The 278,572-nt window shown below is 44.5% G+C and overlaps 5 protein-coding genes across 7 annotated transcripts; 3 read left to right on the forward strand and 2 right to left on the reverse strand.

Moving 5' to 3' along the window:
- Nucleotides 1-9,145: 9,145 nt before the first annotated feature.
- SLC38A6 (solute carrier family 38 member 6) lies at nt 9,146-56,289 on the reverse strand. The gene is made up of 16 exons (XM_054067865.1): nt 56,077-56,289; nt 54,758-54,879; nt 53,944-54,017; nt 49,581-49,633; nt 46,573-46,612; nt 33,501-33,579; nt 28,286-28,368; nt 27,758-27,816; nt 22,979-23,038; nt 22,732-22,785; nt 20,832-20,911; nt 20,034-20,134; nt 17,517-17,641; nt 16,545-16,689; nt 16,319-16,413; nt 9,146-15,178 (listed from the first exon to the last, which is right to left on the reverse strand). The coding sequence occupies exons 1-16, from the start codon at nt 56,230-56,232 to the stop codon at nt 15,098-15,100; spliced, it is 1,407 nt and encodes a 468-aa protein (XP_053923840.1). The 5' UTR covers nt 56,233-56,289; the 3' UTR covers nt 9,146-15,097.
- Nucleotides 56,290-57,058: 769 nt separating this feature from the next.
- Nucleotides 57,059-64,121, forward strand: TRMT5 (tRNA methyltransferase 5). Of its 3 annotated transcripts, none has more exons than XM_054067086.1 (5): nt 57,059-57,193; nt 59,349-59,998; nt 60,600-60,724; nt 62,216-62,870; nt 63,813-64,121. In XM_054067086.1, the coding sequence occupies exons 1-5, from the start codon at nt 57,189-57,191 to the stop codon at nt 63,872-63,874; spliced, it is 1,497 nt and encodes a 498-aa protein (XP_053923061.1). In that variant the 5' UTR covers nt 57,059-57,188; the 3' UTR covers nt 63,875-64,121. The 3 variants fall into 3 exon arrangements, with proteins under 3 accessions (XP_053923061.1, XP_053923059.1, XP_053923060.1); XM_054067084.1 differs by having other exon boundaries at nt 63,810-64,120; XM_054067085.1 differs by lacking the exon at nt 57,059-57,193 and adding an exon at nt 57,691-57,709 and having other exon boundaries at nt 63,810-64,120.
- Nucleotides 64,122-65,994: 1,873 nt separating this feature from the next.
- Nucleotides 65,995-196,906, reverse strand: MNAT1 (MNAT1 component of CDK activating kinase). The gene is made up of 8 exons (XM_054067087.1): nt 196,755-196,906; nt 157,986-158,138; nt 155,901-155,974; nt 145,830-145,933; nt 141,495-141,635; nt 135,411-135,536; nt 106,286-106,407; nt 65,995-67,201 (listed from the first exon to the last, which is right to left on the reverse strand). Exons 1-8 carry the CDS (start codon nt 196,850-196,852, stop codon nt 67,081-67,083), a joined length of 939 nt encoding a protein of 312 aa, XP_053923062.1. The 5' UTR covers nt 196,853-196,906; the 3' UTR covers nt 65,995-67,080.
- Nucleotides 196,907-199,268: 2,362 nt separating this feature from the next.
- SIX4 (SIX homeobox 4) lies at nt 199,269-212,813 on the forward strand. The gene is made up of 3 exons (XM_009564372.2): nt 199,269-200,065; nt 203,297-203,985; nt 206,874-212,813. The coding sequence occupies exons 1-3, from the start codon at nt 199,284-199,286 to the stop codon at nt 207,668-207,670; spliced, it is 2,268 nt and encodes a 755-aa protein (XP_009562667.2). The 5' UTR covers nt 199,269-199,283; the 3' UTR covers nt 207,671-212,813.
- Nucleotides 212,814-236,497: 23,684 nt separating this feature from the next.
- On the forward strand, nt 236,498-240,435 carry SIX1 (SIX homeobox 1). The gene is made up of 2 exons (XM_009564371.2): nt 236,498-237,642; nt 239,152-240,435. Exons 1-2 carry the CDS (start codon nt 237,083-237,085, stop codon nt 239,438-239,440), a joined length of 849 nt encoding a protein of 282 aa, XP_009562666.1. The 5' UTR covers nt 236,498-237,082; the 3' UTR covers nt 239,441-240,435.
- The last annotated feature ends 38,137 nt before the right edge of the window (nt 240,436-278,572 follow it).

Here is a 278,572-nt window from a genome sequence, read left to right on the forward strand (position 1 = left end):
CAGACATATCAAGGTAAGACCAGCAATGGTATCAGCTACTCCTGGCATTACAGGAGCAACAATACCTGACCAATATTGTCCTGGTTCAAGAAAAACTTCCATCATAGTATCATAGTGTAATAGAATATTTTGGGTTGGAAGGGACCTTAGAGATCATCCAGTTCCAACCCCGCTGCTGTAGGCAGGGACATCCCACTGGCTCAGGCTGCCCAAGGCCCCATCCAACCTGGCCTTGAACACCTCCAGGGATGGGGCAGCCACAGCTTCCCTGGGCAACCTGTGCCAGTGCTTCACCACTCTCATAGTGAAGAAATTCTTCCTAATGTCCAGTCTAAATCTGCCCCTCTCCAGTTTATACCCATTCCCCATGGTCCTATCACCACAAGCCTTTACAAATAGCCCCTCTCCAGCTTTCCTGCAGGCCTCCTTCAGGTACTGGAAGGTCACTATAAGATCTCCTCTGAGCCTTCTCTTCTTCGGGGTGAACAAGCCCAACTCTCCCAGCCTGTCCTCATAGGGAAGGTGCCTCAGCCCTCCAATCATCTTTGTAGCTCTCCTCTGGATCCATGCCAACAGCTCCATATCCTTCTTATGCTGAGGATTCCAGAACTGGACATTATTCCAGATGAGGCCTCACAAGAGAGGAATAGAGGGGCAGAATCACCTCCCTCGCCCTGCTGGCCACACATCTTTTGACGCAGCCCAGAATGCGGTTGGCCTTCTGGGCTGTGAGCACACATTGCCATCATCACACCCTACATGGATTTCAGTAGCCTGGGATGTTTGAGAAATCTTGCTTCTGGATTTGATTTTTTTTTTTTTTTATGTAATTCCTCACAAAAAGCCAAACCTTTCAGAAAGATATGGGTAACATTTCCTTGAATCCTGGGGTGCAAACAGAACAGCTGAGGACTCTTCCCACCAAGCAGATCTTACAGCTGTCTGCTATTGATCAATTTGGATCAACATCAAAAGTGCCCAGAGAAGCATCTCTGAAAACACTGCAGGAAAATGACCAAGGAGGCTTAAAAAAATAGAACATGAACTTTTTAGCCACATTTTTAACAATGCTACATTATTGAAAGGCTGGGCTACTGGCAGATTGGAGAAAAGCAATGTATGTCCACTGTCTGGCAACCTAACGCTTCCAGGACAAAGACTGATCATGGCCAAACCCAAGGGAACTGTGTGCCCACTTCAGGAGGCACTAAGTCTCTGCTATACAGGAATATTCAAGTGACCATCAGTGCATACAAAGATCAATAAATTTCACTGCAGAAGGCAGTGAAGGCAGCAGGACTCAGAGTCTGATGCACGTTTTGACAGCTCAGATGTATCTGCCAAGGGCTTCCAGACCTAGCTGGCAGCCTGAGGAGGAGGAAGGGAGGAATCTGTCTGAACTGAAACCAAAGTCAGACTTCCCCAAGGAACAAAGCCACAGCTCCCGGACACACGTATGCCGGGGGAATCTCAGGGCAGACAGGTGCCTGGCCCGCGTCCGTGCATAGGGACAGACAGGGAATTTTGTCAGTTAAATGTCTCCAGCACCAATACCCTTGGGAAGAATGAAAAGTTGCCAGCAGGGCTGGCTGAAAAACAAAGAAAACAAGGCATGTATCACCGGAGAGTCAAATAATCCCCGTGCGGCAAACAAAGTCAAGTTCGAGGAAGGAAACCTCACTGATCACAGACAGTTGCTGTCGAGGGCATGTGCACTGTGGAACCAGCCTTTGGAAAGTCATCTGGCGTTCATCTTCCCAAAACCCAAAAATAACCACCACAAATCCCCTGGGATCACCATGGAAAAGCAGCCTCAGTACCTTTTCTTTGTCAGAGGAGCCACGCACACACTCACTCACCCCTCCACAAGCAGCAGACAGGATGCACTTAGCTCTGCCCAGGAGATTCTCCCTTCTTAGGCATTGGACTAGATGACCTTTAAAGGTCCTTCCCAACCCAAAGCATTCTATTCTATGATTCTTTACTGAAGGACTTCCTGTAATTCCATGCACTGCACTGTGGGCTGAGGCCATCCGACTCTCTTGTCTTCACTGGCTCATCATTCAAAGCTCCTTTGTAAACAAAGCTGAAAGACCCACTAAGGGCATTGCCAAATGCAAGCATTCAAGACCATGAGTGAGCTCCATACTCTGCTCATGAAATGGTGTTAACCACCACGAGGGCGCATTGAGCACACATTCACCATGCTTTTGTATGTCCCAGATCTGCTCAACAGCCACAGGAAGTAAAAGAAGAATTTTTCTTTTTCAAAGAAGAATTTTTCTTTTTCAAAGAAGAAATTTTGTCTACAGGCAGGACCTTAGAGCCTAAAGCCTCTGTATGAGTATGAAGTATTGCCAATTCATATCGAAGCGGTGAAAACTGGTGACGTGGCACAGTTCTGCTGCTTACCCCGTGACTCCAGAGTCAGATCTTGGTGTAGACATAGGATCACCTTAAAGAAGAAATCCATATCAGTGCCATCAATGGCACATCAAGCAGATACTTGAATTCTGATGGACATAAACACAATCCGTTCAAGAATAGGTGAAAAATATTCTCGATAGTTTCAGAAAGAAAAAATAATTATTTAGATGAAGCAGACAGAAGGATGAAGATCAGATCCAGTTCCTGTTGGTCACTCCCAAAAATCTCTATGAGAAGCCAGCAGGTGTCCGGAGTCAGGATTGCTTTGGGCTTATCCCACTGCAAGGATGCTGGAGGCAAGGGCAAACAACCTTTGTTTTGCTGAGGTTTTTTGCATAACCAAAGAAATACAATCCAAGGCAAACCATGCAATCCTCAAAACCAGCTTAGATAAACAAGAGGGTGGCTGCTTAGCATATAACTGTGGTCCCAGCCTGGAGCATCACCCCTCAGATACCCAGGGCATGGCAAGCTCAGCCTCAGTCAGGCGCTGGGGTTGGGGACAGCTGGGGTGGCTCATCAGGGCGTCACTGGACACGAATTGGCTCTGCAACCCAGCCCCAAGGTGGTTTTTTTTGCTTTACTCAAAACACATTAATGGAAAGGCAGGGACCTCGCCTTGGCAAGGTGTGCGAGACTCTTTCCCCCCACTGGTGGGACATTCGTGCTTCCAGTCGCTGCATCCTGCTGTCCTTGGAGAGCTGTTCTGAACATTTTTTGTTTTGAACACTTGTGCCATTCACATCCCAGGATGGGGATCATCCCCCGGGCTCAGCACTGAGACAAGTTATAAATATTCCTCCCAACCTTCCCTTCAAGCCCCTGGCAGCCCAGCAGCGGCTGCTGCAGCCCATGGAGCAACCCACAGACACAGGCTGGTGTGGTGGCACCACCTGCTTCCCCCTCCCAGCAGGATGCCTGCGGATGCTCGAAGCCCTGGGGGCGACAGGACATCCCAGCAGGCTCTCCCAGAGACACCAGCAGATTAGCAGCTCTATTTTTCAAGCTGATCCTCTCCCACCCTCCTCCAACTTTCATTCAACTTACAAGAATTTAAGCCAACTTGGCAGGACAGGCAGGGTCTATATATAAACACCGGTGGCCATTTCATCAAACAAACCCTGATGAGCAAATGGCCTCCGTACCTGGAATGCGGGTTTATGCAAGTCACAGGTCAGCAAAGCAGCTGCCCTCTTTCCTCACAGCACAATGGGAATAGCAGAGATGCCATCAGCACTATTTTTTTCCTACCCTGCTGCGCACTAAAAAATTTATTCTAGGAACATTATGGAGCAGGGAGTAAAAATAGAAATGCAGGTTCAGCAAACGGCTCTCTCCACTCCTTGTGTTTCAACCTTTTTTTTTCGTAGAGAGCAGAAGTAAAAAGAGTTGCGTTACCCTATTGAACTCTGCATGTTTGCTCAGCAGCTCTTGATAATGACACTCACAGCTTTCTGGGCTCGTTTTAAAACTGCTTTCAGCAACCTGGGCATTTCTGCGGTTCTGCTTAAACCAGAAAAAGATGGGTCTGTAAAAAGATCAGCCCAGGTGGAAAGTGTCAAAATGTTTGCAGCAATGGCTCCAGTTGAAGCTAAATTTTGCTTATTCACTATTGGCAGCAACTAACATTAACTACACAGTAAGGAAAGCTAGAGAGAAGGTTTAGTTTGCTCCAAGACCTCTTGCCTGGGGGTGAGCAGCCTGCAGAGCCGTCCCCAGTGCCTCATGCTCTCACCTTCCCAATGCTGAGCCCCGTGTGTGTTCCGAGTTCAAGGCTCGGCAGGAGGCGGCTCCCACACCCACTTGCTGAAGTCTTGGCTCAGTGAAGCTCAACTGAGAGCAAACCAGCACGAGCTGCTGGGACGCAGCAACAAACCCCGTGGCTGCTGTACCCACACGACACTCTCGCCGCAGAGGGCTCTGATGGCCAATTTTGCCGAGTCCCCAGAGAATCAACAGTCATTAAATAATCCCAGTGTTAACACTGGTGGAGTCATTTTGGTGAAGCAGCCTGGGAGGTGCCACGCTGGCGCTGGGAGCGTCTCCCACCTGCTGAGCCACCCCCTATGGCTTTCTCCAACCCTCAGGACAGGTAAGCATGTTTAAGGCTAGCTCAGAAGAAGCAGAGGGTGGCAGGCTTTGACCTCGGGCTCTCTTCTGGTTTCCTTGAAGGTCGAGGATGAGGCTACAAGATGGATCACCACAACAGGACCATCGCAGTGGGTGAGGGCAGACCAGACAACCATGGCAAGTTGGCGCAGGCAGCTGTGGCGACAGAAGCAGTGAGTCCCCAGCCCAGCCCTGCAGATCCCCCTGCACAGCAGCACTGGTGCCATTTATTTCTGAAATCCCTTTGCCTCGGTGACTGTTAGCCTCTCTGTAGCTGGAGCAAGCTCTGACAGTCTTGCAGCAGCTCCAGGACCAGCTTGGCTGTGCCAGAGCCCAGCCTGGGCAAAGGGAACCCCTCTTTAGGGGCTAGATCCTGAAGATTCAGGCTTCATTGAAACGCTCTGGCATTTAGGCTCCTAAACACTTCCCAGCATCTGGATGACACCAGAAAAGGGGACTGACCCTCCGGTGCCCCTGTTACCCACTCATGCCCTTTATCATCACTCTTGGGCTGGCACAAGACCACAAAGAGCTGTTAAATTCACCAAGTTAGCAGCAAAACCCCACCAGTTTATATAGGCAATGTCCATCAGGCTCTGATTTTTTTGATCTTCCCAGTTGAGTGTGTTCCTTCTGCTGCTCAGAAAGGGATTTGAGTCCCCAGCTTCCCAAGAGCTCATTTAACAGCAAGCTCTAGGGACTGAAGGAGTGACAAGGAATTTTAATAGAAGGCAAATTAAGCACTTTATAACTCACTTCCAAACTGATTTATATGGCCAAGGCTGCTCCGCTGCCCTTTCACAGAGGAAAGATCCCTAAAGCAAACACCTTCAAAGAACTGATCCAACTCTCCTTAAAGTACGGAGACGCAAACCCTGCAAGTCAAAGCTGGGGCTAAAACGTGCAAAAACCCCTGAAACTCCTTAAAACAGCCATTCGATAGATCACTTCTCTGAAACCCAGATGGTGAGGCCTAACAGATAATGCTGAGCTATCAAAACATGAATGTATGCTGAGTTTCTTTATGCCTACTGAAATGCTGTGCTTAGCATTGCCATTTTAAAAGACCCAATTTCTCAGCATTAATGCTTATTTCAAAGCAAGAAATTTTACTCGGTCTCTCCCGGGCCCCCTAAAGCTCTTATGTTTGTATTCCACTCACACATGGGAGCAACGGATGGTGGGGAAATGTTCAAGCCAAATATTTCCCCCTTCGCAGTGTGCTGGAGAATGTGCAGCGACACCTCTGCTCAAAGGGAAGGGCCTTGTTTAGACAAGATGTGGCAAGCATGAGGCCCCTGCCCTGGTGGAACAGCTTTGCTGGCTGGAAGAAGGTCAAATATCAACTTTCAGAACATGGAAATGGTTTTGGGGAGTGTGAGGGGAATCTGTCCATGGTTTCCATGTATCTCCAGCCTGAGGCTTTGCATCCCCTGGGGAAACGTCATTCCTTGGCTTCTGACCCACCAAATTGAACTGTCAGATTAAGGAATGGCAAGACAGACCTCTTCGACTAACATTTGGCAGCCAGGCCAAGACAATGTCTCTTCACCATCATTCGAGTAATATCCCCTTGGAAGAGGACCAGATGAATGTTCCCATTGCTCAGATGGTTCCAGAAAGAAACTACTTGTAAACAGCAGCAGAAACTGTGCCAGCAAATACCAAAAAGAAAACTGTGCCATTTCAACAACCATTTTGGAGGGTTGCTCTCATAAGTATTAAAAATGACCATGTCCACACAGCTCCTTGTCCTCCTGTGGCTGCCAGGGAGCATCATGGATCTCAGAGGACACACCTCATTGTGCAATGCTGTCCCTGGGGACACAGACCTTTCTCCCTAATCCCATCTGGTGACTATGTTGTGCAAGAGGCCTAGTTGCCCTTGACAGTGTCATTGGTTGTGTAACAGCTGAGGCTGTTTTTACTCATCCCCACCTGAAACCCTTCCTGGCCTGTGGGAAGGGATGTGCTGCAGTAACAGCCAGCAACACAGAATGCCACCGGAACGACTCTGTTGGTCTCAGCACCCACCAAATCCAAAGCAGCCCACTTTCATGAGACAGAGTTTATGGATAAATATCCATCGGCCTTGGGTATTAAAGTCTCAATGTGTAAGTAGGGCCTTGGGCAGCCTGATCTAGTGGGAGGTGTCCCTGCCCATGGCAGGGAAGATGGAACTGGGTGATCTTTAAGGTCCCTTCCAACCCAAACTATTCTATGATTCTACGATTGATACCATAACCGGGCTTTCAGCTCTTCACTCTGCCTTTGATTACTATTAGTGACCTACAAGTCTCAGTCTGTAAGTGGGACCTTGCTGAGCTACATCAGTCCTGGTAAGAGCACATGTCCAGGAGGGGTAAGTGGACCAATGTCCTGAAGATGCTGCAGTATCTGGGGCATAAATTCGACATATCTTCATTGAGAGAAATGCACATGATGACCCTATACTCAAACATGTAGACAACATCAAAAGGGCAGTGAAGCCCATGACCTCCTCTCCAGACCGAGGCAGGAGAAGGGACTATGGAATTGTTGAGTGTCATTGTGTTCTAGTGACCACAGCCCTCCCTGTCTGACCAAACATCTCCAGACAGAGTTTCCATCTGCATGCCTTACCTACCAGATGTGATTTTTGCCTATAGCTCTCTGCACTTCTGAACTCCACTCCTTGGAGAACGCCGTCAGCCCCCTATCAGTGAGCAACAGCAGAAATTCCCCTGCTCCCCTACCCAAAGCTCAGGGGTGAGGAGCCCTCCAGACAGGTTCCTCTGACTGTGCAATGTCTGGGAATTAAAACGGACTAAGAGAAGAAGGTGGGTGTTATTTCAGAAGTTTGCCTCAATGCTCTGCCCACATGGGTTAACAGGAACCCCCTCAGCACAGCCTCTGCCCAGCTCGTCTCTGCAGACACATTTGCTACGTGAACCTCATTCCGCCTGACCGCTCAGGTTCTTCAAAGATTAGGCCTGAAGGTTCAAGCACCAATTTATGTATTTAGACAAGTAAATTTTAGGTAATAAAAGCATAAATTTGGTCATTTCTCCCTTTAACAGGGGTGGACGTTGTTCACCACTATCCCAAAGCAAAACTCCAAACACGCATCCCACAAGGTAGCCACGATGCCAGACCTGTGAGAAGCTATAAAATACACAGGCTACTTAAACCCTTCCTACCAAGGATTCACAGCCAGGAGCTGCACAAACCCCGCCGGGCTAACACTATGTTAAAGCCCCACTTCCGAACTGATGTACAAAATGAAACAGCAGAGCATGACCGGAACAGGCAAGAATAAGGCTTGAAATTATCATGGCCCCCAATTCCAGCCCAACGGGTTTTGTGCATTTAGAACCACATCCCAAATCTTTTCTCCATCCCTGTGTGTAAATCCCATTATCAAGTGGAGCTACCTGGGAGGGTGGAGAGACCAGGCTCCCGGGAACACCGTCTCACTCCAGTTGATGGAGCAGTGAGACCAAGCTCCTGAAAGGCAACAGCCTGTAACAACCGTCCTGAGCTTCCAGGGCTCGTTAACTCTCCTCTAGCCAGATCCATGATTTGCTACATGATGCATGGAGCAGTAATTTCCACCCTCAGTCTCCAGAAAAGTAGTTCTTCAACATGAGCTGATTAGTGACCACACCAGCCTCCCCACTCGCCGTATAAATCTAGTCTGTATAAATTACATCATGCCAGAAAACTGAAATGTAAGTCAGATGGTGAAGGCTTTAATGGCACCACTGGAAAAGCTCAACAGCGCAAACCTTCCTGAAATGAACTGTCTTGACCTTCGCCGGGCTGACAATAAAAGTGTGACATCATGTGCAAACGAGCTTTAAATCTAAACCAGGTGCAGAGAGCTGCATGGCGTCGTGTGGCTGCTGTACAAACCACTAACATGCAAGCAATGATGCTGGAGGCAAGAGAAATGCCAAGCACGGACAAGACCCACTTGGCAACTAAAACAGGTACGAGCAGCTGGTGTGGTACAAGGACAAAATTCTGCATCTCAGTCAAATAAAATGGGTTTTGTACTCTTTGGTACCAGTTCCAGTTGGGGCAAATATTGTTAAGTAAATACAAACTTGCCGAAACTCATTTTCATGTGTGTGAGGAGTTGTACAGCTCTGGAATCAAGCCAGCAGCACAATAGAGTATTTTTCCACTTTTCTGCTTCTACTCAGGACTCCCTTAGACCTTGCAAAGTGATCGGAGCTGTGCTTACAGGTTGTCAGTCACAGCTATAGAGAGCACCACAATTTACAACCAAAAAGCTCCAGAACCCTTCCAGGGCAGCTGTGATCCTTCTTGCTACTGCCACGTAACAAACTGTCCTGCCCTCCCTGGCTGACCCTCACCTCGCTGCACAAGAAGGCCCTTCCCAAAGTGGATTCCTTGAGCAGTTTTTCTCCCTGCTTTGCCCTGCCAGGCCAGCTGGGCACCCACAGCCTGGCAGTGCTGGCATGGGGCGGCACACTGCATGGCAACAGTCTCTGAGATCACTTCTGCTGTCTCTTGTTTTACAAGCCGAGAGAGTTGGGTTTGTTTAGCTTAGAGAAGAGAGGGCTCCAGGGAGACCTTAGAGCAGTTTTTAGTACTGAAAGGGGGTGTGAGGTAAAGCTGGGGGGCGGCTCTTTATTGGGTGTGCAGGGATAGGACAAGGGGAACGGTTTTAAGCTGAAAGAGAGGAGATTTAGATGATAAATTAGGAAGAAATTTTTTCCTCTGAAGGTGGTGAGTCACTGACCCAGGTTGCCCAGACAAGTCGTGGCTGCCCCATCCCTGGAGATGTTCAAGGCCAGGCTGGATGAGGCTTTAAGAAACCTGATCCAGTGGAAGGTGTCTTTGCCCCATCGCAGGAAAGCTGGAACTGGGTGGGCTTTAAGGTCCCTTCCAAGCCAAACCTTTCCATGATTCTATGATTGATTTATAGAGAGGAGCAGAAGAGTGCAGAGAAGCAGGTTTGCTGTTGATGAAACCAATACCTGTGAGGACATCAACTGCAGTTCTAGCTGGACAAGTTATTTTCTGCATCCTTTACGTTTTTGAGAGCATAGGTCAAAGAGTGAAATCAAACACAGAGCAGACAAGGTCCTAGAGGAGCAATTTGTAACAGCTTCCCAGATCATGTCTCACATCCATTTCAAGCTGGGTGCTGCAGGACGTGGCCTGCAGAACAGAGCATGGATCAAACACAACTATGGTAAAGGAGAACACATGTAAGTGCACAAATCTGCTACCACCAACAACCTAGGAATGGATTTTAAGAATTATACCCTTTCCTGGCAGGAGGAAGGCAACGACCTGAGCCCGGGTGAGCAGCAACACTGCTGCACATGAGGAACCAACTGAGACAACGCTTGCTTTTTTCACTCAGCAGGCACATAACACAAAGCAAAGTCAACAACTGCATGAGTTACGCAAGTGTTGTTTATTTTCTGGGTTTTTTTTTTTTTTGAGAATGTCCTGGCTGTTCCACAGGGAACTTGAGGGAGGGGGAACTCAGAAAAGGAATCTGCTGTACAACATGCAGGTTTGACACAAGCCAGGCAATTCTTACATATAGTTATTGGCTTTTTTATGAATTCCTGTCCCACCTGAAGTGTGGCTGAATGACCACTATGGAAACACAAATACAAAAACCACCACCAGAAACTGCAGAAATTAGGCAGCACTTTTGTAATACTGAAACTCTCTGCCACTGGCAGTTCAGTAGGAAGTAGCAGTAAACATGTCCAAACGTTTTTCACTATGCAGAACAACTACAACTAATGCTTCCAACATGGAAGTCAGCTGTTGAACGACAATTTCTGGTGAAGTGTTAAATTAAATCTAATTGGGAAAGGAATTCTAGAGCAGTGTTACTTTAGCTCCTGGACTGATCTTCAAGAGAAGTAATGGATGTCTCATCCCCAGAGGTGTTCAAGGCCAGGCTGGATGGGGCTTTGAGCAACATGATCCAGTGGGAGGTGTCCCTGCCCATGGCAGAGGGTTTGGAACTGGATGGGCTTTAAGGTCCCTACCACCCCAAACCATTCTATGATTCTATGAATTTCAATCTTTAGGATGCCCACCATTAATGTTTCTATCCAGAACAGACATGCTTCTGTCCTCACCTACCACATGTAATGCTGAATGTGCATCGGCTGATGCTAATGGAAGTGTTTCATATTCTTTACAAATAATCCACAAAATCAATTTTAAGAATTTGTTTGAAATGAGACTGGCCACACTGGGTCAGGCAAAACACCCACAGAGGTCCATAACCCTGCCCTAACTCTGTCCAAAGGAGATGCCTATGGAGCCTCAAAACTGGCAAACGTGGGACCAATGGCTCCCGTGACCTCACAGCCTCAATGGACTACTGCTGTTTGAGCACCAACTACCAGATCCATACCAAAGCGATACTTTGTGCAGCATGAGAAGTCATAAAGTACAAGTCCATATGCTCTTTCATGTAAACTGCTTAAGGATTAAATGTTTGCCCAAGAAAATCGGAGATTCCATTGCACCACTGTGTCTTCATCCTCATTAGGAGAACTGCAAGGGTAGGAAATACAGCACCTTGTGTCTACTACACATGACACAACTGATTCAAGAACTCCAAATCAGCACAGTCTTTGCATGTGCCAAAGCTAAGATGTCTCCACATTTCAAAAAGACAAATTCCTACAGGAACAGACAAGATGGGCAGACCAAAAAAGGCCTGCCTACATGTGGCACTGACCTTCAGAGAGGAGTAGAGGTAGACACAGTGAAATCGAGCCTGCAGGTCACGGACAAAGTAGTGCTTTCCCTGATCCACACCTTTCACTCGGGCTGCCCCTCCCCTAATGATCCACATCCCTGCTCAGCAGGATGTAACTGATAGTAATACAAAGCTGAGGTGAAGGAAAAGGTGACAGCAGGGACAGACAGAGGACAGGATAGTTTCATAGTGTCTCAATTTTCACTACACAGAGGCACAAAAGAGGATTTTAAACAAGCTTATGGCCATGAAAATCAGTATACTAAGACACAAACTGCTTATAAACATGGGAATAAACCACAAGTATTTGCCACGCCACCAAGACAGGTTTTGTTTTGCAGCACCCCTTCCTGCAATGCTGTTTATAATGGACACTCTCCACACCCAGCTTACCACAGTCCATCTGAAATGTGAGCAGCCTTCAAACAAACAAAAGAATGGAAATAGGAGAATGAGAGAAAACAAATCAAAGGCTACCAATTAATTTTCATCTCTTACACTATTGTTGTTCAGCTGGGGAAAGGCAACCTTTCCAAGCTGGATAAAAAGAGTGTCCTTACTCTGCTCTTTCATTGTGGAAAATGCTCTAAATTTGGTAAAAGAAGTTCCTCCTTTTTCTGCCCTTCTTCCTCTCTCCATATTTTTAAGTTATTTTTAAGTAGCAGTATTTCTAACTCTCTTTCAGACGAAAGATAACAGACATGCTGGAACCCTTTGTGCCGCTATCCCTCCTGCACCGCAGCCAAAATGTAATAATAGAGCTCCAGCAGAGGTGTGAATTGCTTCCATTCATCCTTGCAGAGTATTAACTCCATGGACTGGTATTCGTCATTTGAAAGACTACCTACTAAGCTAGTTAACAGCCAGGCTAGTTAGGATAATTCTCAGGGATTAAAACCAATAACTTAGCGAAGTCCATAGCATTACAGGAATCAGCTGTAAAATTAACACTGTATTTCAGGTATTTTCTCAGTCACAGTTTTTAAACCCAACTGCCTGTGTGCGAACAGAGCATTGCAGTGCACAGCAATACTTGGCTTTTCCAGAGGAGGAGGAAAGAGCAAAAGCTTGGCAAAACTTGCACCTTCACAGATAATCTGTCTTCGGTCTTGTGTCTTGCTACTTTAAAATAAAGTGACTACAGTGATTACAAATATTACTCAGTAGAATGCTACCAGAGCATATGATAAACAATTTCCATAGAAGTTCTAATAAATATTCCTCTTAAATTCTAGCGTCTGAAAAAAACCCTGCAGTTCATTCACATTAATGTAACATCTCCTTTTTTCCTAAAAAGCTTTGGTTCAGTCAGATAGAAAATAATTTCCCGATGTCCAGCTGTCACTGCTTTCTCAAGGTACAGTTTTATAATGTAAATATATAGCTTTTTACACTACTGCCAGAGATACCTTGAGCAGCTGGATCCCTATGGTATATGGAAGCCTGTGAAACACAGCTGTTAGAGGGTGCGCACAGGCAGGAAGGCAGCTACATCTGGTTATCAAGAGTTAAAAATCTGGGAAAACTGCAAGAACAAAGGCAAGATGGGGAGCCTCCACCATTACTAGTCATTTGTGCTGAGTCAGTCTGATCAAACTCCTGATCAAAGTTAAAAGCATCCTCTACGTGTACAAGCACTGCTGGACAGAGGAAAAATGTGCTATCTGATGGCTGCTGCTGCTTAAAAAGGTGGTCCCATTCCCAACCCCCCATCACTTTTCTTGTCCCCTAAGTGAGCTCGCTCAGTTCATTTTTTGGCAGATGAAACTTCATCGTTAAAATAACTGCAGTCTTTTCCAGAAGATAGTATCCAGAAGCACCAACCCTTGCAGGGTGGGGATCCTACCAAAACTTCTGACTTAGTTCCCAGGCATCACCACCCAAGTCTAAACTCACAAGCAGAAGAATATTCCCCAGGCAAAAATGATTCTTGAAGCTGTACCAAGCTACACCACCTGGGTGCCTTCAGGCCATTTATCAAAAGTGAAAATTATCTTATGGATCCTCAGAGAGCAGAGTGACCTGTAGGGACTGAAGTCAGGGAAATCCTCATCTGTCAGCTGAAGAACAGAGAAGGTGATTCCAACTCTGCTGTCTGCTGTCCCCGCATGTTAAACAGGTGAGGATCAAGCACATTCAATCAGGGTTTTTTTAAGCCAGCACATCAGCATTTTGCAATTCCAATGTGACATCATTCAGAAAGCTAATAGCACAGATTTCCTACTAAGATGTTAGAAATGCCAGGCTCTGGGACTCTTCTCTATCTCAATGGATAAAACACAGGCCAACATATTAACAGAACTGTCTCAGCAGCACTTTATAGCAACAGTCAACTAATTTGCTAACTGTGCACTTTATGGACAGAAAAATTTATTTAAATGTCACTTACTAGCTGCTTTCACATTACATAAATTTATTACTTTGCTATGTTTCACTTGGGTCTGACTCCACTTCTCAGATGCAGAGGTGCTAAGCTAAATTAAAAGAAATACTGCATCTGGAAACGGTGAAGAAATTCCCCACTCTCTAAATCTTGCCATTTGAGGCGAGGTCTAATTTCTTAGCTTTACACAAGCCACTTCTGTGGAGGCTTACCTTCCTAAGGGCATAAAGTCTTTGAAGAGATTAAGCTATTTTAAAGACATCAGATCCCATGTGATAGAGACAAATTTTAAATGCTTACCACAATATGAGCCACTCCTTTCATTCTACTAATAAAAGTAACTTTTGCTGTGGGCTGTTGATACCATATTTAACAGAGCCCAGCTGATGTTGAAAATGGCATTCACATTTCCTTTAGGCAAGAAAAAAAAAAGGAATTATAAAAGGGTATATGGAAGTTTAGAGATCTAAAGTAGAATTAGGGTTCCACAAATGTAAAATTTCCTTTGTCTTCAACATAGGTGGAATCTCAACTTTCAAGACCAAACCTTCTCAGAGACACAACAGTACATAAAATATAGAAACATCCTCTTTCAAATATGAAAGACTTGTAAAAATGGGAATAAGAGAGGAAAAAAAGTCTGTCAGTGGGAAGAACACTGAGGTACATGGAGTAACACTCAAAACCAGACACTAATTGAAAAATGTCTTATTAACTGCAAAATAGGAACACTTCCTAATGCTGCTAAAAGGTTTTGTGCTACATGGGCAAAGTATGATTCAAAGTATCACTTCAGTATGATTCAAATACAAGGAGGTATAAAATCTGTATTTAAACAACTAACAAATATTATCATGATGTGCCCATTAAACTGGGCTAAGGCAGCTGGTTTCTGGATCCACACTAAGATAAATTAGGGTAAACATCTGGAATCATAAAGTTCATATTAAGAACTGGCTGAGATTTTGGGAATTATTGAAGCAATAGAAGTCTTTCAAGGTTTAGGATAGCATGTGCAATATCCTAAATGCAAACATCATGACAGGTGCATCATGATTGATGTAATATCTATCCATCTCACTGTCTTGAAAAGAGAAGTTATTGCAAGGTTCTGCTTTCGTTCATCACGTGCACTAAAGCATTTTTGGATTGCAGAAATTCTCAAGAGACCTTTTTACCTGTCATGATTATATCATTAAAAATTAATACTTTAGAATGGCAAAGACTGATTGTCCAATAACTGAAGAGAGTGACTCAAGATTAAAGAAGGAGCATTGCTAACACAGTGCGAAAGAACATTATTTCTCCCATGGACGGCTTCAGACGGTGTTTCCTTTAGGATGTCCAGCATTTACTTCCATAGTGTTGACACATCTCTGGTTCTTTCCGTCCTTCTGAAGCTCAGTTCAGACAGTGAGAAGAGGCTGTTATTGATCAATCCAACTGATAATGATTAGAACTAAACTGAGAAGGCCAACACAAATGCCAAAAATAACCAACGCACACGCCTGTGAAGAAAGAAAAGCAAAAATTAATGTTTTACTGAAGGCAGCATTTTACATTTCTAAGGCTTATAACAAACGATGAAAAAACCTGTAAAGACAGGTTTAAATAGTGTCTTTTAGAAGAACCTTTAATGTTTCAAATTACTCAGCCTTCAAACACAAGGTATCTGCTTAGGGGGAAGCTAAACTAAGCCTGCTCTGAGATGGTTTCACAGGGAACTCTCAGAGCAGTCCGTTTCGTTTGCATGCATTGTTTATCTGCAAACAAACAAACATTTACCCTTTAGAACTCTGAATTAATTAAGAAGCTGAATTTGTATTTTACTCAAAATATAATTAAAGTCGCAATGGATTCTTTGTATTTTTTTGATTTCCAGATGATAATAAAACTACAGTTCAAGAGATAGAAGCTTGCTGATCCATAACAAGGCCCCAAATCTTTTGGAACTAGTCAAGAAAGCGGTTTAAGCGGTCAGAAAACATTGTTATTAGATTTTCTTTCAGATTCCATATTTTGCCAGTACAAGAGCAGCTCTATGAATCATAGGAATGGCAGAAGCCTTATGAATAAGCAGTTTGTCATCATTTTAGCCACTGTCATGAAGTTGCTTTGCTGAGCAGTGGTTAAAATGACGACAGTTACAGTGCAAAAAGCAGGCTGCAGCACAAATTCCAATTAGTACTTAACCTACTACACCAAAAGAGAGACCATAAAGAGAAGGGAAAAAAGGAAGGGAGGGAAATAGAGGGGGAAGAAAGATACTTTTGGGAAGGCTTACATAGCAAATAAGCATAAACACTGTTTCATTTAAACGCAGTTTGGCTTTGTCCCACCTGCCCAGGCAGTGTCACAGTAATGCATAAAAACTGAGGAGAAACTGGATTAAAAGTCAACATCTGAAAACTACAGGGAAAAGCACATATTCAGATCAACAAACCAGCATATGGACAAGGTGCTAGTCAAAAATCTCTTGTGAAGAAGGAATTTCAGAATGACTAGAGCTATAAGGAAGGATAAAAGAAAATGCTCACAGATTCTGTAAACTGCATTGCAAACAATAACTTTCCCCCTTGCTCTATGGTGTATTAAGATCTAAAATTATTCTATTTAAATATAATTAGCACACATGAAAAAAAGCATACCCCAAGTTTTTGTGGTGATAAAAAGTCCTCTCTGTTAAGTTTAAGATAAAACAGCCCAGGATATACAAAAAGCAAACATGTCGATGTGGTCGAACCTTTAAAAACAGAAAGGAAGATTTTACTTAGAGCAAGACTGAAGGACTGAAGGATGTCAGCTTATCATAACGCTGATTTTTTTTTTTTTAAGAAAAGTTTAAATTGAAAAAAAACAACCCCAACAACTTACCGACTACTCCAAACACATTTTTAATGTCTGGCACATACATGGCAAACAAAACAACAATGGTATTCAGCGTTAAAGTGACAAGAATATGGCAAATCCACGACACAGGAAGATGGGAGAAAAATACCATCAACACCGCTTTCCTTGCCTACATAAGAAGAACAGAAAAAGTGCACGGGTAAATACACACACTAACATACTTTTTAATCTTACTATAATTTCATAAACTTAAGAATTCCATCTTTTCAAATGGAAAATAACATTTTAAAACTCAAAATGCAAAACATTTACTGATAGAGAAGTATTTTGTCTTTCTGTAGCATAGAGTTCATGTATCACATGGCCATTAATGGAATTACTCCCTTTTGCAGGGACAAAAGAAAGTCTGGGGAATAATGCTTTGACTCTTTGAGCACGCTTGGTAGCAAAAGTTAGCATGTTGCCAAATGATATCTAATCTATACACCATTCCTATATACATAGCTTTGCTTGCACAATCTTTGTGGTCATAACTGAATTAATTTTCAGTTCTATCATGGTACTGGCAAACTAAAGTAGTTTTTTTTGGTGAAATAGGTCAATATGTGGGTTTAATTTACAGTTAAATTTTCAAGTACAAGTGTGTTTGCGTGTGGGTGCGTGCATGTGGAAAGGAAAAACCAAGTCAGCAAAACTCAATTTAAGAGGGGGGAAAAAATCAAACTAAATAAACTTTAGAAGTTCTGAGTTCTCTAAATTGAAAACAATGCTGTGGGCTAGTTTTAATCTGAAATCTGTCTCAAGAGCACAAATTAGCTTAGTGGTTAGTTGTTATTTTGGAACTCTCATGGAACATATGCAAATATGTAGTCTTTGATCAATCACTTGACAAGTGAATAAGATACACAAATCTAGATGTGACTCAAATATTGCAGTCTGCAAAGCATTAGCGTTACCATTCCTCATGCCAGCTTCAAAATGTTTAGTAGTACTTACTGGGAAATGGATTAACGGGACCGTCAAAAGCACAGCAAACAGTATGGTGACTTTAACAGTCATGATGACAGTGTCGTGTGGCAGGTACCTGCTATAACCTTGCAGCAGTTCAGAGTCTACTTTGTCTGAAAACCAGAAAAATGAATTGTTTTGTTAATAATTTGAGAACTATGCTAATTAGCAGTGCATATTAAGCTGAGATGGTAGGTCCCCATCCCTGAAGATGTTTAAAAGATGGGCAGATGAAATGCATAGGGATATGATTTAGTAGCAGACCGGTATGGTAGGGCTTAATGATCACAAAGGTCTTTTCCAATCCAGTGATTCTACAATTCTATGACATTCAAATTGATCGATTTGCTTTTGAATAAAGCAGAGGGGAAGGGGTCGCACACACATTTGGCATTACGGACACACTAGGATAGATAATCTAGAGAAAAATGAAACAACTCAAAGAGGCGAGTCCATATTGAGGCTCTGCTAGAGCCAAAGTCACCTAAGAGGAGATACAAATATGGAGGAGAAAGGATTAAAAAGACTGATGACCTGACATGAAGCCAAGCACACAGTAATGTAAAACTTGTTCTGTCTCTGAAACAGACAACAACAGATTCTTTTGGTTTCATCAGAAACCAAAACCAAATTAATTTTGCTAAATTGGCTGAACTGCATTTCCTTTTTTTTTTTTCCCCCAACAAACATTATGTGATCTGCAAAGTAAAATTTCATTATTTGAAAGAAAAGCTGCAGTTCTAATTTAAAGGAAGAAATGTCCAAAACTATGCCAGGCTATGTGCTTTTACTGGCTATAGTTAGCAATATATTGCTGGATGACATGGAGAAGGATAACTAGCATGTTACACTTCTAAAAGGTATCTCTTTCCAAAACTGACACTGATTTTTCCCTGTGCCAAATGAGTAGCCAGCTGCAACACCTGAAGGATGTCAGTTTGGACTCTTCCAGCACCCAGACGACAATCAAGGACCGTACTGGCAGTGCAACGAACCAGGCCAAACATTTCCAAGCAACAGCTCTGTTTCCTAGAGCAGAAAGACTCTCACGTGCTGTTCACCATGTGTATTTTTAGCTTTGCAAAACCAGCTCTGCTGTGGAATTGCTACAGTACCGTATGCCATGGATACACCACCATAAGTGTTGTTATCGTACTATTGCTATACTGTACCATTCTTGTACCGTTCAAGGCAGAAGTGGGGTAAAAAGTGATGAGTCACTGATAAATTCTTCACCTTTGATTTTGGCCCTTTTACGGTGAAAAATGAAAGTTAACAGCAAAAGTCTGAGCCTTGAAAATGGTCTGATACCCCGTTGGTTTTTTTACTGGCACACCTTGACTCGATGCTTTTTGGAAGTGCAGAACGGACTAAAATTTCCCGCAAAGTCCAGTCACTGTACGAAGTTTCAAATTCACAGAAAACTGAATAAACCCTCTGAACCGCAGAAAGATGAAGCACATCTCATTTCAAAGACAGAACTCTTTTTTTGTTTTGTTTTCAATTTAAATCAAAATGTTTTACATTTTCTCGAACAGATTCTCTTTCTTTAAAGAAATAAGGTAATTAAACAAGACAACCCAAAAGTGAAAAAAGGAGAAGCAGTTTGCAATGCGGGGGGGATCTCACAGACATCCATTTTTGGTTCCAGTGCTTTAGGCTCTTGTGTCTGAGTTACTGAAAGAAATCAGGCTTGCAGGAATCCAGAAACATTCTCAATGAAACAGACCTTAGACTGCCATCAAGACAGGAAGACAGGATCTTGTCCCCAAGAAATACTGACAGCGAAGGTAACAGGAACTGGGGTGGTCTGGGCCCACTATTGTTTATCTTTTCTCCCCTTGTTGAGACCTCATCTGGAGACACATGGTTATTCTGCACTGCCTGTTGAATCTCTCAGACTCTCCAAGTGGCACTCAAAATTATGAGAGTGCGAATGTGCTGGGATATCACAGGGTTAATAAGCAACAAATGTTGCTAGAAAGGATAGCCTTGGAACAGACATTTCAAATTTGTTGGACAGACTATTATCAGATCTCAATATTTCCCACAGACCATGATAAATGAGTTCCCAGCTTTTAATTGACAATCATACAGCACAACTATAGTGGTAATCGACAGCCTTAGCAGACCCATCAGCTACAGCTTGGGGACCAACATCTTGTCTATACAGCAGTTTAGGGCCCAAACTCCGCAGAGTTTAGCTACTTCACAGAATCATAGAATAGTCTGGGTTGGAAGGGACCTTAAAGATCATCCAGTTCCAACCCCCCCTGCCATGGGCAGGGACACCTCCCACTAGATCAGGCTGCCCAAGGTCCTACTTACACGTTGAGATGTTAATACTTCGCAGTGTTTAGGTATATTCTTAACTCTTCACAGGAACAAGATTTCTGACGATTCAAGTGTACCAATGTACAAACAAGTCCAAAGTACTCCATACAGAATGCATTTATCATTTATTATCAGCCTTCATTCTATAGAACATTTGAAGAATACACTTACCATAAAATGTCAGGTACCCAAACAGAGCAGACAGAAAGTATATTAGGAAACTCAGAACAATTCCTGTGACAGTTACGTTCTGCATTCTACTTTTGGATGGACTAAAATGAAAAAAAAAAAACCCAAACCCCAGAAAATTAGTGTTGCTTATTCTGTAACATGGACTGTTCAACACAATGCAATCTACATTAAAAAAAAAATAGCAGCCTGTTTTTCATAAGAAAACAACCTCTTAATTTACAGCCACAGAGTATTTGCTGAGGTCTGTGCTGTCAGTAACATTTAGGGGGATTAGAAGTATGTTTAACCTAGTAATTAAAGCGTGTTTTTCATGCAGACAACTAACACTGCCCCAGTCTTGCAGGGAATTTAGACATGCCAGTGTATTTCTTAAATAAAAACTTTTATTTATATAGGATGATACATATTCTGAGCCAGGAACAGAGTCTGGGTCAAAAACCCCACTGAATCAGACGTGGCCAAATGCAGATTCAGTTACAGCAATAAAAATTAACTAGTAAGTACCTTAGCAAATGACCTTTTTTCTCCAGATTGTCCAGGCCAGGACAATGTATTGACATTGATGATGGAACCGTATTTGCTACTTTTCTCTCCTGTAAGAGAGGAAAAGCCAGTACAGACTAAAACTGTACATTTCCCAAAAACGTGAAAGCTACTTTGTTTGCCTTGTTTGACGGCACAGACTTGAAAACATAAATGATTTCAGATTAATTTAAGGAAAGTATTACAGAAATGCTACAATTGTATTTTAATATTGCATGTGTTTTCATACATTACCTTTGGAGCTCACAGTAGATGGGTAAGACTGAGGTATGGCAGAGAAAAGAGAAGGCCATAGTTGGTATTGCATAAGCACTCTAAAATAGAAGAAAAACATCTTGTAAGTTGTTTGTTATTACAGATCGCTGGAAAAATACCTGGATTAATTCAGAATTCAGTTAAAGTGTTGGAAGTTAGTGGAAATCTTTCCACATCAATGCTGTGAGGTAAATCTCCACAACACAGAACAGTGTCTCTCAATCATTTCCCAAAAGTGGACCTTTTCAACTCGTATCTCTTTAAGTAGTGGTCACAGCTTACGATTTCATGATCAGGAGAGGTCACGCTCTCTAAGGCAACAACTGGAAGATTCTTTTTGGGCCAAATACTTACAGAAAAAAGTCCTTACAGAAAAAGAGTATCATACATGACATTTTCTAAGATATTTTCTGAGTTCTGATACCCATAACTACCTGTCAAATTACTCACCCCTTTGCCCTAACTTTACTACTGTCTTCTTACTTCTTCACAAAAAAAAAAAATTGAATACAGCATGTCGAAAAGATTAACATGCTTTGGCATCTTAAGTTTTAAGACAGTTACATAATTCAAGTGGCAACCATGCAATTAGTGGTATATTATTCCAGAAACTTGGAACAGAAGAGATTAATCATCTAGCATAGCTCACTTCAACTGCCAACTGGAACAAGCTGAACTATACCAAACCCTTCTGTGCTGACACAATCAGGCCCTACTGGTAAATATATGCCACTTTCTACTCAGAAAATTAAAACTAAAAAACAAGTAGAGATGAATCTCAAGATTCTTCAAAGCACAAAAGGCCAGATAAAAGGCCAAAATCTTAAGATAGATATTTCTGGTCAAAGCAAAACTGCTTTGATCCACAGATGACATTTATCCAATGTTCTTGTTGCCCAAGCTTTTTTTTTTTTTCTCTTTTTCTTCAGAGGGTGGGGTAGATTTTGTTTTTTCAGACAAATGCAACCAACTGTGTCGCTCCTGAACTCCACTATGCTAAATGCCTATCCTAGACTTATTCTTTCCTTTTTCCCTTCCTCTTCATCTCACAGAGACTAGAGTTCTACATAATACTTCCCCTCTTGCAAGCCTTGATGGGTGGTAACATGATGTAAATTTCACATTAATTAAGCTGCATCCAATGAAATGTGCAAGATTGTATTAGATCTGAAGAATTATCTTCAGGTAAAAAAAAAAACAACGTACAGTTAGGTCCAGGTGGCTTCAGGAAACATATTCCACCTCACAAGGAACCGAAAGTGTGCATACAGTCCAGTAGCACCAACTTCCACCTGAAGGCATATTAAGGTGGCCTGGTCTGACCTCCCCACCCCGCATCTGTTATACTTTATACATGCTCATATTTGCTAAATATTGTCATAAATGCTAACTTGCACAGCCACCTTTCATATAAGAAAGAATAAGTGAGACTGGATAACACTGGGCAGCAAATATAGGAAATATTGCAGCACCCTGTAACTGGTTTTGCAGAAAGAGAGCTCACCCTAGATAGATTTAAACTCCAGTTCTTTAAAAAGCATCACCCTCCTTTAAGTTTGCATATTCATAGGATTATAGAATAGTTTGGGTGGGAAGGGACATTAAAGCTCATCCAGTTCCAACCCCCCTGCCATGGGCAGGGACACCTCCCACTGGCTCAGGCTGCCCAAGGCCCCATCCAACCTGGCCCTGAACACCTCCAGGGATGGGGCAGCCACAACTTCCCGGGACAACCTGTGCCAGTGCCTCATCACTCTCATGGTGAATAAGTTCTTCCTTACGTCTAGTTTAAACTAGTTTATAGCCATTACCCCTAGTCCTATCACTACAAACCTTTGTAAATAGTTACTCCCCAGCTTGTACTGTTAATAAAAATTACCTCTTTTGAAAGATGAAAGAGCTTTGCTTTACAGTCCCCAGTAGAATTTGAAACCTGGAAGACATATACACAAATAAGTGACAAAATGAAAGAATAAGCCCAAACCACAGACATGAAACTTTACTTTCTGTGATGATTTAGAAAAGAAGGAATTTAAATTACAAGTAATTCTGGAAGTGTTAATGTAAAAAAAAGCATTACAGTTACTAATAAAATTAGAAGAACTTCAAAAGAGCATGTGCTTTACCTGTAAAGTCTCTATGGCGCTATTTAGAGGACAAGGGATCGACCATTTCTTTATCATAACCTGCAAAGACAGCATATTCATGTACGAATGATACCCTAAAGATCTGTTTAAATTTAGGTACGCGTAGGTAAAACATCAGAGTGTTAGTACACAAAGCAGTGAGCTACACCCACAGTAAATTAAGAGGCTTGAATGGTAGTTAGGCCACAAGGAGACTTGACAGGCAAACTTGTCAGTGCCACTTCGTCCAGCTGCTTACCACGCACAGCTGGCAGCCTTATGGCATGCCTGTCTGGTGGTAGTGCACCGAAATGAGCTCTGACATGAACTGAAATACAACCAGCACTGCAGTCACTCTCTGTGCTCCACGCTAGCTGCCTCCCATACAGAATAGCTGCTGTGTTAGCTACCCCAGGCTCCAGTCCTAAGCAGACAAGCCCTTAACAGAGATAGAGCAGAGCCTAGGGCTAATCTTAAAAGGCAGAAACATATGGTTTGGACTAGAAAGCAAGGAAAAACAATAAACGCAATTATTGTCCCAGAATGTCATTGGGGCTTTAAGCTACACCCTGCTGCTTTAGGGAATGCCAGGGAATGGGGCTGAAAATCAAAGGGAAATTAAAATAAGAACTGTTACCTCCTTTTTCAGGAGACTAGTTTAAAATGATAGTTCCATTGCTCTCCTCTCCCTAATTCATTTCCTATTGTAGCTGCCTGGCTTTAAAGGTTGTAATTCTTTTGAAGCCTAGAGCAAATAATTAAAAACTTAATTAAAGACTCAGATTCACAAGAAAAATAACATGGATGAGAGCGCTTCTCCTGGCTCAAAGAACTACTTTTTGCGTGCAGCCAAGTGGTGTTTCCCAGAGGATAAGGATTAGATGCTTCCTCTTGTCACCAGTGCCAGGAGAAGCAAACAAACGCTACCTCCAGACAAAATGTGGGGAAAGGGAACTGTGGGCGGAAGGCACGCCGAGTCTGTTATGGCAATAACACAGTTTAAACTGCATGACTAAGAACAACACACAGCAGCTCAAGGTATGGAATTAGGTAGTAGCTTGCTCAACAGCAGTCTGCAAACTTTGTGTAAAAGGATTATTAGTGGAAATCCTCCAATCACATTTCTGGCACTAAACTGCTGCTGCTTCATACCAGGCGATCTCTTCTTACCCGCTAACTGATTGGCTGGACCGCCTCTCTCTCTACAATGTGAACTGTAACCTCACCTGAGAAAGAGGCTAAGAAGAGACAAGAAGATCCTGGTAGCAGCACATCAAGAAGTTCAGTCGAAGAGTGAGCAAAGAAGAGGAAGAAAAGGACCAAACACCAAAATTTGACTTGTGCCTGTATGCAAACATGTGTGACTGTCACATGGGTCACCTCTGCTTCATTGCTTTCTCACACACGAAGCAGCAAGTAGCTACGAGCTGAGATGCAGATGCAGACGGCTGCTGCTGTCGTGCACAGCTGTGGATGCATGGATGTGCCATCACCCCAGGAAGCCCAAGCCTCTTGGCTAGCCGAAGACATTTATGAGGCTGAGCAAGGTGGCAAAATATTGTTTCAAGAAGATAGCTGTGTATTTAAAAGATACTCAGATAGGAGAAATAAAGGAAGGACTTTGACAGCTCCAAATTAGAAGGCTTTTGTGGGAGCTCTGGCTAAGGAATAGGCTTCCTGAGCAAGGAAAAGGGGCACTGAGCTAAAGGGCAGACTTTGGGGAAAGTAAAGTGTGCCTGGCAATGGTGAGGACAGGGCTTCCTGCAAGCCACAGAGCAAAGACATATAGAAACACTGCAGAAGGACAAGCCAAACCTAAAAAACTGAAGGGCATTTTTCTACAATGAGATTAATACAGATTAAGAATCAGATTGAAATGGAAATAAAAGGTGACAAAATAAAGTGCAGTAGGTGCATTTAAAATCTGTAATTATATTTGCCCACCTGCTTAATTATTCAAATCTATTTAGGTTTCCAACTGTAGTCAACTCTGTACTTCTAATGAGGTCCCCAACAGGAAGGGATTTTTAAGTTGGCAGCACATCCCGTTAGCTGAGCAGTCATGCGCGCATGGCACAATCTTCCTTTGGAACTTGAAGCCAATTTCATATAAACGTTGTCTTTCAGTATAATAAACATTTTAAAGGAAAAAACCCTAAAACCTAAAGGGAGATTCTAGTGGAAATAGGGCATCTTAAACCCACACCAAAAACATTGCTAAAAAATAATGTTAGAGGCTCAAAACATTCTAATATTCTCAGTGATGTTGCTCTTTCATAGCCTGCAGAGGGAAAACAGGAATCCCTTTATTCCAGCAGTACTGACAGCACTCAGCAAAGAGGGGGCCTCTGCACGTAACATCACTCATTACATATGGCAGGTTCCCAATCTGCATCACATTTTCTTCTGAAAACATAAACAAGAGATTTACAAAAATACCATCAGCAATCATTAATACCTTCATTGAACAAGCTACCAATAGGGCTGTCTCCACAAAAAAAAGAGAAATGTCTGTGTTTCCTCTTCACTAATATTCAATACAGCAAGAGGGGAAGCAATAAAAAGAAAAAAACTTTAATGATCACATTTAACTCCTTTTCACTTAGGATTCAAGTGAGGGAAGTATTCAACAATCAGAAACAAAAGTGCTTAGGACCTCACAGAATCTGGCTTTGAATTAATAGCTCCATAGATTTGCTTTTCTCCCAGTTCAGCTCATCTCGGTGTTTTCACTTTTTCCCAAGTGAGGGCTATAACCAGTGTCTTGACTCTAAAAGAAGCACAGAGAGGAGGTGCGTGACCTGCCCAAACCCCACAGCAGAGCCCCGAAACAAAGAACAGTCTCTAGCCCTTTGCTCAGTGCACCCACCAGACCACACTGACCAAGACATATGCTGTCTATTGTAACTATCATTTCTGCAGGCTGTATTAAAGCTGCGGCTTGCTGGCAAAAAGCTGAACAGATGGTATGCACTTGAAAACACACAGTATTATTGTATATGCAAAATATAATTGTATTACTTCCATATGACTAACACAGTTTTCTTCTGGAACAAATTAAAACATATCTGCCATAGAGAAATTAACATTGTGCAAACTAAAACACTATTTCAACAGCACAGATCACTCACTTCAAAACAATTAGATATGAAAACTAAACCGCAGTTCAAGCCTTTGTGTTTCAGCGTCTAAAGTCAGAGAAAATCTTCTGTGAGGGGTTTTAGTTTTATTTAAATACCCATAACGGCTTTTAAAATTTTTGAACTCAATTAGATTTACTGTGGCTTCTTCTTTGTCACTTAACAACACAGAGTAAGCACACAAATTTAACCATTTCGTAAGAAATCCAGTAGTCTATGTACTCCTCATTAGCACTTTCTACCGATTTTGATACAGATAATCAAAACTAAACCCTATCCTGAATCATCCCAGCTTGATAAGTGTGCACACGAGTCTTGCTTACACATTTACCTTTTCTGAGCCTGAAATTGTTATCAAATTCATCCGCCCATCACACCACCTTTCTATACTACATTTTTCATGGAAATCCAGGAGCTGAACTTGTTTCAAAACTCTCCCAACTGGCTCCGGCCACAGACCTATTTCAGCATTAAAGTTATCACTTCTTGTTTTGTTTTTAAAGATAAATTTCAGGAGAGAGGTCAAAAGTTAAGGTAATTTATAAATATCACCGATGAATTTCCATTAGCTCTGGAGAGGCTGTAGCTGCTCCTCAATGCTCAGCTTAAGAAGAATACTTCCTGAGGTCCTACAAACACTGCAATTCTCCAGGGATACCCTAGGGAGATGTTTTGACAGCTTTGAAGTTTGGTTTTATCACATGGTTTAGCTCCTAATGGATTGCCTTGGTCTCCTGGATGGCATGTTTGTTCAACTTGCCTTCAACTCTGTTTATCCCTTTGTAAAATAGGTATTAAATGCAAGTCAATGCAAGTCGGAATGACAGGGGAGAGGGGGATCGTTCTTCCAGGCTCCCCAATAAGACTCTTGTTTCTATACCTAGATGACAGAGTGCGAGTTGCTTGCTTGTACTACATATTACACATGTGCATTAACATACTTTTTCCCTGTAAAAAGAAAAACAGTGCAATTTAAAGGCACATTTTCCCTCTTAGATCTGCCTAGCAGGTCTCACTTTTGATATTTGGAAACATCTACCTCACAGGGGCCTTGAGAGGGTGAACATCAAGGTCAAAAAAACCCATATGGCTCAGAGAAAAGAACTTTTCCTTTCAGCAGGAAAGAAGAATAAGGTCATTGACGTATTACTGAATCTTGTAAACTGTCTTAATGAAGTTCTAGTTTTCTTTGCCTTTTTTTGAACTCTGTCACTCCATTATACATGTAAATTTAATTTATTTGGAGTATATTAAATTTTCTTCTGCACTAGTTGCAGTTAGTAACAGTTAGAAGCTAAGAAAACAGAATTCCATTCCATTAGTAGTAGGGAAACAAAAGTATTCGTGCCAGCTCCCTTCACTGCACTGTCAGCAAAACCAAAATATTGTTACATTTACCGGTCCAAAATGTAATTATTTTAAATCTTTTCTCATGCTTCAAAGTTCATCTACATTTCCATGCCTCAGCAAAACAAATGTAATCTCTCCAAGCAAGCATATACTGAACTTAAGGAAAACTCTAAATGCCACATAAGAAGTTAAGGGGGGAAGGGAAGACAATTCATTTCCAAACAGGCTTAAGAAAACATTTGAACAATAAGAAAAAAATAGATAAGCTGCGAGCAGATATTTAACTTACCACAAGAGCAAAGTACACCATAAAGAAAAATGATAAACTACTTGTGTAGCCAAGAAAGCCTGTAAAATAACAGTAAAAATAAAAGAGAATTTATAAGGAAAGTGATCCTAATGTACAGCTAAAGCTTTATATTTTAGGCATGTTTTCTATTACAGTGCTTGGTATCTGGGGCTTAGGACTCAGAATAACAACATTCCAACTGCCTGTCACAGATCATTTATGTAGTTTTGTAGGGCAGAATTAGAACTGGCTTACCACTAATGGCATGCTGTAAGTAAATGCAGCTCTTTAATGTTCTGCTGTAAAGATTTTATTTTAGTATTGCAGACAAAATACTACTGCAACCCAAGTAATAGGTTAACTAGGCAGGGCTGGAAGGCAGAACATATACAACAACTTAAGTAATTCCCACCATCACCAGCCCCCTGCCAGTTAAAATAAATAAATAACCCATTAAGGTTTTAAAGCCTTCAATTGTAATTTCTACTAAAGTAGAATAATATTTGCTTCTCTCCTTTAATTACTCACCAATTTTAGGAAGAAGTGCAAGAGGAAAAACAATGCAGACTGAAATAATCAGTAGCAGCAGTCTCCCGTCAAGGTACCACGACCTGTTGAAAAATCTATTTATGATTGATACAAAGCTCAAGAGTCCTAAAATATAGATTCTACTTTAAAATTGTGAACATAAACAAAATAACCACTAGGAGAAGAAGAATAAATCATTTCCAGTCTCACATGCTGTTTACATGAATTTGTATTTCTAGTTTCTATATTGTGATATAAATGAGTTTCCAGGTACCAAGGATGCAGAGCACCATCCCATAATGAAACAACATTGCAGGCAGTGTTCCACAGGCAAAAGCCTGCATGGATCGGGGGTCTGATTTGTTTAAAGTTATTTCTCAGCTGCACAATATGCAAATCCCTGCCCTCATTCCAAGCAGTGAGCAGAGGGCAAGGGTATTTCATCCTCTACAGATTTCCAGTAGGGTATTTATACATTAGGCTACATATATCTTGATTATATATATTTACACAACTGGAAGGAACAGCAACACTCATTCCCACGTACTGCTGAGCTTCCCCTCCAGTTTATTACTCCTACATGACCTCAGTTCCTCACCATTTCCAAGAGGTGTGAAACAGAAAGCTAAGCAACCCTCCCTATTTGGAAACTCAGCTACGTTTTCTAAACACATCAACTTTCTCTTCTGCTCAAGTTCCATTACACCTATCATAACAGAGTTCAAATAATAAAAGAAAACAATAAGTAAATCAATTTCCAGTCAACATGAAATTATGTTTGCTGTCCAGAGGTGATATAAGAAAGAACAGCAATAGAGACCTTTCTTATCTTTAACTTTGCACAGAGCGATCACTCACACTTTGCATACATCCATCCAAAAATTCAAGGACAAAAGGGATGGCAATTATGACAATGTAATCTGCTATAATTGTTTATACATAAAACCACACATATTAAAAAAAAAAAAAGCATTGTAGAGGCATATGAATTCTTAATGCATTTAAAGTATCAAAATCTCATCTCCAAACTAAGGAAAGCACAGACGGATAAGTTGTTAAGAAACAGAAACATCTTGAGGGTGGCTCCCCCTAACTTGGCAATAGTGATATCCTGTACTGATAAACATCTTGCACATCAGCCTCCAACTTTACTACCTATAAACACCTTGGCCTTTGACCTTCCAGTTTATTTAGTCCAGGATATGGTTAGCACCTAATAAACAGGCAGCACCTCAAGTTATCATAAGGAAAGCAGCGTAACACCAGTGTTAAAGAAAAATTACCATGTACAGACATTACTGTCGCACATTAGGGACAATCACTTCTGTCACTCATTTGGAAAAAGATGTATAAATGAACAGAAAAATTTCAGGGTTGAGGACATCTTCACCGTATCACAATCAAAGTAACCCTTAAGCACCCCTTAACCTTTAAGGATGGTAAATGAGGTGCTTGGGGACATGATTTAATAGTAGAGAGGTACAGTTGGAGCTGATGATCTCTAAGGTCTTTTCCAACCTAATGATTCTATGAATCTAAGTAACAACGTCTATATTAAAAATTACTTAAAATACATCATTCTTCATAAAAACTCTACTACTAGCCTAGATCTGCTACTGCTGCTGCAGAGAAAAAGCAGCTTTGCCAAGATCAGCTCCCTTCTGCAGGATTCTCCATGTTCGTGGCATTTAGCTTTCACATATTTTGAAAGTACTTCTTTTTCTTTAGTGTAGATGTTTGGATTAGGAAGAAGAGTATCTTAGCAGTAGGCAAAAGTATAATGAATGCTGCACTCTGTGTCCATGTGGGACCTCTTCTTTAAGTCTCCTGATTCTAAGTGTGCAGCAAATCCACAGTTGTAGCTCACAGGACAGAAAAAACCATTTTGGTTACTTTACAGTAAATGAAAAAAAGATTTCTAGGGGAGGGAGAAAAGAGAGAAGAAATGCAATTAGGTGATGCGAAGAAGAAAAACTAATTTTGTAAACTGCTTAATTTTGGATTTTTTTTTATTAAAAAAGAGCTCAAAAAAAAATGAATGGTGGACCATTTACTGGTTATTAAAAAACCTGTCCATTTTTCTCTGTAATACTGTTGTAGAAACACACTTATTTTCCAAAGGCAGAATAAATGTTTTGATATTGCCTTTAAAATCAGTTTGATCTGCAAATTTAATCCCATATGATAAAAGCGTTCCAAGTATGAAATATGAAATATAAATCCTTGACTCTACTGAAAATGTTTTGGCATGCAGATGTTCTCCTCTCACCCCCATATTTTAACTAAAAGCAAACATGTATAAAGCGCTTTAATTTCATTCCTGAATGCAACAGGACAAGAGATTCATATGTTCTAAATTTGGATCCTACCCTCAGTCCATATCAATTATATAACACACAACCAAGACAACTTCATTGCATCAATCGTATCCTCCTGACAGGGTCATTAAATGTTAACAGAGGGCTCACAAATTACAGCTTTTTAACGCAACCTTCATTTGAAGCTATGTTCATGTCATCGAAACTATGTGGAATTCTTGTTGCAGACAAGACTGAAACATCTCAACTTGCAATTAACAAGAGTTCATACTGTATGTTTTTGCCTTTTAATAAAGACGCAAAGATGTATTACACACTAGCTCCGAGCCTTTCCAACACATGCACACCTGCTAACCTTCACCTATAAAAATAATTCAAATCACAAACCATCCTTTAAATGGCTTTCCCAGCAGCGCGCTTTGGGATAGTATACGCATATAAAGTATTTTTCACAGATAGTTTAACTGACACTTCTGATACATTCTAACTGCAGTTAAAGATAAACTCTGCACCCAAATGAAAGCGTATCAAATCCTAGAATGACTTAACAAAACCAGAACAGCTGTGCAACCACATCTGGAAACAAGAAGTCCAGTTAAAGAAGTTTAATCAAACTAGTCAGTATTTATGCCCTCTGCACAAAAACGTTGCTACTCAGGCTTGATATTTGATTACCTATTTTTGTTAAACAATTTCCTACAGTCTAAAAGCTAAGGACTAGTCTTAACACCTGCAAAGACACTCACAGAAACGAAAGGTTATGATCTACCATGGCAATTAATATAGCAAAATACATCAAATATAGATGTAGGCATACAGAGGAGGTCAACTATGTGCATGCACCTAGAATACTGCTTGAGTACTGCATCTAAAACATTTGCTTGTTCAAAGAAGAGAGGAGTCAAATAACCATATGCCAATGGAGGAACTCCCAGCAACAGAGGCAGAAACAGGACAAGACCCAAGTCTCCCAAGTAACAAGCGACAGGACAAAACAAAATGGCCTCAAGTTGCACCAGACGAGGTTTAGACTGGATATTAGGAAAAATTTCTCTACGGAAAGAGTGGTGAAGCATTAGAACAGGCAGCCCAGGGCAGTGGTGGAGTCACCATTCCTGGAGGTGTTCAAAAAGCATGTAGACATGGCACTTCGGGACATGGCTTAGTGGGCATGGTGGTGTTGGGCTGATGGTTGATGAACTTCACGATTTTGGAAATCTTTCCCAACCTCAATGATTCTACGATTCTATAAGATTCAGGCTGACAATGACCTTACCACTCCAGCTGTAGTTAGCGTTCCTGTGCACAATTTCAGCTCTTTTGAAATGCAAAATTGAACTTCACTCAAACCATCCGTCTCAAACCATCATTTCAACTAAGGAGGAAGTACGGATGGTGGCAACACTGAGAACTACCATGGCCCAAAGGAACTGGAATAACCAGTTCAATTGCTGTAACCTGTCTACGTGTCCATCAGTGTTCACATCCAGAAGATCGATGCTAGGCCCTTGACAGATAGCAAAAGCTGGTGGGAATGTTACCAAATAGGCAGCTTAATAAAGAAGTTGTTTCTGCCACTGTTTGTAGACAGAAGAGTCCTTTAGGGAGAATAAACACACACACAGAACCTCCAGATTCTACCTACTATGAGTTTTCATAAGCTGTTGTTTTAGAAGTGTTGTCTTCGCAGGGAAAAGTCACTTTGCATAAACAGAGCTGACATAAAGAGAGCAGTAAGTGATGCTAAATTTGGGGGCAGGCAGACTGGAACACACAGCAGATACGCTGTGCATGAAGAGTGGAGATAAAAGTATAATCTTGAAGGAGAAGGTAATAGCACCCAAATGAAAAGCTGATGACTGCCACAGTTGGAAGAGGTACGTCAGCAGTCTAAAAATGACATAGACATATAAAAACATAACAGTTTAAACAAAAAAAAAAAGCGCCTTATTACAAACATATCATTGCATGAGCGAGGAGAGGAGACAGAAAGCAAGATTACCACCACACTCCATTTCTCAAAATGCTTGTTCTAAAATGGAAAAGTTATAAATGACAAAATATCAAATGAACTAAAGTACTTTTTAAAAAAAAAAATTCATTTCAAACTTTAAATTCGCCCACAATGTTTGGGAATAACACGAGCATCACACAGCCTGGAGACAATTTCACCACGTTTGAAAGCAGAGCTCAAGACATCTGAAAATAGGAGTTTGGAAAACCAGCCGTAATCCAGTCTAAGATACTCTGTTGTGAATGACAGCAGCACTGGAACAGCTCGAACAGGGTATTTCTGTGCTGAAGCTACAATGTTTGTCTTAGCACAGGCATGGATTTCTTGAGATGCTTCTGACAGAAATCTGAGGGACACACTCCTTACTCACAGTTTTATAACTCAGCTGCAAAGAATGATTTCTTTACAGGGAGCCAAGCTAAGGAATTATAAACCAGGTCTGGAAATCTGACATTTTTCCCAAGACAAACCCAATTACTGGAGCAAGGCAACAAAATAATTAAATTTAAATGTCTGCTGCTTCTTATACTGTGGTTTTGAAATACGTGAAGTGATAACATGACAGCAGTTTAAATGTCTGTCCTCCTCTCCCTCCTGTCCCGTCCCTCTTCCCCTTTTAAATTTTTACAGAAGGGGTATTTCTGTAGATGGAGTTTTGCTACTAAGGTTATATGATGGGAAATGGCTATGAGGAACAAATCACGCTCTATGTGTGTGTGCGCTGCAGAACGCTTGCACATGCCAAACACATTTCATATTCCAAGAATTCCTGTAAATAGCTGATTTTTTTAGCACGTGAGATCAGAGGAATGTGATCTTCAGCAATCCTTAACCACTTTCTCTTTCAAGACAAATCCAGAACATTTGAAGCATTTTTCCTTACCCACTCACATCTCCACTCAGGAATCCCGCAACAGCCCCAGGAAGTTCAGATTTAACAATTAAAAGGTAAGATGACATAGCTGCAAACAGAAGCAGAAGAGATTTAGTAGTGGAATACCGATTTCTCTGGTTGTAACAACTAGTGTCGCTTAATGTGAGCAGTTAACGATTGAAACAACTCAGCTACATATTTAGACACCACGGCACCAGAATCAGAATTTATTCTCTCATCTTCTCCATTTAAAAGTAGCTGCAAACACCCAAGTATTGTACTGATGTCAGCTAACGCCTCCAAAGAGACTGTTCTAATGTGAGTCTTGAAACAAGGAAAACATCATATAAAGGGCTAAAAGGCCAAACAATATAAAATACAGGGTTGACCTTTTACCTGGGAACACGGACCTAGAGGCCAGACTACAATGTTGCAGCACTTCTCCTTCCTCTTTACACTTTAAAAGATACTGTTAATGATGAGTAAATAAAAAGATTTGTTTCTATTGATAAAATAGGGTTTTTTTAATAGACTCCCTTTTTATTGTTGCTTGATTGCTGTTGTACTAAATAAATACACAACAAATTTAAAAACAAGAACAGAACCTCAAAGGTTCTTTATATATTGGACAGTTTGGCCCTTGGAGATAAGAGGTTTGTCAGTGACAGATCTTCTTATGCTAAACCTACCACCAAGAACACCATGACAAAAACAACACAAAGTGCAAAACTATACAGGAACTGTGAACCAGGAGAGAAATTGCTAGCTACTCCTATGGGAGCGTTAACTTGAAATGAAGTATTTATAATTCTACTCAGAAGAAAGCCAGGATGCATACACATAAATCCAAAAGCTACTTCATTGTACCACTTTTCTCCTTTACTACATAAAACAATCAAAGGTATAAATAAGAGGTGGTTTTTAAATTACAACTTACACTAATCTGATGCCTTCACATGCTGTCCATGCCACTTTTTTTCTTTTACATAGGCAGCAATTATTTATATCGATCAAAAAATAGCAGAAAATTACTAGAAAATCAAGCTTTACAAACAGCTCCAACAAATATCAAAGCCTGTATGAAACCAACTTCCATTCTTCAGCAGCAAGTAATTTTAGCAATGTGCAGACAAAAGTTTAGTTACATTTAAACCTTGACAAAAAACCATCTGTTGCATTCAAATTTTACTGTTCTGTATTTATGAATTCTTTAGAATTTTACCTTGGTTTGTTTATAGAATCACAGAATCGTTTAGTTGGAAAAGACTTTTGAGATCATCAAGTCGAACCGTAAATTAATGCTTTACCATTAGAACATAAATTTTTAAAAGGTTAAACCAGCAAAATTCCATTTTTTAATAAGTTTGTTTGCTTTAAAGAAATGTTCTGAACCTTAGAAACCGTGTGGACTCAGTCACTGCTGTACTACAGTTAACGTTAAATTTTGAAGAGAGAATCTGGTCTCTATAAAGAAAGCCAATTCTATAAATACAAAGTGACATCTACCTACCGCAAGGTTAAATTAAAACCATTTGGTAGGTCACTAAATAAGGAAATATTCACTTCTTCATAATTAAAAGCTCTGTTTTTTCCAATATTCATGTATATTTCCCTGTTGACACGTCGCTGCTCATTGTGTCTGGTAACCTATTTATCTGCTGTCCTGATTTTACTTTATTTCCCCACAACAGACTGTAGATTCAACTACAGAGATCCCTGCAGCATGTATATTTCTAAATCACCAGAATTTGTAAGTAAACTAACACAGTTTCTCGCACTAAGCTACAGGCAGACACATATTTCACTCTGAGCAAGAACAGATTTTTCAAAAATTGAGGACGGAGGAAACTCCTCTAAATTATAATTCAACTTCATTTATCCATTAGCCTTCTTCCTTAGATTACACAACACTTCATACACAAGCAAGTCAGAATTTTCATAAATTTATGTTCTTCAGAAAGATTTCAAAGTTAGTTCTTTTGCAGTCTCAGCTGCAGAAAGCTTCAAATTAATTTCCAGATCAGTTTTCCTCCTAATACACAATCTGTCACTCTTGCCTTGCATTCCTATTAGCCTCTGGCTAATCATTTGATCACTTATCCTTTGTTGTGTGCTTACTCTTTGTTTTTAGAAGAGGAGTCCTATTTCACTGAATTCCACTCCCAAGCTGGGAAACCAATCCTGCACCAAGAAACTTGTGCACGCTAAACATTTGCATTGCATCTTTCTTCCTTTCTCTGGGCATACGGGAAACAACCTCACACAGTAGGATTTTTTTTTCCCTAGTTTATATTCTCTGGTTTGTTCCAGAAGACGAAGAAAATAAATAATTTTATTTATATCCTGCTGCTTAGATAAGACAATGAATCTCACATAAACCTGAGCAGGACACTCAAGCTAAAGATAGTTTAAACAGTCAAATCCTGCTTTTGCTTCACTTACAAACGTCGTAATTCTCCTCACGAGCAACTGCTTCTTGCAGCTTTACTCAGCATGAAGGAAGTTAGAGACACTAACTACTGCTTTAACACCCTACAAAGTGAGCAAAGAACATTGTTTGTTTTTTAAAGCTGAAACCAAAACAGCACCTTCAAAAGGGCACAGCAGCTTGAAAAAATTACCTCAAGGAGGAATAAAGTGCATACAGAACGACAAACAAAAAGTCCTGTGTCCTTTGCTCCAAATAAGACATTTTATTGAACCCCCCGACACCCACGACGACCGAAGCCACGTCAAGTACTATTGTAAAAATTAAATGTCAGCTGTCCGTAGCAGCCCTGATGTGTAACGGAAGGAAGAGATTACACAGTCACAAGGCTGAACTGTGACACAAGTGAACACAACAAAAGCATACCTCGTGCTTTGATTTATTCCCCTTTTGAAACATTGACTTCCTCTGTCACTGTGAAAATCATACCAGTGTTAAATTTTGCAGCATCTTTTATCAGAAACAAAAATTACAATGAACACAGCTTCATCTTTAGATCTGAAGCATTCAAAACAACCTGGCAAATGTCAGAAGCAACATTCCCTTTAGAGTTCTCCTCCCCCCTCGTGTGCACACAGAGAGTAGAACTTAGCACTATTGCAACCCAGTCTGATCCCCTAAACTAAAAAAGAATGTTGTTTTCTTTGTGTCACCTTCTCTTTGGACACGAGACATCTCCCTGTAGCACCAAATGATACAGATTTCCTGCAGAGCGGAGAGTGCACAATGATGCAATTGAGGCTTTAGCAATATGCAGATGCAACAAGTGTTGAGCTACAACTACGTGAGTGACCTCCGCATCGTCACTTCAAATTTTCATGCCCTGAATTTGCATATATAATATTATTTCAAAATCATTTTTATTGTACACCAGGAGCTACTTGACGGAAAACCAAGCAGGTTTGAACTTCACTGTAGGTCTTGTCAGAGAAATACCATAATACAGTATTCAGTAGAAATCAAAATTGTATTACTACTTTATTATTCAACGGGCTTACCACTGTCTTGACAACAGCAAGAAATTACATTCTTAAAACAGGCAGCAGTTTGCCACATGTTGAAAACTTAGTGTTAGCTAAGGAAAAAAACATGTTAGTAAAATACAAAATAGGGTGCTTGCTTTACCCTTTCATTATTATAGCCTGCAGTGCCACCATGAGATACGACACTCTACAAATACATACACCATGCATACATTATTCAGAATGTCCTTGCTGCGCTACAATATTGTTTAACACCGTGCATGTGAGCCCCTCCCTGAAAAAACATGAGGTGCTAGAGAAACGGGAAGCCAAAGTTGTGGTTTTCTTAAATAGTCACCCAAAATACTCTTCTGAGGTAGCCCAGTCTTAAAATCAAATATGTGAGTGGCTTTTTGGTTACCAGAAAAGGAAGTGTAACATTTCCTTATTATCCTACCCAAAAAAGATCAAATGCTGAAGTTCACAGCAATGAAGCTAGAGAATATGTAGATTCAACTTACATGTAAACATATAACTTATTCCTTCCTTAGAAAATGGCTAGTGATAAATCCCTTCAAATAATTTAATTGAAGGGACTGAATCTAACTCTTCTGCTTAGTTTTTCCTAGTCTACTGCTGTAGCTGATCATATTAGAGTGCTATAAAGATGTCTTACGTTATTAAGCACTGTGTAAAAACAGAACCAAGCTGCCCTCCAGACCTCACACAGGAGAAAACGGGGCTGGGGAAAAAACAGACTGTGTCAACACAGCCACACTGACTCTTCAACGCCTATGTCAAGAAAGAGGGGTGCCGATCTGGGAGTCGGGACAAGTCCAGGGGAATGCCAAATAAAATAGAGATTCCTCACAAACACCTATCAATAATTAAGATAAATGAAAACGCTTGTAACTCTCATCCTCTAAAGAGTTCAGTTCCCTATTTCTCCCACAACACCGTAAAGATTAGAAGCTGAAAGACAGTAACAGCAGAATAAACACTACCAGTTGCTGCACACTCCAGTCCAACCGAGCTGCATCTTTCACGGCAACTGCATGCGAGAAACCCCTTTCGGCTCGTGTCTCCCTTTGCTGGCATGGAGGCTGTTTAAAATTGAATCTGTCCTACTCCAAACAATGTGACAAAGTTAAAAAGGAAAGCCGGGAAGGATGTCAAGAAAGAAAGTGAAACTTCTGCACAAACTCATGTTCTTCTTGTCAAAAAATTTGAATGGAAAAGCAAGATAGGAGGGACTTCAGTACTGCACTGAGCTCCTTGTAATTCACACTGTAGAAACATGAGGAACGATGCATGGATGTCACTGAAAACCATCGGCTATTTTAGCCCTCGCATCATACAGCCTCAAGAGCATGCTCTTTTGTTTTCACTTTGTAATGACTCCCACACATATTCCATTTTAAGAAATCTCCTAATTACTTGATGTATTGTTTTTAATATTTCCTCTTAGTGGAAGCTCAAAAACTGAAAAAAAATCTATGTTGGAATCATTTATTTGTTTCTAAATACAGATGTAGACTGGGATGTCTGAAAGGAGATGTAACACTTGTTCATATGGAGAAGTTCTGAGAACAGAAATAGGCTGTCAACCTCTTCATGTTATGGCCACTCATCCTGATGAATTTCTACTCCCCTGCTTCCTCTTCCTTCTAAATTTAGCTTTTATCTGGAGTACTCTGGAACTTATATAAGACCAACTTAAAAAAAAAAAAAAGTCCTTCTTATTCCACAGGGAACACAGGGGCAGCAGATCTATTTTGGTAAAACATCATTAGTTTAATTGTTTTTATATGGTTATGCTAACGAAGCCGAAATGTTTTCTACATAGCTCATCACAGATCCCATCCTGAACTGTAGCTGCACGCTGTGATTTCTGTTGCATCTTTTTTTATTTAAAGCAGGCAAAATATCCTTTACAGCATCAAACTTTCCAACAGCCATCCACTGCAATGCAAAAATACAAGAGCATGGGTGATCAATCGTTCACTCAGTACAGAAGCTGACAAACCTGCCCTTAATTAAGGCAGCTCTGCACTGGAAATCCTCACCTTGAATCAGGAAGGATAATTAGGTTCTTAGGTCAAAAGCAAAAGGCACTATGAAAACAAACATTCAAGTCTGTTTGAAAACAGAGTTAGATTTTCCCTCCCTAAAGGAAGCTCAGTAGTTTCTCAAGGTATTGAGAACGCAGGTCTCAGCACGTAATACACTGCATTTTATTCTTCGATTAAGATAATAAATAAAAAAAAAAAGGTGCAAACCAATGTTCGTAGAGTACTGTAAACCGATTACAAAAAGAATGATACTCCCATCCACCTCCACATTCTAAAAACGTATTTCATAGAATCACAGAATGGTTTGGGTCAGAAGGGACCTTAAAGCCCATCCAGTTCCAATCCACTGCCATAGGCAGGGACACCTGCCACTGGATCTGATTGCTCGAAGCCTCATCCATCCTGGCCTTGAATATCTCCAGGAATGGGGCAGCCACAGATTCCCTGAGCAACCTGTGCCAGTGCCTCACCACTCTCATTGTGAAGAAGTTCTTCTAATGTCTCATCTAAATCTTCCCCCCTTTCAGCTGAAAACCATTCCCCTTGGTCCTGTCCCTGCACTCCCTGATAAAGAGCCTCTCCCCAGCTTTTCTGTAGCCCCTTTCAGTACTGGAAGGCTGTTCTAATATCTCCCTGGAGCCTTCTCTTCTCCAGGGTGAACAACCCCAATTCTCTCAGCATGCCTGTGTATGCGAGTTGTTCCAGGCCTTGGATCATGTTCCAAGTCCTCTGGACTGGCTCTAACAGATCCATGTCATTCCCTCCTGAGGGCTCCAGGTTGGGTCTCATGAGAGCAGAGTAGAGGGAGATAATCCCCCCTCCGAACCAGCTGGTCATACTACTTTTTATTTGCTCCATTTAAATTTGAGAAAAAAAGAACTGTAAATCCTTTTAAAAAATAAATCTCAGAATGGACTAATTTGGAGGGAGTAGGTGAATTAACAGGCTGAGAGAGTTGGGGTTGTTCAGCCTGGAGAAGGATCCAGGGAGACGTTATAGTGACCTTCCACTATGTGAGGGGCTACTAGAAAGCTGGGGAGGGACTTCTTACCCATGGAGTGATAGGACAAGGGGGAACAGTTTAAACTGGAGGGGGTAAGATTTAGATGAGACATAAGAATAAATTCTTCATGCTGAGGGTGGTGAGGCACTGGCACAGGTTGCCCCGGGAAGCTGTGGATGTTGCCTCCCTGGAGGCATTCAAGACCAAGTCTGATGAGGCTTTGAATAACCTGATCCCGTGGGAGGTGTCCCTGCCCATGGCAGGGGAGATGGAACTGGATGGTCTTTAAGGTCTTTTCCAACCAAACCATTGTGAATCTATGAATTGCAAAAGGAAAAAAAAAAAAGAAAAAGCTTAATTAACTTGGTAAGAGAAGTTGTCGCGAGGGGGTTGTGTCTTTAATACACAGAGAGAACCCCAGTGACTCCCCAAGCCCAAGGGTCTCTGTGGCCCGGGGGCTGCAGGGGGCGGGGCGGCCGGCAGGGGGCGCGCGGGGGCAGCCGCTCCGGCTCCGCTTCGTCCAGCCAAATACCCGGAGGAGCTGGGAAATAGCACGTACCCACCGCCGTGTAAAGGCGTGTTTAGTGGGGGGGGGGCATCCAGAGCGGGGGGTCTGGGCACTGTCCGCAACGCTGAGTGTATTCACGGGCTATAAAACCAAGCTGAAGAAGGAGTCTCCCATCAGAACTAATCATAGAATAGTTAGGGATGGAAGGGACCTTAAGGATCATCCAGTTCCAACCCCCCTGCCGTGGGCAGGGACATCCCACTGGCTCAGGCTGCCCCAGGCCCCATCCAACCTGGCCTTGAGCACCTCCAGGGATGGGGCAGCCACAGCTTCCCTGGGCAACCTGTGCCAGTGCCTCACCACTCTCATGGTGAAGAAATTCCTCCTTATGTCTAGTCTAAATCTGCCCCTCTCCAGTTTATACCCATTCCCCCTCACCCTATCACTACAAGCCTTTGTAAACAGTCCCTCTCCAGCTTTCTTTTAGCCCCTTCAAGTACTGGAAGGTCACTATAAGGTCTCCTCTGAGCCTTGTCTTCTCCAGGCTGAACAAGCCGACTCTCTCAACCTGTCTTCATAGCAGAGGTTCTCCAGCCCTCTGATCATCTTTGTAGCCTCCTCTGGATCCGTTCCAACAGCTCCATCTTCTTCTTATGTTGAAGATTCCAGAACTGAACACAGTACTCCAGATGAGGTCTCACAAGAGAGGAACAGAGGGGCAGAATCCCCTCCCTCGCCCTGCTGGCCACGCTGCTTTTGACACAGCCCAGGACACCATTGGGCTTCTGCGAGTGCACGTTGCCGGCTCATGTCGAGCTTCTCACCAATCACCACCCCTAAGACCTTCTCTGCAGGGCTGCTCTCAGAACTTCCCAAACCTCTATTTATTACCTATGGCATTCAGGCAAACCCAAGGATAAAGGTGCTCCAGGGATACGGCACAAGCTTTTTTCCTCATTACTTGCTCTTACAAAGAGGAAAAGCATGTGCCTTTGAGGACATGTTAATTGCAGGATGCTGAAACAAACCCCACAGGCACCAGTTACAGAAACTGTGTTCAATTAAACCGCATTTACACTGGAAAGCAAACTGTGCTCTGCGAAAGTGAGTTTCCAGCTCTCTGGAAGGTTGGTTCTGAAAGAGGAACAGCAAGGATCACTCAGGCAAAAGCCAAGACTGTCTGGTTACTCGTACTGACCCCCATTACGAGAAATTCCCTGCACATCACATCCAAAGGAGCTGGGAAAAATGAAGCCTGCTGGAAGAGCCCCTTGTGCAGACCCCTGTGCAACACGGCTGCAACACACTGTCTGCTGCTGTGCTGAACCCTGCTGCTGGCAAATTCTAAGCCCTTAAACTCGTGTTCTCAGCAGTTCCTGCTTGTGTTCCCACATATCCAGGCTACCAGCCCCTCCAGGCTGGCCGTGTCTCCCTGCAGCCGTGACCTCCAGCTGATACCAGCCCACAGCCCAGAGAAGCGCACTGTAAAACTTCCCCACGCGTTTCCTGCTAGATCTCAACGCTGAGTATTTGTTGGTGTTGGCAGCAGACTGAGAGCTGCTCTTGTGCAATGCTTTATTGAGTTTGTCTCCGTTTTTCCACCAGCCTTACTGAAATAATTCCTCCTCTAACTCCATTACACATGCTCTGAGATTCCCACCAGGTTTCTCTCGGACATACGGCTGTGGATTGTCCTCCTTTTCAGTCACATCTGCAGAGGGGATAATTCCAGGAGGAGACATTCCTGTCTTCCTCCCCTCCTTCGGAAAGCATCTAGGAAGCTTGCAGGACTTCCCTGGCAGAAGAGGGAGAAAGGCTGTGTGACGCTGACCCCCTGCGCCTCATCCATCACTTCCTAGAAGCGTAAGGCTATTAAAACAATAGCAGGAATTGCATCCAACTCCAGTCGCTCCTGGGAAGGATTACATAAAAAGCCAGCAGAGCCATGTAGCTTAGCATTCTCCAGAGCAGCCTCCTCACTCCTTCTACACCTCCAGGCATGCAGCTTCCCCAAGATCCCATGCTGATTCTGGAGAGCACATAGCAAAATCTGAAATCCTTCAAGATCTAACCCTGCCTGGCAGGCAAGAGAGAGACATTGGGACTATCGCTCCACTTAAGAGACTCTGGGTAAGAGGAAAGAGAGAGAGGAATGGATGGACAAAGTAACAGCCTGCTAACAGGGAGGAGGGCCACTGAAGGATATGGAACTGTTGGAATGGGTCCAGAAAAGGGCTACAAATATGATCCAAGGGCTGGAGCACCTCCCACATAAAGACAGGCTGAGAGAGTTGGGTTTGTTCATCCTGGAGGAGAGAAGGTCTCCAGGGAGACCTCAGAGCAGCCTTCCAGTACTTAAAGGGGCTACAGGCAAGATGGGGAGGAGCTCTTTATCAGAGAGTGCAAGAACAGGATGAAGGGGAATGGCTTTAAGCTGAAAGAGGGGAGATTTAGATCAGATATTAGGAAGAAATGTTTACCAGTGAGGGTAAACTGGTAAGCACTGGAGGAGGTTGCCCAGAGAAGTTGTGGCTTCCCCATCCCTGGAGGTGTTTAAGGCCAGGTTGGATGGGGCTTTGAGCAACCAGACCCAGTGGGAGGTGTCCCTGCTCATGGAACTGGATGGGCTTTAATGTCCCTTCTGACCCAAACCATTCTGTGATTCTGTGAATCTGAGAATCTTTCTGACATCCAGTGTGTACGTGGGGTTGCGGACTAAGTAGCTCTTTCAAGAAGGAGGCAGTTCCTGTGTAACCCATCTCTAGTTAATGTAGATTAAGAGGCTGCAGGACTGGGCCAAAATTCTGACAAAGAGAGTAATATAAAAATAAGCAGCTCTGGCCATCCCATTGAGTCCTTTGGTTTCACTTTGTTAACAAATACCTACATGCAAGAATAAGCATACATCAATACAAGGAAAGCTAAGCAAATGTCCTCCAAGTTCAATCACTCTATGGTAAGAATTTGTATATGCTCCACGACGTCCCTAAGTGACTGCATTTAAGATGACCTTAACTTGCATTTCGATATTGCAAAGTTCATGCATTATCCTGATGCATCTTTAGTTAATCCTTGCTACTTAAATGGATTTTGGTATTTGATCTGTGTTCTTTGGATTAACATAAGGCAAAGTGTTCCAGAAGATGATTACAAGTCTGCAGGAAAGCTGAGCACTCATGTTAGAGATACGTGTTAAAATTCCAAGCAACCTATTTGAAATATTTACTTTTTTAACCTCTTAAATTCCAAATTTGACCAAACAGCGCTTTCCTGTAGCTGTATAAAAATCTTTCTTTTTTGGAGAGGGTATCCTGCTAGGAGAAGAATCCACTCCCTTATCTGCACAAATCTGTAAGGGTATACAATTATGATGTCAAATTCAAATCTGCACCGCAAGCTTCCCTTTTAAAAAAGTGAAGATGACAAACTGGAAGGCATAACTCTATTAAAATGATTACTAATAAGCTCTCTCTGCCACAAATCAATGTAAACCACTCCTGCACTTAAATTATTTTTAGAAGTGATCAGAACAAACTTTACAAAAGCCCAGACCAGACGCAGACAGTGACAATAACCCTAGTAAAGTTGCTTATGTTAATCACAAACCATCATTCATTATCTCACACTCTCCAATCATATTTGAAATAAGATATGGAATGATGCAATGTATCCAGGTCTGACGATGGCAGTGGGAACAAAAAACTATTTTATTTTTAGCCTTACTCTGAAATTAAAGACGTTGATAGAGTCTGGATGCCTGCCCAGCAGGCACAGTGTTGCTGGGTCCTTCAAACAGACAGGAAAACAAAGAGCGAAACAACTATCAAAGTGCACTAAGAACAGAGCTCAAGTTTTATGCTTAATTCCAGGATGGTTCCCATTCAGGATAAACTACACTCCACAGTTTCACCATTCCTGCACAAAATCTGCAGAAGGACCAGAAAGACAAGAAAAATTCCTTTCTTTCCATACATTTCATCAAGAGTCGAGGCTCTACAAAAGGTGAAGAGAACTCTTCATTCCTCCTTTTTGTATTCTTAGGAGCCTGTTGCAATGCAGTATAGTCTTCTCCAAAGACAACTCCTGACACAGCACAGCTCTGCTGACTTGGACTGCAGCATCACAGAACTCTGCCAGAGGCAGCTGTTAAGGAGAGAAAGACCACATCTGGGAGTTTTGGTCCCAAACAGATATCTAAGTACTAAACAGAAGCTGTCTTGGCTCCTTGCAATGACACCACAATGCGTCTTCTGTATGGGAGAAGGTGCCAAGGAGGTCCAACATACAACCCATGTTTCCACAGACCACCATTCCTCACAGACGGGTGTATTTAGGCGCTACTAAATGATTCAGAGAAGGACAGACAGCTTTCTTTTTTCAGTGCATTTGAAACCAAGTGATCTTTGCAAGCAAAAGTACTGGATGTACAGACTATCTCAAGGAAAGATACTGCCCCAGGTACCAGAAGGACAAGAACAGAATTTTGAAAGCTTACATTAAAATGAGGCCACTAAAAATATTCAGAAGAGGAGTTTCAACTTTCAAACCCCTACTTTTTTCTAGTCAAACGGAAAAGCACTGATTGGCAAACCAAACCCAACTCATTTGCAGAGAAGGCCGCTGCAGAAGATGGAATAAGTAACTTGGTAATATCCAGCATGCATTAGTTTAGGGCTCCAAAGTTACTGAGCTGAGTTTTATTAAAAATGACACAGAGAAGGTTATGAACTGGTATGAGGAAGAAATGAGAGTCATATTTCCTTTGACCACAGAATCTTGCACACAATCCCAGAGTCTCCAGAACCTGTACTGCGTATCCCTCCTTCTCCACTACTGTTTATTTAAAGGTGCACTCAAATGGGAAAGGAAATTAGAAGTTTTGTTCATTGCTACAGAACATCCTCCAAAACCTGTATGAATAAATAATAATTAATCTTGGAATTAAATGTGTTCACTCTTGCCTGAAATTAATGCTTGCGGTTTTACAGCCATTTCAGTTAAGTAGTTATTATTATTGCAGCTTTTTGTATAAGAGAAGATCCCAATTTTATCATAAAAGCAGTTATTTGGTCCAGTTCTAGGTCTCAACATAATGACAAAACCCAGCAACCACTGAATTGTCTGGATTCAACGAGTAATCCTGAAGGAAAGAACAGCAGCGCTGGGATGCCGTTTCCTTCTATCAATGTATGTAAGCATGTGTATCTTCTTGGGGGTTGGGGACTAAGAAGAGGGAGCTTTTAGATAATTCCCTCATCTCAAAGAAAGTAACTATTTACAGCCAAAAAACCTTAACATTGTTCTGTTAAACATTGCCTACTTTCAGAAAATTGATTCCTAAGGACACTACTACTTAAAAGTTGTCGAATATGTGAACGTACTCAAGTGAAGAATTTACACTTAGGTGATTGTTTTAATGCAAAGACAGCCAGTGTTACTTTATTACATCATGCACCAAGGAAGACAAAATAAGAAAATATAACTGGACAGACCAGTGTATGACAACAGATTATCAGCACACACGATAAAAGTCAGAAAACTAAAGACCCCTTGCCCCAAAAAACAAGGTACTGAGCTAACAAAAAAAAATCTGCTACAATTAATAAAGAACATATGAAATTTCATGGCTAAGTAAACAGTCAGTTGTTACACAAATCACTAAAATGCATACGTAAATTCCAACAGCAAAAACCAAAACACATGATGTGATAAAATGTAGCTACCAGGTGCAAATGTACAAAACAGCGGACACGAGATTAAGCTCCCTCAGCCCCTTCCAAGGAGCAATGCATCTACAACGGATGTGTTCCAGGTCCTGTGATGCAGCACCAGGCACACAATCCAACCCTCTTAATCCCCCATCTTCCCCATGACTACGGCACTCCCACTTAGCATGATAACATAAGACTTTTTTTTACCTTTCCTGTCCTTTTAACCAGTCTCTTAAGAACGCTTTGATTTAACCATTGCCTTTGGTGTTTGTGGAGCTTTTTAGACTGTAGAAGTTACACTCCACTCAGTTAATATTGAGCATATGAAGTTTCTTACCTCCAATATTCTGGATAATTATTGTAGATGCAACAAGAACCTATAAAAAAAATGATTTCTTTAGAAAGATTAAAGATAACTGAAATCATATGTCCACAGCAGTCATAAAACACACATGTATTATCTTAAACCGACCAGATGTAGAAGCCATAACAAGTACTGAAAAGAAAGGCATCTTCTTTTTAGTGAAGAGTTTAATGTATGAAAACCAATGCAATCTAAAATGAATATAAAAGAAAAAAATCACATTTTCATTCTGAGATGACAAAACGTGAGAAGTTATAGCGTGAAGCCTCTTCTGCAGAACATGAGGTTTTTAAATGACCAAAAACACATAAGTGCATTCTAACTGACATCAGGTGAAATAAAAACAATCATTCACCTCTGAAAAGACAATCAGAGTGCAGAGATTCTTCCTCACTCCAAAAACCTAAATATTTTTAACTGTCATGATTGTCATTATTGTTTTGAACCTGTAAAACAGACAGACTTTTTTTAGCATTTGTGATTATTCATACTGGACTGATATGGAAACAGAAACGATCACAGGCCATTAAAATATTTGTCTGAATCCAAACAATTTCCTTTCAACTGAAAAAACCCTAAAAGTGTCTAAAGTTTTCCCAGTGCTTTCTTTGCAGTTCAGTTCTAAAACAGTACAATCACCTGTTTTTCCTTTTCACCCACTGCTCTTCTTGAAGTAGCAAGACCTTCCTGCACAAGTGGTACCACTAAGTCAACTTGGAAAAACTTGAGAAGAAAAACAAATTTGTACGTTTGAATAAAAACTGAAAGCAGAGTTGCCTTTTTTTTTTTTCAATTATCAGCTAGAAAATCATATGAGATTTTAAACAAATTCAAAGTCAGTTCAAAATTCAGCAGGAGAAGAAAAAAAAATAGGAAAAAAAAAAACAAGAAAGAAAAAACAGTATAGTATCTCGGAATTTGCCATAGATGGAAAGAAATACTTCATGCCTTTGGAAAGGGAGAATCAGCAACTTCCAACAGCAGGAAATCTCCATTCACACAAATCTCAGAAAAATATTTTTGTCAGGAAATCACCATAAGGTTGAATAACTGCTGTGCTTCAAGAGCAGGGACCAGTTGTTTACTGTCAACCTGAGATGCCTATCCAAGCACGGTCCTGCAGAAGCATCAGCAAATGACTCGGGAAGGGAAGAGTAAGCACTGCTTTAAAGAAAAAGGAAAAAAGCTGCCCATGTCCAGCTGAGGTAAGGAGGGTTCAGGGACAGGATTAGAACTCAGAATGGTTGTGGTAAACTGGAAAAGCCTAAAACTCAACAAGATCAATTAAAAGTAATGCATTCAGGAAGGAGACCTCAAATACATGACTTAGAGTTACTAGATTACAGAGAAAACAGTCCAAGATTACACATTCAGTAGTATGAAGCACCCACAGAAACAGTAAGTCCTGTTTTAGGACGTAGTACCAGCCATGCTCTACCTAAAATAAAGTTAGTAATAACATGTATTGACCCTGTCAAGTTCTCAGCCAGGTTACTGTGTCCCCTTTTGCATGCAAGATTTAAGAAAGGTGTATAAATATCAAAGATACTTCAAGAGAGAGAGATAAGTGTTCCAGAAAACACCAGTTCATCAGGAAAGCTTGGTGAACTTTGATTAATTATTTAAGCAAAACAACAGCTTCACAAGCCAGAAATAGTCCAGTGCTTTCTAAGCACACTGTAAATGAAAGATCAGATGATTTTCAGCACAGATTCTTTAGTCTGGAAATTATGAAGAAGTGTATTAGGGAGAATTACTGATGTTGACTACATAGCAAAGCTGTGAAAACTCCTTTATTTAAGCTTCTAAATAACAGATTAGACAAACATCCACTGAGAACAGTTTACGTATGTTTAGCCCTGCTTCAGAGCACAGGCAGACTAAATCACATTTAAGTATCTCCTTAAGCTCTACATTTCTATGACTTCTGCCCCTAATGGCTTGTGGTTAACATGCACAGAACAGCTCCTATAAAAACTAATTTTATTTCATACCTCGCTAACATCAAGGTTCATTATCTCTTGAGGTTGATTACATCTTAACCTTGATCGATAAATATTGACCCTCATTGACTACACTCAGATCCGCTCATTAACGCTAACGTAAGTCTTACAAACACCTAATAGCTCAGATTTAATTCTCAATTACATCAAAACATAAGAAATTGGACTCTGTTCTGTTAAGGAGAACTAATTTTAAAAAATAGTTTACCTTGTTTCAGTAAACCATTAAAATTGTATTTCTGTGTGGTAAAATCTGCAGTCAACTGAAACACAGAAGTCAGAATACTAAAGGCACATTATTCACGAGCAGTAATTCCTGTGGATCCAGTATTACTGGACAGCATTGTCTATCAGGAAAAACAGAGCCAGTACATACAACTAAAAAGGCATGGCTTACACGTTGATTACTCTTACACCACAAATGGTTAGTTTCATGATGTTTCATTAGATTTTGGGGGTTGTTTTTAATTGTGAGATAAAATAACAAGTGAGAAATATTAATCCAAAGAGCTTTTTTAAACGGAGAAAAAAAATTAACATGCATTAAACGTACTCTTACATGTTCCTATGGCAGAAACAACATGGAAGGCAAACGCTTATCTTAGTCCCTATTAAATGCTAAAACACTAACAATAAACCTCTCTCTTAACAGTTTACAGCAGAGGCAGGATGGGACTGTAACAAACCTGTGCCACTGAGCAAATATTGTACACACAACTAAAAAATGAACCCACTAACAAGAAAGTAGCACAAAATCTGGCATTTAAGGAACGTCTACTTTACAGTTAAATAAAGTTTGGGCTTCCACAAATGCACTAACTAAAACCTAGCAAAAAGCTTCAGTATGTAATGGATTTTTCAGTATACCAGCATATCAGTAACTCGACTACATATTTCATTTACATTTCTTTACTATGAAAAGAACAGTTGTATATCAGAAGCTTGAGGGAATATACACAGGTGAAAATAAACACTCACCTTTCCAGCTGATCCAAACGCAAACAGGCCAAGGTCTTCATAAGAAGTGACAGCTGTCAGTAAGGAAAAAACAGCTAAAATATTTCTGACTTCAAAATCACTTGAAAGCCCTAGCTTTGCCTTTGCTTCCTTTTTAAATTAACATAATTCAGGAGAGACTTGAAAGAATATTTATAGTACTTTTTGTTTATGAAATAGCTTCTGTATACATCTGTACTCCCGCTACAAAGCACAGCTATACACTCAACCATTCAGAAGGTTTCCAGAAACTTAATTTAATATTAAAAATAGCAATACTTAAAAATCAGTAATACTACATTAATGGCAAATTGCCTTCTCCCAGAGATTTTTGCAAGTGATACTACAGAATTGAAGAATTCTGAAATTAGCCTCAACAATTAAAATACGGGAATGGCTTATCTCTAATTCTTAAAGGGTACACCTTTTTTTTAAATGAAGACAATAGCAGAGGATCCATTTTCATCTTTTAACAAATATATAAATATCACCAGCTTGACACCTTTTAGAAACTCAGCACTATTTATCTTCAAAAGAGCTGAAGGTAAACACCTTCCTTAGTTGAAATCTATTATTAAAGAATAGAAAACACACCAAAGCAAAACCAAAGCAAAGATCCTGCCTTTACCTGCACATGACTTACACAATCACATCAAAATACCCTGTGGTTTCCTGTACGCTTTTGTTGAGTTTTAGCTGAAGCTCGCTCCTAGTATTGCTGGGAACTCAAAGCAATCCCTTCTCAGACAGAAGGAAGCCGTAATAGTATCTTTCATGGCTGCTCTGTATTTTGTTTCGTGTAACTCCAGCGCTATCAAAGAGATGAAAGTTCTCTATGCAATACCGCTTGCTTTCTTAACATATAACATGGTCTGCAGTGGGGAATGCCTCAAAATGTAAAATTAATCTCAAACCCACATAATTTTATTATTGTAACACTTGCTTTCCCTTCTTTGGTTCTGCTCGGTAGCCTACCGCCTCTGCTCCTGTCACAGTTTAATTTAGGGCCCAGCCCTGCAACCTGAGCTGCTGGGGACAGATCTTCACACCTGAGTGAAGCCCCACTGAAGTAAATGAAGCGAGACGTGGGAGAGACAGGCGGTTCCCAGGGATCAGACGATGGGAACTGGAGGCTCAGGCTGCCAACGGCCCAACCCCAGGCGTTTTTATTTCACTAAACTTCTCCACGCAATCAGATCGAGGCTCCCAGGGAAAAATAAAACAAAATAGGAAAAAACAAAACTAAAAAAAACCCAACTAAATAAAAATATCCTTCATTAATTTTCTCATTTCATTTTCTCAAAGGCAATGTTTCACATTCTGCTCCATTACTGACACCAATATGCTATGACAAAATAAATGAAACGACAAAATGGAATGAGTCAGAGTCAGCTCTCAGCATAAACCTGGACTAATCTCTAACATCTGCTGTTACACTGACACGAATTATATACAGATATAATTAAACAAGAAGTATGTCTTATTAGATTTTACCCTACATTTTTCTCAGATTTCTATTTACAAAGTTGTTGGTCACAAGAAAAAAAAAAAATAGCATTTCAGAAGGCCATCTCCAATGGCATCAAAATGTGAAACATATTTAGGAGAGAGTTATTTGTTCCCATGTGGTGAAAATACACAGCAAACACGTATGAAGAGCTATGAACGAAGAGAACAAAATTTTCCACACAATTCCAAAACAGCAATATGAAACCTTAGAATATTTTCTATAGGAACTCTGTTTCTGTAATCCATTTAGTGCTGTGAACACTGAGAAGCCCAAACACTTAATCACATTACTTCTGTAATTTCAAGAATACATGGAAAAAATATTATGCACAATTTATACAAAGATAAACAAGTTCTGCCTGATTGGCTTCTTTTCTCTTCTGTTATCAACACTAAATGGAAATTATCCATTTAAACGCAAAGTGAAATTGGCAAGCGTAGTAGGAGGAATACTCATGAATAACTCACAAAATGAAAAGGAAAAGAAAACACATAACTACAAAGTATATCCCACTTAAATTCCCAACTCCTCTGCTTTATAGAGCAAACTCAGCCTTTGCCAGGACAGACTCCCAAACAACACAGGTTGCACTGAATTAACATCAAGAGAAAACACGGATCTAACTCACCCAATTCCAACACTGGACATTTAGCAATGTTTCTTTTTTTTTGTTAGGCCTTTTGAGCTACACAAATCATTTGATTTTGTCAAAGTCAAGACCAACTGAATTAAAAAAAAAATCAAAGACGCTTCTTTATTTTTAGACTATAACTAAAATATCTGTGCTTAATAAATCCTGGTCTTTGTTTAAAATGGAATTAAAATTAAAGCTTCCTTTTCAGAAGGTATTTTATAGGTCAGCTCTTTCCTAGGATTACTTTCATGATGTGAACACCTGAATGAATTCTTTACAAACACTTTCAAAGGTTTTTCTTCTCCACCGTTTAATTTTTCTAGCTCATACTTTAATATAAAACTACTAAAATTTACTTCCACTTCCTTGCCATGGATTAAGCTTAACACTATAACCATGCTCACAAATGCACAGAGGTTTTATAAAGACAAATGTTCAATTAGCTACTTTGGAAGCAAACATGTACACAGATTTTATTTTGTCAAGGCTCAACAGGTCATATTTCTCACTTTTTAAAGGCAACTTTCCAAGGAAAAACTCAGAATGCTATTTAAATTACTTTAGTAGTTTACAGAAATTATAGTAAATGTAATCTGGAGAGAAATCTTATTTAAAAGAAAATGTAAAAAATCAAAACACAGAAGGCTGTAAATCCTGCAAACTTATCTAGACATAGTTCTGGTGCTGATATTGACTGTCAAAATTATGTGATAACTAATTATTAACTGTAAAGTGCTAGTTCCAGACAACAGAAATACTTCACCCTGTCATTTCAGTAGTATGCCTTGCCTTCAGTTGTGTGTATTTAAAAAATGCTTTCTTGAGGTGAAACGTTGCCTTTGGAGGCAATAACCGAGGAGTTAAACCATTCTTGTATATTCAGTCTCCAAGTTCACAACATGGAAACTTTTCTTACTTCAAAAGGCTTACATCTTTAGTTTTCACCTCACCACAGTTGTTCTTCTGCAAGGATCCTTTTTATTATTATTTTACCAAACTGCAGCATACTACCGCCTAGTGCCTACGTAATACAGAACTTTTCAGCCTCAAATAAGAAGTAAACAAAGACTGTAAAAAAAATTACCTCAAGTTTACCCTTGTATCTTTCTAGCTTACTTATTTCAGGTTCTGGTTCCTTTCTAACAAGCGGAGCTCCAAAAGGAGAAAAAACTACGAAAGGCTTAGCTCCAAATCATCAAGCAGCCAACAGTATCAATCTTAAAAGTAACCCTACCTCTGAAGAGTTTTTTAAGACTGTAGGAAGAAGATCACTCAGCAGGTGAAGACAGGAGCAGCAGATCTAAGAAGAATCGGGAAGCAATCATCTGAGAGCCCAAAGCCAGCTACAGAAAACAAAGCCAGTGAGGGAAGAAACAGAAGCTTTCTCCCACCACCCTTGAAAAGAAAGGAAAACAGATGAGAGGGATACAATAACCAGGTGACTGAAAGAGATGGAGGCGTCCTACTACAGCATGGTCTTTGTGAAGGAGAACTCAAGGGACAAGTCAGTTGTTGCAGGAACAATTAAAAGAAGCAAGAATTAAAACATTAGCACATTAGACTGCAGACAGGAGGATCTACTTTTGAACATTCTCAAAGCAGTGTAATTTCTAAGGACTGTGATAGGACTTGGCATTCAGTGTCAAAAATGCTGTTAAAATATCTATATATATCTATATCTGCATTTATAAAGGGCCATGAGAATTACGACAACCCAGTGACATTATAAAACCTGAAAGGTATCCATTCCAAACCATGAACAAAGTATATATTGCAAGCAGAGGAATGAAAGTCTGCTATTTTATTGCTCTTTCATCTTCACTGAAAGCAACAGCAAAACCTGAAGTAGCACAGTCCAGAAAGCATCAAAATAATTTTGTTACAGAAATACAAGATCTATCCTTCCGGGAAGATGAAAGGCATTTTGAAAAAAATAAAATTGAAAATCTAGAAACCAGACAGTTTGGCACTTATGTTTCAAAACTTAAGTTTCAAAATTGTATTTTTAAATGGCAAGTAGAAATCATTAAAAATGTTAATTATTTCAACTTTACTCTCTGTTAGCCTTCTGTTAATACAGTACAGCTAACAGCTATCTGTTGACATGCTGCTAATTATAATAATTACACTGGGTCCTGTCTTTGTGACATAGACAAGGAATTATTTCAGAGATCACTGTTAGATAAATCCTTTTCACTTACCAGTCTGAGTGCACATACTGAGCAGAAGAAATACAGAGTAAGTAGCAAGGCTGGCAACAACCAGCAACAAGATACTAAAAAACACACAAAAAAAATAGGATTAAAGCACTTTTAGAACACAATGCACTTTCTAATTTTAAAAACGCTACTTTTGCAAGAAGTAAGCTACCACAAGACTAGATTTCCTCATTTTATCTCTTGTATCTGCTGACTGTGGTTCATACGGTCTCTGACCTTCGGAATACTTGCTAAGTTCCCCTGCTGCTTACATTGTCCATCAAAGCAGAGCACATACTGTACAGGCTTAAAGACCTGATAAATGATTTACAAAGAGGACGTAAACATCAGTGTCTGTACACAAAGATGTATCTTCCAATGAACTGAATCCAATGCACAGGAAATGGAAAAAGTGAGAATTCTGGCAACTTTGGCCCCGTTACCCGTCGGCTGGTAAGTACAACAAGCAGAAGTACAACAAAAGCACAAGCTGATTCACATTGTTTAGATATGTAGCTGTCGTATTTCAGAAGGCCCATTTCTGGAACTAAAAGAGATAGCACCTTTGAATCATAAATATCAATCTATTAGGAGTAACAGCCAAGAAATTGCCACCATGTGGCAATTTAATGCCATGCCTAGGCAGTACTTGGGTTAGGCCAGTTTGAATGACTAAACCAAAGAGGGAAGATCTTATTCAACAACACTGAAAAGCACAGCCTATTTATTTCTTCCTCAGCTTTTGCACAGGAGTCTTAGTAATCAAGTTTTGTTCCGCTTAAAACTAAATAAGTTGATGTAAAAACTGAAAACTTACCTAAAGCCCATGATCCCTGTGTTGGCCATAACATAGGATAAGCCAAGGATCCCACTTCCCATGATTGCATTCATTAAATTAAACACCGAAAAACCAAAGGAAGAGCCACGATTTGGAGGATTCTATGAAAAAGGCAGAACAAAGTACAATCAGTGCGAGAGGAGTTTTGGTCTTTCATGGGAAGGGATGTAAGGGGGGGAGGGAGAGACAGGAAACTTTTCCTTCCCTAATCTAAACCAGAAAAATCTCTTTTTCCATTCCAAGATCACGAAACCCTTCATGCGTGATGCTATCCCATGAGGATCTCAAGATGCCTACGATGTCCAAGTACAGCGACAGCAAAGCACAAGAAGAGCACAGCGACATTTATGCTTTACAGCAGGCAATGCCCATGTGCTTGCAGCGAGAGCGGGGTGCACAGGGGCCGCTCCGGGAGCTGGGGAGCAAAGGAGGGATACAGTGGGAAGCGCTGGGAGCAGAAGCCTGGTTCCAGGGACCCAGTGCTGCCTCTGCCCACTCGGCCCCAACTTTTGAGCCCGAGGTTCCCCTCTCCTCTTCCTTCGAAACAGCAGTCCCTCTACTTTGAGCCAGGGAGTCGCCCCCCCCTTCTTTCCCTTCGAAGCAGAGGTCCCCCGACTTTGAGCCCGCGGTCCCTCTCCTCCTTCCATTCGAACCTGAGGTCGTCGTCGTCCCCCCTTCGAGTCTGAGTCCCCCTACTTAGAACGCGGGGTCCTCCCGCTTCTAGCCCAGAGTCCCACCCCCCAATTCTCTCACTTCGAACCAGAGGTCCCCCTACTTTGAGCCCGGGGTCCCCTCTCCCTTTGAACTCTGGGTCCCCCCACTTTGAGCCCAGGGTCCCCCCCTTCCTTCAAACCGAGGAACCCCACTTTAAGATCAGAGTCCTCCCTCTTCCCCCCTTTCCCTTTGAGCCCGGGGTGTCTCCCTCCTTTCTCTCCTTTCGAACTCTGGGTCCCCCCACTTTGAGCCGGGCGACCTCCCTCTTTCTCCCTCTGTTCGAACCCGGGGTCCCCCCATTTCGAGCCCAGGATCTCCTCCTCCCTTCGAACCCAGGGTACTCCCCTTCTTCCCACTGAACCCGGGGTCCCCCCATCCCTTTTTTTCTCTTCGAACCCCGGGTCCCCCCACTTCAAGCCCGGCATTCCACCTCCTCCCTCCCTTCAAAGCCTGGGTCCCCCCCCTCCCTCTCTTTTCCCTTTGACCCGGCATGTCTCCCCCCAACTCCTCAAAGCCAAGCAGGGCCCGAGCACAGCCCCGCGGCCCCCCCGGGCGGCCCCTCCCCGCCGCCCCATCACACGCACGCTGCCCGGCGGCGGCGGGAGCAGCGCGGCGGACTCCGCATCCTCCTCCGCATCCTCCTCCGCATCGTCCTCGTCCAGCTGCGGGCGGGCGGACAGGTACCAGCCCCACTCGGCCTGGAGCCGCCCGGCTCCCCGCGCTGGCGGCACCGCCGCCATGGCAGCGCGCGCCCCACCAGAGCCAGCGGAGACCCCGGGGGCGGGGCCTGAAGGAGGGGGCGGGGCCTCCAGCGAGAGATCAATGTGAGGGGCGGGGTCTCCATGGGAAGGGGGCGGAGTCTGCTGGAAAGGGGGCGGGGCCTCAAGTGAAAGCAACGGGATGGGCGGTGCCTCCAGGGAAGGGGCGGAGCCTCAGGTGAGTCAAATAGGGGCGGGGCCTCCGATGGGAGATCAGTGGGAGAGGCGTGGCCTCTGGGGAAGGGGACTCCAGGAGAGGGGCAGAACCTCCAATTGGAGGTCAATGGAAGGCGGGGCCTCCGTGAAGGGGGCCGGGCTTGCGGGAGAGAGGCGGGGCCTCCGTGAAGGGGGCCGGGCTTGCGGGAGAGAGGCGGGGCCTCCGATGGGGAGCACGGAAAGGAGGCGGTCCTCCGGGGAAGGGGCGGGGTCTATGAGGGCGGGGCCTTCGGGGGGGGCCTCCGATGGGAGAACAATAGGAGGGGTGAGGCCTGCTGGAGGAGCTCAGGGGAAGGGGCGGAGCCTCCACAGAAGGAGCGGGGCCTTCGAGGAGACCCCCCTGAGGGCGGGGCTTCATATGGAAGGGGTGGGGTCTCCACGTGAGGGGCGTGGTCTCCGAAGGAGGCGGGGCATCAGAAGCCCGCTCGATGGGCGGGGCCTATGTGGAGGGGCGGGGGCTCTGAGGGCCTGGGAGGGGCCTCCGAGGAACAGAGCGGGAATGCACAGGGATATCAGCGGGAGGGGGGTGGCCTCTGAGACAGAGAGGTTGGTGTCTTTGGGGAAGGGCGTGTGGGAGGGGGGCCTCCGAGCGGAGACCAGTGTTGGGGTGGGGCCGACGCTGAGGGGCGGGGCCAGGAAGGACGAGGCCCCGCCCATGCTCTCAGAGCAGCGCTGCGTCGGCGCGGCCTGATGACGTCAGAGGGCGCGCGGAGGGGCCCGGCATGAGGTGAGGGCCGGGGGGGGGGGGGGAGTATCGTACGGGCCTGCGTCCCCCTCCGTGCCATCCCCTCCCCCCCGGGTCATCAACCCCTCTCCTCCATGCCTGTACCCCACCTCTCCTCACATCCAACCTAACCTTCTCCTGTCGCATCTCCTGCCATTCCCTCAGGTTCTACCACTGGTCAGCAGAGAGGAGAGATCAGCTCCTCCTCCTCCCCTTTTTGAGGAAGCAGTAAACTGCTGTGAGGTCCCTCCTCGGTCTTCTCTAGGCTGAACCAGGGGATCCTGGGTATGAGGGAAAGCAGGGTCTTCCCATGGGCAGTCTGGGAAGGTGTTAGCTCTCTTGTGAAAGGGACCTCATGCCAGGCCTGGCATGGGGGCTTTCTTTCATCTTGCGGGCTCGCTTGGGGTGAACCAGGCCAGCACTTCCTAGCTAGGGAGAAGGGGAATGTCTAAAGGAAAACACTGGAATGCCCTGGCCTTCTGGATGAAGCCTTCCTCTTCTGTAGCTGCAGTGTGGAATGTAATGCTTATTTTTGAGTGTGCTTTGGAGAAAGGAGGTGTGCTTTGGCCAAAACTTGGCTTCGGGATATCATAGAATTGCCAGGTTGGAAAAGACCTTTGAGATCATCGAGTCCAGTCGTTCCTGTCTACTACTAAGAATGATCTGCTGGGAGGTGCAGGGAGTCCCATTGAGGAGGTGGGGTTTAGGGGGAGGGAGGGTGAGGGTGAGACCAGCTTTGCCAGGGCTTGGGTGCAATTACTTTTTTTGAAGAAAGTGTGTGCAGGTGGCCAAAAAAGCCAATGACATCCTGGCTTGTATCGGGAACAGTGTGACCAGCAGGACCAGGGATGTTATCTTTCCTGGAGCAGCTGAGGGAACTGCAATTGTTGTTTAGCTTAGAGAAAAGGAGGAGGAGAGACTTCGTCACTGTCTTCAGCTCCCTGAGGGGAGGTGTCTTCAGCTCCCTGAGGGGAGGTTGTAGTGAGGTGGGTGTTGATCTCTCAGGCAACAAGTGACAGGACAGGAGGAAGTGGCTTCAAGTTGCGCCAGGACAGGTTCAGATTAGACATCAGGAAAAATTTCTTCACCAGAAGGGTTCTCAGGCACTGGCAGAGGCTGCCCAGGGAGGTGGTGGAGTCCCCAGCCCTGGAGGTATTTAAAAGATGGGCAGACGAGGTGCTCAGGGATGTGATTTAGTTGTGGATAGGTACGGTTGGACTCAATGATCTCAAAGGTCTTTCCCAACCAAATGATTCTATAAGAAGAGACCACATGGCCTGTTACCCCAAAGGAGGGAAGCAGCCTGTACGTCAGTTGGGCAATCAAGGGAACTGGTTTCCTTTCAGGGCTAGTCTGCATCCCTCTTATCGACCCTCAATCTTAAAACAAACTTCCCAAGAAGTCAGGAGAAACGTCATCCTCACGCACTACTTAAATCATTGGCTCCTGCCTAGGAGCAGCCGATACAGAGTCAGAAAAGTTGGGCCCCTGTGGATTGGCTGTAGTAGAATAAATAATTTAAAGAAGCTTAAAGCTACTTTGTTCCAGTCTCCATCCTATGAATGAACTGTGGAGAGGGGTTCAGTTGCTTGAACAGACATTACTAATGCTTCCGTGCCCCGTTAGGGGAATTCTGCATTTAATTCCTGGTCTTTCTGGCATGCAGCACCTGGAGCAAAGATGCTAGAAGTGTGTGACCCTTGAACACTGGGGTACAGAAGGCAGAAATTGCTAAGCAGTGATTATGACCACTCTTGCTAATAAATGTTTTCTAGCAACCACCGCTTGGTAACAAATTTTATTGAAGACAGACGGGATCCAACAGTAGGATCAAGACAGTAGAACTTTTTCCATTTGGTTTACTGGGATTAATTTCAAGTTTATTCGAACAAAGAGAGGTCACTGGGTTAGGGCAGGAGGGGATTATCTCACTGCTTAAAGTTGGCGAATATCTGTACATTTATATGTACAAAATACATTTGCAAAAGGGCAGAAATATACAGTGTATAATTCTTAATAAAGAGCTCTACTAAACTATTGTGGATTGTTTGGTACAGATAGAAATTCTAGTTTAAGAGAACAGCAGATTCTTGCAATTTGCAGCCTTTTGAATGGAATGATTACATAATGTCTATAAAATGAATAATTTCTCTTCTAGGACTTTATGGAGCTTGGGATACTCTGCCAGACTACTGAAAACTAATCGCTGTAGGACAGCTGCATCAAATACATCATTTCCAACAGTTTGGATGCTCTTGGCGCAATATTCTGGCAGAATACCTGGGCCCTTTGTAGTAGTTAAGAAAAATAGTTTTTTTACAATGCCTGAAACTGCAGAGGATAAATCTGATGTAGAACTGTATTCGCCACATCCTGAAGTGCGTGGGATGAAAGTACTCGACAGAGAAGCTTTTAAAAGGACAGTAGTTGTTCCAGTTCTTAAAGTCAAGAAAGAAACTGTAAATACTGTGCTTAAGTCCCTGAAACATACGGTGCTACAGCGTCCTGGTCTGAAGCGAGTGGTGGAGGCTCCAGAAGATGAGGACAGTAGACTTGTTGTTTTGGATCCTCACAAAATACCTGAATTCTCATTGGGAGAATCAGAACAAGAGGTATTAAAAAAGCTTAATGTTCCTCCTGAGGTGTTCAAGTATAACTTGGAGCTGACTTATGAGAATTTCAAGTCGGAGGAGATCCTACGAGCAGTCCTTCCTGAAGGTCAAGATGTCACCTCTGGATTTAGCCGTGTTGGCCACATAGCTCATTTCAATCTTAGAGATCACCAGCTACCCTACCGACATTTGATTGGTAGGTAAAACCACCCTTCTCAAAAAAAAGGCAATGAGTATATTTTGTAAATTGTTAAAAAGATATTTTAACAATTATTCTGCTGATAAATAAAAATGGTGAAGCATTGGAACAGGCTGCCCAGGGCAGTGGTGGAGTCACCATCCCTGGAGGTATTCCAAAAGCGTGATGACGTGGTACTTCACAACATGATTTAGTAGGCACGGTGGTGTTGGGCTGTTGGTTGATGATCTTAGAGGCCTTTTCCAACCTTAATGGTTCTATAAGTCTATGATTATTACTTGTACAAAGAAAACTTCTGAGCTCTTTTCTTTGCTTTATATTTTGACTTTAAATAGCCATGTGCTTGATGCCGTAGCAGAGAAGGTGCAGTTCTCTCCTCTCGCTGCAGTTCTAGGCTCACTTCACTGACCACAGGGCCAAAGTAACATACGTACATGAGAAAGGTGTCACATCTGCAACCTTGACTCATTAGAGGAAGGTTGTTCCAATACATGTTTACTTTTGTTAATTTAACTGCAGTCAGCAGTGTTTGTATCTTGTGCAGAATATTTAAAGGCTGTAGTCCCCTAACCGGAATGTCTTTTGCCCTGTCTTTCAGGCCAGGTTATAATTGACAAGAATCCAGGCATCACCTGTGTAGTGAATAAAACCAGCATTATTGACAGCACGTACAGAAATTTTCAAATGGAAGTGCTCGCTGGAGAGAGCAACCTGGTAACCAAGGTACAGGGAGGGTTTGTTCTGTTCCTTTGAATGTATGTTAAATGTATGTTAAAACCCAAAAGCACCTACTGGAAAGATGTGGTGAAGAGATGTTGCCTTTACACTGTATCTGTTCCTGACAATCCTTGTAGAGTAAGTGTTGGCCATTGCCTCTACATCCATTTGTCCTGGTCTGCCAAGAGCAAAGTGACAACCATATGGATCATGAGGATAAGTATTCTCTCACATTTACAGCCTAGATTCTAAAGCCAAACTATTTAGTGGATTTGAGCTAATGAAATGCTGTTTCTTCAGTTCACCAAGCTTTGTACCATGGGTTGTACAGAACGTAAGACGCTGTTTTCAAATCTCACTGGCTTTGCAACCTGAGCAAGATTTTGCCTATGCCTTTGCCCTTTTCTGTCAGCAGAAAGACAAACCTTGCCTCTCCTCTGTTTTGACATTTTTCAGGTGCACAGCACGATGTAACTGCCAAGTGTTCTTCACACTGTTTCTTGTCCTTAGCTGGAAACTTGGCCAGTGGTTGGACTAAAAAATATTTTTCCTGTTAATGGTTTTATACTTTTAGGAGAGAAAATGTTAGATTAACAAATAAAAAAGTTGAACAGCTTGGTAGAACATCTTGTACGTTCAGAGAGAAAGCATTTGAATCATCAGGGCAGAAGCAACTGTCCAATATCATGCAGATGGCATTAGCTCACTAAGCATGCATCTAGCGCACCACTGAGCTGCGCACCGAGGGGCACAGATACACCACTGTGTTCCGTGCTGGCAAAGCACATGATGCAGGGATTTGGACCTGAAGTTGCTTTATTTTGGAGTCAAACAGTTCATGTGTGGAGGTGCAAAGCGAGCATTACCTTGTATATGCAAGGATAACGAAGTATGCAAGTATTACCACGCTCATCTGAATAAACGCTGTTTCGTTCTAGATCTGCTCTTAAGATAGTGGTCATCCTAAATTTTGGATCACTTTCCAAACTCTGTCACCTTGAGAGATAAAATACAATACGTTTTCCAACTGCAGACTTGGCTCCCAGTGGCTTTGAATTTGGCTGACAGTTGCCATTCTTCTGCTGTATCATTCTCAGAGGCGTATTTACTATGTTGACTCGGCTAAGGAGGCCTTGAGGCATCTTCCCAAGGTCTGCTTTCAATAAAGGACTTGTCAGCCAGCCACAAAGCTCTTGAAAAGCCTCAGATTTATTTTTTTTTTATGGTCATTTTAAGTTGCTGGTTTATTTCCACCTGGTGATTGAGGCAGGCATGAGCCAGCCATCTGGATTGACAGCTGGAACATTCCTTATGGCTGTTTCTGATGAGTACATCGGTTTATACAAGATTCATGTGTACTACTAATGGCATGAATGTCAGCGTATGCATTACCTTTTGATAAAGCACCATGGGTTTTAGCCATCTTATTTACAGATTATGCTTAAACATGCCTGGAATTTGAACGCAGATGCTTAAGCAAATGTTTTGGGCTTTCAGGTCAAAGAAAATAGTATCTTATATGAATTGGACTTCTCTAAAGTCTACTGGAACCCACGTCTTTCCACAGAACACAGCCGTATCGTTGAACTCTTAAAGCCCGGTGATGTCCTTTTCGATGTCTTTGCTGGGATTGGTCCTTTTGCTATTCCAGCAGCAAAGAAAAAGTGTCGTGTATTTGCAAACGATCTCAATCCTGAATCCTACAACTGGCTTCTGCACAACTGCAAGCTCAACAAAGTGGACAGCAAAATAAAAGTGTTCAACATGGATGGCAGGGACTTCCTCCTGGGGCCAGTAAGAGAAGAACTAAGTAAAGAGCTCCCACTTCTGAAAGGAGAACAGAAAACTTCATTTCATATAGTCATGAATTTGCCAGCTTTGGCTATTGAATTCCTAGATGTTTTCAGGCATCTTTTGGTCGGAGAGCCATGCAGCACTGCTGGCCTTCCCACGGTGCACTGCTACGGCTTCTCCAAACATGATGACCCTGCCAAAGATATTCAAGAACGAGCTGAGGCTTCTCTAGGAGCCTCCTTAGGTGGACGCTGTTCTACTTACCTGGTTAGAAACGTTGCACCGAACAAGGAGATGCTGTGCATTAGTTTCCAGATCCCAGCGGATGTGCTGTACAAGAGTCCCTGCCACGAGGAAGGTAAGAAGTGAGCCTCCTGTGTGGCCCTTGGATTTCGGGCTGTGCCTTCTGCTCTCAGCCCTGTGGGCTGTTTCAGCTGTGTGCCAGCAGTGCCGTACTCTGGTGTGAACGTGGAGGTGGCTCGCAGGACTGAGCACCTGCGCACGTGCAGCAGCTTCTGGGCTTCATGCACTCTCAGTCACAGTGATCTGCTCCTCTGATCCCAGCGTGAGCCTCCACAGAAAAACGGTGAACTGGGTAGGATCATCCTACAGGCCAAAAACCAGACCTCTGTGCCTTAGGTCATGTACTCGAGGAGGATGGGACATCTAACATCAAGCACATGTTTCTCTTAGCTAAGTACTTAGGAACTTGAGCTTCATTTTCACCCAGGGTGGAATGGTGTTACTTCCAAGGGGATGGTCCCAGTCGTGGCCTTCCGTACAATTGCACAGACTCAGTTTAGATCTGGAATCACCACAGCAACAGAATCCAGTTCTGTACAATTTAATTGAGAAACAGATACCCTTAGAGATCTTGAATGTTGAATTTTATTTTCATTTTTCTAATAACTGATCATTTGCTTCAGAAGCTGGTTTCAGTGATACTGGGCTTCGCGCTGCATGAGAAAGGTGAGCAGGGGAGGTTTGCAGTCCACAGTTACATGAACCAGAGGAAAGGAGGTTTGGATAGAACTTCTAATGCCACAAAACTTATTTTAATGCTGTTGTTGGTGGCACTGTAGGTCAAAATGGAGCTCAGTGCAGATGTGCTGAAAGTCCTTTTTGGCATTTAGTAAAGACCCCCCTCCGTTATTGCTGCCACAGCTTTTGTTTGACTTAATTCTGTTTTTAACTGCCATCTCTTCCTGCTAAATCCCTCAGGTGCTACATGCCCTGTGGTTTAGTCTCATCTGTTTGCTGTGCATTAAATGATTTTCTGTTTCTAACCTTCTTCCAGCAGAACCAGCCTCCAAGCGTCTGTGCACCAGCAAAGAGTTTCCTGAAGAAAAGCCACGGAGTTGAGGACCGGAGTTACAGTAACAACCTTAGGAACTTGCAAAGGTTTACTTAGGTTACCTCTGGTTTACGCTCTTGGGTTATTTGAAGTGTAACCTGCGTTACCCACCTCCAGGACCGAGATGCGCGATGGCACCTTTCCTTTGTGAGCCTTTGTGGTTTTTTTCAATTGTGGGATCAATAGGCAGATTGAAGTTGTTGTTACGAAAAAAGAAAATAGAACTGTGCTTTTTTTGTAATAAACGTGTTTTGGTACTTTTCTGCTCTCTGCTTTTTCACGCCCTGTGATAATTCAGGGCCACAGGCTGGGATAGTTTCCTGCTGTGGTATTTTGATAATTTGCGGTTTGTGGCAAAGCCAGATTTTATATTTTGTTGGGTCTAACAAGATGACTCCTATAACCCTTGCACTGGATTCTCTTTGATAAATGGTTTTGGTGCTTTAGGAACATTGGATTGCTGTTGGCAGATGCACAGACAGCTCTTGTGCAAGAAAGATAACCTTTCAAAAACTTAACCCATGATACAAAAAAGTCCAAAGAGCCATATAGGTTCTTGTTCCTGGGCTTCTGAGTCATCAATGCTTTTCACACTGAGATTTAGTTAGGGATTAGTTGACTCCTAACTCAGTGTTTCTCACGCGTAAAACAGGAAGGACTCTTAACGGCATTCACAGGGTTGCAGATCCAGTACACGCTGGCATTAAAGTGCTAGCCTGAAAGCCAGTACCTGGCTGAACACTTGTCTCATCTTGAAACCGCATCCTCCTCTGGCTTCTGTGCCTCGCTGTCTCCTAGCTCTCCTCTTCCTCCTGGGCTGCTCCTCTACCACAGTCCCTGGACAATCTCTCTGCTTGTATTCTGCAGGGATTCGAAAAGCTTCTGCCTTTGATTTCTTTTTCTTACCCATCCAAACTATTGTTGGGCAATGTCAACCACAAGCCATTTTTTTGGACAGAGAACTTGGATCATCCTCTCAGTTTCAGATAGTTTCCTTCAGTCAAAGCTCAGCTCTCACCAAGCAATCCATTACCAGATGTCCATCACCCTCCCTGCCTCTGCTGCTGTGGCTCCACCACCGGGGCCTTAATCCGATGTCTTGGTTCTCTTGCAAACAACCACTAAGGCCCATGGATTAGTTTTGCTTGTGGCCCTGTGTTACAGCCTTTCCCTTGGCTACGCAGCCAGTGCTTCCGAGTGAGCCTTCACAGCGTGGTTACTGCTGGATTGCACTCAAACCACAGGAGAAAACTCATCATGACTCAGTCACATTATCTTGAAAGCCGCTGTACGGGTGACTTCCCTGGCCTTTAAAACAACGGTATCACAGCAGCTTTAACCTGTTTTTCTTAGACCCATAGAATGGTTCGGTTAGAAGGGACCTTAAAGCCCATCCAGTTCCACGCCCCCTGCCATGGGCAGGGACACTTCCCACTGGCTCAGGCTGCCCAAGGCCCATCCAACCTGGCCTTCAACACCTCCAGGGATGGGGCAGCCACAGCTTCCCTTGGCAACTTATGCAAGTGATTTGGTGAGGTCTGTCTTCACCAGCCTGGGTGATCCCAGAACAGTACAGACTCTCCTTGGTTGTGACTCCCTTCCAGGGTCCCAAGCTGAATCCCAGGAGAAACACTGCTGTCTTATTTGTCCTGGGACCAGGACACAGGCTGTCAGGCATCTGGGACAGAGGGAACGAACTCCTACCGCTTCTGCCCGCTAGGAAAACCAGCAAGGCAGTGGTGGCAGCCATCCACAGGCGAGGGACTGGATAAATAAAGGGCATGTCAGCTTCCAGGCCTTCCAGCTGAGAGGAGGAGGGGACGCAGGTGGAAAGCAGCACTTGTCCTGGGGCCAGACCGCAACACAAGCCTACCAGTGGTCTCTAATGCATGTTGCACAGCCGAGTCCTACAGCACCCGGCCACAGGCTTTCTGTCTGAAGCCAGGCCTCCGCCCCTGGCAGGGAGCAGCGCTCCGCAGGCTGTGACCTCTTCTCCACCTCTGCCTCTGTGTTATGTTCCCCGTCAGCAACTGCTCTGGGCACAAACAACAGGATTTCAGAGAAAGGGCAATAGAAATTTTGGCACCTCCCTCCACGTTCCTTAATAAAAGAAGCACCAAGTCTGGAATAGAGCTTATTCTTCTCTTTATTACAACGTAGAAAAAAAGCATTGTCGAGTGCACTCCTCAGAGCAGCATTTACCAGCTGTTAATGGATGACACAGAAATTGCAGTCCAGGCTTTTCTCCACAGGCACCCACTGTCCTGAGCAGTTCCCAATCTCCTGGAGTTCACACACACTCATGGCAAAGAGCAGTCCTGACACAGGAACCTCTTCTCTGCTTCCATTCATCTACGTTCCACCTCAAGGAGAGAGGCAGGAATACATAGAAACAGTAGCTCAAGCAGTAAGGGTCATCCCAAAAGCCAAAGGGATGTTCCTGCCAAAGGAAACTCTTGAACATGTGACAGAAAAATTGTGAACAGAACCAAATAGGAAAAATCAAACCAAATTTTGACTACTTTAATGACCCAGCCTTGCATCGAGGCTTCTCAGATTGCTTCTGGAGGAGCTTAGTTGGAAGACTTTTAGCTAAAGTTTTGTTTTCCAGACAAAGGTAAGAACCAAGTGACATCAGGACGGATCCTGCATAAAAGTTGTGTCAGCACACTTTCAGGGTTTCTCATCTCATCCAGCTGGCAGGAGGAAAAACCCACTTGTCTGAACTGGGGAAAGTAGTTTTATGGGAAGAAAACGTAGGCTTGAATATTGACACTCAATGTTATAATCAAAATGGCATTTAAATGCCTGTGCAAATAAAACCCTGCAATAAGAGTAAAACCACAAACTTTAATAAAAAAGTCTGGCTTTATTTAGAAAAAATTTACGAGTGTGTTTCTTTAAACCTCAAGCCTACGCAGCGGAGTTATTCACATCTTCCATTAGATGTGGCTTATTGCCTCAGCCTCCCTCAGCGAAGTGCCACATGACTAACGAGTTTCTCCCTCCACAAAACTGCATCTCCTGTTTTACAAAGCACTCGTGCAAACTGGAGTTTGGGGTTTTTTTTCCCTCTTTAATACTTAAACCCAACTGGTTTTACACAGAAAAGTGACTGCAGCTCAGCCGTTGTGCAGATGGCAGCGATTTTACCCAACCTTTGCTGGCTTGGTTTGCTTCTCACTCCATTCGGTGTCCCTCAATCCCACACTGGCTAACGGGGGTGCCAGAGGAGACCACTGAAAGCATCCTGTAAGGCTCGGTAGCACGCGAGAGAAGAAGTGTAGCCCCCAGCGACGTCCTGCGGAGAGGCAGCTCGTACGTGGCTGAGATACCTGAAAGAAAGAGAAGCAATATTTTAGAGCAGAAATAAACACACTAGACACCTACGTGGTTCTCAGTACAGCGAGGTTGAGGCTGCTATTTGGGAGAATGCGAGACAGAGCTGCCTTCTGCCAGCCACCCATGAATGTATTGGAATAAAGCTGCCATTAAAATGATGACGATGCTGATGCACCTTCAGACAAGCTAAAACTGAAACCCCTGGCTCTTTGCTAAAAGCTGTACAGCGTTAGGAACGCTTACTGGGTCGTGTTTTCTGTGCTCACTCTGGAGAGAGAGCTGCATTTTCCTACTTCAGTAGTAGGGAAGACTACTTTCTTCTACCTTCTACCCTTTCGTCTACTCTTCTAAGACAGTGATCATAAGGATAACGGGTTTTCCTGCACTCCCAGAGAAATGGGAGGGTTTCAGCTCTATGTGGTTAACACTGGGTGCTCCCCAGAACCGACTGTGCCAGCTGCTCTGATGACAACAGGGCTGAACTTTCTGTTCTTGGGCCAATCTGTACCTGGAGCAAGTCCACTAATACCAGCAAACTGGATCTATAGGAGGCTGTGATCAACCTCTTAGCTAACAAAGCCTCTGAACTTCACCACTGATTAAGCATCACCCATCTGCAGAGCCACCTCACTCTACACTGAACCAGTGAGACCTATGAGTTGACACTGAAACACGCTACCTACGCTGGCAGTGCCACGAGCTCTTGGCTCACTCAGAGGGTTCCGACCCAGCCGTGCACACTAACAGCTTCCATGAAGGAGTCTGCTCGGTGGGGCTTGAATGGTTTCATTCAATGCCGTAACTCTGTAGTTCTTGCCCCCTACAGAAGACAGATACAAGACCAGATTCTCAGCTAGTTTTGCACCCAGACTCCATCATAGATGTGGCCTTTGGCAGCCTGATCCAGTGGGTGGTGTCCCTGCTCATGGCGGGGTTGGAACTGGATGGGCTTTCCAACTCAAACCATTCTATGAAAGACAGACAGACACAGGCTGTCGCCTAGCACGATCAGTGTAACGATTGCTGTGAACACAAGACAAAACACCCTAGATGAGAAACGCTTTTCGCAGTGGCCTTTTAAGCCACTGAGCTTCAGCAAGCCACTTCGATTCATCCCTTGGTACAAGTTACTCCTGGGAAGGTTGAGTCATTCCACCTCTGGCTTGGCAATTCAAGCATAAACTTGCAAAATGCATACAGACTTTTATAATGTTATCCCAAGAAACCTAAACCAGCTGCACTTTTGGCAGGAAAATGCAGGACCACCAGTAAAATATCCAAAACAGTTGCATCTTTTAATTTATGACTGTACACTGTTTCCATAAAGAGTATATAAAACAGGTCAGATTTTATAGGTAAGACATAATAAACAGTCATACCCATTGATGCCATAAATGTGTGGAAAAAGAGGTTACTTAGAAATGATTAATTACAGTTTTAAAACCGTATTTCTTGCACCTAATAACCACAATGCACAGACATGAGCAACATTTCTGAGCAACTGCTGATGAGATGCTAAAGTTAAGATACTGAATTTGCCTCCTGTGCCTGAGCTGACGTAGGCACTGCTGCTCTGCACCAACTTGTGGCAGAGTCTGGTCCTCACTGGTGGACACAGGTTCTCATCAGCACAGGCACAGACATGAGGGCACAAACCCTTTTAACAGTGTTTACTCCAAAGGGAATCTACAAACACAGCAGCAAAGCTGATTCCATCTCATAATTCACAAGGGAAACAGAATCATCTAATGGCTCGGGTTCAAAGGGACCTTAAAGCCCATCCAGTTCCATGGGCAGGGACACCTCCCAAGGTTGCTCAAAGCCCCATCCAACCTGGCCTTGAACACCTCCAGGGATGGGGCAGCCACAGCTTCCCTGGGCAACCTGTGCCAGTGCCTCACCACCCTCAGCGTGAAGCATTCCTTCCTAATGTCTGATCTAAATCTTCCCCCTTTAAACTTAAAGCCATTCTCCTGGCCACGCTTCTTTTGATGCAGCCCAGGACACGGTTGGCCTTCTGGGCTGCGAGTGCACATTGCCGGCTCTTGTCGAGCTTCTCACCGCCCAGCACCCCCAAGTCCTCCTCTGCAGGGCTGCTCTCAATCACGTCATCCCTCAGCCTGTATTGAAACTGCAGATCGCCCCAGCCCCAGGGGTAGGACCCTGCACTTGGCCTTGTTGAACCTCATGAGAGAGGAGCTCCTGTTTTGTGGGAGAAGGCATTTAACAGATTTTTAGTTAGTTTTTAAAACATTCTTATTACTTGTCCCTTAATATTTTAAGAGGAAAATCTCATCCTTCCCAAAGGCCTTTTACAATTGCTGTGGGAGACAGGAGCTCCTTTCCCCAGCCAGGAATGATGAAGGGACCCTGACAGCAACAGGTAATTTCCTTCAAAACACTCGTGTCAAACTACCCCCCTCCTCCAAACCAGAGAGGCTTCTGAATATCAATTCCCATTTCAGATTTTACTTCCATCCTGTTTATTTCACTGCAAAAACTCCTAGTTTTCCACTCAGGCACGGAACAGTCTAGAGAAAACAGGGGATTTATTTACACTTCTCTATTAACAAAGGTTGGTTGTATGTATTTCATTACTGTTCTTATCTTTTGTTTCTTATCACTAAAAGGAGAGAGGCAGAGTCTCTCGTTTCCCTTTTTTAGGTCATCTGAAGTCGGGGCAATGGTTTCATAAGGCAGCCTGATTATGGCAGCAGCCAGAGCTGGCTGGTGTGGGGTCTCTGAAGCAACATGATGGCATTGCCAAAGAGGCTCAGATCCACCTTTACTATGGCCACGTGTGTTAATTCTCCTCGCTCCTGTGAAGCAAGCAGGACACTGCTGGCTCTCACACAAGGGGGCTTGCTTTTCTTGTTAAGTATCTAAACTTACTGTTCTCAACCCATTTATTTACCATGGTTCACCAGGCAATTGCAAAGAATCTGCCACACTGAAGCCACACAATGAGAAGTGAATGTTGCACCAGCTTTTCCACACCGATCCCCATCTGTGCTGCTTGAACTCTGTGCTGCTTGAATCCACAGAATCATAGCATCTTTTAAATACCTCCAGGGTTGGTAACTCAACCACCTCCCTGGGCAGCCTCTGCCAGTGCCTGAGAACCCGTATGCTGAAGAAATTTTTCCTGATGTCCAATCCGAACCTGCCTGGGTGCAACTTGAGGCCATTTCCTCTTGTTCTATCACCTGTCACTTGGGAGAAGAGACCAGCACACACCTCACCACAACCTTCTTTCATGGAGCTGTAGACAGTGATAAGGTTTCTCCTCGGCCTCCTTTTCTCCAGGCTGAACAAGCCCAGGTCCCTCAACCGCTCCTCATAAGACTTGTTATCCAGCCCCTTCACCAGCTTTGTTGCTCTTCTCTGGACGTGCTCCAGGACCTCAATGTCTCAATCCAATCCTGTCCTTCACACGAGCATCTCTCTGAACTGCATTCCTGGGGTTTCTGGCAGAGGTCAGCACATCTTTTCATGTACACCTTTACAACAGCAGCAGGAAGGAGCGCTTGCCAAGTCTGATTTCCAAAAAGCCAAGCTCCATTAGGCCCTGGGACCTGGAGGTAATTGCTCTCACTAGTTAGCAAATTCCAGCACACTGGGTCTGTTTTTCATAGGTTTATTTTAAGTACCTGTAAATCTTATAAGCAGAAACCAGGAAAAAGAGGTTTGCTTTTTCTGGTGCAGAGTTTTTTAACGTAACTTGTTTTCACTGAGGGCAGACAAAACTCTGAAGTTACAAAAAAGCCTGTGCTATTATTTTTGCACAGAGCTGAAGGGCTGTGTGTTCTCTGCCCAATGGTTTCACACTTCCCATTCACCGTAATGCCTCCGCTCCAGGCTTTGCCTAAACAAGTCCCCTCTCCTTCGCTGCAGTCATTGGATGTTGATCTTCCCCGTTAACCTTTCACGTCAGTTAAAACACATCGTATTTCGTTCTTCATGAGCCTTCAGGGGGCTCATTCCTGACCTTTCGTTTCTCATCACCACGTGAAAAAAAAAAAAAAGCAAGCCTCCTGTTTTCAAGGAAAGAGGCGTAATTCACACTTGGGGCAGAGGCTCAAAATCAAGCTGGTCGTTCCTGGGGGTGGGTTTCCATCACATTTTCTCTTTTCCAAAAGCCGTGTCACCACCACTTCATCAGGGACCGCTGCAGAGGCAGGCAGCGGCATTCAGCACGGCAGCAGGCACGATCCCCCACGCCTTCCCACCCGCTGCCAGGGCAGCCTCAGCACCACTTGGCAGTGCTACAGGGACCCAACATCAGCTCAGCAGACAGGAACACTTGAGACCACTGGGAAACAGCCCCTCACTGTTCAACAGGGAGGTCTCCTTTCAGAGAAATCCAGAGAAGACTTCAGAAACAATCAGAGAGGATGGAGTATTGTGTCCAGTTCTGGAATTCCCAACATAAGAAGGACATGGAACTGCTGGAACTGGTCCAGAGGAGGCCAGGGAGATGATTTGAGGACTGGAGAACCTCTGCTATGAGGACAGGCTGAGAGAGTTGGGATTGTTTAGCCTAGAAAAGAGAAGGCTCCGAGGAGACCATAGAGCAGCCTTCCAATACTGAAAGGGGCTACAGGAAAGCTGGGGAGGGATTTTTTTACGAGGGCATGGAGTGATAGGATGAGGGAGAACGGTTTAAATTGGAAGAGGGAAGATTTACCTTAGACATTAGGAAGAAAATCTTCACAATAAGGGTGGTGAGGCACCGGCCCAGGTTGCCCAGGGAAGTTGCGGCTGCCCCATCCCTAGAGGTGTTCAAGGCCAGGTTGGATGGGGCTTTGAGCCCCTGATCCAGTGGGAGGTGTCCCTGCCCATGGGAGGGTGGTTGGAAATAGATGATCTTTAAGGCCCCTTCCAATCCAAACCATTCTATGATTCTATGAGAAACAGCACAATCAAACCAGGCTATAAAAAAGCCCACACAACCAACAAGCCAAAAAGCCCAGCAGGGCTCCACCCACCCGACTGCAAGCATCAGTGCTTGGGATTATTCCACACAATCTGCCCCCTCCACACAAGATAAACACAGTCCCACCGGTGTTTCTGCAGCCACATTACTGGAGGTGCACGTGGAATGCTGTATATTTGGCATACAGATTTGTACCGGTTTTGATCTATTGGATATTTTATGGGGGTGAAGAAAGGAAAAATCATTCACAAGTTGTTTTACAGAAGAAAAAAAACCAAAAAGATAATGTGATTCTATTCCCCAGAACAGATTTACTGCTCATCTGATTACCCACAGAATCCAAGACAGAAAGTAATGGGGCAGACAGTAGAGCTGGGATGTTTTCCAAATTCATCATTTAAATAATAAATAGTGGTTGCATGACTAGAGCACAATACTCCAGTCTGGAAAAATGTAAAGCGTTCAGCAAGGCAGTAGCAAATGCTGCATTCCTGAACCTTTCTGGAGACAGTATTTCCATTAGATTTACCAAGCCTCTCAGACGAGCTATGGATGCGTTATTCAGCGAATCCCTGCAGAGACTGTCTCTTATCAGATCGGAGAGGCACCTAAGGAACTGGATTGCTCTGGCCTGTTTTCCATTGAGGAATGTGTGGCTCGGGTTACTCCACTGCCCCTGAGCAGGTAAAAACAGCTCCTCCAAGCAACTCTGGTTTTGTTTGAACCAGTTCTACCACGTAGCCGGTCCATACAGCCAAAGCAGAATTTGCTTATAAAATGATCTGAGTTCATTGCTGTTCTTTTTTAAACAGCCCTGGGGCATTCAATTGGGAACAGGCTTTCGCTTGGTGTTTTTTGAATGCAGCCTGGCTCTCCCTGTCCTGGAGAGTGTGATTGCTAAGGTAGGACAAAAACGCGACACACAGAAAGCTGGTACCCAAAGTGGTGGTCCAGAAGAGCAATTCATCCCTCCTGACCAGCCACAAGATTGATCCCAAGCCCTTGAAAGTCAAAATGTTGCCCGTTATCTATTTTAATAGACACACCTTGGGCACTACCATCATATCTTAGAAACCAAACCAGCTGTTCCTGGTACCAGAAACCTCTGCTGAACACCAGCCAGCGCAGCATGCTCCAACAAATAACAGAACTTGAACACAACCATGAACTTGCTGTACAGAGCAATAAGGTCTCCCCTCAACTGCCTTTTCTCCAGACCAAACAACTCCAGTTCCCTCAGCCACTCCTCCAGCCCCTTCACTGGCTCTGTTTCCTTCTCTGGACACGCTTCAACCCCTCAATGTCTTTTTTGTAAGGACCCAAAACTGAACACAGGATTTGAGGTGCGGCCTCACCAGTTCTGAGTGCAGGGGGACAAACCTTTCCCTGGTCCTGCTAGCCACACCATTTCTGATCCAAGCCAAGATGCTGTTTGCCTTCTTGGCCACCTGGACACCCTGCTGGCTCATGTTCAGCTGCTGTTAACCAGCACCCCCAGGTCCTTTTCCACTAAGCAGCTTTCCAGCCACTCTGCTTTCAAAGTTCTAATTATTTTAATTTGAATGTGACCAGGAAGTCAATAAAACAGACAACAGAATTGTCCCGGTGTGGGGTTTTCTGTGAGCAGCAGTGAACGGGGAGGCAGCAACCCTGCAAAGCTCAGGGGGCTGGTTATGGCACTTGTTAGTCCTGCAGCAGGACAAGACCAAATACAGCCCAAGACGCTGGGCTGCAAGGAAAAGTCCATCGAAACTCTATGACGCAGCTCTGGCTAGAGAAGAATCCTGCAGAAGATGACAAGAGAGCCTACAATGAACACTCCCCTTGAAACCCGCACCTGCAGACAGCGCTTCCACCAGTTCAGATTCAGCTTAGTAAGCCAGGCTTTTCTATTATTAATAACCCTGTTTAGCTGTGCTGGTTTTCTGAGGGCTTAGTGAGCAGAAATTACTCACCAAGGTGTCAGATGAGCGCCAGACCCCAGCACAAAGGAAGGAACACTCCAGACATCGCCTTTTTTTGCCACAAACTTGCTCAGCCTGTTTCACATATCCATGCCCCAAGAGACTGCTGCAGATCTGTCACTCATCCTGATCTCCAGAGCTGATCCCAGAGTTCTTCTCCTTCAAAACAGCATATGATGGGGCATAGAAGCTCACAGCGTGCCTGTAAAACCACCACCTATGACTCCAACACCAGGTCCGAAGCTGCCAGAACGAACTGCACACTTGGTACAACAAGCAAACCCTTTGGGTCCAACTGGCTTTTCCTTTGATGACATTCCCAAGAGCTCGCTTAAATTGCTTGGAAATAAATTTATATGTACTTCAATGAGGTCTGAGTACTTTTTCCACCTTCAGAGGGAAACTTGAACCAACTTTCCAGTAGGGAAAGTCTTCATCTTGCAATAAATTCTTCAAAATCAGATGCCTGCTGATTCTAGTGGGTTTCTGTTTCTTATAAGGCTGATTTAAGAAAAAAACTTCTTAATTGGGAGCTTCAGTTCATGGCTCCCAGAACTTTTGTTTCTCAGTTCTAGGTCTTCTACGTAAAGAACTCTGTTCCACCAGAAATAACTTTTCCCAGTAGAAAAGCCAAGAAAACCCCAATCCACCAAATCGATAAAAGACATCTAGGACCTCCAGTGATTCTTTTTAGCCTTTCCATGAGCTTTTTCTAAAGAGCAACTTGTTTCAAAGGCTGTCAGAGTGTCTCTGGGCAGGAGAACGTGTCGGTTTTGTGTGGGGAAACAAAGATTCTGCCTCAGCTGCAATAGAACAGCACAGAGGTCAGCTAACAGAGACTGAACAAGGGGAAAAAAGCTGGGAAAATAATACCTGCCATGAAAGGGCTGTGTCTGATAACGCCAGTTCTGCCTCTAAAGGTAGAAATCAGTGCTGAACACCTCCTCTCCCTCTTTCACCTGTTCCTCTTCCTCCTTATATTAGAGTGCAGACTTTTCAGACCCTGGCAGCCACACGTGCTCCAGTGCAATAGCAACTTGGCAGCATCGTGGGGCTCAGGGCTCCTGCTTCAAAAGCAGCGGTTTTGCTCCTTATCATTCAGCTACTCCAGTGACCAACAGAAGAATCTCCGGACCACTTAAGATAAAAACTACGGCACCTTTATTTGATGTTTTACATAAATGGTATTCTCTTTCAATGGTGAGACACACAGGAGTTGGACTAAGTGACCTTCAGGGTCTCTTCCAACCCAAACCACTCTATGACTCACATATAAATTTTAAGATACATCTAATTATCTATATTAGAGATCTATTAGACATTACCTATGACACTGGTGAGCACAGCTATGAACCCTGCTGTAGAAACATCTTTAAATGCAAAGGCACTAAGCCCATCCATGGTGCAAGAAGGGAACAGAATTAAATTTTCCTATACTGCTTTCCCTGAACACTTCTTTCTGTGATGAAATCCAGCTCCAGAGGCCAAACATTTCCACTGTAATGCTAATACACTGGGGGATGGAACCATAGAATCATAGAATGATGCTGGTTGGAAAGGTCCATTAAAGCCCACACAGACAATCCCCCTGCAATGATCAGGAACACCTCCAACTGCATCAGGTTGTCCAGAGCCCCATCCAACCTGGCCTTGAATGTTGCCAGGGATCTGGCATCTACCACCTCTCTGGGCAATTTCTGCCAGTGTCTCACCATCCTCATTGTAAAAAAAATTTTATATCTAGTCTAAATTTTCCCTCTTTTAGTTTAAAACCATCACCCCTTGTTCTATTGCAACAGGCTCTGCTAAAAAGTCCTTCCCACCTTTCTTATCAGCCCCCTTTAGACACTGAAAGGCTGCAATAAGATCGCCCCGCAACCTTTTCTCCACGTTGAACAACCCCAACACTCTCAGCCTTTCCTCATAACAAAAGTGCTCCAGCCCTCTGACCATCTTTGCAGCCTCCTCTGGATCCACTCCAACAAGTCCATGTCCTTCCAGTGCTGAGGGCTTCAGAGCTAAACACAGGACTCTAGGCTGGGTCTCACCAGAGCAGAGAGGCAGAATCACCTCTCACGACCTGCTGGCCACGCTTCTTCTGATGCGGCCCAGGACACGGTTGGCTTTCTGGGCTGCAAGCTTACATTGCCAGCTTATGTTGAGCTTTTCATCCACCAGCACCTCCAAGTCCTTCCCACAGGGCTGCTCTCAATCCCTTCATCCCCCAGCTTATACTGACACTTGCGTTTGCCCCAATCCAGGTGCAGGACCTTGGACTTGTTGAACCTCATGAGGTCTGGATGGGCCCACTCCTCCAGCTTGTCCAGGTCCCTCTGGGTGGCATCTCTTCCCTCAGGCATGTCAACTGCACCACTCAGCTTGGTGTCATCTGCAAACTCACTGAAGGTGTACTCGATCCCACTGTCTACGCCCTTGGTTAAGACATTAAACAGTGCCGGCGAAGGAAAATGTTATTGTGATGGCTTTCTCAAAACGTATCTTCAGCGCTCCTAGGTGAATATATCATTAAAAGCTCGAATTGTTCTACTGGTAAAAACAAATTTAAAGGATGAAAAGTTTTAGAGAGCACCTGGTTCTGCAGCATTTTCCTTGCACTGTGATTCTACTGCTGTTCCAGTTTTTAGACGTGAGACAAGAATTGTCTACCCACTTTTATTTAACAGATAGATAAATATTTGCCTTTGGAGTAACCAAGAATCCAGCTCTGTTGCTTAAAGGTAAGATAAAAAAGCATAGAGAAATTAAGATGAAAGAACAAGGAGAAAAGGCTTCAGTCCCACAGACACTGTCTGAGAGAATTTTAAAAGAAAGGAATGTTTTTAAGTGTAAAGACAGGAAACCAGTGATGAAGAAGGTTTTATAGAATAAAGAATGCTTTGTATTACTGTGAACTAATATGCATTTTCTGTTCCACAGCTGAATGACAGTCCTGGGACACCACCTGGGGCCGCGCATGCAGGTTTCTACAGGTACTGTCCCAACAACAATTTTTAGACAACTCCAGCCCCACTGCAAGGTCCCACTAAAGAAGGCGCCAGCCTTAACACAACTATTTCATGCAAAGAAAGCCCTCTGAAATGGGACACAACCCCTTGAAATGGTGCAAGCTGACCTACACCCACCTTCAAAGGAACTGCAAATCCAATTGCACCTACAAACAATACGTTAACAAGTTCAATAAGCCTCTTCTTTCTTCAGTTTAGCAGTAGACAGGTACGGTTGAACTCAACGATCTTAAGGATCTTTTCCCAACCAAATCAACCAAGTGATTCCACGGAGGAGTTAAGCAAGCTAGGGATTTTCATTCAACAAGAATTGACATGCGTAAAGCCAGTGCCTTTTTGACAAACACATTTTGCACCTCCTGTGAGCCCAAAATTCACAAAGGGTGCCCACATTTCCTTTGATAATAATCAAATGCTCCATTTAATCAGGTTCTCTAAACATTTGACCAGGCAGCATCACTTGTGATGAGGTGCAACAGTTTCAACCCCAGAAAATGTGAATTCCAGTACAGGAGAGAAGCCATTCCTGTCTTCCCTGGGATCTGAGCTAATGCAGAAAATCTGGAATGCACTTCTCAAGACTAAAAGAGGAGGAGAGATCATAGTGTTTTCTTAGGGTTCTATTTTCAATTAAAAATAAAGGGGGTTTAGTTAAAAATAAAGAAAGCCCTAAGGCTGCTGAAGTATAGCATAATCCCCAACAGGCAAACTTCAGAGAATGGAGGCATATTCTCTGCTGGTGGAAGTCATGGAATCATAGAAAAGTTTGGGTTGGAATGGGCAACCTGTGCCAGCACCTCACCACCCTCATTGTGAAGAATTTCTTCCTAATGTCTAGTCTAAATCTTCCCCCCATTAACATTTTAAAGCCATTCCCTCTTGTCCTATCACTCTAGGCCCCTGCAAAAAGTCCTTCCCCAGCTTTCCTGGAGCCTCTTCGGGTACTGGAAGCTGCTCTAAGGTCTCCCTGGAGCCTTTTCTTCTCCAGGCTGAACAAACCCAGCTTTCTCAGCCTGTCAGCGGCTTTGAGTCACCAAGTCGCCATGGTTTACAGATTTCCCCGCTGTTACAAGGCAGATTCAAGACCAGGGTTATCTGAAAGTTCTTTTTGTTTGAGCACGCCACTGCCTGTTTTAAAATAAAAATGGGAAATGGAAAGCAGAATCTGCAAACACATGAATCCTTTGTAAGCAAAGCAAGGGAATACTAAAGGCTACCCAACTTCTTTTTGTTCCTATGTTTTAAGTCTATAAAGGATATGCTGAATTTTCCTTCTCCAGTTGTTGGGAGCTTCCTCACACCTCACTCCTCCCAATAATATATTAATCGGGTGCAATGTCAGTCAAGAACCATCACTGACTATGCTATATAAACATTTTGCTTTGTGTTGCTCACTGCACATCCTGGCACAACACATTCCTGCCTGTGTTTCAGACGCTGTCTCCAAATATGTGAAACAACTACCATTTGAATGAATTCCTTTTTTTTTCAAACTGAAAGGATTTCCGCTTAAACTCTTTCCCAAATAGCTGCTTGAATTCATTATCCCCACGTCCTTAGCTGGTAACAAAAGGTTAATGTTTATTTCTAGAAACCTTGCTCACAGCAAGCCTTCCTCCAGCGACTTCCGTAACTCGCGCCTCCATGAGCGGAGGGGTTGGGAACGCTCTGGGATGAGTGGGGGCACCTGGTCCCCCATTTGTCATCTCCCTGAGGTCACTCGCCAGCTGTCTGTCCTCTCAACACCCGGCCTCGCCACCGCAGCGAAGGCATTCTCCTTCACTCAGGTTTCCAGGTCTGAACTTCCAGATCCAGTAAATCAATCAGCCATCGCAGAAACTGCTCAAACAACTGCAAGTAAGCACTTTAACACCCTTGAGCAGCCTCGCTGCGTAACAAGGACACTGCAGTCCTAGCTAGAATCCTGCAAAGCGCTCGCTCTGCATGACCAGTATAGATTACACTTCAGAGGACTGCAGAGCTGCAGCTACATTTAGTCTATGACTAAATCAGGCTCCACTCGTACTTGACCCTGAGAAGAATGTCATTGAACGCCAAGGGCCTTTTCTCAGCTACGATCTCCTGCTTTTTTTCTTTCCAATAGCTAAAAAGACCATTAGGCCATCGTTCCTGTAACTCCAAAGTAGCCCTCTGTTGTGGAAATGTTTTGGCATGGCTTGATCTTCAACTACTTCATTCTTCCTCTTACACACTACATTCAGGACAAGGGTCACCAGAAGATCATGGATAAGTTTAAATTACTATTATTCTGAGGACATTTCCCATTGTTTTGTCATTTACAACCTGAGTCACAACTGGTTTCATAGGCTTTTTTTAATGCAGGATGGAGCAAGTTCATTCCTAAAAACATCACTATGCCTTTCCCTATGTCTGGGGAAACGTTTCCCTGGGTTCAAAATCTGGGAATACAGCATCTCTTCTGTAGGCTGAAAAAAAAGAACACAACTCTTATTCTAAAGACAGTTCTCTTGGGCACACAAATTCCTCTTTTAGGATAAAAATTCTTTTCCAACTTCCGCACACCCCACCACGTACCATAAATCCCCCAGCGCACTGCAAGCAATCCATATTGATGAACCAGGGCTTTGAGTGACCTACATGAAAGAGATTCCTCCTGGACCAGCTTCCATGTAAATTATACAGCTGGGAAGCAAACGGAGCCCTTTCTGAACAGAGCGCTCAGTCAGGAACAGCTACAGAAAGAGGATGGAGATGCACAGAGAGTTTTTTCCCCCTTTTCAGTACGTTTTGCTTGACGTGCAGCTCTGTGGTGACAGACCACAAGGACAGCATGGTTGGACCACAACTGCAGAGTACAGAACAGACCATCACAAACAGAGGGCAGGTATTTTTTGCCCCAGAAGCTCTGGTAAGGACCTTGACTTTGGGCCTGAGAGTGAAAAACAGACTGGCTGGCATGGTTTTAGAGGGTTCCTTTCACTTTGAAGGACGGGGTTTCAGTCCTAGCAGGGGAGGATAGAGCTCCTGGGTGACTCAGGGGTCAGGCGTGGGCTGCAGACTAATGGAGGTCAACAGCATCTTTCACCTTTCTGCCTTCTCCTAGTTTGCCTCCTCCATCTACCTGCCTTGCTGTAGCTCTGGAATTTCCCTGCAGGGCAGCAATCTCAGAGAGAAAGAACGATGAGACTGGGCCTAAGGGGAAAGAAACATCACCTTCTCTCCTTTTCCAGCATAAAAAGATTGACAGCAGGATAATAACACCAGAAATGCATTTACCACAGCCACAGGCTTTGCCCTCAAGTCACTCCTGATGGAAAAAAAACATCATCTGAACAAATGAAAAGCTGTATATAACCTCAGCTTTGAAAATACTGTCTCCCCAGGTTTGTTCGTCTGCTCTGTTTTCACTGTGATGCAGCACCCTCTGACAGAGCAGCAATGAATTCACGTCCTATGGTAATTCACATTTAACATAACTCAGAAAACTAAATAGCACAAGAATTTCTAGAGGGTTTTTAACCTCTGATACTGATCAGATAAGTAAGCCACCAAACCTAGTAATTGGCTCAAATGAATAACTACAAGCTCTGTGTTTTTGACTTGCTCTGTGCTTGTAGTTATTCATTTGAGATAACAAGAACCCAAAGTTATTTTCTTTAGGCGGTATTTGAAAGGCATAATCATTGAAAGCAAAAAGACTGCCGTTTGAATGACACTATTTAAAGAAGATGAGACTGCTCAGGTCAAAAGAAGGTGAAAAAACCAGCCCGCCTGCTATCAGAGCTAACTAATGCTCAAAAGCATTAGACCCTCAACTTCTTCAGGTTCTGGTTCCTGCTGATCAGGTCAGCATTTCTGTCTGATGTTGAGGATCAAGTTTACAGCTCACAGCCATGCTGGCATTTGCTCCTCGGGAAGGCCTGGAAGAGGTGGGAGGGAGAGGAGGGCAGAAGCTCGGAGTGAGGGCTTCTCCTCAAAGCCACAGCTGGGCTAAGAATCTGCAGCCTTTTAGCCGGGCTCTCAAACACCAACCTGTGAAGGAACCGTTCAGCCCCGCTTTGTATCCCAGAGCAAAGACAGCTCACAAAGGCGAAGGGAGAACGGGAAAGAGTTGCTGTGTTGTCTCCAAACTGTTTTCACAGGGCAGTGAAGGAAAAAAACCCACAGCCCTTCAATCCTAAGTAGTCTTCTCCTTTCCGTCAACATATGGTAGGAGCCCTGATTATTTGGCTTAAAAATAAAGTATCAGCGAGCCTATTTTTTTGTTTTAACAGTTTGGCATTCCCATTGTGAAATCTGGGTGCAATTCTCTGGATTTTATTGTCCTTCTCAATTGTGCCCTGTTGGAATTTAGTACTAGAGGGGAAAAGCAGTAATGATGAGAGATTTTAATTTTACTCTTGCAAAAAGACAATGAGTTAAGTGTCTAAATGGAATCATTCTTTATTTTATATCATTTCTGTTGAACTAATTTTTATTCTCTGCTGCTTTCAGCTCAATACAATTTCCTGAACCAGCAGGAGCACAGATATCAAAGTAGAAGTGCACTGAGTTCATCATAATCCCATAGTTTCACCTTGGGGAGAGAAGTGCTAACAGAGTTGTTACAGAGGAGCAACATCCACAGTTACTGAAATTCTCCATGGTTTATTTGTATAACAACTTGACCCACCTTGCAAACAGCATCCTCAATAAACACATCGTGTCCAAGAAGCTGTGCATGCCGATTTTATTGATTCTGACACCCTCTAGTGCAGAAACTGCTTTTTTACGCATTCACAGAGAGTGACGAGCATTTGGGGGGGATATTATTAATAAATAAGGACATTATTAAGTACTCTGGTGGCACCCAGCTGAGGAGAGAGCTCGCATTAACACTAGGTGGCAGAAGGCCCTGTCACATTGAAGACACCTGCAAAGAGATACACTCAGACCTAGCCTTGAGCTTAAGAGCCGAGTTTAGAAAAGCTGAAGGAAAAACAGCTGAAAGCAAAAATAGCTATAAAATATCATTCTCCACACAATCTTCCAGTGGTAATTTTGCCTCCGATACCTTTATCGCACATCATTTCACTGTTTAAAAGATCGTTGGCTATCCCTGAATCTGAATGCACCTTCTAAACTTGAATCTCGAATCACCTCTTATTCAATTCAGGTGAAATTCTCCATGAGACAGGTAGGCGATCCTATTAAGCTTTTATTTAAATAAAAGAGGAATTCACAGATTAAAGAAATAAATGGCCACTAGGGCAAGTACACAACAAAAACATTGCTAATTAGCTTGAAATATACTTGAAAAGAAGCTCAGAGTACTATAGCAAGCAGATTTCTGGAAAGAAAACCAACAAGCTACAAGTAAACTCATTCAGAACCGCTCAAGACTCACTGTCGAAGAAATCTCCTAAAAACACCAGCTGCTCCTTCATGAAGATGCATTTTCAAGAGATACTTTTGTAATTGTATATAAAATTCCATGCTAGTTTCTTCTAGTTCCAACTGGTTTCTTCTAGTTTCACATATTTAACCCTTTAAAAAGTTTTTATGCCTGATTTTGCTTTATTCAGGCCACTCTCTCTCAAACTACTCCAGTCAGCTATCACAACTCAAAGGTAGAGTATGAAGAAGAATTTGCTGTATGGGCTCTAACAGTCTGGATAGAAGAGAAAGCAAAGACCAACGTCAGATGTACGCAGGAAGCCATAAACACAGTGGAAAAGTAGAAGACAACAAATGTCTTGATGTTGAAAACCAAAAGGAGGTGGTGTGAGAACAACACGCTATTTCCTTAGACCCATAAGGGTTGACAGCAAAGATTTCTTCTAGACCACTGTGGCTCCACTGCTTTTACATGTGCCTGTAATGTCCCGGATTTACAGTGCTTCAGGGTTGGGTTCCACAAAGTAGCTGGTGCCAACAAAGAGCTCCATAGCCTTGTGGTGGGTTATTTTGTACCTCTAGACATGGAGGCTCTTGGTGTTTAAATATAGTATATTTTATCATTCAGAGTTGTCAGCAGTAGAAATTGTCATCTAAGCAGTAAAAGATGCTGTTGAAGAAACAGGAGGGACTGGTTAGAAAGTAAAAATTATTTTGGCCGTGACAAGTCCTCTCACTGCCCATTTTGAGGGTAAGGAATCAAGCTACCCATTGCAAATTGCTGCCTGAGAGTCAGAAAAATCAATAGTAGGTAGGAAAGCCTACTTGCCAAGGCTGCAGCCACTGCCAGCAGATTATTAATGCATCTGTCTGCATTCTTTAATGTTTTCTAAGAAGCAACTATGTTAACTGAAAAGGTGTGATGTGTCACCAGCCCTTCTCTTCTCTCCTCTTCATTTTCTCTCTATATTAAAACCTTGGCTACCAAAGAAAACAATCACGTTTCACCTCATCTTTTCCCAGCTTTTCTGAAGTTCAGTTCCTGCTCCATAGCAATATATACAGTCCAAGTACTGTCCCTGACAAGCTGTTTGACAACCCTAAGTTGCACATCTATTTCACTCCCGGAGCTTTGGGGTTGGTAGAGCTTAGATGGGAAATGGAGGCCAACTAAAATAAACACAGACAATATCAATGAGTTCTTCAGAAATGCACGGGACAAGCAAAATGAAACACTACTGGCTTTTGCCCACAAGTAGAATTCGGCCCATCTCGCCGGCTGAACACTCTGGCTGCGGTCCAGAAAGACACTTAAGCACATGTCTTATTTTAAGCATGTGAGCAGTCTCATTGATTTTTTCACTCATGCCAGTAAGAATATTCAATGCGCTTAAAGTTAAGCACATTGTTAAGTGCCTTCCTGGATCAAGGCCAGGCTATTTAGCCCTCCCAAGAGTTAGCCTACAGAATAGTTACCATTATTTTAACTTCTCAAGACTTTCTTTGAGACACACTTTTATGGTGTATAGGAATATTTCATTCATCGAGTATCGTACGAGCAACAACTGGTTTAGTGGAGCCTTCAGGGAACAAGTATTCTTCCCCTTCCCACATCTTCTAAAGTAGTAACTGGAAGGATACAGAATCAGAATTATTACGTTGGAAAAGACCTCTGAGATCATCAAGCCTAACCATACATGTCCAGTATTAAATCATATCCCTGAGCACCTCATCGTCCCATCTTTTAAACACCTCCAGGGATGGTGACTCCACCACCTTCTTGGGCAGCTTCTGCCAGTGCCTGAGAACCCCTTTGGTGAAGAAATTTTTCCTAATGTCCAATCTAAACTTTCTCTGATGCAGCTTGACATCATCCCCTCTTGTCCTATCACCTATCACTTGGGAGAAGAAACCAACACCCACACCTACAACCTCCTTTTCATGTAGTTGTAGAGGATGATGAGGTCCCCCTTCAGCCTCCTCTTCTCCACGCCAAACAAACGGACACACTGCTGGCTCATGGACAACTTGGTATGCTCTGAAACCTTCTGTGCAAAGCTGCTTTCCAGCTGGTGCACGGGGTTATTTCTCCCCACGCGCAGGTCTTGGCATTTCTCTTTGCTGAACTCCACAAGATCGCTGCTGGACCATTTCTCCAGCCTGTCGAGGTCCCTTTGAAAGGCAGCACAACCACCAGTGCACGTGCTGCTCCTGTGAACTTTATGTTGCCTGCAAACTTGCTGTGGGTGCGCTCTTTCCCATCAAGCAGGCAGCAGGGAAGAGCAGTACTAGTCCCAGAACTGAACACAGTACTCAAGGTGTGGTCTCACCACTGCCAAGTACAGAGGGAGAATAACCTCCCTGGACCTGCTGGTCACACTGTTTCTGATAAAAGCCAAGATGCCATTGGCCTTCTTGGCCACCTGGGCACACTGCTGGCTCATGTTCAGTCCGCTGTCAACCAACACCCCCAGGTCCTTCTCCTCTAGGCAGCTTTCTAGCCAGACTTCTCCTAATCTGTAGCATGTTATACCCCAAGTGCAGGACCCGGCATTTGGCCATTGTTAAACCTCATGCCATTGGCCTCAGCCCAGCAGTCCAGCCTGTTCAGGACCCTTTGCAGAGCCTCCCTACCCTCCAGCAGATCCACACTTCTACCCAGCTTAGTGTCATCTGCAAATGTGCTAAAGGTGCACTCAATGCCTTCATCCAGGTCATTGATAAAGACATTGAACAGAGCTGGACCCAGTACTGAGCCCTGAGGAACTCCACTTGTGACTGGCCTCCAGCTGGAGTTAACTCCATTGACCACCACTCTCTGGGCCATCCAACCAGTTTTCAACCCAGGAGAGTGTACGCCTGTCCAGGCCAGAGGCTGACAGTTTCTGAAGCAGAGCGCTGTGAGGAACTGTGTCAAAGGCTTTACCGAAGTCCAAGAAGACTACATCCACAGCCTTTCCCCCATCCAGTAGTCGAGTCACTTTGTCATAGAAGGCGATCAGGTTAGTTTGGCAAGACCTGCCTTTCATGAACCCCTGCTGACTGGGCCTGATCACTCTTGCATGTGCTTCATGATAGCACTCAAGATCACCCGTTCCATGACTTTCCCCGGCACTGAGGTCAGACTGACAGGCCTGTAGTTCCCTGGATCCTCCCTGCAACCCTTCTTGTAGATGGAAAGTCTGTTTCTGAAACATCCCTGCTGACATAGCTCACTCTTAAAAGTGAATTTCTTCTAAGAGAAGTGAAAAAAATCATTTATTACTTCAAAAGGAAAGACAGACTTTCCTTTTGGAACAGTTTTAGTTCAAAATGATGGACTTTATCATAAAGAAATAACTTCTGTGGACAAAACTGCACCTTCACTTGATGAGACAAGAGCAACAAAAAAAGCTGTATTCTAGAACTGGGATTATAGCCAGCTTATGATGGAAAAACATTGAATGTTTATGGCATAATTATAATATTACAGCACTTGCTGCCAGAATACTCAAGAATTATCTGAAAATTATGCCCTAAATAGTATGCTGTTCAGCTAAACTGAAGGCACATTCCAAGAAATGTGAAAAAACAAACTTAACATGATTCTAAATCTAATTTATGAATAGTAAGGGCCTGTTTTAATAACAGTACATTTAGTGGCTGAATTAAGCTTCTCAAAAAAATATTTTAAAGATAATGAATGCCTGATGTTCAGAAGAGCATCACATGGAAATTCATCACTGACTCATGTAAACTAACCTCAAATTTAACCAAATGCAACTGTGATCAACATTGTGTCAATCTGAAAATATCTGGGGTTTAAGAAAACAACAAAACCAGATGCAAAGATGAGTAAAAAGCTGGAACTACCAAACTGAAGAGTTCTTTGCCACTGGAAGGTCTGGAACAGTTATACTGACAGGGAGAAGCCAAAAGCATGAGAAGTTTTGAAAGTACTGACTGTCTTATCGCTAAATGTGGCAAGTGCAGGAGAAACAGAAGGGAGCTGGTTTGTTACTGCTGGTTTGTTTATTTTTGTTTTTTTGTTTTAAAGATGGGATCCTCTACTTTTAGGCAGTTTGGGGCACAAGCTGTTCCTCCACACACCTCTAAATCACTGTACAGTGTTCAATAGGTTGGACTCGACAGTGGGATGGACTTGAAAGGCTGAGAGAGTTGGGCTTCTTCCACCTGGAGAAGAGAAGGTTCTGTGGAGACATTATAGCGACCTCTCAGTAAGGGGAGGCTACAGAAAAGTTGGGGAGGGAGTTTTACCAGGGCATGTAGTGATAGGATGAGGGGAAATGGGTATAAACTGAAGAGGGGCAGATTTAGACTAGACATATAGAGGAATTTCTTCACTATGAGAGTGGTGAGGCACTGGCACAGGTTGTCCAGGGAAGCTGTGGCTGCCCCATCCCTGGAGGTGTTCGAGGCCAGGTTGGATGGGGCCTTGGGCAGCCTGAGCCAGTGGCAGGCAGGTTGGAACTAGATGACCTTTAAGATCTCTTCCAACCCAAACTATTCCATGATTCTATATGTTCCTAGGCACTTTTGTAAAGCAAACAACAGCAATAAATAACAACAACCCAAACCATAGAAAATATAAACAGAATTACAATTACTCTTGAAAAAGCTGCAAGAGCTACTGAATCAGGTCAAAAAAGGCTGGCTATACATAGTAGAGTTGTGCTACAAGTGAAAAGGACTTTAGAAATTCATTCTGCCTTCACTGTGAAAAAAAACTGAAGGCAGGGCTGTGATTTCTTTTTGTTCTTTTTACCTCCCAGAATGCTGATCACCTTGCAGCCTTAATGAGCAGCAACCTTCCTCAGTACTGGTGACTTCAAGGGCTCCTCCAGTGAGAAAGAAACTCATCCAGCAGACAGAAACCAAACATTTGCCGGGCAGGCAGATATTCCTAGCCTGTAAAAACTAACTCCTGTGAGAGTTTTCTCTTTGTTCTGCTGCAACATGTGACCACCTGCAGTTCTTACGGAAGACAGGGAATGCGGTCTGGCTACCCAGTCTCACTACGGATGAACATTAATGTATCAGAGACACAGATCCTTTCAATCTGAGTACCCTGAGTGCCCTGTTGGGCACGCTAAAAGTTTGCACTGTCCCACCACTGTGCTTAGTCATACATCACCATCTCAGAAAAAGGTGATGCAGAATAAAAAGTTGCCTACATCAATCTCTTTTCAGTATTTGTTTTATTTATCATTTCTTGGCAATAATATTTGCCATGGTTTGCAGTGGAAAAAACGATGAACTAAAACCACAAACTGAGCTGCGAGAAGAAAAGGTGTCAGAGAAGAGAAAATGGTGTTTCATTCCTCAAAACAATAACCCCTACCATGACAGCTTTGCTGGCTCCTTCTCCACTAACAGGAAATTTCTGTAAAAGAATCCTGCGATGCTGGAACACAAAACTTCAGAGCTTCACAAGGAGAAAGCCTATAGTCCTGAACAGGGATTAACAAATGAAGAAGAAAGCCCAGACCTCTCCTTTGGCTTCCAAATACTAGAAGCTTAGAATGTGACAGAAACCTGTTGTCTGTGACAGGGTTTAAATAACAGTAACTAGTAAAAAAAGCAGAACAGCTAAAACTGGCAGAAAAAATAAGAAGTCTAGGACTTCATTGCTTCATGGTCTCCTGAAACTTCGTATCTTCACAAAAACAGGCAGAAAATCCTAGAGGGCCACATAAGGGCAACAGATTTATGAGGTCTGAGAATCCCAAAACAAAGATGCAACTGAGCTAGTCGATTTTATTATTTCACTCCTGAAAACTTAAATAAAGCACAGAAAGCACCTACTAGAAAAGTACTGTGTCAGTACTGTCCTTTAGGCATGTTTCCCTCCCCATCTCTGAAAAGTTGTCTGGCATTTGACATAATTGGGTGGAAGAATTTCCTCCCCTGGAGAAGTCAATTAACCTCACTGTATTTGTATCCTCTGTCAGAGCGGCATCTGCTATCTCCTTCATGTCTGACACAGGCTTCTACACCTACTTGACAGATCAAACGGGTTTTAAAGAAATTACTGTGCTTTAAAGGGAAGTTCCACGGCTACATCATGTCAAAAAGCTACAAGACCAGAGATGAGCGATTATTGTATTAGTACGTGATACGCTCCCCTAGAATATTAAAATACAGTGCATCTTTGTACTGAACTTTACCTTCTTTCATGCAATTTGCTATTTCATTATGAAACTCCTTTAGTCTTCAATCATCATAAACGTCTGCAGAAAATTAAAGAAGGTAATTTTCCTGCTTTGTGCTCTTCATCTGCTTAATTTCTCTCATTACTGAGATACAAAAGCTCTTTGCTATAACAAGAAATGTAAGGAACTCTGTGAGCCACTGCTTTAACACAGAGCCATAAACAGGTATATGCATGTTTGTGTAGAAACATGTACTGAACATTATAACCAAGCTTTTTTCTTTTTTTAAGGGTATATAAAATATTAGTGCTTTATGCAACACCATACAATGGGATGTCATCAGATTGCATCTCATGCCACTCTTCGGCACCATTAAACCAAGTGCCAAATCTCATTTTACAGTCACTATAACTCGAGTCCAAACCCATTTCCCATTCACTCCGATTTAATGTTTGTGTTTGTTATACATCAATGTATAAAGCCCTTAATTAAGGCAGCAGTGGAGAGAAAGATAACGTGTACAACACGCTTAAAGGAGCTCAAACGTAAATGAATACATAGCAACATGGTAGGTAATGCAGGGGCTGAAAAAAAAAGCTCTAACAAAATGCATTTCCTTGTAACTGACCATTAAAAGCAACTGGACCAATACTCCAGTTCTCCCAGAGGGGAGCCAGGAACTGAGAGCCCTTATGGGTTGCATAACTGGGGAACAACGTCAGGGTCCCTGTGGACCTGTACTTCTCAGTTTTTAAGTCCCTGAGCAGCACAGAAGAGTATCAGAGAAGAGAAACAGTCCTTTTTATTTGGGCATGGACCTGTTATGAAGTAAAAAGCCACATTTCACTCACTAAAGGCACTCCGGCATTCTGGTGAGAAAGAGGGTTCGGTCAAATAAGATCACTAATAAAATAAAGCTAAATTTCTAGTGAGTCGCTAATAATTTCTAGTGAGTTTGTGAAGCACAGTGCATCACATCTGACAGGTTGCTGATGTGATTTATGGGAAGAGAGCAAAAGACTGTATTGATTTCTTCCATCAATAGAATAAGCACTCTACTAAGTTGACTTTAAAGCAGCGACACAGAAGTATTCCATTACTTGCCACACAAGTGCTAAGTAGGTGTTCAAAGACTTAAAGAACATTTTGGCACATAAATCTACTATGGCTAATGAGATGCCCTCCACAACTGAGAACTTCTTGCACTACAAAGGCTCTATCCGCTGGAGCCACAGAAAAGCAAATACCACAGCAGAAGAAGAGCCGGCTCTTCTCGGACCACCTCTGTGCCATTCCAACCAAAGCACACACGTAAATCCAGGCTGCCCTAGAAGATGCCACAAACATAGTCCCCACGCATGCTTTACTACGAGTGCAGCTTTATATGATTCCCCTATGACTCTTTATGGAGGTTAAAGCTCTATCAATGCACATTCCTCACTTTTTGTACAAAAATACATTCCATTATTTTCAAAGAATAAAAAGATCCATTAAGATTTCTACAGGAACGCTATGGGTCTTCATCCTGAGTTAGTTATCTTTTTGCATCAAGGTTATTATCCTTTAATCCCACTACGGTTCAAAAGCTCCCACTACGCTCTTGTCCACTTAGTGCACGGCTGCTGAATGTATTCCACACTGATCTATGGATTTCTACAACCAACACTGATCTCAGATTTCTTCACCCCAAGAACTAACACATCCCACAGTGACTCACCTCCTGAAGAGGAAAGATCAGGTTCATATTTAGGTTTATAACAAAAACAGGCAGTCTTTTGTTTTTGTGAAAGTACCACATTCAAATCAGTTTCATAGGTGCTACACCAAGAAATATTTAAGTACAATTTACAGTGATAGATCTCAAGACATAAGTGTCAATGTGGATTCATCATCCAATGAGGTATTTTCCCTGCAGGGATCTCATTTTATCCTAACGATACTACACAACTTTCATCTGTGATTTAAAAGAAAATATAAAAGTCACTCCTTGTAAAACGCGCAACTGTCAAAAAGTCCGAGGGGGCTGGGAAAAGAGATAAATTATTCAAGCTAATCCGTAGCACTTACTAACACGGAGTTCTTCCAACTAGAGACAGCTTAATAGCAAAGGTCATGCAGCTAGGAGCAAAGAACACAGGTCACACAAGACACAGCACTACATAAATTAATTAATATTGCAAACAACAGATAATGGTGGCCAGCTTAGAAAATCTGAGCTCTGGTTACTTCTGTAGCTATGGAGGTGGATACACACACAAAATACTATGAGGCAGGGGAATTGGAAGGTAGAAATAAAGAAAGATTTACATATGGACTGAAGCCAAACTCCAAAGGAATTTTGGTGCTTAACTGCCTTTGGGGATTTTAGTCCACCCAACTTAACAAAGGCTAGAGGAGTCAGCAATAGGATCAGATCTGATTGATCTCAGTCGGTCTCTTCCTCTGCAGCTCTGCAAGCACCTTTGCAAACAGCACACGCTACCCCATGCACCAATACATTCTTTTACACTAATGCCATGTTTCCAACCCATTTCCCTCTCTAGTCTGATTATCCTAAGCTAGTATGTGTTTTTCATCAATTCAGAGCTTACAGTTCATTAAAACCAGCAAGACAGACTCTTCATTCAATTAGTTGCTCAAGAAAAATGTTACCTTTGTCTATTCAGTATTCAACCTGGTTTTCCGCAGTAAGCTCTCCAAGCATCAGTTTCTCTCTTCTGGGGCAAAACACCTATCTTTAGCTGTAGCTGCTGAAACAATCAAGGCACTGACATGCCCACAGAAACACCTACTACAACAGCAATAACAACAAGGAGTTACTACAACGTAAATGTAAAAAGACATATAATGATATATGCATACACACAGATGTGTGTTCACACGCATATGTCACAATCATAGAATGGTTTGGGTTGGAAGGGACCTTGAAGATCACCCAGTTCCAACCCCCCTGCCACAGGCAAGGACACCTAACACTGGATAAGGCTGCTCAAAGCCCCATTCAATCTGGCCTCGAACACCTCCAGGGATGGGGCAGCCACCACTTCCCTGGGCAACCTGTGCCAGTCCCTCACCACCCTCACAGGAAAACATTTCTTCCTAATGTCTCATCTAAATCTCCCCTCTTTTAGCTTAAAGCCTCTGACCCTCATGCGATCCCTGCACTCCCTGATAAAAAGCCCCTCCTCATTTTTCCTGGAGCCCCCCTTTCAGTACTGGAAGCTGCTCTAAGGTCTCTGCAGAGCCTTGCCCTCTCTAGCTTAAACAAGCCCAACACTCTCATCCTGTCCTCATATAGGGGATGCTTCAGCCCTCAGACCATTTTCGTGGCCTCCTCTGGACTCGCTCTAACAGATTTGTGTCCTTCCTACGCTGAGGACTCCACAGTTGGATGCAGGACTCCAGGTGAGGTCTCACAAGAGCAGAGTAAAGGGGCAGAATCACCTCCTTCGACCAGCTGGTCACACTTCTCTTGATGCAGCCCAGGATACGGTTGGATTTCTGGGCTGCAGTCGCACATTGCCGGCTCTACTGATATGTCTATCAATAAAATCATCCCAGCAGGAATTACAGCTTTTCTGAGTGCAAGGACCATGTCCTCAAAGCAGTTCCAAGTCCCACCCTCCTCTTGGAAGAATTAATGCTACCACTGCAGCTTCTTCATCGCTTTGCAAGCAAGCAAAGAGGTTTGGGGGAGCTCTCATTTCCCCCCTACCTCTACGCCCACCGTGTGGCAGCTGTTCTTGTGGGAGCAGCCAAACCTTACACCAGAGAAAAAGCAAAGTTTTTGGAAACAGCTCATTAAGATAAAATGTAATCAATTTGCGTGTGGGCTGGAGAAATGAGGGGAGGAAAGAAGGTAAAAGGACTCAAAGAGCACACATGCTTATATAGATGCCTTTTTCCTAGAAATGCTGCTAAATTTAGCGTGTCTTCTGAACCTTTTTCATTTAGTTTGATTTTTTTTTTACACTATAAGTATTTTAAAGCCTCTCCTTTATTGGCAGTCTCTTGCTTTTCATATTGTTTTTGTTTTCTTAAGGAAACTGGCAGCTGAAATGCTGTTCTAAAAACAATTCACAAACATTTAGCAGTGTTGTTATTTCAAACACTAGACTGAGTTGAACGTGTCATGTGGCAAGACAGTGCTGTTTCAGCTGCTGGAGCCCTCAGAAAGGGCAAAAAAATGCTGAATAAAACCAAAATATGTCATGAGTCAACAAAAATTCTGGGATTTGTTGCAAATACCCACCCTTCAAAGCAGCCCAAAACAGATGATGTGCTATTCTTTGAAAACACCAGTAGCCTGTATTATCATCACCTCCACCCAGCCACTCCAGCTCATGTGCTCCTCTCTAAGTAGCAAATACTTCCCAGTGCCTAACACTAGTATTTCAAAACAGATATTCCCAATTTGGAGAAAATTAACCAAAACACCAGCATGGGGAATAAAATAAAATAAAATTAAATTAAAAAAGAAGAAATATTTCTGAATGACAGGCCTGTAAGGAGCGTTGATGTAGAGCTACCATAAACTTCAGAAATTTGACCTTATTCACCAGTGGGGAAACCAGCTCCCTCTTCAGAGGTCTAGACCAGAGAGCCCTGCTGTTCCTACCTGCTGTCCCTCAGCATGGCTGCTGCGCAGATCCTAACACATTAAACTCCATTTCTCTTCCACTACTCCCACAGAAGAAAGAGGTGCACGTGGGCATGAAGAAGGTATGAAATGGACCCATACATAGTTATTGGCTTTAAGCAGGAGGGGGGAAGATTTAGACTAGACATTAAGAAGAAATAGTTCGCGCTGAGGGTGGTAAAACATTGGAACAGGTTGCCCAGGCAAGCTGTAGATGCCTCACCCCTGGAAGTGTTCAAGAACAGGTTGGGTGGGACCCTGAGCAATTTGGTCTAACCTCGCCATGGCATGGGGGTGGAACTGGATGATCTTGAAGGTCCCTTCCAACTCAAACCATTCTATGATTCTATTGACATGTCATAAATTTGCTATCCCCATTCACAAGATATTTTTTTAAAGGAATAAAAATAGCATTAAAGGAAAAGACATTGATGTTCTTCTCTTTTCTGGTTTTAAATTCTCAGGGCAGACAGCCTAGGAAACCTACTACCCTGGAACAAATGGGCAGTCGATCTTAGCAGACAGCCACAGACATTTTTTCAGCATTTCTGTTTGGCAAAACAGGAAAGTCAACGAGCAGCCAGCGGCTCCCCGTAAAGCCAAAAACCTACTCGCTCGGCGAAGCTGATACCCCAAAGCACAGCCCACACACTAGTACGTGGCTTCACTGCCATGTGCTCCGCCATAGAGGTGATCACATTCCTCTGCTCCATTTGCAAACATCCTTGAGCCATGTCAAGCGTGGTCCTCAATTACATGAAAGTTCTGTAAGCACACACAGTTCATCCACTGTGTGGGAAAAAGAAAGTCATATCCACACATACCGCCCAAGGCTCAGAACATTAAAGGCAATTCTGTAGGCCAAATCCTGTTCCCATCGAGGCAACCACAAATCCTCTCTGGCAGTGCCGGGAGCAGAACAGGACCCACATTACTTATTTTTAAGCCTGGCACCTTCAGCACCCAAGCTATTTAAATGTTTTTTTATTCAGAATAACATTTTGATGCAAGAGCCAAAACCAAGTCAGGGAACACGTGAACTTCTGTATAAACTGTGTGAATACAGTAGAGCTAACCGATCACTTCCGAGTGAGCGAGAACGAGCAGCAGTTCTGCAGAAATAGTAACTCCAGTGACTGCTCTTAGACAAAAGCCAAAATATCAAGAAGAATGATCCTACAGCTTAGACCCTTCAAGGCAGTGAACTGTTCATTCACAGCAGCCTCCTGAATGCAACGTCCCCTCCTGTACTCACACCTTCCCAACAATGCTTGCTTCTCTTCAGGTGAGAAAAAGAGCAGGATGCACCTACATCATGGAATAAGGGAAAGAAGGCAAGAATTTCTTTCCACATTTCAGATTGTTTGCAGACTTGGTATCTGTGAGACTTTTAATTCCAAAATGAACCGTGTGCTGAAGAGAGTCTGGATTAGAAGAGTCTTTATGCTTCCAAGTTTTGTGATGACCTCAGAGCACAGACCTCCTCTTCTCTCTCATTTCTGGAATACTTTTTGACAATTAACAGAATCAATGACCGCAGAGCAAGAAGTCTGCCCAATCCATCAGGGCCTAAATGTGAAAAGAGGAGGAGGAGACGGGGAACCTTCTAATGACAGGAAGGAGAGAAGAGGTGTAGATTTTGTTCATGAGCATTTCCTCATGAATTCTGGAAGGGAGTCAGGAAATAAAGATAGCAACTAGAACTTCCCTTTTGCATCTTTTTAAGGGAAAACTAGACAAATGCAGCAGTAGCAAATAAAGGAAAAACACAAACAGACTCCCCTGTGGACAGCAGGTGCTACCCTAGTATACAGAGCTGGTGTGTAAAACCAAGGTACAGAGGTTGCTTGGGAAATTCTCAGCAAATATTAAAAACATGAGTATGTCAATATCTGTATTTTTTCTGAAGTTGTTTGTAAATTTAAAGCAGAGGAGAAGAGAGGAGCAGTAAGACTCCCCGGTTTGAGGGGAAGAATGTAGAGATAATGAAACTACCAGTTATCTTGTATCTCAGTTAATGACAACAGACTCCAGAGAAGCGAGGAGAGCACTTGTACAGGAGCCTGGACCACGGGATCTCTTCTGTCTTTCCAGTAAAGCTTATCTGACTTTTCGTAACAAGACAGCAGAGGTGCCTGGACAGATACCGAGAGGACTCAGGCCAGTAACAACCAAGACACAGGACCTCCTCTTTCTACAATGTTCACCCTCATCTCTCTCCTCACCACAGGTATGTTCATTGCTACTATCCAGCCTATGGGGACAGAAGAGAAGGAAAGAAAAGAGACATCTCATTTTCAGAAGAAGGCGATCCTCTGCTCTGCGGTTACACAGAGAAATAGTGGAGAACAAGCGAGCAACCACTGACTGCTATTAGGAGGGCACTACGATCGTAGAGAACGTGCTCTCCTTAAGCACCACCTTGGAAGAAAGACTACCTCTCCATCGCGACAGCCGCTGACTGGATCCCTAAGCAAAAAACCTATCCCTGCAATGAATCTGGATTGACGGGTCATTAAAAGAGTGAATAAAACATAGAAAAACACAACCAATTCTAGTACAAAAGTAACCAAGTACGTAGCAAGTGCATTACATCAACTCAAATAATAAATCTAACCCGTTAATATTTTCAACACCCTACTTTGTTCTCGCATGCTTTTGAATTACTCTAACAGTATTTCTAAACAACTCTTTTCACTGAAGAAAACACCAATACATCAAAACTATTTTTTAAACTAATGAGTTTCCTCTTTCACAAAGCAATTATTTTAAGTACTAAAAAGGTTTCCATGGCACCATGCGCTTCCAAATGACAAATATCAGCAATAGCTGGATTTAAAACAAACTGAAAGCCCCAAATCAGCAGTGTTTGACTCAAGGAAAAACACTAAATACTTTTAAGCAGAAGAACTGAAAAAGTTATTCTTAAAGAAAAAAGTATGCACGCACACCTGCTGTTCTATCCATCTAAGCAGGAAACCATTTCACTGCTGCATCATAAGTAGAAGAAAAGTGCTTATTAAAACATTAATCACAGTCCATTATATTCTGACTCCACGCCAGAAGTTCCCATTACATCACTGAAAATATCTATTAACCAAAACCTGATTCTGACAAGTTACAGAAGTGTAGTGTTTAGGATTTAGTAATGTAAAAGTCAGTTTTAGAAGAACAGTTACACAATTGATTTTGCAGTGGCAAGCAAGTATAATTAATTGTTTTTGTGACATTTATTACTGCAATGGGGTTGATTTAACTGGTGTTTCTACTGTAAAATTATTCAAAAATTATTTCAAACTTCATCTACTTTTATTAAACACATTTATTGTGAAGGTATTTAATACCTGGGGCTGGCTAAAGAGTTTTAAAACGTGCTGGATATACCAGTACATGTAAAACTGTATTGTCTTGTGTAAATATGGGCCTTATTTAGAGCTACGGCTGACAGGAAATTATGCCAAATGAAAACCATCTCCCCCCTTCTCCTCTCCCGCTGAAAAGGATTTATGTTTTTACATTTAATACCAGTTAAAGAAACAAAAATATGGTGGTGTTACCTTCGAGCCTGAGCAATAGCTCATCTGTGAAGTTCAATTAAGTTCAAATCCTTATTTTGTTATTAGAAACATGGCCTGACTCGAATGCCTCCACTTGGAGGAGAGAAGCGAACAACTCAATTCCTTCTGGAAGCCTGGCACTACACGGCTTGTTTACCTAGAACAGTTTTCAACCAACAATTACTAAGGCTTTAAAGCCAAAGCCAGGAAAATCAGTTCCTAAACGTGTGTCTATATAATCTCCAGGCTACCAACTTAATTGCAGGTTTTTCCTCCAATCCCCTGTAAGCAGCTCCACTCAAAAATAAATCAAAGCCACAGAGCATGACACAAAACATTTTATATCCCTAACCCAAGAGAGAGGGGGAAAAGGGACATTCTTCAAAAGGCTGAATCAATAATCGCCTCTGTAGCTGTACCTTTAGTGCCACCAATTTTCACAAGACTGCTGCCCTTTCAAGGGTCAGTGCTTCCTTCCCCAGCTCAGGTGAGTGTTCTATGTGTGTGAAGGGACAACTTTGCTGGTCTTGCTGTGCGGCATACTGGTGGAGGCAAAGCACTGCCCAGACCGCAATGGAAGCCAGGTTTGTCATCACCAGCTACCTCACTGCGGGTACCAAGGAACTGGGTACCACCTCAATCATCTGATACAGAGGCTGATTGGAAACGAAAGCAGTAGATGCTTATAAATTACTACTATTTAGAGAAATCATCGATTATACCTCCATCGTACAAACACTAGCATTTCAGAGACTCTGAAAAGCACCTCATGTTGGTAGTGTTCATGATGAATAAAAGGGATCTGGAACACACAAAGCTAAGAACAGCCGTGCTTTTTTGTGTTTTGTTTGTTTGTAAAGGGCTTAGGTTCCTCTTCTGCCCCCTTGGCCCAGCATACACCAGTCTCTCACTATAGATCACATCTGAATTAATAATCTGTCCTTGAACATCTCCACTTTCCAACATCCAAAAAGTTTCACTTTTCCTTTTCTTTCTTTTAAGTAGTGCCATGAGCACCAGAACTAATGCAGCCTGGCTTCCCACAGCTTGGTCTTGACAGTGCTTGTAAGCTCCGACTGAAGCTTTTCCTGGGCAGCTGGGACATCAGCATGCTGTCTCACTCCCACACAGCTTCTCTGGTGGCTAACAAGTTACAAGCTTATCATGCAGATTTCTTGTCAAACCAGGCACCCAGAGGGTCCCTCTCCATATCCAACCACTCTTCTCCCATGCTCCACAGAGTGTGGCCGAAATCAGTGAACAGATGCAAATTACTGACTGGCAAAAGGCATGGTCCTCTGGGATGAGATCTCTCACTTCTACCACTTAGCACTCTTCAGAGAGGCTTTAAACATTACTGACTCCTGATGACTGTGAGAGATACTAGCAACAAAGCTGTCTGAAGGGAGTTAAAAGAATTGCAAGCAACAGCTTGAAAGGCTGCATAAAGCTTCAAGCAAGACTCCCCCATGCTTCTCTCTGCCATTTCAGGAAATTTGTAATTCACCTTCCCAGCCATTTGATACCTTAAAAAACAGTTTTCATTTGGAAGGCTGCTTTACAACTACATTTATCAGTGTCAGTCAAGAAGAAGCATAATTACTGGCTTTATTTTTCTCTTTAGGGGTCTATTTTGCTGGCTGTCCCACTCAGTCTAAATATTTTCATTATACGTAACTCCCCCACCTTGAAACAACAGTGCTGAAGGGTCTAGGAAGCCTCTCTCTTTTCAGACTTCCTTCTTGCATTTTTATTAAAAATAGATTTTTACAAAATCCCTTAGAGGGCAAATTCTAAATTGGATGCTCCTCACCTCCGTACTTCCAGACAGATCCTTCAGAAAACCATGACAGCGTTTGACAAGATTGCCCCAGAGCAACTTCTTGTCATGACATTGCTGCCATTCCTTACGGCCAAGCACAAAGCATGAGTGATGCTCAGATGCTGATCATGAGGAGGAGCTCTTCCTCTCAGCAGAGGTCCTCAATGAGGTCTCATATTCTCCACGGGCATCACACAGACTGTTCCTCATGGCTAAGGTGTTCCTGCCTCTGTAATCCAACACACTGGCCTCAAGGAAAGCATACGGAGGCTTCATCCTGGGAGGAACTACAAAAGCTGAGGACACTGAGGCCCTTTTGTTGCTGAAGTGAGAGATAAGCAGGAAAGATCACTACTGCACGTGCAAAACGTATTTGTTTTCTTGTGACAACCACATAATTCCCAATGCAATTATACATCTGGCTGAGGAGTCAGAGAGAGAGACGCAAAAAGGGCAACATGACGGAGTAGGAGAAACAAAGGAAGAAAAAAGTAAAGACAAAGAAAACACTGTGCACAAAAACTACTGACCTCAAACTTACCGCATAATTTCACAGAAGCAACAGTAGATCTAAAATTTAACTTCTACAAAAACACATTTTTCCTAAGCTGATGAAGGACGAGTAAGGAGTAAAGTCTGTGGACAATGAAGTCACAGGAGAACCCTACATCAATAGCGATATCAATGCAGAGGTTGAAGGGAAGGATGAAAGCAAAGAAGGGCTTTCAATAACAGGTAAGAACTATCACAGACCACCAGATATTTTTAAGTGACTGGTAGCGACAAGGCTTTGATTTGGTGAGACATAAGAGTGTAGAAAATAGGGCGTTCAGCCCACAAAATTGCAGGACGCCTCCTGTCACATCAGAATCCATCTGCAGACAGCTTTGCCTGACATCGTTTCAGCTGCCTCCTTAGCATTGTTGCCTCTACACCTGCAGGGAGCGTTCAGGGTTCATCTCCCACCCACCTTCAATAATAAAGATATTACCATCCTGATTTTTTGAAGCAATTTTTTGAAGCAATTTTTAATACGTACTACTTAATCCTACAGTACAGTTTGCTAGACAATTCTCCACTCCTTATATTAAGATTCTGAATTCTTCTCTTCATATTATATGTATTTTAATAAATGTATGATTTAGTATTCTGCACGACCACGCTACAAAAAGACTATTCTGGAATAAATGGTATAATTACATTTCCTACAGCAACCTTGTAATCTCTCGAGTATTTATTCTAGACTAAACAGCCTTACTCAGCTGCCCTGTGTCTGATTGTCGATGAAAGAAGCTTGTTTGACAACTGCTTCGAGCAGAAACATATTTTTTCCATGATTGCATGAAGAAGTAAAAAAACATTACCAGACCAGTATTCCGAGTAGAGAGACTCATGTTAGATCGATGAGTTAATTTTGAAGCCAAACGCCAACAAAAACAATTACTACGGACATTCTGCTGTCATGGCCAGCTTTGAGGTTAATTTAGTGGTACATATACAGCTACAGCCAACTTTACATATAAGAAACTACATGGTGTATGCAGGCTTCCTTCTTTGTTTCTCTATATTTTTTCCATATTCTCTGCTTTTATAACCCTCCCGAGACCTTTTACAGTTACAGAACCCACACTATACCCACAGGTGGGCGGCCAGGAAGCAAAACTCCCTGTTTCATAAGCAGTCCACTTTTAATATATTCAATCACTAATGACCTTGACAGAAGAGCTCCATGCAAAACACCATATACTATAGGGTGTCGTTTGAAACGCTTGTAGACGTTTTTGCCAGAAAGCTGATTTCTTAAGCAGTAAGACTTCAGACTTACTAGAGGCTGTACTCCTTTCCTCAATTTCCATTCAGCTGGAAAAAACGGTTCTAATATACCTCCTCTATATTAAATCTGCATCCTTCCAAAATCCTACAATAAAACATGTAGGACACTAAAGCAACACAAGGCAGTTTCTACATCAAACCAAATTAAGACAGTTCTATTAGCCTGTTCCATCCTCTCTTGAAAAAGATGGAACATTTGCCCATATGCACTATCCCAAAAAAGCACACCCACCAAGTACTTCTACTGTCATACATAAGATTTTATTCACTTATTCATGATAAAATGAACAAAAATTGTTCACTTTAAAAGGTTGTGTGCAAATGGAGCTGTGTCTTCAAAGCAACAATCGCTTCTTACCTGCCAGTTCTCATTCATTAAGTGCCCGATTCAAAAGGCACTGCAGCCAACAGAAACCCTTCTGCTGGGAATCATGCCCTGCAATGGGAGACACTGGGAAATTCAGACCACATGCCTTGGTAGCCAAGAGAATTCCTGCAAGGAGGAGTGCAGCCCTCTACACGCTCTCCAAGGCAAGACAAGCTTTCCTTGCTCTTTCTCAATCTTTTGACTACTGAGTTTATGGAGAAATTATATTCTATTCAAAGGAACAGAATGAATTCAGTGTTCAAAATCGATGGGCCAAAGCAGATCAAATAAGCCCTTAATTTGTGGCTTTTCTCTTTCCCAAGACTGAAGAAATATCTGCATCCCACAACGACAAAAAGAGCAGATGTGAAAAATCACCTGCTACAACTTTTAAAGCCCAGCGGTCCTGTCACCCATTCAAAATCAATTCTCATGTTATTCATTTCACTATCTCAAACCCAACACAGACACTGATATGGTTTTAGCAAAAAGTAGTACAACGAAAGACCTGATCAACTACGGTTTCAGAACAGTTTGGAGAGCATCCTTACTATTGCCTCGCTTAAAAAATAAAATTACTTTGACTGACAGAAAAGAAGTTATACGAGTCATTTCGAGATTAAGTGCCAGAACCCAACATGTGTTTCAAATTACACTACAACACTGTACAACAAAGAAATAAGCAGAAATTTTCCACTTAAAATGAAAGTTAGAAATTAAATGCTAACAAAGCTCTATCCAACATGAAATCCAACCTCCTCATCTTAATTCAAAATTTAAAATGATTGAGCTGTCCTGCACTAGGAAAAAAAGAAACTAATTAATCCAGTTGTCCATTATAAAAAGCACAGTGGGCTAAATCATGCTCGTTGTACGCACAGACTTCCATAGCACTCTGCTTTTGCTTCAGGACTTACCCTCAACTTATAACATTTTGCATAGATTTAGCTTTTAAATCATCCACGTGTATTACCCACCCTGATCAAATTGGCGTTCATCGTTGAATGTTATTTTTGATCATATTTAAACAAAACATTAATGAATTGCATCGCTCCTGATAATACATGAAATCAAGTCGATAGATCAGAGAGAAGTCACATTTTTCACTGAAGAAAAGCAAAAATTTTTGGAGCAAACACAATATTCTATATACATGTGTATATATTCAGGGGGTACCTCTCCAGACAAAGTTAAGTAGGAAAACACAATTTTATTTGAAGCAGCCCAGACTTCGCTTGATTACAAGGTCTGCACAAAAGTTCTCTGTTAAGGCAGCAGATTTTTAAGTGGAGTGAAGACAGGAATTTTTAATCTTACTTGTAAATTACCTCTATTTTGTGAGAACGGCGGGAATAGGACTGTGTTACGAGTACAACCCTATGCATTACAAGAGACTGTTTCTAAACTTTCAGACATGAACTTCACGCATCTTTACCCAAATGTTAATCACATAAGCAGATTTTTGATTCATAGCTGCTTTTTGAGTAGCTTGTGTATAGCTCTTCCACAGCTGTAAATACGTGGTGTGAGAATGCCGTGCGGCTGCTCCTGCTTACCATACACACTTACAATTAATGCTAAGAATGTCTTTACATTTTTCAGGACCTCAAACAAACATCATTCTGATCCTCAGGATTTTTTGGTTTTGTTTTGGTTTGGTTTTTTTAGTCAAACTTACAAAATACATATATTTAAAACAACTGATTTCCATCCCCTTCCTGTTTTGGTCTTTCACTACTTGGCACATCAGTTTGTTATATTTTTCATTTCTTTTGTTTTGCAGTAAGAAAAACCTCCAATCACAAATTCAGTGTACTCAGCTAAAACATTAGCCAAAAAGAAAAAAGACAGGCATTTTCTGTCCCTCTTGGAAAACCCTGAAGGGAAGCAATGAAGTGAAGCTCTTTCTCTCTCCCACCCACACGCCTTTGCTCCCCAAAAGCTGCGGTAGGTCCCGCAGCTTCGCAACAACTTTGGCAGTTCAAGAGATTTAGAGTGATTTGAACCAAAAGGTGACAATCCCCACTTTAGTCAAACTACCCCAAGCCAAACCTTTCTGGTGATGAGGCCTTTGACAAGACAGGGTTCTCTAAACACAACTTCCATAAGCAGGTTGCCTTCAACTCCACCCAGAAACCAACAATTTCCCCACACACATCACCGAACACTTCAATAATTTAGAGTGGTAACCAAGACAGATGGACCCAGGGCAGGAGGGAGAGGCAGCTACAGAGTCTGCCTCCAGGACGAGTACGTTACAGGGATCCATTACCCCACTTTTCTCCACCTGTCTGGGAGATGCTCGCATACACATCTCCTCCCTTTCCTCCTTCCAAGTCACGTTTCCATTTGACAGCTGAGATAGGCACGAGCTGGCTTCGCAGGCTGAACACACGAAGTGACCTTTGCCAGCACTAGCATGGCATGTTCCGTGCGTACTCATGGGGCCACCAGCCACCAAGACTTCCTTGCACGAACCCCAGAGATGTGCAGTCAGGGAAACCTCTATAAGAGGGTGGCTATGAGAAAGATTCACTCCCCCTGCCAGGTTAAATACTGCTTACAAGCGACTGTAATATATGTTGCTCCCAGAAAGCCATGTAATTCAGGATTATTGCCTGTATTTTGTTATTTCTAGAAAAATCTTTCTCCATTAAAAAAAACAGGGGGCCTTCCTGAAGGACACAAATCCATATAAATTATACCAAAAACTTGTGTTGGCAAAAAAACCACAAACCCATCTATTTCCTCATTATCCTCAGACTTGCAACACAATAGAAAGAAACGCATGATACAGATATTAATGCTTTTCTGCAGTACACATAAAGAAAGAAAGAAAACTTGCAGCCCGAAGAGGAACTAAAATCAAACTTCTAAAAACCGTTTGAACATAAATTCCCTTTTTGCAAAACATGCGAAATCCATACAGAAGGGCAGTGGGAGGATGCAAAATCCAGTTTATTGGACCGCATACAGTTTTTCGTAAAGACTAATGAGCAAATAAGACAAGTCATCTCAAAAAGCAATTTTTTTTTTTAATTATAAAAGATCCCTAACAAATGTTTTAAATGATCCCTGAAGGTGTCATCCTTTTTTTGTGCTCTTTGCTGGGAATGTTTTGCCAGCTGCCTCCCCATTTGCAACCATTTACCAAGAAAGAAATAGCAACACTGATACTGAGATCTAATGTCAGTCTTGCAGAAGGTAAGAGGTCGCGGTCTGAATATTCAAATATTGAGCGTTTTGAAGATAATAAACTGTACCTTGAAAGGGAAAAAACTTCAATAAAGAATGCTACCAGTAATGAATTCAAAGTTCCCAGGCCGGCACTGCCTTTGCAATGATTCTGACTCTAGAAACTCAGATGATTACAGCCTGCACGCTTGAGGGAACTATTTAGCAGCAATAAATAGCCAAAGACATGCAAAATTATTAACAAGAACATGAAAAGAGGGAGGAAAATAAATCAGACCATTTCAGATTGAACCTGTCCTTATACAAGCCTAAATTAAGAGGAAACTAAAGATCTTTAGCACAGTGGATAACGTTGTGCCCAACTCTTCTGCCTCACTCAGGCAGCTGCACGCAGCTGCCTGAAAACCCCCAAGCAGGGATGGAGGCAGATTAGTTAAGCATTCATCATCAACAGGAAATGCGCATGAGTTCATCTAAACACAAATATATAAACGAGGAGCCTTGCGTGGTTTAAAGGTGTTTCAGACACCCCATGGAATACTGTTAGAGCTGTACCGGCTGGGAACCCACTGCAACGCTATGTTTGTTTTGGAGTTGCAAAGAGCCTCAGGGCTCAGCAGAACACTACTGGTGGGCACCACCACCCACCCCGTGCTACCACAGACACCCAGCACCACTGCTGCTCTTAACTCTTTCACCACCTCCAGCACCAAGCTGAACAACCCTGGCTGTTCACGCTCGGAAGAGGAAAACAACACGTGTGTGGAAAAGAGAGTTGTTTGCAAACCCTGCTCCAAATACACTCACACGCACACACCACAGTATTTAAAGGATTTTGTTTTGCCAGGTGTTGGGTTGCCTTCCAACCGGTGTCACAGGCAATCAGATGGGATGGACATGGAGGCCACAGGGTTCCTGCTGGATCTGGACACCAGGACTTACCTTACAGGGGCACAGGTGAAGGGACAGGGACTGGGAATCCTTCCTGCACAAGTCATCTTTTCACCCACCCCAAGCATTTTCATTTGTGACGAGGCTTAGGGCCAAGAGGGCCGCAAAGTTCCCCTCGCATTGGAGGTCTCTCACAGCTGTGCTTCATCCCAACAGGTGGTGAAGGTTGAGTCTGGCTCTGCCCGAATTTAAACTGCTAATTAACATTTGGTCTCAGAAGCTTGATATTGGACAATAAAAATTACAGGCATCAGGAGGATGTAAAAGCAATAAGAATTGAGACAACCTCAATTCCAGACAGCTTTGGATTTTCTCAAGCACCTTTAGGTTGCTTATTTACTTACAACAGCCTACCTACCTCCACCATTTTCTGGACAAGGTACCACTTCTGTGCCAGTAAACTAAACAGGATTCCTGTTTGGATTTCAGTGGTCTCTGAAACTGCATACTAAAGCGTTTCAACTGTGTTCAGTACTTTGTGGCTTCAGTTTTCCCATGTTGCGCAGTCAAATGTAAGCTGTTATTTTTTCAACTCTTTCTTGCCTTGCCAGTCTGCGCATTCATTCTGCCACGTTAACTTTCCAGCCACTGGAAGTGGTGGAGATCTTGAAAGGTCTCCATGATGAGTTGGGTGACACTCGCTATCCCAGTACCAACGCATTTTCAGTGGTGTCTCAGCTATGAAGGCATCTCTAGAGAATGGATACGTCACTGTTTGACATCCCAGCCTCCGTTACCCGGGCACAGCAGGCTCCCAAACTCCTTTCCAAACACGGCTGCACACCACGATGCCGCCAAGCTACTGGACCAGCCCTGTATTATATTTTTGACAAAGTTAAGCTCTGTGCTTCATTTCTCACAAATGCAGTTTGACTGTAGACAGCAGTCAACAAGTAAATCTACCCTTTTCCATGGCAAACAGCCCAACTTTAATATTTTTACTGGCTTACAGCTGGGTAAATTAAGCCCCAGGTTTTTATTTATTTATTTTTTAATACCGTGCAACTGAAAATGAACAGTTACTTCACTATGACTGCCAAGGACAACCTTAAAAATACTAATGCAATCCAGTCCAGCTCTCAATAGATCTATAAAGGCTAGAGGACCAAAAATTTCAGCTTATCCACCCAAACAAAATGTTAGTTGGGCAGGAAGTCTAATATTTCGTTAAGGTCCTTGAAAAAAAGAAAAATAACTACATGCTGGCACACTGAAGATGGTAACAGTCCCAGCTATAACGCCATGAAATCAGAATTAAAACTAGCTGTGTAACTCACCCCAACCTTCCCAACATTTCGGGCTCTGGAACTTGCGGTCCATGTGTCTCCACTTGCAGAGGCTGATATTCATACAAGGTTTCCTCCAGCTTTTGAACGGGAGCTAGCGAAATAGGCTGACCCTGTTAAAAAAAAAACCACAGTAAAACTTCTCTGTGTACTGGGTCAAGGTTTTGTTTTGACTTTTTAAAAATACAATCCAAGAACAAGCTTATATCATTAATCCAATCCCAACAAAGATCACCCCATTAAGATCATACTGTCTATTATATCACTCATTTCTTCACAATCTAAATTTTTTACTGGGATCTACAGTTTGGAAGCAATGTTTCATTAGCTACAACTGTTTGGAGAAGGTAGGAAGGAAAGGGGAAAGTTTTATTGAGGCAGGCTTACTGTCAGAGACTGCAGCTGCTTCCAGTGTCACTAGTAAAATAATTATTATGTAAAAACAATGTTTATCAGAAGCAATATCAAACAAATGTCTCTGAGCAAGCCTATTTAATTCTGTAATCAATGGTTTCCTGAAAGACCTAATTAGGAAGGGAAGCTGCTTTCATTTCTCTCTGCAGGCTTTGTAAGCTCACATATATAATGGCTCTCAAGATAGACTTTTACGGTGCAATACAATTAATTCATTCAGCAAATTCCCATTTGTTTCATAACTAAAAATACAGAAATACACAAACATAAAATTTTCATTCCAGATGGTACTTTTGCAAGCCCTTCAGACGGCTGAGAAACAGCTCGACATTCCACACACACCCCCCAAGTCCCTATCACTCTAAGCTCTCACAAAACAGGAGACTTGTGGCTGGGAAGGAGGGGTCGGGAGGATATGAGATAGAGCCAAAGTTAACAGATGTTGCTGTGTGACATGCTACATTGATTTGTTGATCTTTCACACAGTTTCAATTTTCTACTGTATTCTATGGTGCTCAAAAAAATTAGCAGCAGCAGCAAAAAGACAGAGAGCTATGAGCTCCCCCAGAACTACCCGGCGTCCCCTGTAGAAACCGAGCTTCACATCTGCAAAATGCTGGAATTCAGGAAAGTAGTAGTATTGGTTTTGTAGACATTTTGTCTGCAACAGGAGATCGGAAGCTTTCCATGGTGTAACGCCGGGGATAACCTTACGGAGCTTCGCTTCCCTGAGGCCACTCATGCAAGCATCTACTCCCTCAAGCGGAAACAAACGGCTTCTAATGTGAGACACTGAGTTAAAATTAACTAAAGGGTGGGGGGTAGAGGGGGAAAGCTGTTAATTAAATTCATGGTTGAGGACAGCGACCATTCCAAATTTGGAGCATAGATATTTTTGTTTAGAGAGTTGTCAAAAACAGCCAAGAAAATGGAAGACTTAAGTCCTTGAGAAGTACTATCATGGATCAGGCCAATTGCTATGAAAATATCAGCAGGTGAAGTTTTCCATTGAAAAAGTCCTCTGCGTGTGTCATGATAGTTCTGGCCTCTTCTGCACCGCCCAGGAGCCAGGTAGGGCTGCTGCTAACACTGCTTTGTGACTGGGTCCTGAAGGCAAAATGTCGTGAAGAAAGTTCTCAAGTAAGCCGAGAGTTGCTCCAACTTTCCTAGTTGGCATCTTGATCTTTCTGTGCCACTAACTATTGCTGCAATATGAAAACCAGGCAACCATGCATGTGAAAACAAAACAACAGGAAAAGAAAGGTTAAAAAAAATTCAGCTTTGATGCTCCTTGAGGATATTTTAAGATACAAATGCAGGGTGTTTTTACATTCCTAGAAGTTGTCAATTTACAATCTATTCCAGTTCAGGAAAACATTTACTTTGTAATGACATTCATGTGGGCATGTTATACCCACTGCAAGTGATTAATGTTTAATTAAGACTTTTTAAAGTTCTAACAATATTTGCATCTCCAATCAAACTGAAGAAGAACATCTCAACATTTTACATGTGTAAGCGCTCATCTAGTGAATGAAAAGTTTCAGTCTTTCCAAACCCAGAGCAATTTTGTTCCAACCATAGAAAAGAAAATTCAGTTTCAGGCAAAGATCAAAACCATGATAAATATTTTGGGAAATTACTTCTGTGTGGAAAAAGGGAGCAGCTCAGATTGCAGGAGCCACATCTCTGGAGGGCATCACCAGAACAGCTGCTCGCTGTTAGCGGAGTTGCCACTGGTGCATTCCTAACACTTTTTGACAAGAGCGATTTCTGCCAATGTTAGCCAAGAGACATGGGAAGACAAATGGACTAGGCTCCTAAAAACCCTTTTTCCCAGCACCATTTATGCTGCTACAGATGCCCATCTCTGGGAACTCCTAGGAGGACGAGACGAAAATGTTCTTTTGGTGGGGTTCCCAAGGTGCCAGAGGTCAGAAGGGATTACAGTGGTCATTCACTCTCAGACGACCAATGAGTAACTGTAAGGGAGCTGCCTACAGATGGTTGGGAGGATCACAGGTCAGCACATCAGCTGTACAGCAGGCGCTGGTGAACAATCATGGGGAAGCCACCAAGCCACACCAGGACTTTTCTGCGAGGTGTGGTATTGCAAAAACAATGCACTCTGGGGGCCCAGAGGGAAGCAGAACATCAGAAGAGGAGCAGCATACCAAAATTGTCCATCCTTGAATTGGTCTGACCTCATGCCCAGCACCAACCAGGACATCTTGTGCTCCTGTATGAAGCTCAAGGACCGGCAGCTCAGACAAAGTACTTTATTTTGAGAGGCATCCGATCTAGACTTAAAGATTTCAGGTCACAAAGGCCGAGGCACATCCTCTAGGTAAGTTGCTCCAATAGTCAACTATCTTCACCATTAAATACTGGCAGCTCATTTCTGGTTCATCAAGCTCAGATTCGAAGCACTGGCTCTCTCCTACTCTCTTCTTAACTACATTTTGCAAGCGCTAGGAACCAGTACGTACTTTTGCATGGGAAAATGACTGCATTGGTTTGTGCCCAGCCAGAACATCTGCACCTCAAGGAGACTGTGCAGCTGTGTGACAGCCCAGTTGTTTCCGTTCCTCAAAATCACAACTTTAGTTGATGGGCTTTGGCAATATGGATCACATTGCACTTAGCAATGAACCCCCCTCCCCCATGACTGGCTGTTGTTCCTGCCCTATAGCTTCAGGTAAAGGCTTTTTCCTATAAACAGGATTTTAGTCTGCCTTAATTTGGGAAAGGGTTAAATGGAAGAATAAGTTACAACATACATTCGCACCTGCAAGCGGCTGAAGGCTGGTCAAGCCTTGAACTACATCAGGTCTGTAGCAGTTTGGATAGGAGCAGGCTGCATCGACACTGCCGACTCCCTGCAGGACAGGTACAGGCCAGGCAGGCTCCTGAGCTCACAGGCTTCCAACCTGTTTAGCACTGCACGGATTACAGCATCGCCACAACACTGGGTACGGCACAAATCAATGCAAAAAGGCTGGGATGGAAACCTATGAAAACTTACCAGTGAAAGGTGCTGCCTTTCCTAGTTTCACTGATGTTGGGGCAAGGTGCATTTACAAAAAATCTTGACGTTGAAAGGCTCAATTTGACAAATATCATCTCAGTTAAAAGTCACTTGACCAGCAGTATCTCAATTTTGTCGCTGCCACTAACCATTTCATAAAAGACTGGTATAAAAGGGAAGCTGTTGTGTAACTTCAGAGACATCACAAGAGACAATAACTCTTACTTAGGACTTACACAGCACTTCTACAGATGCAAAAAACATTTCATGGCTATGAGGTAAGATTTTTAAATTTCCTGTATTCCACCTAGACTGCTTTGCCTCTTTCCAGCATTAGGAATCATTCACCAGCACACTAAAACCAAAATGAAAGCAGGGGGTCCAAGATCCTGCTTTTGCATTGCTTTCTCCTGACAAACCTAAGATCTGACATTGTGGTCACGGGGAAGTATTTCTAATTCCCCTTGGATGCTGTAATGTTTGTGTAAAAGAAGCTGACAGTATCCAAATGGAGACAGAAAAGGCTTCCAAGAACACAGACAACAGATTTTCCTGCCTCCTTGCCTTCCCAACCCTATCTTCGCGGTATCTGAGTTTTTTTCTTCAGGATTATTTTAGGCACCGTAGCTGTCTATTACACTTTGGAGTGTATGGAATCACAAAACACACTGCTAATTAGAAGGCAGGCATTTGTTTATCCTTACGACTTTGTTTATGTAAAAGATTGCACAGCAATGGATTTGTAAGCAACTGACTTTCCATTCATGTACTGCATGGTTTTAGAGGAGAGAAATACAGGATTAAATCGGGAAAGGGAGGGGTGGCAAATAATGTCTCTGCATTACAAATAAGACTGACTGGCTGATTTACTTTTCACCATCTGTTATGTACTGTTTGAGACACCTCTCAGTTTAAATAATTAGAAACAAAACCAGCAATTTTTGTTTTGGACTGTGATACAACATGGCATTAAGAAAAAAAATAGCCCAACGATTATATCAGAGAGGAGTTGCCCTCAGCAACAAAGAGTGTTTTAAACCAAAAACCAGTGTCCTTTTAGGAAAAGTCACAGCTATTAGATCATCAAAATTATTGTTTATCGATACACCTCTCACGTGTGGGTGGAGGAGGGACTCTTGGCAAACACAAGGTACAGCTGATAGCAGAAAGAGGTTATTTTAGCACACAAAGTCCAGAAATATCAGCTCAAGGTGCAGCGTTCACAATTTTCCCCATCCTGACACCTATCCCTTTCTCTGTCTCCAAAATGACATTGCCTTCCTCCACCTCCTTCCCTCGGCAGCAAAAGAAACAAGAACCGACAATCTTCTCAGACATCTCTCAAGCGTCAGGGAGGAGGAGAAAGGAGACTGACACCAAAAATGCACTACTAGGAGAAAGAGGAGGAATAGCTATGCCACAAAAACATCCCCAGGCAAAAGAGAGAAGCCAGAGATTGGGGTCATCGAAACTAGTCCAGACAAAGCATGTTTCTGTACTGGAAGCGGCTGGACTAGATGATGCAGCCAATCCTCTTGCTTTTTTGTTTTCTCTCTGCTTAGGAACTTACTTGGGTCTCCTATCACCATGCCACCAGAATACAGCACGCGCCGGATAACAGAAATAGCAATATTTATGCGCTAAGTCTCATTAAATCAGTTTGCAGCAATGTTATTTTTATTTAACTCACTTCACCATCAGGTCGTCCTCCCCAGCCTGGAGTAAGGAGCACACAAGCCAGTCAAAAAGAAACCGAGCCCAGTGGGACACCAGGGCATGACGCTACTAAAACACATCCTGAGCATCGCTTCAATCGGATGCAGCATGACGGATAGGTTCACAAAGACCCTTGTGGACACACCATCATCTGAGTGTGTAATTATCATAATACTTTCAAGTGAATGTTAAAACAAAACTATAAATGCCTTGAATTTTTCAGTATAACTAGTCTTAGGAAATTATTTTACTGCTAACTTCACAACAGAATTCAGGTTTTGGAAAGATTTCATGTTAACGGAATTACTTACAGAACAATATTAATACAAATATTTTGGGCAATGCGGTCTGAGCCAAAAGTTGGGTTGGGTTTGGGTGGTTTTTTCCTCTTATTTCCCATCCCTAGTTTCCACCTTCCCAATTCGCTATTGACAAGCCCTTGTCAGCAATGCTAATGAAGCTTTCTGATTCTGATTAACTACTTACTTTGCCTACACTAATACTCGGGAAAAGGCAAATGAAACTGATAGATTTGGAGGGCTCAGTTAATATTATTTTAACCTTTACCCACCCTGTCTTTCATAGCTTTTTTAAATAAACACAAAGAATGTCAAACTGAAATGCGTAATTCCATTCCTTAACCTAAAATTCCTGTGCCAATGAGGCTTTTCCAAAGCTTTAAATATCTGAAACCAACTACTCTTCCTTCTGTTATTGAAAACCAACAATAAATGTGCTTTCTTTACCTAATTAAGGAAAGTGCTGTGGGGATACCCCAATAGCAAAACAGAAAGAGGACAAAGGATCTGTAAGGAACCAACAAAATCAAGTTTTCCCGTCAATCTCAAAACCAGAATCTGACCAGATGTGGCAGGACAAGAGATCTAAGAGTGATGCATACCTCTGGCTCTCTGGGGCAGGTGATTACAGGTGCCTACTAAATTCAAACTCTTTTTTTCCCTCCACAGTAATTTCATTTGAGTTTTGAATGCTAAAACAAGGTTTAAAAGATGTGCTTTCTTCAAGAATGGCACTAATACAGCAAGAGATCAATAGCACCGAAGCAGCTGTGAACAAAGACACAGAGATGAGATGTTTGTTACACATAAACAGGTACCTGAGAAAGGAACCACAGAATGACATGGGCTAAACCACATCAACAGTTCTCCTTGCCTCTAAAATTCTCCCTTACAACTTCCTGACATAAGTAATTACCTGACCAGCCTTATCTTTAAGCCTTATCTGCCCAAAAGCCCTATTTCTGTAATCTCTCAAAAGAAAGCCTGTGTCCATCTAACGTGCCAACATACAATTCTTCTGAGTCAGCGCCAGTACCAGGAATTAGTGGCTACTCTTTTCACAGCAAAGTCTGGTGCCCTTTCTTCACATCAATGGATCGTGGTGCTCGTGTGGTGCTGCCCTCTCCAGCGCTGGCTGCTGAAGCCCTATCAGGATTCAGGGGATAGTCTGGATGTTTGCTGCAACGAGTCACTCGCTTGTTTTCAGCGGAGCCTCCAGAGTTCTGAGAGGAACTGCCAAGCTTTCCTCAAAATCTCCGATATCGTTCAAAGGACAGTACACAAGACAGCACTGTTTTTTGAAATGAAGAATTAAAACAACCGTGCATTTTCACGTAACAAATAAGCCCACATGTCACCCTCCCGGTTTTCAGCACCCATTCCTCAATCTTGCTCCCAACACAGTTGCAGTTCCTCAGTGCTTACTCGCTCTTGTGGAATCCAGTGTGCCATAAGCACATACGTTCAACTGCTTCTGTGCCTTTTGCTCTAGTTCCCAGGACCTCTATCCTGCACGTGGTATCTGTTTGACCACTTTCAGCTTGAGTGAAAAGCCATGCCATAAACTTGTTGCTGCGTGGCATTTGGACACCCTGGGAGTGCCAACTGCACTTGCACACCTTCCTATCAGCTTGTGCGTTCTTCCTACTGTGGCTTTCACAAGGCTCAACAGGGCCCTTCTCAGGGTACAAATCCCAGGTTCTTCCCACTTTTCAGAGACATTTCACTACAGGTGACTCAAAGCCCACGTTCCATTCAGTTTGTTATGCCACTTCCCAATGTGCTATGCTAGTAATGCAGCATTAAGCAGAATTAAGCAAACCTTTGCTGCATCTCTACCATCAGACTTCTGGAGCCTGGATCATTTTGATTTGGCTATCAACAAAGAACAAGCCTTGCAGCAGCCAGTCTAATTACTGGATTAAAGGCTTTAATATAATATTGTTTTAAATACCCACATTAAGGGCCTAATTTTTCAAGGGATGTGAAGCAGAAATCCATTTGACAAATGCCATTTTGGGTATCATCACGCATAACATTGAGTGAGGGATGGACACAGCAGCAGAGGCCAGAGAACCGCAATAGTTGAACACCGCTCACCGACCAGCAACAGCTTTTTGAGTCTTGGTACAGCAGAATCTACTGGTGTTCCTGTGCTGTTGGAGTAAAACTGACTGTTTCTCTCTTATGACCCCTCCATTATGCAAGAAAATTATTTTGGATTTCCAGGAGAACAGTGGAACTTGCAAAAATCAGCTGCTTTATTAGTGGAAAAGAAGCTCATGAAGAACCACATATCACTGTACTTCCTTATCTGCTCTTTCCTGGGACTCCCTAACGCGGCTTCCCCCCATCCAAATAAAACACCATTTTTAAGGAATGTAGAGTTTGATGGATGATTTTAAAAGAAAAACTGCTTAAAATAACAAAACCAAGCAGAAACCTGGCCTCAGTCTGTAGAAGATGAGAAACTCCGTGTGTGTATGTGTGTGTAAAATCAGAGACATATTCCCTGTTTTACTGAGCATACAGCCTAGACCCAGATAAATGTTGATAAAGGCAAACCACCACATTCTGCATGGCTTGTGTCTGCCTGATAAAGAGAGGAAATAAAGTGAGATTCCTTGAATAGCTGGATTTTAAGGAGGGACTGCTAAAGGTTGATAACTGTCTGGCAAAAAAAGTAGGGAAGTTTTTATAGCAACAGGGACAAAAAAAGAAATAAAATATGAAGAAAAGGACAATAAAGGCAGATGAAAGGAAGAGTATGAACAGAATAGGAAAAACAGGAAGAGAGAACAGAATGAATTATTAGAAACAGGCAAAAAGTTAAAAAGGAGGAATTTAGAAAAACTGAAGTTTAAAGCAGACAAATGAAGAACGCACCATCGGGCATTAGCAGTACATAATGTGCCTCCACAATATTTGTGGACTACATTTACATTTGTGGACAGATTTTAAATGAAAACTGAAACCCGTTAGCAACATATTTAGAAATTACTGCTTTCAACAAAGTGAAAAGCAGTTTATTTCTAGGCCTTTTTCTTCATTTGTCTGCAGAGCACACCAATAGACGTGAACAGATGATTCTGGGGACAGGAAGAGACACTGCAAACATAAGGTACAGTGCACAGCACTGCTTTGAAAATGCACATTCATTTTGCCAAACTAAAAAAACTCCCTGGGGCAGAAGCAACTGTATTTTTAATCTGCACAAAACATATTCTTTTATCCTTCTAGAGAGGTTTAGTGTCTTTCTGTTTCCATCCTTGTTTTAAATGGCTGTAACAAATGATGCTTAAATCCACAGGCACACGACAGCTTTTAAAGTAGCATCCAACGACACCTGAATTTCAGCAGTACTTTAGATAGGATCTGCAGATCTCCACAGCATGAGAAACTCTATTTGTAAGCGCTGGCTGATCCTGAGAGCATTGCAAAAAGAGTCCCTCCACATATCCAAGCACTCCCATGGCCCTACTGCATTACTTTGTTTTCAGTAGCTACAGCTATGCAGCTCCTTGAAGTACAATAACCAGAAACATCTATGGCATCCTTAGAAGAAGGGAAAAGGAACAGTTCCTGCCGTGAAAAATCCGCAATGACATTGGAGAAAGAGAAGCCGGCAGCAAAACGGTGATACAATCGTGCATTAACTTCACTTACTTCCAGAAAAATCCTATTTATATATGTATAACATAAGGAGAAGCCTCATGTGTTTTATCTTCTTCACTGGCTGTTTTGTGAACCCTTTTGCTAAAACACTTGTATTCGAACTGAAAAAAAAAAAGCAAGTGTAGCCACAGATTCTGAAAGAGGAGACTGCTGTGAAAGCAAGTGGAGCACAAACATCAGATTTCGAACAAGTCAGAAAGGCTGCCTCAATATTTCCTGCCATAAGCTTATAACAAGATAGTTTTGCCTCAGAAACAACACTTCCATTGTAGAAAGGAAGATTACTATATGTTCTGGCATAACTACTGGATGAACGCACACCAGCAGAATGCCCCGAGATTTAATAATACACAGCACAGAGATAGAGATCACTCGAACGCAGCATGCCGAAGGTCAGGGCTTAGACTGGCATCGCTTGCCACAGATCCTCACTGCTCTCGGGAAACAACACAAACAAGCCGTAACCCAAGGAAAAGGAAGCCCCAAGAACAAGTATTAAGAACATTTGTTAACCAAAGGACTAAATATATAAGAAGGTTTTCATTTCTTTGACTTTCATATATTATTTCCATATAGGAAAATATGTACTAGGCTTTCCACAGATGATGCAAATGCCTTATCCTGGCTCCGGGCAGCTGCTCTTCTGAGAAACAAAACAAAACAAGCTGACCATTTGAATTCCCTTAAAACACATAATAATCGGCCAAATAAAGCAAAGTAGAGCTTCCTACACACTTTAAGAAGCCACGTCTAACATCACTGCACACTTAAAAACTATAATTTAATTAACCACCTGTAAGCTTGGGGAGAGTATGGGAGAGAAAGAGAATAAAATAAAACACAAATTCATTTGCTCCTCAACTCTGACAATAGTTCAGAGTCCAAATCCCTATACAAGAAGTAATAAAAATAGTTTGGTTTCTGGTAGCAATAACAAAAATGAGGGCAAGATTAATTCTTGCACTTTTATGGCAAACAATCTAAAGCAGATGTTCGAGAATAAAAGTGAGATGTCAAAGTAGTTAGTAAGAGCTTTTCAAAACCAAACATAACAAGACAACTCGCAGCTTTATGTGCTTATATAAAACTCTAAATCACCTTAGACAGCTTCCACTCTCCTCAGTCCTTCTCTGTTCTATGAAGCTTCACAATCACCAAAAATGTCATATTTGAGTCTAAACCACCACAGACCAGTGTCTCCCAAATGAAAGCGAGCTTCTCTGATGAGAAATCAGCTGCTGAATCAGGGCCCTGATGAACAGGGATACCTTTCCATGGTTTGAGCCAGGATCTCAGGAATAGTCTCTGTCCTTAAGAGACAGTGCATTTTTAAAGATATCTAAAGTAAGTTCAGCCTGCATTTACATTTCCACTAGAAAACTAGTTTTTGAGACAGAGCTCAAATTTTACATTGTAAGGTCAAACCCAACATAAGCATTCCTTAGAATCAGACTTCAAATAGATATTTGAAGTTATCCACACTTTCTTGGGTTTGAGTTCAAAGAATTGCTGATCATAAAGTAAAACTGAAGATATTAAATCTTCTAAGTACAAATTTAACAAAGGATAGTGTGTACACGCAGGAGAATTGGGTCCTTCCACATTTAATACGGTGAAAAGTTTGTGTAAGGTAACCATAAGCACACCCTTTTCATATGAAACTAGTTTTTATTGAGAACACGAAAGACACTGTGTTCACTTAAAACACCGTTCACTTAGAAGTGCCTTCCAAAAGGCCTTAAGCAGGATTATATTGATTTAAATAAAGTACATTAGGCAAGTTTTTGCACTCAAGCTTCCCACACAAATAGGATTTGCCAAGCCTTTGGAGTCTCATCAGTGGTACAATCACACAGGTATAGAAGAGAACAGCTAAGCGCAAACACACACACTTCTAGACTCACCAGCAAGAGCTGATTTTCGGTCGACCACAGAGAATTGCCTCCCAAGCTGGCCAAGCCCAAGTCTCCATCTACCTGGAAGCCAATCATCCAACACTGGGCTACTGTGCATCTGCATCACTGTTCTACTTCAGCACATGAAACACAAACCCATCGCTACAGGCATCAATGTAACAGATACCATATCACTCAAATCAATGGGAGGAAATCAGAAACTCTGGAGTGTACATGAAGAATAACAGGTTTTTGTGCTTCCTTTCCCAAGTGCTAATAGTTTCCAGGGGTATTTTTTCCCCCAATCCCTATTGCTGAATTACAACCACTTTAATTTCATCATGCCAAGGCAATGTTCAAAAAGCTTTCACATGTTTAGTTTAATAATATAGGGTGGGTTTAGAAGACTTTTTGTTTTGTTTTGAACTGTCTAAGATTTGATAAGCAAAAGAAAATGAAGGTAAGATGTATAACTCTCAGGAAAATTATATTTTCAGCAAAACATGGCACGGCCATATCTAAAAGCTGTAACAAACAACCAAACTCTAAATCATCAGCAGACTAAATAGCTTTGCCCTAGCCACCGACATAGACTTTTATCAACTGGTAATATAGGGAAAAAGCCATGTTTTCTCCTGTGGTCTCACATTCATCTTGGGTCACAATTAGAACATGACACTGCATCAACTTTTCTTTCTCCCATCTCCTTTTCACAGCCATTGCTGTGTCAGCTGAAACATCCATTGCTGTGACTGAGCACTGGCAGTCAGCATGTCTCGAAGACCTACAAAGAGAAACACCTGCCAGAGTCTAAAAGCAGCTCACCTTATGATATCACCTAACGCCCATGCTCAGCTACTCTAGCAGCTCTCCTGGTCCATTCCCAGACATTAGCAAAAGTAGGGAGTTGCACTGACTGTTTGCTGCTATTGAGAGAAGAAAAGTCAGGCTTCGTTTAATCCTTTATAACTTAGATTGAGACCAATTCTAAAAGGCAACCCTCAAGGGCTACAAAGAGCGCTCTGTAATTCACACAAGTAGTTAAATCAAAGCAAACCAGGGGCCCAGCCAGGATAATGCATCACTGAATGGACCTACATTTGTTTCTGTCAAGGGCTACAATTTGCATTTAATTATTGTTAACACTTCCTAATGTACTTGGACACTTATATCGCCCCTTCACACAGCAGGTTTAGTTTTCAAAAAAAATAACCAAGGCTCAGTAATTAGCGGTCTGATGACTGCAGTGCTTAAATACGTTGTTTTCAAACGAGATGCTTTTTTGTGTGCATGGATGTTTGTTATATATGTATCCACACAGATTCGCACACAAATAATTAAACGGCATTAGTTAGACAGTTTTTGACAAACTCCATCACTGAAGATTTTACAGGGCCCTGTAATGGCCCAATCCTGGGCAGATTCACACACAGGATTCATTTAAAGGCACGTCAAGCTAACAAATCTATTTGCTATCAGGAAATTTTAACATACACTTACTTGGGGCTTAGATTCAGATCAGCAACACTCATTCAGCTTAGAAAACTGCCCAGCTTTAGGCACACAAACTTGCAAACTCAAGGGAGCAGTCACACACCAATTAGTTTGTCTGGATTGCGGACTACAAGTCCAGTCCAACAAAGTCAAGCAAGCCTAAACCTAATTGCACGAACTGAGCCCATCCGCTCTGCTGCAATTACCTATGGCAATAAACACAGTGGTCTAGGAAGCAGAGGCTTGCAGAAACAGGTCTCCAGAGAAACAACCATCACCCTTATGACTCCAGTTTCTGCTCCTCTTCCCTCTGTAGACAATTCCAACAGCTCTGACACTGAGAAGCTCACAATCAAGTATTAGATGCCACCATCTGCTATTGCCTGTTCCACAGATCCACCACAATAATTTGATGGGCTCAAGGGACTGAAATGCTACAAGGACAAAATAACAGACCTGAGAGTTAAGCCAAGAGGAGCACATACTTGCTCAATTTTAAAGCACATGCTTAAGGGCTTTCTGGGTCAAAGCCAGGATGATCCATCTCTTATGATATCGAGCACCCCTGCCACTTTGAAATCAAAACGTTTATAGGACTAATTCAGTGATACCATTAACTAGCCCACAAGGGCAGAATTCTACTCAATATTCGGGAGATATACAGCGAAATGACTTTTACCAGGATAGTTAAGTCGCATGGATCATTTCTGAAGCAAAGGCCCTGAAGAGTTTTGGTTTGAGCTTTTAGTGATTGAAATGGATGCTTGACCATACTGCAGGTGGGCATCAGGAGACTCATACAATAATATTTAACACTGGGAGATTTTAAGACACATACAGGTCTTCCAAGTAGTCTCTCAAGAGTTATTTGTTACATAAATCATCTTAATTTTATTATCTGGGTCCCAACCCTATGGCCTACACAAACTGAGAAAACAGCCCAAACTAGGGACTATGTGTAATGGGGTCCACTACTCATACCACAGAGATCTAGCTTCCTTAGAAAGCTAATGTACAGAGAAGGTCTCCAAATTTCCCTAATAATGTCTTCCTTTTAAGGTTTTTAAAGACAATAAGCAATTTAAAATCATGCAAACATACATACCTGGTGATCCATATCATTCTTAAATGTAGAACAGAATTCTAGGAAGCAGCTTAGTGCAAGAGCCATTGAGTTAATTGCGGTTACTTCAGTGTCTTTTCTGACTAAATTATATCTCAGCATTTAAAAGTACACCTGACATTTTTCTTCCTAGTAAAAGAACAGCAAAATGCACTGCAGACAGACAACCATCCTCTGTAAAATGATGTTGGGGGCATTGCTGTTTATTGACAGGGTGAACCTAAACACATCAAAAGAAAATTTGCTTTCTTTCCAAACACACAGCAGATTTCTTTAATTTCTGCATTTACTAAACTGTTTAAACAGAAAGCGGGTGGTTTGCTGCAATCAGCACAGTGCCATTTGAAGCATAACACATCACGCCACTCATAAGGCTTTTTGGAAATACCTCTGCTGCTTCGAGCGCTGCCTTTCCACCAGTTGCTGCTCCATGTGCTATTGCCAATCAGCTGCATTTGCTGTAGCGCATTCCAAAGTTTACTAATTAATCTCTGCACTAAACCCCACCGATGGCCGGTTGCCATTTAAAATGATCATCATCTTTTATTTAAAGACATAGTGACCCTCTGGTCAAACTCAGACCTTATTTGTAAAAATAGGTATGCCAAATTTCAGGTAATTAAATCCACCTCAATATCAGTAAGGGTGTTCTGTTTTTTAAACCAGACAGAAGCAATTGTCAGTGGTTTGAGAGTGTTTATATTAGACGTACTAAGTTATTTCAATTTTACTTGTCAGAAATTGAGAAAACTCTGGCATTTTTGATCAAGGAGCTCCATTCAGAAGAGGGTATGAGATGCAAACTTCTGGAAAAGAGACCATTCATTTCTTGCAAAACAGCATACGTGCTTTGAAGTCATGTGTTTTAAGGATTTCAGCTTATTGCTACATTTCATATGAGGTTTTAAATATTTAATTTCCCCCAGTCCAACCTCTCACACCATTGTTACAGGCTGCTCTCATTCAGCGGTGCATACTGGCTCCCTGACCTTCACAATGACCTCTACAAAAGCAGTTGTGCATTTTACTGTGGTGTAAATCCTCACAGACAAGTCGAACCTGTTCTTTTTGGCATCCAGCCCTTTAGATGAATACTCTGTGGAGATTTATTATGAAAGGGGAATGAAGGGGCATTATTGCACAACATTCATCCCTTGCATACAGCCAAGTTCCATCTTTTCCAACTTCTGAAGGCTTTTAAATAAACTGATCTTCTTAATTACACAAATCCTTCTTGCTTCTCACCAATTTTCTGTAATTAAAATTCGCTGTTGTTTACAAAAAGGTAGACATGCCCAGAAAAAGAATGTGTGCTAAGGTGTTTTATATTATTATTAATAAGTAATATTCATACTTCCTGTTACTATACACGAGGGATTAGTGTTTCCTAGCACACCATTCACTTACAACACTGAAGTATTATTCCACATTGTAGCAACACACACTGCCCTAAAAGGGTCCATTAATTATTTTTGTAATGCCATGAAGTTGCTGCAGGATATTAGATTGTCACTGTGAGAAGCACACTCTTATGGTAAAATGATGAATGACGAAGTTTGCAGGTTTTTAATTAGATTTCAGAACAGTACAAAAGTCTTTATAAAGTCATTTTCCGTGGCCTTAGCTTAATACTTTCTGTGCCCTTATGCAAATAACAAAAAAAAAATAATCCAAGATTAATTTAATCAGAAAATATAAAAGCATAAAAGTCTCATGAAAGGGGCCAATTTTGTAAATCCAGTGAATCTGCCAAAGTGATCGGAGTAGTAACCCTATCACTCACGTTATCTGCGTGCCTTCAGGTCTTCTAATTGATCCTTCAGCAAAACGTGCCCTGGTAGGGAAACAAAAACACCCAGCCAAAGCTGCATTGATACTCCAGTCCAAAAATCATGTTTGAACTGGCTTCATCTGATAGTTGCTTGGTATTAACTGGAAATGAAGCATTTTGATTGAAGGAAATATTCCCTGATCTAAATCTCTGAATTCCCCTTAAAAGCTCCCTCCCCCAGCATCAGCTGTCACGGACAATTGACAATGCACACACACATACCTCCGACTGCAAAAATAAAGAACTGCTGTGTGTGTCTCTCCCCATCACCCACAGGCGATGGCAGGTATGAGGTCCCTCTCCCCTTCCTAAAAGTCTCAGCTGGTCATTCCTTAGCTTTCCTGTTCCTCCTTTTCTGCCAGCAAAATCAAAGACAACAGAGCACACAATAGCAAAAATTTTCCTATACAAAAAGATAAGAGCACACACCGCTCTTCGCTCACCTTTCCCAGGCCCGTGCTGCCCTTTCACAGCTCGAGCTGCAACCAGAGGTTTCCTAACAGAATATGCAGCAGTGATTTTACCATGAAATTCACTTCCCACCTGTAGGTCCCCCCTCTGCTACCTCCAGCACAGCCCGCTCCTTCCTTTCTAAGCCTGACGGAGCAGAGATGGGACAGAAAATAAACCAGCATGGTCAGGGAACATCGTATTTAACAACAAAGATAAAAGCTGTACCTAGCACACCAGCAATGGCTGAAGTTATTTATGTGGATTTTTAAAAGCAATCAACAGTTAAATGGATTCAACACTCTTTGAGAATTTTTTTGCTATTTTAAAAGTGACTTCTGTTTAATTTGGGGTATCAAATTCACTTAACTAACCAGACAAAAGACAGGTTAAAAATTAGGCTAAAGCAGATGCTGTACACAAGACCCTTGGTGAAATTAAACTAATACAACATTAAGCTTTGGTCTAAACTGCACCTTAAGGATTTCCAACTAGACTTAAGAGTTGCTCAATTTGAGATAAATTTTGGCCTAATCCTGTCTAGTGCTCAGATTCCATGTAGGTTAAGATGGGAATTCAATCTCAAGGCCTCATCCCATAAAGAGACAGATCAAAATAAGTGTAAAATGAATGGGTAATGACGCAGGGAGCACAGAGTTTCCATTGCAATCCTCCCATCAGCTCTCAGGCCAAGCCCTTGTCTTCTCCCTCCACAATGATAGAAAACCCTGATGATATTTTGCAAACAACCACAAAGGGGAATCCTTGGCGTGCAGGCACAGCCAAGAGTGCCAGCAGACCTTGAGGGGCTAGATGTTGAAGACCTATGCCAAGATTTCCATCAAGTAGATAACACTGAAGCCCTGCATCTCTACCCACGTTACGGTGTGTGCATGCCTGGTAGAAAATCCAACAATACAACTCCATTGGTTACCCCTCTTCTGAACTTGTACTCGTGATCTGACTCAAATCCCACTCCAAATGGGATTTCATTTGCAAGCATTACAAATGTGTAGTCATGGATGTACGTGGCTTTTCCTTTTATGCCAGCCACATACATATGACCACAGGTACAGAAACACAGGCAGCTCCAAGCCCTGGTGCCAAAGACTGCCTGATGATGGCGAGGATCAGATGCCTGCATCCATCCCTTTTAGATCTGTCAGCACGTCTACACAGCACAGACCAGCAGCTCTTGTTTACTTGAGCGCTGCCTCTGACAGTCTTGCAAAGGATCACGTTTCTCCGATTCTCTTTCTATGCTTTAGAGAAGACAGCGGTGCTCTACTTACTTATGCCTCTCTTCCAAGAGATGAAACAGGACAACAGACCTCAGACTAAAAATACAGGCTGCTCTCCTCCTGTGCACAGTCCCCAGTTTTAAATTGTTCCGCCCTCCAACCTACTTACCTTCCTCTTTCAGTTCCACATACACCATCTTTAACCAAGATCTACCTTGCTGTCCGGAATAATACAAGAATCATTATTCTTACACAAAGCCATCATTTCATTTTCCACTAATCACTGCAAATGCTGCAAGTTCCAGTTTCCTGGCCTCCCTCCAGCTAATTTAGATAGATGGTTCCACATGTGCTCTCTGTCCCTCCATTTCCTGCCCATACTGCTACACACATTTGTCTAAATGAGTCAAAGCAGGTTTCTTTGTAGTCATAATATTCTTACATTTTTTTTTAAGAAGAGCCTAAATAAAATACTACGTATTACCATGCTGTTATCTGCTTTGCAAGAGGCAGAGGATTTCACTGCTCTGTCACACATTCTGCTGAACTATAATGCGCGTCAAAAACTTCACCTGGGCCACCGTATTTCCCCAAAAGGTACCGGTTACCTGTGTAGCAACTAAATTCAAGCAAAGCAGAACAAGAAACTAAAATAGTCAAATTCCCCACTTTGATATACTCTGTGATCCAGTTTGTTCTTCTGAAAATTAAAAAGAAATATTAAGAGGAATAAAGATAAGCCAAACTTTCAGAGACCAAGGCACTTTTTCACGAGGATGATTTCTCTTTCATTAGTAGCCAAAGCTGTCAATATTCCTTTCCAGCAACACCCTGACTGACAAGCTGAGTCCAGACAAGGTATATGCACGGAAACTCACCTTTTGATGTTCAACACCGATTGCCTAAACCAATATTCCTTTCTTCCACCCTCTGCACCTGAACAAACACTCTTCAGGGAAACTACTTTTGATGTCTCCTTGGTACAGAACATTGTCTCTTTGATCCAAAATATCTTTTGCTGTGAGTACCCCAGTACAATACTAGTGCATCTTGGATGAGCACTGGCTATTGGAAGCTAAGGCCCCTACCAGCTCCTCTGACAAACATCTTTATTTTTAAAAGTATTTTTCATTTTAAAATGTGCCCCTCTAAAGTTCGCAAGTTGATTCCTCTAAGACTCTCTAGCAAATGTTCCTTTATCTGCTGTGTTCACTTAGGCATGAGATAAGGTGCAAAAAGGTGGTACGTGCACACACACAGAGCATGGCTTCAATCAACATGTAGATGGTTTTATTCCTTGAAGGGAATTAATATACAAGTAAAGTTGGTGTATCTTTTAACAGAGATGTATGCAAAACAGAAGATGCAAGCCCCGCATGTACACCCCTGCCTACAGCCAGAACCCATACTAACAAGCTGAGGTAGTGTCATGTTTGAAACCACTGAAGTGTGCACACACCATCCCCTGATACCCTGAGAGATCAGACTTCTTGCAAAGGAACTCATCCAGACATGTCCTCATATACCAGAAACCCCAGTTCCCCAAATCACCCACCCTAGAGCTCTCCTGCAATTCCCCCTCGGCCCTTCTTCCTCTAAACCCCATGCTCTCACTCACTCCCACCGTTCTGCCAAGCTCTGCCTCAAACTCCCCCCTCAGAGTGTTGGTTCATGTCCTCTCCAAAGCATCTCACAGCCGAGTCCCACCTCCTGCCTCACCCATCTCACCCGCTGCCCTATGCTTCCCCATCCCTTCAAGCCCTGACCCCACGGTTCATCCCAACACCATTGCTTTTGCTGCTGGCACGTGATACCAACTTCCCTGCCGTGCTTCTTCCAGTGCCTACCTACCACTACAGCCATCCTTCGTGCTCCTCTTGGCTCCCCTTGCATGACTTTAGTCTGGCAGGAATTTCAGAAGAGCCAGCTGTGGGCTGTACATACTCAAAATCTGCCTGAAAAAGGCCCTGAGAACAGGCAAGGCAAAAAAAAAAAAAAAGAAAAACCCAAACAGGCACATGGGAGATCTTTCAACTGTGCTGCAAGGTCAGTGTACTCTGCAACACCTGTAAACAGAGCCTAGTTCATTGAGACATGGAATAATCCAAAATAAAAGTAGTCTGTGAGATAACTCTGCACACATTAGCCTAATGAGCAAGCCTCTCAAAACCAGACAAACAGACACAACCCAAGCAACGGCTGACTCGGAGGAATCTGTGAAGCCACTAGCCCAGCTCTCCCATTCCGGGTCACCAGCCCTCCTCCAGGTAAACAATAGAGAAGACGAAGGAATGACACAAACCTACTTTGATCAGCAGCAACAGCAGAATGGATTATAAGAAAACATGTAATGTTCTCATAAATGCAGGCAAGTGCTAAGAAAAAAGGGATCAGGGCAGAAGGACCACATTTTTTAGTGCTCAGATACAAATTCACTCCTTCAGCTCGCCTGAACGGGTTCAAATCCTTCACAACTCTGCTACAATTTTTCAGATGTTCTTACTGCACTCTTTAACATAACTTCCCTCTCTAAAGCATTCTCTTCTCTGTTGATGAAAGTCATTTCACATCTTTTCTGTAAAGTGGAAACGGTCTATTAACAATTTGCAGAAGAAGACTGACCATAAAGGTATCTCAACTATTTTTTTGAGATGTAAATTCTAAAATATTTAATTTTGTGAAGTTGTCTTTACACAGTCATCTTCAAGCACATAAAAAGTTCCTACAAAAAGGCAGAGAATAACCTGCTTTTGGCACCTACCTAGACAGAAAATTAGCTTGCACGGAGTCATGGAAACACACAGTTTCCCCCGCAGTGTAAAGGCAGGGGTCATGGAGGCTGCCCAAGAGACTGCAGAGTCTCCTCTCTGGAGGTCCTTCAGAGGGGTCACACAGGTACCTGTCATGAAGTGCCTCACTGCAGGGGAAGGACCCCTGACCTCCCGAGACTCCTGCCCAGCCCTGCGAGTATACATCTCCACAAATACCCACAGCAATTTTCGCACCAAAGCTGCTCAGTTTATTAATTTTCCTTCCCCAATTTATAATTCCACCCTTACAGAGGAACTTCGTCTGCTCTCATTTTTTTGTATCATCTTTATCAAGACACAATGAGACTGCTTACATTCACACTTCTAGATGAGCTATTTATTCCTGTTTCACCCTATCACTACGTTCTGGTATGTTTACTCTTAAATAGTGCATCACGCAGTGCTATTTAACAACTTTTTTGCATTAAAAATGTGGTTCAATAGCTTTGCACTGCTCAACTCTAATATTTAGCATTTATGATGTTCGCAACTCTTGGCCAAAGCATAGCATTAAAAGAGCATGTATGCACTAAATCATATCTTGTTAGAAAGAACAGCAGCACTGAAAAAAAGTTATATTGGAACAATCTATAATGTGTTTACATTATATGAATGATTTGCTGTTCCTTCACAAGGCATGTAGGAAGTCAGCACTTCTCAAAAGTGTAAAGTATTTCCATGTGCTAAAAGCATGATCTTTCCAAAACAAACAATGATTGAGAAATACTTTATTATTCTTTATTTCCCTGCCAGCTGTTTTTTTGGACTCTCCCCTCAGCCACCTTCTTTCTTTCAGTCGAATCTCCCCTTATTGCTCACAGTAACACCTACTCAAAGCATGAGTAGATTCAGAACTGTAAGACTCAGAAGTAGGAAGATCTCAGGTTGATTTAAATGACATTTTCCTTGTATCACTTCACAACGTGTCGTTGTGCTATCGTAGCCAGTGGCAGGTCTGGCTCTTGCTTAAGGTGGAATTTGGGCATCCTACATTGAGACCCAAAGCCCAGTTCCTGCTGCCGCGTCCTAGCTTCTGCTCCTGTAGAGGCAGGAAAGCAGCTAACAGCCTGGCTGAACCCTTCTAGCAGCCTTCTCTCAACCAGCGTCACCCTACGCAGCATCTTTTCAAAGGACCAAAACAGGATGCAGCATAACACAGAGATAAACTTGAGAAATTCAATGGTAAAGAGTCGGGCAAGCAAGCTTTTGGGCAACTCCATAAATCAAACAAGAGATTAAAAATCCCAAACAAAATGAAAAACTAAAGGAATCTGAAAATGTTTAAAAAGAAAACCCAAACAAACCCAAACACTAAGAATAATTCCATTCCAAAAAGTGACAGCTAAAGGTTAGGTCTGCTTCCCTGCTGGCTACAGCCACATTATTAACGAGTACATTTGTCTTGCCGTTCACTCCTGTACAATTAACAGCATTGGTACTATTTCATTTACTAAATTCCAGTCATTACAGCTGTGCAAACTTATGGGCCTAATTTGTATTTATACTACATGTATATAAACATGTGCTGCTTTAGCCATGTAAAGGAGACTTAAAGCAAATGAACAAATATTTATTCTAACAGAGCAGTATAAGAGACTCAAACCATAAATCAGAATCAGGTCAAGCAGTTTCGATTGTGTTTGTCTATCAAACAGCTTAATTTCGACAACAGCCTCTTTCCTAAGGCCTTCCAAACAGAAATCCTGCAAAGAGATACAGGGAGATGTAGGATTGCATTTTCACAACCCAGTCTCCTTTCCCAAAGCCAGCATTGTGTAAATCAGGGGAGGAAAAATGAAAAAAAGTCATTTACTCTAGGCTTTTCCCCCAAAAAAATTCTTACACTATGAAAAAAAAAAAGAAATCACTAAGTCAACATAATGTGCTTCATGTTTACACACTTTGATAGAACAGTAATTACATAGTAAGGCCAGAAACCAATTAAATGTTTTAGACTGCAGTCCGTGGGTTGGAGTGCACAGGAAGCGTTCTGATGATAGATCACTCAAAGTTTATCTGGCATACACTTCAAAACCAGAGTTCAAAAACTTTCAGCACAGTTCTGCATGTATGTGCTTGACTCTTAACAAAACATCTTTATTTAAATAGAGGGAGAGAGATTTAGTATGACAAATACGTTTACTACTGCTAATCACTCTCCACCATGGTACTCGGAAGTTACAGGCATATTGTATATATAATCCTATGAGATTTACATAAGCAGTATGTGGAGCACAGGACTCTAGGTCACTGTTAAAATCCAGCACATTAGCTCGAACCTGCATTCTATCATTCAGTACTTTTTAGTGTCCCTTAGTTCATACATATGAGCTCCATACCCATATATTGTCAGAGACGGTGGAGATAAAGCAGCCAAAATTTCTTTTCCCTTTTCAGAAACAGGCATCTTTCTCAGCAAATTAATGCAATGAAACAAGATGCTGTTACTGGGGAAGGACATTTTACAAAGGCTATGGGGGGCAATGGCCATAAACTGGAGAGGGGCAGATTTAGACTAGACATAAAGAGGAATTTCTTCACTACGAGAGTGGTGAGGCACTGGCACAGGCTGCGCAGGGAAGCTGTGGCTGCCTCATCCGTGGAGGTGTTCAAGGCCAGGTTGGATGGGGCCTTGGGCAGCCTGAGCCAGTGGGATGTCCCTGCCTACGGCAAGGGAGTTGGAACTGGGTGATCTTTAAGGTCCCTTCCAACCCAAACCATTCTATAATTCTATCATTCTACTGATGACAAAAATTCAAAGTTAAAGCAAAATACAATACATATTCTTACTAGGAATCATGAGAAGGTGCAAGCATGCACCAGCTCTCCAAACATGCACCCCCCCCCGCAAACCTCCGCTCCAGGGAAGCTACTTGGCCAGCAGTGCTGGTTCTCCGAGCATCTTCATCAAGAGGCCTGTTGGAAAGCGCTGCAACCACCCTCTCACCAGCACATTTGAGTTCCCTCTGCATGGGACTCTGCTTCACGGGACTGATGCTGAGCTGGGATAGAACCACCATGCACAGCCTCCCAGGCTGCAAGGGCAATACAGCAGCCTCAGAGTTCAGACCCAGCCAGGTGGATCCTGCTGGAGGTTTAGATAATGCTCAGTGCCACTGAAAAATTTTACCTTTACGTGCATGCCCTCTAAACCAACTACAACTGTTCTGAGAGAATCTAGATGCCTGAACACCCTACATCTTTGTAATAATGTGTGTTGTGATTTTCTTGTGATTCTTAACTACAAAGTGCTGTGCAAAGGGCACTATTCTACCCAGCTGCAAAAAAGAAATGTGTGTAGCATGAGCCAAATGAAGATTAAAACCAAAACACCAATTAAACCCAGACTGGCATACATCTCAATGAAATCAATTCCATCTGAAGCGTTTCAGCCTGAAGATGGACCAGCTGAGCTAACAGTGAAGGAAGGAAATCGGGTTGATTTATTTATTTATTAACTTTAGGCAAATACTAAAATTAATTAAAAAAAAAAAAAAAAAAAAAAAAAAGGCAGCGCACCAAAACGAACAAACAAACAAACCAAACCAGAGCAGCAAGGATTGCAAAGCAAGGCTGGAAGGCTGAAACTGTTCCAGGTCACACAGATGGGGTGGCAAAGCACTCTCAGGAGCTGCAGAACAGTTGCAGTCTAAACTGCAGGGCAACACACACTTCACTTACCTCAGAGCACCTGGCATATGTCTAAGTGACTCTGAAGGAGCACAACTGATTAAAAAGCTATTTTGACAGACCTTTTTGCATTTGGAACAGGATTTTTGATAATTGCTCCACAAGCTATAAAAAAAACAGACCAAGAAACAGAAGCAGCCGCTGTGCAGTTGTTTGCACAGGAAGCAATATTGTAGGAAAAGGCAATAATGAAGAACAGTTCATTTGACCTGAGCTGATGAGGCCAACGTTTTAAGAAAAATAGCTCCACATAATGTAAAAGAAGAACATTATTTCCCATTCAAATAATGCCGCAAGTGTAACGCTGTACGAAATCTATTCCCTAACACTTGTATGCTCAGCTTAGCGGTAACGTGCATTCCTGAGGTGTCCGAGACATCCTGTGTCTGACACAGATCCATTCCTCTGAAATACCTATTTGACTGCTCCATCCTGGAAGCTCAGGCTGCACATTGCTCTCCCCAGTGCTCGCCTACGAATGGCCTGAAACTACAAGAACTGGAACAAAATCCTGGTAATATTCAGACACACAGAAAGCTAAATGTGACATTGCTGCTTCTACTTAGAGAGAGAAGCAGAAGCAGATATTTCACCCCTAATTCACTGCCATTCAGGGGTGCTGTTGACAGGAGATGGAGCCCAGCTCAGAGGAAGAGACATGAGGTTAGGAATTTAGAAGGGCTGGATCCTATTCCTCCTTCCGCCACTGCTCTGCTGTCTAATCCTGGGCGCGCACATCCCCTCCGGGCATCTGGTTCCCCTCCCTCCCTGACACATCGACTTAAACTGCAAGTTCAGAGGGGCTGCCACCATCTCGGTAATGACGAAGCACATACAACACACTGCACTGATAGTTCTATTAATAAATATTCCCACTGCTATTAAGCAATAAACCAAAAGGCACTATTGAAACTGAGCAGCCAATGATGCTTTACATTAGTTTTGTGGTATTGGGGCATAAAGTGTCAAAAATAAACTCTCCCGAGTGGCAGCCAGCCAGAGGACACCTATGTTCTTTTCCTGCATATTTAGGCAATCCAATTAGGGGTAATTGAGTTTTTAACTACATGAAATTGCTTCAAGAATACCATCACTAGAGGCTAAGTCTCCTGGGAGGCTGGGGGAAGGGCGCAAAGAAACATTATAAAACTGGAAGGAACAGAAAAGGCATGGGGCGTGCAGCCTGGAACCTGCTGAAGAGAGCACGCAGGGGAGGCACTGCAGGGCATTCATGTTTTTTACAAACATGCAAATAGCTGGACTGCAGACTCAGAGGTTCACGTGCTCTCAGTTCCAAATCAATTAAAGAGGAGTTAAATACATTCACACTTCTACGCATTTTTAACCGCAACAGTAATGTAAAGCACAGATCTACAAGCACCAAAAGGGTCCTACAGTCCTGTAAACACCAGAGACATAAAAAGAAAAGCAAATTACTGCAATGAAATTAATTCCTTTTTGCCAGCTGCCACTCATATGAGCACCTCTTTTATACATTAAAATTAGCCACCTCTTAACCAGAAATGGTCACTATATACAGCAAGAAACAGAACAGTTCTGTTGCCAGACCTTAGATTTGTTTTGCAGACCCTCATAAGCCCTAGAAATGCTAGAAACGTCATTCATTTCCAACAACCATTGCTCTTTCTGATGGCTACTAAAATCTAAAGTACAAGCATTGACAGGAAATAGTATTTTTAGAACTACTGCAACAATTAAGGATTGCTGTTTCTTTTGTAGCTTTACAATTATTTGAGATAAGATTTAATAAGACTTTTAAATGTTCAGCTAAGCTGAGAGCCTATTTCTTAATATGATGAGCACTGTAAGTAGGAAACTCTGAAGCACCTTCTGCCCCCAATTACAGAACTAAGTCAAGCCAATTGATTAGGTGGGTTTGCTCCATGCACAGAAGATATAATTCACTGAAATTAAATTTAAAAGTTAATGAGCAGACTGCAGAGAAAACAGCTTCCACCTGAAGGGAGTGAAAAAAAATCTCAATTTAACCCAAAGGAAAAGCGAAGGAGACCCTATCCCCGTAAGCTAATTGTCCGCCTTGTGCTATAGGGGATGCTCTTGCTTAGCTTACACGTGAAAGACACTCCCTTCTCCCCCTGCAAGCGCTAATATGAGACCTTAAATAAGCCAACTTCCTTGAGCACAGCCTGGAGACTAGAATGAGCATGCCTCGCAAGTCAGAAACAGAGCAACGTGTCTGATTATCAGTCAGGCTGAAGAACATCTCCAACCAAGACCATCGCAGGAAAAACACTCATGTTTGAACTAAAACAACCGGTGAACTGCCACAACTGGCATATTTTCATAGTCTTTGTGTACACAAGCTCTGGATTAGCCAGCATCTCAGCTAGCTCTATCTGGATTCCCTTCTTTTGAAAGAAAGTTAAGGAAAACACACCCATCAGAAAAGGTCAGTGGCCAAACTATTAGGAAGAAATAAAAGCACAGGGGAAGAACATATGTAGTGACTCATTATATGTGTGCTGCCGAAACTCTAACAGTGAGCACAACACTGACTTTTCACAGAAGCCACACTTAGTTTGCAGAACTGTTGAGCCAAACAAAGCATTAATCAGAACTCTTATTTTGTAAGAAATTCTCAGAACTCTCTTAGAGCTGCCACCATCAATGAGTGTACCCCGCGGCTCAGAGAGGAGCTGATCTAAAGCACTGTGAAGAGTTGTGCCCTTGGAGGGCAGCACAACAAAAGCTCTACCTATTTTAAGTGTAAAACCATGCAAAGTGAATGGCCTGAGCATCTCAGGTGTGCAGAAAAACACTCAACCTGGAACACATTATGAATCTCATAAGGTGCGTGGGAATTCATTTTATGCTGTCACTAGAATACACGGTCACAGATCACATACAACTAACAGTGTTGCTTTTCACAAAACCAAGTCTGTTCAGAGGTGACCATCTTGCATTTATCTATAGTAACTTTCCAAGATGCATCCTAGTCCTAACCTGAGATTTCACTGCATTCTAGAGTCAGTTTTAACAGTGAGTTCAATTAACCAGGGGAACACTGTGAACTTTAAGTCACATTTGTTCCTTCAAATGCTATTTAGTATCTACTTATTTAAGTAAGGTTGCAGGTTCTTGCTACATTTACTGTTGCACCATTCAGCTCTGGCATGCTCTGTGTTGAGGACGTACTTACGGCAAAGTGAGTCATACCTTAACCTTCTAAATCAGAAGCAGAATGTAGTATGACGCTTATCTTTCTGCCTTTGAATAGATCTTTGTGGGTTCTCTTTGCATTCTTTCTGCTTTTTGCATTCAAAAAGCAGTCAGTAGAACTCTGCAGTCCATGAGCCTTCCCAATACTGCTTTTAGAAGGAAAAATGTTTTCCTATTTATTGCTGTACTATTCACATACTCCATGCCCGCACACACACACACTGTGGCAAAGGGTTTAACTGGTTTACTTGCTCAGCTAAACTTCAAAATCCTCTGCACAGAGCCTGTTATTTACTCTTCTATTTATAATTTTGCATTTAGCCATATTAAAATGCATTTCATGCAAATGAGAGCAGCTTGTCAAAGCAGCCCTGCAAACAGCCAACTTGCACTTGCAGCCAATCATCCATAGAAATTCAACATCTGCTTCCAGACACTGCACTGTGTCCCAGCAAAACATCCACAGAAATATTCCTATGCTGTGGTAACCAACAACTACTTTAGAAATTACAAGTTGTCCAGTTAATTAATTTATTGTGCAGAATCTCAATACCGTTATTATTGGGTAATGTAATGTCTATGCAATTCTAAAAATCCCTGTCATCTAATAACTGAATCAAGCACTCTATAAATAAAATATGGAATCATGCATCTTCCTCAACAAAACTTGTAATTTTAGCAGTGTAAAATCTCTTTTGCTTGATGTAAGCCATTTTCCATAAATAACAGTCACCAACTTCAACTATCATTATCCTGAATTTTATTCTTAACTGGTTTTACTCTTATTTAAGTTGTCCTTTTTCAGTTTAGGACTAAGGTCATTCAGGGTGAGTTCTTTTGTTTTATTTGTCTGAGGCTAAACAAATTAAGTCAGTTATCTACTCGCACTATCTGAACACTGATAAAGTGACAATCGGTTATCTGGAAAATCCCGTTATTCCAAAGGTTAAGATTTAAATGTCAGGATGCTAGAAACCTCCTTATTCAAATCCTTCACCATTCCTGGATGAAGTTTCCTTTGGGCTGCAGATACGAATGGTCCGCTACAGCACACTGCATTTAATATCCATTTACAAACGCATTAGAAAGTATTTCCATGGTCCTCATCACAGAGCATAAGCTTATCCTCTTCCTTTTCCCAGAAGAAAGGCCAACAGCTTTAAGAAATGTCAACAATATATTTAACAGCAAGAAAAAGTACAAGCATTCAGATAGAATATTTTCTGACCAGAGCATTGAACAGTTTCTGCCCGGCAGCTTCTCTATACAAACAGAAAAGGTCTCACAAAGCAGATCAACCTCCCCCAGACTCTTAGATTTTAAAAGAAAAATGAAGAAAAGTAGGGTTCATGCCACACGAAAATAAGAAATAACCTGCACAACTTTGCAAAAGCTGACACTACCTTCAGAAAAATAAGCTGCAAATGCTTCTACATTATGAACTCTTTAGGGGATAATGAGCACAGCACAGATCTCTCTGACAAAACAAACTGTTTAATTGATGGGCTAGTGATCACTAGTGTGATACAAAGGTTTTCACTTTGCTGACTTCTTAGGATGGAGAATATTGGTTATTTTCAAGACATTGTTTACCATTATCGATTCTAAAATACAAAAGAAGTTCAGAGATTTAAAAGAAACCAAGAAACCCATAAGGTCCAAAAAACATCAGTAACTCATCCCCTAAACTGCTCCACAAAACTTTGCATTTCCACACACAGGCTGATGTGGACTTGTACCATGTGGGGATAAAGAACAGGAACGCTGACAGATCTTTAGCTGTCACTGTAGCAGTAACACATTTATAGAAGTACTTGTCCTTCCTAGAGTTCAACAACAAAAACAGCATCCTTAACCGCTCGGCACCTTTTTCTAAATCATCCATCTCATACTCACAGATCATTCCAGTGCTTAAAGTAAATCAGAAGGAAGTACAGCCTATTCTTGAATTTCCACAATTTCAACATCCAGAATCAGTAAACAAATGAGACAAAAATACTTCAAGTACATCACAACTTTGCGAGGAATGAGGTATGTGACAACGATGCAACAAAAATATTTCATATATTCCAACTAGTAGAACAATGAAATTCTTAGATTAACTCCTATTTAATTATTTAATTGGAAGAGAATAGTCTATTTCATGCAGTACACAACTCAGGTCTAAATAACCTCTAAATTTCATATGAGGAAGTCCTCTGTCTTTTGAAAGGCTTTAAAAAAAAAAAAAGAAAACAGGCAACTCTTACCATTTTGATGCCAGTAGAAAACGTGACTGGTTTGACAGGTTTGGGTTTTTCCACTTGCATTTCTAGCTGAGTAGATCTGTCCTTATGCTGAGCTAAAAGCAGTGAAGCAGGAAGACTGGAGCTCTCCTGTAAACATATAAGGAACAAATATGAATGTTACAATAAAACAAATATTAATTAACATCTCATATTCTTCCGAACCACAAGTTGTGTCTGAAAGGCCATTGCTAGTGGAGCAGCGTAATGCTAAGTAGCCTCTCTACGAGAAACGGTTTACAGAAAACGATCATTTTCAGTAATAAGAAAAAGCTGCAGCAACCTCATAAATCAAAGTAACTTGCAAACAACCATTTTTATAGAATCCACATTAAAGACAATATAACAGGCTCCTTATTCCAATTGGCCAATGCAACTATATTTATTAAAATAAAAAAATTAGAACTTAATCAGAGAAGGAATAATACCAAGTAGTATAACTTGGATCAGATGTTTATCTAAGACGCATTCTTTCTACCAGTGAACTCAGACCAGTTTGAAATTGTTTCCCATTAGATTTCACCTGAGGCCGTTTGGAAACGATCCTTGCTCTGCTTTTCACAATGGCACTATTGTAAGCACAACCAACAGCATATTTATTTTCTCCTTCAACTTATTTTAGGGAAGCCAGCCAATTTAAAAAAAATATATATATAAAAAGTAATAAAATGAATACTTAAGCAAATGAACTACTTAATCCTTTAGAACAGAATTATTATTAACATGCAGGTCTGTAACTGCATTCTGGAGAGAGTCAGAAAACTACTCAGCCAATAATTTTCTAATAAACTAATGCAACTGTCCACATACACACTGAAATCCTTGGGACTTCCTAGCTAGAATGACCATGAAGTTGAGAGCAGGAAAGAAGTTCAGACAGATTCTTCCCGGACTGCTCTAGCATTGTGTGTTACTCCTAAAGCCCTCAAATGTCACACACACTTCTGTTTTGCAGAATCAAGCAAATACTGAACTAGGAACCATATTTTCTACTCACAAAACCAAACAAACTTTAATAAATGGGACTGTTTTTTTTAATTCAGGGTAAGAAGCTGAACGTTTTCAATGCCGTGAGACACCTCGCAGTTCATGGCATCCCAGAGAAATCTTCTAAAGTGACCATGAGCAACAGTGATAGAATCATAGGATAGTTAGGGTTGGAAGGAACCTTAAAGATCAGCCACTTCCACCCACCTTGGAATGGGCAGGGACACCTCCCACTGGCTCAGGCTGCCCAAGGCCCCATCCAACCTTGCCCTGAACACCTCCAGGGATGGGGCAGCCACAGCTTCCCTGGGCAACCTGTGCCGGTGTGTCACCACTGTATGTCATGCCAAACACTGACTTCTCGCATCACTCTCCAGTCCTCTTTGTTCTCTGTTTTTTGCTATGTTCACTTTGTCTTATAACTAGATTGCAAGAGCTAAAAGCAAAAAATCTCCCATGACAAGATCTGGTCCAGAATCACAAATATAACAAGTAAAGCACAGGATGCTAGTAACATTCCTGCGATTAACCAGGAGGAGGGGAAGGAGGAGGTTAAAACTAAAAGTATAATAACAAGACGTCTAATTTCTGTACAACTCTGAGAAAATGTGGACCACGACTGCATTAGTTTACAGTCTGCATCTTCAAAGTGTTAGGAGTATCCCCAATCACCATGCAGCTGCACGTGCTGCTGGCTGTCAGCAGAGTTTAAAGGTGCTGGATTCTTTTAATAATCAGTTTTAATATGCTGGGGGAGAAGGGAAGAGTGTGAAGCGTTCTCTGGTTCATTTTGCCCTCTCATATTCCTTAAATGTTCCTGCGTTTCAAATATAATAAGTAAAAGAAGGCAATTTTTGTAGCAGCTTCTCTAGAGTTCACACAATGACCGGTAACCAGATTACACAACTGTGGGAAATTCACACCGCGCTGGCAAGCCAGCACATCCGTGATTGTTTATCCTTTCTAATATGCACATAGTCTTTCTGCTAACTGTTAACACACCTGAAAGGTTCAATCCTGTAAGCATTTATCCATACCGACCATTTTCTGTATGGGGAAAAGAAACTGTCAAACAGTACGAACAAAGCAAAATGCAAAAACGTCTGAAAGATTTGTTTCAAAATCCCTGAGGTTCTGGTAAACGTGGGGACACGATGTCTTTAAGGCAGCTTGCCCTTTGCTTGACTCCAAGCTGTGCCACGGCCCAGGGAAAACCTGCCTGTCTGCCATGTGCTGCAATGCTGGTTTGCTCATGGCCAGGAAGTATGGGCTCTTGGAGAAGAGAGAGCAAGTCCCACAATACAGAAGACATTTAAATGCAGAACCATAATCCTCTGTATACAGGTGAGAGAGTTCATACAGTAAATAAGGGAAGTTCTTTAATATCTTACTCAGCCGTGACTGTCCAAGTCTAGGCTGGTTAAAAAAAAAAATAAAAAAACACCAAGTCAAAACAGAACTCAGACACAATTTCTCCTATAACATATAAAATGCATGTGAGACTACAAATTTAAATTACAACAAGGCATTGCGCTTCCAAAGTGAGAGGTTTTATTGTAAAGGAGGTCACTTATAAGAGATGTAATAGAAAATCCGCTGAATTTAGTACTGGCAGGCAAAAACATAACAGACAGCGGCTGAGACGAAGCACCCAATTGCTCTTTCAAGAGCCTGCAGAGCTTGAGCTGCCTGCATTGCCTCGCTCACCCCTTCAGCGAGTGACCCTGGCCTTCCCCACCCTGCTCCCAACCAAGGATGGGTTTGTGGAGCCTTGGCCCCAGGTCCAGTTTGTTCTGCAGGAGCCACTGCACTCCCCAGGCTGACCAGAAACCAGAGCCGGCCACACAACATTCTAAATACCAAATACTTCTGTGCCTTTTTCCTTGCCTCTGGACTACCTAAATTATAACCTTTTAGAAGCCCGGACAGTACTCTCACACACTTCTGTAAACAACTGAGACCTTTACTCCACATCATAATACTATAAATAACACAGAAGAAATCGTGAATCTCCTCGTTTGTTAGGATTTCAGCACAGAAGGTAAATTTTTCTTCTTGGAAGAGGAAACACTTGACATCTCTACCTGCACCAGACAAAAAAATCTGTCTTAAGTCTTCTCCCAGTATTGGCCAGGGAGGAATCTTAAAAATAAAAAGACCAAGCCCTAGGTGGTCACTTGGTCAAGTGGGCTGCAGGTTCCCCACACCAGGTGACACATCCAAAAGAGACAATTCCAAACCAACAGGTGAAATGTCAGCTCCCCACCTTCCTCTACACTCACAATCCTGCTTAGTCAGTAGTTTTGCCACCGGTATTACTGTAGCCAGAACTTGATCCGTGTTGGTTTAGCACAGTACCAGCAACCACAGATATAAGATCGTTTTTCTTAACATAGTTCTTCACACCGCTACTGCTTACGGTTGCTTTTGCTGCATTTCTCAATTAAGTTTTACTTATGATCAGTTTTGTTTTCAGATTTGCAGCACAGCAATAGAGGGATTTCAGAGACCATAGGAAATGTTTATTTGTTTAAACAGCTGCTGGTTTTCCAGAGACTTTGTAAGTCATCAAACAAACACTTCAGCACTCGTTTTATAAACCTTTAGTATTACAAAACAAGTTGTGGCTCAAATGTAAGTTGACAGTGCCCCTTCATAAGAGGCATAACTTCAAATTGCCCATTTTTCTTCCCCAAACTTTAAAAGTCACCTTTCTGTTGTTTTTAGAATATTAATATATGTTTTAATAGCAATACATATGCAATCACAGTTAAAACTACCTATTTTGGTCATGTTTTAAAGATTATTTATAACCAGCCTTTCCTCAAGCCATCTGGTGAAGTAGGTTTCCTGTAAAACCAATAGTTGTGTGAAAAAACCTAAACCAAACACACACCACCACTGGCCTCTACCAAGTTAAGAAAGTGTTTTAGAACAGAACTGAATTAAGTTGAAAAACAGCTCAATATCCCTATTTTGAGCCACTGAATCCAAGTTCACAGTAGAGTTATTATTAATTGATCCATAACTCAAACAATTGTGTGGATTGTAAGCACTTTTAACTTTAAAAAGAGATTGCTAGATGCAAAGTTACAGACTTGGAAGATTTTCAAAGACCCTTCCTGCTCATCTTTGCCTTTGTCTACAAAAAAAAACAAAACACCATCTCCTTTCAGCAAAACCAGTGACAGGTTGCCAGGGCTCCTGGCTGAGAAAAACACCATGAAACTCCTAAACTGCACATCAATGTCCTCTCTGCGTGTCAGTGCCTCTGCGCTGGTTCAAAGGGGAACTCCATCTTTCCCAGAAGAGTAGAAAAGTGTCTGTATCTTGAGTAAGGACTGATAATACAAAGCAGGAACTAACGCTGTATTAACGTGAGATAAACCAAAATAAGAGAGGAATTCCGATTTAAATCCACTGAGCAGCTTTAAATCATGCTGACACAGCTGCACCCATGTATGCACATATACATAGTTCTTTTTTTTTCTGATTTCCTTCATGGTTACACAGACGGTTCTCATGGGTGTTAGAGCACATGAAGGTGTGTTTTTAATACACACGCGTATTAAAAAATTGACATGTAAGTCCTGCTTAAATAACAAATTTTTTTAGCTTCTCTATGCTCACACATGAGCATTGCATTTCTGACGTGGAATCAGTAGTAAAATCGGCTAAAGACAAGATTAACACAATTTCCAGAAGTAGCTTGAGTGTTTCTTCCGCCATCTGTACACCTCTCCAAAGAATCTGAGCTCTGTTCACTTCAAAAGGAACAACTCACACACAAAAAGTTTGCAGTAAGGGAATGTGACACACTCAAGGTAATTTATTTTATTTTTTAGTAGCTTTTGAGTACACAAGGATCAAAGAACATTCAGGTGCTCCAACTCCAAAAGAGGTGACGAATGCTCCAATAACTCATGAGATGACCATCTCCTGTTCTCCACTAACTCCTCTCAGGAGAGGCAGCTAAGCTCATGAAGCAGCTCCTGATTACCACTCTGCTTCAACACACCAGACTGTCGACCACCAAGGACTGCTTAGCAAGCCCACAGTGGTAAGAGTTCACGACAACTGAACCAACCTAGTAGCTCCTCTCAACCGACACTCACAAATCGCATGATCAGGCACATAGAAAAGCAGATGCAATTGTCACCAGCTGAAGGCAATACAAACAGGCAGTCACTTGGCCTCAGACATGGCAGAACCTCACCTACCATACAACAGGTTCAAGCTGGAGGAATCACCACATCAGCAATGCCAACGCAAGCCTTCCTTCATCACTGTCAATGACTTAAGTAGAAATATGGACTCCTATACATGCTTTTCTTCAGACATGCAGTCAAGTGTCAGCTAATAAGTAAACTGGTAGAGTGGTTGGACTCAGTAAAGCAATTTTGGAAAGAGGCCTCCACAGGTCAATTAGCAACGAGTAAAGAACATTTGGTGGAAGCTCACTAGGAGAAGAACGAACAAAAAAATCGGAACAGGTAGAATGAGGAAAATAGCCACCTTCAAATACCCCAAAAAATTTCTGGATAAGGTTCTAGAAAAGAAAAATGCAGGATTAATTTTGAGCTGAAAACAGCCACAAATGCTCTCCCAGAATTCATTTCTAACCAGCACTGGACATTCTGGACAATGAGTCCAATTACATCTATGAATCCCAAAAGTACTCTTCCTCTAGTCCTTCACTTCCCAAAATCAGAGTTGTTTGTAATATTTAAACGAATTACACATGAGGAACAGTAATGTAAAACATGCAAGATGGGGCAAGGGGAAGATATGTTAATTTCACACAGTTAACCACTGTTACAGGTTGCCCAGGGAAATTGTGGCTGCCCCATCCTTGGAGGTTTTCAAGGCCAGGCTGGATGGGGCCCTGGGCAGCCTGAGCTAGTGGGACGTGTCCATGCCCATGGCAGGGGGGTTGGAACTGGATGATCTTTAAGGTCCCTTCCAACCCAAACTATTCTGATTCTATGGTGTAGATAGTGTCAAGATACTTGCTGTTTGCTCTTCTAGTGAGTATTCAAAGCCTCTAATTTCATTACTCACCAACTCATCCAAGAGTGCCTGCTTATTCTTCCTTTTCATCATCTGTTGTAGTTGCTCTTCTTTCTGTATAAGTAGTCGCTTTTGTTCATTTTCCTGTCGCTCTACCTCTAAAGCTGCCTCCAGCTCTTCCTGTTCCCGCATCTGAAATGGAAATTAGAAATCAACTCATAGGAATCTTCCTCTTTGTGTGGGCAGAGCTCATCCGCTGCCTACAACAAAGGACCTCGGACAGACCAAGTGATTGGAACACAGCCAAACTCCACCTGCAAAAGTGGGATTCTAGGTAGAATCCTAAGACACTAACCGTCATGACTAAGATGATTCTACCTTGTTTTACTGTCCGGTGCAAAGTTAGATTGTTTTTTTTCCCTTGCTGCTCTCTGCAGTAGAAAGTAACATTGAAAGAGCCAAGATACAAATGGTAAGTGGGTTATTAAAAACGTAATCCCACAACACATTTCTGATCACCTCCCGATCAGCTGCATCTTGTGTGCAAAGTACACTGTGTGCTTCTTAACAGTAGTGCAGAGGAACAATAAGAAATTACAAATGTGTGAATATTAACAAGGAAGATCACAAGCTAAAACATATTTAAGCATCAACTGTAAAAAAAAGGTCCCATTGCCAAAAAATACGGGATTTTTCCTATAATTTGGATGGAAGTCATATACCACAAGAGAAGGCAATAACAAGAACTAGTCACTATGTACTACTTTCCGTATTTACTTCTTTAGAAGTCTTTTTTAACCTGTAAACTATCAAGTTATCCGTATTTGAAAATCATAGTGGAATAAAAAAGAGGAGGGCTCAAAGATGGAGGGGAAGGATTACAGCTAAACAACTTTATCAAGAAAAGGGTATTAAAGAACAGTAGTTCGGTGGTAAGAAAGTATAGGACTAAAACACATGGCAAACATTTTCCAAATCTTCCCCACCAAAAATGCTAAAGCAACGGAGATGAAGTAAAAACACAATGATAATTAAAAATTTCATAAAACTTAAATGGATGATTAAGCCACAGAAGCAGTTTCAGCAAAACATTATTGCAGCCAAAATCTTAGTAAAATCTGTTCTCATAACAAAAAGACCTAAAGTTATATTGCAAAGCACAGTGACCTGATACATGCCAGGATATGCTGAAAAACACCCGTTTACGAGGCAGACTGAGCCAGTGGGTCCCAGCAAGGCCCGATTACTCCTGGATGCAAGAGCTAACAGGTCTCGTCACGTGCCACAGAGCCAACAGAAGCTGCTTTCATTTTGTAACCAGAAGTGACACTGGTAAAGAGCTGGTCACCAACCAGTGACCACCTAAGTCTGGATTCTCTTTGCGTTTAATGAAAGAAACAAGCAAAACAAACAAAAAAAAAACCAACTTGCTAATTGAAGTTATTCTGAGAATTGAAGGACTTAAGTTCAGTCAACAGAACTGAAGAGCTCAGCGTCTTTAAGACACATCAAGCCTCTTCCACATTTATGTCTAAAGACTGCCTGGAATTTGCACTGAAACAGAAGAAAATATGTGGGGAAGCGCTAACAGACCCAGTCTGAAGAACCAGCCCAGAAAAATTAGTCAGAAATAAGTAAACTGTTAAACAAACCTAAACCAGATCAGAATACAGCAAAAAGTCAGAATTATCATAAATTAGATCAAATTCCTTCTGAAAGGAAAACCAAACAAAACAGAAAAACAGAAGAGATGCACTCCACAGGCAGTGAGGGTTGTGTCAAGCTTACAGACAACCTAGACGCATTCCCAGCATCTAAAGAAACAAAGGTGATCACGGTGAAGCCTGCAGGAAAGTCAAGAGAGCAAATGGTAAGAAGTGAGTTTCACCACATTCAAGAAAGGACAATCAAAAAAATTTAAACAGACTTACATCATGGAGTCCAGATAAAACTATTTCAAGACTGAACAAAGCAGAAAGTGAAATTCAACGCCTTATGACAAAGTAGGAAGTAACAAGTTACCCTATAACTGGAGAACAGCAGGTATTTAAGGAAGACGGCACACTTGGGAAACCTGTAGACTGCTCAGAGTGCAAGGCTTTATATATATTAAAAGAATACATGTATTTATGTATATATATAGAAATCAATTTATACTGACAAGAACCTCTTCTCCAAGAGTTCTTCACCTTTTTATCCAAACCTGTCTACTTAAACTCTTTCTCCGCAGAGTCCTGCATCAAACCTACACATCTAGCAGATGCGTTACTACACGAGTAGTAAGATCATTAGGAATTAGCTACAAAGATGAAGAACACAGCTTGCATTGACAGAAGAACAAGCAGTTATTCAAATTCCTGAGGTGACTATTTCAGTAACTTAATATTTTTATTTTTAAGAAGAAATGACAGATTCCTGAGGACAAAAGTAGCAGAAGTGAGATGTAAAAACTTCAAAGACCATGGATTTGGAGATACTAATTCATCAGTTAAAAACCAAACAGAAGAAAACACAACGCACTACTTGATCACTGTTGCTTTTGAACTTCCTGTATGACAGTGCTACAAGAGAACAGCAGCCTTAGGATCCTGTATGTCAATGTATTTCCAGTGGAGATGGGAAAACAGTGTTCTTTTACAAGAGGCTGTTAAGATCTTGGCTACAATACCACTTTCAATTCCGGTCCTTTCTGTTTTTCTAACACCACTTCAAACTAGAACAGACAAAGGGTAAAAAAAACACAAAGAGGGACAGAGAATACTTATATTCCTCAGAAGCAAACTATTACAGGGGACAGAAAAGTTTATGTCAGTTCAAGAATGAAGGGACATTGACTAGCTGTAAGAAATTTAGATGAGAAATTAGAATACCTTTTACCATTTAAGGAGCAAAGATATTTCACAACCTTCCAAAAAAAAAAAACAGAGAGAGAAAGCACTCTTTCAGCTTTTGGGAGAAAGGTAAATTTACAGGCAAGATCATGCAGGTTTCGTAAGAGCAACTGCATCGAGTCTATTATTATGTTTCAATTGTTGAAAAAGAAATCTTGACTATTTCAAATGTTAAAAAAGAAATAAAAAATAAATGTTTCCAGATCTCCAGTAATTCTGGATTCACACAGGCTTGCCCAGCTTCCCCCAGACAGCCTCTTGCACAGCAAGACCATACAGCAGAGAAAACAGAAGGCCCAGGGAGCTTGGGCGGATACAGAGCATTACTGTGCTGCTCGATACAATCATGCAGCCAGTGCACAGGCTGCCTGCGACTATGTTCACGAGCAAAAGGTAGGCGACAGGCAAAGCACACTATTCTCATGGTGACCCTAGAGGCTGTACCTACATTGTAAAATAAGACATGCAGCCAAAGATTTGGCAGATCTCCTCAAGCTCCGATGCGCAGAATATTACGTGGTGTCAGAGACAGGACAGCAGATCAGAGGTGGACCCCTAAGGAAATTTCCTTGCCTTTAAAAGGAAGAGGTTGAAGTAAACATTTTTCAGATTCCAGTCTCCTCCTGTGAAATCCTAAAGTTAAAGAAATCACTGGGACTTTTGCCACAGACTTCAGGGGAGTGAGGATTTCACCCCTACTGATTTGAAAGCAAGGCCTCAGCTCAATTGGAATACAAACACAAAATCTTGTTATGTCACACTCTGGGCAGACATTTTCCTCCGAGAAGCAATAACAACATGTATTTTTATACTGAGAAAATACTTAACAGATTAAACTTTTCTTACAGAAAGAAATGCTTGCAAGTTTATTTTTAAAGAACAAAATGATATCTTTAAAAGAATAAACTTTCAGAGAAGCACATGTTTTGCATACAGATCATGTATACAGTCCTCCTGATGTTATTGTTATCAGCTCTTGAATGAAAGTCTTAATGTTTGTTTCAACGTCTTTCATTTTAGATCTTGCATAAACCAGACCTGTGCTTTCCCTCAACTTTACAACTCTCTCCTGAGAGCTTCATAATGTCTGTGTCCAGATTCCTTTTTTCATATAGATGAGAAAGGAATGATTGTCCTGGTATAAGAATGAACTTGGACTCTCCTGGATGTTGTCCAACAACACTGCCAGCACGCATGCGTTGGTGATATGTTAGATGCAGAATTTACTGCCTGTCCCTCTGTTCAAACACTTCCCAAAATAAAGCATAACTACATTTTAACTATCAATTTGATGTCTTTAAACAGCATTAAACATCAGTATCACACACTATTAGCACATTATGGGTAGAAATTAACATATTATTTAGTACAAAACGAGATCTGGAGAGTGCCCTCAGTTTTGACTCGGTTTTAAGACGTTACAGAGAGTCCTTCACTTCAAAAACCCTTTAATTCTTTGAATACAAATAGTAGGGGAGAGAAGAAATTAACTAACCAGTTTCATCTTATTTTTCTGAATTACTTCTTTGTTCTCCTTCTGGTACAGTTCCATTTTCTTTTTGGTGTTCTCCACATCCACATTGTTGGTCAAGTTAAATACTGCATAAATATTAGAAAGACAGCAAGAAAAAGAATTAGGTTGGCATTTGTGACTATGACAAGGAAATACTACTCTTACTTTCTCTAACCCTTCCAGCCCAAGATACAAATGTCAAAATAACATAATTTCTTTAAATGCACCCTGTAAAGCAAGACATAACCTGCTAAATCACTGCAAACTTCACCAGAAGCCAGCAGAGTTCCTTTAGGTTTATACGTCTGTAGAAAAACTGAGTTTTGCATCATATTTCATTGTACTGATAATGACACACATGAATAATTACAATATTATTTGTAAAATATTGACCTTTTGAAGTAGCAGTCACAGCTAAGACAGTGATTCCTGTAAAATTAAATTACACTAAACACATGCATATTAAGACAAGGTTAGAAATTCAGTCATTTCATTTCATAAGAGTATCGAATGCACAGAGACCTTTCCAGCTCTCAGGTACACAAAAAACTTACACATAATTTGATAACTTAAAAGGCACCAATGTATAACTACCCTTATTATTAGGAATCTGCAGATGGATGCAGATTAATGAGTTATATGACATGCTTTTGATGTGTCTTGAAAGTGACTGTATCTCACATGAGTAAGCAGGGTCGGCCAGCAAACTCCATAGTTTAGCACACTCCCAATTATCTATACATGGCATGGAAGCTACCTCAAGAGACGGAATAGTTTCTATAATCAACAGCTTGAAAGATGTAGATGGCTTGGATGATCAGTAATTTGATCCCATGTCTGAGCCTTTCACCCTTAGGTCACTGGTTCAGCTGTGGGTCAAGTGAATTCCAACTGAAAGCCATTATCACTGGGAAGTCACTTAGTGATCATCATCCAAAATGGATGCTGGGCTGATGCCCATGGCCATAAAGCTATTGAAGACCATCAACGTACAGTGCTCAAACCCTCAAAGAGTTTTCCATGTGGCTACAGTAAATTTACAAGGGCAGCAGAGAACTTTGCACTAGAAGTGAGAAATCCTTTCAAGAACAAAGGCACAGCGACTGTGCCGAGTCAAACCCTAAGGAAGGCAAGGAGGTTCTAGTGGAAACAGCCAGCACAGACCTTGGAAGGTTGTGGTTCAGTTCTGTCCTCCCAGGTTCTCAAGTGGTCAAGCCAAATGAACCCTCCCATAGCAGAGGGGTTGGAACTGGATGATCTTTAAGGTCCCTTCCAACCCTAACTATTCTATGATTCCATATGTGCCACTGCCAAGCAATTCGTGTGTGGCTGCTCGAGAAAAATGGAAGGAAGCATGAAATCTGTGCTGTTACCCATCAGAACAGCACACATCTCAGCCTGGCAAAGATTACAGTCCTTCTTTCTGGTAAGATGGCAGAAATTACCTTGTTCGAGGGTTCCAGACAAGACAAACTATGACTAGCCTGACCTGGCAAACCATTTGAGAGCAGCAAGAGAAACAGCAAGAAATCAAAGCAGGGAAAGAAAACACGGAAGGTCCAAAATGCCAGAGTTATAGGATATAGCTCAGTTCTACAATACCAGCTGAGCAGCAGCTCACTACAGCCCAAAAGGGGCAGTCCTGCTCTTACATCCCTCACAACAGGCACGGGTATCACCCTTTCCCCTGCTCCGACTCCAGGACTCCCCAGATGCTTTGTGGTGTCAAAAGAAACCTTCCAGTAACATGGCTCAACAAAAGGGCCGGAAGAGTGTCAGACAGTGCAAAGGAAGCAGTAGAAATGTACAGATGAGAACAGAAATACTCACTTTTCAAGAGTACTGAACCACCACAACATCTTGATCTCATCAAAAGTATTCAGTCCTTCCTTGAACTGCAGCAAAAAGGGCTAAAGCAGGATACAGCTGAAGAAATTCCTAACCTTAAACATACAAAATGCTGTACTTATTTTTTCCTTTTTTTCCAAATAGTACACAGCACCAAGAGGACTGAGATTTTAACTTGCCCTGCCTCCTAAAACAGCTGAACTCTTCCACCCTCACTTCATCATCCTCACTTGAGAAGCAATCTGAGATGCAGGCTGGTTTTGTGTTTTAAGCATTTGAAGGAATCAAAATCTGGGTTGAACTTCCAACCTTTCTGCTGTTCCTGGGCAGATCATTTGGCCTCTATACTGGAGGTCTCCCACTTCTACAAACCAGGAGCAGGGGATAAAGCTTCCTTTCTCCTATATATAGTCTTGACCTCATCCCAGGTGGAACTTCTGGGTACTGCTATAATGCAAACAAACCCTTCAGAGTTCAGCTCCTTGGTTTCTGGAAGCAAGTTACTCATTTCAAATGTATCTAAATTCTGTTCTCTCCAAAAAGCATAACATTTTCCGAGTTCATATTTTGACATACATACACTTGGTGGTCACAGCAGCGTTTCCTTACTAAAACGCACTATTTTAGCGTAAATTTTAGTATCTTAATGGAGGTTTGACCTCCAAATTCCAACCCTACAGTTCCCAGCTGACAATCAGCTTAATATTTAATTATTGTGGCAGAGAGGAATCGTCATGTGAAAATGCTGGCACATAATCAGATCAGGGCTCTGCAATGACAGCAGCTGCATGGGAATGTCAGCACTTCCTACAACTTAAATCCACACAGCAGCTCTCCAAACGCTTCAGTGACGACACAAGAAAGAAATAGCATATGAGACATGCTGTTTTAGCAGGATGCCCAGATGCCACCTTCAGGTGCAAGAGGAGGAGCAAGATGAGACACCAAATGCCTTTAGGCTCCTGAACTTCCTGGGTATTTCTCTAAAAATAATCCAGCAAGAAGCTGATGGTCCAGATTTTGCAACTATTGCTGCTTGACACATTCAGCAGTTGTGGTTTTTTCCCCCTTTCATAGTTATAATTGGTTCAATCAGTCACAACCTATGCTTGTAAAACACAAACCATAAGATTTAAAACTCATACTGGGAAAAGCAGGCAAATTTTAGATATATCCATATACCTGCCTTGCCCTGAGAAGGGGAAGCGGAGAGGGATATGCTCAGGTCTTCTTCCTGGTATCTGGTGATGGGATGTGTGGGAATGGTTCAATGCTGCACCAAGGGGAGACTTAGACTGAACATCAGGAAGCATCTCAACTCAGAAGGTGATCAAACACTGGAACAGGCTTCCTAGAGAGGTGGTTGATGCCCTGAGCCTGTTAGTGTTTAAGAGGCATTTGGACGATGCCCTTAATAACACACTTTACCTTTTGGTCAGCCCTGAACTGGTCAGGCAATTGAACTAAATGATTATTGTAGGCCCCTTCCAACTCAAATAGTCTATACTATTCTGTTTAGAACTAATTACAAAAGTGGGTTTATCTTGCTACTTGATATGAAGTAACACTTCCATATAAGAGATTTGGTTCTGCAACAAATTTAGGAAATCTTCAATACCCACCTATATAGCCACCTTAAACGCTCCCTGCTTTGCTCGCAGCAAGGTGAAAGAAGGTTTATAGAATCATAGAATTACAGAATCATAGAATCACTAGGTTGGAAAGGACCTACTGGATCATCGAGTCAAACCATTCCTATCAATTCCTAAACCATGCCCCTCAGCACCTCATCCACCCGTCCTTTAAACACCTCCAGGGAAGGTGACTCAACCACCTCCCCGGGCAGCCTCTGCCAGCGACCAAGGACCCTTCCCGTGAAAAAATTTTTCCTGAAGTCCAGCCTGAACCTCCGCTGGCACAGTTTAAGGCCATTCCCCCTTGTCCTGTCCTCTGTCACTTGAGAGAAGAGGCCAGCTCCCTCCTCTCACCTCCCTCAGGTAGCTGTAGAGAGTAATAAGGTCTCCCCTCAGCCTCCTCTTCTCCAGGCTAAACAACCCCAGCTCTCTCAGCCTCTCCTCGTAAGACTTGTTCTCCAGCCCCTCACCAGCTTCGTTGCTCTTCTCTGGACACACTCCAGAGCCTCAATATCCTTCTTGTCGTGAGGGGCCCAGAACTGAACACAGTACTCAAGGTGCAGTCTCACCAGTGCCGAGTATCTCTCCTTCTGTTTCCCTGCTGTGGCTGGAAACAAACCACAGGTAAAATCCTCTTCATGATCAAATCTTCCCCCCATGCCAGTTCTGCTCTGTCGGTCTTGCTCTGTTCTGTCACTTGAGGACATGGTAGACACCAGCAATCAGAAAGATTCAAACACCCAGCACCCTCAAAGACCAGAACGTATTTTTCCCGTTGAATATGAATGGACAGTCACTGAAAAGGAACATTACCTCAATCCTCAGCATCTGCTCCTCAACACTAAGTTGTGCAAGTTTCACAACCTAAAATACTGAAAAGCTATATTTTATTGCAACAGTGTTAAGAACTGGATGCCTGGATACCAACACCAGTGCCACCAGTCATCTTTTAATGAAGGAGAAGAATATTTTCCCTCCAACAAGGAACACCCTAGCAGCAAAACAAACTATGCTCTTTGACAACACATGGCCAACCAGCCAGCCAGAACATCTTTCAACATTTTGTAGTGTATTTTTCATGAGCTTCAAATGTCTTTTCATCAATATTTAGAGAATATGAATTCTTGCCATTGTATCCTGTAATTCATAGAATCACAGAATGGTTTGGGTTGGAAGAGGCCTTAAAGATCATCCAGTTCCACTCCCCTGCCATGGGCAGGGTCATCTCCCACCAGATCAGGCTGCCCAAGGCCCCATCCAATCTGCCCTTGAACACCTCCAGGGATGGGGCAGCCACAACTTCACTGGCAACCTGTGCCAGTGCCTCACCACTCTCATAGGAAAACATTTATTCTTAATGTTTCACCTAAATCTCCCCTCTTTCAGCTTAAAACCATTACCCCTTGTCCTGCCCCTGCACTCCCCAATAAATTACAGCTGACAAATCCATTTTATAAGGAGCACTAGGCAACAAAAAATAATAACTTCTTTCTCATCTCCTTTGTCCTGTCCACAAGTTACCTGGTTTAAAAAAAAAAGCAAGTATCAAATCAAAGAACACAGTCACTACTACACAACATCTTACCTTTTACACAGCTAGGACTATGTAGTATATTTTCTATTTGGTCTATTTGGATAGAAATTCAAATATTCTAAATATTCTCTTTCTAAAAAATACAGCAAAATTATTTATTATACTAGAAGAAGCAGAAAGAGTTAAAAAACGCTAACTCGTATGCTGCACCTACCCTGAAAAAATATTGGTATAGATCTGAATACAACTGGCAAAGCAGATGGCTGGTTTGAAAAGGTTTCAAAGAGAAGCCAGACTTATTTTTGTCCATGTTGAAATATAGCATAAGCCGATATAAGAAGCCTGAAACCCTTCAGGGAAAAGAAACAGAAGCTGTTTTGTATGCAACAATTATTTATCTACTTATCCATCTCACATTGGTTGGTTTATAAAATGACTTGCCTTGAGACATCTGTTGAAGCATAACAGGAAGACTATTGTGCTTTTCTGAAACATTTAATTCTATTTAGGTAAAACTCCCTACTTCTGAAATTCAGCCCGTACAGAGAGACTTTCGCTGCTTTTCAATACAACAACATTCATTATGCAATTCCACAAGAAACAAATATTTTTTTTCCTAGGAAAAAAAAAAAGATGAAAATTTTAATTATACAGCACACTAATTTGCCTGGAGATGCAGCAGTATGAGTGAATGTCATTTTACTCCAGGACTTTGAGTCCACCAAAATCTCCTTGGTTTAGTCTGAGATACTGCACGTATTTCAAGACTTCTCTTAGTTCCTAAGAGACAGTACTGTTAGCATGTAAAAATATTTGCTATTCAAATAGCAGAAACATTCCTTCCCTGGCAAGACAGCAGATGATTACCCCGATGACAGGGTTTGATCTGCTTCGCTGGTATGAGGCCTTGGAAAAATTTTAAATTACTAAGTATTAGTTTATTATAAAAAAATATTCCTCCCACCCTGCTACAAACAACTCCATCATCATCTTCATAAAATACCAGCTAGAGACCAGGATGGCAGAAGAGCAATGAAAGGAGACACAACCACATACTCAGTCCACCCAGGGGGTCCAAAGGTACTGTGGCCCCTTCTTGTTGGTGCCAACCTCTGTCCCTGTACTTTTAAGAGGTGTAGGAAAGGGCTGAGGGTGAGAAAAGATTGAAAAGGTCCCTTCCAACCAACATTTTTGTGATTGTAACAAAATAATTATGAGAAACAAAATAAAACCCAGCTAAACCAGGAAAACCTAGTTAGGTATTAACAATTATTGCTGTTTATCCTCAGGTGTCTTTTACTGGGTCAATAATTTTCCAGAAAAAACAGCATAGTAATAAAGGATTGAAATTACACAGCCCCATCAGTCTAAGAAAGATCATTTTGGCTGGAACTGTGGCATACGGAAATCTTTGTTCCAAAAAGATGACTGAAATGGATCTTTGATAAAACTGCCCAGTTTCCACTTGGATTATTCCCGTTATCAGGACCAGGAATAGCATCCTTGTGCACAAACAAAGGAAAAAAACAAAAAAACTATAAAACAATGCAACTCACAAGTGATCACAGATACCAAAATCATTTCTATCCGAATTTCACTTGCAAGATAAATGTTCTGAGCAAAACAACTCATCAGGCAGCTGGTATTGCATAAAGTCTTAGAGGAATAACGATACACGGATCTAAAGGGCACAAATACAGCAGCCCTCTTCCAAGCTGAATGTACTGAATGTTTTTATAGAGCAATCATTACTATTAACAATTGCGTTGCGGTAATGCCTAAAGGCCTCATTCAGGTATGAGGAGAATGGTGCCAGGCACACTGCATACACACATGCTGGGAGGCGGATGCTGCTCTGAGAGCATTTAAAAGATCCTGCTCTGAAAGCTACAAGATCCTCCGGGGAAGAAGAAAACCTTGTAAAAAAAGTAAGGAAAATCTGCATGATGTCCAAAGACTAACTTGCAGCAACACTCTAAGGTTTAATTTTGCCTCTCTCTTAACACAGGCATAAACCTTACTTATTCCGATAGATGTTGTCCATATCTTTCCCAAAGGCAGGTTTTAACCCTTTCACTTTATTTTTCTTCCCAGTGTTAATGACAACGAACAGTGTTTACAATATACTCAAATTGTCCAACTGATTTTATTCTGGGGAAAACTTGCTTTAAAATGTGGTTTCTATTTAAAGCCTTGTAGAACACATTTTAGCCCAGAGCGTTATTTAGTGGCTACATTCTCAACCACTTCACAAATGTGTTTTTTATAATAGAAATCTTAAGAAGTGACTACCCTAATGTTTGTTTGACCTTCCCCTCTCACACTTTTGCTATACTAACCAACTCTTTTCTTCAAATAGAAGTCTGTAGGTATAACAATCCTCATATAAAGGGGGAAAATGTGTTTCAAGTGAGGTTGTGCATCACATCAACAGAAAAAGCGCAATTGCTGAAAACGTTGGAGCTGATCTACCTGAAACACTTGGAAAAACATCAGAATCATGCCAGGGTCCCATGTAGTATACACTTATACAGGATGTTTACATCTTGGCTCTGCCAAACAACAACTTCATTCAATCCCCCCCAACAACTTAGAAAACCAAAAGAAAACAGGGGAAAGTGGCACTTTGACCCTGTCACAGAAAACCTGAAAGTTTGGGGTGGGGGAAGAAAGAAGAAATCCAGTTCTCTGTTCTCTTGCTTCCTAACAAAAGGCTTGTAGTGATAGGACCAGGGACAATGGCCATAAACTGGAGAGGGGCAGATTTACACTGGACATTAGGAAGAATTTCTTCACCATGAGAGTGGTGAGGCACTGGCACAGGTTGCCCAGGGAGGCTGTGGCTGCCCCATCCCTGGAGATGTTCAAGGCCAGGTTGGATGGGGCCTTGGGCAGCCTGAGCCAGTGGGAGGTGTCTTTGCCCATGGCAGGGGAGTTGGAACTGGATGATCTTTAAGTTCCCTTCCAATCCAAACTATTCTATGATTCTAACCTGGCAGTTCAAACGATCACCTACTACCAACCTGCTGACCTGCTGTACATGGCTCCACAAAGCAAAACTTTGCTCGACGTGACTACACCCTTCCTTTCTCTTCTTGCAGCTTAGTTTTTCACATGCATGAACAAGGAGGGAATTCACAAACACACAAAAAATGAAATAGCTCCTCTTAGCATTAAAACATGAAGTAACCATACAGAGCCAAAGACACCTTTAACACATGGTTCAGCCATGCCACTCACAACAAGCACAGCAAAAACAGTGGAAGAAGTCACGCTATCGCTACAGACCAGACAACTGTCAGGTAGAAAACTCCACCTAGGAATGCAAGCAAGGAAAGTGTCAGGGAGAGCAAGATGTGTGCAATGTGCTTTGTTACCAGAAAAAGGAGAACAAGGCTTGAATTCCCACCCAAGATGGCGGTGTTGAATCTAACCTGCCCTTCAGCTTCTAGATCTGCCAAAGTCAAAGTATCACAGATGTCACTTTCTGCCTTTTGACTGCACCTCTTCTTTCCTCTCATCATCCTGGCTGCAACATGAAGAAACTAGGACACAGTTGGACTTCCGTTTAGAATTTTAGGTGTCCCTTTCAGGCAGTTAACTCCAATTCCCAACAACTGCATCTATCGAGCTTTTTCATTAAGCATTTGCAGAGCCATCACAATTACCGACAAACTCATTTTTGTTCACAAGGTTACAAGGACCACCTATGATTTCTGCTGCTTCTAAACCAAGTTACCAGTGCAGGCTCTGGAACCATCTGAAACTCAACAATGTAATCCAAAGGGCTGGAGAATCCTAACATTCTGCACAAATTGGTACAGGTAAAGCAGTTTCAGACAAAACTTCAATTCCCTTGTTGCAGACCCTGAAAGCCTCTGCAACAGCAGCAACTGTGGAAACCTGTATTTACATCATTAAAAAGTCATTTTCCTCTCCATGAGCACACAGATTCTTCCAGGATCCTCTGGCTAAGATGCAATCGTTCTTTCTACTCATTCCTTCCTTCCCCTACACCATCCAAGAAATATACAAACAGAACTACACAAGCATCATGTCCTCCAGATATTTGGACCTGTACGAGTGTGCCTCGTGTTTCCCAGCCACAGGATTTAGCTCTCCAGCCTCAGCTCTCTGATGCCAACAAAAACATGATACACTCCTCACAGCAGTAAGTGTATCCAATACATTTCTGCAAAACACCACAGTACAAAGAAGAGCAAGGGCTCTTCTGAGAAACTGAAGGAGGGTGGCATCGCTATGTTCTCCATCAAAGCACATTCTCTGCCCCTCCTGCATGTTCTAAGCACCCCTTCTTCCTCCAGGACAAGAAAAAGCCTCATAAAAACCAGGAAACAAACCATTTAGGAGTGACTCCTTTGAACACATCCTTGTTTTTCTAAGCAAAATCCATCAGTCCACTATAAATCACAAGTCACCGAAACTAAGAAGAAAATAAACTTTGTTGATAACATAGTCCCTTCCCAAAGGGCAAAGTTCTGCTTCAAATAATCCAAAGAGAAAGAAATCAATGCCTGTTCCTAAATCTTCTCCTTCTGCACAGCAACATAAAATGCTACCACAGTGGTATGTAAGGTCATCAGCTTCAAAGCAGCTTCACCTACTGTACTTGCGGAAGCCAAAATAATGAAAGACACCATATGGCTTCTGTCATGGTAGATAAAGCTAATGGAGGCATATAATGAAAATTTCAGTTCCTCGTCTCTTGGTTCACTCTTTCCCAGTGCAGCACCATCAATCCTTTGCAAGCCTTTATTTTCCAGCTTTAAAGCCCTACTTCCTCTTTAAATCTTATATTTTTCTGACAGATAAAATGGTTTACTTATCAATGTCCTAGATTTCAGCAAATACGATTTAATATGTGCAGAAATAAAGTAATTAGATAAACATCTGATACTATGATAAATTCTGTTACAGAAAATCAACTTAGACATTCTCATAGGTAACTGGGTCAGAAGATAAAAGCCTATGGTCTCATGAGCACAGCCCATCAAAAATGCAAGCATTAAGACTCACCAATTTCTTCTATTTCTTCCAGGTAATCATTGTAATCGTTTAGACTGTCAAAGTCATCTTCTCTTTTATTGTATCTTTGAGAGAAGAGAAACAAGTATTTATATAACAAACAAAGATTAAATGTTCCAATACATGAACGGGGCTACAGGAAAGCTGGGGAGGGACTTTTTACAAAGGCTTGTAGTGATAGGACAAGGGGCAATGGGTATAAATTGGAGAGGGGCAGATTTAGACTAGACATAAGGAGGAATTTCTTCACCATGAGAGTGGTGAGACACTGGAACAGGTTGCCCAGGGAAGCTGTGGCTGCCCCATCCCTGGAGGTGTTCAAAGCCAGGTTGGATGGGCCTTGGGCACCCTGAGCCAGTGGGTGGGAGGTGTCCTCACCCACCGCGAGGCGTTGGAATTAGTTAATCTTCAAGGTCCCTTCCAACCCAAACTATTCTATGATTCTATGAAATTTCATTTGCACAAAGCTCTTGCTGCAAGCCTATTGATCTACTTTTATCAGCCACATGCTTTATGGCTCCCACCAACATACACAATCTTTACAAGAAGACAGAAGTGCTTGTTTCAAAGGAAAGGAGCCAGCCTGGCATAACTTGGTGCTATCTTTGCCTACTGTCTGCCAATTCCTTTTCCAGAGTCACAAGCAAACAGGAGCACACAGGCCAGGATATACTAATTGCAAGCCAGCCCTTCAGCATAAGAAACCTATTACAAAGGCAGACAAGAGTAATGCCCACAAGAAAAGGTTTTAAGAAGTTATCAGAAAAGGAAGTTTGGCTTTGCGCCAACAACAAAAAGCCTCTGTCAGCAGCAAACTGAAAACACTACACAATTCCCTTATTTTGTACCAACAGATTATTCCAGAACTCATTAATCCAACTCTTGATAGCTAGAAAAAGTAAAGGAACAACTAGAATATGGACAGCCTCCGACAGTCAAGCCATGCAGGTCTTCTTCCCAAGAAAGTACAAAGCTGGGATTCTGCCTGCTTTGTGGACCAGGATACAACATACCTGGCAGTATGAAAATCTCATCCCAAGAAATTCCAAATTTGGGGCCAAATTCCAATCTGGGGACATTTTTTTGTGCCCACTACAAACTAATCTGGCAAATGTTTTTACAATGTTTTCTGTTCTAACAACACTTTATCAGGTGTTTAGTCAACAAAGTTGACTTCATTCCATTCTGACTTTTGTTAACTTTAACAGAGTTCATAATCAAAACTATTACTACTTTCCACATCAGCATCATGGTATTCAATGACACAGTTTCTCCACATATCAGCAACATCATATGATTCGTTTAGTATTGTAGTAAGTCTTACATAAAGGCTGCCAAGCTTACAATTTACCTGTACATTCACTTCTGCACAGACAGCATTCTCCAAGTTTACTACGCTCCATCAGACCCTCCCCTAACAAAACATCAACTGGCCTGCTTATTTTCCTTCTAAGATGCTGTTTCTCGGCCACAAGAAGTGAGGTGCAATTTTAGACCTCATTTATCTCAATTACAAGAGCTCTCCAATCCAGATGACAGACTCGTAACACAAGGCTTGTAAGGAAGCATTTCCACTAATAATTGCTGTGTGGCGTAGAAAACAACGTGAACATAGCTTCTCTTTTGTCCATTTTTATTTAAAAGGGGACCTGCCTTCAACTCTCTTAACAGGTTTCCAAGACAAAAAAAAACAATGTCCTGTTCCTTGCCCCACTCCCATGTTCACCTTCTCAAAGAGAAAGCAGCTGTAGTCCTCAATATTTCATCATTTCCAGTCAGAAGGCAAATTTTTGCCACAGGAGGCCACATAGAAACACCCAACATTAGAAAATGTTAAGCAGGAATCCCTCAAGGCTAAATTGAGAACTCAGCCCTCAGCTGCTGCATAAAACCAGATTCTCAGAAATCCATGTCAACTGGAATGTTGACAAACTCCATGTCAAATGGAATCAAGTTTTCTGGGTTGTCACTTCAAGAAAAATTCTCTCCTCTCCTACTGGAGGAGTAAGTCAGTTTTTTAAAATGGCAATACATAAAATACATCCACTTTCTGTTCTTCTAACTGGTGACACTCACATTTTCAGGACCTTCTTCCGAATTTCCACTTCCTTGTCGACAGCAGGATCCTCGAAGAGCTGGATCCTGAAGTTACATTTCCGCAGGGGGGTATCGCACTCCAGGCAATTCCCAGCCCCTCTCACAAACAGCAGTTCCACACAGTTCTCGCATCTGTGGGAGAAAGGGAGGGGTATAAAGGCAGACACATGGTTAAACAGTAACTGAATCACAGGACTGTCCTCCTTTTTTGTCATTTACACACACATTAGCTACACAGTCATCTCCCCTTGATTTCACTATTTCTTCAGCACTCAAGGCAAGGAGGCAAGAGCTCTCCACCACAGCTGAAAGGAAAAAATCTCAGCAACCCATATGCATTTATTTCCCCTGCCCAAACAACTCTGCCTCTTTGCCAAGACTGAAAGTCAATCCAAACAAAATGATGGAGTTTGTGTCAAGGGGATGCTTGTTTATTGACACCAAACTCATTTTGCATGGACCACAGTGCAATATCCTTATTTACTGTGAGCACCACCTTGCTGTATAAAATAACCCCGTTTATTTCCTTGATGCCATTCACAGCATGGGGCACTACTCATAACAAGCAGGGACACAAATCCTGCCCGCAGCCTTTCAAGCATCTACCAGTATTACCATGGAGGAACCACTGTAACAAACCCCAGTCCAACACAAATAAAAGAACCAAAATACCATTTCAAACAGTGAACACCATTAAACAGCTCTTCTGTGCCTTCTGTTACTACTTTTTAAAATGCACATAAAATATATTTCACGCAGAGGCTGCACAGGAACAAACCAAAAATATCTTTCTGGGTTTGTTTCTTTGGTCTTGATGATGATTTCAGATTTTAACAAAATGCCTGCTGACCAGTTGGTTGGTATTCAATAAAGGTTGAAACAACAGGAAAGTCAATTTTAAAAGTACTTGGGTACCAGTAACATGCAGGTTTCTAGCAGTGGCCACCACCTGCAGCAGCCATTTCCTGCTGCCGGGGAGGGATGGTGGTGTTTATTTATAGTTTTGCTACACTGAAGCCAAAACAGTCGTGCATTAAGGGCTAGGTTTGTATTGTACCTTCACAAACCCAGCACAAAAGCTAAACAAGTTAAGAGAAACAATACTGACCTGGTTGCGAAGGATTTTAAACAAAACTTTCACCCTACTGACTCACCTCCAACTAAACTGGTTCCAGCACTTAGGGAGGCAGAGCTGGCCAGAGCTAACCAGTTCTACCCGGCTTCTGCTTTCAAGATTAGAAAGGGCAAAACAAACGCAATTGTATCTTACAATGAAAAAAAAAAATAGAGAAAAATAGAGCAATTTCTTTTTATTAACACAAGCAGAACTACTGTCTGAACTACATCTCTCACAGCAGCTGCCCACGCTGAAGAGCAAACCTTGAATTTATTTGAACATTTTCCTGCTCCAGAATTCCTGTAGTTATAAATCCAAGGGCATTTAAGTACAATTCATCAAAGAAAGGAAAGATCAAGCCTTTTAGCCTGAAACTCAGAAGCTACTGGGCCACCAACTCAAGCACCATGCTTCTGGATGAAGATATTTTAGCTCACTGCTATGGCAGAAGGATCTCTAAACACACGAGATAGCAGGGCAGGGAAAGGGTTTTCTCTTTCCTTTCCAACCTGTCAGCAGAAGGTGCATAACAGCAACAGCCCGGGACATAAGGACAGTCTCACCGCCTCCTTCATTCTGGCAGCTCGTGCTGTTTGCACATCTCTCTCAACACAGCAACCAAAGTGCAGTAAAACCCCTGGCTCCTCTTTCCTATTTTTAAGTTATAGTAAAAGGAATGTAAAGCTACAGAACTTGGTAGGTGGATCCAAGTGCAGGTGATTGCATTTTTTTCTACTCTGGTATCGCCTACAGACCAACAGAACAGGGTTTCCATGTGCAAGGTATTATGCACAGACATTAGCACCTGAAACTACTTCACTTCGCTCCCCCCTTCTTCACCTGAACTAAAGACATTTCAAGTTTACACAGGACTTGACTGTGGGGAAAAAAAGCCCTTCTTGGGAAAGCACTTCATGCAAGTGCTTCAATGCCTTCCCAAAATGTTTCCCAGTGTTTCTAATGCTGGAAAATAGCCTTCCATACAAAAAAAAAAGAGATGAGTTAACACTTTACTATGGGAATCCCACATCAGATGATCAAGTTCTCACTCATTCATGCACATCCACCATTGTATTTATCCATAGATAACTCCTTCCGAATTCCAAAGGGGTTATATGGGACAAGTCAAGGCCATACCTGGACTCTGTGCAAATCCTGCCTCTTCTCCACCTCCAGATAGTTTTAATATACAGAGTAAGATCCCAAGCTCATCCCAAGCAGATCTGCCATTTTCACCCCCACAAACCACAGCCGCTTTCCCAGCAATGACAAGCATGTTCGGTCACACATTTCCATCTGATCCTCGAAGAGGAAGAAGAGCCATCTCCCAAATCCCTCTCAAACCAGTTCTTTTGGTTTCACTGGAGACAGCTAAAGTGAGAGCACATGCAAATGCCATGAAGGCAGATTCCTACAAAAATGGACTTAATGATTATTTCATGTCTTTAAATGAATATTTCAAAATGTGACTTGAAAAAAATAACTAAAAAAAGATGGAGCAATTTATGTGACATCAAAAGGTACCCAACCCATACAGCAGACATCCCAGGCAGCACAGGGGGACAGCCCAACACCACAGCTGGCATTGCAGAGCTCCCTCATGACACACAGACCACATCAATTTACATGGTCCTTCCATTTCTTTGCAAATACAACTCTCCTCCGTTTGCCTTAGAGTAAAGACAGTTTGACTATGGAAGCAGAACACCATTCAGTGCATCTTTTATTGAACACATCACACATGGCTTTCCCCAAATGAGCAAACCACCGAAACACCTGCTTAGCTCCCCTTCAAATCATGGCCAAAACAGATGGCCACCAGCTTTCTTAAATTGGAAGCCTTAAATCAGCAGTTTTTAATATGCATATACAACACATGACACACAAAAAAACCCCAAGACTAATTCTGTAGCTTGGGAACCAAGAGTGGGAGGGGAAAGACAAAAAGATGGTTATAGAACATGTTCTATCCTGTCACAGTAAGAAAAGGCTCAGCTCTATCAACTCACTCAGTACAGGTGGACACGCATTCAAATATGTAAGTTTTCTTACCCTCAGTCAGAAAATGTTGGCGTGCAAGAATGAACAGCGAGTTCATATCAAGTTTCTTGTGAAACTGAGGAAATCCACAATGGAAACTGATCTATTTTTGACTGAACCTTATAGTGAAGAGATCCCAAAGATTAAGTCGGTGCTCAAAGGAACCCATTCTTTGTAGGCAGAGGTGAAAGAAAAGCGATGCAGATCCTCAACAGCCTTTCAGAAAATGATCTGCGGTATTGCTTTGAATGTTGGCAGCATCATATCCAGCTGCGTGTCAACTCAGAAGGAAGCTATTTTGAAGGCAACAGTCATTGATTTTCTTAATTCATCAAATAGAAACAGCCACAGGCACAGTCTTTTTTTGTGTCAGACCTCATATGTAATATGTATGTGTACATGTTACACATGTAAACCAACGACGACAAATGTTAAAAATCAGGTCTATACATTTGTTCACACTTGAGTATGTCTGAGGACGAGAGATTCACATGAGGTTTAAGCACAGAGTCGGGGCGCGATATCGCCAATCCTCCTCTTCACAGTGAGGTTGCACGGCCTCTGTGATTCTATTTCACGCATGCACTAAAAACTTTCATCCTTCTGGATTTAAGTTTGTATCCTGAGAACAGGTAATCTGGATTAAGATATCAACAGTAAATGCCCAGGGAGCTGCTCATGTGTGGAAGATGAGAAGACTACTATTAGTAATGTCACCAACAAAAGCAATCACAACACCTCCAGGAACAATAAAGGCTCGTGGTCTTCCACATCAGAACAATATATATCAGTGTGCTTATTTTCATTCGGATGGACACTGTTTTGATCTGTCTTGCTCTTCTCTTTCCTCTTCATGAAATATTAAACATATGGCTCTGTCTCTAAGCAGTCTAGAACGACACCATATTTTAGAGGGAAGAGAATAAAGCATCTAGATGGTTTGGCACCATCAAGGCACAAATAGCACTACACGCCCTCCTGTCAGTGTTCAAGGACATCAGGATCGTACTAATAAAGCTTTTGGTACATTACAGAAAATAAGCATAGCGTCCTCTCCAGAAAACTTCTAGATATTCATCAACTAAATTACACTGACCAGAAGCGAGCACTTGTTTTGGACAAACTGTTTTCAAAGCGTACAAGATTTGCACCCGATCCTGTGTTTCCACACAAGCACACATGCATGGAGGGATGATGGCAGGTAAGGAATCAAGCCTCTGGGACACTGAACGGATGAAAACAACTCAAAACATAAGCAGCACCATCAAGCTATGCTAACTTTTCTAGCTTGGCTGACAAGAAAGCAAACAAAACAGTATAAAGGAAGAGCAATTCTGACAAGCAGGAGTCCAAGATATTCCCTCTTTTAAAATTTTAGATTCTACCAAGCATAGCAAAAACTTTCAGGACTTCAGATATGCAGTCATTAATCATGTCAGAATAAAAAAAATCCCTTTATGGCTTTTGCTGTTGACTGGGACTATTACAGGATGAGTTACTGTCCTTCTTTACAAAGACTATTTTTAGCAGATATACTCACCAAACAGTATCAAATATTTAAAATATCTAGGCCCCTCTTCTTCAGCTTTTATAACCAAGATGTTTCTGATATTTAAAGTAACACACAAAACAAATGATCCTGTCTACTATGAAAAAAGAAGTTTAGATTACAAAATAATAACATAGCCTGCAACATATAGCCAAGACCCGAACCAGAAATAAATGGAATGGAAAGAATCAGCAAAAAAAAAAAGAGGTGCTTTCAGTTGATCCTCAATTCTGAGGAGAAATTTACTTAGAGAAATGGAATGACTCTTGATTCATGGCCAGGGAACACTACAAACCAATGGAAAACACATATATGAGAAAACTTACAAAAAGACATCTACATTTTTAAATCAAAGTTGCTTCTGGAAGCATTCACAGGCTTTCTGCTTAGCTTGGGTTAGACAATTTTGTGTTCTGGTACAGAGATTCTTGAACTGAGACAAGAACAGCTCAATTTAGAGCAAGCAGCTGTCCAACCTGCTTATTTCGCAACCTTCATACATTTAGCAAGTCCTCAGAACTCACAGTGGTTTCTACTACACAGCCAATGGTTCACCTGCTATGTGCACTTGGCCATCGCAAGTTTGTATTCTAGGCTCACAGACTAACCAGCACAGCCTAGAAGTCATGTTCTTCCTAGAATCTGCAGAAACAACGAGCTTTGCGATCCAAAAAGCTCAGAGAACTAAGCAAAAGTTCCCCATGTTACAGATTAGGGAGTAAAAGCTGAGCAAAGAGAAAGAAGCATGACTGCAGTTATACCAAACGCTTCTGAGAGCCTCAGCAGAGAAGAACTTACGAGATCAGTAGCTACCAGATGAATAGGGAGTTCGGGACAAAAATAAGTCTTTTCCTTTCACATCTCAGCTTCAGGAATTCAGAAATCCTTATTAAAGTACTTGCAGAAGCAGCTGCCTATATATTTTGGGCCATCTCTCCCCTGTCTGCCAAATACAAGAGGGTGTTGGAAGAATAAGATACCAAGTTCTCCTTTTTCCTCTGTTCAGATCCTGTGAAGTCTTTCTGATTGGGATTTTGCTGGGCTCAGCTTGTAAGGAGACAATTTCCAAACGCTCTCAAAAACCTTATTTGGCTGAAAAACCCATGACGGATTTGTCTTCAACCAGTACATGAACAGATCTCACAAGCAGCTCACACGTCATGTCAAGATTACAGCTCATTATGGCAATGAGGCGCATCTCCGGTTTCAGACAGAAATCACAATTCCGTCCATCAGCAGATGAGAGGGGTTTTCTGTTGTTACACACTGTTGATAAGTTATTTCCAGTTGCCTGCACCTCCCCAATGCTCAGCCCACAGCAGCAGGCACTGCGAGACAAAATGTCAGAGATTACATTGCTAACGCTTTCTTTTTTTCCCCAAAAGTACTGAGACTACAGACTTGCAGGGACAGGACGACAAGAATGGGTTTTGAGCTGAAAGAGGGGAGATTAAGATAGGATATTAGGAAGAATTTTTCTTATTGAGAGGTTGGTGAGGCCCAGGCGCTGAGATGCCCAGAGAAATGGATGGTCCATCCCTGAAGGTATTCACGGCCAGGTTGGATGGGAATTTGAGCAACCTGGTCTGGTGGGAGGTGTCCCCATCTATGGCAGGGGGTTGGAACTGGATGATCTTTAAGATCCCTGCCAACCCAAACCATTCTATGATTTTAGGATTCTACAGAGACCTTCACCGCTCCTCTGAACAACAAAACAAAACCAAGAAGACACTCCGGTACGCTGTACCTTTATTACGTCAGTCCTCAGCATCACCTATCAAGCTTCTGAGTATACAATTCTTTTATACTATTTATATCATTTTGGAAAAGGATGCGGACACACACTTTTGTTTCATTTTTGTTCTGCCATTTGAGTTCTACTCTGTAATGCTGAAAGGAGAAGGTTAAATGAGCCCAGGCATCTCAAAAAATTTAGGAGACATTCAGCCACAGCAAACCCTATGTTCCAAACACCCAAACACACAGCCTGATATTCACACCAGTTCATCTCAACTGCACTCATCAGAAAGCAAGCAGAGCAGGTAGTAGTTGAACAGCACATGACTGGCATTTGAAGCAAAAAGAATTACATACTGAGTCAATTACTAATAAACAGAAACATTTCCACCACCCACTGTGTTTCAACATCTCCATTACAAAACTATTTCAAGTGGCTTGGACCTGACAAGAGTTTGCAGCAAGCTGAAACTTAACTCACATTTATCCAGTATGGATGAGCCTTTTCATTTTCCTTAGGAAAAAACTACAGAAGACGCTTTTATGGTATTAATTGTAACTAGTGTAAAGAAACTATTTCTATAGGTATTTAAATAAAAGTGGGTCTTTAAGAGATATCACTATTTAGTCAATTAAGCACACAATCATAAAACCCATGTCTTACTGCACAATTATGTGAATTTGGTCAAACAGCAGGCCAATACTTGACAGGCCAATTCTTGACACTTCAAGAGCAGCTGTGTGGAGTTGTGAAATCTGTGTTTTCACAATGACTGGGCATACCAAAATCCACCGAGAATTTACCCACTGTACCAGAACAACTACTTCAAATCCATTACAGTCTGCTGGGCAAACACATGCACTAAAATGTCAACAACCTTTTTATTATTCTCGTTGAAAAAGAACCTCTGCAAGATTTCTAGGTTCTCAAACGTCAAATTAGGTAGCTACCAGGATCTGCGGCTTCCCATAGCACACCTGAACATAAGACACAATTACAAAATTTTTCATGTCTGCCTAAAATGCAGAAACTGCAATTTTTTAGATATGATTCAGCTCAACGCTGCCCGCTACCCTATAAGATAACTTATTGTTAACAAGCAGAAGATCTCACACCAAACTCCATACAACACGTGCTGCTCCCTTCTCCTTCAGTATCACAAGCGGAAGAGGAGAGCAGGCGCTAATCTCTTCTCTCTGGTGACCAATACATACAACCCAAGGCAATGGCAGGAAAATGTGCCAGGAGAGGATTAGGTTGGATGTGAGGAGAAGGGTCTTCATCCACAGGGTGGTGAAGCACTAGAACAGCTCGCCAAGGAAGCAGTCACAACGCCAAGCCTGACAATATTCAAGAAGCATTTGGACAACACCCACAGACACACAGAGTGAATTTGGAGGATTCTGAGCAGGGACAAGAGCTGGACTCAATGATCCTTGTGGGTCCTTTCCAGTCCAGCACATTCTAAGTTTCTATGGTTACCTTGTGAGAAAGTCCTATGCTGCGGTATGAGCTGAACTGCCCCCAGAGCTGACAGATCTTCCAAGCTTCAGTATTTTGAGCATTCACTTGCTCAGTCTTACAAAACACATACACACGTTCAGAAATCACAGTAGAAAAAAATAAAACAGACTACAGAAAATAACCACTCTTGAGACTCAAAATAGTCATGACAAACCTTTTACTTCATCTGAAACAAGGCTTCTACCTTCTCTTCAATGCATTTTACTGTGCAAAAATTGCATGGGGAAGCAAGACAAGGAAATGCAGCTATAAGGCAAAAGGGGAAAAAATTAAAAGGTATTTCTGGCATGATGGGATATCCTGACCACAGAACTGCGGGCTTGTCACAAGACACTTCCATATGTCATGTCTAATCTCAGAACGTAAGATAAAGTTGATAAGACACATATCTGTAAGAGAGCCAGGCATATGACCGAGGTTTTCCATAAAAACAGCAGTGATTTGGGGTCTCAGTGGGAAAGAGGCAAGTGTTTAAGTCACAGAAATCAGAACTTTGAACCACCTCTTGCAAACATACCTGTTGAACCATCTGCATATGCTGGCTCATCTATCCCAGCTTTTGACAGGAACTAAGCCAAACTTCTGCCAAGAGCATAAGCTTGTATTTCACTCAAAGCTTAAAAGGTACACAGTCCAGTTTCCTTAAGCTATTCAAGTACAGAGAGTGTGGGTGTATGTACACACAATTAAAAACAACTGAAGAAACCAGCCTGTTGAAGCAATAACTGCATCGTCTATGTTCCAGATCACTCTGAAAACACTGTCAGTGCTCAAAAAGCAACGTGTAATGAAGCACTGTCCTCTCTACCACTGTGCTTGACTGGTTTGAAAAGACTGCTAGAACAACCTGCCATGATAAAGTCCTACATGAGAGCTCCTGTATAAATTTTAGCAGTTTATTTTATTGTATGTAATTTGTCGTAAATGAGTGACCAAACTCAAAGGTTAAGACACAAACTCTCACTCTCATGAGCAGCAAAAGTCCTAATAACTCTGAGTTGATCTATGCAGCTGAGAACACCAAAACTGTATTTCATAGAAACACAGATCATAGAATGGTTTGGGTCAGAAGGGATCTCAAAGGTCATCCAGTTCAAATCCCACTGCCACAAGCAGGGACCAGCACCAACGCCAAAGAAGCTGCTGCAATCTGCCTTCACACTGTCACTGTCCTTTCCCCACTGTCCTCTTCCACACACCAAAAAAACATTTGTGCAGCCATGTGGTTATTTGCTGCGTTATTTTTCAGCCGGATGAACTGTTCCATTTGTTTCACCACATGATCACAACTGCTTGTACCAGCACATAGCAGCAGCCAAAGTGGAGGTAGGAATGAGCAACCAGGGTGAGAAAGCTGAAGCAGAATGCTGTCACATATAAAATCCCAAGCAAAGCAGGCATCTCACATCACTGTCATGGAAGCTTTGAAAGCCAGATGTGTTTAAGAGTCATTCATTAGAGAAGCTGAAGCATGAAGAACTCGGGGAACAGGGACCGTGTTCAGTTCCAGACAACGCACTTAGGTGCCCAGCAGCACAGGTAGGCACTTTTGTAAACACCACTACATACCAACTCAGCTTTCCACCTTTGCTCTGAAAGCGGAACTAGGAGAACCCTAAAGTGAACTCCAGGCCCCAACAAGTTCAGCAGCCAAACATCCTGCAGCCTGCAGACAGGTTAGGGCATCCCACAAACAATGTTCCCATTCAGGCAGCTCCTACCCGTGCACTGACACCGAGACAGCTCTGACAAAGGGAGATACCTCAGCTGCAACATGCGCGTGACATGAGGCCCAGCGCAGCTGGGCTGTAAAGCAAGGGAAGAGGATGGTGCTGCAGCAGGCAACCTCCAAACAGCTTGGGCTGATACAGGATCACAACCTCAAAAACTCTGGCAATAAAAAATTATTTCAGGGTGCCCTAAGAGCTGCTTGACCAACAAACCTCTCGAAAGGTGAGTCAAAGCAAGTTACAACATAAGCAATATAAGAACGGGTGGGGGAGCAGACAGAGGATAAGTATTTTTCAAGATTGCTAAAAATAAAAGGGCCAAAAAGCATGTCATGTTAGTTCAGAATATTTTAAACAAAGCACACAAGATTACTTTACAGGCATATCCTTCCACAAGAGAAACAGAAAGCAAAACACAACAAACCAAATTCATGCATTTGAAACAAGTCACAAAGTCACTGGGAGCTCATCATTTAAAGAGCACCAAGGATAGGAAAAGATATCCCTCTACCAACTAAATAGGGGTTCATGGTCCCTCTGCAATGTGATGCAATCATGAAAAGGTACACGCAACCCAAGGATGTATGAGAAGAGTTGCCACTGTCAGAAAGACAGAATCATCCAGCAGGATGTGAGGACACTTCACCTGAGGTGACACGTGCAGTTCTGGGCACTGACACTCAAAGAGAGATGAGTTCACCCTATAAATGCAGAAAAGGACAGCTAGGATTATCAGAGCAGAAACAGCAGAAAAAGCTACCTAAACTAAAACAAGCAGGTCCAACCAGTAGAGTAAAACTTACACTGAAAATCGTAGTTCTCATCAGCCACAAGAGTGAGAGTCTGGAAGTACATCCAATGGGAGCAAGATGGTCTTCAACAGGTGACTAGATTTCATAACCAAGGAGGTGCCTCCAATCCCATTTATGGTCCCAGATACGTGCTCTAAACTCTGAAACCTCAAGACAACAACAATTTGGGAAGAAAAATAAAAAAGGAGAAAGAAAAGCATTTTGGTTAAGATACTGAAATATTACATGCATCTTTGGGTACTGAATTCATTTTCAAGGACAGCAAGCATGGCACATGTTCTAGCATCCACTCCTCCAGCTCATAACAGAAAGAACTCCTAACCATCAGTCTTTCATAAATTAAACAGAATCATATTATTTTATCAATAACCAGCATAAACCATGGTATGTATATGTCTCAGAAATCCCAATCTGATTCACTCGGATCAATTGTTTCACCTTGTGGAGAAAGAGAGAAAGTAAGAGCATTCCGTTCTCCTTATCTTTAATAGCTGATATAATAGCAAAGAAGAAAACTTCACAGTAAGCATTCTCAGCTCTTCTATTTCAGATACAACATGTAATTTAATACGTAATTTAATATGTATATATATTCTACTAGCATGTAAAAAATTGCCTGGTAGAGAGAATTAGCTGATGTGTACTTGTGCACACCTTGTATTATGCCATGCCTTGGCTCACAAGCAAAACAAGTTTAGATGAACAGCTTCTGTACAGCAAAATGTGGTGGCCATGACTCAACAAATCATCATTCCCATCTCTTCATGAGTCTGATATGGCCTTAGGGAATAAACTGCTTCCCAAAACTGCAGCCTTTTCAGTGAGACAGACCAAAAGCACCAGTAGGACTCAGCAGTATTATTGTCAAGAGCGCTCTGGTTTCCCATACTATTGCAGGTAGAACTGATTAGGGCATTCCTTATTTTCTGCCCTAAAGCATCATTTAGAAAGATTCGTTAAAACTCTGTTGCCTTTACTGTCACAATTGGAATAGCTGGACGTCAGAGAAGGAAGAATGACATCTATGCAGTCCTTAAATACCTTACAGCACAGAGTCTAAATTATTCTTAACACTAAGTTGCAGAAAATCTCATGCGAAGAAAGAAAAACAAATGAAAAATCCAACTCAATAATACTTTATTGCCATCTTCCATTCAAATACAGACTTAATCCTTAAAGAAATAAGCCTGGGCAAGTAGTTTAAAGAAAAAAAAAAAGACTGTCATCTGAAAAAAAGAAAAAAAATTCACTTGCAAAGAATGAAAGGTTTGTGTATTTCTTTTTTTGGAAACTTAGGGAAAAATATGTCTTGAAATGCAAGTTGCATATAATAATAGTAAAAAAATCATCTAACAAACCATTCAGGACTTGCTGAACAAGTTCACTTCAGCATAATCACACAGAGAAACAGAGGTGTAAGGGACCTCGGGGTCATTCCCTGCATTCCTACAGAGCCATGCATTAAATGTGCAGAACATCTGCCCCTGAATGTCTCACCAGCCACACAGAGCTCTGCAACCCAGCACGAAGGTTTAGACAAACTTACTTGTTTTGTAACCTAAAAAAGTTAAAGGAGATGTAAAGAATGCACCTTCTCCCAAGTAACTGGTGATAGGACGAGAAGAAATGGCTTCAGGTTGCACAAAGGGAGGTTCAGATTAGATATCAGGAAAAATTTCTCCACCAAAATGGTTCTCAGACACTGGCAGAGGCTGCCCAGGGAGGTGGTGGAGTCCCCATCCCTGGATGTGTTTAAAAGACAAGTAGATGAGGCGCTCAGAGATATGGTTTAGCGTGGACAGGTACAGTTGGACTCAATGATCTCAAAGGGCTTTTCCAACGGGGCAATTCTACAATTCTAACCCCAAGCCAAGTGAGGCATCTCCTGTTGCAGTGGATCGTTTATTTAGCAGCGTCCGTGCCACCCTTGTGCCTAGTGCTCATTTGCATCGTTTTGCTTCCCAGAGCCGGCACTTCTGATCCACTACTGATCTTTGCCATCACAAGCAGCTTACTGAGCACAAACTGCAGCACTAACAAAGGCAACTTACTGGAGCTGCAGGTTTAGTTTCAGTTTCTGTAACCCAACAGATTTTATTGCGTTTTCTTGAACAAGCTTTATCTCGGCAATCTGCATTCTCACAAAGGAGTGTAAGTGCAAAGGAGATAATCATTAGAAAATCCCAACAGTAGCAACTCAAAGAGCATCCCCGCCTCCCTGCTCTCACTTGGGAATCTCCCACTTCCTATCAATTTTTAAGGGTCATTCCTCACTCCATTTTCACATAATCCCTAAGCAACCTTTATCACACCTTTTCTCAGCACGAGATAAAATATAGATTGTGCTTCATAAACAATGAAGACCTTAAGATCACACTGTTGGTGGGACACAATATGATAACTATTTTAGGGACGTCTTGGAATACCCTACAATACACAATGTGTGGCCAATGAAACAATCTCAAATATATTTTTGACTAATTAACACAAAAAACAAACCCCAAACCCTTTTTATTTTTTTGCATCATAAATTTAATAATTAAAAAACCCACTTTTTCCTCAAGCTTAAAAATAAACGGATTTTGCTATTTTAGTACATTAAACCATCATGCAAACTTCTTGAAGTTAAATTAAAAGATCACATTGAATCTAACCACTTTTTAGTGGTAGGTATTAAACAAAACCAAGGAGGACGTGTGTCAGCCCTTCATCAGCTATGCTGGCATCTCAACCATTTTCTACAGATAGTAGGGGATATAAATCCAGCCCTGTTTCAGTGAAGGCAGCTTCACAGGTTATCAAACAGGACTCTAAGTAAGCAAATATATTACTCACCAAAGAGGCGACATAAATCATTCTCCCAAAGCTGCGGCAGATTTCAAACAACTTTATCAAGATGAAAATTTGTGATACATATTCATTCTTTTAATGTTTGTTAGTAAAAGAAACAACGAGGAGAAACAGTTGCACAGTGCAGGAGCAAAAAGCAAGACAGCATGTATTCATGAAGGACCAAAAAGGCAAACGCAACAAAATAATTCTATTTTAGCAAAATAAATTATATTCCTGTTTGTATTTGTATCAGTACTTGTTACACTACAAACTATGAAAAACAGAATGCCTTGGTGTCCTTAGTCAGCAGAGGATTCAAACAACAGGAGAAGAGACCACGTAGGATACAGGGAGGAGGGCACACGACTGTCTCCCCACATGGTGAGCTCATGGGGATCAAATTGTTGTCAAACAATCTGAAGCCGGAGACATATCCACAAATCTGTTCTTCATTATAGGGAGTTCCTCCCACGCATAAACACTGAGTAGATTTGTTGGGCATCTGCATGTGGCTCATTATTTGTGTGTGTGGAAATATCTTAGAAGAATTCTTTTTCAAAGTCTGTTTTAGCATGAACCCCAACTGCCACCCGCTGCAGAACGGATCTAACCTACACAATATTTTTGTTCATTCCTATCTCTGCATAATCATAGAATAGTTCGGATTGGAAGAGACTTTAAAGATCATCCAGTTCCACCCCCCGGCCATCGGCAGGGACACCTCCCACTAGCTCAGGCTGCCCAAGGCCCATCCAACCTGGCCTTGAACACCTCCAGGGATGGGGCAGCCACAACTTTCCTGGGCAAACCGTGCCAGTGCCTCACCACTCTTATGGTGAAGAAATTCCACCTTAAGTCTAGCCTAAATTTGCCCCTTTTCAGTTTATAGTTATTCGCCCTAGTCCTATCACTACAAGCCTTTGTAAACAGTCCCACTCCAACTTTCTTGTAGCCCCTTCAAGTACTGGAAGGTCACTATAAGGTCTCCTCAGAGCCTTCTCTTCTCCAGGCTGAACAACCCCAGCTCTCTCAGCCTGGCCACATACAGGAGGTGCTCCAGCCCTCTGATCATCCTTGTAGCCCTCCTCTAGATCCGTTCCAACAGCTCCATATCCTTCTTATGTTGAGGATAATGTTAACTGAAAAAAAAGTTCTCGCAATTTCTCTTCACTATTTCAGCTGTAAATATCATGCAAAGAAGCAAAACCCACCATGATCCACGGCTACAACCTTATGGCCCACGAGGCCCACTGAAAACAGGTAAGAAAATGGAAATCTGGCCCAAGATTCAGATGATCAGTTCCAAACAATATTAGAGCTTATGTGTTTTATCCAAACATCAGCCTAGAAGCATTCAACAATGCTGCAGGTTCTCTCATAACACCACACTGCTCCATAATTATACAGGATCGGTGCACATATTCAAAAGCAGCATTTACTTAGGCTCACAACAACTGTATTAAAGCCATGTGTAAAGAACATTGTTCCTGGTCTGAGAAACAGTGAACGGCATTTTTCTTACCCATATAAATCACACATAATAAATGCTTGATATTATCTAGTGCCTATAAAGCAGTCAAATTAAGACAAATCAGGTGAACGTACCCTTGAGTGCAGATCTCTAGGAAGACTGAAAGCATTTGAACGCAGGATTTTATCCTTCTTGTATGCTCTGACCTCATTCACATAACATAATAAGCTTATACACAATAATGACAGGATTTCTTCAACCCTGTCCCCTCTCCCCAATCAAAATATCTATTTTATGAGGGAATTTTTGATTCTGCAGACGCTCTAAGAAAGCCACAGCCACTAGCAAATTCCCAGATGACCAACAGAGTGGAAGATGCAGTAAAGAAACCCAAAAAGACAAAGGAATGTTTTTTCACTAAATGGAGACCCCTCCGATTGCTGACATTGTGGAGGTGTCTGTTTAACACCAACCAACTGTAACCTTCTTGGCCAAAGCAAACTGCATATGCGTAAAGGATCGAATTGTCTCTACTCAAAAATGAGTCCCTAAGGATATCCCTGACTGAATTATCTGCTCCCTCCATTTTATGGTATCATGCATTACTCATTTATTTCACCCAATTCTGCAAGCTTAACACAGAAACCATTCTTGATGTCCAACAGGGATAACCTGGGCAAACAAGACTCCTGCCACCAGGGCTTAGGGCTTAGTTTTCACAACGGTTTTATGAAATTTGAATTATTCCAAATTGAAAAGACACACATTTGGGTAGGTGGTTACTTGTGTGCTGAGGACCACAACTGTTCTGGAACACATTTACTCTCATTGAAGGGTTCACTCCCCCCTGTATAGATAAACCTAAAATTTAAAAAAAAATTGAAGGTCCTTCTCTGGACTAAGTCCTTCTCTGGCCCAGGTTGCCCAGACAAGTCATGGATGCCCCATCCCTAGAGGTGTTCAAGGCCAGGTTGGATGAGGCTTTGAGCAACCTGATCCAGTGGGAGGTGTCCCTGCCCATGGCAGGGCGGTAGAACTGGATGATCTTTAAGGTCCCTTCCAACCCAAACCCAAATTCTATGATTCCATTATTCTATGAATCTAATTCAGTTTAACTGCTGTTACTCATGAGTGCAAGAAAGACCTTTTCCCACAGTCCTTGCAAGATAAAGACCTTCAACAATACTTATGATAAGCCCCCTACTTTGTTTAAATCCACACTCCTGCTATTTATAATACTATTTGATTAAGTTCCCTAAAGCTGTCAGATCCCCATGAACTTAAACCACTTCCTTAACTCTGCAGCTTTATTATCTAAAAGAGTAATCCAAGCTGCTTCCACTCCCTAAAACCACATGCAACATTTCAGATGGCGCTATAAGGTGTTCTACTCTTTACCAGCACTTTCTTCAAGAAACATTACAATGCTACAGAAAAGCGATCATCTTACCTACTTCCACAAAGGACATAAGGAAAGTTTGCTAACTTAAAAAAAACTTAAAACTTAAAAAAGGGAGCCAAAGATAAGGAAGAGATGGGTTGTTTGTAGATACTGAAGATTGCACACTGCCTAATGCAGCCATCATGCACTCAACAGTCAAACCCTGAAAAGAATCTCCTTACCAGCACAGGCTGGGGTTCACAACTGATGGTGCCATTTAGCAATAAGTATTTAAAAAGCAACTACAGCCTTTTGTATTTACAGCCTATCAGCCTACCCAGGGCAGAACACACCATACCAGGTATTTTCCTTGGAAAACCCTGTAAAACAAGTTTGGTGACAGCCACTGCAGCATGAATCCAATGTACAAAGTTAACCAGTCCTAACAAAATTCCCCAGCAAAAAAACATGCTGCAGTTGGTCATGAAAATCAGAAAGATCAGGTCACGTTCCCAAGACGACTGAACCCAACACAGAAAGAAACACACCTCTGTCTGTACTGGTAAAGCACAACCATTACCTGCTGCCCCATTATTACCATCTTCCCTCAGGAATATAGTGAGCTGGGGCAGGGGGGTGTCATCCCCAAAACTAGAACCATCACTCTACCCTGTTTAGCTCACCAACAGGGATTTCGGAGTCATTGGTAATAAATAAACATGTACATTAATTCAGTGATCCTAGGGATGAACATAAGAGTCTCCCTTCTCTTCTCTCCTTTAAGGAGGCCTTTACATGTCACCTTATGCTATGAGCTGTTTCACCATCACAACACGCTGAGTCTTCAAAACCACTTTGGATTAAAAAATAGAATACATGACTCAGGTGGTTTAAAGACGTATATGCTTACTCAAAAGAATACTCCACCCCAAAATATCACCTCTAACAGCAATTTATATTATAGTTTCCAGAACTGCCAAGTACTTGGCTGCAAAACTTCCAAGCGATGGAACAGAGGCACCTGTGAAATACTGGGGTTTCTTTAAGAACTGCAGAAATCAGCATTATTAAACACCCCAAGGGAACTTCCTTGCAGACAGGCCCTTATGTAAATGTAACACAACAGAATACCAAGATGATCAATCTTTACCTTTGATCTGAAAGTGTTCCCATGAAAGAAATACTTTCTCCTCCACAAAGGGGTATTTCCCGCTGGTCATTCCCTCTTATCTGGTGGCTGAAGACCTTGACAATACCGATTCCCTCTCAATTCTCAGGGCAGATACTTTCAACCACACAGACACACTCACACTCAACTGCTACCCAGACTGTCTACATGGGATTAAATCTCAGTCAAATTTTTACAGGCTTTAAAGGATAAAGTGTTAAAACTGTGGGAACAGGCAGAGTAGAGGGAACCTAAACATAATGTGGTTTAAATTGCAGAAAAATGTGAATGCACTAATAAGATAATCGTATGTTTTGGTTCTGCTAGCAAGGCAGCAATTCTCGCTCTGGGCGCAAAGTCAAACAGCTCCAACCGTCACCAGCACCTGCATCGCACCCCCACCTACGCAGCAAAGCTGACAGTGAAAGACAAATCCATGTGACTTCTGCTCAGCAGCTTTTAGCAAAAACAGACTCAAGTGAAGCTATATGTCCCATTAAATAGCCATGGCAAAAGAAGTTCTTTGCTTTTCACAATATACAATTAGGTCACTTCTTTCATCCCCAAGACACCTGCTCAAGAGGCATGGTAAAACTCAATATTCCACCACAGGGAAGTTAAAAATGCCTGTATAAGCTAGAAACTGTTGCTTAGGCATTCTTAGACATTACATGTTAAAATGTGAATTCGATCAGGGCTTTTTTACTATGTAAAAAATCTGGCCCAATCCTTTAGGCAGCCACTACTGGAAAGGCAAGTTGGCTTCACAGCCCTGGGGGAATAGAGGTCTCAAGGAAGGAGAGGAAAGAAAACTTCAGTATCTGGTGGGCTTCAAGATCTTGGATTCAGCCTCACATACTTATTTGAACAGTCCCACAAGAATCACCAGTAAACAAAACCTCTTTTCATTGCTGTTTCCAAGATCAGGCTCCTCAAGATAATGGCTCATTGAAAGCAAAACAAATGAAAAAACATTACATAGAAAGGAAAAAAGAAAATAAAAAAATAGATCCAGGCACCTGAGAAAATGCTTATAACATGCACTGGATAACTCCTAACTAACTGGAGCTTTTGCTTTCCCTAACACAGTGTGGATCTAGCGCTGCCCAATGTTCCCCTCTGCAAGCAGCCCTAGCAGTGAGGCCACATGTACACCAAATAAGGTGGAGAACTCATTAGAAACTACTTCTCGCTTGTTCTCTGCTACAGACAAATACCCTCGAGGCTTTGTTCAAAAACAAAGGCTGTAAAGGAATAATAGATTATTAAAGGGGAACTTGAACACTCTTTCAGAATAGTGAGAGCCTAAACTGGACATGAAACTGAGCACAAGAGATTACAACTAATTCTGTTCCACTTGGCAATATCAACAAAGATCTTTCCACCTTTAAAAAAATCATTTTGCTGTTCTGCAGGACTGATTTGTCAACCACCAAATTCACACACAGCAGAGAAACCAGGACAAGAACCGCATTGCCCAAAGGACTGGTCCAAGGCATGGAGCCTTTCACTCCTTGTTCCAGAGTCAAAAGTGTACATATTTGGGCAAAGGACCAAAAATACAAATCCACTCACTTTTGGTTGCCTTTCCTGAAGATCACCCTGTTGTAAAGGTCACAGAGAAGAAACGCTTCCTCTGTATTTCATAGGCTGCTGATGCCACCTGGGGAAAATGCGTCAAGCCAGTCACTCCCAGGGCATCAAGGTAAACCGGTTACAAGACAAAAGCCTTCCTCAAATTTGAGGAGTGTTTACAAATGTGATGAATGCCAGTGTGTCCTAGCATGCCAGCTTGAAAATAAGTCAAGCACCTGGCCCTCAGCACAAAAGGCTGACTCACCTGTACTGTATCTGTTATCCTTTGAAAAGACCCCAAGTTTAGCACTCCAGGGACACAACGTACTTTTAGGAGGCTGTGACTTATCCTCGTCCTTCTCTCCACCTGCACACACCATAGATCAAAGCTGTGGGATGGCTTCCCAAGCCAGGGGACAAAAATGACTTGCATACATGCTATCACTTTCTGATGCTGCACAAACACTCTATACACCAGTCATCTACTCTACTCAAGGTAGGAAAGAAAAACGGCAGAGTAAAAGCCACAAACACAATCAGCAATTGCCTAAACCTACACTCCATGAAGCTCTAACACCAACTTCCCTCCCACCCTGCAGCTAATGCACAAAACTGACCGAGCACTTTAGCATAAGACACTCCATGTCCAGTAAGTCAGAAGGAAACTGTGCTTTTCTTGTTCCCACTATATCCCCACTGCCCCCGCTCAAATTTGTTTGCTTATTAGACTACAGCTAATTCATCCCTGCACAGACCTGAATTGGGACTCGTGAAAGCTCTCTGAGCCCATCCTCATGTGGAGAAGATAAATAAGCAAAATGAAAACCATCACTCTGACAAAGTACCATGTTGTGCTGTGATCAGCCTGAGTAACATTTTGTACTGGCTTTGCATTCACTTTGATGAATTTGGTGAATGGCCACAACAAACCAAATCCCCCTGCTGAAGCTTTGCAAGAACTACAAAAAGACCTGAACAAGACCTGATAACTCTCCCCACTCCAAGGAGAAAGCTGTATCCTCCCCAGCACAGCTCTTTTCAAACTGCAACACTTCCAGGAATCCACAAATGAATCTTTTATTTTCAGGGAATTAAACGTCACGTAACATGAAGAGACAGTTCCTTGCAATTTGTTTATGGAAACCTAAGTCCAAACTGTATTGTGTTTGAGTGAAAGGAAAACAGAGCCTCTGCATGCTCAGGCTGCCAACCAATACAAACATATTAATTCCCACAGTATGAATTGGGCAAATCATGTGGGATCACCTAATATCAAAGCTTTTTTCCTCTATGGCTGCCACACACTGACACAGACACTTTCTGCTGTAGGAATGCTACTACTGAAGCTGCTCTCCTGGCACAGCTCTGTCCACAAAGACACACACAAGCACCTCATACAGATTTATTTATCTACTTTTACTTGCATCACACCGGGCTACAACAAGTGCAAGTTGGAGTCTCATCCTGCATTTACATCTGGGCTGCCAGAGTATCCCACCCCACATTCACACTCTAGTGCCTGTACAACAGCACGCATGCCCAGGAGCAGCGCAAGGAGCTAATTCCACTGACAACTAGTTTAAAATCCTAAAACTGATCACCTCCCTGAACTGGCTCACTATTCGGTCCCCAAAAAAGACTGTAAGGAACACAGGGATGGGACAGGCAACATATGGACTTCAATTGGCTGGAGCGACCACAGAGACTCAAGTGGAAATCAACACACATAGCCAGTAATTTATCTTTTTTTAATCACACCACTGCTCATCTTCTCTTCCTGTTGCCTGTAAACATAAAAGGCACAACCAGGGATGTCTGATGTCTTCGTGTACAAAGCACAAAAATATCTTACACCTACAGGGCCAGTCGCAAAGCTCGTATTTGCTATAAGCAAAGCACAAGAAGAGTCAAACACCTGAGAGCAAGCAATAACAAAATCGTTGAAAGGGCACCATCACAGGTGCTTGGCAAAGTGCAACCCTTCTGATCACAATTCAGCTTAAAAATGCATAGACCAAACCTGCATGTGAAGGAGCACGGCTGCCAAAGAGTCTCCAAAGACACATGGAGGACACGCAGAAAGACACACAGAAGGAGCAGTTACACAACAGGTTTTCTCTGGTGGCAAAACAGGCTACATATTCCCACCTCCTCCCTGACCCTGCACTGGCATCGCAGCCTGCTGCCCCCAGATGTGTCAATATAACCGTGTGTGAGGCTGGCCAATAAAGTGTAACAGAAAAATGAACAAAGTGGGGGGGGGGGGGGAACAAACAAACCTTGCCCCCAGTAGCCCCATTCCTTTTGAAATTCTGGTGTTTCTTTTTATAACTAGTTGTCTTTCCCCCAGGACCAAAACTTCAGTTTTAATCTTGCTTGGTAGCACTGACACGATCCATCGGATTAACTGCCCCAAACCACTAGGAAGCAAAAATCCCCAGTCATCTACATGCTCAATGTTGTAACACAAAATAAAATCTCAAAAAACAACTCCAAAGTGATACTGCAGAGCAAAGATAAAATGTAATTACCTTAACTAAGGCAACTACCCTTTTCTGGAATGCCCCACAGCTATTCATAGGATTGGCACAGTCTAAATTCAACACTTTTCATTACAAGGCTCTCAAAAGGCTATTTTTGTTTGCTGTGGAAGCAGATTGTGTGTTTGAAGAGGAAGAGTAGACAAGAAAGAAGTTCTAACATTCCCCTTGTATCACACTTCGAAATTTAGAGATCCCCGTAAATTCATGATGATTCTTCTCATCAGAAGGCAGAGGCAGCAACAGTTTTATATCACCGGAGAAATACATAGGCATAAAAGAGTTTATATCCAGAGACACTGAGCACCACAGAAAAGCAAGAAATAAATGATCCTCTTATTCATTACATGTGCTCGATGCTGTCCAGAAAATAACTAACGAAAATCTTCTCTGAATACAGTACAAAACAGGTCCTGCAAGACAAAAAGTAGCATTTTACATTGATGATAGTGCACTACCATATATACAGCAGTCAGGCTGGAACTGAACAAGGAATCCCTTTATTGGCATTTTCTACCTTCCAGGCGCTAAACTCCAAAACACAGCTTGAAATTTAGCTTTTATGTACAATTTACAGGCACCTCAAGAGTCTCCAGGTAAAAATACTCAATTTACCTTTAGAGAATCTGGAAAAACATCTGTGGAAATTAGGAAAGGAAAACAAACAGAATTTTATTGAAGTAGTTTTTCTTTGGAAATAATGGTCTTGTTAACCTAGTTCATCCGTTCCACTGTTGTACTGCTCTGCATTCCAAATGACTAGGAAACAAGAATTTTCATTAGAAATTTGTATTTTTTAATTAGTCATCATAATTCAGTAAATACATAAGTCTCTATACAGTGGAAGCGTCTGTCACTGATACACACTTGACATTGCCCAGCATGAAATGCCTAGAACAGACTGGTACAGCAAATCCATAGAATCATAGAATCGTTTGGTTGGAAAAGACCTTTGAGATCACTGCGTTGAACTGTCCCTGTCCACTACTAAACCAGATCCCTGAGCATCTCACCTGCCTGTCTTTTAAAGACCTCCAAGGACAGGGACTCAACCACCCTCCTGGGCAGCCTCTGCCAGTGCCCGAGAACCTTTTCAGTGAAGAAATTTTTCATACTGTCCAATCTGAACCTGCCCTGGCACAACTTGAGGCCATTCCCCCTCGTTCTATCACCTAACACTTTGGAAAAGAGACCAACACCCACCACACTACAACCTCCTCCCAGGTAGTTGTCGACAGTGATAAGGTCTCCCCTCATCCTCTTTTTTCTCTGCCATGCTGTTTCTGATACAGGCTAAGATCAATTAGTGAATTAGAAGATTCACTTCTCATGGCAGGAGGGCTGGAACTAGATGATCTTTAGGGTCCCTTCCAACCCAAACTATTCTATAACTCTATGATTCTCTACTTCAACAGATGTCACACCTATCTGCCCACACCAGATCTTTTCTAGTAAGGAAAGACTCTCCAAAAGCCTTAAAAATCAGGTACAGAAGAATTCAGAAGGTAAAAAAAAAAAAAAAACCTGTGTTCTTGCAGGGGTCTGGGGAAGCAGCACAAGCCAGCCTGCCACAAGGACTGCGGGCGGCGCTGCATTTGCTGCTGCTTCCCTAGGCAAGGAACAGGATAGAGCTGACCAGGGAGACCAGAGGCAGCACACTCCTGCCCCATCCCCACTGGCTGCGTACAACTGGTTTCAGAGATGCAGCAATCCTGTGGGTAGCACTTAGCGGTCTGCTGCTCACAGCCCCGAGGATTCCTGCTCCAGAGCCGCACCTCCCAAGGCCAGCCTGAAACATCTCTTGGTCTTCTCCAAGAGGAGACCATGAAGGTCGAGTGTCCAGTCTTGCTGAAGACTGCATACAATTTGGGGGCTGATACACATACCTGGAACAGTAAGAACGCTCATATAATATGCTCAGCATACAGGGACTTGTTCCATTTGTAGGGCTGCTAAAATATGCATAAAAAATTGGATTAAAAAAACATGTGGGGAAACATCATGATTAGCCCTGCGGGTGTAAGGTGCCAATTAAATTAATGCAAGAACATAAGAACAATCAAAAGCAATCAAGACACTGACATGTGCCGTGCAAGCGCAGCTTTCCCTTGGTACTCTATTAAGATTTCTTTTTTGAAAACTTCATAATAGATTAAATAGAAAGTTGCTCACTGCCAAGAAAGGGGGCGGACTAAACACCATTCTCTACAGTGCCTTTTGTATTATTACAAAGGCAATACTATGTGTAGTAGAGAATGTTTCTGGTTATTAAATTTTATGTTTCTATATTCAGCGGCATTGCATTATATATGGCCTTTTCCTGCAATTAATCTACAAAACACAAATTAAATATTAATGCATGAATGTCAATTAAGATTATGAGAAACAATAAAAGGACCATAAATTAAATAATGCAGATAGAACAATAAAGTATTTTCAGATTTGATTCAAAACAATGTTCTAGTGTTAATGTTTTCTTATTCTAATTGACAATGTAATTATGTACTTATAGGTGTTGTTATTACATTAAAATTGGTAAACAATACCATCTTTTGGGCATTATAATTAACTCCCAGCAAGAAGGAGCACAACAAGCCTTGCTGCTTCTTCCAGCCAAACCTAACAGTGCAGCATCATTTGACGCTTCCCAGAAATCTTGTTTGAGACTGTCCAGAGTACAGCAGGATATTTTCACAGTTATTCCTAGCCTATTTCCATCTTCTGTAATTAATTATACACAATTCCATATTTTGTTCAGTACTACCAGCTCTCCCACACATCCAAAGCATTTTCCGACTATTGTACTTTTTAACTAAGGAATCAATACTCATACACGACATTCAGACAACAGCCTCACTACTTTAAGGTCATCGCTTCTCTTTCTCAAGACTAATTTTAAGACAAAAAGAAAGATCTGAGACAAAACATTTTAAACAAACTACCAAATGCAGTCAAAAGCCGATATAAACAGCAACTGGTTGACGCTGAGATGTATGGCTCTTCCCGTGCTTTACCGCACTAGTCATCAATGACTACTTTATGAACTGTAAATTACAAGGACACGCTGTTCACAAACAAATCAGATTTATGGTTATATTCAGTTGTTCCTGTTACCTGAAATTAGAATTAGAAGCTCATTAAATATGAATACGTTTCAGAGAATGCACAGGCCCTGCACTATATTGATGAAAGCTTCATTAAATTTTCAGTGCTATAGCAGCTTCTATATTTGTGAGGGAAGGACACAAGGTAGAAAGAAGCAAGTTGGGGTGATTCTCCTTCAAGCAACTTGGCGTTTTCTACTATCCCTAAAAAACATAAGCATTTTAAAATAAAATATTGGATTAATTAGGTGTAAGAAAAAGTGATTTTGCTCCATTATATTTAACAAATGATTACTTTCAGATCAGCATTTGTCTTCTGTATGTTTCCCAATCAAACATCTGATGCTCATGAAGATGGGAATCGGTAGAAAGCTCAAAATCAGGTTCAAAAGATCAAGCTCTCGTAAAACACAGGCTATGTATGCATTTTGAACTCACTTAATCGCACAGTCATCTTTTTCAAATATACGAGTACTGAAGATGAAGTCTTACCTGGCAAACAACAAGACAACTTCTTGTGCAAGCAGAAATGTAAAATTACCAAAGTTACAAAGTAACAAAGCCTTATTTTTACTGCAGAGACCAAAATCAAGTGAGAGACTCGTGACAGAAAACAAACAAACTAGACACAAGCACGCTTTTCAACTACATTTCTAGTACTGTTGTCAAGAAGTCAGACAATCAAAACCTCCATACGTGCAACATCCATAACCAAGCTACACAGCAGAGCACAGAAACAAAACCACTGAAGTGAAAACTCAAGTGGTCTGATCCCTCTTGTGGTCACACACTACGATATAAATTTATTATATGTCCACTTCCTTTGGAAAAGAGGCTTTTGCAATCCGATCATTACTCAGCTCCTCCCCATCCACTTCCCTCAATATCCATTCCCTTAAGCTGGGCAGCAGGGTAGAGGCCTCGATGCCATGTTATTCCTCTCACAGCACGCATTGTGAGACAAACATATGGCCTAAGCACCGCTTGTTTTCATAGCATATGGTTTAGGTATGAAGGAACCTTAAAGCTTACCCAGCTCCAAGCCCCCTGCCATGGGCAGGGACACCTCCCACTGGATCAGGTTGCTCAAAGCTTCATTCAGCATGGCCTTGAACACCTCCAGGGATGGGGCAGCCACGACTTCGCCAGGCGCAACCTGTGCCAGGGCCTCACCACTCTCACAGGAAAACATTTCTTCCTAGTATCTCATATAAATCTCCTCTCTTTTGACTTAAAACCATTCCACCACACCTTATCCCTGCACTCCCTGATAAAGAGCCCCTCCCCAGCTTTCTTGTAGGCCCCCTTTAAGTACTGGAAGGCTGCTCTAAGGTCTCCTTAAAGTAAGGTTTTCCTTACCATTAATGGGCAGGGCCTGCCAGGAACCAAGACACTGAGCTCTTTCCAGCTTATTAGGACTGCCACCTCCTTCATCCCTCCAGACAGGCAATGCTCAATCAACACACACATGGACAATGATGGTTTATCCTCAGACGTTGTTTATTCTGCCTTGTCCAACTCCTGCTTCAACAAATGCACTCTTTTCCCCCCTCCAGTTTTCTTTGGCATGCATAGTCAGCATTAAACAACCAATCTCTTCAAACTCACCAGAAGGCAGTGTTATCCCCACATCACCAGATAAGGAAATTAAGCCACTATAATTAAGGCTTGAAGCATGCCCAAATTTCACATGCCTGATTTGAGGGTGGATTAGCATTAGTGCTATATAAGATTTCCTCTGCTTGAAGTACAGCTCCTCGGGAGCACAGGAATAGTCACACACAGCCTGTACTCTGCAGGGAAGTCCAACGGGCACAGTCAGGGCCTTCACGAACCACTGGGCTCCAGGAAGCTGTCCCATCCTATCTCAGGACTCCGTAATGTAACTGAAACATCCCAGGTGCTGCCCCAGCCCAATGAGGGAAGGCAAGATATTGAGTGCCAACCCCTTCTGCTTCCTTCCTTCTTCCCCTGATCAACACTTTTGGATCCAGGCAAGGACTCCTTGCTCAGCTCACTTCCATTTAGACACCTACACCCCTTCACTCCATATGCAAACAAGCACACACACGCAGATGCGCACTACCCATACCTCTGATCTTCCCGTAGCCACTGCCTCCCCATGACTTCATCCTCCTAGAAAAATCACATCTTCCTCTGTGGTTCTTCAGATTTTCCACAGCCTTCCCAGATATGTCCTAAATCCTTCTCTATCCTAGTCCTCACTCGTTCTCTCAAGTCCTGATGTAGTCATACTCCTTTCTCCAAGCAAGTACCCCTCATGATCTCTGCTGTTTCATTTACTGCCACACAGGCAAACTGGAAGTAAAGCCTCTCCTTTCGATTCTGCTACGGCAATTCAGTTTCCCCAGAGCCACAAGATGTTTCCCAGTCACACATTCCTTGCAAAAGACAAGGCTCCTTTCCAAATCTGTCAGCTGGCAGCAAAGGTTCCCACACAGACCCTGTGCAATTTGAATTCCCTAAGCTCATTCCAAGAAACAAATCTCCAAGGGGGCTGTTCCACTCATACATCATTGAGATATTGCCCACATGGAGACATCCAATTCTGGCCACATCTGCTGTTCCATCCTGTACTACCTTTCCCCAAAACCAGGCAGATAAACAGAAATCAAGGATTTGTTTAGCAAAATTTCAGGCCAGGCTTCGTTGCAGAAGCAGAAACAAAAAGGTTCAAACAAATACAATAATTCTAGACCAACCTCAACAGACAGGCATCTCTCCAGCTCCTAAATTCCTCCAAGCCAGCTCAGCTGATGATGTTCAGAGCAACATCACATCATCCTAGCATTGCCCTCAGTCACATTAACCTCCCTCTCCCCCTTTCCAGAATGCAACCACATCCCAAAACTACAGATAACTTTCCTTTTTTTCCCCAGAACAAGGGGATCCTGGGAATCTAAAGGCAGTCCCCCCTCCAGTTCACAGCACATCAGTCACAGGCTTATCAAACTACACAACTGCCACTGAAGGTCCCTCCTGACGCCATCCAGGGTGTGCAAAGACTACTTTTCAGTGTTTTTAAACCTGCACATGGCCACTCCCAGAAGAGTCTGAACTCTTTTTATACAAGGCTGTTTGTATACTCACACTAATAATCTAGTTGCTAGTTACACCTGCAAATTAGTTCAACTCCTTATCTCCAAGAAGACAGCAATTTTTTTTACACAAAACACATGAGATATTGCAAGTAAGGATGCTAAAGACATTAAACATTTGTCTGCCTGCACTTGGCTGGGACCACAGCTCTTCCTTCTTCACCCTAGCTCTGCTAGCAGCTCTTGCGATACATCGAGCCCCAGTGCCAAGCCTTATGGCCCAATTAGACCTAACACTTCCCATCCTAGCTCAGCGGTCTGAAGGTGTCAACATCAGCCAAACTTCTGCTGTCTGGGAACACCAGCCTTTCTTTGCCACCCTGGCAGAGAGACTGACAGCCTGGCTGCATTGCCTGGCATTAAAAAACAGAAAGCCAAACCTTCCTAGGCCTTGAGAACTCTTACCTCAACATTGCCTCTTAAAAAAAACAACCACAAACCAACACACATCGCCCTCTCTGCCCCGCTCCACCATGTTCTAGCTCTCAGCAGAACAACTTTTTTAACTCTACAATAGTAAAGAAGCTGCCATGCTTACATTAAGCCCAGGATTCTGCAAATGTTTAGATACATAATTTCACCTCAGTGCCAATCACCTTGGCAGGACGGTGGAAACAGGAAAAATCATTTTCTACATGTTTCCCAATCAAGAGCCAAAATATTTATCAGATCACATGACTTGTTCATTGTTCCTCTGTGGCAGAGGCATCTTATTCTCCCTTCTCTGGACTCACCTGCATTCCCCAAGACAAAGCCTGCAAGGATTTCCTAATACATTCTCTCCTCCACATGTGTTATAAGCAAAGGAGGAACAACTTAGAATATCGTTTTCAGAGCATCAAATGTTCTCAGCTACAACACTGAAAATGTAATTTTGTTAAAGACAGCAGCAGTTCCTGCTAAGTTCTTTTCTCAGATCTGGTCTTGTCAAGTCTAAGTCTTGCAAAACATTTTCTAAAGAAGAAACATTGTGCTGATATCATAACAAAATTGAGTTCACTCTTAGGACTGCTACTTCTAACTTTTATGACAGCCAGCGCAGCCTTTCTGTAAAGGAGCATCCACTGTTCCCTGTATATCACTAAACCAAAGAGGGAACCAGCAATATGAAACTTCAGTGCCCACCAGACAAGCTCAGCACTCTGCCTGCCTGGTTACTGTGAGGAAAGGTTTTCTTATTTCCTGATTTCCTAACCAGCTCCAAACACTGCAGTACTCAATTCAGTTTCCAAAATGCTGACTTAGCTTTCCTTCAAACTTCACTCCTGGGGGGGAAACAAACAAACAATGCCCCAAACAAGAGCACACAGACAAAGTCCTCCAAGGAGGCACTTTTAGATCCGCTTTGCTGCAGATTTACAATTACCAAGACACACTTTTTAAAATGACTCAGGAATATATTTGCTTAATTTCATAAATATTAAACCTATGCACACCTCTTACTAGCATAATGCAACCACACAGAAGCAAGTCAAATGTTCTCCTTCCTCACAAACCCCGGGAATATTAGTTTAAATTTTAATGTAGTAGATGCAATTAAAAGAAACAAAAGAGAAAGACTCACCTAATATCAAATTTTTAAAAGGTTATTGTTTGCCTTCTTTTAACCATAGAGATTTACCACACCGGTCTTGGACCATTCCTATGCTGGACATTCACCATGTTCAGCCTCACCATGGTAAGGATCTTTCCAAGAAAAAGGGCTGGGCGTGTCTGAAGACTCCTCGAGCTGGGCACTCAAACCCTTGAGCCATTTTCAGGATCTCAGGCTGCAGATTCAGAATTTCCAGAACCAGGGAAAAAGAATTTACTTTTCAACTTATGGACTGGAGATGCAGGATATAAACAATAGCTTTCCTTTTGCCAAATGCCTCAGAGCAGAACCACAATTTAAATTTCCACAAAGTATTTACAAGGAATGAAGAGCAGCGCACTGCCAGATTTGCTAAGCAGACAAGGAGCATTACTAAGCAGACACACCAATTGATAGCTCAGCAGAAGAAAAATTTTCTAAACATGAGTTTTAAAACAAAAGAATAATGTAACTGAAGCATTAACACCACTTCAACAGAAGTGTTAAGACCATGACTCGGAGCCAAATTTGAAAGCAAATACTCATTGTCAAAACTGGATGGCAAAAGGAAATGACCTCTTGGGTACTTCAGCAGTGTTTTAATCACCTCCCATGACTAACTCTGAGAGACTTCGGAAAAGTAATGGGATGGAACAGAGTCCAAAGAGCATCTCATCTCAATTAATAAAAAGAGGAATAACTCAAAAAACACAAATGTAAAAAGATGACCTAGATTTTTATTCCCTAAGAGTCAAGAAAAAGCTTTCTTTCCCGGGGAATATGTACCACTTTTAAAAAAAAAAAAAAAAAAAAAAGTAATTTTGCTTCTCCCTTTGAGGATACAGGCAGGCTACGATTGTGCAACTATTTCAAACAAGCACCAGTTAACCTTACTCCTTGTGTTAGATCTGACAAACGTGGGCAAAATCCTCCCACCTCACCCAGGAGGCGAAGAGAATTCTCTCAGAGATATAAATCATTGGGAATGAAACACATTACATCATTTTCATTACTTATCCACCAAAGCAAAGCAGGCATTTTTAGGATCAGACAAAGTTCGTGTTCTGGTAGAGATTTTTAGCTATACCTTGTCCCAATCTGCTTCAGTTCACCAAGACTACTTAAGCTTTTCATCCAGGCAAGGATCTATCCAAGAATCTAATTTGAGACGTGACACAGCAAGAAAACAAGCCTAAGGGATAAAACAGAGCACTTGCTCTCACAGGTAAGCCAACTTTTTAAGCACACAGCTTCACAAAATGCTGCAAGTTGAATTAACGTTGTACCGTGGGAAGGTCCTTCCTTCAGAGTCTGGTGGCTCTTTCCCTTGTGCCTGCTGCTTTTTCCCCCAATCCTGCACCCACACACCTGTTTCTACAGTTCAAAGAGCACTACTCACACCATCAGCACTCACAAGCCTACACCCCAACTTCATATTAACAGAAATAGCCTAAAAGTCTTATACATCACAGCCAGCCTTTACGTTACAAATGACAGCCCTGAATACAGTATCACTGCCCTTGGATATCTTGCATTTAAAATATCTTCCTCAGGGAAAAAGCTTGCCGAATAAAATTCAAACATATTTAAGCACCTAATTCCCACATGCTCACATTAAAAGTTACAGGCCTGACAGTTCCTCACTGCCTACCTCCAGCTAGACTTCTTCACTCAGACTCACTTGGCTGAAATACAGGTTTTTTGTTATTTTCCACAATCTCCAGGGCTACTCCCCCATCTTAGAAGAAAGGCATTTTCTTGAACCACACTGCAGAGAAAAATGCAGCAGGAAGCCAAGCGATCCTTTCACTTAGAAGCAGTTTAAACAAGGAGATTCCAAACTTTTTTTTCCAACAACTCCTGCCCCACTCCCCCAAATCCACCAGGGATGTTCCTACTTCCAACTCCTGGGGAATTTGACAGCCACAAAACTCCAAATGCTCCTAACATTAAAATAAATAGGCAAATAATGAAACCTCTGTTTCTTCATTTTAGCAGCATTAGCACCGCAATTAAGAGTTCTCAGAGGACGCACTTACCCTCTAATGAGTCCCTGGAACAGCTATAACAGGGTGCAGGGCAGATTACAGAATACCCATAACACAACTTGGTGAACTGGTGTATCCCCTGAGCGACACAAAGTTGGGCCTAGAGAGAGCAAGTGTTGTTATGCTGTCTTAATTTTGAAGCCTTATTAACAAATAAAGAAATAAAAACATTTCCCTTTGGGAAAAGGAGAAACAGAAAAAGAAAATAAGGACACCATTTAGTAAGCCTCTGGGGACAGAAAAGAGATCAGAAAAGTTTATAATAGACCAAGTTCATTAACTACCATCTAAGGTTGTGGCAGTAGATGAATGAACCCAAAAACACCACACAGGCAGGAGATGAAACCAAGCTGATGAGTTTTCTGTGGAAGCCACTCTGGTACCCGTGCCACTCTCTCACAGAGATGTCACACATGGGAAAGACACTGCTGGCACGACACTAGGTAGGAAAAGGAGTTTCTTTGGGTTTGGAGGTCTGCTGACATCCATGTTTCTTCCCTCTACAAGTCAGGACAGATCATAGATAGCTGGCGCAGCAGGACTGACTCCCAAGAAAGAGCTTTACATACTGACTTTGCTTCTCCTCTCTGCAGCAGGACAACAGAGCTGAAGCAGCAGCCCAAATTAACTACATTTTTCACCTAAGACTTTGGCATCTGATTATTGGAGACCATATGGTCCACATTTACAGCCAACAGTAAATTTCTTTACCCAGTCCTGTTTGCAGTAACAACCTTAACATCCTCTTAATGCAGTTTTCGGTGGATGCATTTCCTTTCCTCTTTATGTATGTAAAGCAGTGGGATACACTCAACCTGCCTCCTAAAACTCGAAACAGGCCATAAAATCCAAGCAGGCAGAATAAAAGATAATTCATGGTCTCAATGAAGCCAGGTGGATTACAGCTCCATTGGCAAGCACGCACCTGGCATCTGTACAGTCAGAAGGGACATTAGGAATCGTCTGAACAATCAAAAATTGTCATGCATGTACAAAGACTATTGAATAAATTCAAGAGTAAACTTCTAAAAGAAGGTAAAGCCATTGGCGTGCCATAGAAACTAATGTGTTGCAGAACTTTAATCAAGCAGTGCTCCATAATTAGACACACTTCTCCCTGCACAAAAGCATCTTTTAAGCCAAGCATCTGATGCCTTGAACCTCTGCTATACTTAAGAAAATAAACTTAAAAAGACATCCATTATCCTTGAACTGAGCATTTCCATACTAAGTCCCATCCTAGAACAACTTTTAACTGCTAATTTATCATCCCCCCTCCTGGTGACAGGGAAGATTTATAGTGGAAAAGGCTTATTTAACATTAGAGTAATGCCAAAAACACATGGTATTACACTTTTGGTGATATTGGTCAAGAAGCAATAACCAAGGAAAACAAAATATTAAGAAATAATCCCCACAAAAAAAAAACATTTCCATAATTGTAGGGCTTGGCATGGTTCCATCGGAATAAACTGCAATGGAAGCTCAACTTGAAGGATGTTTACAGTCGAGACACAATGTCCAATTTCATCCTCTCGCACTCATCTGCCTTTCCCTTATCTCCACAACAGCACTGCTGTGCTTATCAGCACGCTGACCCCTGCTCTGCCACAAGCAGACGTGGACACATTCCAGAGCTCCACTGCCCACAGGGGAACTGAACATGGCAAACATGCCACGTTAGGAGAAAGCCACTGGGAGTTTTCTAACGTAGGGTTGAGCACACCAACACAGGAAGATGCACAAAGGACAAGGGAGGAGAAAGCTCTCTGCATACATTGGTGCTAAGATCCGGACTGAATTTGGTGGCTGGCAGGATCAAGGTCACAGTAAGAGAGCACCGGGAAGCCAACACAGGTACTCTGACATACAGTATCTAGCCCAGACAAGAGAGATTTAAATTAATGAAGCAGAGAAGAGAAGAACGAACAGCCAAACCTCCAAAGCACATGACTTCATAGCAAGAAGAACCTTCACTGCCTGCATCTGTCAAAAAAGGGACAAACAGGACATACACTGCCGAACAAGTGCTCAAATACTTTGAGATTAGCTTTGTTTACATAGTGGGTGAAACGGTGGGGGGTGGGAACTCACACAACAATAAAAGGAAGGTTTTTCTAGTTTTGTTCTAACCAAAGTGGAGGAACTGGCTAAGAACATGAAAGTGGAAACAACTCGGCTGACAGAAGTCATAAAAAGACCACTCTCACAATTCTTCAGCAGGGCAAAACAAGAGAACCACAACACAAATAAAATGAATGAATGGTAAAACCACAACTTAGGAGAAAGATCTCAAGCTTACTGATCTGTTAAGTACAGGCTCTTTAATGACCTGAAATTCAAGAGATTTTGCAGAAGTGCAAATGAAATCGCTGAAGGTCAGAAAGCAAACAGCACAGATAACAAAATAGGAAAGGTCAAAGGATTAGGAAAGAAACTATTGGGAGGCAACACTGAAGGTAAGATGAAAATATTCCTCCAGAACGCCCACAGTGAAAGAAAGCATAGTTAAAGTAGGAGTGCATTAACCCACCACTCAATGGGAAGGAGAATCTCTAAGAGAGGATGCCAAAGCACTTTGGGCATTTTTTGCATCAATCTCCATTTGCTAAGAGAGATTAACCACCTAATATAACTCATATCACAGCAAAAGGAGCAAGAACACGATCAAGAACCAGGAAATGTGTTAGAGCAATTGCTCCAAACCTCCTCCAACAAAGTGAAGATTCTGAAAGATTTCCCATGCACATGTATCGGCAAAGTTCAAACAAGAAGCATGAGAAAGGCAATACCCTTTGGCAGACAACTTAATAAGCTTCCATAAACCTATGGACTTGTAGTCGATAAACCTATGGACTATATTCAGGGGTTACAGCATTAAAGGAGTACTTCAACATTTTCAGATCTGGTAGACACAACATTTACCCTTTGAAAACTGACAAAGGCAGTTAGCAATGATTATCTCTGCTCTGCATTAGGTTCCAGCAGCCCAAAGAAGGGCAAAAGCCCTTGCCTCTAAAGAGCAGGAAACCAAATATACGAGGAAACAAGGAACCATCAGAGTTACTGTCAGTCCCAGGAAGATGCTGAAATAAATAATCAGACAAACGACCTATTTTGGATAATGAAGCAGGTAAGAGCCAACACAGAATTTGTTAAGAACAAACCATACCAAACAAATATAACTTCCTCCAAAGACACAATAACAACATAGATAGCAAAAAAACAATGAGAGGCAGTATAGTTTTGCTTTAACTGGACTTAAATTGACAGCCTTATAATCTAAATAAACATGGTACATAGTGAAGTACTGACAGATGATTAGAAACCCATGCCTAGAGATAAGTTATCATTATTTTATTCCAAGAGGAAACAGGCAGCAAGCACATTCATATGGTTCTAATCTTTTATCATTCTCCACTGTTACCAAAAGTAACTTGGGAGGGAAAAAAAAAAAAAAAAAAAGGAAAAGGTTATGTAGCAAGGAACTCACTGGAGGCCACTCTATATCTTGCTTTGCCTCAGCTAGAATTCTTATCATCATAAGCAACAACTTGGAAGATCTCCTAACCAACACCTTGTCTGCAAATTACACACTAGAAAACATGAGGACAGAAAGGTCACTTGAAGTCAGCAGAGGACACGAATCTGGGACATTTGATTGAGGGACTCAGAATCCAAATGCACTTGAAGCAAGTGCAAAATCAGCTGAATCAATATGGAGTTTGACAGAGCAAACAGGCAAGAACAATCATACGTACAACGCAATATGGAAGGTGAAGTTCTACACTATTCTACACAGAGGTGTGCTGTGTGATAAAGCACTAAATAACCTGGGTTTATGCTGAACATAAAGAACGCTTATCACAGCAAAAAATAAAGAATATGTAAAGACGTGTCATCCCACTGAGCTGTATGGAATGCAGCCATCATATGAATTAGTTATCATAACTAATTAGTTATGACTCTACCTGTTGTACTAAGGACTCAGCTGGAGCACTGTGTCCTGTTCCAGAAAAACTCTAAGTTAAAAAAGCTTCAGGAAAAGCAATGAGAACAGCCCACAAATGTATATTAAGAAAAACCAAAACAATCACTGGAGAGAGGAGAATGAAATAATGGGATTTCTCCAGCGTGTGAAAACACCAAAGAGAAAGCCCTCAAAACACAACATGTTCCTGCAGACTAAGTGTACTGAACAGTTGGTAAGGTGTATAAAACACATGATAGAATTCTGAAATGCTTAAATTATAGCAAAGAAATTTAGGTTATATCTAAATTACGAGAATTATTTTCAACGGTAAGAACAGCACAAATTATCGGAATAGACTGCCATCACCAACTTAGCTTAGCTCACCTGCTTTGAGAACACTAGACATTCCTTCCCTGTGGCTGTAGTAACGGGGCAAATTTATGAAAGAAATTATAGTTTACCAGGAGATCAATAACCTCCCCTTTTTCCCCCCTCACACTTCATTCACAAGTGCCTCATCTGAGCTTCCACATCAGTTATTACAGGAATTTATTAGCCATTACTAAGGAACAACTTTCAGCACAAAGGCTTTGTAACATCATATGGAAACAATAATAAAAACAGAACTTTAAAGGGTTATTGGAAGGATATTACAGAGACAAAGTGACCCTTCTGAACCACATAAAGATGGAGAATCCTTAATGACAACAAAAACAAAGAAATCCAGAAATCTACTTACGCAGCGACTTCAACTTTGCCCTCACCCATACATGCTTGAAAGCAGGGTCACTCAGCTGCAAAGACCCCTTTGCTGGGAAGGTAAAGGAGGGACTGACAGACCTTGCTGGGTGCAGATAAGGGTCTGAGTGGGTCTGCATGTCCCTCTCCCAGCAGGTACCCTGCAGAGATGCCCGGCTGGCTCAGCCCAGGGCCACAGGCATTCAGATTGACCTGGTCTTGGCGACAACACTTGCCAAATGCAGAAGTGCAAACAAGAGCTGCGGGGAGCAGAGGCAGCCCTTCTTCAGCTGGGAAGCAACAAGGAAAGCAAGACAAGGACATCAACCCCAAATGAGATGTCAGCAGCTGGACCCTGCAAAGCACAAAACATGACTAATTTTCTCAACCGAAACTCAGTTATAAAAAAAGAATGTTGAGAACCAAAGCAGGAGAGCAAACTGAAACATGCTGTTCTCTGCTGGAAGCGGCTCCGGAGGAGCTTGAAAGCAGAAGATCATCAAGACCACTAGTCCCTTGCTGTTCGCTGGATTAGAAGATAGAAGTGTCATTTTAAAGCTGCACAGCCTTGTCTAAACGTGGCTGCTACCTTTTGAACTCCAGCTAACACTGCACTTCTACACAGCCAGCATCACTGTCCACAAAGGGGTACTCCTGCTGCCACCCTTTCTGACACCATCACCACTACCAGGAGATCATCCACCGCTCTCCCACACGCCTTCCCTCATGGCAACAGAGGCGCTTGTTTGGCTGCAGAGAACAGGGAACTTGATAAAAGCTAACACTTTTTCTAAAAACAAACAAAAAAAAAATAATATAAGCTCATTGTTGGAACCCAGTTCCTTCATCCTGTTCCATCACAACACTATATCAAGTTAAGTAAAGCTTTCAGGCTATGTCTTTGGAACTTAATTCATATGTAGCTTAAAAATATAAACAGCTCAATGTACACATCACAGGGAAGATGAAAATAAACAAAAAACAAACAAACACAACCCCAGAAAGGGTTGCTATTGCAGTACAGGGCTTCTGTCTTGTGTACCTAAGAAAGAATTCACAGCAGAGCCTTTAAAACTTCCACAGTAACTAAGGAAGATCTCCAAGTCTGAAAGTAAGAGAGCTGTGACTATGTGTGACGACCTAAATTAGCTCCAGCCAGCAGTGGGAATTACCTAGGTGTTCATCTTTGGGGAAAAAGAGAAAAGTCACAACTCTTATTGCAATAAACAAGTGAACGAACAACATCACCAGCATGGGTTCAGAACAGGATTTCCAGCCTTCAAACCTTCAGACAAAGCATTCCCCACCGAGGAAAATTAACACGCCAAAAAAAGAAATCATCTTTTCTCCTTTTGTTTTCTTAATTATCTAAGCACGGTGTCAAGTACAAGTGAAAAGCATTACAGTCAATGAGAAGTGTATTTTCCTCTATGTTCCCCATTTCATACTTGAAGCCCCAGCTGCCTTCGGGACCAGAGCCGGTGCTGAACACACCGAGCCCCGTGCAGTTCCCCTCAAGGATTTCAAAGCAGAGAAGCGGCCAAAAACAGCACTCCAGCCCCACATGATCCAGCCCAGCCCAAAGGGAACGGTTGGAGGCAGCAGGGACACGAGGGGGCCCGCAGCCACCTCACCATGGCCAGCACTGGTCTGGCCCAGCCCTGCTGAGCTGGGCCAGGGGAGGCACCACTTCACTCGGGCCCCACTGGCCATGTCCCTGCAGAATCACAACCCTGTACTGGGATCCATCTCCCATCATGGGGACCCTCTCATCCCTCCTCACGACCTACCTCTCCCTCCCTTCCACTTCCTATCTCCCCTCTACTTGCCACCCCACTCTCCTCTCACCTTCCCTTTTCCACTCCTCCCATCTCCCCTCCTCCCATCCTTCCTCAACACCCTTCTCACCCCTCACTTCCCCTCTCCTCCTCCTCACTGTCCCCCTTCCCCACTCTGCCTCCCATCCTCCCTTGCTGCCTCCCTCTCCACCTTCCATGTCCGCTCTTCCCCCTTCCTTGCCACCTCCCTCTCTCCCCTCACATTCCTCGTTTCCCTCTCCCTCACTGGCCCATCTCCTCCCTCTCCCTCTCACCACCTCCCTTTCATCTCCCTTTACCTCTCTCACTCACTCTCCTCACTTTCACTCCCAACTCCCTTCTCCTTCTCTTCCCCTCCTCTCTCCCCTCACCTCCCCATCTTCCTCTCTCACTTCTTCCTCCTTCCTTGCCGCCCCTTCACCTCCCTGTCCTCCTTCCACCTTCCTTCTTCCTCTCCTCACCGCCCCTTCCCTCTGCCCTCCCTTCTTCCCCCTTACCCCTCTCCTCCCCTCTCTCCTCATTCACCTTCTCCCTCTCACCCTCCTTCCTCGCCTCTTGCCCCTCAGTATCTCACCTCCCTTTCCCCCACCTCCTTCTACTTCTTCCACCTCTCCCCTCCTCCTTTCCACCTTCCTTCTCCCTTCCCTCCTCCTTGCCGTCTCCCCTCCTCCCTTCCACCCCTCTCCCTTCCTCCTTTCCACCCGCCCCTTTCCATCTTCCTTCTCCCCTCCTCTCCCCCTCTTCCATCCCCCTTCCCTCTCCTCCTCCTCCCCTCCTTTCCACCTTCTCCCTTTCTCCTTCCTCCCTCTCTCTCCCACCTTGCCTTTCCGCCTTTCCCCCTTTCCTCCCCTCCCCTCCCCTCCCCTCCCCTCCCCTCCCCACCCCCGGGCCGCACTCACAGCGTGTGCCCGCAGACATTGATCATCAGCTTCAAGGAGGGGTTGCGGTACTTGGTGGTCTTGCACCGCGGACAGCCCAGGTCATCCATGGCATCCATGGCCGCCGCTTCCCCCTCCCTCCTCCTCCCCCACACACCAGCTCCCTCAATGCCTTCCGCCTTCCGCCCGGGGTGCAACCGCCAAAACCGTCCGCCCGCGCCCCGCGCGATCCCCGCGCGTTCCGCCGCGCGCGCCGTCCGGGGGTTGATATTAATACGAACAACAACAACAATAATAATAACCAATAATAATAATATTGAACTTATCACTGTCTACAGCTCCCTGAAAGGACGTTGTAGACGGGTGGGTGTTGGTCTCTTCACCCAAGTGATAGGATAAGAGAAAATGGCCTCAAATTGCACCAGGGCAGGTTCAGATTGGTTCAGATTGGGAGTGGAACTAGATGATCTTTAAGGTCCCTTCCAACCCAAACTATTCTATGATTAGGAAAAATGTCTTCACCGAAATGGTTCTCAGGCACTGGCAGAGGCTGCCCAGGAAGGTGGTGGAGTACCCATCCCTGGATGGGTTTAAAAGACAGGCAGATGAGGTGCTCAGGGACATGGTTTAGTTCTGGGCAGGTATGGTGGGACTCAATGATCTCAAAGTTCTTTTCCAGCCGAGCGATTCTACGATAATAACAATAGAATAGTTGGAGTTGGAAGGGACCTTAAAGCCCATCCAGTTCCAACCCCCTTCCTTGGGCAGGGACACTTCCCACTGGATCTGGTTACTCGAAGCCTCATCCAACCTGGGCTTGAACACCTCCAGGGATGGGGCAGCCATGACTTCTCTGGACAACTCATTCCAGTGTCTCAGCACATTCACCATGAAGAATTTCTTCCTAATATCTAATCTAAATCTTCCCCCTTCCAATTTAAAGCCCTTCCCCCCTCATCCTATCCCTGCACTAACTGATCAAGAGCCCCTCCCCAGCTTTCCTGGAGCCCCTTTCAGTACTGGAAGCACTAAGGTCTCCTCAGAGCCTTCTCTTTTCCAGGCTGAACAACCTCAACTCTCTTAGCCTGTCCTCATATGGGAGCTTCTCCAACCCTCTAATCATCTTCATAGCCCTCCTCTGGCCCTTTTCAACAGTTGCACATCCTTCTCATGTTTGGGATTCCAGAACTGGACACAGGACTCCAGGTGGGGTCTCATGAGAATGGAGTAGAGGGGAGAATTCCCTCCCTCACCCTGCTGGCCACGCTGCTTTGGATATAGCCCAGGACACGTTTGATTTCTGGGCTGCAAGCGCACCATGTCAGCTCACGGTGAGCTTCTCATCAACCAGCACCGCAAATCCCTCTCCTTCTCTGTTCCAACAGCTCCATATCCTTCTTATGCTGGGGATTCCAGAACTGGACTCAGCACTCTACATGGGGTTCCTCACCCAACTGCAGCAGCACCCTGAGAACTTCAATTCCACAGAGCCCTTACCCAACTACAACATCACCCTGAGTGCTTCAGTTGCGTGGAGTCCTCACCCAACTACAGCATCACCCTGAGAGCTTCAATCCTATGGAGTCCTAACCCAACTACAGCATCACAGGATGATGTCCATCCATTGCTGTCCAAAGAGCTATGAAGATGATCGGAGGGCTGGAGCACCTCCCGTATGAGGACAGGCTGAGAGAGTTGGGATTGTTCAGCCTGGAGAAGGATCCAAGGAGATCTTATAGAGACCTTCCAGTACCTGAAAGGGACTACAAGAAAGCTGGAGAGGGACTATTCATAAAGGCTTGTACTGATAGGGCCGGGGGAACAGGTATAAACTGGAGAGGGGCAGATTTAGACTGGACATTAGGAGGAATTTCTTCACGATGAGAGTGGTGAGACACTGGCATAGGTTGCTCAGGGAAGTTGTGGCTGCCCCATCCCTGGAGGTGTTCAAGGCCAGGTTGGATGGGGCCTTGGGCAGCCTGAGCCAGTGGGATGTCCCTGCCCATGGCAGGGGAGTTGGAACTGGATGATCCTTAAGGTCCCTTCCAACCCAAACTATTCTATGATTCTATCCAATCCCTTCCCACGCAGCCAAAGCTGCAGGAGCAGAGAGGACTTCCCTGCGTCTCTCACCCCATCCAGGTGGAGATAGAAGGGGGAAGGAAGGGGGGATGATTGACAGTTGCCATGGCGATGCGAAGCCACGCCCCCCCGCGCGGCGCAGCCAATGGGCGGGCGCGGCCGGGGCCGCCCGCTGCGGGGCCGCGGAGCGTCGCGGCGGCGCCGGGAGTCACGCCGGGGGGAGCGGCGGAGCGGAGCCCGCTGGCAGCGCCGCGAGCCGCCGTCCATGCGTGCTGCGGGGCCGCGAGGAAAACCGATCGGCTAGAGCCGGCCGAGAGAGGAGGAGGAGGAGGAAGGAGACGAGGAGGAGGAGTGGACTTCCCAGCGGGATAGGAAGGGGGAGAAGAGGAGGGGAAGGGGGAGAAGAGAAGGAGGAGGAGAAGGGGACGGGGTGGGTGGGGGGAAAAGAGAAGGGAAACGAAGCGAAACATGTCTTCTGCCTCCCCCACGGGCGAGGTGGCGAGCGCGGTGGAGATCAAGCAGGAGAATGCGATGGAGGTGCCCCCCGACGGCCCGTTCCCCGCCGAGCGCGCAGGCTCCGAGGACGGAGCCGCCGAGCAGATCCTGCTGCACGCGGAGCTGCTGGCGAGGAACCACCACGCTGCCTCCTCTCCTTCCTCCTCCTCTTCCTCCTCCTCCTCCTCCTCCTCGTCGCAGACCCCCCTGGCTTTCTCCCCGGACCATGTCGCCTGCGTGTGCGAGGCGCTGCAGCAAGGTGGGAACCTGGACCGCCTGGCCAGGTTCCTCTGGTCTTTGCCCCCGAGCGATCTGCTACGTGGCAACGAGAGCCTGATGAAAGCCCGGGCGCTGGTGGCTTTCCACCAGGGCATCTACGCCGAGCTGTACAGCATCCTGGAGAGCCACAACTTCGACTCCTCCAACCACCCGCTGCTGCAGGAGCTCTGGTACAAGGCTCGTTACACCGAGGCGGAGCGAGCCCGGGGCAGACCCTTGGGGGCGGTGGACAAGTACAGGCTGCGGAGGAAATTCCCGCTGCCCAGGACCATCTGGGACGGCGAGGAGACGGTCTACTGCTTCAAGGAGAAGTCCCGCAACGCGCTGAAGGAGCTCTACAAGCAGAACCGGTACCCCTCGCCCGCAGAGAAGCGCAACCTGGCCAAGATCACCGGGCTCTCCCTCACCCAGGTCAGCAACTGGTTCAAGAACCGCAGGCAGCGGGACCGGAATCCTTCCGAGACCCAGTCCAAAAGGTGAGGGCGAACTTGCAAACTTTTTTTTTTCCCTCCCCGCCCCCCTCTCCCGCCTGCCTGCCTTCCCTCCCTCTCCCGGCTCTTTCTTCCCTTGCAAACATGGCGCTTACCTTCCCTGCGCCTCGTCCTCCCCTCCTTCCCCCCCCTCCTCGCTCCCAACACACACCCCGGGCATGCAGGCATGCGAGCCAGAGTCGGAAAACTTCCCAGCTCCCTGCAGCCCCTTCCCAGCTCCCTGCGCTCCTGCTCTCCCACCACCCCTTTCTTTCCCACCCCGGGCGCCCCGCGGGCTACAGGGAGAGGGTTTGCGGGGGGGGGGGTTGGTCGGTTGTGTGCCCCCCACCCTCTTGTTTGTGTTTAATTGCGGTGGCTGACAGAGTTAATCATTGATGGGGGGGTGTGGGGTCCCGCCGCTCCGCTCTTGTTTTGAAACCTGACTCGGGAGCGGGACGGGGTCGGGTTGCAGCGGGTCCCGCAGCCTCGCCACGGGCTCCTCCGCTCCCTGCGGGACCAGAGCAGGATCGTCAGGGTTCTGCCTCCCGCACCGCTCCGTGTCTCCCTCTCGGGGCTCTGCCTCGCCCCTGCCCCGGGTCTCCCTCCCGGGGCTCTAGCTCCTTCCCCCCCCCCGTCTCCCTCTCGGGGCTCTGTTCTCCCCGTGCCCCCCCCCGGCCCCTCCTGGGGTTCTGCCTTGCTCCCCACCCTGTGTCTCTGTGCCCATTTGTCCCCCCAGCCTCCCTCTCTGGTCTCTGCCCCCTCCCTATCGCCCCATGTCTCTCCCCTCCCCGTATCTCTGCCCGCCGTCTCCATCTCAGGACTCTGTCCGACCCCCCTATGTCTCCTCACCATGTCTCTGTGCCCACTTGTCCCCCCGTCTCCCTCTTGAGGCTCTGCACCCCCTCATCCATGTCTCCTCCCCGTGTCTCTGATCCACGGGGCTTTGCCTCCTCGCCTCCCTCCCATTTCCCCCTATGTCTTTCTCGGGGCTCTGCGCCCCCCGCCCGCCCCCCTGTGCCCCCTTCCGTGTCTCTGCTCCCCCGTCCGGGGCTCTGCCTGCCTCACCTCGTGTCTGGGGCTCAGCCCCCCCCCCCCCCAGCCCCGTGTCTGCCTCTTGTGCCTTTTCCTGTATTTCTGCTTTCCCCCTGACCCATATCTCTGCCCAGCCCACACCCCCGTGTCTTCCCCCCAGTGTCTCACCCGCGGGGCTCTGCCATTCCCCCGTGTCTCACCCCTGTGCCCACTCTCAGTATCTCTCCCATGTCTCCCCCACCCTGTGTCTCCCCCCGTGCCTCCTCCCAGTATCTCTGCCATCCTCTCCCCAATATCCAATATCTCCCCCCCCCCCCCGCCTTCCCAGTGTCTCACCCCACGGGGCTCCGCACTCCCTACCCCACGTATCCCCCATGTCTCTTCAAAGTATCTCTGCCCCCTTCCCCAGTTTCCCCTCCAGTATCTCCCTCCCCCCCCGGTATGTTCATACACCCCCCCCCAGTATCTACACCCCCCCCAGTATCTCCCTTCATGTCTCTGCTCTCCTTCCACAGTGCTTCACGCCCGGGGTCCTGCCTTCCCTACCCCATATTTCCCCCCATGCCTCTGCCCCCTCCAAGTCTCGCTCCTCGGGGCTGTGCCCCCCCCCATGTCTCCCCTCCGTGCCTCTCCCCAGTATCTCTGTTCCCTCCCCCAGCACCCTCCCCCCTTATCTCTGCTCCCCCCGGTGTCTCCCCCCATGTCTCTGCCCCTCCCCAGTGTTTCACCCCCCGGGGCTCTGCACCCCCCACCCTGCGGCTCTCCCCCCGTGCCTCCCCCAGTATCTTTGCCCACCCCCAGTATCCCCGCCATGCCTCTTCCTCCCCCTCATCTCTGCCCCCCCCCCGTGTCTCGCCCCGCTCCCCCCGGCGGGGCCCCAGGGCGGGCAGGTGGAGGTGACCTCCCAGCTCCCGCCTTTCCTTCCCTCCCTCCCTGGGAAGGGAGGAGGAGGAGGAGGAGAGGGGGGAGAAAAAAAACTTCTGCGGAGGGCCCCAAGGCATTTGTGCGGCTCGGGCGCGATTGTGCCGCCGCGGCCCCCTCCCCGGGACACATCAAAGGGCGAGGGGGGAGGGAGCCGAGCAGGGAGCGACCGAAAAATGCAGCCCTGGCGGCTAAAAAACCCCGGCAGAGGGGCACAAAGGCAGTCCCCCACCTCCTGCCCCCCTTCCCAGCCAGCTCCCACCCCCTCAGCTGCACCCCCGCCTGGGCTAGTGGGGGAGGGGGCAAGGTAGCCCCCTGCGGTGGCCCGGGCGGCGTGGACAGAGAGGAGAAGGTGGTGTTCCTGCTCATTCATTGCTCCATAACCCACTCTGTAAAGTTCTTCCTCGGTTGGATGTGTCCTTTCGCCAAGAAACCTCTCTCTTGACTTGAAATTGTGCAGAGAAGTGAGAGCAGCCCTGAGGAGAAGGATTTGGGGCGCTCATTGATGAGAAGCTCACCGTGAGCTGGCAAGGTGTGCTCACAGCCCAGAAACCAAGTGTCCTGGGCTGTATCCAAAGCAGTGTGGCAAGCAGGGCGAGGGAGGGGATTCTCTCCCTCTACTCCACTCTCATGAGACCCCACCTGGAGTCCTGTGTCCAGTTCTGGGATGCCTGACATGAGAAGGATATGGAACTCTTGGAACAGGTCCAGAGGAGGCCACGAAGATGATCCGAGGGCTGGAGCACCTCCCATACAAGGACAAGTTGAGAGTTGGGGTTGTTCAGCCTGGAGAAGAGAAGGCTCTGGGGAGACCTTGGAGCAGCTTCCAGTACTGAAAGGGGCTCCAGGAAAGCTGGGGAGGGGCTCTTGATCAGTGAATGCAGGGATAGGATGAGGGGGAATGGCTTTAAGCTGAAAGAGGGGAGATTTAGATTAAATATTAAGAAATCCTTCACAATGAGGGTGGGGAGGCCCTGGCACAGGTTGCCCAGGGAAGTAGCGGGTGCACTATCCCTGGATGGGTTCAAGGCCAGGTTGGATGAAGCTTTGAGCAGCCTGTTCCACTGGGGGGGGGGGGTTGGAGTGGGGTGATCTTTAAGGTCTCTTCCAACCTAAACCAATCTGTGATTCCCCAAGATTAATTTTGAGTGCCTTGTAAAGGCAAAACACAGAAATATTCAGGAAAACTCCCCCAAACTGTATGGAAGTAAACAACCCCCCTTGGTTCAGAGCACCCTGGTGCACCGCAGTAATGCCATGTCATCTCTCCATCTTTTCCCATAGTGAGTCAGATGGCAACCCAAGCACAGAAGATGAATCCAGTAAAGGGCAGGAGGATTTGTCTCCCCATCCGCTCTCCAGCTCATCTGATGGTGTTACCAGCCTCAGCCTTCCCAGCCACATGGAGCCCGTCTACATGCAGCAGCTCGGAAACACTAAAATAGCCTTGAGCTCATCTGGCGTTCTGTTGAATGGAAACCTCGTGCCTGCCAGCACCTCTCCTGTCTTTCTTAATGGGAGCTCTTTTCTTCAGGGACCCAATGGTGTCATTCTCAATGGACTCAGCGTCGGGGCTTCGCAGACAGTTACCTTAAATTCACCCAAAACCACATCGAGCGTTGTGAGCAACGGGGTGTCCATTACAGACATACTGTCGTCTTCGTCAGAAGATGTTAAGGACTTCAAACTCCTTCAGGCTTCGGTCCCCAGTGCTGCAGCAGCCACCTTCAGCCCCACCAACATCCCGGTCTCATTCCCAGGGTTGATACCGAGCTCAGAAGTGAAAAGGGAAAGCGTACAAACTGCTGCTTCCCAAGACGGAGGCTCTGTGGTTACTTTTACTGCTCCTGTCCAAATAAACCAGTATGGCATTGTCCAGATCCCCAATTCAGGAACAAATGGCCAGCTGCTGAACGGAAGCATTGGTTTTTCCTCTCTGCAGCTGCCTCCAGTTTCTGTGGCAGCTTCACAAGGTAAAAATTTTGTCTTTTATGGTAAGAGAAAAAGTTAGGAATGGTCACACTAGCATTTTAGAAGCTGTGTTACTTTGGTGTGAACCAAAGTAGCACACAGTGCATCAAATAATACCTTTTGCCTGCCTTTGTAACGGATTATGCTCATGGACAGTATTAAGTGTGGCTGAGCTTCTCTACTAAGAGCAGAGAAGGAGATATGGTATTTTACATCCCTCTCATCTCATGCTGCTCTCAGAAGTCCATGGTAGCAGTCTTCACAAATATCTGTAAATTTTACATGTTTCAGTAATTCAAAATATTCCCCATTTGCCACTGAATTCTTCTAATGAGAAGGTTCATAAAAATGAAAATTGAGGCAGCTGGAAATTGTTACCATTGTTGTTCTTGTGGAAGTTGTTTTGATTTTTTGTGTTTTTTTGGTTTTTTAACCAAAGCATTTCACAGAAAGAAATTGTAAATTACTGTAGACACAACAGGACTAAGCAGTTACACTCCTACATTTTCTGTTCTGTAATTTCAAAAGATTAAAGTTCAGGGAAACAATAGAAAAATATGCAATAGCTTGTAGATGCAAAAGGCGAGGGTATTTGGATAAAACTACCCTCAGTCCAAGGGAAATATGTCATCGCAGGTTCACGTGCCAAGTGCGCAGGCTCCTCCTCAAGTCCGCTTTAGGGTTTGTCTTAACACACTGTAGGCTGAAACTTGCGGCTGGCCAGGAAGAATCCTGGGGAATGCAAGCCTAGTTCTGGATCCTTGTTCTAAAGCACAACTGAGCAGCTTTGTTACTTGTTAGCCACTGTATCTTTGGTTATGAAAATGACTAAACAAATCTCTAGTTTCAGGAGCTGTGAGTACTGTAGTGAAAAATCAAATTGTGCTCGTCTTAGCCTATTTCAGTTAGACAGGTTTAGGGAGTTAATTTTACTTGCTGTTAAAGTAATATGGGGAGAAACACTGAAGCCAAACAAACACATTTTAAATGGGTGCAGAATTAGAAGATCCTGAAATATGGCACTTGCAGTCACTGGAAGTTATTGGTATGTAGTTTAACCAAGATGAAAAAGAAGTTTAGTCAGAATACCACCTGTAATTACAGCAGCCATTTAACCCTCACGCTCCGAGGCACAAACTGACAGCCAGCAAAGGGGAGAGACTTCTGTCCCTTAAGTAGTAAGGAACTGCTGTATTTGAAAGGCCTGAGTCCTGTAAGTTCCTCTCTGAACGTTTTCCCCATGGTTAAACATGCCAGTTCCCACTGGAGAGTGACCCATCATTGGTCTGGTGCAGTGCGGAGAAAAGTGAAGACTCTCTTTGCTGCTTTGAATTCTTTTTTTGTTTTTCTTAATGTGAGAAGGATGGATATCTGGCTGCTTATTGCAACTGAAGCGTGCTGCAGGCTATTTTAGGTAAGCTACAGTAAATATGACTAGCAGGTCAAGGGAGGTGATTCTCCCCCTCTGTTCCACTTTTGTGAGACCTCACCTGGAGTCCTGCATTCAGTTCTGGATCCCTCAGCACACGAAGGATGAGGATCTGTTAGAGCGAGTCCAGAGGAGGCCACAAAGATGATCAGAGGGCTGGAGCAACAGTGTTATGAGGACAGGCTGAGACCATTGGCTTGCAGGAAAGCAGGGGAGGGGCTCTTTATTGGGGAGTACCCAGATAGGATGAGGGTAAATGGTTTCAAGCTGAAAGAGGGGAGATTAGATGAGGTATTAGGAAGGTGTTCATATGAGGATGGTGAGGCACTGGCCTAGGTTGCCCAGGAAAGTAATGGCTGCCCCATCCCTGGGGATGTTCAAGGCCAGGTTGGATGAGGCATTGATCAGCCTGTTCCAGTGTTAGGTGTCCCTGCCCATGGCATTCTGTGATTCTATATCTTATTGGGACGTAATTTCAAGTTGCCTTGCTTTATTCTTCTAGTTTACACGATGAGTAACTTCTTTGAAAAAATAATTGTTCGTTAATGGAAAGGAATAGGGAGCTAAAACATTCCCCAGGTGAGAAATGCATCTTCAGTGCTGTTTTAGAAAAATCAGGTGTCTCCGGCTGTAGCCTCTTTAAAAATTAAACTGTTTTTGAGAAAGAGAGGCATTTGAATCGGCACACTGCTCAAAGAGCTAGTTTATCTTATTCTAGAAATTATTATAATGACAGCTTAGATGGCATGTCCAGTAAAACCAATTTCAGGTCATCTCTGGCCACCTCTTCTTGCTTTGGCGAGCTACAGTGTTGCACAAGCAGTAACATGGCTTTCAGCGAGTGTAGGCAGTTGCTGGGTGACTTGGCACAGCGTGGTGGATGTAGTAGCATTAGGCTTTTAGAAAATATGCGAAAGCAAGGTGAAATGCTGAGTGCCTGACGGACTGCCTAGTTAACCGTAGAGAAGGTACTGTTTTTTGATGTTTATGGACAGGTTGGCTCAGGTAGGTTCTGCCCGACAGTAGTGGATTTCATGTGACGTGTCTCCAGTTCCCACACATAAGCTGTAGTCTGTCACTGAACTATCTTTAATAGCTTTTCATGTTTCTATTCTTAGATAGAAATGGAGTGGTTGCAACTAGCGAAGGCCAAAGCACGTTCATTTTAATCACATGGCCAGGGACTGTTTGCTCCTTAGTGAGAGTTTGAAAGGCACCTAATATACCAGAACCGTGGGGTTTTTTATTCTTTCTAGAAGCAATTTCTATTAACGGCTTCTATTTCTTCATACCAAATCTCCTCTCACCTGTTATAAACAACACTGTTCTGTATTGCGTGAAATATTAGCATATGTGTGTACTGCAAACATTGAAAAGACCAAACCCTGTTAACAAAATAACTGCACAACTCTCTGCCAACTATAATCTGTGTTTTCCTTTCTTTTGCTTCCATTTCTCTAGGTAATATTTCAGTAAATCCCAGCACATCTGATGGAGGAACTTTTACAACTGAGTCTTCAACAGTACAGCAAGGAAAGGTTTTCTTCAGCCCCCTCACTCCAAGTGCAGTTGTTTATACGGTTCCCAATTCCAGCCAGGCAGTAGGCTCTGTCAAGCAAGAAGGACTGGAAAGAAGCCTTGTGTTTTCTCAGTTGATGCCAGTCAGTCAGAACACGCAACTAAATGTTAACATGTCTTCTGAAAATCTATCCAGTGGAGGACTCCAGTCCCTGGCCTCCTCGTTAGTGAATGTAACTCCCTCGCATAATTTTTCCCTCACCCCACCAACTCTTTTAAATGCTGCAGAACTGAACTCTGGTGTCTCGGAGAGCCAGTCCATGTCATCGCCTGTGACCAGTACCTCTACCGTGATATCTATCAGCAACACTAACTATGCAACTCTTCAGAACTGTTCCCTCATTACCAGTCAAGATCTGTTGTCCATTTCTACAGCGCAGCCTGTGCTTGGAGAAATTGTTTCTACGAGTGGAGACCGTGTCAGCCACCCCTCTGAACAAGTGCATCAGGATTTTGTCAGAGAGCACAGGTTAGTTCTGCAAGCTGTACCTGATGTCAAGGAGAATTTCTTACCTAGTTCTGAGAGTAAGTCAACTGGCAATTTAATGATGCTGGATTCAAAATCCAAGTATGTTATGAGTAACATGGTTGACACGGTTTGTGAAGAACTGGAAACAGACAAAAAAGAACTTGCCAAACTGCAGACAGTTCAGATGGATGAAGATATGCAAGACTTGTAACTTCTTTTTTCTTGCTTTGTTTTAATAGATAAGTCTCCTATTGAGGCCCTAACAAGCACCAAGTCGGGGGAGGGGGTGTTTGGTTGCTGGGTGTTTTTTTCCTTTAAAGAAAACAGAAGGACATTTAAGGGGTCTGAATCAATGTACAGAGGAGTCTCCAGCAAAAGATTTAGGTAGCCACACTTGGTTTGCATGCAGTATTCTCTTCTAAGCAGCTTAAAGGAGAAAGGAAATGCAAAGGCAAGTACTGAGCAAATGAGTACAGGTTTGGCTAAGAGATACTACCCTGATAATTTAACTAGACTCTCAGTAGTACAACATACTCTCAACAGTAAGTATACACTCCTAACTTTACATACAAAACAACAATCTCGCTCCATAAGTGTAGAAACAATGCAGTCATTTTTGCTGTTTACTTCTAGTCCATGGGCATTCAGAAGTTTTTAAGGAACTCTAGACGATACCTCACCGGCTACTTTTATGTTGTTTGAGGTTAAGAAACAAAACAGAATCATGAACAATATTGTTACTGGTGTGTTTGCTTTTTTCCCCAGCAAACTTGGCATTCAAACCAAAAATCTGTCATGAAACACTTACAGGTTCCTAAATGCTACGGCTAGCATTTTGTCAGTGCACCAGAAAAAGCGTCATTAGAAACTCTAATTATGCAACTCAGAAGCTTTCTCTCCAGTATGAATGTAAATATTGTTTCAGTTCTTATAAAGGAGACTTTTTTTTTTTTTAAATTAGTACAATGGATTTTATTTATGGTTTATGTTCCCTTTCACTTTAGACACAATGCATTGGAAAGGAAAACATTTTCTGGCTGTTTAATTTATTTTTATTGTTTGAGCAGGAAGTAAACGTAGTTATTTCTGACAAGGTTTTACCTTTTATTTTTTTTTGTAGTTTTTCAAGCAATAGACTGTAAAAGTAAAACGTTAATCACACTGAAACTAGAAAATGAACTCCCAGTCTCACAAACCCAAGAGGTCCCTGTCTCTACTCCCTCTGTCTTAGTGTTCAGGGTTTTTTTGTTTGTTTTGTTAGTAATTTGCTAATTAGTTGAACCTTTTTGTGTATTTTTTACAGAATTCCATGTGCCTTTCTTCCTAGTGGCCTTATCTTTGTTACTAAAGCACAGTGGTAGGAGGAATAAAAACACTGATTTGCAAATATCCGTCCTCAGGGCCAAATCCTGATGCCTTACTTCTGCAAGTAGCCCCGCTGATATCAGTGCCCCTACTTGCATGAGTAAGAGGAGTTTTCAGTCTTTCAGTCATCGTGGGTGACATTTACTGGCGGTGCAGAGAGTCAAAGATAGGTCCTTCTGCACCACGTCAGCAGGGCAGGAGGAGTCCAGAGAGGGACCACGGGCAAAGCCGTGCTGCTGAGCGAAAGGTCTTGGCTCCAGCCTTGGGCAGATGAGCAGGAAAGGTTGGATGGGCAGGCCAAGGAAGGGAGCCCCGTGCTTATGCAGACCCATTGGCCAAATCACCTATGTGGAAGGGCTTCAGCTGCTGCTCAAGCAAGCAGGCCCCCATCCAGGAGTGCAATTAAGCGTGTATTTTTATATCCTTCCAGAATAAGCAGCATGGGGGCTGACAGTGGGAACTGCAGCTGCCCGAAGGGCTCATGGGAGCAGCCGTGGGCTCTGCCTGGCTGAGGAGGATGGGTCTCTCCCTTTTGTGCTGTGCTGGGGACAGCAGGAGGGCTCTGGGCAGCTGGTTCAGGTCTTACCTTTCCTCCAGAGGAGTTGTAGCATGGAAAAGCACATCCTTAAGCTTTAAACTAATAATAAGAATGCAGATGTATAAAGACTACATGCTGTTAATTTTAGTGGGTTTGTTTTGTTATTTTTTATTCTAATGTGGATATATACAGTAATTAGAGCATGTATTCATCCTCCTCAGGGGCCTGGTCCGAAGCCGTCGGAAGGCAGTGGGAAATGTTTTCATAAGCTTCTGTGGGCTCTGAGTCAGGTTCAGGACAGAACAAGATCACTTATAAAGGACAAAACATGGAAAGGAAAGAGAATAGAGGTAGCCCATCTCAGTCTGTTTCTGTCTTGGTTGTTAACTGGTTCTGTGGAAACCCTTTGAGGAATGAAGGTCGTTTCTTTGTGCCGGGAGAATGGCATAGATATCCATGCTGTCATTTTGCACTATATTGAATACAATGTGCTTGGCAAGATATTCTGTGGAACCTCAAAGCTGTGTGCTTTCGTTAAGCTCTGGAGTCCACGCTGTGAGCCAGAGTCTCTAGGGCTGTAGGGTAAAGTGCAGGAAAAGGGAGGAGCAAGTGTGGAAGGCCTGCACTCTGCAGCTGTACTGAGTCCCTGATGCTCTGCAGGCAGAAGCAGCTCTAAGCAGTTGACTGTCCCCACGTGCTCCTCGGCAAAAAGGGTGTTCAAGGCAAGTGCTTTAAAGTGGAGATTATCACAAGCAAAACATGGAACTATATGTTCCCCTGGCACATCTTCCCGTGACATTCAGAGGATCTTTGTGTGAGCAGGGAATCGGATAGTCCAGAGTTCTCCTCTCTGCTCTGCGTGTTTATCTGTGTGCTGGGTTCCAGCGTGAGCAATCTGCTTCCCACCTCTTCTTCACCCCTAAAACCAAGATGATGATAGCAGTAGCTTTATCTGCTTTGCATGATTTTTTTCAAGGATTTGGAAAACTAGAAGGACCCTGTGTCATTGTTGTGTTAATGGAGAATGCGTGCATTGCTCTGAAGTAGTTGTTTGGGGCTTAACATTTGGTCAGTGAAGCTCAGACTATATTTGGAGTTAGGCTAGAGAGTACTTCAGAGCACTCTCTGAGCTGTTGATATAATCTGGTCTTACAGCTGAGAAGACTGTGGTGTTACACCAGTACCTGTTACTTCTTTTTAAACTCTTCCTTCTTCGCATTCGTGATGTTACTGAGGCTCTGAATTCCAAGGCTTTGCAGCACAGTTGACGTGAAAACCGTGTGTCTTGTTACAGTGGCGCGTATCTTGGAGTGTCTGGTACTTCTAATAGGAGACTTCCCACTCTTCAGTGGGAGTGGAGGGTGTACATAAAAACAATGGTTTGGGACAAAGTAAGATTAATCTATTCTAGTCTTCCAGATATCAAGTAACTTATTTTATTACTGTGTTTTACTCTTTCTTTCTCCCATTGAAATTGTCATTCCCTCCAGGTAACGTAGTTATAACCTCATGTTTTCTACAGGTACATATGCACAATATAAAGACTTGTTGCACGGTACAGTGTTTTTAAAGTAGATATTTAAATAGTAGTTTTACTCCTACTGTAAAATAAGGGTCAGTTTTTATTATGTGGCCCTCAAGCAAGCAGGCAACTGCTCTAAATAGACAGTACTCAAAGCCCCGAAAAGTGTCTGGGGCCGGATCTTCAGCTGCTGTAAATAAGGCATTGCTCCACGGATTCCCAAGGATTTAAAATGGTGTTTAGGGGATATGGATGCTCATTCTCCACACATGTGAATGTCAGTGAGTGTCCAAGCCCTGCAGACAGTCTTTATTATCAAGTTCTGTTTTTTAAATGGAAGGTATGTCCATCTGGCATACATGTTCCTTCTTCTCCCTCTCTCTTCTCTTACGAATGAGAATAAAGGATCATTTCAGCTTCACATATGTTTGTAAATTGTAAGTCCACTGGAAATGTTACAGGAAACATTGCCAAATTCTACTACTTTTCTGGTCCCAGACTCAGCTTTGAAAAATATGCTTAAAGTTTCAGCAAATTCCTACAAAGCATGATGTTAAGAACCCTTTGTTCTTCACTGCTTTTAGTTAAAGCTGCCTCTGTTTTGCCCAGAGTGTTGCAGAGAACCAGAAATAAGTATATCAAATGCTCTGTCTGGACTATTTGCAGCATTATTCCTGTGGTCTTACCTGAAGGACATTTCAGCCATGTAAATCACAGACATCTATCGGCCAGGTCCTCGGCTGGGCTGAACTAGCACAGTTCCACTGACTTTCATGTCCGTTAGCACCAGCCGAGAATATGGTCCATTCATTTCACTGGAGTGGGTCAGGGTGGATTTCGCCCAGTACATGGTGACAGTGTGAACCAGTGCACAAGGCTGAGAGTTAGAACTGAGCGGTCACGGTCTATCGAAGCATATACCTCTTTCCATTTACAGCTTTACCCTGCCTGTGGAGTCAGGAAGACACATTCAGAAAGCTGCTTTACCCAGAAATAAGTCTGGAACTGTCTTTATTGTTATTACTATCAATCCAAGGTTAATGACAATAATGGACAGATTCTGATTTCAAGTCCTGCAAAATCACCTCAATAACAATTTTCAGTTAAATTAAGCAGGGCAGAATTTGACCCCATGTGCACAGGAGCTTTTCCCATAGGCAGATTTCTGACTTCTCTTAGCAAGGGCAGATGAACAATCAATAGAGTCCATCTCTTAGCTTCATCGAAAATACATGTGCAGGACTCTGGGTGCACGAATCGCCTTGTGCTTGTGATCAAGAAACATCTCAAATCATAAAAAGAATAATGATTTTGTAACTCTGGAAACAAAAGTAATTATATTTTACAAGCACGGAGACCTGAAGTCTTCCTGTATCTCCTAGCAGTTATTATCTTGAAGGATATTTTATACCCTGTATGTTTCATATAATTTAAAACTAGCTTCTTACATTTCTGAACTCGAGAGCGTGAATCTTCTGACTTTTGGGATTCACATTCAGAGGATATTTGTTCTTTTGCTGCATGTACTGTTTGTCCAGAACTAACCAGTTACTTCTGCGATATGGGTTTATTGTGCCTTACAACAAATACGAGACTTAAGCGGAATGTACGCCTTAGAGGAGGGAATAATCAGAAGTCTTTACTGCACTGTTAGATGATGCCGCCCCAGAGTGTGTCATCAAGCATATCTGTGCTGAATTACCCAACCAAAGAGATCTAAAGTATGTATGTTTGTTGTACTGTAATAGGGGTTTGTGCCTGGACAATTAAGTGTTTTATTTGTATTCTGAGATGATGTGAACTTATTTTTCTAAACACTATACTGAATAAACTTTATATTTATACACATCTTGTGTAAGTATTTCCATTTGGAGACCATGTCAGGGCTTTGAATTTTGTGTTGGAAGAGCAATCTAAAGTAGAAACAGCTTTAATGACTAGCTATGACAGAGACGTCAACTGTGAATGCCCATGCTCACCTAGGAATTATTCTAAAGCCTACTTAAGCTAGAATGAGACTTTCTGTTGATTTGAGTGGCTCTTTGTCAGACCCTAACTTTGCTTTTAAAATACTAAATTAAAAAGCATAAATCTTCAAACCTAGCTAATAAATCTGTGTCTCAAATAGATAATATTGAAATACATTTCCAACTACTAGTTAGAACTAAGTAAGTATTTACATGTGCTGCCATGGCATTGGGATGCTTTCTGTGTCAGGGTTTCTTTTTGGGTGGGTAAATGCCTGTTTGCTAGATTTGTTGAACTCTTTCTTTAAAATTTTACCTTGGTACCAGACTGTTTTGGGCAGACTTTTGAGAACAGCCTAAAGTTCACGTTCCCTCGATACCAAAGGTTTTAAACACGTTACTGTATTACTTTAGATTTGTGCTCCAAGTACCAGGATTGCCTAGTTATTGTTTTGATGCCAAAGTGAATGGCAGACAAGCTGACTAATGTGTACAGGTGAGATAGTTTCTCTCACTGAAGCTGTATATACATTAAAGATAGCTAACAGCCTGCCCACACCAGCAGGAAAACACCCTTTCACTCCTTGAATAGTAATTGGGGCATAGGGTGTTCTGTAAGATGATTTTTTTTAAATCCAGTTGTGTTTGCCTATTGTATTTTTATTTATTCTCCAAGATATTGCCTTTCCTTACCGTTATTCATCTTTCCTCCGTCTTTCCCATTTATTGCAGCAGCTCTGCTCGCTCCTCACAGCGCCCTTGGTGCTGGCAGCTGAGCGCAGGGAGCCACCTCCCAGCCCTGAGAGCATCTCTCCCTTCTCTGCCTGGGGCCAAGCCACCTCACACTCTGCAGCTGCTGGAGTAAATCCAGTTACCCAGGAGCAGCCCTAAGGTAGAGAGAAACAATTACCTCGTTGCCCAACATCCTTTTCCTTCCCAGGAGCAGCGTGCGTGACTCAGTCCTCCTGTTCATAGCCCTTTCCCATGCTTTATTTGTGCCTGAGCAGTAGGACTGTGATAATATTTTCCTGCCCTGCAGATACCAAATTCCTGATTGATCCCTGGACGGCTGCTCCATCTCAGCTTTGCTTGGAGCAGGGGCTAAGGGACTAAAGCTGTCCTTCAACTTGGCTGCGAGCAGTTTCTCTCATTTCTGCCCCATGACACAGCTGGGCGGGGGGAATCAACTGCTGCTGGGTTGTTTCCAGCTGAGGGAGATTCCCTCTGAGAAGTGGTTTGTGGCTGCACAGCCCCCACGCACTCAACCAGACAAAGTGTAGGGGTTCGAGGGCAACTGAGAAGCGGAAAGTCTCAGCGTATGCAAATGTCAAAATTCTCCCTGAGCAGCCACCCATGCGGTATGCAGGATGAATCATGTCCTAACGGAGCGCATTCCTGCTACTTTGGAGGGCTTTGCAGATGTGTTCCAGGTCACCCTGGGCGAGAAAACCACACACAGCCATGGTTACTTCTGCCCTTGCAGCTTGTGTGCAGATGGAGAAAAGAGGGACAGCACCTTTGGAAGGGTTTGCCAGCCAGCTCCGCAAGCCCTGGCCTTTCACATGGGGTCTTGGGGGTGCTGGAGAGAGGACCGTGGGCTGCCAAGGCAGTGGGCAGCTCAGCAGGGATAAAGCTGACGGTAGGGAGGCTTGGCAAGATGGGTGGTTGCTATTAATCTAGCAGGGAGACAAACTGGGAAGGGAGACAGTGTTGGAAGACAGTGCTTTTTATCCTCTGTTTCTGGCTGGATTTTCCCCAGTGCCAGATTAGAAGGGAATTTTTCCCACTCCGAGGCAGAGTTTGGGTCAGTAAAACAAGTTCTTAATATAAATGCTCACAACCTGGAAAGCTGAGGTCTCCATCCGGGGCTGTATCCTGCATTGTGGTGATCTCTGGCTGCAAAAACCTTTGGGCTGAAGTTTCAGGACAGTATATCTCAGTTATGGATACAGATCACATTTTTAATATAAAAATATGTTTTAGGAGGAAAATGATTCCTGGAAATAGGAATTCATCTGCCAAACAATGTGCGTATAACTGACTTTACACTTAGAGGTGCCAGAAAGTTCAGGAATGAGACCAACAATAAAAAAGCCAACACACGTGTGAAAAATCTACTCGATTAAAGCCAGTTTCAATAAAAATAGCACCTAGTTTATATGCTGCAGAAGCTGGCGCACGCCTGCAAAAGCCGAAGAAGATAGAATGTTGAGAAGTTGCACGCAGTCCAGAGGAATGGAGCGGTGCTGGAGCAAAGTGATGGTTACTCAATAACTCCCGTACGATATCCTCTTGTGTAAGTACTTCAGTTCTTCATCCTGCTACTTCTTGGGCAGAACGACTCACTTTGGGATACTTTGGGCTGATCAATAAGCTCTGTTGTTGCAGCCAAAGTGCTTTGCTATAGATCTTACATTACCCAAAAGGACTCCAGAATGTTACACCACACTATTTTCTACTCTGCAAACTGGCAGCTGATTATTTCAGTGTTAGTGGTGTCCCTTATATCACTTGCAGCTCTAAAATGCAGCCCTTCCACCGAGGGGCTCCCAGTATACAGAAATAAAACCCATCCAAGCTGGGAGGGGAGTGCATCGCCCAGGGCTTTGCTGGCAGCTTGGCAGAGCCAGGTTGCAAAGCCAGGTCTCTGCCTCCCCCTGTTGCTTTCCCCACTGGCTCACGGAGCCCAAACCGGCTCTGATGCAATGCCCCCTCACAGCAGCAGGAGGACTTGCTGCTTACACCAAAGCTGAGATAGCTTCATTCATTTATTTATTATGTTTACAGCCACCCTTTTGATGCTGACCGATAGCAGCACCAGCCCTGTCGATAACCAGACTGGCCCTGGACCGGGATCACTGAGCCTGCAGACACTGAGGCTCCAGAAGGACCGCTCCTGCCTCAGTCATCCAGCAGGGTGATGCACTCATGGGCTTGTAAGGACTCCGAAGATACCCGCTTCCAGATGACAGTGATTTGAGAAAGGTTTGACCCATCTCCCAAGAAATCCAAGGAGCTGAGGTAGACAGATACTCACAGTAGGTAAGAATGTAGTCCAGAGCCTGAGCTGTGCATGCTTCTGTGTGTCCTAAGCCAGTGGTTTCTTAAAATAGTAAATCTAGAAAAAATGACAACTAAGAGCCTTTCCATGTCCTAGGAAGATGCTGAGGAAGATGCTGCCCCGTCCCTGGAGGTGTTCAAGACCAGGTTGTTTGAGGCTATGAGCAACCTGATCCAGTTGAAAGTGTCCCTGCATGTGGCAGAGGGGTTGGAACTGGATGAGATTTAAGGTCCCTTCCAACCCAAACGATTCTATGATTGCGTGATTCTATGGTTTTATGATTCTATTCTATGATTTTGCTCTTTACTGCTGCCTAAGCAAACAAGGGCAGGCAGGGGAATTGGAAGCCAGTTCTGGAAGGCAACACCTTCCATAACAACCAAAGCACATTTGCAACAGGCAGAAGAATATATAGGTTGTCTCTGTTGAAAAAAAATTGTGTCGTGTGGTTTGTGTGCAGGCAGAAGTGAGCACTGACGAGATTAAGACTCTCAAAATAAAAAGAAGACATTCTTTATTTTGAGTTTCAATATAAAGTTGCAGAAGAGGCAGACTCTTGCAGTTAACATATTAAAAAGCTTGGTCCCAGAACTTGTTGAGTGAACCAGGCTGAGGCTTAAGATCCCGGATGGGTACAGATTCCTGGCCTGCTGCTGAACAGCATGAGAGTGTGTTGTCCTCTTCCTTGCTCAGATCTGGTGGCAGAACAGCAGCAGAGGCAGCAGGGTTTAACTGCCCTGTTAGTGCCCTGATTGGAAGGGAAACATGCTCCAGCCGTATCAGTAAGGGAGCTGCAAACTCTACGGGTGTGACATCATCTGCATGTGGAGGGATTTACACACCTAACACCCCTGTGCAGGGAATGACATTAGCTTCCTGAAGGCTACTATAGCCCTCCTTTTGCCTATAAATGTAATAATGTTCTTCCCAGAGCTTCAAAACTTATTGCTCCTGGCATTTCTGCTTCTTACATCCCCTGCAGGGCTTGATCTCCCCCAGGTTTGTTAAGAAAGCAGCCAACACCAGAGAAATTTGATGCATGAGTACATGGGCTGGGTAAAGGACCACAGCAGGTCCAGCCTCCAGGTAGGCGAGCACTGAGTGCTTCAGCTGAGCCTCCAAGAGGTCTTCCCCATAGCTTCTTTTGCTTGAGACCCCTCAGGACCCTGGTGATAAATTCCCAACAGGGTGTTTAGTTTGCCAGTTTCCGCATAGCTCGTCAGCCCTAAAAATCTCTGTGATACGAGGGAGGTGGGACCCAGGGCTCCCAAAAACAACGGTACCTGGAAGCAGGCTGCTGACAGCAACCTATTTCCAGGTATTGCTTTATCAAGAAGAGCCCAGCCTGCCTGGAAATGCTCCTGGAACCACAGGGTATGCTGCACATACCAGGCACGGTCGCCTTGCACTGATCAGCAGGACTGCAGGAGGTCTGGTCCCAGGATGGCGACTGGGCTGTGCCAGCCAGCGCTCCCCGGGCTTGGCTGGGGCAATGCTGACAATATATTGGCCTGGCAGAGGGCTGCCAGGCGGTCGTTTGGCACCTCCTGCTACACACGACATTGGGGCTGGCAGTCTCTGTAAAGCCCTTCTGGCCTTAGCTTCTAGGAATAGCTTCTTTTAACTACAGGGGGCAGGAAGGAGTGCAAACCAAAGGCAGAGCTAACCTGAGGATCAAGCCATGAGGACTTTGTCCCATTCCTTTGGAAATGTCCATCCCAGTTGCTCTTGGTTTATGTTTGTTACCCAGTAATGGCAGCAAGTGTTGCTAGAAGCTCAGAAGTCCTCTTCTTCCTTCCCAATTCCTATCCAAAGATCTGAATCAATGGTTATCAATGCAAGACTTGTTTGGGTGAACAATGCTCACATGAACAACGAGTAGTCATTTGCTGAAAAGAGAATCATGGAATGGTTTGGGTTGGAAGGGGACTAATGACATCTAGTTCCCTGCCATGGGCAGGGATGCCTCCCACTGGATCAGGTTGCTCAAAGCCCATCCAACCTGTCCTTGAACACCTTCAGATTTGGGACATCAATGACTTCTTTGGGCAACTTGGGCCACTGCCTCTCTACCCTCATAGTAAAAAATTTCTAATTTCCTAATACCTAATCTAAATCTCCTCTCTTTCAGCTTAAAACCATTCCCTCTCATCTTGTCCCTGCATTCTTTGATAAAGAGCCCCTTCCCAGCTTTTCTGTAGCCCCCTTTAGGTACTGGAAAGTTGCTCTAAGATCTCCCCAGAGCTTTCTCTTCTCCAGGCTGTACAAGCCCCACTCTCTCAGCCTGTCCTCGTATGGGAGGTGCTCCAGAGGATTAACTTAACATCCAGTTTTAAGTACAGTTCAGAGCATATTTCTGTTGATTTCTTAATTATTCTCAATTCATAGGATATTTTTACAAGACATAATAAATTAAATATCCCTAAGAAATAAGCATCTGCTACCAACATAGACTTACAAGGTGGGAAGGCAGTAGGAGGGCCATACCAATACTCCTTCTTATGTTTTACCAGAGCCAAGTCCAGTGGAAGAATTGCTTCTCTTAGCAAGCTCTACTTCCATTACAGACACAACAGGTCATATTCCATGACCCGGGACTCCACACTGTGTCATTCCTGCAGAATCACCAGCTTGTCTTCCCATTTTTTCACTCCCTGGTGTATTTTCTGTCTTTAATAATCACACCTTCTTCCAACATCTAAAAGAAGTTTCTGAAAATACTGACTAGCACCACGCTGAGCAGAAAACTTTGCTCAAAAGATCATGGTATTTTGACCTGGAACCACAAGATAATCACTGTTCAGGAACAATTTCCCACCCATCCTGCGGGGGTTTTGCCCAGATCGCATTTCCTCACCTCATCAGGGCATGGAACAGCATCAAAAGGCTGACAGATGCCAAGTTGTGTCACATCTAATGGCTCTTCCCTTTCCAAACAGCATATCATGTCATCAAAGGCAACTAGGCTGGCATGACATAATTTGAGAATCCCACTTTATAGCTGGTAGAAACCAAATCCCAGTGGGTCTGTCAGTAATGATATATTCCAGGTAATACAGGATTGAAATCCCCTGGCCCCAGGTCTCAAGCTTAAACTTAAGCAATGTTCTGATTTGCCAACTTTCACAATTTATGAGCTTTACAATATTTAGTACCTGCTGAGAGAGGGCAAGTAGACAGGGGGGCTATGGCCACAGCCTCCTGCTCAACTTCGTTCTTAGGTTCCTGGTTTTAAAATAAATAAATAAATAAACCTGGAGGTGGTGAAGGTCTCCAAACCAAAATACATATAAATATGAGCATATCAAATTTCTCTAACTGTACTTAAATGTTTTATCCCAAGGCTGCTGTCACAGTTTTAGGGCCAGCCTCGTGCTTTCTGAATCTTTGGGTCCAATAACACCATGTGCAACAAGATACTTTACGACAATAAAACAGGGCTATCAGAAATAAAGAATTGCTCTACAAATTCAGGGTAATATTTGTTGAAGTTGTCTTTGGAACTAAATTTTCATAAACTTACAATTAGACTTCTGGGTTAATTTATTAGAGCACCGCAATCTAATCAGTAAAGCTAACAGCTGACTTTTTGAAAAATCTTTGTGTAACTCAAGGAAAAATTTCACTGACCTGTAAACAACCCCCCGAGAATAGTATACAAATGCTTTTCTTAAAATTGGCACTTGTAAGACCAGTTTTGTTTTTAAGGAATTCAAGCAAATTCTCTTTACACCCCTATAAAACTCAAGCAGGATTTCGAGTGTCCCGTGTTTGGAGGCTCCTGCCGAGACCAACAGCACCAACGCCCCGTGCCAGTTTACTTCAGGCCCCAACTCAACTCCACACCTAAATATGCGTTTGCATACTAACCTGTATTTCGGTGTAGCCGTAGCTGCCGTAAGCAAACGGCTCCGAGTCATAACAAATGGTTCTCAGCTGAGTTATCACCTTTAGCAAAGACAAGACAGACCTCAAGGGCTGTGGGAAAGGAGGTAATAGGGAGAGAAACATTCATCACGTGTTTTGTGTTAGCTACCACCTTCAGCTCTGATCTAGGAAAACTCTGAAACATTTGTTCCCCCAAACAAATCAAATCAACCCTGGGATTTTTATTTGCTCCAGCATAACATGACTCTGTGAGAAGAAAAATCACTGGGTTGCTCAGCTCACTCCAACTTTTAAAGCTTTGGCCTAAAACAGTGATTTGAAAAGGTAATGAAGTTTTTCCTCTGGACCTCACTATAATGGGGATTAAAATGTTCCAAGTGCTTCTATTTTTGCAAAATAAGAAGGAGCACAAAGAGAAAGATGGATTATCCTTTAGTTTTCAAGCCTAACTCAGAAGCATCCTGGATGGTAACTATCTCCCAAGATTAGCTGATGTTAACCACTGGGATTCAAAAATCCCATTCCTAAACATCTGGATTTCCATCTCCCAACCTGTACAACAAAAGTAATGGCATGATCCTCCTTCATGACTCTGCAATTCATCCAGACGTGATGGGAAAGTTGAAATAGCGAGAGTAAACCCTACTGATAAAACAGATAATATATATAGAAATACATTTGTAAAAATTATAATAATGTATGTATGATAGACATAATGCATTGTTAGGATAGTATTAAACTTAGCCATTACACAGATGAGTTCTTAAAACTGGCCTGGGTGCTCATTCCCCCTATAAGCTGTGCTAATGCCTCCCACCTTCCTATTCCTGCCTGCCTCCCACCTCCTGCCCGCTGGCACCAGGAGGAGCACACGCAGGGAACAGAAATAGCACTCTGCCCTCAGGCCTTCTCCTTCCTACCCCTATAATCTTTGCCCAATCCTGCTCCTCTCCAGGCTACATAAAGAAAAGGGAAAGTTATTTATGAGCTTTTCTCCTCTTTCACATCTCTCTTGCCTGTTCATTTTGGCTGAGTCAAGGGGATCGCTCTGCACCAGCAGTGACAGAACGAAGCCTGGACACTGCCTTTGCCATCTGGTAGTGTATTTTAGGAGCCATTGCTTGCACAGACCGTGGTGCTGCTCCTTCTGTCATCTGCCTCTCCAATCCACCAATCTGCACCCCAAAAGCATGCTCTCGCCTCCTCAGTACCCAGCGGGTGTTACCAACCCACACGATGGAGCTGCCACCACTTTTCTGAGCAGCCACTTGTATCGGCAAGGAGATCACACTCACAAATCACTGCCTGGAAATTCTGCATGGTATGTGGCTTAATTTTCTTTTCCATAATATGAAATCCAATCTGAAAAGCACAGATTAGTTTGCTAATCTGTGTAAATCCTATTGATAGCACTTACGCTGCTGTGCTCCCATTCACATTCTAACAAATCTCTTTAGATTGGGTTGGTTTTCTCCTGCAAGATCTTCACACCTGGTTGCACTCACGTCTTCATGAAATAGCTGGCCAGGAATGGAAACTTGTGCTTTACAGTCATCTCTCACATTTTAATTCATGTCCCATGGTCCGACGTGTTCTGGATCAAAGCATTAGGGCTGTAAATCACCATGGTGCCATCCAAGCTAAAGGGATTATAGAAAGGGTCGCACAGCTTCAGTGAGGAAGGGCAAAGCCCGTATCCTTCATCTTCCTTGGCATCACTTCTTTGAGTGCCTGCTCTTGCTGCAATGTGCACCACACAGCTCCCTTTGCACCAGCAACTCCATCCTGCCCTGGGCACCTTGCTCAAAACAGAACCCAAAGAAAAGGAAAGGATCTGCCTGAGCAAAGAAGGCAATGGGCAATCTCTGGAGCCACTGGACATGTGTCTGATCTAGTGGCAGGTGTCCCTGCCCATGGCAGGGGTTTGGAATGAGGTGATCTTTAAGGTCCCTTCTAACTCAAACCAGTCTATGATTCTATAATTCTTTGGTTCTATGATTCTAGATTCACACCAGCCCCAGCACATCCTCTGTCACCTCTGGGTTTAAGGTGCCCGGCACCAGCGCTTGCAACTATCAGAAAGAACAGCCTTGCTGGCAGCTGTGGGGGCTACAGTCCTCCCTGAGCTCAGTTTGGCCTCTTAAAGAGAAGGCACCCTCTCTTCTGCTCTAGAATAAACCATTCTGTATTTGAAATGACAATATTTACTTTTCCTATAGTGGACTCCAGCAGCTTCCTACATTGCAGTCACGGCGAGAGGGGTCAGCACCGGGAATGGGAGAGGAGACGAGTGGGGCTCATGTGCCTGGCTCTGACTTCCTAATCACGCTGTGCATTAATTAGCTAATCCCCCTGCATGCTTCTGTCCTCCTGTGTGCTTCATTTCATCACTGACACGGAGCCCTTGTAACCAAGCACCTCTCCCACCCCGCAGTGCACCAGCTCCACGCTGAGCCGTTTCCATGCGGACAGGATCACACTGTTATCTCCGGGTAAGGAGTCCTCCATGCCCTTGGGCCAGGCTGGCATTTGCCAAAACCAGCCCTTGGGAAGGTTTGTGTCCCTCCCTGACCTGTCCTTGCAAGCTTCTGGCACCTGCTAACACATCCCACCCCATGTGCCCAGCAGGAGAGGATAGAGGCAGAAGGAGAATGCTCACCAACTGAGCCGCTCCCCAGATTTACCAGCTGGAAAAGCTTTAATAGGTGATGGGAGAACACGGGAACTGTACCCTTAAAAAATCCTCTCAGGTGAGAAAGGGGGAAAAGTCTACTCTAAATCACCAAAGGGAAGGGGTTTGAGTTAAAACTTCGTTTACAAAAGTCCACAGTAGGACAAAACCTCTCCTTGATCTCCCTGCAAAGGGATCCCTGTTCCTCGCACAAGTGCATTGGCTGTGCAATCCTGACCATCCGGCTCTTCCCTCCTCCCAGGAAGGCTCTGAAAGGCTTTCACTAAGCTCAAGGAAAAGGCCAGGCTTGTGGTGCTGCGCCAGGTCCAGCACAGCCCCGACTACACTTCCGATGTTTTTTCTACTAGAGGGTTAAGTGAACAGCTTAAAGGATTTGGGGCTCCTCTCGTTCCTTCCCTGTAGCTGAACTGCATCCAATCCCTATCCAAAAGCATATGGATTTTCTCTCATCACTGTGGAAACTTTTTGAGGTCAATACAGCTTCACTCTCTTGTAGCTTCTGCTAAAATGGTCTTAAGTCTTTAATTACCTGAATAATTTCTACTGCTCTCCATGAATGTTAACTCAGAAATTGTTTGTAAATCCTCAGTGTTTTGGAAAAAATACTTTAAAAGTGTCACCTGTACTCAACAAATTCTCTCCAAATTTTCTTTTACAAGCAGCTCTTGTTATCTGTGTTAAATCTTGCCTGTAAAGCAGCTGTTTGGTTTTAGACATTTGATGTCTTTGTAAAGGTGCCTGCTGTGAGGTATTAAAATGCTACAGAGAAAAAAAAAAAAGCCAAAAAATAAAGAGGAATTTTTAGAGAGAGCCAACCAGCCAAATACAATATGTGGCCAGACAGAATCAGAAGCGCTGGCTGCAGTACAAACCCAAGAGACATCAGACAAACCACCCCAGCCACAATGGTAATGGTTCACCAGTAAAAGGAATGTAGAGATAAAAATATGGGTAAGAATCCCCCTTCCGCCTCCACCTTTGCCCCAAAAGATTCTCTGACATGGCTGATGCCTGTGGTGCATTCAAATGTGACACTCCTGGAAGGGCAGATAAGGACTCAGTGGTCTCTTAAGTTCCACCTCTGGTATCGTTCCTGCCTGACTCTGCGCAGGCAGACCTCACGAACAGTGATGCTTAATTACTCTGGGTTGGAGCAAAGGAACTCTCCGTCATGGCCCTTTTGTGAGCTCCTTTGTAAATTTAGTGCAGTTCCTATCACCCTGCTGCAAAGTATCACATACTGATGGTTGGAGACCCTGTTCCTATGTCCAGCTCGCGCATACTCACTGCCAGACCGTGATATCTGTCCTGCACCAGTTTTGTCCTTGCCCATTCCTCCTAAACGTGTTCATGGCAGACAGTCATGTTCCCCTCTCTGGTTTCTTTACTGGGCTGCCTAACCAAGCTCTGCCAGAGCCTGGCTTGCAAAAGGTTCCTTGTCCTGGCATCAAAACCTACATCACATCCCACCCTGAGCTGAGATGTCATATACCCTGGAAGAGCCCTGTTGGTTCTGCACACCCTGCTACTCACGGAGCTCCCAAGGCACCCTCTTCTCCCTGTTGCTCGCAGACCTTGAACCAACGTGCAAGGAGAGCTCAGCTCACCATCTGCTGGGACGGTATGTCCAAAAGGTGAATTTATCTCACAACTACTCTTCAACTCCTGCCCGAGGATGGACTCCCAAGCTCTGGCTGCTCATGCTGGGGCAGTCTCAAGGCTTACAAGGACAGGCTGAGAGAGTTGGGATTGTTCAGCCTGGAGAAGAGGAGGCTCCAAGGAGATCTTATAGAGACCTTCCAGTACCTGAAAGGGACTACAAGAAAGCTGGAGAGGGGCTATTCATAAAGGCTTGTACTGATAGGATGAGGGGGAACGGGTATAAACTGGAGAAGAGCAGACTTAGTCTAGACATAAGGAGGAATTTCTTCACGATGAGAGTGGTGAGACACTGGCACAGGTTGCCCAGTGAAGTTGTGGCTGCCCCATCCCTGGAGGTGTTCAAGACCAGGTTGGATGGGGCCTTGGGCAGCCTGAGCCGGTGGGAGGTGTCCCTGCCCATGGCAGGGATTTGGAACTGGATGAGCTTTAAGGTCCCTTCCAACCCAAACTATTCTATGATTCTGTGATTCTATGATTCTGTGATTCATTCTCATGCCTTTCCTATGGCAGACAAAGATCTTTCAGAAAGCCAAGGTGGACAGGCAAGAGAAATCACCTCCTAAACCTCAAGAATGCTAGTAGGGTGGGCTAAAAACCTAGATCACAGAGAATTTTGCTGCCTGGCTCATCCCAGCATTTGGCTCCAGAAATTCAGTGTTCAAATTCTGCTACAAATTTTGGTGTTGATTCCTGCAACTCACTGCGGCATCTCATGCTTCCACACAGCGCTTGCCAGGGAGGTGCAATGGTGCTTCTCCATCCAAGGGCAGGGCTTCTGGGAGGTGGAGGTGCCTCAGGAAACATCAGCATCACCTGGGGCTAATGACAGAAAGCTTCCTTCACATCAGCCCTGCAAAGCCCTTTCTCACCTACCTGGAGTATAAACTTTCTATCATGGAACCTGATAGATAGCCTGTCCTCTATCTCCAATGCTTAGTTGCACAGGACCCCATCTTCAGGGGAGTCTCCATGTGTCACAGGAAGACAACTCACTTTCAGGTGAATTTTAATTAAAGAATTTTAAATGGGTTCCTGCTTAAAGGACCACAGGTCCTGGCCCTTGGTAAATGCATCCATAAATACAAGTAAGCTGCCCAACGCACTCCTCAAACACAGCCTGCAGCTCCAGCTGTCCTGCTGAGGTTTGAATGCTTGGAAAGGAGTTTATAGGTGTGCCAGTAGCTGCCATGGCCACTTTGTCTTTAAAGCAGAGGGATGCTTTGGAAAGCAATCCTGTTAAATGATAATGATGACAATGATGATGATAATGATAATGCTGATAACAACAATAATAACAATAATGATAAAAATAACAATAACAACAATAATAATAGTAATAACAACGCAAATCTGTCCTTTTGCTCAACAAAACAACTTTTCCAGGCACCAGTCTATTGCATTTAGTAACAAAGATAAGGTTCTGCTGCAACTACCTGAAAGGAGGTTGTAGAGAGTTGGTTGTTACTCTCTTCGCCCAAGTGTTAGGATGAGAGGAAATGGCCTCAAACAGCACCAGGGCAAGTTCAAGTTGGACATCAGGAAAAACTTCTTCACCAAAAGGATTCTCAGGCACTGGAACAGGCTGCCCAGCGAGATGGTTGAGTCCCAGTCCCTGGAGCGGTTTAAGAGATGGGTAGATGAAGAGCTTAGGGATATGGTTTGGTAGTGGACAAGTACAGTTGGACTTGATGAGCTCAAAGGTCTTTTCCAGACTAGGGATTCTATGATTCTATGATTCTACCATGACCTCCCCTCAGGAAGTGCAACCCCACATGGGCTCACAGAGGCACCTTGGGAGCAACTGGAATCACCAAAAAGCTCCCAGAATCCATGAAAAGTGTGCAAAGGGCTGAAGAAAAGAGGAGGGCAGGAAAAAAACAGCAAGTAGGTTAGACTCTGTGGTCTGGTCCACTTGAGGCACAAAGGATGTTAAAGACAGCTGAAAGTCAAAGTTAATGAAACAGAGAGACAGCAAACCTGTGTGTATTTAGCTGATGAGATTCACTGCCACAAATCATGAAGGCCAAGAGCTTGTCACTAAAATTGTGGAAATATATACATATGTACATATCTATACAGACCCCACGCCCCATATATCTGAATATACCTATTATCTCTCAGGGCTGGAAAGGACACCACCATTCAGTCTTTTCCCCAGCTCCAAGACAAGATCAAATACACACTGATATTTTCTGACAGATGTTTGTCTAGACGTGTTTTTAACAGAGAATCTCCCACCTCCCCAGGCAATTTATTCCAATGCTGCCTTTTCTTCTTCGAGCTTTATACACACACACGTATATTTATCTCAGAAGGTGAGCGGAGCAGCCCCTGACGACTTGCACATCAAAAGGCTTATTAACTCATTTCTCATGGCAAGATCTTTATTGCGAATGATGGACGAGCCCTAAAGATCCCAACCTGACCTGAGACGGCAGGCTGAGCCTGGGGGACCTGCAGATAGGATAAGGGGGCCAAATGGGAAAGGAGAGGGAAATTCTTTCCTTTCCTTATGAACCCATCAGATTGGGTCTGCTAAGAAAAGAGACCAATTTTTGTATACTCTATTTTTTAGACGCAAACATTAAGTTCCTCTGGTTTCAGTAAAATAAATACTCTTTCGGCTTCCCCAGCAGCCACCTCAGGAGGGATGCTGTCGTGTCAAACTTAAGTAAGGCAAAGGAAGGGATGAGGAATGAGGCTGTGCAGCTGGAATATGCAAATGGCAGGATGGAGAGCAGCACTTTTCCAGCCACCCTAGATATCTATTACCTCCACTTTCAGACTGACAATGCACCAAATGTTTCATTGCCTGGGGCCTTACAAAGCCAACCGGCTTTTTTAGCTGAAAGCACTAATGTAGAAAGGCAATTGGGAATTAATTATTTAATGTGGTTCTCATTGGTAGAAAGCTTCTACCCCTCCTACATCTCAGCTACCATTATACATATGTTGCTTTCTTCAGACTACAGTGATTAGATAGCAGCGGAAAATTGTGGCTAAATCCCCTTCCCACTTGCAATGAACTCCATTTAAATCGACAGATTGGCACTCAATAACTAAGAGTGCAGCTTAGCCCTGTGCTATGAAAACATCGTTTGTAACAAAACCATAGACAGATCTCCGCATATCCGTTTCTGAAAATAAGCTGTCTCATTCCTCTGCTCCCGGCCCCTCTCTTTGACAGACAGCGGAAGGCCATTCCTATTTAAAAATTAAAATCCAGGCAAGTAGCCCTATTAGTGGGAAATCGGAACGAACTGCCTTTAATGTGGCTGTTTGGATGCCTTACTGGAGTAGGCAGAAATGCGCACCCAAAATCCCCCACCACGTGTTGGTTCAGCTCCACCTTCTCAGGGATTCTCAAGATAAGCAGCTATTTCATTCAGAGCCTTTTTAGTGACAACCTGCCTAGGAGCAAACGTCCTTTTGAAGATCTCTCTGCAACAGCTGCGTGTCTGAAACTCCAAGATACTGTAAGAGCTGAAGTATTGGGCCCCTCTATTTAAAAAATAAAGGTTGCAAAGTAAGATTCTGCAGCAGTGCCGAGAAGGGACATGAATTTACTCTGTCAACCGCCCCACACTATTTACTGAAAATAGGAAAATAGTAACATCTTCACCATCTCCAAATCATTCCAGATGAAGCCCTGACAGAATCTTACCAAAATACAGCGTAGTGAATTACACCAGGAATTAATTTAATGTAATGTGTCTGTTCCCAAACACAAAATATATCGGGTTTGCTTTTCTTCGGCTCTTCAGATGAAAGAAATATGACTGTACAGATGTGCTTTTCTAAGATCCAGTGGAATGAAACCTGAAATAGCCCAGCAAGATTCAGGAGCGAGAAGTCTTAATCACCATGGAAGCACGATGCTTTTGAAGGTCTATGAAATTATATACCCGGGGCTGAGAAGGGTAAACTTATACGTCTGGGCAGATCTGCTGATAAACAGAGACAACTCATTTTCTCCTGGAAAGCTGCGTTCTATGCTGTTTGAAAGAATAATCAGTCATTAGAGACAGATTTATGCTGGGAGGAGAAAGAAGAAAAACTAAAACAGTGCTGGGAGAGGTGTTAGCTCTAAGGGCAAAGGGAAGGCAGTGTGAAAATATTCCCTTCATTTAAGTGATTCCCTGCAGAAAAGAAGACGGGCTGAGCATCTTTCAGGGCCAGAGAGCGGCTGGCGACGACGGAGGCATATGGAGACCCACCCAGGGAGCAGACAGAGTGGGGGACCCCCAGCCCTCAGCTTACGCAAGGTGACCTTTCCCCTCTCTAAAGTTTCAAAGCTGGTGTTGCCGGCGCTGAACAGACTGTGTGCCATATGTAACATGACCTCAACTCTGCTCTGCCAAGCCACTGATGGCATCACTAATGAGAGGTGAAAGGTCCCTTTCTTGTAGCTCGCTCAGAAACCCACCGAGGCGGCGGACGCAGGATGGGCCCCCGACCCCGGATCCCCGCAGGCAGGCACCCGCTGCCCTCCCGAAATCACACGCTCTCCCATCCAAGTGGATGATGGTGTCTCTTCCCTTGGTCCAACCCCAACCGGCACAGTCCCCGGCAATGAAAATATTTGTTCAGTGCCCGAATGCAAAGCACGTAGGCAAACAGAGCCCTGTATGTAAATCCTGTCCCCGGTCCCCGCTGCTATCTCGCTAGCCCAGGGCAGCGCCTTGTTCAGAGCACCGCTTACGCCCTTTGCATCGGCCAGGTGGGCGAGATGGAGTTGGGCTTGAAGATGGCACAGAGGGAGGAGGACGGGGAATACCAAAAAGAGACAGGTTTGCACCTCCCATCTCACTGCAGCCCTGATGGGGGCCCTGTGGGAGGGTGGAGAGGGGACACTGGGGACAACTCTCTCCCCCCTGAGACAGCAGGCAGTGGCAGCAGGGGGGAGCCTTGCAGCCTCTTCCAAATAGATATCTTTTTTTCTTTTTCTCAATATTCACTTTTTTTTTAATTTGGCACTTTTTTGCAATGTGTTGTAGAAAAAAAAAATAAACCACACTCCCTCCTTCTTCCCCCCTCCCCCTTTTTTTTTTTTTCTTGGAAAATAGGAAGTTTGGGGGTTTTTTTTCAGTTTTCCCAGTGCCCTGCTCCTCCCCATCCCAGCCATCACCCCAGGAAGAGATGGATGGGAACCACTTGCACCCCCACACCTGGGGTCCTGCCCCAGATGTGTGTGGGGAAGGCTTGTGTGCCTGCGGGTGAGTGTCCCTGATGTGGGCAGGTGATGCCTGCATGGGTGGGAACATGCATGCAAAGCTACGGAGTGCCTGTCTGTGCCTGAGCAGGTTTGTAAATACATGGGGATGTGCATGTGCACACGGGTGTGCAGGCAGGGATGTGTACGCACATGTGAAGGGATGCATACAAGTGGGTTGTGTGTGCACTCATGAGTAGGTGTGCAGGCACAGGGATGCCTGTCTGCACACGTGAAGGAGTGCACACACGTGGGTGGGACAGTGGGTACACACAAGTGGATGTCAGAGTATCAGCACGTGGGGGCACACAGGTGTGCATGCACAAGTCAGAGTGGGTGCACATCTAAGCAGGTGGGTGCACGCCTGCGTGGATGGGAGCACACCCGAGTGGGTGGGTGCACACGAGTGGATGTCTGAGTGTCAGCACGCAAGGGGGCACACAGGTGTGGGTGCATACATCAGGGTGGGGGCACTCCCAAGTGGGTGAACAATGGGGTGGATGCATGCACGGATGGATGTAATAGTGTCAGCACACAGGGGGCACACAGGGGGGGGGGTGTGTGCATGTGTGCGCGTCAGGTTGGGTGCACAGCTGAGTGGGTGCACATGGGGGTGGGTGAGTGCACACGAGTGGATGTCATAGTGTCAGCGCACGTCAGGGCAGCACAGATGTGTGTGCACACATCAGAGTGGGTGCACAAGGGGATGGGTATGTGCACACCCAAGTGGATGGGTGCACACAGGTGGATGTCTGAAGGTCGGTGCACATGAGGGTGGATGGGTGCACATGAGTGGATGTCTGAACATCAGTACACAGGAGCGCACACAAGTGTGAGTGCACGTGTCAGGGTGGATGGGTGCACAGGAGTGGATGTTGGAGTGTCAACACGTGGGGGGCAGAGAGGTGTGTGTGCACACATCAGGGTGGGCACACACTGGGGTGGGCGTGTTCACACAAGTGGGTGGCTGAACATCAGTACACGGGGGCACACAGGTGTGACTGCACATGTCAGGGTGGGTGCACACGAGGGTGGGTGGGTGCACACGAGTGGATGCTGGAATGTCAGCACATGGGGAGCAGACAGGTGTGCATGGCCACCTTGGGGTGGGTACACACGGGTGTGGGTGGGTGCACGCCGGGGTGGGTGGGTGCACACAAGTGGGTGTCTGAACGTCAGTGCAGAGGGGGGCACAGGGGAGTGGCTCCTCCGCGGCGTGTGAGGCGCTGCCGGGGCGCAGCGAGGACCCTCCGAGCCCCGCGGAAGGACGGGCTGCCCTGGAGCCTCGCTGCTCTGCTGCTGGGGGTCAGTTTTTACGAGACTAGCAAGAGTTTTGACTGTTGTGAAGTTCGTAATAGCATTAAAATGAGTCCTTGGGAAGTAATAGAATATGCATAAGGTTTCTAGGAATATTTATCCATATGCATGTGAGTGGGAAATACGTCTTGCAGCAGCTCTTGTCTCGCCGCACACGATTGATGGAGAACACTCCCTCGTGTTGCCCAGCCCTGATTAAGGGGTGTTTGCTTTCTAAAGCTCCAAATCGAGTCTTGGAGGGATTAGTTACCGCCGGTTTTGGTGTCAACATCGCATCCCTGCGCACAAAAATTAGCTTATTCGTTTCAAACCCTCACTCCAGCCTTCCCTCCGGAGCACACTCATTTCCTAGGAGAGCAGGCGAAGCTCCCCACGCGTGTTGGATCGTGCAGGAGCATCTTTGGCTGCCGGTACCAGGGCTCGGGGAGCAGCGGGGGGGTCTTTATTTTCCCACGGAGGAGCCGCACCTCGGAGGAAGCTTCGATCCATCCCGCGGCAGCGCAGAGCCCATCATCCCCGGCAGAAGAAAGAGATGGAGCTGTTGGAACGGCTCCAAAGGAAGCCACGGACATGATCCGAGGGCTTGGAGCACCTCTGCTATGAGGACAGGCTGAGGGAGCTGGGGTTGTTCAGCCTGGAGAAGAGAAGGCTCAGGGAAGACTTTAGAGCAGCCTCCAGTCCCGAAAGGGGCTCCAGGAAAGCTGGGGAGGGGCTCTTGATCAGGGAGCGCAGGGATAGGATGAGGGGGAATGGCTTTAAATTCGAAGGGGGAAGATTTAGATTAGCTATTACGAAGAAAAACTTCACGATGAGGGTGGTGAGGCACTGGCACAGGTTGCCCAGGGAAGCTGTGGCTGCCCCATCCCTGGAGGTGTTCAAGGCCAGGTTGGATGGGGCCTTGGGCAGCCTGAGCCAGTGGGAGGTGTCCCTGCCCGTGGCAGAGGGGCTGGAACTGGACGGGCTTTGAGGTCCCTTCTAACCCGAACCATTCTGTGATTCGAGCTGCATTATCTTTTTTTAATTAAAAAAAAAATAAATAAAAAAAAAGAAAGAAACAAAACAAAACAAAACCCGGACAAAAAAAACCCAAAACAAACAAACAAACAAACCTAACAAAAAAAAAAAACAAAAAAAACAAGCAAACAAAAAAAAAATAAAACAAAGAAAAATCAATCAAACAAACAAAACCCCAAATGGGCCAGAAATTGCAATTATCCTTGTCTCGGGTTAGCCAAATGCCATTATGCTGAGGAATGAGAGGAAAACACCACGGCGAGAAGGCGAATGGCCCCGCTGACACCGCGCTGCTGCTCGGGGCGGGGGGCGCGGATCCCCCCGTTGGCTCTGGGAGCTTTGTTGGGGTTGCGAGAAGGGGGTTCCCCCCTTTGGGGGGGGGGGGGGGGGTGTCTCGCAGCTGATGGGGGTGTGGAGACACCCATTCCCGGCCACGAACACGCAGAGGAGATGCGGCATAGCCAGTGGAAGGCGAGCCGGCAAGGAAAAGGAGTTAAACCCCGGCGTTGTCCTTTGATTTAGGAAACGGCTCATCCAATTCGGTTCCAGATTATTCAGGGGCAGGCTGCCTAGCTCGCTCCCTCTCTCTCCACCCCAGCCCAAACATCTTGAAGTAATCAGCAGCTGAGAACGGAGACGTCCCCCTGGCATCTCAGGTTAAAGAAGGAGGTCCAGGAAAATGTGGTAGAGCCATTACAAGAAACCTGAGATGCATTCATCAGAGACTCCAATTGCCATCGCATTAGGATTGATTAGAGACCAGCAGTACCGTAATGACCCGGAAAGAAGGGCATACGGGGATTATTAATATCAGACTTCTTGGGGGGAAAAAAAAAAAAAAAAAAAAGGGAGAAAAAGAAGGAAGGAGGGAAAATTAAAAAAAAAAAAACCAAAACCAAAAGCGGATCGCGGGGCTGCTGCTCGGTGCACACTTACCTGAGGAGCACAGGCACGGGCGACCCGCGCAGAGGAGAGTTTGTCTAACTTCTGGGGAAGAAAAAGCAAACAACCGCAGAATAAAAAGCCCCTGGAGTGGCCCGATCCCATGCTTTGCTGGCACCGAGCACCCCCAGCTCTGGGCTCACCCCACCCTGGGTCCCCAGGCAGCAAGGACGAGTTCAAGAGCCTCCAAAGAGGAGCAAAGAGACCTCAGCGGCTCGTCTCCTTCTCTGTTCCCAGCGCCAAAACAAATCAGCCCCTCCTGGTCTCGGTTTAAATGTAGCTCACTGGATAATTAACTCCATCTTTCCAGCCCCGCTTTAACTGTTTATTTAGTGTCACCCCGTATTACCATCACTAGCACTTTCCTCTGAACAGGAGGAGCTGGAGGGTTTCACCTCCCGAAAGGAAATTCTTCGTAGCTTAAAAGAATCAGCATCCAGGAGGTACGTTAGGGAACAGGAGGAGGGGGAGGGTGGGGAGGGGTGCAAAAGCAGGAGAAAATAAGGGGGGGGACAGGGACAGAAAAACGTGTCGGCCCTTTGGGAGAGAAAGCCAACGCGTGATCACCTTTAATCCTTTGAAAAATGTCCCGGTAAGTGCGCGAATAAAGAGCCCTTTGTGCCCTGGGCATCGCCCCCTCTATCCCGCCGGGGCCACGCCGGGAAGGCCTTATCCTGCCCCTTTCCTGGCACCCCATCTTTTTTCCAACGCATTTCATCCCACTCCATCCCATTTCATTTTATTCCATCCCATCTCCAACAGCCCGGCCCTGCCCTGCCTGACCCCAAGGCTACAGAGGGGACCCCAGAGGATGGAGGGGACCCCGGGGAGGCAGGCAGGGACACTGTCCCCACCCCACCGACACCGGCTTTGTTTGTACAGGTGTCTGCAGGGCAATTTGCTAACGAGTAATTAAAGGTTTGCACCGGTTTGCAGGCGCGAGGCTCCCGCAAGACAAGAGGGATGCGATGGGGGGCGGAGGGGGGGGGACCTTGTCCTTCCTCATTACAAAAATAAAATAATAAAGAAGGGGGGGAAGAAAGGGAAAGAAAGCAAATACAAATCCTTTATTGTTTAGGAATAAGCCGGGAAGCTGGCTGTCTCCCCTGCGCCTCGCATTCGGCAGGGAAGGCAGCGGATCCGGTATCACGTTGCAGATCCTCACTCGAGATAACGAAACGCGATCTATTTTTCAGAACAGCAAGTGGATGGGAAAAGAGCCCTCTCCAACACAAACCTCATTGACTTAATGGGTCGGTTTTAGATTTCGCCTTTCGAAAGGTTCGGAAAGCGTTATGTTACTGCCCTCGCCGGCTCCCAGCCTCCAGCCCCGGTAATCAGCACGCCGAGACCGGGGCTCCGAAAAAAAAACCCCAATTCTGCTTTTATTTTGTTTTATTTTATTGCTCTATTTGTTTCCTCCAGACCTTAACACTTAAAAAAAAAATTTTGGTAATTTATTTTATTTATTTATTTATTATTATTTATTTCCGAGGGGAAAGGGGAGTCGTGTTCGCTTGGTTTATTTTGTTTTAATTTTGCTGCGGGTTTGGTTTTTCGGGCGAAATGGAGGAAAACCCTCAGGGCGCTGCTTGGGCTCCATCCTCTTCCCGCTCCGCATCGAATAAACCGGCGCAGGAAGGGATTCCCGCAGCAGCGGAGCCCGCGGAGAGCGGGACGAGGCCCCCGAAGCCGCCGCCACCTCGTCCTCTCCGCGGGTGCGGAGCTGCCAGGCCCGGGAGGAGGAGGAGACCCTGGGGGCAAAACCGGGCGATTTGAGCAGGGTGAGCCCTCCGGGCTGCTCCTTTCTGCCGAAAAATAAGAGACGGAGACGCTGCCGCCGGCAGCTCCGCGCCGGTGCGGGGTTATTTTGTTATTTAGTTATTTACAATCCGCTTAATTAATCATTATTATTATTATCATCACTGGTTTGAAAGCATTTTTTTTTCTGGGTGATTTTCAATGGGATGCGGTGGTTTGGGAATTCATTTACCTCTTTGCCTGGTTCAAAGTGAAGGCTTTCCATATAATTTTTTTTAAGAAAACCAACCCCGGGCAATAATTAACATTGATGCCGGCCGGTTGTGGTCTGCAGGGTGTGACTACCAGGTAGAGCCCTGTCCCCTCCTTCTGTGGATTTTGGTGACACGGGAGAATAAATTTCCCACTCGGGAATCGCGTCGCATCGGGATAATTTTGCCCATTCCCAACAAAAGCGGTGTTTGCTTGGCTCGGCCTTTTAAAGGGGGAAAAAAGTAAGAATTAAAAAGAGAAGAAAAAATGAGGGCAAGAGAAGATCGCTGCCTTTTAAATGTCAAGGAGCTTTGCATTTCTCTCCGCATCCCGAAGCTTCAAACCCCCAGCTCCGCGCTTTCCCCGCACCGAGCACCTAGTTAGGAAGATAATAAAATAAAAATACAAATGAATAGGAAGAAAAAGGAGGGCTGGGAGCCCTTCTTCCCAACTGGGCAGGCCACTGCTCCTCCAGGACGGGGCCGCGGGCGGCTGCGAGCCCAGGCGTTCTAATTCTGCGCACTTGCTCCAGACTTTAGGGTATTAGTTGATTTTCGAGCCGGGTTTAAGGCTCCGTTCCGGTCCCCACACAGCTGCCTTGTCAATAAGGATCTGTTCCAAGCAGACATTCCTTCTGGGAGGACATTGCAGCTCTTTAAGACTTCATCTGCAACATCATAAGTACTAAAATAAAATGGCAAGGGAAAATTACCAGACACACGGTCATGGGATATGGAAGCGCCTTGACTCCAGCGCACATAGCGGAGCCCCTGCACAGACTGGGTGGCAGGGGCTTATTTTAAACAGCCCCGAGACGCGAAGTACACGGGGAAAAACAACAATCCGGATTTAGGAAAAATATCAGGAGCGGGCAAGTGGGAACCCCCGGTTCGGAGCTCTTCTCCATCTCGTCCACAGCCGGGCTGCTCCCAGCCCTCAGCGTTAAAAAGCAAATAAATCCGAATGTCCTTAGCAAAGACAAACGGGTTTTGAAGAGCCCCGCGATGGTTCTTAGCACCCACGGAGCGAACCCGTTCTCGAATCAAACGCGTTCCGGAGCGTGCTTAAAATCCTGCTTTGGGCTTATCTCATCAAAGATAAACACTCTCATCAAGACACCCTCTTCCCACCGCTCCCCTGCCCTTATCTCACCGCATTGTCCTCATCTCCCAGCCCTCCCCGGCTACTGACAATAGATTAGCTTCTCTCAGGGAGCCTAATTGTTTTCTAATTTTTTAAATAATTGCTTTTTGAGCGAGGTGTGCAGATGAGGATTAGGTTGAGGGAAGCTCTGTCGGTGCGGGTTTGCTGCCCGCACGGCTTTGCTGACCCCGCAGGGACCCCCGTCCTCGGGTTTAGGGGGGACACAGGAGAAGGATGAGGGGCAGGAAGAGGGGCAGAGGGAAAAGATGAGGGCACGAAGTGGGGCAAAGCGGGCGCAGGGGTGCAGAGAGGGCAGATGTGGGGCAGGAAGGGGGCTAAATAGAAAAAACGGGGGCAAAGAGGGTCAAGGGGGAAGGATTGGGGCTCAGGAAGAGAGGCAAAAGGGGTGCGGGGGGACAAAGGAAGGGCAAAGGGGGAGGATGGGGTGCAGGAAAGGGGGCAAAGGGGGGAAGATGAGGCTCAGGGACCCTGCGTAGTATTTATCTATTCACTAAAGACATTATTTATTCATCCCCAGTATTAAGGTAATTAAATACGGACTTGCTTGGCAGGGAACGGGTGGGAGGGGGCTGGGGGGGGGGGGGGGGCGGTGGAGAAGAAGAAAGAAAAGTGGAAGAAAGAAAGAAAGACCAAGTCCTCCCGGAGCGGCTTCCCCAGGGATGCGGGGCGGGGGAGCGGCGGCGGTCGAGCCCCGAGGCCGTGTCCCCGGCTCCAGAGGCTCCGCCCGCCCGTGCCGAGGCTCTGCCCGCCGGGCCAGGCTGGGCTGGGCTGGGCTTGTGCCGGGCCGGGCCGGGCGAGCGCCCAATCAGCGCGGCGCGGGGGCTCGGGGCGCTTTAAGCGCGGCGGCGGCTGCCGAGCGGGGACAAAGTCCCCCCGGTGCCACCACCGGCATCCCCGCTCGCCCGCGGCCACCGCCGAGCATCCCCGCTCCGACACCGCCCCCACCACCGGGGCTGGGACCGGCACAGCCCCCGCCACCGGGATAGGGACCGGCACAGCCCCCGCCACCGGGATTTGGACTGAGACAGCCCCTACGACAGCGACTTGGACCGGGACAGCCCTCACGATCGCGACTCGAACGGCGACAGCCCCCACCGCCGAGATTTGGACCGGGACCGCCTCCACGACCGGGATTTGGACCGGAACCGCCACTAGGACCGCGATTTGGACTAAGACCGGGAGCGGGAGCGGGATTTGGACCGGGACCGGCGGGGGCTCCGTTCCCCCCCCCTCCTCCTCGCCCTCCTGCCCCCCTCCTGCCCGGCCATGTCGATGCTGCCGTCGTTTGGCTTCACGCAGGAGCAGGTCGCCTGCGTCTGCGAGGTCCTGCAGCAAGGGGGGAACCTGGAGAGGTTGGGACGGTTCCTGTGGTCCCTGCCGGCTTGCGACCACCTGCACAAGAACGAGAGCGTCCTGAAGGCCAAGGCGGTGGTGGCTTTCCACCGCGGCAACTTCCGAGAGCTCTACAAGATCCTGGAGAGCCACCAGTTCTCTCCTCACAACCACCCGAAGCTGCAGCAGCTCTGGCTCAAGGCTCACTACGTGGAAGCCGAGAAGCTGCGGGGCAGACCTTTGGGCGCCGTGGGCAAATACCGCGTGCGGCGAAAATTCCCTTTGCCCCGCACCATCTGGGACGGCGAGGAAACCAGTTACTGCTTCAAGGAGAAATCCCGGGGCGTGCTGCGGGACTGGTACGCCCACAACCCTTACCCGTCCCCCCGGGAGAAGCGGGAGCTGGCCGAAGCCACCGGGCTCACCACCACCCAGGTCAGCAACTGGTTCAAGAACCGGAGGCAGCGGGACCGAGCGGCGGAGGCGAAGGAAAGGTACGTATGCCACCCTCCCCCTCCTTCCATCCCCCCTTATTTCCTTTTCTCCTTGCTCCTCCGTGCAGGGTTCGACCGGGAGCGGTGAAAAGACCTCGCTCCTTCCTTTTTTTTCTCCTCCTTTTTTTCCCCTCTCTTTTTCTTTTTTCTCTCCCCTTTTCCTCTTTCTCTCCCCTTTTCCTCTTTCTCTCCCCTTTTCCTCTTTCTCTCCCCTTTTCCTCTTTCTCTCCCCTTTTCCTCTTTCTCTCCCCTTTTCTTTTTTCTCTCCCCTTTTCTTTTTTCTCTCCCCTTTTCTTTTTTCTCTCCCTTTTTCTTTTTTCCTCTTTCTCTCCCCTTTTCTTTTTTCTCTCCCCTTTTCTTTTTTCTCTCCCCTTTTCTTTTTTCTCTCCCCTTTTCTTTTTTCTCTCCCCTCTTCTTTTTTCTCTCCCCTCTTCTTTTTCTCCCTTTTTCTTTTTTTTCTCCCTTTTTCTTTTTTTCTCCCTTTTTCTTTTTTTTCTCCCTTTTTCTATTTTTTCTCCCTTTTTCTTTTTATCTCCCTTTTTCTTTATTTCCCCCCTCCCTTTTTCTTTATTCCCCCTTTTCTTTATTCCCCTCTCCCTTTTTCTTCCCCCTCTCCTTTACTATTTTTTTTTTGGCATTCCCTTCCCACCGTGGAAACCCAAGTGGGTTTTCCCAGCCCCTCCTCGCCTCCCAACCCCACCTGCCCTTGCAGCGAGCCCCTCACCGGCCTCTCCATCCCTCTCCGCCGCCCTTTGTTTGCCGAGTTCAAGCGGGAGCGACGCCGTTCAACCGGGATCCAACCGGAGAAACGGTTTGGGTATTGCAAGGGATCGAGATACGGTTATTCTGAAGCCTGGAGGAGGGGATAGATGCAGCCCCGGAATGGAAAGGGTAGAAACCGGAGGGGAACCAGGGTGGGGATGCCCTGGCCGGGCCGTCGCTCCGCACCGGGGCCGTGGCTCCTCCCGGGGTTGTTGGGTGCGGAGAGACGGCTCGGCCCGGCGAAGCAGACAACCACGAAGGGCATCCCTCACTTTTTACCTCCTCCAGCAGCCTCCCCAGAGAGCCTCGATGAGAAAACCCCGCGCCCCGCTCGTCCCCGGGCGGCGCTTTCATTTTTAGTTTAAAAGAGAGAAAAAATCGGCTTCAAAAAAAACCCCAATCCCTTCCAACCCAACTTTTCCTCCTCGGCTAAATTACCGAGCGTTGAGATGTGCATCTATTTATAGGGCGATTAAAAGAAATGGGGAGGATTCTTTATGAAAATATTAGGTGATTTTGGTTGTGTGTTTTTTTTTTCCCGGGGAGAGGCATCAGCTCCCACGATGGAAAAAAACGCAAAGGGTTTACTGGGAACATTAGGACAGCGAACATTCCCTTGCGTACAATCGCTTAGATGAAGCTCAGTTCTACTTTATCGTAAATAAAAAATTACTTTTTGTAATAGTTAGTAACTACTTCTTATACCACCCTAACATCCCCGCTGGGTTTTCTTGCCTTTTCCTGCAGGGAGAACACAGAAAACAACAACGCGGCCACCAACAAACCGAACCAACTCTCGCCTCTGGATGGGAGCAAACCTCTCATGTCCAGCTCCGAGGAAGAGTTTTCCCCTCCCCAAAGCCCGGATCAGAACTCGGTCCTGCTCTTGCAGGGGAACCTCAGCCACGCCAGGAGCTCCGGCTACTCCCTGAGCGGCTTAGCAGCATCCCAGACCCCTCACAGCCTCCAAGGCCACCAGCTCCAGGACTCGCTGCTGGGACCCCTCACGTCCAGCCTGGTGGATCTGGGATCCTAAAGGCCCTCGGCAGGCGGCTGGAGGAACGGGAGAGGAGGTTTCGCTCGGAGACAGGCTCTGGGTTGTACATAGAGGACAGCACCCGGTTTTACAGCTCACCCCGCTGATTCTTGACGGGACTCTCGGCTCTTTTCACACAACCCCACATCGGCTCCTGGTCCAGCTCCCCCCCCTTTCCATCCCACTCCCCAGCATCTCCCATTATCACCATGATTTTAATTTTTTTTTTATTTTCCAAGTAGCCAAACGCAGAGAGCAGCAGAAACCCTCAGCTCCTCGAGTTCAAATGAGCTGATCCCAGCGGGAACTACAAAAGAAAAAAAAATGGAAAAAGAAAAAGTAAAAAAAAAAAAACCCAACCCAATCCCAGCTGGATCCGATTCCACCCAAATAAATCCCAGCCCCGCAGGCGCCGTGGGGCAGGGGCGGCCGGAGCATCCCTGCTGCTGCCCCCACGGAGCAGGGACGGGGCAGAGGGAGCGACCGGCTGTACCGAGCCCTGGGCTGGAGCGGGAGGAGGGAGGGGAAGTTATCGTTTACATTTTTTCATATTTAGCCTTACCAGAAAGATTTCGATGTAGTTTAAATTAAAAAAAAAAAAAAAAAAAAAAAAAAAAAAAGGAAAAAGCTGCAGTATTAGAGTTTTAACAAGTGCCTATGTCTTATAGCGGCTGGGCGAGGCGGTGAAGGATGGGCTCGCACCCCCTGGCTTCCTTCTTGGAAGTGAAATGTATGGGTGTGGCTAAAAATTAGGATGATAATAATGATAATTATAAGAGTCGACGGCCGTTTCCCCCTCAACGAATTTTCCTCAGGCTGCCCCTCAGCTCCACGTCCCCTCCTCCCCTCTGTCCCAGCTCACCACCCTTCTCCTTCGCCTTGCAGGGAGCCCGCGGACAACGCTGTCTGTCTCGAGGATTTGTTACCCCAAACCGCATGTGCTTTCAGGTTTATTTTCTATTGTACCTAAACCAGTCTAAATTAAACCACGCTGATGGCAGGACACCCAGGCTCCGCTTTTCTTTGCAAGGGACGAACCCCTTTGCCCCTCTGCCCACCCTTCCCACACCCCCCGAGGTGGGAGGGAAGGAAGGAAGGAAGGAAGGAAGGAAGGAAGGAAGGAAGGAAGGAAGGAAGGAAGGAAGGAAGGAAAAGAGAAGGAGAGAGGACTCACTGGGGTGCTTTGCATGGGGTGTCCCCGTGGGACGCGGGCGCCCTGCCGGGATGGAGCGGGTTCCTCCCCTCTCGTTAGCGTTTTGCATCATTAAGTGCGTGTTTATTTAAAGTCGTTGCCGTGTTTGTTCTCGGGGTCTCGGGCCATGGAGAAATGTCACCCTCTGCAGGAGGGTCCTGCCCTGCCGCAGCGCTCCGCATCCATCCCGTTCGCTTCCCAGATCCCGGCACCGGACACGCTCCAGAGCCTCTCCAGGACCCCCAGGCCACCGGCAAAGGGCGAGGGACCCGTCCCCAGCCTCTCCCTCCCCTGCTGCTGCCGTGGGTTCCCTCCTCCTGGCACCGGATGCTCCCTCGGGGCTCCCAGCCCGCACCCCGCGGGGCTCCCTGTGCCCCAGCCCTTCGGGGAGGGGACACGGGGGACCCCCTTGTCCCCCGGGCGTGACCCAACGCGGCTCCGTGAGAGGAGGGCGCAAATCCTGCGCTTGGGCACTCAAACCGCTCGGGTGGGAGAGCATCTGCGAGCATCCACGACCACGGGCGGACCTCGTGCAGAATGCGACGTGGTGGGGAGAGCAGAGACCCCCTGCTCCCGGGGCAGCGACCCCGTCCCGGGAAGGAACCGGGGACCATGGGGAAGGACGGCAGGGTCCATGCCCTCCGGTCCAGACTCGCCCTCATCGCCCTTCCCAGGGACCCTCATCGCCCTTCCGGGGGACCCTCACTGCTCTTCCCAGGGATCCTCATGGCCCTTCCTTCCCGGGAACTCTCACCACCCTTCCCAGGGACCCTCATCGACCTTCCTGGGGACCCTCACTGCTCTTCCCGGGGATCCATATCGCTTTTTCGGGGACCCTCACCGCTTTTCCCGGAGACTCATCATCTTTCCTAGGGACCCTCACCGCTCTTCCCAGTGATCCTCATCGCCCTTCCTAGGGACCCTCATCACCCTTCCCGGGGACTCTCACTGCCCTTCCCAGGGACTCTCACTGCCCTTCCCAGGGACCCTCATCCCCCTCCCTGGGGACCTTCACTGCTCATCCCGGGGACCCACATCTCTTTTTCGGGGACCGTCACTGCTCTTTCCTGGGACTTTCATATCCCTTCCTTCCCGGGGACCTTCCTCGCCTTTCCCAGGGAACCTCATCACCCTTCCCAGGGACCTTCACTGCTCTTCCCAGGGATTCACATCGCTTTTCCGGGAACCCTCATCCCCCTCCCCAGGGACCCCCATCCTCCTTCCTCCCCGGGGGATCCATCCAGCCCCGCAGCCGCTCCCAGCCCCTCGGACAGAAAACGGGGACCCCCCCTCCTGTCCCGGGAAACGAGGGAGGTTTTTAGGGTAATCACCCGCGGGCTCCGCGCCCCGAGGCTGGATAAACTCCAGCTCCAGTTGTTTTCCAAGCCACGGGCTCGGTGAAGAGGAAGGATAAACATTGCCCGGAGCTCCAGCCCTGCGCGGCAGGAAAGCCAACCCGGGACCCGCAATCCCGGCCTTATTTTCAAAGCAAATAGCGAAGGGGCTCTGCCTTTGGGGGGCTGTGGGGCTGCCGGGGGGGGGGGTCACCTCTCCCAAACCCCTCTCCCCGGCGCAGATCCGCTGGTTGGGGGCTCTGTGGGGCTCGAAGGGGTTGCGCCCCAGCCGCAGAGCCCTGCCCAAACCCTGCCTTTCCATTTTCCCTACAGGGAGAGGTGGCAAGGAGGGATGGAGGATGCTGAGGATAACCCCTTAGGACCAGGGACACCCTGGAGCTGAGCCAAGCGCAGGTTGCTGAGCTCTCCTCGGTGGAGCTTGACCTCGCAGCAAGCTTTAAACAGCAAAGTCAGCCTGGGGAGGCAGCCTGAGGCTGTTTCTCACCTCCCTCTGCTTTGTTATTTCCACTGGCAGGAAGGAGTTAATTCACCCCCCTCTCTCACCCCCCAGGACAGATTTCACACTGTGTCCAGGTCAGCCAAAAAAGGGGAGGAAATGGAGAACAGCGGAATGATTAATTCTACCTGCTTTTCCCATGAGTGATCACCTGCTTTCGGGGTCATGAATAGCAGGTAGCTCGCTCTGTCTCCAGCTCTGAGAGGCTCATTTGTTTGGTGACAGCTGAGTGACAAGACCTGAAATCCGAGCCCTCAACTTTGCTTGATGTGTGGATAAAACCCTGGATGTTCCCTCAAACATTTCAGGAAATGAAAGTTGTAACGCGATCCCCTGTGCGCCCACATCTCCCCCAGCAACACACAAAAGCTCAAAGGAACCTTCTCAGATTAAATTCAGCCTGGAGAGGATGGAAGGAAAATGGAGAGCAGGCTGAGAAAGCTGGAACTGGCAGGCTTTTCTTCAGCATTTATTGGAAATGTCTGTCCAAAGCAGGGATTTAGAAAGGTCACCCTTACCGTAAGCACCTCTTCCTCCAGGGAAGTTGGACAGGCAGCCCGCTTCTCCCCAGCCCACCTCCACGCTGGGGCAGCCTGGAGCAGGGGGTTACGTTTAGATCCCCTAAGCAGGAAATTCAGTGTATAAAAACAAACACTCAAAGGGAAAGCCAACCCTGCTCCTCTCTCCTCGGTTAGTTTCCCAGGTCACGTTGAGCCGTGTCTGTCCCGAGCACAAGTTGCACGCCTGCTCTGCCTCTGCCCCGCTCCCCTTCCTTGCTGGTCCTACAGAGGGGCAGGGACAGCCCCGCTCCCAGACCCCCAGGATCCTGGGCCACGTGTTGGCAAATCCTCCATAGAGGAAGAGCAGATGCTGGCTCAGCCAATGGATTTAAATACCACAATTCCAGGCCTGGCTCCCTAAAACTCGCCCATCCTCAGCTGCCATGCCAGGATCCTGGAACAGCGATGTGATTAGGACACCTTTGTGCTCTGTGTCTTTGCAAACCGGGTCCTACTCAGACACACAGCGGAGCTTCATTCTGAGCACACAGCTTTGGAAACAATGCCAGCTGGAAAGAGCCAGGGTGTGTGGTGCAAGTAGGATTGGGCAGAAGCATCTGGACTGCCTTCCTCCCTGGTAGATGGTTTTATCGGGCTGCCTGTCACTAGGCAGCCAGTGGCTGCTCGCGCTGTTATCCAGCCTGAAGATAAAGTACTATTTAACAATCGTTCAACTGTTACTGAAGTGCTCCGGCCTCTGCAGGCTTGTAAAGAAAACAGCACATGCCCCGAGATAACTCTTCACCTCTGCGTGTCTCCTTACTCCTGATTTTCTCTGGAGAGCGGCTTATGGAGACTGCATGAGTACAGATGGAAAATTCCCTGTCTACCTGGTACGCTTCACTGTCTGTAATTTTGCACCCAAGGGAGAGCTCGCTCTGGGGTGATGCTGCTGGGGGCTGGGTCCCTGCACACGTTGCCTTCGGAAGCAGGTGCCTTAACCTGCTCAGCGCACGTGGACATCGTTATCAGCAGCAGAAACAGTAAAGCTACGGCAAATGCGATGCTTACCTGACCTGGTTGAAGCAATCCATCTTCAAGGGCTGGTTTTGCTGTTGCTGCTGGGGCTGAAGCTGTGGGGTTTTCTGAGGACACCAGGTGCTGTGTGGGGAGAGCAGAGGTGGCAGAGGCCGGATCTACAGGAGCTTTGGTTCAGCTCAAGTGTACAAAGTAACCGGAGACACTGTCATCTTTGCAGACTGGACGTGGACACAATTTTAAGGATGAAATGGAGGAAAATGTGCTTTAATCTTCAGGAAGAGAGAGCAATTCACCGTTCTCCTCAGAGATTATCAGTGCTGGCCTCAACACCAGCTTGATGCTGGCTGGAAGGAGGGTGCCAAGCTGAGCCCCCAGTCATACCCATCCCACCCCATCTTTCCTTCCAGCTGGACTTGTCACCAAGTGCGGAAGCGTTTCCTCAGTGCCTGGCGTCTCTAGTATTTGCTCCCAGCTCCCCAGGTTTTAAGTGGAGGTGGAACTTTCCTCAAAGGACATAATCCTGGTCCTAATAATGAGGTTAAAGAGGCAGATTTAGTTCAATTATGATTTCCTGGTTTCATGTGTCCAATGCCTCTGGAAAATGCCTCTATGGGCAGAGCAGCTCCTGCCTCCTCTGCCTCAGCTTCTCATCTACAGCCTGATTATGTAGGGATCAGGGTTCCTCTGGTACAGTGCCGTACCTGCTCAGACTCTGACGGCTTTCAGCCATGGTAGAAAAGATACAGAAAATCCTCACGCCTGCTTCCCGGGATGGAAGAACAGGGGGAAACTAATTTTCTTCTGACTTGAGGATGGAAAAGCTTTTAAGCTAATAGCTGGAGCATGTATCAGCCCTGTCTTACAGGAGGGGAAACCGAGACCTGGGGAGACGCCAGACCTGCTGAAGGTCAGAGTAAGGGCAGATGATGAAGTGGGGAGGGCGGCTGCCCTGTGCCGGCGGCCGGTGCTCTGTGAGCCCACACTGCCTCCCTTTATAGTCCCCACAAAAAGTCACCACGGCTTATCATTATGTAATATAATATTCCTAATAATACAAGACAAAACCAATTGACTAAAAAACAATGCCAAATGAGGCTTGTGGCTAACACTCCCTGAAGAAATTGTCTCTTTTCTAGAATAGAAAAAAAAAAAAGAAACCTAAGCAAATTAGAAACAATTGAAAAATGAAATCGCATCTGCAAACCATCAGGGCTTTTCTGAGCTCCAAAGGATGCCTATCCCCCTCTGCCACTCCTGCTGCCCGGTACGGGGTGATGGGTGTCGCAGGGACTCGCAGGACCACTTGTGCAGGCACAGAAGGGATTTGGCAGCAGCGCCAGGGCAGCGGACGGGGATGGTCTTGGCGTGTGCTTCATTTAACAGAAGGGCTGTGTCACTCTAGAACAAATCAGAGATGTACTTAGAGAATTAGGAACTTGGTATGCCTAATCTCCCGGAGCTGGCAGGGAAGCAGGGAGAGAAAGAGTGCAAGAGGGAGGGAGCACCAGCTTAAAAACTGCTGTTCCTTTCCTGGGAGGCCTCTAGGGCTGGGCAGAGGCGCTGGCACAAAGAAACCACGGAACTTGGCCAAGCGCTTGGCCATGGGCTGCTTGGTTCCCTACAGCCAAAGGCTACCTTCTGCCTCAGCAGGGCTTTGCCTGTGTTGCTCTCCTGCAGCAGCAGGATGAAAGAGCAGGAGCCAGGGACAGTGTGGGGACCGAGCAGTGCTTGGCTGCAGGAGACACTTCCGTCCCCCAGCGTGGTGGCTTCCAACCCTGTGGGCACACTGGACCGTTGGTGGTTTGTGCATGTCCCCACAAGCTCTTTGCAGCAGAGCTGAGGTGGGGATGCCCTGGCCTGCTCCATGCATGGTGAGGGAAAACACGTGATGATTTTATGCTACTGGGATGACTCAGGCGAGGACACGCATCACTGCTGCTCCTGTGGAAGTGGGGGATGCTGAAGCATAAGTTGGGAGGAATAGGCAGAAGTGCCCCTCAAGCTAATGTCCCCACGGATCCATGAGAGGAGTGGGATGTTTCTTGGAGGGAAGAGCTGAGACAAAGGATGAGGGGATGCTGGAGCTGTGCTGTCCTAGGGAGACACGGTGCTTAACGAAGTAGGCAGACATACTTGGTGTAACATGTTGGCCAAGAAGCCGATGCCGCCCTGGGCTGTACCAGCCCCATCAATTGACTTCATGTGCAGGATCTGTTTCTGAGGTCTCCAAGTCCAAAGAGTACCTGGGATGAAATTTAAAAGCCCCCAAGGGGGCAAAGGCAAAGTAGGGCATGGGAAGGGGGAGCTGCAAGGTACTTTCTCAGAGACCTCCACCTCTGCTCTGCCTCTGAGATCCCCACCTATGGGCAGGTCCTGGGCTAGAGGACACCTTCAGCAAGGGGGTTTGGGGGTTCTGCTGCTGGTCCACTTGACTGTCACCAGCCAGAGCAAACTCAGTACCTGAGTGATGGTGTAGCCAATGCCCATGACAGCAAACATGATGATCATGGTGAGGATGGTCAGCAGCTGCTCATCCCCACTACCCCACTCTGGCCTGCACCCGCTCATGACGTAATTCAAGCATAAAAGGGAGATGTATTTTAGCAGGGAGGAGAATCAACCCTCTACAATGTCTGTGATGACTTTCTGGGAGTCATTTAGCAGGCTCCCTCTGGGCCCACGGCAAACCAGACACCAAACCGTGTCATCACAGTGGCCTCTTATGGTTTATGGATGTGTCAAATTGGCAATCTATCCTAGAGAAGGAAAGAAATGTTGTTACATGACCTGAAGGCATCAGTACAAGAGCCATGTCTTAAAATTATTTAAAGAAGTGGAAGAGGCAAAAGGAGAGCAAAAGAAGCAAAACTTCTACATCTGGGGAGGTCAATATGCACATGATGGCTCCCATGCCACTGCAAGGGTAACTTCAAACCAAAAACACTTCCCAAAAGACACACTTTGACTTTCATGGTGGCTTTTCATGCCAGGTCCCAGTGGCGTCTCAGAGCCCTGGCACAGAGATCTCAGGGATGCATGCAGTCCCTGCTGCCCCATCCCCTTGGGCAGTACACAAGGGGATGCCCTGAGAGAGGCGTATTGCCTGGCGCAAGATGGGACCCCCATGTCAGTGCCAGCTGCAACACTTGCTGCTCTCAGATATCTGAGTGTGCACCTCCCGGTACTCCTCTGGGTGACATTCTGGGGGCTTTGTTTTGCTCAGGATGCTTCTCCATCCTCATCCCCCTCCTCTGCTATGGTTACATAGCCACAGCTATTTGCTGATGGCCTCTGCGGAAACTATATATCCTGCCTTTGCAATTGGAGACCAGGTACCCACGCAGCTGCCAGATTTGAAAGAGGAGCTGGCAGGAGGAGAAGAGGCCAAAATGGGTGCACCAAAGCAGGGAGGAATCACATCCATCCTAAATTCGGGCTCATCCCAGCCTCATCTGGAGAAGAACTGTAGTGGAATGGGAGGAAAAAAGCCGTATTTACAAGAAAACTCTCAAGGTAACACGAAAGCAACTGAGGGCTGAGGCCAGATTTAAATTAAACCTCCTGCCCAGTGATCCATGAGGAAGGCTTGGCTGCTCAAACAATGAGCGGGGAAAGAAAGCTGAAATGATGGTCACCAGGAGAACCTGAAACCCGCGGTGGGGAAAACAAATAAATACAGCGGGCAGAGCCTTCCCCATCCCAGCTGAGGCAATCTGTGCTTATGCAACCCTACCCGAAGGCTCCCTATCTCTGTGTACAATCTGGGCTGATAAGATTGTTCTCTGTTGAAAATCAAAACCGCAGGGATTCCAGGCGGCTCAGCCGGAGTCAGATTGTCCACCTGAACACCGGGGCACTTTCATGTGGAAAAATAATCACACAGTTATTTCGCTGAAATGAGGAGAGAGAGAGAGAGAGAGGTCCTTGGCTGGTTTGGAGGAGAGCGTTGCCCCAGTGCTGGATGCATGGAGCATTGTAGGGGTGCCAGGGAAGGGCACAATCCCAAGGGAGAGTTGTCCCCCTGGGGTGACAGTTGCTCTGTGAAGCCCTATCACAGAAAAACAATGGGCTCTTGCCAAAAGCTGACTGTTTTGTTCTTTTTTTTTTGATGAAAACTCCTTCTTTTAGATACTACAGACTTGCAGTTGGCAGATCTGGTGCAAAAAGACCACAAACAAGAGTCAGGTGAGTGACAGTGGAAGCAGTTATCGCCAGTGAGACATAGACCACTTGTAACATTGTTCGGGTGGAACAGCATATGATTAATATCTACACTGAATAGGAGACAGAATATATAAACATATCATATACATATACATGTATATACAGAGATAAATACACTTGATAGAGGCCCTTGGTAGAGCAGCTCGCCTGAGAAGTCATTCCCATGAGCAAGATGTGTAGCATTAAGTCTGTGTTTGCAGTTACGAAGTAGATACTGGGGTTTTCTTGTGTCTATTGTAGTTCAATAGTCATGCTTTTTGTCATATGCCTCAGTGCCTCGATGATCAGATCCTCTCTGCTCTGAATATCAGATCAGTCCTTCTCTCAAGACAAAACTTGTTATCAAATCCTGGCCAGGAAAAGTTGTTATTTGGGAAAAAAATAGCAGCAAGGGACTGCTTTGTGGTGCTGGAGATGGAACATACTTCCACTGAGAAGGGAATGGGATGGTTAGATCCTACACCCTGCAGCAGAAGCATAAACGCGTGCCTGCAACAGCATTTGCTTTTATTTGGTGCATTTAGAAACAAGTACTGACTGTTTGTGAGTTTTAAATCATAGAATAGTAGAATAGTTACTGTTGGAAGAGACCTTAAAGATCATCCAGTTCCACCCCCCCTGCCATGGGCAGGGACATCCCACTGGCTCAGGCTGCCCAAGACCCCATCCAACCTGGCCTTGAACACCTCCAGGGATGGGGCAGCCACAGCTTCCCTGGGCAACCTGTGCCAGTGTCTCACCACTCTCACGGTGAAGAAATTCTTCCTAATGTCTACTCTAAATCTGCCCCTCTCCAGTTCATACCCGTTCCCCCTGGTCCTATCCCCACAAGCAATGCTGCTGAGCCAGTATGTACAGTGGAAACATCGACTAGGGTGTTGGATGAGACAGGCTGGGAAGCTGGATCTCAAACCCCACCAACTCCCTAAACCAGGGACAAGTAGAGACCTTGGTGAAAAGCAGTTTTGAGCACTACACCTACTTCTATGGCTGTTGCTCATTGCTGTGGCTTCATAATTGGCATCTTTGGGAGGAATTTGTAGCTGGTTTTCTCTCTCTCTGCTGCAGGAAAACCCGTGTGAGTGAGAAGAGGTGTAGCTCAAGCAGGATCCGATGCGGGCTTGTTGGGACATGTGGTGGTGTCACCTCGTCAGATCAGCTTGTTTGAAAACGCAGAGTCGCTGTTTCCTCTGCTCCGACATCTGTTCCCATCCCTCAGATCCCTCCAGTTACAGCAACACTTCTCTCACCTGCAATAAAGCCCAATTATAAAACAAAATCCGTGCAAAACTGTGTTTCTAGACAGGATACATCTCTTTAATCTTGCAGAGGTACGTGTTCCCACGGTCACTGCTGGCTCACGGACCGCTGGGCTGGCAACGCTGGGTTTGTGCACACACACACAGACACACACACCCAGACACACACACACAGTTACTTGGGTGACTGCAATGAGTAACAAAGCCCTTTAGTCCTGGTCATGGGCAATGCATCCCGCAGTAGCCATCCTTCTCCAGGGCTTGGTGTTCCTGGCAAAGCTTATGTGAAATGAAAACGCCTATAATTTTCTAAAATTCCTTAATCCTGCTTATTTTCTCCCTTTCCCCGAGAGATCGGAAGCCGCAGTGGTCTCTTCAAGCCCACCCACTAATTACAAGACATGAGCTCAACCAACTGCTGTCCAGAAACAACATCATGGGACCAAACACCACTAACCAACACTGGACGCTCACAGCAAGCTGCTTGAAAGCGAGTCACAAGGAGCTTGGCAAGAAAACACAAGCCAAATCAAAGACAGAAAGAAGGAAAATATCCTTTTTTTCCTTCCTCCTGCAGCAATCCCAACTTCCCTTGGGCCACCGACCAGCTACTGCAACCTCTGAGTGCTGCTTGTTTGTCTCACCCCTGAGATTTTCTTTTAGGTTTCTCTCTTCTCTATTTGTCTGCCAGATTTTTTCCAAATTTAACCCGATTAGCTTTCAAATTTGCTTGGGAAGGCCAACCCCTTCAGCAGTGCTGGGGAGAAAGGGAATTTCTATCAGGAGGGCAACATTTAGGAGGAAAAAAATCTTCTCTCTAGAGAGATCTGATCAGATGGAGCTCCAAGCAAGCCAAGCTAAAAATAAAGCCTGAACTTGCAGAGCAGTTTTAGGATGGGAACAGAGGTTATGCTGCATCCCTGGTTATATCCTTAGCAGAAAGGGGGCTTCACAGTTTTCCAGCAGTTTGTGGGGTTTTTTTCCCTAAATCCCTGTTTTGCAGAGGCTGCTGGTTGTACTTTGTCTGGAATATCTTGATTCCTTGGGCTGCTTCCCCCAGCCTGCTTTTCCACTGTACAAGCAAGGGGTGTGTGCCTCTTGCACCCTAAAACGTCCCTCTGCCCCCAGAGTGGGGAGGGGGCTTCTTTGCTCCAGATTTTATCCCTGCACCAAACCCTCACTGAGCACAGGATTTCCCCTGAAAAGTCCTGCTCTGGTACAGGTTAGGAATAATATCTCTATTCCAAGCTCTTCTGCTTTGAGGTGCATGAAATCACGAGGGTTGGTGGGGTCCCAAGTGGGGGGATTCTCTCTGGAGGGCAGGGGGGTGGCTCTGCTTCACCTCTGAGATGTGAGCGTGGGTGTGAGTGCGGGTATAAGTGCGAGTGTGGGTGGGTGTGTGTGGGGGTGTTGTGAGTGAGGGTGGGTGTGAGTATGGGTGGGAGTGAGTGTGTTTGGATGTGAGTGGGTGTGAATGTGAGTGGGTGTGTGCATGGAAGGTGTGTGTGTATGTGTCTCTACAGCGGTGGGTGCATGAGTGTGGGTGTATGGTTGTGTGTGTGAGTGTCGTGTGTGCGAGTGTGTGTGTGTAGGCAGCTGTGAGTATGGGTGAGTGAGAGTGTGTGGGGTGGTGTGAATGGGCATCAGTGAATGTGTGTAGGTGGTGATGCGAATGTGTGACTGCGGCTGTGTGTGAGTGTATGGGGTGTGTGGGCGTGAGTGGGTATCAGTGTGGGTGTCAGTGTGTGGCATAGTGTAGGGGTGAAAGGGGGTGTGTGAGTGTGGATGTGAGTGTGTGTGTGTGTGAGAGAGTGTGGGTGTGTGGGTAAGTGCACCTGGGTGTGAGTTTGGGTGTGGACACAGGTGTGCATGTGTGTGTGCGTGGGGGCGTCAGTATGAGCGTGTGTGTGTATCGGTGTGAGTGCAAGTGTTGCTGTGAGTGGCTGTGACTGGGAGTGAGTGGGAATGTGAGTGGGTGTGTGTGTGACAGTGGATGTGAGTGTGTGTGAATGTATGGGGTGTATGTGAGCGTGGGTGTAGAATGTGGGGGGGTGAGCGTGTGAGGGCTTGCGAGTGTGGGTGTTGTGTCAGTGGCTGTGACTGTGTGTGTGAGTGTGCGTCTGTCAGTGTGGGTATCTCTCTGTGTGTGTGACAGTGTGTCCGTCTGTCTGCCTGCCTGCTTCTGTGTGAGTGCGCCTGTGTGTCTCTCAGTGTGGGTATTGAGGTGTGTGTCTGTGTGTGTGTGTGTCAGTGTGTCTGCGTGTCTGTTGTGTGTCTGTGTCAGTGTGTCTGTATCAGTGTCTCTGTGTGTGTGTCTGTGTGTCTCTGTGTGTCTGTGTGTGTGTGTGAGTGTGTGTGAGTGTGTGTGAGTGTAAGGGGTATCAGTGTGTATCAGTGTGGGGGGGCTGTGGGGGTGAGTGGGGGTGTGGATGTGAGTGTGTGTGTGAGAGAGACTGGGTGTGAGTGTGGGTGTGTGGGTATGTGCACCTGGGTGTGAGTTTGGGTGCGGACAGGGCTGTGAATGTGTGTGTGTGTCAGTGTGAGTGTGAGTGTAGGCATGAGTGTGACTGTGTGTTTGTGTGAATGGCAGTGTGTGTGTGAGTCTGTGTGAATGTGTGGGGTGTATGTGAGCATGAGTGTGAGCATGGATGTGACTGTGTGCGGGGGGTGAGTGTGTAAGGGTGTGTGTCGGTATGGGTGTTGTGCCAATGCGTGACTGTGCATGTCAGTGCGTTTGTCTGTCTGTGTGTCTGTCAGTGTGGGTATCTGTGTGTGTGCGCCTCTGGGTGTGTGTCAGTGTGTCTGTCTGTCTGTCTCTGTGTGTCTGTATCTGACTATCAGTGTGTCTGTCTGTGTCAGTGTATCTGTGTGTCTGAGTGTGTGTGTCTGTGTGTGTGTGTCAGTATGTCTGTGTGTATCTGTGTCAGTGTGTATGTCTGTCTGTCTGTGTCAGTGTGTCTGTCTGTGTGTATCTGTCTGTGTCAGTATGTCTGTGTGTGTCAGTGTGTGTGTCAGTGTGTTAGTGTGTGTTTCAGTGTGTCAGTGTGTCTGTGTCTCTCTGTGTCAGTGTGTGCGTCTGTGTGTCAGTGTGTGTGTGTCAGTGTGTGTCTGTGCCTGTCTGTGTATCTCTCTGTGTGTGTCTGTTGTATGTCTGTGTCTGTTCTGTGTCTCTGTGCCTGTGTTTCAGTGTGTCAGTCTGTCTGTCTGTATATGTGTATGTCTGTGTGTCTCTGTGTGTGTATCTCTCTCTATCTCTGTGTGTCCGTCAGTCTGTCCGATCCCGTCTCTGTCTGTCCGCGCCCCTCCGGCCGTGCCCGCGTTCCCGGGGCTGCAGCGCCCCCTGCTGTCCGCGCTGTCCGCGCTGTCCCCGCGGTGTCGGCGCCGCCCCGGGCCGGGGGGGGCACACACGACCCCCTTTTGCCCCCCGGGCTGAGCCCGGCGGGGAATCGCCTGGAAATGGGACAGACTGAGCAAGAAAAAGCCAGAGAGAGAGAGAGGCAGCGCGGGGCAAAGGGATGGGGCGAGATCACAGAACGGGTCGGGCCGGAAGGGACGTTAAAGCTCATCCAGTTCCACCCCCCCTGCTATGGGCAGGGACACCTCCCCCTGGCTCAGGCTGCCCAAGGCCCCATCCAGCCTGGCCTTGAACACCTCCAGGGATGGGGCAGCCACAGCTTCCCTGGGCAACCTGTGCCAGTGTCTCACCACTCTCATGGTGAAGAAATTCTTCCTAATGTCCAGTCTAAATCTGCCCCTCTCCAGTTTGTACCTGTTCCCCGGGTCCTATTCCACAAGCCTTTATGCAGCTTTCCTGTAGCCCCTTCAGGTACTGGAAGGTCGCTATAAGATCTCCTCGGAGCCTTCTCTTCTCCAGGCTGAACAACCCCAACTCTCTCAGCCTGTAAGGAAGGTTCTCCAGCCCTCCGATCATCTCCGTGGCCTCCTCTAGACTTGTTCCAACAATTCCATCTCCTTCTTATCCTGGGGATTCCAGAACTGGACACAATACTCCAGATGAGGTCCTGCTTAGCTCTGTGAAAAACCTGGACTTCTCCCACCGTGTTTGTGTGCTGATGTGTCCCAGAGCAGGTTGTCCAGTCCCACCTCTCTGATTCAAGCTCTCCTCAGCCTAAAAAGCCAGGCATCCCTTCCTGGGCCACCTATCGTTACAGTTAACTTCTCAACAAGGAGGAGAGTTTGTGCCCTGCAGAAAAGCACAGAGGAAGTGGTGTCACCTCTATTTGTGTTGAAAAAAAGGATGCAAATATAAAGAACTAAAAATAAAATAGAGCAGGGACATCCTAACTACTGAAAATTAAGCACTAGGGGGAAAAAAATGCTCTTGAATGCTGGATTCGGACCGGTCAGGCAGAGTTCAGAAACAACAACAAAAAAGTTGGAAACCAGATACTCGCCATGAAAACTTGCAGTCCTTTGCTGATCAAATGTTTCCATGGAAGAGCTCTGTTTACCCTCCACTCGTCCCGTTGGCTTGCCAGGATGCTGTGCAGCTGGGCAGGCGATGCCAAGAGGAAAGGAAGGGAGCGGATGCAGTCCCAGCGAATTCGGATGTGACTAGGAGGCCTCGGGAGAGAGCAGTGAGCCCCTGTTTGCCTTTTAATCTTCTGCCCGTGCAGGTCAGTGTATGGAATACATTAATTTTTCATGGACAACCCACTACAGGGGCCACTGGAGGAGCCTGCTGGGATTTCGGGGAGAAACCTTCTGGAAAAGCTCAGCAGGTCCCGCCTTGGTGTGGCCGCACATCTAGAAGTGCATGAAGAGAAACAAGGAACTTTTGGGAGGAAAACAACATCTTTGAAAGCTCAGACTCATATGTTGAACAACCAAATTTCCTCTTTCCCCAGTGGAGACATGAAGTAGTGGTGCTTTTCCACCAGTCCTTCATGAGCCCATCCCAGGATCCTGCTGGGTACAGCTTTTGGAGCCAGGAAGGTGCTGACTGCCTCCGACAACATTTTCTTACAACACCGCTGGGACTGGCAAGGGAGAGCCGCAAAAGTGAAAGGCTGGATTCGAAACCCACCACTTGGACCCAGACAAAATGAAACAGGGAAAAGTAAAAACAAGGGGAAACTTGGCCGCAGCTGCTCCTTTCACAAGCTCCTTGCACTGGGTCATAAGAAACCAGTCCACAGAGAGGCGGGCATGTTACCGTCTGCTGTGCTGTGTCCTGGGGAGCTGGGGAAAGGGGCCAAGCGGAGACTGGATCCTGGAAAGCAGCCCATGCTGCCTGCCAGCATGTGCTGCCAGAGGTGGGAAGTGGGGAAAGTCACGCATGGCCTCCCCACCTCCTCTGCCACTTGTGTGGGGAGGCTTGGCAGGAACCTGCAGGATGCTGCCCTGCCGGACTGCAGCAGCCACGGGGAACACCTGGGCATCTGCCTGTCCTGCACCCCCTTTTCAGCACCCAGTGCTGATTTGGGTGTCTCTTTCCTGCACCAGGAAAAGCGGGCTGGGACCTTCACCGTCCTTTGAACCTCTAACCCTTAGGGTTGGAGCATCCCGTGTTGCTCTTGGCTGTATCCCTCTCTTCCTTGCCCAATCATCGTGTGCTCCCGAGCTCACTGGGAACCTTTTCCCACTGTTCCACAGCCCAGTGCCCTCCACATGCACTTGACAGGGACTGTCCCTTGCTTTGTGTACCTCCAACTTTGGTTTTGGTTGGAGCCTGACTGCAGCACCCACAGTTTTGTTGTTTTTGAAGCTGTGCTCATGAACACGAGCCAAGTGCCCACTGGGGGACAAGTCTTGCTCCTCCCTCCCAACTATTTTCATGCTCGAGTGTGTTTTAGGATTCAGCCATCACTCGGGCTCTGTCTGGTCCTCTTCCCTGGCCCCTTCCCTGTCTTCCCTCTCCCCTCGAAGACGGTAAGTGCCTCTTCAGCATGCCCTGCTCCAGCGTCTCATCTCAACAGGCCAGGCATTCACTGTGTGCCAAACTGGCAGGCGCCTTGCTTTCCTGGCACGTGGCCTCCTTGGCTCTCCATCCAGACTGATTTCTTTTATTTTTATTGTTTTATTTTCCCCCGTCCTTAAAATCCACCATTGGATTTAATTAGGTGGCCGTGGACTTGCAGCCCTTTTGAGAGCTGAGGGCTTCCAAGAGCAGGAAAGGGGAAATCTGTTGTGGTGGGTCTGGTAGCAGCAGTGCTGCAACCCAGCTTGGGGTGACCCAGTTCATCTTGCTTTTGACAGCGAGACAAGGGCCAGAAGGTGGCCAAAGAGTTTTGTCTTATTCTGGTGCGCTCCTGGAGTCCCTGCAGCTCCTGGAGTTCCACAATGGAAACTCCACCTTGAGGAGCCAGCACTGGTGCCAGGGTGAGGGGAGCATTGGTGGCAGGGAAAGCTTATGGGGGCAGGTTCCCAGCCCTGAACAAGAGGTAAAAAATCAGGGAACCCCCAAAGAAAACGGGAATGACTGAATGTCCTCTGTAGGGCTACTGTCCTGAAGGGGTTTGGACATTCCTTGGAGAGAAGGTGCTTATGCAAAGGACCCTCATGGGCAGCTTGGGGAAAGCAGAGTTAGGTCTCAGCCCTGGAACTTCCCTAGAGTGGTTTAACCCCATCTCTGGATGGCCTCCCTGCCCATCTCGGAAGTGGCCTCCTCGCAGAAGGTTTGTTCACTCTGTGCTCCCTGCCCATACAACCAGCCAGGTGCACAGCCTGTCCTCTGCAGCCTTCCCTCTGGGAGACACATTAATGCCTTATGGAAAAAAAGAAAAAAGAAATTATTTCTTTTCTCCTATTGCTCCCGTATGATCTAGGCCATGAAATGCTTCAGGGGAGCTGATGCAACAAAGAGTATTTCAGAGGGCTGATTATCAGTGGTGTAATCTCTGGGTACAAATGTTGGAGCAAGCGAATGGTTCTGGTTCGACAGGATTTGCAGAGCCATCCCAGGACACTTCTGAGGATAACCAGGGTTCAGCTCCACCCAGGACATCACCGAATTGGGGTGAGCAGTAGACACATACAGTAGACATGTACAGTAGACATTCTCCTCCCAGACTTGGGTTGAGCAAATGTAGTCCCTGCTTCACTGGTGGGCCACTGTGCAGACAGACTGGAGGGATGAACAACCTCTGATAGCAGCTGAGAAGGGTTTTGGATTGGGCGTCTGCTCCTGGGCCAGCATCTGCATCTTACTCTGGTGTAGCAAACACATTTGCCCCCAGTGGAGATGTGGCAGGTGTGGGAAACAGCCTGCTCTCCCTGCCTCCACCCAAACAGCTCCTGGAAGTCCAAGCTTCTCCCTCCACCCTCTGCAAACTCTGGGAGAGAAGGCAGTGAGGATGGAGGTAATCTCTGCTACAGGACTGAGCTCTGTGACTGCAAGACTGAGCCCTGAAAGCCCTACATGCCTTGTCAGTCCACAGAAATATCTCAGTCCCTCCACCCTGATGTTGTTCTTTCATTTTATTTTTAGGTCTGCTGCTCCTGTTAGCTCTTTTCTATTTGTTTTTGGTTCTTATTATTCCTGGCTTCTCCCAGTGTTTTGGTTTCTCTCCTCAGCCCTCATCCGGATGTTTATTCTCACTGCTTGTTTTTATACTTTCCCAAGGTGCCTCCTGGTTGCAGCTAGGCAGAGGTCTGTGTTTGGAATGGGCAAGTGCTGGCGTAGCTGGGCTGGAACCAGCTGCCAGACCATTACCCGGAGAAATAAAACTGGTCCAGGAGAGAAGAAGACCTGGGCAGTGTAGACTGCTTTTCAGCCTGCTTGATTTCTCAGCTGGGCACCTCAGCTGCTTTCCAAGGATGAGCAGAGTGCTTGCCCCAGTTAGGAGCACAGCTGGTGATGAATGTGGCAGATCCTTTGATAGAAGGACTCACAGCAGGGTAAAGAAGGCAGGGGGGAACGGAGTTAACCCATCTCTGAGGAACTCAAGGTCACATAGAAGATCTCTGTCTGCCTTGGGAGCTGCTTTTCCCATAGCTCCATTTGTTCTGATTGCCAGCGTGATTGTGCCTTGGGTTGTCTTGAAAATGAAGCATGGCCATTCAGTGCCTCCACCTACTAAAACATAAAAGATTTCTTTTTGCCTCATTTTAGGATAAATAGGTTGTCCAGAGAAGTGGTGGCTGCCCCATCCCTGAAGGTGTTCAAGGCCAGGTGGGATGGGGCTTTGAACAACCTAATCCAGTGGGAGGTGTCCCTGCCCATGGCAGGGGGCTGGAACTGGATGATTCTTTAAAGTCCCCTCTAACCCAAAACATTCTTTGATTTTATGAAGTCTGGCTCTCTTCCTTCCATGCTCTTCCTTCCCACCCAGGTTGTGCCTGGGTGTCTCTGTGCATCCTCTTCTCCCTGGTCATCCATAAATGTTTCTTAAGCTTTTTTTGGGCTCCAGCTAAAAGTCATCCCCATGAAGCAGATGGAAAGAGCTGTGACGTCGCTTCATGGACTTACAGGCTAAGATCACATATGTAACAGGTCTATCCTGAGTTTTGGAGGCAGGGATCGGAGAGTGCACGTGGTCAGAGTCATGGGTGCTGAGTGTGCACTCACTTGTGCTCTCACCTACTGTCATCAGGGTTACAATAATTCTCCCAGCTCCAAGCTAATTTTCAGTCAAAGTGGGAGGAAAAATGAGGTAGTGTGAAAAAGGCCCTGCAACATCTCATATTAGAGAGCTGTGGTGGCTCTGGTATTTTATTGTACCTGTACACATCTCACATACCCCACAACAGCTGCTGAATTTCAGATAGGCACAAGCACATGCCTGCATTTGCTGCAAGAACTGTTCGTGGCTTCCCTTGTTAAGCTGTTTATTCCAGTACAAGGGCATAGATTTTTGTTTATTTTATTCTTTAGGAGTTCATTTATGTTTCTCTTCCCACCCTACAACCTTTTTGCTGGTGAGGTGCCTAGAGCCATGTGGCCGTGGGTGTACCACAGCCCTGTGGCAACCACGGTGACAAGGAAGCCTCCAGCAAGGAGATGCTCATACCCCGTGGATGGGATGAGACTCTTCTCCGGTCCTTAGGTATTTATTTAAAGAACCTGCCCCTCAAGAAAGCAATGCAACGGTTTGGAGTGGCCTTCCATATTTTCAGTACAGTTTAAATGCAATTTGCATTTGAGACTTTGAAAGGCTGGCAAGGACCTCTATGCCTGGATATAGGGGCTTTTTATTGCTCGACTTCAAAGGGGCTCAATAACGGGAATGAGCGTTCAGGTAGGGAAAAGCTCTTTCTTTTTTCCATCTGCAAAAGCGTGCCAGAGAACACAAAGGCATCCTTGCATACATGGAGATACAGGGCTCTGGGGAGAGTTAAAACAGAGCAGGCTGAGGATTTTGCATCAAAAATATTATTATCTTTGGATAGAAAAGTCAGCTGACACAACAGCCCAAGCTGTCGGTATTCTCTAGGTTTAGAAGGAGGGGAAGGGGGATAAAAATGAAAGACACCTCAGTTTGCTGAAAAGAACCAAAATGCAGCAATTTTTGGCCAGCTTAAGGCCAAAGTCCAGCTGTCTACAAGGCTTCACAAGAGCTGTGGTGAGGGTGATGTGGCATCAACTCCTTGCGTGGCTTGGACCCAACACCAGGTCATGCCTCTGGGCACAGGGATGCAGCTGCTCTGGGATCATGCACAGGGATGGGATGCACGGGCCAGCGAGGGCTGAGTGCTGCCCAGCAGGTCTGTGCCCAAGGGCTCCTGAGTGCCACACTCCAGTCTGAATTTTATTCAGCAGAAGAAATAGAAACGTTTCAATTAGCAGGCACAAAGTCACGTCCTTTCTGCTTCGAAACTTGGCAATAAAGCTGAGTTTTCTTTATGCATGTTTTTTTTTTTTTTTCTGGATTTTTTAATTCCACAAGCAAGGCAGGGCTGATATTTTGTTATGGGCTCTCCCTCCTTGGGATCAAAGTGAGTGTTGGAAAATCATAGGGAAAATTTCATTGATGTTTGAATGTGGAGAAATTTGGGTTGTTTGCGTTCAGAAATAGAGCTCAGCCTCCTTCAGGAAATCACATACAGTGCAGGACCTCTCCTGCAATGTGCTTGCAGGAATCCTTCCCTGCTCTTCCTCATGGCAAAAAAAGGCCCTTTTGTGCAATTCTGCAGTTTCTCTGCTGTCCCTTTTGACTTCATTGGATATGCACACACATGCATATGCACACAGACACAGCAGGGGGATGACTTTGCTCTTAGGTCTGGGTAGGAAAGCATCGATCACCATCATTCGTAGCAGCTGAGCGCTGCAAGTCATAGAATCATGGAATGGTTTGGGTTGGAACGGACCTTAAAGATCACCCAGATCCACTTGCCCTGCCATGGGCAGGGGCACCTCCCACTGGATCAAAGCCTCATTCAGCCTGGCCTTGAACACCTCCAGGGATGGGGCAACCACGACTTCTCTGGGCAACTTGTGCCAGTGCCTCACCACCCTCATTGTGAATGATTTCTTCCTAATGTCTGATCTAAATCTCCCTTCTTTCAGCTTAAAAACCTTTCCTCCTTGTCCTATCCCTTCACTCCCTGATCAAGAGCCCCTCTCCAGGTTTCCTGTAACCCCCTTCAGTCTAGAAGGCTGCTCCAAGGTCTCCTCGCAGCCTTCTCTTCTCCAGGCTGAACAACCCCAACTCTCTCAGCTTGTCCTTGTATGGGAGGTGCTCCAGTCCTTGGATCATCCTCGTGGCCTTCTCTGAACTGGCCCTACCAGATCCATGTCCTTAAATATATGGCCATACGTGCATGGGGGCATGTCTCAGACATCTTATGGTTTGGGGCTTAATCTCTTCCTCCTCTTGATTTCCAACCCATTACTGTGGGGTACAGGTCCCCAAAATGAGTCCTACCTTCTTGGAGGAGAGCAAGACAGGGCAGCGCTGAGGGAGAGAATTCCATTTACCCCTCAGTCAGCCTTTCTTATCCCAAGTTGTTTTGCTAAATGGAAACATAACAAATACAGCAATTCCCAGAGCCCTGTGCCAGATGTGTTGGAAGAGGCTGGAAGAGTGGTGAGGCAGGGACTGTTTTTTCCCACAGGCACAGCGGGGCTCTGCTCTGGTGGGGAGCGTTGAGGCAATGCCACCCTGCTCCTAGAACAGAGCAAATGGCATCTCTAAGAAGAGTGATGCTGCTGGAGTGCGGCCTGGTAGCGCATCTCATTTGTGGTACAAGGGACACGGTTACATCCAGGCTGGACTCCACACTTTCCTTTTGATCCCTCCGAATTGTAAAGAGAAAGATGAGAGATCTGTTAGTCCTTATCAGCCCCTTCCATCTCATGGCTGCGATGCCTACACCTTTCGGTTTCCTCTATCAGTAGCTTTTTGCTGAGAATTCCGGATCATTCACACCCTGTCACCCTAGTTTTACCTGAATAACCCTCCCTGGAAAGCTGGGACTGGAACTGATTGCTGCCAATTTTCTACAAGTAAATTGAGGGCAAACCGCTGGCTCAGGCTCTGCTCTGGGTCCAAATCAATGCTAACCCTCCTGCCTCCCTGCCCAAGCTCAGCACCAGCTCCAGCCCAGGATAGAAAACTGGATGACCCTTATCTTGGTAGCACCCTTGTGAGGATAATCCCAGCTTTCCTAGAAGGGAACAGAGGTTAACCCTTCCCCAGCCAACTGTTTTTGAAGAGGAAGCAGTTGCCAGCCGGTGTGGTCACTTCTGTGGGTGTCCGGGCTGTTTCACTGCCACGTTTCCTAAGCAGCCTCCCTGCCCCTGAGTCAGCTACCCCTGAGTCAGCTCCTGGTTGCCAACACTGGGGACCACAGCGTCCTTTGCTGACTGCAGGGAAATTACTTTAATTACTGGGGGTTTTGGCCAGCTTGGGAGGCAACAGCAGCCGTGCTGTGCTACCTCTGGGATGGAGTGGACGCTTCGGGTATTTCCTTAGGCTTGGAGGTGCCTGAAGGGTTTTTGGGACCTGTTCCCAGCACAGGATATGGGTATAAATGTGGAAGGCAGGACCAACAGCTGGAAGCTGCTTGGTGTGGGCAGTGCAGTTGGGCTGAGACATCCCATGACACAGCCTGAAATGCTCCTGCAGCAGCTTTCTGGGCAGGAGACCCCATGCCAGTGCCAAGGGCTGCGCTTTGGAGAGAGCAGGGCTCTGCAAAGGGCACATGCTGACAGGGCTGGATGTGGCCAGGCTGATGCTGCGGTGCTGACCAGGTGCCAGGGACCACATAAATGTGCTGCGGAGGTCACACTCAGACCTGGGGGGTTTGCCCTCAGAAGCAGGATGGCAGAGGGACTTTCCAGTAGATGTTGTTTCAAGAAACTGTTCTCTTGTAATTTTCTGTAGTTCTAAACTTTTTTCGGGAAGTCTTTTTTCCCCCACTGGAATGATGCTCCGATTAAAGAGAGAGGAGCCCCAGAGTTGACAAACAAAGAGTTGGCCATGGTCATACCTGATGGCACTCAAATCCCAGGATGATAGCTTTGCCCACAGGGCATTTGCTAACACCCAGGAGCAGCCACAACACCAGATGTATAGACTTTGCTCCCATGTTCTCTCCTTCCCATGGGCCTGACAAGGCTTAGGGCAGCAGATCTGAGTGGTGGGTTGGACTGGTGCAAACTGGTGACCAGTCTGAGGAACATTATCTAAAAGAGGGCTGTGCAGGACATATCATCCAGGGGCCAGTGAGACTTTCATTCCAATGCAGGAGAATATTTACACTCTTGGGGGACAGCCACCATCTCCCAGCATCTGTGGAGGGAACTGCTCAGGGCAGGGTCAGACTGGACATTAGGAAAGATTTCTTCACTAAAAGGGTTCTCAGGCACTGGCAGAGGCTGCCCAGGGAGGTGGTTGAGCCACCATCCGAAGAGGTGTTTAAAAGACAGGTAGATGTATTGCTTAGGGATACGATTTAGCAGTGGACCTAAATTAGATACGATTTAGGTGTAGCTGGGCTTGAAGATCTCAAAGTCTTTTCCAGCCTAGTGATTCTATGATTCTCTTTTACTGCCCTGCAAATGAGACAGGAGGGTGAAAATACAATTCCCCATGTCTCTGAAAAATCCTTCTTTGACAGATGACCTCTGACCTATTTTGCAGTGGAGACACATGTTTAAATTTCTGAATGCAGAAGCATTTCCATCGGGCCCTGGAAGGAAAGTTATGTTACTGCCCATCTATGTGTTGTCTTGGGCAGAGGAGCTTGATTTCATATGAAAATACCATTTATGGCTCAAAAGGATTTTGAAGGGAAAGGAAAACATGAGAGCATGCCATGCCTTTCCAAATGGGATCTCAACAGGACAAAATAAGGGATGTTCAAATGATAACATTTATACCAAGCTGCAAACTGATCACTGCTAAAAAAAGTTGTTCTAGCCTGGATTTTCAGAAGGTTACATTTACACAACTTTGGTTTGGTGTTTGTTGTGCCTTCTTCTGTGAGACTGCAAACTTGTTGATAGCCAGGACATAGCAGGTTCGTGGTACAGGACACAATCTAGTAGGTATTTCCTCATTCTCTCAATAAAGCCCTTTTTCAATCATGCAAATGGCAGAGTGGTATCCCTGGGACTCCCCTCCCAAAGCAGTGGTTGTGCTGCTGGGTTTTTAGTTCGGCACCTGGAAAAGAAGCATTATTTTGCTCCTGACCTCCTACATGAGTTGTACTCCTCCAAAGTACCCCAGGTGTTAATACAAGTTTGCAGGGGTACCTTGAAAAAGCTGATATCCTGTAATACAACTTGGATGTAAATCAGCTGGGTCCCACTGGCTGTATTTGATATAGGCACCTGATTTATAGTAATTTAATTTGCAGGTTTTGCTATTCTTGAAGTTACTCTGGTTTCTGAACTGTAAAGCCAGACCATGTCAACAGAAGGGGAAGAGGAGGTTAAATACAGGAAAGCACACAAATATAAGTAATTTGCTTATGTGTTTTCAGACTTGAAAGATACTTCTTCACTGCCCACACTTTCCAAGTTAAAAATGGCACAAAGATGCTTGTATTGGTCATCATATGAGATGTGCATACAAGCTGAAAAACTGAGGGCTGCAAGTCATCAGGGTATAGAGGCTTAAAGTAAGATATTGAGAAAGATTTACGGCACAGATTGTACAAATTTTGTAATCTGAAGGTTGTCTAATGTTGAGGATGGCTGGGAAAAGCTCTGCCTGTCTTTCAGAGAAATGCCCCTCAGGCACTGAGTTGCCATTCTAGACAGAGCTATCTGACAGGTTAGCCAAAATCTTTGTGTACTGGAGACAGGAAAGTATGAGTCTGGCAAAACGGGAAAATTCTTGGCTCTGCTGTTGTCCAGGTTCAGCAGGAGGGAAGATGTTTCCCTCCGATCCTCCAGTAAATCCAGCATCCTCCAGCTTGTAGCCTACTGCCAGGGATAATGTATTTCATGGAGTCATAGAATGGTTTGAGTTGGAAGGGACCTTAAAGATCATCCAGTTCCAACCCCCCTGCCACGGGCAAGGACATCTCCCACTAAATCAGGCTGCCCAAGGCCCAATCCAACCTGGCCTTGAACACCTCCAGGAATGGGGCAGCCACAGCTTCCCTGGGCAACCTGTTCCTCACCACCCTCATTGTGAAGAATTTCCTCCTTATGACTGGTCTAAATTTTCCCCTCTCCAGTTTATAGCCATTGCCCCTAGTCCCATCACTACAAGCCTTTAGAATAAGTCCATCCCCGGTTTTCTTGTAGCCCCCTTCACGTACTAGGAGGTCTCTATAAGGTCTCCTTGGAGCCTTCTCTTCTCCAGGCTGAACAACCCCAACTCTCTCAGCCTGTCCTCCTACGGGAGGTGCTCCAGCCCTCTGATCATCTTTGTAGCTCTTTGGGCTGCAGTAGATGGGAGTACACTCGTCTTCGTTCCCAGTTTGGCTTTTACAAAGAGAAAGCGCCTGTGATTGCGTTTAATGAGAACCTTAATCCTGTCCAGATACTAAAATGCCAAGGATGATGATCGCATGGTTACTCTCATCCCTTGGAGAGGACCTGGCCAGCAGGCTGCTGCTCACACTAGGCCAGCACAGGCATGGACAACAGGATTTTCTGTTCCAAGCAGCATGGGCAGGAATTTGGAGCTCACTGGCTGGCTGCTGAGCTTACAAAGGTTTGCACTGCAGTTTCGGATTTACACGCCTGAAGCTCATTTGAGGCTTGCTCCAGGTTTCTCCATCCTTTTGCGAACAGCTGCTTTTCTTGCTGCATCACTTGCCACAGGGGGGCTGAGGAGCACAAGGAACACAAGCCAAAGTGCTTAACGTGCCTGATAGTTGATCTGGTTTTTCCTGACTGTATCATTTGATCTGACATAAGGCTCATGACTCTTATGTCACCTCTTTCCATCGCATTGATGACAACACAACTAATGCCATCTGCCAGTGGACCGTCCTGCACTCCTTTTGCATGGCTGCTTAGGACGCGTGATCATTGTTCCTCCGGAGCAGCTTTTCTGTGCATGCCTAAGCCTCATCCCAAAATATTCCCCAGCTATCACCACTCCAACCTGCTGCCCACAACTCTGTCTCCGGGATGACACTGGCACTGGTGACAGCAGGATAGCAAGGTTTCCACAAGGTGGCATCAGAAGACCTGGGCTTGCCCTCCTAGAGCTCAGAGCCCACAGGATTTAGGGTTTTCCTGGGATAATTTGGCACATCTGCAGCCAGAAACATCTCTGGAGAGAGAAGAGGGGAGGCTGTGATGTGATTTTTGTCAGGGATTTGGCCTGCAAGGGTTGGCCCTCAACCCTGATACGCACCACTGCCTTTCTAGGGGTGGCAGCAGGGGTGTTTGACCACCAGACCTCATTGGGAAGGGCAGTCATGAACAGAAAACACAGCAGAGATCACTAAGGAAATAAATGTGCTCCCCTCCCTGCGAACAACTGCAGCAAGAGGATGGGGGGTGGGACTGGCAGCTGTTAGCAAAAAAGCTAGGAAGAATCATAGAATCATGGAATGGTTTGGATTGGAATGGACCTTAAAGATCGTCTGGTTCCAACCCCCCCTGCCATGACCAGGGACACATCTCACTAGATGAGGCTGCTCAAGGCTTCATCCAGCCTGCCCATGAACACTTCCAGGGACGTGGCGTCCACAGCTTCCCTGGGCAACATGTGCCAGTGCCTCACCACGAGAATTTTCTCCTTATGTCTAGTCTAAATCTTGCTCTTTCCAATTTATAGCCTTATATCTTGATGTATCCTGGGTGAGGCAGATTTGCCTTCCACAGGGTACCAAAGCCAGAGAGAAACCCGACGGAGTGGGGAGAATGAACACAACCTGTTTGGTCCCAGGTCCTTCTTCCTGTGTAGCTCTTGCTCTGCTTGATGTTTTTATTTGTCAGGCTTGGAGACGAGGTTTGCCAGCCTTTACCCCGCAAACATCCCCCCTGCGATGGTCCAAGAGCTGGTTCCACCACACCAGGAGCAGTGGTCTCGCACGCTGCAGTCTCACAGCCGTAAGCGAAAGCGCTACCCTGGCATTGCACGGGCACAGCTGCGTGTACTCCAGTTGGAGCATTTGCTCACCCACAGCAGCGTTCACTTGAGCTCGTGATAAGCTTATGGATGTGAAATTCAGTCTTACACTGCTCTGGGTAAGCACTGACCTGGCCGAGCTTGGCACCGAGCTGAGGAAGGATGGGATTGAACACAGAGTAAGCATATTTGAGTGAGCACAAAATACAGCTTAGTGGTTTGTTGTTCCTGCAATGTTTTGGCAAGAGGCAAACTCCTACAGGACTGTTGAACAATTGCAGCCCTTGGAGAAATTGCAAGTCAAACAACAACAACAAAATGCAAACATCGTCCTTTTGGAAGAAGTGGAAAAATGTTAATCAGTGAAAATCTTGTTCAGCCTAGAGAAGCAAAGGCTCTGGGTCTACCTTAGAGCAATCTTCCAGTAGTTAAAGGAGGTCACAGGAGAGCTGAGGGGAGGCTCTTTATTAGGTGGTTCAGGGATAGGACGGGGGAGAGGGGGGGAACAATGGTTTTAAGCTGAAAGAGGGGAGACTTAAATGAGGTATTAGGAAGAAATATTTTCCTTGCGGGTGGTGAGGCCCTGGCACAGATTGCCCAGAGAAGTGGTGGCTGTCCCATCCCTGGAGGTGTTCAAGGCCAGGCTGGATGGGGTTTTGATCAACCTGATCCAGTGGGAGGTGTCCCTGCCATGGCAAGAACTGGGTGGGCTTAAAGGTCCCTACCAATGCAAACCTTTCTTTTATGATACTATAGTTCCATGATTCTATGATCTGTGTCCCTCAGCAAACGTTCAGACATGGGGTCAAAGCAAATAACCAAACGCATGCAGAATTACCGCAGGCTCTGACAAGATGCAACACATCAGGCTGTGATTCTGGCAATATTCCGGGCTGATCAGTCCTGCAAGAATTTATCCTTCCTTGGGAATGGCGTAAGAAAATGCTCTTTGAAACAGCGGGGTTGTCTTGTTTCGCTTTGTTTAAAAAAAAGTTGTTAATTTTTTTTTCAACTTAAAAAAAAAAAAAAGGAAAAGAGGTAAATAAAGACGTAAATGTGACTGACAGGAGCTGAGCCTGGCCGGTGTGCTCAGGCTCTCTCCCGCTCCAGAGCTGGTGCGCACCCGTCTCTGCACACGGTGGAGCTGTTGCTCTGCGTAGGGACGGGAATAGGAATGAGAATGGGAATGGGAATGGGGCCGTTGCTGGGGCTCCATCTGCCCGGATCCGACCCTGGATCCCGACCCCAGACATGGACCCGGACCCAGCCCCAGCCCAGACCCCAGTCCCAATCCCAAACCCCAACCCTGACCCTAGATCTGGAGCCAGAGCCAGAGCCCAACTTGGACACAAACTCCAGCCCTGGACCCGCATTCCAGACACCAATCTCAACCCCAATCCCAGACTCAGACCTAGACTCCAACACGGGACCTTACACTCCGACCCAGACCCGGACCTGGACTGCAATCCCAAACCTGGACCCTGGAACTGGACTCAGACTCAGACCCCGACTTCGATGCAAACTCCAGCTCTGGACCTGGACCCCAACTCAGTCACAGACTCCAACCCTGGACCTGGACTCTGGATACCAAATCTCAACCGTGATCCCAAACCCAGACTCAGACCAGATCCCAGACCCCAATCCCAGATTCAGATCCCAGAACTGGACCCGGACCCCAGACACTGATACTGGTCCTGGACCTGACCCCCAACCCTGGACCTGGGCTGACAGGAGTTTACTTTTATTTCAAAGCCTTGGATTTTGACTGAGTGGTGGCTGGACGGGTGCTGGCAGCTGTGTATGGAGCATCTACTTTAGGCACAGTGCTCCCAAGTCCGCACCCAAATTTAAGGTTTTTTGCTCCTGAGTGGGGCCAGGAGTCCATGTCTGAGCCAAGGGAGGCTGTTTTAATCAGATAGTGTCGGGCTGAAGTGGGAGCTAGAGCACAGATCCTTACCTAGAACTTTGCTTCAGCTATACTTGTCAAGGAGAAAACAGAATTTATAAAGCCCTGACACTTCCAGCTGCTCCTCTGCCCTTGCATCAGCCATGGACTCCCCTGTGCTCAGGGACCCACTGCTACTGCTGTGTCCCTGATGTCACCTTGTCTGGCCCAGCCCTGGCACGGCTCATGACAGGTAAGGATTTGTGTGGCTGATCCATGCAGTCACCGCTGTGTCATAAGAGGTGACACTTGGTGCCAGCTAGGTGAGCTCTGCCTCAACACTGAGACAGCTCCAGAGCTTGACACTGAGCATGAGGACAGCCAGACATAGCTCTGCTCATCCGTGTCTCCTTCTTTTGGCCAACACTACCGCATACAGCTTCGGTCCCCACTCACTTGTTCATCCTTCCTTGGAGGTGGGGTGGCCTGGACCCCATTTCTACTTGCCACCCTCAGCAGTTTTCCTTTTCCGAGAGGAGACTCAGGTGCAGGGATTCGGCTGGGGATCAAAGGCACCTTTAAATAGCCTGACCCAAAGCCTCTCTAAGCAGCTGGCTTTGTCAGGCAACAATAAAACTGCCCGGCTGTAAGCTTTTCTATCCAAACATTTAATGTTAGTGTTACCAAATAAACTCTTCCCTTCCTTTCCAAGCAAGGGAGGAAGGCAATACCCATAGAACAATAGAATGGTTTGGGTTGGAAGGGACCTTAAAGCCCATCCAGTTCCACCCCCCTGCCATGCACAGGGACACCACCCACTGGATGAGGTTGCTCAAAGCCCCTCCAACCTGGCCTTGAACACCTCCAGTGATGGGGCAGCCACCACTTCTCCGGGCAGCCTGTGTCAGTGCCTCACTACCCTCACAGCAAAACATTTCTTCCTAATATCTAATCTAAATCTCTCCTCTTTTACCCTCTTTTCAGCTCTTCCAGCTTATCCACCATCCCATGAGGTAGACATCACTACCACCCACTGGCACAGCGGCTTTCATGTGACAGGGTCATTGCAGTGCTGCCCCCACAGTCCTGGCTCCTGCACACCCTGGTCCAGCACTGAGCAATGGAAAAGGCTGAAGCCTCCTGAGTGTTGTTGGAGAAGCTGCCCTGCAAAGACAATGGGGCATGAGATTGTGCTTAAGTGCTTTCCTAGCTTGGAGCTTGTAATTATTAAAAATAGTCATTAATCTCTGCCTTATACAAGTCAGCTTGTAGACCACATCTTGTTTAAGCTATTTAAGATATGCTTTTGTTTATTGCAACAATCTCTGGGCCATCACGTTCTCCCGAATGGTCTATGAATTATCAGTTACATCTTGTTAATGTTGTATGGCAATGTTCAAAGACAAAGAAGCAATGGAAATCTACTGGTCTTCAAAGCAAAACTCAAATAACCCCATGCCAAATCTCAGTGTTTTCAGCCTGCCGCCGAGGCTATGAATATTGCAGATATTACATATCTTTGTATGGTATTTGTTAAATATTTAAGACCAGAGAAGATATTTTAGCCTAAATGGCTTCTTCGAGTCACTGCATTAGAGACTTGCGAAATTATTGCTGGAACCCACAGACAAACACAGGTTTGCTCTTGGATCCAGGCTCCTAATCTTATTCTATCAGGTTCGGCAACCATTTCCCAAAGATCAAAGACAGGTTACAGCTCATCCAACCTGGATTAGTAAAGAGACAAGAGGAAGGAAGCACTGAAGTGGAGATCTGTTGGGCCAATAAACCCAAAAGATTTCACGGAGAATTCTTGGGAATCAGATTAAATGAATTTTTATGTTGTGCAGAAGGTGATTATAGGCTGTTTTTCTGAGATATCATCAGAACTCTCTGAGGTGGTAAAGAGGAAACTGTATTTTCACTTTTCCCATGGACTAACCTCATTGCCTTTCTCACCCATGCCTCTTGCTGTCTATCTGGTCAACGCAGTCCCTTGGTCTTTCCCGCAAGAGCCGAGCAGGAGCTGCTTGATTCCAGCAGAACCCTGGAGAAAACCTACAGGATTGTGCTAAGCCAAGAGCGTGTATAGCAGTCTGTCATAGAATCATAGAACCACAGAATGGTTTGGGTTGGAAGGGGCCTTTAAAGCCCATCCAGTCCAACAGCCCTGCAGTGGGCAAGAGCGTCTTCAACTCAATCAGGTTGCTCAGAGCCCTGTCCAACCTGACCTTGAAAGTTTCCAGGGATGAGGCATCCACTGCCTCCCTCGTCAACCTGTGCCAGTGTTTCACCATCCTCGTAAAAAATTCCTACCTGCTATCTAGTCTAATTTTGCCCTTTTTCATCTTCAAACCATCACCCCTCATCCTGTTGCAACAGTCCCTGCTGAAGTCTATCCCCATCAATAATCAATGCGTTGTATCCAACAGCAGTTGAAGCCTCATCCTTTGCTGGGTCACACAGAGAGATCTCACCCACAGGACCCACTGAGGCCGCTGCTGGCCAGTGGGGTGTGTTTGCAGCCTGGTGCTGGGGTTTCAGGTGTAAGGGTTTCTGCCAACACCCAGGGGATTTTCACACGTGCTCAGGAGCAGCCAGGAAAAATAAATTCTCTCTGGCAGCTACATATGGTTTTGTCTTTCCCATCAGCTGCCTCCTGAGGAATGGGCTCTGTCCCTCCATGCCCATGGGCTACTGGGAGGTTGAAGATGATCTCAAGTCACCCCAGATCCTGGTGCAGAGACAAACCCCAGCTCAGGCCAATCCCTGCTGGCACTGCGTCCCCTCTGAGTAGCAGGAAGGGGAGGAGACCCCAACCCTCTGTGCTGCTGCCTGCTGAGCATGGGCCGTTTGCTTCCTGCAGTCACCTTTGGGCCTGGCAGTAATCTTGAAGCATCTGCTCCAAATCATCCAGGATTACAGGAATTAAAAAAAACCCCCAATTAGAGGCCCAGGGTCCTGCAAGCACAAATCCGTTTAACCCTAATCCAGGCTGCTGCCCCTTCCCAAAAGGCAAAGGGGCAGTCCCAGCCGCCTGGTTTTTGTAAGGTACAGCACCACCTCCACTCCTCAGCCTGAATTTACCCATTTTTACCCCAGGGGTACTGCCAGAAGACCCACTCGTGCTGCTGGAGACATTGTGAGTTTGACCTTAGGGCCTGAAATCAGCTGCACAGACATAGGGGTCAGTGCCAACCTCTGCAGAGCACTATAGATGCAAACAGAAGTGCAAATAAATCTGAGTGTGGTATGGTTCCCATCGGATCTGCATGCCAGGCACTGGTTCCTCGACTTCTTGCTCACCATTATGTCTAGTCCTCTGTTCCATCCACTTTAAGGGCTTTGGTGGGCTCTGCGCCTGACATGGACCAAGGCATCTGCAGTCCCACCCTCACCTACCTGCCAGTTTGCTGGCAATTCAATATGGAAATGCTCCTCTGAGATACAGCATAGAAATCGGAATATTTCTCTAAACCGAGGATAAAGTCTGAAAATTCATTAGGAGAACCTCTCTATTCCTTTGACATCACCTGTTTCTTTCAGTGCTGCACCCCTATTTCTTGCAGTGCTCTTAAGCTCTTCCCTAGGTTGCTGAATCTTTCACCTGCAGCCCTAAACCCCTTAAAATTAAAATGCATTATCCATGGAGTGTGACCTGCGCGAGTTACAAACACACTGGGTAATGCAGTGTGGGTAATGGATTTTAATCAACACTGGATCCTTCCCATGTGTGGTGGCCTTTGTACTTGCTGGTATATTTTGCATTAAAGCAACATCGATATTGAAAATACTCAGTGCTTAATTCATTGATAATTAAGGAGGGAAAATCTTGAATAAATGTTCAAGTATTCACAGGTTTCTATGATTCTAAGTGATGGGTGATTGTTATCGCAGGAGATAACGCTTTCTTTGCTTGTTTTTCTTCTTACACGCAATGCGAAAAAAAGTCATCACAGCAGAGCTTCCAGACAGATGTTGCTGCAACAATTGATGCAGCTGGACCTCTTAGGATATAATTGTTTGTGTGACCAGAGTGTCTGTAAGGCAGACAAGAACTCATTGTGCAGAACATGAAGAGCACTGTGTTCAGGTATGCTGAGACACAAGATGCTGCAGCTGGTAAAAGTTTCCACCAATCAAAGGGAGGTTCATGGCAGAGAAATCCTCTTCTAGCCTGGAGAGTCCCTAGCTGAGTGGGAGCCATGCAGGAGCACAACATTCTTCAGCACTTTCCTGGTATTTCTTTTTGCCGCTGTCTGGTCATGCTGACCTCCAAGGATGTGAGAGTAAACATGGGGTGCGAAGGTGTGTGGTGTTAGCAGAGGGGTCCGTGTGGCATCAGCACGTTGGTGCCAGGTCTTTTTGTGAGCTTAGGTGGGGATTTTAGAATCATAGAATGGTTTCGGTTGGAAAGGACCTTAAGGATCATCCAGTTCCAACCCCCTGCCATGGGCAGGGGCACTTTCCAGTAGTACAGGTTGCTCAAAGAGTCATCCAACCTGGCCTGGATCACTCCCAGGGATGGGACAGCCATCGGGCATTCTCTGGGCAACCTGTGCCATTTCCTCACCAGACTCATAGTGAAAAAATTCTCTAGTTTACAGACTTCCGTATTTGTTGACTTTTACTGAAAGGTTTGTTCATTTGGTGTATCCCTGACTTAAAGGTTCATTGACCTTCGCAGCCCCGAAGACCAACTGTATCATGGGCTGCATCAAAAGAAGTGTGGCCAGCAGGGCGAGGGAGGGGATTCTGCCCCTGTATTCCTCTCTTGTGAGAATTCATTTGGAGTATTGTGTCCAGTTCTGGAATTCTCAACATAAGAAGGATACGGAGTTGTTGGAACAGGTCCAGAGAAGGACTACAAAGATGATCAGAGGGCTGGAGCACCTCCCATAGAAGGACAGGCTGAGAGAGTTGGGGTTGTTCAGTCTGGAGAAGAGAAGGCTCAGAGGAGACCTTATAGCGACCTTCCAGTACCTGAAGGCGCTACAAGAAAGCTGGCGATGGACTTATTCTAAAGGCTTGTAGTAATGGGACTAGGAGCAATGGCTATAAACTGGAGAGGGTAAAATTTAAACCAGTCATAAGGAGGAAATTCTTCACGATGAGGGTGGTGAGGCACTGGCACAGGCTGCCCAGGGAATTTGTGGCTGCCCCATTCCTGGAGGTGTTCAAGGCCAGGTTGGATGGGGCCTTGGGCAGTCTGATCTAGTGGGAGGTGTCCCTGCCCATGGCAGGGAGGTTGGAACTGGATGATCTTTAAGATCCCTTCCAACTCAAACCATGCTATGATTCTGTGATTCTATGACTTCCTTGAAACTTGGAGGTTTCATTGCAGGGTATTAGGAGAGCATGGCTGAATGTGATCAATCCTGACTCACGTGAACAACATCTATTGAAGGACCCTCCTTGGGAACAAACTTTTGCAGGATAAAAATTTCAGGTAGCTTGTTTTTCTTGGAACAGTTCCTGAAATTCCTCGGATGCAGAAATGGGAGACAGGGATATGACCAAATAACACTCACAGCTGTATACCTCTTCCACTATCCAAGAAGATGCTGGCAGTTAACAACGTTCCCAAACTTTCATTTCACTTATCTACCACTCAGACTGAGAAATCTGGGTCAGCGTCTTTTCTTATCCACTTTGATATCCACTACAACATGGTTTTCTTCTGCCTCCAGTACGAAAGCTGTAGCCCATTTCTACAAGCTGCAAGCAAGTGAGGAACAGAGAGGAACATCTGGATTTTCTTAATGCCTGGCAGCACAGCCCCTTCTGGAGTTACAATGTCGAATTGCAGGAGTGGAAAGAGTTTTCTCTTGGGCTCTGTTGTGTATCTTGTTACGAAGTTGTTAATGTCCTGTTAATTAATGCCCTTGAAATTGCATGTTGTGTCAGGACCTGATCTTACAGACACTGAAGTCAACAGGAGCCTTTCTGCTAATCTTAAGAGCATTTGGATCTGGCATGAATTGACAGTGAGATAAAACATAGCGCTCAAGCATCTAATGCTGAAGGAAAGAGTGTTTGTGCAACAAGCAATTAATACCATTTTATTAGAGAAATAAAAGAAGCATTTTATTAATTACACCTACTTCGCAGTGTAATGAAGGAGTCAGCCTGCTCCATTGCTCTTGGTGTCTTCTGATACTTTGCTGTTGCTCCCAGGCATTTTGTTTCTTCTCTGAGCCTTGACCCCATTGCTTAAATATACAAAATAAGTGGAAAAAGGATCAGCAACGCCAGTGTGAGCAACTGGGCCAAGGCACTGGGCCAGGCGTTGTGCTCTCACATGTGGGTACTTAGAAGGTGAAACTTAGAAACCTTGTAATGGCTGAGTCAGTCTGGTAACAAACAGAACAGCCCAAATGTACACCTTCATCCATGTGCACGTACAGTGACATATGGAGGTGACATGTGAACAGCAGGTTGTAATGCCTGGAAGGCCATGAGAGCCTCAGCAAGGTGACTTCTTCCTAAGAAAGCATGGGAAATTGTTAAAAGTAACAAAGATAACAAACGAAAATCGTGCTGCAGCACCATTAAGAACAGTCTTTCTTCTGTCGCTCTGCCTCACACAATGCGGATGTGACCCCACAGCCCCTCGATGCTCCTTGGCACAAATAATCCCATTGACTTCATTGGGGCCAGCGGGGAGGCTGAGGACTGCTCCTCATGAGGGTAACGGCTTGCAGGATCGGGGTAGCACACAGTGACAGCTCAATCCTGCTTCTGCAGTGCAGGAAAGCAGAAAAAAAAAAAGGCATTTTTGATGAAATAGTTGAAGCAGCGGGGATTTACTGAACCAGTGTTACTCTGTCCATGCAGCTTGCTCAGTTTGCTGTTGCTAGCAGTTCAGATATTGTCCAAGCTGTCCTGCTCATCAGTGCATGAACTCTGAAAACACTTAGCCACTACCAGCTCTGTGCATTATTTCAGCTGGAAGAACCACGGTAGGTAAAGTAGCGATGATGGATCTAAACGATAATAAAGTCTCCCTGTTGAAAATTCAAAGTGCTATACAACTATTTTTAGTGACCTCTCCAGCTGAGATAATGCAGAAAGCTAACTAGACGTCAACATCCATCTTAGGTGAATTGATTCTTACAGTTTGCAAACCAAGGTGAATTGTAGGAGGTTAATGTTTATGCTCCAATACAAGCGATATCAGCTATATAAAAAGATGTATACTGTACATGTAAAGAAATAACCTATTAAATGTCTAATGTGGATGCATTTTTTTTTCCTTTGAGCACATTTATTTCCATAATGGACATTTAGTTTAGACAGAACACTAAGAGCTCCCTCCCTTGTGTCCTTCTCTCTCTCCTGCTTCCACGTGTGTGTATGTGTGTATGATGTATAGGCACGAGAGAGGCAGACAAGACTTCTGTCTTCAATTCAGGAAATCAAAGATTTCCTGGCATAGGGGTTTTTGATATCACACTGAAACATAGTATTTAAATTTGATTTACCAAAATCAAAGACTTTAAAAATGTTTTTAAGTGGATTTTTTTCTCCCTTCAAGCATGCCCCAAACCTGAGTTCTCAGGCCAGCATTTTCAAATTTAGGACTTTTAAATGAAACAACTGGTTTCTGTGGCTTCCTAAATAAAACCACTGAGCACCGGCATCTCTCTCTGCAAGGAGATGCAGAGCACTGAAAGCCTTAGCAAAATGTGTCACATATTCCAGGACCGCTACAGCAGATTCTTTACTTCTCAGAGCTGATTTTTCTCAGAAGGGCTCCACGTCCAGCAGCTCAGCCTTCTCCCTCTTCCATCCAAACCCTCAGATGGCAATTAGCAACATCAATAAGTAATAGAACAAATACTTGTCTCTAAAAAAACAAGGCACAGGCAGAGCAGCTCATTCACTTTACTTTGAGGCTGCATTACACACCTTAATTTTTCATATTTCATCTGTTTAAAGCCCCAGTCCTACAAACACTTAGTTTTGAGATGACACGCTTGAAAGTCACTGGATGATGAAAAACAGGTGAAAGGCAAGACCTAGTTCTGCAGGACCCTGGGGTGAAGAACCATATCCATCAAATCCTGCACATACCATGGATGTAAGGAAGATTTTTAACTGAGTTCCTGTGGCTCAGCTGTTTAGTGAAGAGGTTTTGGAGCAAAGAAATGAGGCTGTTGACCTCTCAGCTCCTGGAGACAGTGAGTTTCCAGCAGAGGCAAAGCCAAAAGAAAATGATAGAGACCAGCTAAAATACTGTAATAGGAATATTTATTAGCATTGCAGGTAAATCTTTAAAATCTTTAAAATCTTCAAAGCAGGTAAGTAGTTCCACCAAGAGGCCATGAAATATGTGCTTGTAAGTACCAATGTGACTCTAGAATCATAGACTCGCTGAGGTTGGAAAAGACCTCTAATGTCATCCAGTCCAACCATCAGCCCAACACCACCGTGCCTACTAAACCACATCCCAAAGTGCCATATCCTCATCTCCAGGGAAGGAGACTCTACCACTTCCTTTCAGAGCCTGTTCCAATGCTTCATTACTCTTTCGGTAAAGAAATTTTTTCTAATATCCAGCCTGAACCTCCCCTGGCACAACTTGAGGCCGTTTCCTCTCATCCTATCACTTGTTACTTGGGAGTATTGCTTCAAGAGCCATGCCCTACAGAAGGCATCCCACCATTGAAGCCCTGAAGAAATTCGGACCCACAAGTGACACGCCAAACAAGTCCATTGGAAAACACTCTGGCAGTATAAGCTGAACAAAAAAATTGCATAGAATTGCTCCCTCAGCCCTTGGGGATGACAAGAGATAAAAGGGATCATGGATTGAGTGGGAACAATACTCACAGAAACTCAACTTTGGCCTCAGAAGTCTCATCTACCTCTGCGGTCAATAGGGAGAGACAAGCTTTCGCAGACGGTGAACTTGATTAGAGAGCTGATCTTGGTTAAAACTGCCTAGATCGTCTTGCTGCTAAGGACAGAGGGGGAGGAGGGTGGGACCATCTCTCTGGGCAACAGAGCCAGATTGACAGTGCTGGATTACTGTGCTGGCGTAACTAGAGTGGGATTAGGTGCTCTGGGTCATCTACCTGAGAGCACCTCTCTCTCCCACTGACCGTATTGGCAGCCTGTGGAGATCAATCTCTTTCACGTCAGATTTGGAGGCATCCATCCCCACAGAAGTTTTAGGGACCACCTGCTGACCTGCATGGGAGCAGGCACATGAGAAAGTGATTGAAACCCAAGGTAATTTGAAGAACAACCCACAAGGCTTTCAAATTAACTTACAAATCAACTTGGCTTGAAGAGCAGTTTCCAACATAAATGCCCTGATAGAGAAGTTTTTTGGTTTTTTCCCAGCTTGTAGACACACCAATTTGTTCCTTGTAGAACAGTCGCATGTCCTTGTGTTTCTTTGAAGTTCCTGACAAACACTGGACCTGTGTGTCCATGTGTGTGACTGGCTTGACTGTATATTTAATGGGGAATTATCCTATAATATGGTGTTCTAGAAGAAAACCTGTCATTCTGTCCTTGGCTACCTTACGCTTACAACTATGTGGTGTGAAAGCATTTCAAGAATTGCTTCTGAAGAAGGATGTGGATTCTAATAAGTGAAAGTCAGAGTAACGGGGTGCCTTTGTTCTGAATGGACCCACTAATGATCATTGAAAGAAGATTCAACACAGCAAAAGTCTTCTAGCTGAACAAAACCATGTCCTGCTCTCCTCTTGTAGAGCTCTCCGTTGAAATTAAAAGGATGTGGCACTAGAATAAAAATCCCTACTTGTCCTAGTGAAGCCCCAAATTGTGTGTCATTGCGGGTTACTATGGAGTTATTGAATAAAGCCTGAGAAACTTGTTCTGCTGATCAATACCTATGTGAGTGGATGCAGATGCAGATCTCAGCAGTGTCTGTGTGTCTCATGGAAGCTCCCCTACAAAACCTGCATCCAGCTCATGTGAAGTTTCTAAGGGACTGGACTTCTGAGCCTGGTGCACATCAAGCGTGGATGCTCAGGACAAATGGACACCCTCTGCTCCTGCCTCTGAGTTATGAGGAACAGCTTTAAATGGAAATAAAGAGATGTGTCTAAATCCTTTAGGCTGTTTGGGATGTCTCAAGTGATTTAGTCTGGCTGTATCTGTATGTTAAAACGTATGAGGGCACTTAGGTTCATCACTTATCCTATTAAAATGTTAGAAGAGTCCCTGGCACGGGATTGCATCAGACCAGGCAGAGCTGTCCCACATGGTCCCTGCGGAACAGCTCAACAGCTAACGTGGAGTGTGGAGCATTTCCCACAGGCCATGTGGACACAGCCACCCTATTTAGAGGGTGACGGGGCTGAAAAGCATGGAGCAGGGCCCCCCATCAACAGGCAGCGGGGCCAGCACGTGTTCTGTAATAACGCAGATGTGGCAAGGTGGCTGCCTGCTCCATGACACGTCTCTGCAGTGACAATAAAGAGCTAAAACCCTGAGGATGTTTTCCAGTCAGGACTGAAGGCATGTTGCGGGAGAGAGACTACCCTGTGAGGCTGGTCTGTGTGTGGACACCTCCCCAAAAAGCTGACCTGGTTGTCTAAGGATAAGCTGCAAATCCAGATTTTGTGCATAGCATCCTCCCAGTCTTGTGTGACACCATCCCCATATTTATTTGGCTTGGGATAAGCATGATGGGGAGAGTGTCCTGAAGGTCTCACCAAGTCCCTCCTTAAGGCACTGCTGCAGAGGGGAC

The sequence above is a fragment of the Cuculus canorus genome, chromosome 5 (assembly GCF_017976375.1).
Source record: "Cuculus canorus isolate bCucCan1 chromosome 5, bCucCan1.pri, whole genome shotgun sequence".
Lineage (NCBI taxonomy): Eukaryota > Metazoa > Chordata > Aves > Cuculiformes > Cuculidae > Cuculus > Cuculus canorus.

Excerpts from the sequence above, each read along its gene's own strand:
- SLC38A6 (XM_054067865.1), bottom strand. The coding sequence starts at position 56,232 with ATGGCGGCGGTGCCGCCAGCGCGGGGAGCCGGGCGGCTCCAGGCCGAG. Across the intron at positions 20,912-22,731 it reads TCTTTCATCTTTCAAAAGAG|AGTGCTTATGCAATACCAAC; the intron begins GTAATTTTTATT and ends CTTCTATTTTAG. Across the intron at positions 16,414-16,544 it reads AAATGTGTTTGGAGTAGTCG|GTTCGACCACATCGACATGT; the intron begins GTAAGTTGTTGG and ends CTGTTTTTAAAG.
- TRMT5 (XM_054067084.1), top strand. Across the intron at positions 60,725-62,215 it reads AGAGCAACCTGGTAACCAAG|GTCAAAGAAAATAGTATCTT; the intron begins GTACAGGGAGGG and ends TTGGGCTTTCAG. Across the intron at positions 62,871-63,809 it reads GAGTCCCTGCCACGAGGAAG|CAGAACCAGCCTCCAAGCGT; the intron begins GTAAGAAGTGAG and ends ACCTTCTTCCAG.
- MNAT1 (XM_054067087.1), bottom strand. The coding sequence starts at position 196,852 with ATGGATGCCATGGATGACCTGGGCTGTCCGCGGTGCAAGACCACCAAG. Across the intron at positions 145,934-155,900 it reads GGAAGAAATAGAAGAAATTG|TATTTAACTTGACCAACAAT; the intron begins GTGAGTCTTAAT and ends ATATTTATGCAG. Across the intron at positions 135,537-141,494 it reads AGGCACTCTTGGATGAGTTG|GAGAGCTCCAGTCTTCCTGC; the intron begins GTGAGTAATGAA and ends ATATGTTTACAG.
- SIX4 (XM_009564372.2), top strand. The coding sequence starts at position 199,284 with ATGTCTTCTGCCTCCCCCACGGGCGAGGTGGCGAGCGCGGTGGAGATC. Across the intron at positions 200,066-203,296 it reads TCCGAGACCCAGTCCAAAAG|TGAGTCAGATGGCAACCCAA; the intron begins GTGAGGGCGAAC and ends CTTTTCCCATAG. Across the intron at positions 203,986-206,873 it reads TTCTGTGGCAGCTTCACAAG|GTAATATTTCAGTAAATCCC; the intron begins GTAAAAATTTTG and ends CCATTTCTCTAG.
- SIX1 (XM_009564371.2), top strand. The coding sequence starts at position 237,083 with ATGTCGATGCTGCCGTCGTTTGGCTTCACGCAGGAGCAGGTCGCCTGC. Across the intron at positions 237,643-239,151 it reads GCGGCGGAGGCGAAGGAAAG|GGAGAACACAGAAAACAACA; the intron begins GTACGTATGCCA and ends CTTTTCCTGCAG.